The sequence below is a fragment of the Halichoerus grypus genome, chromosome 10 (assembly GCF_964656455.1).
Source record: "Halichoerus grypus chromosome 10, mHalGry1.hap1.1, whole genome shotgun sequence".
In the NCBI taxonomy this organism is placed as follows: Eukaryota; Metazoa; Chordata; class Mammalia; order Carnivora; family Phocidae; genus Halichoerus; species Halichoerus grypus.
The window spans coordinates 24,515,048-24,801,012 of record NC_135721.1 but is presented as its reverse complement, the minus strand read 5'-3'; the positions used below and the strand labels follow the sequence as shown (position 1 = coordinate 24,801,012).

Sequence of the window (285,965 nt, the reverse complement as noted above, 5' to 3'; positions counted from 1 at the left end):
CAAGTTTGGCTGCCTCTCGAATAATCTCTTTCCTTTCTGCGTGATCCAGGTCCCAGTGATTGTTTCTACTGTGTATCCGGCAGATGAACTTGGGTTCGGTTACACACCCCGTTAAGTGGTGGAGTCTGGTTCAAGCTTCCAGGTTCGTCTGACTCTCAAGGTAAGCTCTTTCTAGGACGCAAATGCCACGTTTCCAGAGCAGGCAGATCAAGGTGGAAGGCACCATGCATTGGGGAGGCCCAGACATGAGGGCCCTCCAGGTGACTGATGTTTTCATGGCTGCTGCCTCATTCCAGAAGCCTATCAGAATTATGCTTTTCAGTTAAAGAGATGTTCGGGTTTTTTTTTTGTTTTTTGTTTTTTGTTTTTTTTTTATGTTTTGAAAGGCACACACAAACCCCTCCATGGAACTGTGGGAGGACAACATGTTTCAACACAAATCCCTGCCATGTTTCCATTGAAGACTTTTGCCCACACAACTCTATAAAAGCCTGGTGTTTCCTGGATGTAGAGGAATCCCTTATTTTCAGAAAATGCAAGGTTGAGGATGGCTAGGAGACATACTTGTTAAGGTTAGGAATTCCTTCGATTGCAGAGCAGGCAGCCTGCATGCTAGAGACACCACTTTAGATGGTTCTGGAGGACAAAACTCTCAGGAATGGGAGCTGCCATATTGGCAACTCTGCGGGCATCATCACCTAACTGGGATGCTGTTGACTTCAGGATGCTCTTCCCCTCTTTTCTTGGATCTCCTGGGCATTGGGCACCTGTCTTACTCATTTCTGTACCCCTGGGATTAGTCATGGTTTATTTACCATTGGGACTTCTTTCCTAACAGAAACTTTGCCACCACCTCTTGGAAGGAAATATGGAAATTGTGCTGTTTTCCCCAGCAGTCAATTTTCCCTGTTATGATCATCATAATGGCAAACAAACTTTCTGCCAAGAAAGATAGGCTAGGTCACAAGTCAAAAGGAAAATAAACCAACCAAAACAAATATATAAGTAGAGGTAAAATTGTAAGACACTCGGGGGAAGAGGATGTCAGGAACAGAGTAAGGGTCAGAAAGAAGAATGGTTAGAAATACATTCCATAGTTGTGTATTGATTTGGACAAGTTTAATAATGCCAAGAACACAATTAAGAATAGAGGCAGAAAACAAGGTGTACACAATGAGACATTGAAAGAAAAAGTCTAGACAACATTTTTATCTGTTAGGGAACCAGACTAAGAGCAAAAAAAGAAATGAAAACAAATCATGCTGTAGACCTTTTTAAATTTCTGTCTTGGGGGTGCATGGATGGCTCAGTCAGTTAAGCGTCTGCCTTCAGCTCAGGTCATGATCTCAGGGTCCTGGAATCAAGCGCTGCATCGGGCTCCCTGCTCAGCGGGGAGTCTGCTTCTCCCTCTCCCTCTGCATGCCTCTCCCCCTGCTTGTGCTCTCTCTCTCTCTCTCTGTGTCAAATAAATAAATAAATAAATAAAATTTTCTGTCTTTGGATAGTCTTTCTTTGAAGGAATAGTTAATAGTTTCATAATTGTGTGATTTCTGGGTATGCTAGGAAGGCCCATCATGAGAAAAGGATCCCTCCCAATGGCTTATTGTTCATAGATGAAGGTCTATGCTTCAAGGTCTATATTTTGTGTTTATTTTTATTTATTTGTTTATTTATTTTAAAGATTTTATTTATTTATTTGACAGAGAGAGGTACAGTGAGAGAGGGAACACAAGCAGGGGGAGTGGGAGAAGGAGAAGCAGGCTTCCCGCTCAGCAGGGAACCTGATGAGGGGCTTCATCCCAGGACCCTGGGATCATGACCTGAGCTGAAGGCAGAGGCTTAACGACTGAGCCACCCAGGCCCTCTTGTGTTTATTTTTTAAAAATTTATTTATTTATTTGAGAGAGAGCATGCGAGCATTGGAGGGGGAGGGGAAGAGGAACAGGGAGAGAAAAAGTCTTAAGCCGACTCTGCTCTGAGTGCAGAGCCCAAACACAGGGCTCGATCTCGCCACCCTGAGATTACCTCCTGAGCCGAAACCAAGAGTCAGATGCTTAACCGACTGCGCCACCCAGGCGCCCCAATCAAGGTCTATATTTTATAACTGAAACATTGGCACTTGACAATTCAACTACTATGAGCCATGAGCATCTTTTCATGAATTAGGTTATCAGATTCTTTCCAATGGTCGTGGGAGAAAACATGTTTAAAAAAAAAAAAGGAAAAAAAGAAAAAAGAAAGAGGCAGGAGTGCTGGATGAATGGATGTTTCACGAATTTGCGACAGAAATGCCAACATGTACTACCCACCTGAGTGAAAAGTTAGGTCATATATGGGTCCCAAGTATTGCCCCAGTATGACTTCAAGTGCTATACAAACCTGCTCCCCTGGACCCATGCTAAATTAGAGAAGGGGGGTAGAGAAGACATGACCAGAATGGAGGCTGATGGAGGAGGGCTCTTGCTTCTGCTTCCAGTTAGCTGCTTTCCACCCAAGATTTACTGACCAATTCTGCCCCAAGACTGGGGAAATAACTAGGTCCCAACTCAGATTTTGTGGGGTCTTGAAGTCAACAATGTCACTTGTTTGCCTTTCTAGGATCAAGCAATTTCCTTGCATCCTAATACCACGAAGGTGCTTGCTGCCCAGGACCTGCTTTCCAATTAGACAGATATCAGACGTGTTTCTGCCCCCCTTTCTAGGAATCCAGTTGTGCTCTGTGGCCAGGTCACCATTGCTGTTTTGGACCATCTCTGATGCTGCCTGCCTGCCTGGTGTGTAACCTAGTGTATTTCTACATTTCTTCACCCTCTCCAATCCCAGACCATCATGCCCTGCTTCCCTGATCTGCATGGCTCCCAGTGCACCCCCAAGCCCTTCCCAGGTACAGCAAATCTTGTCAATTCAAGTTCGCTTGGGTTATGAGTTAGAAATAAGTGTCCTTGAAATTCTGGTGAGCTCTCTGATAATTTAGGAAAACACTCTCTTATTGAAAACAAACAAACTTGTTTGTTTTTATTTCCAAACTTTGTAGTGAATTTCTTAAAAGATATTTTCCTATGACATTCTGAAAATATTTTGAGGATAAAGAAATTAATAATTTAGGTCTTAGAATTTACGCTGGAATCTTGGGATGAGTTAGCCCACAAGGTCTCTTTTTATAATCTTGGTTTTTGGATAAATTTCTAATGCTTAAAAGTTATATATGGAATCACCAATTTTTCCTTTCATTCTTCTGAACTTGATGTGGTCCTTTCTCCCACTCACAAATCAAATCCCTTCTCTTTACCTTATTTGATCCTAATTTTGAAAACCTGTAACCAACTGAAAAAAATCAAGCAAGAAAAACATCAGAGAATAGTACAACCTGTCAATTGATTTCATGAAGCTTTGGTGCGGGGCCATAACTACCAAGACCTTGAATTCTTATCTAGAGGGCTGCCAGTAGTAACCTTGGCCAGAGCCCATGACCAGGCAGCAGGTTTCTGATTGCACTGGGACTAGAGCCTGTCCATTTGCTTAAAGAATCAGATGCCTCATGATTTTCTTGTTTTACTCTTGTATCTGCACAGAGGGAATCAATGCAAGAAATAGTTAGAGCTTGTCCGTAAGTATTTTAGTAGTTTTCCCCATTTATAGTTGTGTTGGACACATTATAGTTTTAACTTGTTTTAACTTGTTTTTTAGTGTGAGTTGAATTAAGCAACAGAAGTGACCCATGTGAGCATGCATGAACACTTGTGAGCAGTTATATTTACTGTACTTAGTGCCTTAACTTCATCCTCAACCAGACTTCTGCACGTATTATATAACTACCTGAAATTCCAGCAATCAGGAATTTGTCTGGATAAGGAACTCCCTATTTTTTTAAAAAATGCAAATCCTTATAGCAAGGTTAAGGGGATATGAGCTCTTCACACATTTATGAGGACTAGTTCCATCAGATTGTTTTCTGGTGCCCTGAAGGAACGAGAATTTTGCTTGGAGGAAAAGGAAGGAACCACTTTGGAGAGAGCACTTAGTTAGGTTTGTGTAGGGCACTTGGAAAGTCTGTGGAGTGGGGTAAGAGGATGCCAGAGACAAACTTGTTTTCCTTTGAATGTTTGCTCAAGGCAGGTCCCAAGCAGAGTCATAGAATGTTATAACAAAAAGCTGAGAGATGATGGAGTACCACTTCCTCGTTTTATGTAACTTAAGTCCCAGAGAGAGGAGGTGACCTGCCCAGCTTCACAGAGTCAGTGGTAGAACTTGGACCTGAATCCACTCTCATGTCAGTGCTCCTTCTCTAATATTCTGCCACCTAGCACAGGTAAGGAGGCATTCCTTTCCCCCTTGGATTTTCTGCTAGGACCGAGAACTTGGCAAGCACTCATGTCCTGCTGCTCCGGAGCTTACGGAGGCCACCAGAGCCCTTACCACTCCTCAAGCCTTGTTTCTACTGGAAAATGAACTCCTGGTCATAAATCACAAATTTGCTAACCTGCTTTTGGTCCACAGCCCACTCCTGGGTCAAGGAGAGCCCAGGCCGTGCAAAGATAGGACTCATCCCCAGATGAGGAGGGGACATCTGACTTCTGAATAACTGTAAGTCACAGGGCTCATGTGAGAGGCCAATGAGCCTCCTTGGACTTGTTTCCTTTACCCCAAACAATAATTCACAGGAGGATCAAAGGAGGAAATGGCCACTGGGCCTTGCCCTCTTCCACACAGTTTATGACAAGCCCAATGACGACCTGACAAAAACAGCTCTGACATAGAGTGAGTCCCAGCCCTGCTCTAGGTGTGGAGCGGGGATCTAGGGTTGAGAAGCAGCCCCAGCCAGAAGTTCCTGAAACAATGGCCAATATGAGAGGGAAGATCAGTGCCAGGGTGAGGGGATAAAAATGAAAAAGTTCTGTCTGAGACACAACTTGGAGATCAGTTGTAACAGCAGTCCTCTCTATACGCATAGATCCCTGTGGTGTTTAGAAAACATTTTCACATTTGTGACTTGATGTATTATTAATAGAGATGAATTATGCTGATTTCTCAGAAGAGAATATTGAAGTTTTCTTAACCAAACAGGATCTTCTCCCCTGTCTTTTGATTCCTAAATCCGCTACTCCTGCTATCCACCCAACACCCTCAGACCAAATAGGGTAAGGAGGGCTGGCCGTTTAAACACGAGGTGGGGCAAGGATTCAAAGAGCTTTGAACTCAGGAGGAAAGCTTTGGATTTGACTTACTGGTGACAGAAAGACATGGTTTCTTGATTGATATGATGAAAAGCTAGTGGAATATGATGCATCTGGGACTGAGTTCCATCTCTGCTGCTTACTAGCTGTGGGTACTTTGGTGGGGTTACTGCTCTGGGCCTCAGCTTCATTTTTGTGAAATGCGGATAATAGTACCACCTCACTGAGTTGCGAAGAGTCAGTGAGATTCTGCATGCAGAGTACTGAGCGTTGTACCTGGCTTGTCACAAGGGCCCAATAAATGTTGGAATGTTGGCTGTTGTCTTAGTCTGCTCAGAATGCCTTAAGAAAGGCATTCAGTTCATCACAGCTATTACTACCGGTATTATTTTCCTTATCAGTGCTAATAAAATGAGTGAGGTGATAGATAGTTGCACAAAAAGATCAAGATGTGAGAGGTCAGAGTCAGAGCAAAGGCCACTGCAGAGAAGCCCGTAGGAAGGAAGAGGAGGATGAAGTTCTAGAAGTACGGGACTCGTTCATTCCACTGACGGTATTAGGCAATTAAGGCATTGCTCCATGTCCTGGGGACCCAAGGATTGCAAGCATGGAGTCAGGCAAGTGAGGGCTGACTTAGTCGCTGTGCTGAGCTCTGCACAAGCCGTACCGGGAGCCTAGCACAAAGGTCCTGGGAGAGCCAAGAACACCTACCAAAGAGCCACCATGTGAGTGCCAGGAAAGGCTTTAGGGGAAGAAGAGCCAGTGTGGAATGCAAGGAAACAATCAATAGAGGTCGTTTCTAGCCCTGAGTGGCCAAAGACAAGAAGACAAATGAACCAAAATGGGGGATTTCAGGAAGTAGGGTTGGGAAAGAAAAGGGAGATCTCTCAACGGCACAGGGGAATCGCTGGGTTCCTTCTCAGCAGAGAACATCCCTGAGGGCTTCATCAAACTCCAGAGACCACAAAAGAACATAAACATTGCATTAGTTCCTGTAATGAAATAATGTTCTAAGTCATATCTCCAAATACCTTCCCTTATCTGGAAGTAAGAAGATGACTAACTCTTGTCAAGGCATTACTGAAACAAATTCTGTCTGCCTGGTTTTCTAAGAAAATAATTGTATTTGTGCAATACCATCACAAAGCCCTGGGTGCTCCCCTCCCTTCCAGAGAACATACAGTGGGGAGGAGCCAAGGCTCTGGGAGCCAGGAACCCAGACTCCCAGCCAAGCACATGTGCTGAGAAAGGCTCATATATAAGGTTGGTCTCAGGCAGCAGGTTTCTGATTGCACTGGGACTAGAGCCTGTCCATTTGCTTAAAGAAACAAGATCTTCAGTGCAGGTAAATTTCTTTAGCTCCAAGGGTGGGATCAGTTTAGCCCAGAGCCCCCAGGGGCCTCTGGGGTGTCTGGGTTCAGACGATGAGAAAGAGGTAGTTGCTTCTCCTGGTTTGAACTTTGCAGGTCAGAGTGTATATGGGAAAGAGCCCTGGAGTCTGGAGACCTGAATTTTGTTCTCAACTTTGTTGTCCCTAATCTGCGTGACCTTAAAGAACAGACTTCAGCCCTTTGGCCTCAGTTTCATCATTAAAATCAAGGGTCTTTGGGCGCAGGGGATCTCTGAGCTTCCTCCAGCTTTGACTGTTATCAGTGGTTATTTTGTGGAGTAACTGATGTCGCTAGGTGCTGTCATTTCCCAGGGCTCAGACCATTCCAGCGGTTTTCTGAGCCTCCTTGATTTTGGAAGGGGTCTGGAGGTTGCTGGTTCTTGTCTGGAGCCTTTTGTGGGGTCCTGATGTTCTGGGAGGCAGGCTGTTCTCTGGGCGCTGATAGACAGTGAGGCTGGTTTGACTTCTGTGAAATCAGATGTGAAGAAGACGCCAGTGATGATGCTCACATTCTGTAAGAGGGAAATAGTTCCTGAAGAAAACCAAAATATGCCTCTTTGATATAAAAATAATTTTGAACTGAAGGCACTTGAGAAGTGGTAAACACAGAAAAAAGTTCCCTCTTTTCTGCCTAAAGGCAGGAAATAAATTCTCCTTTTATTGGAGACATACTCTTAATAGGCTCAGAGAAGGCATAGAGGAATCTGCAAACAAACCTAGTAAAAATAACCCTTATCTTCCTTGTTCTTGTCCTAGTTAAGGAAATTCTTTTCTTAGTTAAGGAAGATAAAGACTGCTTAGTTCTAGTTGGGCCTAGCCCAAATTCCTTTGTCATGTCAATTATTCACAGATTTATTATTTCTTTGTCTAAAAGGTATGAGAGCATCCTGCTCTGGCCACTTTGGGTCTTCATCCTCTTATAAAGGCTCCCGTGTTTATGTAAAAATTCAGTAAAATTTGTGTGCTTTTCTCTTGTTAATCTGTCTTGGTCAGTTTAATTTTCTGACCCAGCCAGGACCCTAAAAGGATTGAGGAGAAATTTTCCTCCCCTCCATCTCTCATATAGTAGTTATCAGTATGACACTAGGGCTCATTTAGACTAGAAATCTGGAAATCACCATGGTTGGAGCTATTTGCTGGCCTCTGGACATGAGAAGTCACTAACTGGGGCTCTGGATGATTCTGGAAGAAGGCAGGCAGCTCTCAGCTCAGCTCATAATCCTTTTTGTGATTTGGGTGGGAGGTAGCCTGGATATGGGTTAAACATTGTTGTTCCAGAAATGCCAGGTATCGTCTACAGGAGCTCAGGGCTGGAATAGTGATCCTAACCTTGAACTGGTGAAGTAGACCTAGGTTTTTAGATCTGGGGACTCTCCCTGACCAGACAGGGCAAAAAGGTGTCTTTGACTTTTAGAATGAGGATTCTTAGACTGGTGGGTGCCGACCATTACACGGAGTGAGCACCTTGCAGCGAAGAGAAGAAGGCCCTCTCTAGAGTGGGAGCCTGGCCACTGGTCCGTGATTTCCTTGTGGGCAGAAACTAATTCATCCTGTACTCCTATCATCAAGGGTGATGCCTGGCCCATGGGGAGGCACTCAATAAAGCCTTGTTTATGTAGTTGAATCTACCACTTTCCAAACTCCCTATAAATCTCTCTCCTGACCATCAAAACAATCAATAGAAAGGAGTAGAATAGACTCATATATTAGTGGTTTAATTGGCTTTGTGATAAATGTGTCCACTCCAAGGGTAACCAATAAACCGATTTCTAACACATAGATTGGTTTTGCCTTTTTTTTTGAAAGTTACATATGTTGTCAGAGGGTCTCTGTGCCTGGATATTTTTCACTCAGTACTGGTGTTTGTGAATTCCATCCGTATTGTAGCAAGTAGTTCTTGTTTGTTCAGTCTCAGTGCTGTGTAGTATTCTGTTGTGTGAATATAGTCCAATACTATTTATCCATGTTCATGGGCATGTGGGTCGTTCTCAGTCCAGGCCTAGTTTGAATAACGCTGTTATGAATACTGTTGTATATGTCTTTTGGAGCATAAATTTAAGCATTTTTGTTGAGTAATGCCCAGGGATTGTTGTATCGTAGGATGTATATATGTTTAGCTTTAGTATTCACGGCCAAGTCGTTTTCCTAAAAGATGTTTTTGATTAAGTTACTTTCCCCAAAGTTTTGCCTTAATTTCTAACTGCACAGCTTGGCATTCTAGAGTAGTGTAAATCATAACCTAAGATACAAAGCCAACATTCCTCAAGTCCAGGACTGAGCCTTGCGGCGGGCAGGGGATGCTCTTACCCAGCAACCTCCTACCCAGTGTGCACGCTTGAACAATGGGCAAGCAAGCACTAAGTCGTAACAGATTCAGGGTTGTTCTTTCTGGGCAGCTCCTATTACAGTGGTCTCTGCCTGTCACACAAGATCAGAGACCCTTAGAATACCTTTTCTAAGGTGAAAACATCAGTACATCAGTGAGGCGACTCAGCTGTGAGGAGAAGATCAGATGTGCTGGGGTGCAGAGAGGACTCTGGGGAGGAAGGGAAATCTGAGCTGAACTTTGAAGGATGGATGCATTTGAAACAAAGAGAGCAAGAAACACCTTTTAGTTGTGTGCCCATAAAAAGAAAAGTTGGATAGAGAAGAGGAGTGTGCTGTAGGTTATTTACACAGAAAGGGGCCAAAACACCAAGAGCCTGACTATTTGGTTTGAGGCCGTGGGCTGTGTGGATCCGAGGGGAGTGGTGTGAAATGGCCGCTCCGAAGATAAATGCAGGGTCAGTCGGAAGAAAACGTAGGCAATGTAGCACTAAGTCTGTGACTCTTTAAGATGCAAATACTCCTAAAAAAAAAATAAGAGTAACTAACTTAAATCTGTTTTAAAACTCATTCCTATTCAAATGTGTTTTTGAAATGTTCAGAAGAGAGAAAAATTGAAAGGATTTGTCCATTAAAAGTGTGGAAGGTGGTGGAGAAATAAGAGCAGGGACTGACCTGAGGCTAGTGGATGAGAGCTATAAGACCAGACGCGGGCTTGAGGGAACAGAATGACCCCAGTGGGATTCTGGATGAGGGGCTCAGCCCCACGAGGTTGAGCAGGCTGAGAGCCCATTGGACCTCCTCAGAAGTCTCACCTGCACACAGGGGTGCTGAATGGGGTGACCACCAAATTCCTTCTAGCCTGATACTTGGTTCATATATAGTGAGTGACATCTTCCACACAGGCTAAGTGAATATTCCTAAGCCCAAGGAAAGTTATCTCTATGGGGGTGTCTGCACTTCTACAAAGCCACAGATTCGTGGCTGTTCAGTGTCCCATGGAGTCAGATGAAAGATGGGGCAGTTGCGAGTGGGTAGAGAGTGCCACAAAATTTTAACATCTCCAAATAAACATACAGTGAGCCCATAGGAACCCCTAGCATCACCAGCTAAGGCAGGGCGCTTCCTGCCCCTCCTCTCCCCAATCTACTCCCAAGGTATATGTTCCCTTTGGAGACTCTTTCCTCCTTGAAGGTTGACCTTGATTTTACTTTGTTGCCCAGGGTGCTTTGCCCTGGAAACTGCATAATTCCCCAGGAAGTAACCCCAAAGACAGCAAGGATTGGAACGGAAGGCTGTTAATGAGGCTCCTGAAAGCAAACCTCAACTCAAAACAGTGCTCAGGGATGTGAACAGAAAAACAGAAGAGCAGCCGAATGATTGACAGCTCACAAAAATATTTCATATCCTGTATCTCATTTCAGCTTCATATCAGGAGGGGTGGAGAGGGCAGGCTTTATCATTCTTTACATTTTGCAGATGAAGAACCATCTATTTGTTCATTTAGTCAGCCTGTCAGCAAGCATTTATTAAGCATCTGTTTATTCATGATGTATTGCCTGGCTCTGTGAATCCAGAAAAAAATATATGCCATTCTTATCTTCTATAGCTTATGGCTGGGCCGCATTCTTCATTGTCTCCTCCAAGACAAATGTCTGCCCTAATAAATAAAGGAGTGCTTGGGGTCTTCTGTTACAAACTATATCTAAATTAGACAAACCTAAATAGTAAAAACTTTCATGATCCTTTCAAACCATTAATTTTGTTGTCGGGAAGAAAAATTTCACTTTACCCTTCCAGCTTCTTTTGGCTGGTCTAAGAATTAAATTGACATGAAGCAGATTAACGGGGGAAAATCAAATTTAATTATGTAAGCAAGAGAGCTCCATAAGAAAATGAGGCCCACAGGCAGTCGGGCAGGCAATTGAGGCCTATATGCCGTCCAGAACTAATGAAAAGGATGCAGGGGTCCAGGTCTTGAAAGGAAAGGAAAACAATCCACCCGAAGATGAAAAAGAGTAAGAGTAAACAAATGTTTGCTGGGTCCATAGCAACAATGGGAGATAGAGAGGAATTTTAACCAACAGACTTTTCTAGGTCCCACCCTGTCTATCACACCTAGTTCATATTGTACTGTAGTTATCTATGGTAATAGTTCCTTTTCTGAAATAAGTCCTCTATCTAAACTTTCTTAGGTAGTTAGGAGGGAGGCAAAAAAGAAAAACTTCTTGAGTCTTCTGTTTCTTAAAAATAAACAGCCTAAAATAATCCACGTGCCAAAGAGACACACTTTGGGGTGGCAAATTTTGCTCCCCTACATTGCAAAATAACTTCCTCTTTTACAAACAGGTCATGATCTATACATAGAGATGTGGCTTTTCCTATTCATAATCAGTAACCACAGAACCACCTGAAAACTTCTCAGGAATGTCTGATGTCATCACATGTAAAAAATGAATTAGAGACAAGACTTTAGCAGAGAGAAATGGCAGGCCACATCTTCAAGTCTTTTTGAGACAGAAATGTAACTGTAAATGTTGAGTCTATAAAAAATTAATGAATCAATTAGAGATAAAATTCTGTCGCATTAACATAAATTCTTAATGATGGACCCAGTTAATCACATCTTATTCTCTGAATTCCTGTTTGGGGCCCCCCACTGTGTCTAGCATTGTGCCATAACACGTTATGTCAGTTAGACCGTGGTTTAAGCCAGTTTGTCTGTAAAGGGCCAGCCAATAAATATTTCCGGCTTGTTGGCCATATGATGTCTGTTGCCACAACCCGACTCTGCTGTTGTAACGTATGTTGTAGATACAGCCATAGACAATACATAAGCAGGTAGTGTAGCTGGGTTTCAGTGAACTCTATTTACAAAAACCAGCAATGGGCCACATTTGGCCCATGGGCCATGGTTTGCTAACTCCTGATTTAGACTCAAGTTTTTTCAAACTCCTTTATATCATTAGCTCTTTTGAGGCCTGAGAGTGTATACAATATGTGTCATCTCCATTTTACAGGTAAGGAAACCAGCTCAGAGAGGGTAAGGGATCTGCCCATGGTCACACAGTAGGAGGGGACAAACCCAGCCACCTCCTGGGCTTTCTAATTCCAAATCGAGTGCTCCACGACCACTGCACACCATCTACGACACCAAAGAAGTACTGTCCCTGCCCAAGATAAATCAGGCAGGGCCGACAGTTAGTCTTGTTCTTTTGTTCCAGCTGTCGAGAGCCTGGAATTGATCATGTTTCCAATCCAATGCTCTTTATCATGCAGACAGACCATTGTGCAAGAAGCCTAGTTTTGTCTTCTAATTTTACCTGTGACAGCTTGGTGGGTTATGGCAGGATGCCAGAGTTCTCTGGAAATCAATCATTCCCTAGGAGGATTCTACAGGTCCGTAGCACCTGTGGATGAGAATGTGGTTCTTATTTCTTTTGTTTCCTTTCTGGAGCCCGAGCTCTACCCTTATGTGTGTATGTTTAGCATGGGTACAGTGTCTGGCGCATAGTAGGTGCTCAGGACACATGTGAATTAGCCGAATATCAGGGCAGGGACTCCAGGCATGGAACACTCAGGTGTCCCACCTGGTAATGTCCCTCAGTGTTCACCAGCCAGTTAGCACCAAAAGGCTTCATGTGGCTTCGGAGCACCAGGGACACCCCTCACCATCCTAGAGCTCCACCTTGCACCTAACGTCTATAGAGAAGGCGAGTAGAGCCAAGTAGAAAAGTGAAATGGAGGCTCTGACTACTTATTTGCTGAGGACAAATGAATCCTGACATGAAGAACGTGACAGAGGAGTCTAACAACCTCTGGGGAGCCAAGGAAAGGACGCTCAGGCAGAGGCAGTGTGCCTTTAGGTTGCATACTCGAATATCATGTGCCTCAGTCAGCTTTTCCCTATTCATTTGCATAGTCTTATGTTATGGGCCTGCTCCGACACTGTTTACTTACAATAGTTAATAGGAGTTTCCAAATACAGCCAAGATACACCTGGCCCTTTGCAGAGCGCTGTGGCAATCTGAGAAAGAGTCAATTTCAGCCACAGGTTATAACATACAGAAGACATGTAAGACCTGCGAACTGCCCACATCTGGGTCTAGACTCTCCTTAAGGTGCCTTAGGAGTACTTATTTAAAGACAAGATATTTATGCGTTTGGCCTCATTCTGAAATTTGGAGGGTGAAAGCATCTTGTGATGGGCATTTTGTCCTCTGAGCCCAACAAGGCACCAAGACTTGTCATGAGATGCAATGTTTTGAGGCACGGAGAGGAATCTGAATGGCCTTGTGTTTGTTTACAGATGTAAATGTGGTTGGAAGAAGGAGTCAGGGTGGAGGAAGCTTTGCCTGATAGACCGTATCAGGAAGAAACTCAGGGGAAAACACAAGGCCCCAATAATAGCGTTTGGATCCCTGTAACCCAGGTTAGGAGTCGTCCCCCAGGAAGTATGAATGCACTTGTGACAAATGAGAACAGCCGGGAATCAGATTGTCCTCACCTCAGAGAGAGGTTAAGAGTGTGAGACAAACAGCATTCCATCGGTGTTAATCCTGTGGGGGGAAAAACCGGTATTAGGCAGAGGAGGTTTCCGTGTGTGTGAATCACTCCGAGCAGAGCCCACAATGGGATCCAAGAACAAGATCATTTCATGAACTGATCACTAGCGGTGCATGATAGGCTGAACTAAAGGTAAGTGTTTAGAAACTTATTTTATAGTAATTGATCAAATAATTTTACTTATGTTGAATCTGAAAAAAATTTTTTAAAGGAGGGCTTGTATTTTCTATATCTTTTTTAAATTTCATTTTTCTATTAATTTATTTTCATTAATTTCTGTGACAAGCTGAAAATAAAAAAATACAGCTGCTTCACTGGTGATAATTTGAGAAGCACCAGTTAGAAGGTGGTAGGGTGTCCTAGGTGGTAGACAGTGGGTCAGTAGACCTTCAGAATGAGGGGAACTCAGGGAAGACCAGACACACAAGGAAGGTTTCCTGGTGGAGAGGATAAAGTTGGACTTTGGAGGATAGGCAGGATCTTGACGAATGAAGAGGCCCCTCAGATCGCTCCTACAGCTGGGAGGGAGTACTCATGCTTGGCATAGGCTTGTTTGCAGGCTGCTCCAGTGCATATACATTCTGTCCCAAGCACTGTACTGGCACAAATGGGAGCTGTTGCCATGGAGGGCTGAGCATGGTTATGGGAGTCAGGGCCCTGGGTTCTGGATAGGGCTCTGATGAATTTTCCCTGGGTAGCCCTGGGAAGATCACTTGACCCCTACTAGGCTGGAAAAGCCATGAGGGCAGGGACTATCTCTGATGAATGGTGCTTAGCTCAAGCCTGGCAGATAAAAATTCCCAATAAAATTTTTGGTGAGCCAATGGATGAATGGGTTTCAGTTTTAACACTTGAAAAATGAGAGGGGCTAAGGTAGGATTGGTGGTTTTCTTTTCTTTTCTTTTTTTTTTTTTTTAAAGATTTTATTTATTTATTTATTTGAGAGAGAATGAGAGACAGCACGAGAGGGCAAAGGGTCAGAGGGAGAAGCAGACCCCCCAGCTGAGCAGGGAGCCCGATGCGGGACTCGATCCCGGGACTCCAGGATCATGACCTGAGCCGAAGGCAGTTGCTTAATCAACTGAGCCACCCAGGCGCCCTTTTCTTTTTTTTTTTTAAGATTTTATTTATTTATTTGACAGAGAGAGAGTTAGCGAGAGCAGGAACACAAGCAGGGGGAGTGGGAGAGGGAGAAGCAGGCTTCCCGCCGAACAGGGAGCCCAATGTGGGGCTCGATCCCAGGACCCTGGGATCATGACCTGAGCCAAAGGCAGATGCTTAATGACTGAGCCACCCAGGCGCCCCAAGATTGGTGGTTTTCAAACCATAGAATGAGAAAGCTTACAAAGCTGCACTGTGGTCCAACCTGTAAAATCAAGCCTCTACCCTTGAGTTTCTATAGGATTTCATCTGAAGAAGGAACTCCACTGCTAAAATAATTTTGGGGAAAAACTGGATTTGATGATTTCTAAGGCATATGCTAGCTCTGACATTTTCAGATTCTAAGTAGATAGGAATGCAAATCATAGAGGCCATAAAATCATTGACTTAATGAATCACTACTGTGCAAAAATAGACATAGGAGATATAAGGATGTGCTAGAATATTGGGGTTGGTGGGGTCCAATTGGCTGGCAGAGCTCTTAATGTGAAGCTTGTTGACAAGCTTCAGAAGAAGGATCCATTTATATCCCAAAAGAGTATGTAAAATTTTCCATGCCATTGAGTATCACTTGCGAGTGCTATGGTTGCATGTAACAGAGACACATAACACTGGCTAACACAGAGAACACTGCTGAGTCTGGCCACTACCATGGCTTAAGTAAGCAAATGGTTTGTCCTTCCCATGTAATAAGTCTAGAGGCAAGCCACCGAGGCTGGACCATTTGTTCAAGGAAGTCATCAAGATCCAGACTCCTTCTAGCATGTGGCTTTTTTCTAGTGGTCCCTCTCTAGGTGTGACATCTACTTTCCAGGAATGGGAAGTGGGGAAGTCAAAAGTAGTGCCAACTGGGAAAATTGGGAAAGTCGCAGCTTTTCCGAAAGCCCCACCTTGTAGACTGCCACCTTCATCTCATTGGCCAAACTGTCCTGCAAGAAGCTCTGGGAAATCAAGTTTTATCGAGTGATCAAAGCTGGGATCCTATTAATAAGGTGAAGGAGGGAATGGGTAGATACAGACAACTGTCAGTATTTACCATAATATGTATGTGATTTTTTTTTTTTTTACATTGCCCAAAATGTCTTTAAGGAAGGAGTTAATTTGAAGAATATGTAGAAGGAGGAAAGTGAGAGACACGGTTTTGTAGGGAAGATGGAGAAGGACATTAGAGCAGGCAGGAGGACGTGAATGAGCTTGGGGGTGACAGCCCTGCGAGGGAGGACAGAAGGGGCATCCACTGCTCCTTCCTTGTCTGGCACAGGGACCCTCAATCCCCATGAACTGAACTTTAGCTTCCTGCTGCTCTCCTCCCCCCCGCCCCTGCCGCCCAAACAGAAGTGTCCCTGTGACATGGTCAGGGGCCCAGGACCCAGCCCTGAGGCTGGAGAGAGCCCTCCTTTCCTTCAGGCCTTGGCTGCAGGAGCCCAGAACCGCAACACATGCTCAAGGAACCCCACTCTCTAGGATGAGAATCGGACCAGGTGCTGCCGCCCGTCTCACCTCTTCGTCCTCCTCCTCCTCCTGGGGGGATGGCAGAGTGTCAACCGGCAGTGAGTAACCTGAACATGGGCTCTCCATTCCAGGAGCAACAGAGACTATCCGGGAAGACCCACTTGGCCATGTCTCTGAGGCTACCTTTCCGAGGCAGATGGAAGCTGGGGCGGAAGAACTCCCTGGGGGGTTCCTCGCAGCTCCCCAAGCAGGACTATGAGGCCCTGAGGGAAAGGTGCCTGATGGAAGGCCGCCTCTTTGAAGATGACAGCTTCCCAGCCAGCCTGAGCTCCGTGGGCAGCGGGCCCCTGCTGCGGAAGCTGCCGCCTGGCCTGCAGTGGAGGAGGCCTCCGGTAAGCGAGGAGGGTGCTTCCCCACAACACACACACACACACACACACACACACACACACAGGTCAACCCAGACCTTCCTTCGGGGTGTTCCAGATGCCAGGTCTTACTCACTGCCATTGATCCCCATGTGAGGGGAATGTGTGAGTGCCCACATTCCTATTCTCCAGATGGAGAAAACCAGTGGTGGCTCTGAGAGGTGGTCTCCCTCAGCCCCTACCCAGAAATATGCTGGGCAGCCACAGCCAAAGTCCTGTTGGGCCTCATCCAAGATGGCAGGGCATCCTGAGCCGCCGCCAGTGCCATCGGCCAGGGAGACACATTCTCACATACCTTCACTCCCAACCCCCAAATCAGGCCCACAAAACACATAAATTAAGAAGCTATTAATTACTTTATAACAATGTTCTTCACTTTCTAAAGTGCTTTGACAATTCCTTTAAAAGGCAACTTAATGTTTTCAAAGGCAATCCAGCCCCCGCCAAACTTGATTTACACAATAGATTTCCCAAACACGGCTGGTGAACAAAGTAGAGTCAGCCTGTGCTATAGATTCTCTGCCCTTCTGGGCCCTGTTCAGCCTGCCCATCAAAGCGTATGGCCCCAGACTAAGTCCCTTCTGTGTGCAAAATTCCCAAGAGGGCCTCCCAAACTAGATAGCAGTCAAGATTCTACTTTTCCCAGAAAATTCGGGAACTGCTGACATAGAGTCCGTCGCACACCTGACCTTGGGTGAGCTGTGCTAGTGCAGAACGTGAGGGCTTTAGTGCTCACCACGGAGCAGAGACCACCTGCCCCACCTCCCACTGCCGCCCCACCCGCATCTCAGTGTGGAAGGGCAAAGAGGCCATTATGTTGGGGGACGGGGTGGGAAGGAGCAGTAGGAGGAGAATAAGGACAATGGGAAGATCTCTAGGAAAAATATGAACACCCTCTAAAAGACATACTTCCATTTTAACAGAAACTCCAAGCAAAGGCATTTTGGTACAAGTGCTATTTCTCAGTATCCACACAGAGTTCTCCCGGACTCTGGCTTACATGGGCTGCAAGAAGAAATGAGAAAGGCGACAGGCTGAATCCATATGCCAGCTTGTCTGGGACAGCCCTGATTTCACATATATTCTATAACTATGTCCCCGTAAGTCCAGTCTTGGGGTATGGGAAACTACGGTCACTGTAGCTCAAGGAGCTTCTTCTTGGTCAAAAGGGCAATTCTGTCTGTCCCCCACAGGAGCTACACAGCAATCCCCAGTTCTATTCTGCCAATGCCAAAAGACTGGACCTGTGCCAGGGAGTGGTAGGTAAGTCTGTTCAGCCCCTGGACACACAGGCCTGGCAGCTGCTAAGGCTGAGCGGGGTGGGGAAGAGGGGAACTGAGAGATTCCCAATGGGGGAAATGGCCACCCTGAACTCCACCTTGTAGTCCGTGTCCTTTGCCAGGAAAATGGTAACAACTGGTCCTCTGAGGATGTATGGGAATGCCAAAACTTGCCCAAGGATAATCCTCATTACCAGTTTACAGGTCTAAGTTTTGTCTTGGGAGAATGTGCTCACTGTGCTCTAGTCCCCATAATGAGTCCTTTTTGGCACACCAGTCACTAGATGCCCCAGCTAGAGTCCAAGCAAGCCTATCCTCATCCCGACTTTCTTTTTAGGGGAATAGAAAAAACCCTTGGCCACAAAGGGAAGACACAAATGTAGTGACACCTGTTTTACAGACAGGGATAATGGAGCCCAGAAGCGTTGAGGCTTTCCCAGAAGAGCATAAATCAGTTACAGAGGCAGGACTTTAAGAAAAGTTTGGTTGTGTTTGGGTCCAAGTTCCTGAGGATGTGGCATTCAGGAAGCTAAAAGCTGGTCCAGGAATATGGCTCAATTCTTGGTGTCAAGTTGAGATTCCAGCCAATGCTCCTCCCCTCCTTCTGCTCACTCACTGTCTTCCTCCTCAGTTTTTCTTTCCCTTCTGCTAAACTGGGCTACAAGCCCAGAGAGGAAAGCAGTTGGGACTAGGCATTTCTTGCATGTAATCTCTTCAATAGATTCATACAGACACTTGCAGAACGTAGGAAGTACACCCATGCAGACGCTATACGCTCTCTGGCTTAGGTGATTGCTGGTTCTTGGCTGCTTTGCAAGCCCTGACTTTGCACCAGGACATCCTGAGCCGTGTCGTTCCCCTGAATCAGAATTTCACTGAGAAGTATGCCGGCATTTTCCAGTTCTGGGTGAGTAACCTCCTGGTGCCCCAGCCTGGAGGAAGCCATAGGAAAGAGGGTTCTTGGAAGAGTCATATCTTTGCCTCCTGGGCTGACCATCTTCCATGGCAATCTTCTCTCACCGGTGGGCACTTTCTCCTTCCAGTTCTGGCACTTTGGGAAGTGGGTGCCTGTGGTGATAGATGACCGACTCCCTGTGAATGCAGCTGGCCAGCTGGTGTTTGTCTCTTCTACCTACAAACACTTGTTCTGGGGAGCTCTTCTGGAAAAGGCCTATGCTAAGTAAGACAATCACCAGAAATATTTTCCCTTCCCTCCCCTCCCCTCCCCTTCCCTTCCCTCCCCTTCCTTTCCCTTCCCCTCCCTTCCCTCCCCTTTCCCTTCCCTTTTCCTTCCCCTTTCCCTTCCCCTTCCCTTCCCCACCCTTCCCTCCCCTTTCCCTTCCCTTCCCCTTCCCCTTTCCCTTCCCTTCCCTTTCCTTCCCATCCCCTTCCTTTCCCTTCCCCTTCCCTTCCCTTCCTTTCCCTTCCCCTTCCCTTCCCTTCCTTTCCCTTCCCCTTCCCTTTCTCTCCCTTCCCCTTCCCTTCCCCTTCCCCTCCCTTCCCCTTCCCTTTCCCTCCCTTCCCCTTCCCTTCCCTCCCCTTTCCCTTCTCTTCCCCTTTCCCTTCCCCTTCCCTTCCCTTCCCTTCCCTCCCCTCCCCTCCCCTCCCCTGTCTCTGTCTTTCTGTCTCACTCCCATCAATGCTGGGAGAGCACAAGAGGAGGCAGGTAAATTTTATGAAGTGAGACGCTGAGGCATGGCTCAGTGAATATAGAAGTGATGTATTCAGAGACTCTTATGTAGAGTTTACCCCATCTGAACAAGCATTTGGGAATTTTGCCTTTCCCTAATGGATGGAGTTGTTTAACAAGGATAGGAACTCAGAGTATACGCTTTCTCCTTTGCCCCTGGGATGGAAGGAAGGAGTAGCGGGCACGTGCCCAGGGAAGAACCAAGCAGGGGGTTCACTAGACTCATTTGGACCATCCCAGGCTCCAGGATAAATGGCCCTTCCCTTCTACTCCCATGCGTACTCCTTCCCTGGGCAGGCTCTCTGGCTCCTACGAAGACTTGCAGCATGGACAGGTGTCTGAAGCACTCGTGGACTTCACTGGAGGGGTGACGATGACCATCAAACCGGCAGAAGCCCCTGGCAACCTCTGGGACATCCTAACCCGAGCCACCTACAGCAGAACCCTCATTGGCTGCCAGACCCACTCAGGGGTGCGACTGGGCTGTGTACCAGCAGCGTGTCCTCCCTGCTCCCGTCCCCTTCATCCACCAGCTTCTGCTCTCACCTCGGGGTGGGCCCCAAGACCCCCCTCTAGATCTTGCTCCTAGAGTCCTGATGCTCAAACCGGAGCAGCCAAGCTGAGCCCTGGGGGCCGGCGACGCCACAGTCGAATGCAGATGGTGTGCAGACAAGCGAGCTAACAGTGACTAAGTGTCAACCAGGTGCAAGGTGCTTTACTAGCACAACTTGTCTTTACTGCCTAATTTAGTAACAACCAAGAACGTGGGACTAGAGTAGGGAGCCTTGGGTTCAGCCCTGCCTCTGTGAGCGACCACCACGTCACCCCACGTGATGGTTTAGCAGCTCCGAATCTGAGTTTGTCCTCTGTCCAATGGGACGGGAATCCCTGCAGAATGGCATCCTGACTTAGAGGCTCCAATGAGACTGTGGATGCTGAAGAGCTTTGACAACTGTGAGGGCATAGCTGGGTCTCTCCCAGCCCTCCTCATAAGCCCTTGCTCTAGCCACACAGGTCCCCATGCCCCCCCCACCCCAATAAGCTGTATACAGCAGCGGGCTGAGAGGAGCTCTCTTGTCTCCACAGAAGGAAAGGGTGCTGGAGAATGGGCTGGTGGGCGGCCATGCCTATACCCTCACAGGAATCAGGAAGGTGGGTGGAACCAGCCCCTCTGTTTCCCTTTGGGCTCCTCCTTCTCTCTCAGGGCTTCTCACCAAGGCTTGGGTGAGCATTACTAGCTGTGCCCAGTCTAGGGGGCAAATTCTTTGCCGGGTTTTATAGGTCCTGCCAAAGCAGGTGGTGGGTTCCTGCACCAGTGCACCTGTGTTCTGGAGTGATGTGGTGGGTCCAGCCTGGGCCACCTGCAGGGCACCATCCCAGCCCCTCCTGCCCTGGGGCAGCCCTGCCAATCAGCCATCCAGCCTGCTGGGCCTCACCGCCCTTCCTCGAGGCCCCCTTTGCTCGGGGCTGCCACTGCCCATGACCTTCACATCTGGGGCTTCTTGCCCAAATTCCCACTTCTTTCTCACACACTCCTTTTTATCAGCCTCCCGGGTTCTTTCCATGGCTATTCATCTTTTGAGCTGTGCTAAGCATTGAGGGAAAGACGAATCAGACAGGGACCCTGCCTACACAGAGCTCACAGTCAGGGATGGAGAACCATAGGTAAGAATGGTAAGGAAGCAAAGTAGAAAGTGGAGAGAAGAAAAAATAGATGAAAGGCTTTAGGGGCTCAGAGGTAGGAGAGAACACATTTGCCTGATTGGGTTGGGGAAAGTCAGGAAAGGCTTCGTAGAGGAGGTGGCATTGAGCTGGCCCTGGAAATGTCAGTAGATTTGTCTGAGGGAAAGGGGCACTCCTGGTGGACGGGGCTGCACGGAGAAGCATGGTTCCATCTTACAGAGCCTCCGATGTCCTCTAGACAGCCTGATGTGCCCAAGTCCTCCAATTCCCTTTTACTCTTTCAGATTTCTTGACCTCAGCTCCCACCTGACTTCCTCCTCCTCCTCCCAGATCTACATCAGTCATGTTTGTGTGTGTGTCAAGAGCTTTTCATGAATTCTCATATTTCTTTAACAAAACTTAGATTTTATTAATAGAGTTACATGTTTATGTCCATATTTGTTGTATATTTATTTAACATAATTAGCAAAATTTAGCACTTACTGTGTGCTAAGTCTTGTTCCAACTTCTTCACAAATGTTAACTCAATCCTCAACACACCCCTGTGAGGGGGTGTATTAGCGTCCTAGGGCTGTCGTAACAAATTACCACAAACTGAAGGGCTTCAGACAACGGAAATTTATTCTTTCACAGTTCCAGAGGCCAGAAATCTGAAATCAAGCTGTCATGATGGTCTCTGCAGGTTCTGGGGGGGATCCTTCACTGCCTCTTCCAGCTTATGGCGGCTCCCAGCATTCCTTAGCTAGGGATGGAGAGCTCCAATCTCTTCCTCCATCTCCGCATGGCCTTCCCCCTCCCTTCCTTTCCCTTCTCTTATCGCTGGGTTTAGGACCCACCCTAATCCAGGGTGATTTCTTTTCTTTTTAAGATTTTATTTATTTATTTGAGAGAGAGGAGAGAGTGAGCCAGAGAGCACAAGCAGCGGGGTCAGGGTGGGGGTGGGGGGTTGCGGCAGAGGGAGAGTGAGAAGCAGGCTCCCTGCTGAGCAGGGAGCTTGACCACGGGGCTCGATCCCAGGACCTGAGCCAAAGGCAGACGCTGAACCAACTGAACCACCCAGGCACCCCTTCAGGGTGATTTCATCTCAAGTTCCTTAATTTTATTATATCTGCAAAGACCCTTTTAATAAATCGGATCACACTGGGGCGCCTGGGTGGCACAGTTGGTTAAACATCCGACTCTTGGTTTCAGCTCAGGTCGTGATCTCAGGGTCATGGGATCGAGCCCCGTGTCGGGCTCTGTACTCAGCTGGGAGTCTGCTTGGGTCTCTCTCTCCCTCTCCCTCTGCCCCTCCCCGCTGTGCTCTCTTTCTCTCTCTCTCTCTGTCTCTCACTGAAATAAATAAATCAATCTTTAAAAATAAATAAATAAATAGAATCACATTGACAGATTTTGGGTAGATCTATCTTTGGGGGGCCACCCTTCAACCTGTTACAGCAGATGTAGCTATTAACTTTACTTTCCAGATGAGGAAACAGACCCAGAGAAGGTAAGTAAGTTGTGCTAGGTCTCAGCAGCTCTAAGAGGCAGAACCACTTTCTCTTCTCCCCACGCTCAGGGCCTTTGGTCTTCCACTTCAAGGTCTCATCTCGCAGGCACGGATCTCACCCAGATAGCTGCAACATTTGCATTTGGCACTCAGCCCAGCCACCTAAATTGCTTCTCGTTTTGCGCAGGTGACCTGCAAACATGGACCAGAATATCTAGTCAAGCTGCGGAACCCCTGGGGCAAAGTGGAATGGAAAGGAGACTGGAGTGACAGGTGAATGCCCGGAATGGGCTGGCAGGGGTGAGGACGGGGCAGGGCAAGCCTGTGAAGGAGGCTGCCGTCTGCACACAAATTCAAAAGTGTTCTTTGGTCTCCAGCTGGATCGGGAGAGTGTTCTGGTTGTGAAGGTCAATTGCTCACATTTATGTGATGCTTAATGACATATAGACGGTTTTCTCATTCATTATAATAATTGAGCTAATGTTTATTGAGAGCTTGCCAGCACTGTGCTAAGCATTTTGAATTTATTTTTCCTGCCCTTATTTATTTAAAAGTAAAAATTACCTTGACTTCGAATGTGCAGAGACCTTCCTTAGGTGCAGTCTGGCATATTTCCTTCAAGCACTTCGAATATTTATTATCTCTAATCCTCTGAACAGTGCTCTTACTAGGTAGGGAGTTTTATCTCCATTTTACTGATGAAGAAACTGATGCTTAGTAAGCAAATTACTTAAAGGTCTTTGGAGTCGAATCCAGTGTTCTTTCCCGGGCACGGTTCAGTGTGCTCTTGGGCCCGTTGAGTCAGAGGTAGACAGATCCAGATTGGCCCCGACCTTCTGGTTCCATGTCGTGACCTCCGGGAACTCTGATGAGATCAGAATGCGATTCCCTGGGTCACCTTCCAGGGATTTAGTTTCGGGCAGGAGTCTGGGCCACGTGAGGGCTCACCTCATTTGCTCCTCCCAAAGGCCCCCGGGTCATAACCCTGAGCTGCCTGCTGTCTAGCATCTGAAAACAATTGTTTTTTATATTTTTAGTTGTTTATGGTGGGGAAGTAATGCAGGAAAGCCTTACTCCCTCGTGGTCCGACACAGAAGTTCAAAATGACAGGCTTGAAAATACATAGTACCAACGTAGGTTCAGATGCGCTCGGACATTTCATAACTTTGTGACTTCAGGAAAGTGACTTAGTCTCTTTTAACCTCTGTTTCCCAATCTCTAAAATGGCAACAAAAATCTCTGCCTTGCAAAATTGTTGTTAGCCTTAGGTGAGATCAAGTATGTGAGGGGCCTGGCCCAGAGCTTGGCGCCCAGTGAGGGATGAGTTACTGTTACATGTTGTTTTTAGAAGATGATGTGAGATTTAGTTGTTTGCAAAGCGGCATGAAGAGGAGAGAAATAATGACACTCTCGAGCATTTACCCCATGTCCTCCACAATCCTTCATTCCCCACGGAAACACCCCCTTTTCTGTTTTCAGCTCAAGTATGTGGGAGCTACTGAGCCCCAAGGAGAAGATTCTACTGCTGAGAAAAAGTGATGATGGAGAATTCTGGTATCTGACCTGGGGACTCGGGAAAAATGCCCTGGCTTACATTTGGACAACCAGCCTGCAAATATTTACTGGGAGCAACACGTGTGCCAGGCACCTCGTGTGCAGAGATCGTGAAACCCTGATAGGGGCCCACAGCCCCTGCAAACGGTCATGGTCCCTATGATGAGTGCGGTGACTGCTGACATGGCGCTCGGGGGACACTGGGTGCAGAGCGTGGGGGTGGCCGCCTCCTTCTCCCTGACTTCCGCCCGGTCTCTTGTATCACTCAAAACACTCAAACCCAAGGTTTTGTCTTTCCTGGCCTGAAAGGGAGATGAGGAAAGAAGCCATAACTATAAACTATAAGCTACCTCAGAGCAACATGGCATGACTCCCACCCACCCCAAAGCCACACACCCCTTTTATGAAAAGCCACCAAGACGCCTTGAGCTGATGCTGTTTCTGGGTGTCTGAGGCGAGCCCCATCTGCTCCCCTTTCCCTTCGCTTTTGGTCCTTACTATTAACTTCCACCCTTGTTCCCATGGGCCACTCTCCCCCCATTCTGTACTCTTTCTAGACTGCACCCCTCTCTCTTTGGAAGTGGGGTCCAGCACTGAACTCAACAGCCTGAAACTACTATTAATTTCCACTTTACAGATAAGTAAACTGAGCATCAGCCAGTGCAGATAGCATGCCTTGGGTCGCAAAGTGAGTAGGGGCTAAGACTTTTATCAATGAATAGTTGAGAACCGACTTGTGCAATTATTCTTGAACATTTATATCTCAATTGGCTAGCTAGGAATGCCTCAATTCAGCTTTATCATCGCAATCAGCAAAGCAAGAACATTTCCCCAGGCACACTTTGCAGGAAGCTGCTTCCAGTGACGGGCTGGGGGTGGGGGTGGGGTTTCTCGATGGCCCACCTCCCCTGATGCCTCCTCACACTCATCTAGCCAGCGCCGCTCTCCCGTGTCCCAGCGGGACAGAAGGGCGAGGTCATGGGGCTGGGGCTGGTGGGGCTGGTGGGGCTGCTTGATTCCAGCCCCCACTTTAGTCCTGATGAGTAGACATTGTGCTGTGCCCCCTTCCTCTCCACAGGATGACACTGAGGGACTTTAAAGCACATTTCATGCTTCTGGTCATTTGTAAACTGATCCCAGGCCTGCTGAGTCAGGAGGTGGGCCGGAGGTGGGCATGCACCATGCAAGAGGGGAAGTGGGAGAAGGGGAGCACGGCTGGTGGCCGGATGAAGTCGCCCCGAGGTAAGCACGTGCACAGGAACTGGGGCTCTTGGGGCTAGAGTAGCAGCTTTGCCAGCAAGGGTGGGGATGCAGGCACCCTATGGGTGGTGGTGGGGCCTGCGCCCTGCACGGGGCATCTGGCTGAGTGTGAGGCATTTTGCTGGTTGAGCCGTGTGCTCTGGCCCTGGCCGTGTCCTCGTCAGCCCCAAGAGGCCACAGGCACACATGCATGGTAGAAGTGGGGGTTCAGTCTTTGGTTTTAGGACAAGGCCATTTCTATGCTGAAATAACCACCCCTTAAAGGCAGGCTTGAAATAGTAATTTTATCCTATGTATCAGGCCCTCCTTGCCTGGAGGTCGGTGGTGAAACAAAATCAAGGATTCTCAGCTCACCACTTACAGGAGACAAATGTGTCTGAATTCTCAAAGTGGAGAGATTTGGTCACTGTGTCCCTTTCTCCGCAATGGAGTTGCTGAGCCATCTCTTTGGAAGGAAAGACCTGTAGGATATGGTCTCAGTGGGCCAGGTGCCCTTGGCTCTGGCTTCCCCCTCTCACCACAGAGGTTCCCCCAGAGGCTGAAGCTTGGTCCCTGTTAAAATGCAAACCTCCCTGGGATCAAGGACCTGTTCTCCTCGGTTAGTTAATACAGTTCCTTACTCAGGCAGTCAGTGCTTTTGGGGCACAAAGTCTGTGCCAGGAACCATGCTGCACAAAGGGGCTACAGTGATGAGAAGAGCTCTCGGTCTATGTATCTGTAGGACACGGGGTGGAAGGGGTGGGGTTGGAGGGGGGAGAGAGGGGAGGCTGAGAACCCCACTCTGTCCAGATGGACCTTAGGGTGGGAATCTCAGGGCAGGTGCCCTGGGTCTGTGGGAGTGTGAAGCTGAGGGAGCTGGGGGCCTGGCTCACCTCACTTCGCTCTGCTCCAGACACATTCTGGAAGAACCCACAGTTTCTGCTGTGCGTCTGGAGCCCTCAGGAGGGCAGGAGTTTCCCGATGCCCTGCAGCGTGCTGGTGTCCCTGCTCCAGAAGCCCAGACACAGGCACCGCAACCGGAAGCCTCACCTCGCCATCGGCTTCTACCTCTTTAGGGTGAGTGGGCCTCCAGGGCCCGCGGCCTCATGGGGCATCTCCCACCACTGGGCATCCTTCCTCCCTGTTTCCAGTCCTCTTCACCATCTGTCTCTGTCTACACGCAGACTTGGGTGCAGACCTTGGCTCTGTCCCTTGGGAATATGTGATCTAGAACACATCACCTGCTGGCCCTTGAGCATCAGCTTCCTCATCTGTAGAGTGGGGACATTGATATTTACACAAAGGGTAGACCAGAAGGACACCACATGCCAGTGCTCCTCGAGGGGCCCGGCACACAGTTCATACAATCAAGACCGCTGTTCTTTTCCTCTCCCAAAAAGTCAAGGTTGCCTTCCATCAATCACCCTTTTCCAGAATTCCTGATGATGAATTAAAATGTCACTGACTAGAACAGCAAGTCTTATGGGAGAGACGGGGGCCCTTGGGGGGGAGCCTTCTTATATATCAGCCTCCGTTCGTTTGTGCTTGTGGAAGAGTTGCATTCCCTGCCTAATGAGGCCTCTCTTTTTTCTGCTTTTCAGTTGAGCAAGGTGAGTGCCACACTTGACCAGCTGGCCCTGGTTTGGAGTGATGTCACGTGTGAGGTTCAGCTTGACTGTAGCAGCCTTACGTGAGGAGTCGTGAGCACGTCCGGCAACAGTGCCGAAGGGATGGGCGCTTGCCGCTCTTTTTACCCAAGGACCCTGAGAAATCCTTCTGCCTCTTTGGGGGGGGTCTCTGAGCCTGGTGTAGAACCAATACATGTTAGAGTTTATTAAATCCCTGCGTGAAAACCTAGCACTGATATTGAGGACCATCCTGGCGTCCAAAGAACGGCAAATCAGTCTTAGAGCCTGAGTTATGAAGCCCATAGTAAAACAGATCTGTAACATATGGGACATCAGGAGACCATGCAGCCCCCCTCCTTAGGGACAAGGGACAAAGGCTTGGGAAAATGGGACAGAAACACAGGCAGGGGACAGGAGCAAGTGTGGCTCTCATGTGCAGTGGGAGCCTAGAAGAGCAGCTGAGAAGGTTGGAGGGACCCCAACCTCTGCGAGCGTGGAGGCTATTATTTTGTTTCCCAAAGTAAACAGAAGTGGAAAACTGCATTTTCTCAAATTAGACTGAATCGAGTAAAAGGGTTTTTGTAAAAGAAACTATTTCTGTATTAGGTGTCTTGGGTCAGTTTTGGATTTTTTTCCTCCTGTAGGAACACTGAAGGCTCTCAAAGTTTACCATAATTTTTTTTAAGTTATTTATATCATGCATATTTCTAAATAGAATTTGGGTCAGCCTACAATAAAACTGTAAACAGAACAAAACTATAAGCCAGTTAAAAATTTAAAGGGCAAGAAAAAAGTCATATATGGATAAGGTAAGCAGTTGAGTCTACAGGGAACGCTAAACCTAGGACAGCTAATATGGCTGATTATAAAATTTAGTTCTGAGATTCCCAGTAGCCAAGGCAAAAATGGCAATAGGATGAGTCTCTAGTTCTTATTGTCTGATAAAAGAAAGCATGCATCATCAGGAGATACATTTTATTTCCTTAGCCTTGAGTGGAACCTGTGAAATGTTTTTATGTAAATGGGTAATGTCTTTGTTATCTATCTATAAACTGGAGTGAAGAACCAGCATATGGTCCTCTTCTCCCTCTACAACCCTTGAGTGAGAGCAAAGGGGAAAGGCAGCAAGAGAGAAAGATAGGGAAAGATAGGGAAATAAAGGAGGGAGAAAGGAGAGAGAGAAAGAGAGAAAATAAGAGAGGGGGAGAGAGAGAGAGAGAGAATATGAGATAAAACAAAGACACATGCCCAGGCAATGTGAGAGGCAGAGCCTGATTCAGGTCTTCTGAACTTTTGTCCGGTTCTCTTTCCCCTTCACTGAGATGATGTAGAATGTCCAGTTTATCTGTACGTAGCTGTTTTACTGTAGGTGGGGAGAGGTTTGGTGGTCCACCAGTATCTGTGACCATAGTCATGTCATAATCAACCTTGAAATTGCATCACGTACATGGAGGCAGCATCAGGGAGTGTAAAAGACATGGACTTTGGAGCTCAGCTGCCCTGCATTCCAACGCTGGCTGGGACTCTTACCAGCTAGGTGACCTTGGGCACATGACCTAACTTGTCTGAGCCTCAGACCCTTAACCGTAAAATGGAAAGTGCAGACACAGTGACATTTCTCACGTCGTTTGTATACAACATTGTTTTTAGTGTAAAGTTAAATGGATTGACATGTGGTTCATCAGCCCCACATAGGATTCCAGCAGTGGTGCTCATTCCTGACGTGTTGTGTTTTATCCTCTCCACTCCTCACCCTTTATCCCTCCACTGGAGCAGGTTGGGTTTGGCTAATCAGAGACCACCTTCATCCTGTCTCCTGGCCAAGGACCCCAGGGCTGGCTACAAGCCCTGGGTATCATCTTAACTGGGGCTCTTCCATCCTCCACCCACAGTACTATGGTGACCAGAGGAGACTGCCTCCTGAGTTCTTCTGGAAAAATGCTCCCCTAAGTTGGCCCGAAGCATTTCTCACAGAGAAAGAAGTGAGTCGGGAGCTGCAGCTGGAGCCAGGGACATACCTCATCGTGCCCTGCACCTCTGAGGCTGGCCGGGAGTCAGAGTTTCTCCTGAGGGTCTTCTCTAGGAAGCACATCTTTCAGTAAGGACACAGGACTCCCCTGGAGGTTGGGGCCCCCTCGGGCCAGGGGAGGTATGGAGGAGGAGGTGGAAATGGCAGAGGACGGGGTCTGTGTGGCCAACACAGGAGAGGGGTAGGGAGAGCAGGGAGCTCCCTGCATGGAGAGCACCCTTCCTTTCTTCCTCCCCACTCTCCTAAGAAATGAACAGTCTGCTAGACATTCAAGAGAAAAAACTAGCCTAGGCCTGGCCCCTGCCCTCCAGAAGCTCAAGGCCTGGAAAGGACAGGGACGTATGAGCAGTGATTTATGCTATGTCCGGTGCAAGCATTTATCTACACAGGGTGTTAGCAGAACATCAAGGAGGAGCATCTGAGCCAACCTCCCATGGTCCTGGGGGAAGCAGGGGTGGCTTTGGGGAGGTGTTAATTTCTAGGAGCTGCATGGGGATTGTGCACATGAGGGGAGGCTCTCATCAATGAGCAGGCTCAGATCCATAAGTGTGTGCAAGTGAATCAATAGACATACATCCCAGCCCAACTTCTTCTGCTGCTTATGATTGTTTTGACACGACAGCCCTTCAGTGCTTAGAACCCAGTTCTCTTTCTTTTTTATTTCATGGTTTGGCCCTATGTAGTCTGACTTGGCCTCGAGCCTCACTGCCTGTCCGTGCTGATAGTATATATGAGTAGGAGTCGTTTGGTGTAGGTGGGGACAGTGAAAGGCATGCCGGGCGTGGAGATGAGCAACAGCCCGGGGGCATGTGGGGAGCAGGGTGTGGGGCCACGTGGCTGGACTGTCCACTCCAAGGAGAAGTGGGGGGAAAGGCGTGAGAGCGGGGCGAGCCCACATGGCAAATCAGCTAAAGGACTTGGAAGATGTGTTCCCAGGAGAGGGGGAATATTGGCCAAAATGCTCTCAGGAAGTAATTCTGCCTTTTGTTTTCCCTCAGTGAAATCGGCTGCAGCGTCAGTGCTGTCTTCTCTAAGGTGCGTAGGCCGGTGGCATTCCACACGCTGGGACCCGTCCAAAGGACGGTGGGCTTCTCCCCTCACGTTCATGTGTTGGGGGAAGAAGTCTGCAGATCCTGAGGACCCTACTCTATGGCACCCATACTGTGTTTTCTTTTGTGCCCTAAGAGTCCCTAGTTCTGCTGTTTTTACACCAGGAGAACTGCCTTTCTGGTCAGGTCCTTGTCATGGAGGGCCCAGAGTGCCCGGCACATGAGTTATACATCGACTTGCTTCTGCTTCTTTCTACCTGGTGTTTCTTTTACCCATTTCACTGTTTGCTACTTCTCCAAAGCCAGTGAGAATTGGAGAAACAAAAGATGTGTGAATGCTGTCGTAGAAAACTTAAGATGGTGCTCAAGGTGCAACTTATAGATTTCTGGGGCTTGGGAGTCAGGAGACATTAGTGTGTGCCTGAGCATCCATTCATCCAGATGAATGATGAGGTCTTTCCATGTGTCTGTTCCTCTAGGAAATAGTGGACCAAAATGAAGGGCAGGATGAATTCTTCACTAAACTCTTTGAGAAGGTAAGTTGGCCAGGGGTGGTGGCGAGCAGAGGGCAAAGCGGGGGACAAAGTGGAGCATAGAATTCCATGGAGGATGTGTTTGCAGCTGCCTGACCCTGGTACAAAGTGTGATGTAAGGCTCCTGTTCCCCAAACTGCCACTTTATATTCAAGTCCTCAGGTTTTTAGACAAGTAAGTGGAAGTGGATTGTCTCCAGAAGGCTCCTGTAAAATGCATATCTGTTCTTGGAAGTGACTTTGATTAGTTGTAGGAGAAACAGCTTTAATCTTTGATCCCTGAGAAAATGGAATATAGAGTTTAGAGTGTTGGCAGTGGGTGCAGAGCATGGTAATGACAAGCCCCAGGGGCCTGGGGGAGCCCAAGGAGGAGGACCGCTTGGGTGGTCACCTAGAGAAGGGATAGGGCTGGGAAGAGGGCATTAGGGAAGAGGAGGGCCTGGGGCTGCATACCTGGTCCCCTTGTGGCCTTTCCTTAAGCTGACCCAGATCAGGAGGCCAGTGGTGTGAGGTAGGGCTCTGGAGGCCACTCTGTCCCTAAGCTGCAGGACACTAGATCTGTTGAGGAATAAGACACAAATACACTAGAAATCTGGCATCTAACAGCTTAGTGATGTCATTAAAACTACAAGGGATGAGCTCCTTGTGTTGGCAACTCTCTGGATTTAATTCACAATGTGCCTGCCCCCCAAGTCTTCTCTCATATTCACCCCTGCCATTTTGCCTAATGTAGCCAGAGAGGATAGTCAGAATCTTACCTGTGTTGTTCATAAATGTTTTCCTCCATACCAGGGGTTTCCAAACAGTTTCTGTTGCAGTCCTTTTATCAAATGGAATCTCACTGAGAACCCCAATATATATAAAACAGATAAAAATGATATATTATGAATATGTATCTGTTTTATAAGCTCACATTGATGATACTTACATTTCATTTATATTTTTTAAGGTTAAATTTTTTTTTAAAAGATTTTATTTATTTGAGAGAGAGTAAGCACAAGCAGGGGGAGCAGCAGAGGGAGAGGGAGAAGCCGGCTCCCTGCTGAGCAGGGAGCCTGATACGGGGCTCAATCCCAGGACCCCAGGATCACGACCTGAGCCGAAGGCAGGCGCTTAACCAACTGAGCCCCCCAGGCGCCCCTTTAAAGTTAAATGTTAATGTAAAGGGTTGCTTCTGATAAACTCTAAAATTAAAACTTGGAGCCTTGGCTGAAGATCGCTTATTAAGAATAAAATTCAAACCAAATTGTTTGCTGAACTCCTGAAGCATCTTGATGAAACTCAGTTTGACAAACACCATTATTAGACTGATTCTTATGAGTCCTGTCCTGCTGGGGTTCCCTGGACTTGACACCCGGGCTCACTTACTCTGCCCAGAAGTGGCGTATGTTCCGTGCTGAGCAGGTGTGGGGGTGATTTCCCAGCTCTCTTCTCCCGCAGCCCCTCTGCATCTAATGAACCTTTGGTAATGATAATTTTCTCCTGCTACTCTGCTCCCACTTCAGTATCCAGAAATAAATGCAGTGCAGCTGCAGAAGATCCTGAACCACATGACCTGGTCAAGTGAGTGTTTCAGAGTCATCCTGTAGGACTCAAGGGGCACGGCTCTTCTAAACTCTGGGTCTACTCTCTTTCCCCTGTGGGACACATGAATTCCTGCACAAGGGTCCCCTAAGCAGCGGTGTCTTACACCAGGGTGGGTCATATAGTAGTAAAGAAATTTATACAGCTTGGAAAATAGATTTTTTGTTTTTTGTTTTTGGGGTTTTTGTTTGTTTTGTTTTGTTTTTGCTTTGCTTTGCTTTGCTTAGTTTGGGTGTGTAGAGATACATGGCTGTGAAAATAAAGATTTCTGATGTTTTGCTAGTTTGGGAAGAATATCTGAGTATTTCTTTCTTGGCATATAAATTCCATGTGGAAGAACTGTACCCAGCCTGGCATATAAATATTGTATTTATATATAATGTAAGTGTTGACTAGCCCTCCCAGGGAGCTTTCTAATGAACTCGTATTTAAGTTGACCAACCTTCAAAAATTTGAAGGAGGGGAGCACATCCCCTCAGAGGGCTGCAAATGGCCAGTGTGGATGCCCTCATATGAAGCTTGAGATAAATTATTACGAAAGTTTAAAGTCCATGGAAAATTTTTTATATGTATATTTCAAGTGGAAGGAACATGATTTCTCCAGGGAGGAGAATGAATTTCAAAACAAAGAAAGTAAACCAAACAATTAACAGGTATTTGCCACCTAACATATGTGATTGATTCTCCTTTATATGAAGCCAAGACTTCAAACCCAAACAAATTATAGTCTAGGGTGTTGTATAACTCAGGGCTTGAAATAATTTCCAGATGGTTCCTCAAAGCCAAATTCAGGTATTATAAAAGAGCCAGAAGGAGAGATTCTAGAAATTATAGAATATAAGAATCCCCCCCACCGACACACACACCCTGGAAAATAAATTCTAGGGAAATTATCTAGAAGAGAAAGTTCGAGCACATTTATAATTTTTTAAATGTTTTGATCACAAGTATGCAAAGTGGTTTTCCAAAGAATGTGTGGACAAATTGCTTTCATTTAGTCCTATGAGAGAATTTTTGGATTGACAGATCAGAGAACTACTGTGGTTTTGGGCAAAATACTTGGTAAAGTATCTGATGGTAAATGATGACATGTGGGTTGGGAAGTAGCAATATGAGATGTATTCACAAGTCTGATTACCATTCCCAAGAGTTATATAAATGTGAAACCAGAGGGATAAATCTATGTCATAGATGAGAGTCTGTAAGTATAGATGAGAGTCCCTGGTTTCTACCCTTGGTCCCCTTCACTTCCTCAGGTTTTATCAATGACTCAGAAGAGGACATGGGAGGTGGGCTTATCAGATTTGCAGATGGCACAAAGCTGGAAGGAACCATTAATATAATAGATAGCCGAATTGAAATTCACAATGCTCCTAACAAGCTTTACCCAAACCAAAAAATGAAACAGAGTCAGGATGATAATTAAAAACTGTCACTTCATTATTTTTTAAAAATTGATTGCCTAAGTTCCTGGCAGACAAGATCTCAGTTTTGTGGCAGTTTATGTGAAAGATATCTGGTTAATATAGTTGACCTGGAGCTTAACACGGGCTCACAGTTTCAAGTTGCTGCTAAATAAGCTAATCTAAATTCAGGCTATATTTAATGAAAATGTTTAGATTTGTATTTTTGAAACTGCATTCCAAGGAGTATTAGATGCTATGAAGTTTTAGGAAATGTTCCATGAAATAAAAGGGATTAGACTCTGTGGTCAATTGTGCTCAGGGAATTCTGCATTAAACAAAAACAAAATTTCGATGCTGGCTTCTCAGTACCATTATATGCTAAGATGCATGGTGAATGGATAAAAGGGTCTATAAATACAAAATATTTCAAATATAGTTGAACTCAAAACCCTTTCTCTGCAGAACATCATCACTGGAACATAATTCGGGAAATACAGCTTGAAAATTTGGGAAGTCATAGTCCCCTTGTACTCTGCTTCATTAAACTGCAGCTCAAGGAGTGCATTCCGGTCTTGGTACCACATTTAGAGAGAAGATGGCAAAGCATAGGGTCTAGAAGAAGGCAGAGAGAGTTTAGAAGCCACGTTTAGTATGGAGAGGAGACGTTGAAGAGCAGACATATGCCTGTCTATGCCTTTCTGGAGGCAGAACTTGGACCAGGGATTGAATTTTGCAGGAGGTTCCTTTGGAAGTAACATAAATTTCTCCTGACTGGAGCTATGCATCCATGTGAAAAAGCAAACACCCATAACCGAGAGACCATCCACTGAACATCTGAGGAAAGGATCCCCCAGTTTAGGTAGAACTCGGACAGATTGATCTCTCAGCTCTCTTTCGGATTTGGGAGTCCGTGACTCGGTGCCTATGTCCTAGGTACCTGGGGCTACGTTCACCTGCCTATGGTGGAAGCAAAGCCAGGCTGTAACCGGCTCGTCTCCGCAGGGCTTTATGGTGCTCTTTGGGTGTAGGAACCACCACTGAGCCTTCTCTCTGTCTGCTGCCCTCTTGTCCTTACTCCCCGCTACCCCCCATAAATGATGGTCATTGAAACCTACAGGTGGCCTAGACAGCTCAGCCTCTTCCCATTCAGAAAAGGGCTGTGCCGTCCTAGGGCCACCCCCATGCACACTCTTTCTGTCCCTCTGCAGGTCTGGGGAGCACCCAGCCTCTCTTCAGCCTGGACGCCTGTCAGGGGATCCTGGCCCTGCTGGACGTATCTTTCCAGGTTTGCAGCAGGACGCATGCTGCTGCTGGGGGAGAGCCTTGCGCTGGGCCATGCTGCCTGGGTCTGAATCCCAACCCAAGCGCTTCGTAGTCGTGTGATCTCAGACAAGTCACGTAGCCTCCTTGTGCCTTCAGGCCCTCGTGTGCAGCATGGAGATGCTATTAAAAGCTACTCTGTCGTATCAGTGGGAGAATGCACAGAGCGGTGACTATTAGCTATGAATAATAAGACTCTTATTTGCCGACAGTGAGGATGAGGCGGCTGCAGGGGGTGGTGGTTAGGAGCAATCCTCCGGGTAACAAGAAGCTGTTCCAGGAGCCTCAGGCTCCCGACTTTTGCAATTGGTGACCAGGCAGTGGCTGCTCCCATTTACAGAGCAGGAGATCAGAGGTCGGTAAGCTCAGTGGCATGCCACAGACTCTGCTTTCCTGGCTCTCAGCCCTGTGATGTTTCTAGCAAACCCTCTGCCTTTCTAAGTGGACAACTTAATCACAGTTTAATTATCCACAGTACAGAGGGGCACGTAGAATGGAGAGTGTGGGGTGGGGGTTGCAAATATAAAAGCTGTCTTTGGAGAAACGTTGCAGAAGACAGTGTGCGGCGGTGGGCAGGTGTGCTGGCATCGGAGGAGGTCCCAACCTTACCACCGGCTGCATGAACTTCAGCAGGAGCATCCTCTCTGAGCCCCCATTTTATCATCCATTACAGGGGGAGAGTGAATACCTACCTCACCTAGGAGGTGAAAATGAAGTGATGTAGGACAAGCGTATAACTCGGGCTCAAAGAGAGGTGTGTGTGGTGGTATGTTGACCTCGTCTCCCTGATACAGAGGTGTTTGGACATGATACGATCTACGAGGCCAGTCATTAAGCTTTTAACTTTTTATAAAATGACTAAATATAAGAGCCACCCTGTGACAGACTCCTTCCAGAAGTTGGTTTTAACAATAATGGGGAGAAAAAGTTACTGTTTTTTATTTAAATCACATCAAATTGGCTGTGTCAAAATACCCTTTCTCACTGAATGTTAGCTGTTGTCATCACCAACATCCCCTCCATCATCAATCTTCTCCCAGTGCGGCTGTGTTTCTGGCTCCTTCTGTCCCTTCCTAGCAAGGGCGAGGGAGCCCTGGGCTGGACTGACCAGCCAGCAGAGGCCAAGCAGGGCTATCAGACAGGGAGCAGGGCTGTCCACAAATTACAGCCTGTTGTGCGGAGGGCCAGTTGCTGCTCCCAGAGGTGTGAATGCAACTCCCCTAGAGGCTTTGACCTTAACCCTCTATCAGCTTAATGCATCCGGTACCGTGAGCATCCAGGAGTTCAGAGACCTGTGGAAGCAGCTGACGCTCTATCAGGTAAGAACAAGTCTTAACCACACCTCCTTGCAGGGGTGGGGGGCAGAGATGGCAGTTCTGCGAAACTGTGTAAGGCACCATGCCTCTTTCAGCCCCGTGTTCCCCACTGTTCACCCAGCTGCTCTACCCTCCCTTCAGTGCGCCCGCCTTCCCTCTCTCCCAAACCCAGCCTGTTGCAACGGTCTCCTGGATTTTTAAAGTGCATGTCTGATGATGTCGCTTCTTACTGAAAGCTTTTAAAGACTCCCCATGGTCGTCAGATAAGATCTGAACTCTTTAGCGTGGCAATTAAAGTCCTGCATCAGTTGGCTTCTTTCTATTTTTCCAGTTCTTACTCACCACTATCCCCCTTGTCTCCTGAGTCCAAAAGCTGGCAGCCCTTCAAGGTTTGGAGAATGTGCCTAAGTCAAGTACCTTTGGCTATACCCAGGCTGTCTATCCACATGACAAAAAACCACTCCATATCTCAGAAGCCCGGAGCCTCTGCCTGTTCTTGTCCTGGCAGCAGGCCCTGCTGGCGGGGTCTCACGCTGGCGAGGGTCCACTGCTCATGGACGCTGGGGCACGGAGGGGCTCTCAGGCAGTGCTTGGACATGCCGGGTTCCTGAGCCTTTGGTGTGGGTTCTTCACAGGAGGTTTTCCACAAGCACGACAGTAACCAGTCGGGATACCTGAACAGGACTCAGCTGCGGGCCGCCATGAGGGACGCAGGTAGGCACGGGCTAGACAGGGGCTGCTGGCCACACCCTCGCCAGGCTGGGAGGCCAGGGGGTGCGTCACTTCTGAAGTAATTCTAATGTGCGGAGCTGCTCCCAGAGGCCCGAAGATGTGGATCTGCAAATCACGGAAACATTTATTATCACTCTCACTGTGGTCACAGCCGACATTATTGAGGGCTGGGGCATCCATGCTCTCGTTTAATCACCCACGCCGAGTGATAATCCCCACTTTACAGAGAAGTTACAGCTCAGAGAAGTTAGGTAACTTGTCTGGAGCCTGAATCCAGGGCTACCAGGCCCCAAAGTGGATGTTCTTGACCACTCTTGGGCAGACTGCCTCCTGCCTTGAAGGCCAGGATCCCAGTCGATAAAAAGATCCTCATGCTGGTGGCCTAAGGGGCAAGAATGGGGAGTCGAGTTGGAGATAAAGTTAATGGACTAAATAATTAAACAACTCATACTGAACCCCATAAAAGAAGACCCCGTGTTATCAGGATTCAGGTCCTGCAAGGGGAGGGAGCTGAAGGGGCCTCAGGTGGCGGGGAGGGGGCATGAGGTCCCCAGCACCCACGGCCGGAGTCTGTTCCATGCAGGAATCGTGCTCAGTGATGATGTCTGCCTGCTGATGCTTATCCGGTACGGCGGCCCCAACCTCCAGATAGACTTCGTCAGCTTCGTCCACTTGATGCTGCGTGCGGAGAATATGGAGGGTGAGCTGGTGGGAAGGAGGCAGGGCCAGAGTTCCCTCCGCACTCCTTGTGGATTGCCCACCTGTCCCCAGTTCAAGCAGGCGGGAGGACAGCAGCCGGCCAGGAGCTATGGGGCACGCTGGCAATGTGCCCGAGAAACCTGGCTGCATCGCTCCAAGCTCATGTACACCCCGCCTGTCCCAGGGGCAAAGGCCTGAGGCAGCTTGCTTACCCTTGTAAAGTGTGGCCACCTGGGGCTGAAACCAGGTTGCCAGGCGCGGGGACGGAGGGGAGGAACCGGTCGTAATGTTTCCAGCACACGTTAGCTGTGTTCCTTTCTGCTGCATTTTTACAGATGCCTTCCAGAACTTAACCCAAGATGGCAAAGGGATATACCTCCAGAAGCCAGAGGTAAGCCTTTGTCCATGGGGTGGACTCATATCATCTTAGGCAGAGGGGGCCATGGCAGGTCCAGGCTCTTGTGAAGGAGCAGGGTTCTGGGGCCTTCGTTCTACTGAGTTGGGGATGTAGCCCTGCATTCACTGCACTCATCCGTTCATTCGTCCACTCTTTACTGAGCACTCAGTCTGTGCTGGGTGCAGAGGCAGGGACCTAGACCCTGAATCAGTGGACCCAATGACGGTGACCACAATAATGCCATGGAACAAATCCACCCAACTTCAGCTGTGACAACAATACTCACTGAGTTCCCCAGTTACATGTTTGGGAGTGAGTGTGTCTCTGCTGGCTGGCTTGTGATTGGTGGGTGAACTGGGAGCTTTGCTGGGGTACCTTCATTGAGGAAGCTCTGGCTAGGCTGGTCTCATTGTCTCCGGACAATGGCAGAAGTACAGGGGAGCGAGCTTACACATGCAGGGCCTCCCAGATCAGGCACTTTGTGCTCTGCCACTCATTCTGTTGTCTGAAGCAAGTCGCATGGCCAAGCCCACTTCCAACACTTGGGGAAATAGGCACCTCGAAGTCACTTGCAGAGGGCATGGACACAGATTGGGTGAAGACCCAGGCCAGCAATGAACTCCAGCACAGACAGTAATAGGGGACCTGGTCTGAATAGGGCGTTTCACAGAGGCATTTCTGGAGGAGGTGACATCAAAGTTGAAACCTTGATGATCAGAAGGAGCCAAGGAGGCAGAGTGGAGAGTAGGAAAGGCTCAGGCTAGAGGGAACAGTGTGTGCGGTCCTGGCTAGAGTAGAGAGAATGACAAAACTGGCTCAAGGTGAGTCTGAAAAGATCAGGGTCAGATCTTTCTCAGGAGCTGGCCTAGCCTTTCCCCTATGGCCTGGGATTCTGAGCTTGTGTGGGTAGCCTCTTCTTGAACCTCATATAGTGGTTTACACGTAATAGGAGCTTGACAAATGTTTGTTGAGTGAATGAGATGATATGCTGATAAGACAAATCTGTGCCTGACACTGATGGTCTTTCCCGATGATTCAGACCCCGTGGATTTACTGAGCACCTACTATATGTCAGATGTGGCACTAGGTAGGGTTTGCTGCAAAGACATTGGAGTCTGGAATTAAATTATCTGTTCTTTCTTTGTAAAAATACATCCTCTGTTTGGGCTGCTTAAAAAGGGTCTAGTAAAAGCTGAGGTTTCTTCATTGACCTCAAATGTCCATTTTATGTAATATCTTTCCAAGATATTGGGATCCTCAGTATGTGTCTTGCCTCAATCACAGTCATATTTGAATGTGAAGACAGGATTCACCTGGAGGGAAAAAGGTTAGAATCTTCTGAGCCCATTTCCATCTCAAATCCCCAAGCTCACGTGCTGATCCCAAGCAGTCCCTCCATAGTGCAGTCTCAGAGCTGGGAGAGCAGGACAACATGAACGTGCAGTTGAAACAGGGCAGCCCACAGCCCGAGCAGGCTGCAGCACTGCAGTGTGCCATCATGGGACGAGAACTGGACTGAGACCCGAGTTGAACCCGCAGCACTGCTTGTAACTAGCTGTGGGACCCTAGGCGACTCAACTTCAGTATATCTGGGCCTCAGCTTCCCCACATGTGAAATGAGTGAGCTGGTGTCTCTAAGACCCTCTTCAGCTCTGACCATCTCTGGCTCCATGAGAAGGAGATCCTCAGGGCCATCCAAGGAAGTCTATAGGGAGCAGCAGCCAACTTGTTGGAATTTCGCGCTGGTTTTCTCTGATGCCATTGGTTTAACTCCATCATTGTCATCTTCATCACCAACATCAGCAGCAGCAACATTCTGATGTAATTGGCCTGAGGAGTGGTTTCTCCAGAGGTCCCCTCTATTCGAGTCAGAGGGTCTGTTCATCACACCCACATAAAGCTGTCAGACAAATGGGCCCATAAATGTAAACACGTAGAATATGCTCTAATGGATTTCTGCTACCCAGTTGGTCCACACACCTGCACACTGATGTCATGAGAATGCCAAATTGAATTCATGGCAGAAAATTGCATTGATTGTTGAATACAGAATCAGCCAGTATCTTGGGTGTCATCATTCACTGGCACCATGAGAAGTCAAGGTTGATTATATTTCAGGTTGATTTATACTTACTACCAGATGGTGTGGTCCCTCTGGCTAAACCATCCATTACTGTCCTGTCTCCATGGCTTCCCAGGAACGAGGGGGAGAAGGTCCCAAGTCCTGTGTCAGGCTCCAGGGTCTAGTGACCGAAAAATGAATCACCCCTTAGCTGAATGTCAGAGGTCTGCCTGAACTGACCGTAATTTGCTTCCCCATTATGTCCAGTGGCTGATGATGACTCTGTACTCCTGAGAAGGCTGGGGCCCTGTCTGCCTTCACCGAGGATGCTGCATATGGCTCAAAGGTAGTCTTCAGCTGAGACCAATCCACACTCAACTCATTTACCGTTCTGCAGGACCATGTCTCCAGTCATCATCTTCTCAGCTGGGAAGTTTTCTTCTCTGCAGATCTCCCCTTCAGATAGGCAGTGTGCAAAAAGGGAAAGGAATTAGCAGAGACTGCCTTGGACTTGTAAAGACCAACTGTCATTCTCAGGGCACAACCTTTTCACAAGCAGAGATGTTACCTGATGTGACCTAAGCAATCTGACTCCAGAATTGGTGTCTCAACCTTTAACAATACTGCCTCCATGGCTGTCCAACTTAAATGACCTTAGTCGAATGTTATCCCATTCGGGGTAAGAGTCTAGGTTTTAAGATCTGAAGAGGGACTAGTATGTCCTTAAACAACTGCATCAGCTTCTAGAAATTGGTGGATTCAGGCTAAATTTCAACTGTGTGGAGGTGGGGTGGGGCTATATTGAGCTTTCAAGAACACAGAAAATGAGAGGATTGGCAGAGTCCAGGTGGGTTGGGCTGGCTCTGGCATTTGAGGTCACTGGATGGTCTTCTGCTACAGTATCTCCAGATGGTTGAATTTGGGGCCGGAACCAGTGGATTTAAAACACCTGAATTCTCCAAGAGCTTCCTGCATATAATAGGTGCCAATCTGTTTACTTGACCTATGGACTATCAGATCCATTTCAAATCAGTCCCCAAAGCCTCTGTGTGCCAACTTTAAAGAAGAACAACCAATCCATGCTATATCATAGAGGTAAGCAGTAGATGATTGGTATCTCTGATTTTTTGAACTACCATGCTGCCTCAGTTTCACAGCATCCCTCTCAACCCAGAACCTGGAGGAAAACCAGGAGAAAGACCATCTCCCAAAGTCCATACATTTTATTCACAGGTTAGCAACTCAGAGCCATTTGTTAAAATTCTATTTATTTTTGATTTCCAAACTGTTCTAATAGACATGACTGTCTGGTTTCCAAACCCATAAAAGACTAAAGGAGGAAGCTGAATGATGGGATAAAAGGGTGTCCATTGGCAGAACAAAAGGAAACTTGACAGTCCGATAAATGGGCACTGAAGAAGGAGCGAACATTTTCTAAGCATGGCTTAAGGAAGTAGAAAAGTATTTTACTTAGAAAAAACTTTATTGATTCCAAATGATGAAATGTAAAATGGTTTTCCATAAAGTTCCAGGCACATAAGGTATTACTGTTTTTATAAATGATGATTATGTGTTATAGGCAAGATTTTTATGTCTATTTATTTGTCAGTATCTCTGTCTTTAGATTCTGCCATTGTAAATATTTGTTTTAATTAAACAGCTATTGCTTTGGTCCCACGAAGGCAATTTGGAAGATTTTTGGGGGTGGGAAGGTAATACCATCATCCGGTTCATGACCCTTGGACTACAGTGTAATAGTTTTGGTTGGTGCCGATGACATTTATATCGAAGTTAATTAAGTCTGATAGAACCTCCCTTCTAGCTTCTCAATGGTCTGAACTGCCCTCCTATGTCACTCATGTGTTACCCTCACTCGCCTGAGTCTATCACTGTGGTAACTCAGATGCCCCACGCCATGCTGACCTCCTCCTCCATTCCTTCCAATGCCCCCCAAAGCTGAGTCCTGGAGACCAGAGGCAGAGCTGTTTTCCCACCCAAATATCCCTTCCCCATCCTCCGTCACTCCAGGGAATGTGAGGCAAGTAAAGATCTGGGACAGGATGGACCGCACAAGGGTCAGAGTGAGGTCAGGCTGAAGGTCTGAGAGGTGGACATCTGCATTTCCTGGAAGTTAAAAGCCAAAAGTTGGATCCTGACCAAGACAAGCAGGAAGTGTGCAAACCCAGTGAAGGATTAGCAAGGAATCGGTCCTCAGGTGCCAAAATAGGTGAGGTCAGGGAGTCCGGGAGGTTGGGTTGTCCACCCATCCAGCGTAAGCACGCTGAGCATGCCAGGCTGAGCACACCAGGCTGAACACTGGCGCAGGCTTTTAAAATCTCAGGAAAAAAAGAAAAAAGACCCTAACTGGTGAAAAGAAAAGGACGGTTGCAAGAGAGGACTAAAATACCTGCCCTTTCTTTACCCCTCTTTTTTCTCTTTTCCTTCTCTCATGTTTTGTACAAAAACTCAGCCACCAAAGAGAACCTTCTAGATTCCAGTTGGAGCCTGGGGCAGGGCGGTCAGCAGCTGACTGTAAATAGCACTTCTTCCCTGCCACCGTCCCGCTGGGTTAGAGAAATGATTTTAGCCTCTGGGATTCTCAATCTGATGTTTCCCCAATGAAATATCTGCATTTATATTTATAACGGGAAAAAAGGAGGAGATGAGTTTCCTGGGTCCTGGGTAGGTCAAAGTGGGCCAGCTGTGCTGGGCTTAGTTGTGGAGCAGGCTGTGTGCCCGGTTCTCAGGGAGCTTTGGAAAGATGGCCATCTGGGGTCGCTGGCCCCAGGTCCTGAGTCCCATCTCTTTTCCAGTGCCCTGAGGACCCAGGGGTACAAAATCCAACAGCAACGAAAGTGAGGAGACGCTGGGAAGGAACATTCTAGCTGGATGACATTGGGCCTCAGTTTACTCACTTGTAAAATGGAGCCCAAAACGTCTACATCACTGGGTCATTATGACAATAAATAATGCCAGCATACTGTAGGCACTCGATAAATAAAGCATGTCCTTTTTCCCTTAGGCAGTGAAAGTATTTTTGACAACCATCACAATTTATTTTCATTTTTGTTTCTAAGAACATCGTCCCTCATAGTGACGGCTCTTTGTAAGTACCCAGGATTTCATGGTCCATTTCTACTTTCCTCTTCCTCCACGTCCCCTCTCTGAACACTTCACACCATGTCTTTGAGGTGTGGCCCCAGGAGGACTGCCCCAGTCTCCGGTGTCAGGGACTCAGCTCCGGGGACCTCTGAGAAAGTGGCCGTCTGGCTATGAAAGGTCCTCTTCTGTCAGGCAGACAGCGGCTCTGCACTCTGCTCACCCGGGGCCTCGGGAGCAGAGGGGGTTCGCGCATCAGAGTCCAGGTTGCTAGCTGGCGGTTTCCTGGACCACCGACCGGGCGACTTCTGGGAGTGTCTTCTGTGAGCCTGCGGGCTGGCCGGCACTGACTCCAGAAGCTCCGCTGGGCAATTCAGTTGCGATCTAGAGCTGACCTTGCTGTGAGAAGGGGTGGCACGGCCCCTGGCTTGTGGACTTCTGTCCTCTGTCCCGATGGGCTTGCGGGCTAACCCGGCTGGTCAGCAGGTGGGGAGGCCCGCCGGGCAGTGAGCTTTCCTCTCATCCCTCTGTCCATCCAGCCACGCAGCCAAACATTCAGCGCTCTGTGGGAGGACACCTGGCCACCTTCTGCAGTGGGTCAGGCACTATGCTAGGCCCTGGGGACCAGAGTGACAGGCTTCCGGGGCGGCAGATGACTGGCAGGTGGCCTAGCACTGTGACACGGTGGGGGTGAGGTGGGGCAGGGCTTCTTGGGAGATGATGCTTAGTAAAGAGGCTAGGAACTAGAAACTAAGGGGAGAACAGCAAAGTTCCCCACGGAGGGTATTGCACGGGTGTGTGTGTGTGTGTGTGTGTGTAAAAGACCGGAGTGAGGGACGGAACAGTATGTTTGGAATGCATCCAGTGGGTCAGGGCAGCAGAGCTTAGCTCTGTTTGAGGGTGCGGCATGGACCCAGGTGGCACAGGTAGGCGGTGGCCAGGGCCCTCTGAGCTCCGGCACATCACGGCATCCGGGTCCTCTCCTGGGGGGGCCGAGGCATCCCCCAAGGACTTCAGACCTGGGCCTGAGACGTTCAGACCCTTCCTCCCCACCAGCAAAGCCAGGAAGTCAGCGGTGTGTAGACAACGACCTGGGAGTCAGACGGAAGAACCGAGTTCAAATCCCTGCCCTAGTTCACCCTTCTGAATCTCCACAGCATCGCTGATAAAATGGCGAGAACAACACTCACCTCACAAGGTGAGTCTCGTAAGATAGCATACCAGCGTTTCTGGCGTTTCTGGCTTTCGGCCTTGCCTGTGTGAGGTGTGAACTCCACCCGATTTCCCCGCTGGCGGTGGGCGCCTTTATTCCCGCATTTGTGGCATGTGCTGAGGCTATTCCAACACTAGATGGCGCTCTGTCCCCACACAAGGGCTCCCGACAACGGGCTGGCTGGGGGACAGCTTCAGCCCTTAGCCTGGGCAACTGGGTGCTTTAGTGCCCTGCCCGCCTGACTCAGCTCTAAAGGCCAGCGTCAGCCCCATGCAGGCTCGCTTTCCTTTCTTGCTTCTTTGTTTCTGCTTAGTGTTTAATGGATGCCCTGTACTTTGTTTTATAAACACTGTCCTGTAAGTAATGTATAGCTTTTTTGTTTCTGAAAAAAGCAAAACTGTGTTTTTAAGCCCTTATTGTAAATGCATCTCCTTGAGATACAACCATGCCCAGGCCACTCACCCATGAGCCCCAGGACCTAGCTTAGCGCCTAGCTTAATGCTGAGCTCATGTTTGGGGTTCACTGAATGAATGAACAATTTTTGAAGTAATTCAGGTGAATCCTGTCAGGAAAAAGTCAGTGCGTATTCGAGATGCTAACCGAAGATGTTAGCATATAAGGGTTGCTTAAAGAAACAACGATTTGCCTCTGAAAGGGTCCTTTTGATGTGGCTCAAGCTAGCTTACTCTGCTGCCCTGTGCCGTGCCCTGATCCCAGGGGCAGTTCAAACCACAGTTCAAAAGCTCATCAGACTCTCCCTGAAGACATTCTTCTTATTGTGACATTCCAGGGACTTGGACATCATTTTCTCTTATGTATTCAGAATTCATCCTCCTAGAAGCATTAACCATCTGGGTCAAGTTCCAGAGCCTTTTACTTTCCGTGGAAGCTGTGTGAGTAGTAGGAGGTAGCTGGTCCTGGGCCAGACCCAGACTGAGGTGAGGCCAGGTGGGTAAGTCTTCATCTCCATCCTCAGCTTGCTCAGCCTCTCCCGCTTGCAAAAGCCAAAGAGGCCAGAATTGGTGTAGCCCAATGCAGGCAGGGTGGGTGGTGGAAGGCTCAGGCCTCACCTTGTCAGGGAGTCTGGCTGTATTTTATTCCCCTGACCAGCTGTCCATGGGGCTGTAGATGAGTTCCCTAACTTCTCAGTTCAACTATTTTAGGAAGTTACGTATGCAGTTGGAGGAGATTGGATTGTATAACTTCTAAATCTGCCTCTGGCTGGACATAACAGATTTGCAAGGGCACAGGCTGGTCTTAAAAAAAGATGCCTACTTGAGTCCAACTCTACTATTTCCTGGCCTAAGTTACCTTCACAAGTCACCAAGTGTTCATATCTGCAGTCCAGAGGATGCCCTGTGGATTGCATGGGATCACACACTTCAGCTGCTCGGCACAGAGCCGGGCCTCCCCTGTGCCCTCTCTACTAGGGGAAAAGCCAAATGGTTTCTGAACCCGGGCAAAGCAGAGGCCGCAAGGCTCTGAAGCCTGAGACCCAAGCTTCCATTCTGCTTGGAAAACATTTCTTGGAAAGCTTTCGTACAAAAGATCCAGCTCCCAGACTCATTTTCGTTTTGGCTGAATGAGAGGATCGAAATGATGGTTGTCTTTGTTCTGACTTCCCGTTGGCCTCACGTCGAGTATCCCCCAAGAGGAAGCCTCAGCAAGCTTGACATTGCGCTCACATAGCTCTCAGACCAATTTGTTCACCAGTGGGAACAGTGGGAGGCGACCCTGCGGAGAACAGCCAGCACACAGCAGCTCAGGCCTAGCGGCCCGGCCGGGCGTGGGCCCCCAGGTTGCCCCCTCTGACCTTTCGCCCTTGGGCCCGCACACCCTAGGGGAAGTGGGCCCAGTTCAGGCCGCTCGGCAAGGCCGGCCTGTGTGCTAAGCCCCACTCCCATTGCGTGCGGTTGGGGGTTCCTTGGGTGCAGCTCAGATGATTAACTCAACCAAGAACATTCTTCTCCTGGTCTTTGGCTTTCTTGAGAAGGGAGAAGGCAGAGATTTTTGGAGTGCCCTTGGCCTGGGCTTTAATGTGGAGAGGACCGTGGTGTTCTTGGGGTGTGGACACTCCTCTCCTCAAACTGCCGCCCTCTCTGCATGAGTGGAGGAACTTCTGGAAGGAGGGGGCTGCAGGCAGTCTTCCTGTGGACTCTAGCAGCTGGGTTTGCAGGCGTCTCCTGGAAGCGGTCCTGGGAGACTGTCGGCTCAGGCCTGCTCGCGGCTCCATAGCCTTGCCCTGTGAGTGTGGGTGCGTCTGTCCCACAGCCAGGCCTGCAGGAGGTGACGGCCGCTGCAGGTCAGGTGGGGCCGGGCTGTGAGGCTTGGGAGCTGGGAGGAGAGGTCCGAATTCTGTGAGTTGTGCTGGGAAAGGTGGGCTCTCCCAGGGGGCGGAAATGATCCTGGGAGGAGGTATTGGCGAGGTCGGAAACACACTTGACCAGAAGCCAGATGGCTTGAGCGTACATCCCCCCTGCCACCAACGGGCTCTGAGATTGTGTGGCCTCAGGAACGTCGTTTAACTTTCCCGGTGTTGGTGTGCTCGCCTTCCGATTTGGTGGGAACTCCTGCCTCACAGGACGGTGGTGGCAAAGAGTAAATAAGATTCTGAGTGTGAGAGAGCTTTGCACACCATACAGTGGAGGTTACAGCTGCGGGTTAGAGCTCTAGGATCAGACCTGGCATCATGTGCATTGCCTGGATTATTTGAGAATATTTGACTCAGCTCTAGAAAATAAGAGAAACCAATGGATGAGGATAGCTCATACTAAGTGTAGAAGCAGACGGCTTGAGAGACACGTTAGAAGTAGATAAAGGTTAGATCCTAGTGCACAGAAATGAAAACTCAGCTCCTGTTCTTAAGGAGGTTGCAGTGTGGTTAGAGGAAAATGCAAGAAAGTCAGCCCAGAGCAGGTTATAAGGAACACACTGGGGAACAGACTAACCTGGGAGTGTTGGGAGCATTCCTGGAGGACATGTACTCAGTATGAATGCTCAGAGACGTACGCAGGGAGAGAAGGATGATCTAGGGAGGAGGAAGAGCATGGGACAGGACCAAGCAAGAGAAAGCAGACTCCTCAGGAGAGGGACACTGGCTGTCATGACAAGCAGCTGTAGCAGGATATAGCATGTTCTAGAGAAACTGTTCTAGTAGCTTAGCAGAGGACAAATTGGCAGAGGTAGAAATGGGAAGAAGTTCAGAGAACATAAGTGGCCTACCCAAGGCCTACAGGAAGTAGGAGGTTCTCATGACTTACCTCTTTCTGGACCCTCTCCCCTAGTTCTTAGAACCCCAAAGGTCCGGACAGGTGCCTTTCCAGTCAGGTCTGCTGCCATCCTCCACCCTCATAGCTGAGGAATGAGCCACTCTTGGGAAGGGAGGTGGGGCGAGGAGGCTGCCCCATCCCACCTCATGTCTCAGAGACCCAGACAAAGGCCAGGTTGAAAGTGTGATGGGGACAGGGCAGCTCTGGGGCAGGGTGTATAAGGGGGCCTCCCCAAGCCCTGCTGTCCTGCCCAGGCCATACTCTGTCAGGAGGGTCCTGAGGGAGGTAGGGAAGAAAGGGGAGGAAGAAGAGGCTAACACGTGACTTCACAGATGCTTCTCAGCTTTGGTTTTCCCCACTCAACCAGAAAGGTATTTCTGTCTAATCTACCTTTAAGATTTACTTATTTATTTTAGAGAGAGAGAGAGAGAAAGAGAGCATGCACATGAGTGGGGGGAAGGGCATAGGGAGAGGAGAGAGAGAGAGAATCTTAAGCAGACTCCCTGCTGAGTGTGCAGCCCGATTCGGGGCTCACTCTCACAACCTTGAGATCATGATGAGCTGAAACCAAGAGCCGGATGCTCAACTGACTGAGCCACCCAGGTGCCCCATGTTCCATCCATCCTGTGAGATGTGTAATAGACATAGCCCAAGAAGCAAACAGGGCATTCAGTGAATAAGACAAGGCATTTTCCCCCTAGACTCATACCAGTAAGACCAGGCTTTCTGGACAGGAGCTTTTAAAATCACTTTTTACTACCATGGAATCTTACTGAACACTGGCTGGCTATTGAATGCAAAACTTCCTTTCCAGGGGATGGGCTTTTGGAGGAAACCATCTTATCAAAGGAGCCATATGGGCCCAATCAGGAGACAGAAATGCACAGTATGGTAAACAGGAAAGCTTTCCTATAAAGACTTTGTAACAGGGGATTGGAGTAAGGAGAGACTGGGTGAGAAAGCATAATGAGAGTGCTAAACAGTGCAACGTCAGCAGGAGTAAAGTCACGTGCTACCCCCCTAGGGCTGGGATAGGGTGGCCAAGGGAGAGCCCCCTCCCCCTCTCAGAGCTGATGCAGACTTTGATGAAGAGGGCATATCTGTGGCTCATGAATGCTAGAGAAGTCCCTGTGGTGCCATACGGCAGAACCCATGGAAATCGGAACCCGGGGACTTCCTGGAATCTGCCCTCTAGCGTGCCAGGGAAAGCTGCTCAGGCAAGGTGTCTCACCAGGGGTACTCTGCTGCTCAGCTCCCTTTAAGTGGACTTCCCTCACACAAAATATTGAAAAGGCATGAGTTCAAGAGTTGAGACTTAATCAAATTAGTCATTTTTATTGCTTCATCAAAGACATTCTTAAATGAAATTGGCATATTTTGTCCCCTTTTTTACTGTGAGTGTGGGCTGGGGAAGAACATGATGAGAGTATGCGGTTCGGTGACAACTGGACAGATTGGCCCCAGGGCACCTGCTGTTTACCCACACCGCTTCTGCACCGCTGATGCACATGCCAACACAATGCGCAAGGGCAAGAACAGCTTAGCACTCTTGCTCAAATAGTTTGACTCCCCTGGGCCCTGGAAGGGTCCACAAACCACCCTTGGAGATCTGCGGGGTTCAACAACTTGCCCAAGTTACAACCAGGAAGTAGAGTCAGGATTCAGACATTGGGCTCCTGGCTTCAAACCCTACGCTCTTTCCACCAAAGCTGTTGAGAGCCCCCAATAAATAGCATACCTCTTCCTTGTCCAGATTCTCAATAAGTTAAGAGATAAAAAAACCCCAAGTCTAAGTGTCATTTTTATTACTGGTAGAGGCCAGGTTGGGGGACATAGCATCAGGTCTAGGAACCAGGTGGGCTTGCTAATAGCAAGTGCACTCAGCCATGCGGCATCGGCCATGTGTGCATGCAGGGTGGGGAGGGTGCGGGGAGCACTGCATCAGAGAGACGGGGCAGGACACATGGGCAGTCTGCAACTGCTCTCCCCCAGGAGGGAGAGGGCCGAGCTGAGCTGAGAGTGGTCAGTTATTCCCAAGTCTTGACTTTCCTAAGAGAGGGGAGAAACCCAGCCTTAGGACAGGATTCTCAGATACTTACAGCCTTCCCATTCCACAGCTGGGATGTCTTCCCTCCACCCCATGGCTGTGTCCTCATTCCACCTGGGTGAAGACAGTCTCCATGTAGCCAGTTGCCAGGATTTCTCGTCATTTCTTGGGTATGCCTTTCAACGTTCTACATCATACACTAAAAACAATCAGATGCTTTTTTAGACAGATACAGCATGTTGGGAGTCCCCTTAATGAGAGGCAGTGGGAGGCTGGAGAGGAGAAGTGGGCTAGTCTCTAGCTAGGTCTCCCATGGCCTGTGGGGCCTTCCCAGCTCAACGTTCAGCGGGTCGGAAACACCCAGGTCAGGGCACCCAGAAGTGACCGGTCTCTGGGAACACAGGTCCCCACCCGTCATGCTCACATACTTGTAACGTGTCCTGGGAATTCAATCTGTCCACTGTCAACAGAGGATGTTTCTTTGGAGTGACCAGGTAGGGACGCCCGCCCTTCAAGAAGGGCCACCTCTGGGCACCTGGAAAAGCAAACAAATCATGACACGGCTAAACAGTGAGACCAGCCGGGGCCGCTGCAGCAGAGGTCTTGCTAGTGATTAAATATTTGTGCTGCCAGCTGCGTACTCCCCTGTCCCCCCGGACGGCCCCCGCCCCGGTGGTGAGCTCTGCTCCCTGACTGCATGCCATCAGCTGTCACTTACTGTCATCTGTCTCCTTGCGCGTGTGCGACACCGCCGTCCTCATGTGAGGTGAGTGCACGGAGCTTCCGTGGCCATCCACGCCGTCCAACTTTCCAGGTGATTTTGTGTTGGTTTGCGTCACTGAGTGTGCAGGGTGGGCCCTCCGGCACCCGTGGGTGCCCTCCCAGGCCCTTGTAGGCAGGGCATTCCCCTCAGGAGCGTGGGTTCCCCTTAGGCCCTCAGACTCTGTGACCTGCCCTGTGAGCTGCCTTTAGGTAAAGCACCACATGGGTGGGTTTTTTTCACTAATGACTGCAGCCTTGAACATTGCTAGGAGCCCATGGGAGCTTATACAAATACCCTTTAAGCCAAAAGTAATAGAAAGTGTGCAGGGGCCTTAAGCAGAGCCAACCTTTGACTTTAAGTTTGGGATTTTGAAACTGAAAGCTATTTCTCCCTTACAAAGAATTAAAAAAAAAAAGGTAAGCAAACAGTTGTCATTAATAGGCGTTTAAAAGCTAATCTTTAGGAAAACAAGTAACTTAAACCCCAGGTCTGTATCTTTAAGTGTGAATCCCTCCTTAGAGCCCCAGATTTCTGAGGTTTCATTTGGGGATTGCCCATTTGTTCCCTGTGGCTTGGTCTCCTCGCTGGTTGTACGAGCTCTCACTATGACGGCCCCGTAAGGAAAGGGGTCTGGAAAGCAGTCCGCTTGTTTCAAAACTGAGGCTTTTTGTGGCTTCCTTGGTTTCAAACCATGAACCCCAGGGGCATGGGGGCTTTACACGATGTGGGGTGCCTGGACACCTCCCTAGCATGCCGACCGGTGGGGCCTTAAATCAGAACCCCGTGGGGAGGTTTGAAACACACCTTCCAGGGTTCTTCATTGTAGCACATGGCACTTTCTTCTCTTTTCTTTTAAGATTTTTATTTATTTATTTGTCAGAGAGAGAGAGTATGCACAAGCAGGGGGAGCAGCAGCCAAAGGGAGGAGCAGATTCTCGGCTGAGCAGGGAGCCCAATGTGGGGCTCAATCCCAGGACCCGGGATCATGACCTGAGCTGAAGCCAGATGCTTAACCGACTGAGCCCCCCAGGCGCTCCTTCACATGGCACTTTCATGGCATGTCACGTTCTTCAAGTTTACAGATGACTCTGTGTTGTTGCATCTTAGGGGGGCTGCTTCCCTGGGCATGCAGGGAGGCACCTTCATTCACCACTTATATCTGAAATTCTGGGTGAAGATGTGAAAATCCAGCTTTTTCACAAAAGCTCCATTTTCATGAAAAATCACTAAAATGGTTCTGATGTGTGCAGAGACCTGTGTTTCAGAACCTACCCACTTCTCTCTGTTAGCTTTCATGTGTTCCATCCTCTTCCAAGAGAGGCTCCGGTCAGAGGTTTCCAGGACATACCAGACCCTGCCAGATGGGCCCTGGCAACTCTTACCTCCCGGCATACTGGAAAACGCTGGTTTGTGCATTTCCTCACCAACCCCCCCTCCGCCCACTCCTGTGCCGCTCTCTCAGACCTGTGCTTGGTCCAGAGCTCCCCAATGCCAAGGACACCTGAAGACGCTGAATCTGACCCTTTGGCAACTCGTTTGCCTTATCGAGGAGAGGGTGAGGAAATGAGTGTTTGGCTTACTGGAGCTGGTATACACACATTAATTTTAGGGTCTTTATCTGCTTTGGTAGATAAATTACAAACATTTCCATGAATAACCACGTCTGTTATGCAAATTGGTTTCCATCCGCTGGTCTGTTGAGAATGATGTTCCATAATTACAACAGTTATTTACTTATGGGTAAATCGGCTTTCTTACCACCTTCTCCATTTGAGAGAAGGGTCCAACTACTCCTGGAGCCTGTGGGTCTGGCCCGGCTGACGGGCTCCGCCTTTGAGAGCCTGTGGTCCTGGGGCCAAGGAGGATCCAGATACGTTCAACCAATGAGTGGAAATGAGGCCCCCTTTTGGCTTCTCTGTGCTAATATGTCTAGGACACGGTCCTCAGGGGTTTTATAGCTAGTTGAAGAAGGAAGTCACATGGAACAAATGGAAGAGAATGAAGCCCTGAGATGTAGGATTCTACCTAGGACTGATGCAGTAAGTATCAGCAGAGAAGAGATCTTGAGCTGGCTTCCTGGAGGGGAACTCGCCCTGGGCTTTAGAAGACGGGAAGAGTTCCTGGAGGGGCCTCAGGTTGGAAGGCGTCGCAGGCCTCAAGCTGAGGCTGGAGGAAGGAGCTGATGTAACATAGGGGGGCTGTCTAGGGGGACCTTCCAGCCTGGAAGGAACAGACGTGTACTGAACGACTGTTCTCTGGCCCGAGTCTCGTCGGATTCACTTAGTTTCTAACAGTGGTGAGGCAGGGAGGGGCAGCTCCAGATAGGGATGCTGAAGCAGGGAGAGGTTAAAGCAGGTTGCCTGAGGTTACGAAGCCAGGAAAGGAGAAGGTTGGAAAAGAAGGCAGGAGCAGAGGACAGCGGAAGTTCTAGAATCCCAGGGAGAGATCCTAGAACATGACTTTCTGGGATCTTGACGTTCAGTGAAACGACAAAGAATGTTGGGAGGACAAATCAGAGTAGAGGGATGGTGGAAGAGCGGGGACAATGATCTCGCTTTCTTTTCTGGATCTCTTGACTTCCCTCCCCAAATATCTTTTTTACCTTGGTTTTGTAAATTGAACCCAAAGAATGGTACCCATATATATATATTTTTATATTCAGTATTTCACAGATAAGGAAAATGAGACCAAGAAAAAGTGCATCACTAGCCATTTGGGCTTGTTTTCCTAGTTAGCCACAGAGTGCTGACTCTTGGGATGTGATCTGTCCCCCTTAGTTATAATTAATAATGGTAGTGATGTCATAGGAAATTCATTCCATACTTTCAATACTGCCCAGAGTGTCTGGTAGAGTATAGTTCTCGTCTTCAAACAGCTTCCATTCCAACAGGGAAACATTGAGTTTCTATTGACCAGAGGCATAGAAGACTTCCAGGACCACATGCAGAAAAGCACTCTTTGTTTCCCTGGATGCCCTCTTGGTGGGAACAGATCAGAAATCTCAAAGATTCAGTGTGCTAAAGAGTGTAAGTTCTGCAAAGAGGCTGCTGACACATACAACTAAAAATCCAGCCAGATCAACCAAATACAGGATTTTCCCCTCACTATCTGGCAGGTGGAGGGCAATTAAGAAGAGAAGGGGAGGCTTGTGAGAAAATCAGATCAGCTGTGGAAAAATAAAGCAGTAACAGTTTTCTGCGCAGTAGTTACAATGTCAGTAACTGTGGCCCCCGCACAGGGAGTTTTACAGAGGAAACGATTTGTACATTACTCATTCATACCTTTATTCCATGAGTGTTTATTGAGCACCTACTCCATGTCCAGAACTGTGGGAAGAGAGATGAACAGACCCGGTCTAGTTCTCCTTGATTCACATTCTAGTTAAAGAGCCAAATACTCAGGTTTGTTAGGATCACCGTGGAGCTCTGAGGAGGGGTAAGTGCAAGGGGTTATGCAAGACAAAGGAGGGCTCATAATTCAGGATCAGGAAAGACTTCCAGGCAGAGGGGACATCTACTCACCATGCTGGAGGCACGCTGGTTTTCTTGCAGTTACAGGTTCCTCCCCACTCCAGGGCACCTTCATTTACTGTTCCCTCAGCATCACATGCTGTTCCCTCTCATTTTGACTGTCTACTCCTGTACATCTTCAATTCTTGGCACAAACACCACTGTCTCAGAGAGGCTTCCCCTGGGTAAACCTCCCAAACCTACATGATGATTCCTTTGTTGTTTTTCTTTTCTACTACTCTATTCCTTTCTCTTATAACACAAATGTATTTGTGTCTATGTAAATCTTTATTTTTTAAAAGATTTTATTTATTTATTTATTTATTTATTTATTTCTGGAGAGCATGAGCAGAGGGGAGGGTGAGAGGGAGAAGCAGGCTTCCCGCTGAGCAGGGAGCCTGATGTGGGGCTGGATCCCAGGACCCTGGGATCATGACCTGAGCTAAAGGCAGATGCTTCACCAACTGAGCCACCCGGGCGCCCTCTATGTGAATCTTTAAATAATCATCTATTTTCCCCACTAGCATGTAAGCTCCTCAAGGTAGACTTTCCTCCGCTGTGTATACAATAGTGTCTGTGACATGGAGGACTCTCAATAAATATTGGTGGGACACATGCGTGACCCTACCCAACAAAGGCAAGTCAAGTTTCTTCATCTGCAAAATGGGATTTTTGGACCTACTTTCTAGGGTTTCTACAGCGTGGTTGGCTGAGTAACATCCCCCAGAGACTTTCACATCCTCATCCCTGGAAGCTGAGAATATGTTACCCAATAAGGCAAAAGGGGCCTTGCAGATATGATCAAATTAAGGATTTTCAGATGGGGAGATTATCCTGGATTATCCAGATGGGTCTGATGTAATCGCAGGAGTGCTTGCAAGAGGCAGGCAGGAGATCAGCAGGACAGAAGGTGATGTGGTAACAGAAGCAGAGAGAGACTTGAGGGTGTTATGTGGCTGGCCCTGAAGATGGAGGAAGGGGCCGCAGGCCAAGGACTGCAAGTTAGAAAGGGCAAGAAACAGATTCTCCCCTGGAGCCTTCAGAAGGAGCTCCCACCTGCTGACACATGATTTAGCTCTGGCAGGCTCATTTTGGACTTCTGACTTCCGGAACTGTAAGAGCAAAAAAATTGTGTTATTTTAAGCCTCTCAATTTGTAGTAATTTGTTACAGCAGCAATAGGAAACTAATACACGTAGGGATCAAATAGGATAATGTGTGGGAAGACTCTTGGAAAAACCCAAAGCCAGGAATCATTATTAGTTTATGACAGCTCGCCCTTGTTTATTGCATTTCTGTGCGGTGCTTCTGTAAGTTCCAGCTACCATAATGGGGAGAGATGCTTGAATAATAGCCCTACACCCCAAGGAAGGGTATTTTTTCATAGTTTATAATTGCCATAGAGCTTGAAAATCTTCCAGGTCTTATAGTTCTTAATTATGCTCTCATGCATATGCATCAATTACCCACATGCTCCTACCTAGCTTGTTACTGCGAAGATATTTTAAAAAAAAATATTTGGAACAGTTTCCTCTGTATGCATCTCCCTCTGAAAATATCCTATGAAATATTTCACCTCCACTGCAATAATCTGCTCCAGTTGGGACATGCTTGCCAATCTTCCCTGCTCGACAGAATTAAACCTCCACCCTCATCAGCAGCCTTAGTGCCTGTTTATTCTACCTGACAATTCTCTCCTCCTAACTCCCGGTGGCTTAATTGCAGGTTTGGTCCTCTGGGTTTGTGTCTGCTTTGCTGGGTATGATCTGCAATCCAGGAGGGGCCCGGGAGTGCCTGACCCAGGTGGTTATATTTAAATGGCAGTGGAGGGGGAGGGGAGGGTGTTGATGTTTTTGCTTGCTGTTTCTCCCTGTAGAAATGGCTCTGCCGGGAGCTCCGGTGCTCCAGAGGCCATCTTATCTGCAAGCAAATGACTTTGTCAAGCGATAGCATGTGCACTCCCCAAGTGGCCGAAGTTCTGGTGATTTTCAGGCCCGCCTGACTCGGTTTACCAACGCGTGAGTCAGTTTTGTTCTTCCCTGGCCCCCTCTTTTCCTTCTGTTCCCTCTCTCCCTGACTGCTCCCCCTGTGTGAGCGATGCCCATAGGAACTCTGCCTGTTTGTTTCTGTTGGGAAGATCATAGATCTTCATGGGGCATTTTCATCAAATGGACCAATGCCATTCTGTTGCTGAGATAAAAGGTGGTGGTCTGTCTCGATTTTTGACTGTTACATTGAGCTTTAAAAAATGTTGTTTGTGAGACAAGAGATCTCACCTTTGGAAACCTCCATTTTACAACGTGAGTCGTATCATTAGGTAAATTCCTTAGCCTCTCTGCAGCTGTGTTTCCTTCTCTGGGTAATGGAGGTAACAATAATAGAAACATGGGGGAGGGTTAAATTCACAGGGAGGGTTAAATTAATTAATGTGTAAAATGCTTGTCATGCACAGAGCACAGTCGTTTGGAGAATGCTTGTTTCCTCCTCTGCCCCCTCACCCCACTTTCACACTTGAGGTGCCTACACACCCTCTGGTGAGGTGGCTTTAAAGGAAGGTTCTATGGCCTCAGACCAGAGTCAGATTTGGTTGGTCTTGGGAGAGGCCTGGGAGTCTGCACTTTGAGCAAGCTGTCCAGGTGACATGGATGCAGGTGGTCTTCAGACTGCCTCAGACACTGCGCCGTGGGCTGTGAAGATGGTGAGCTTAGGATACCATAAGCATCCTAAGGGTAGCGCCTCTGTGATGTGAGTTTGTGTATCATCACAATGCCTGTCACAGGGGAGACATCCAACACACACTGGCCAACGTTACATGAATACCTCTGTGCTCTTTCAAGATAACCTGATTGACTTTTTCAAGTTTTACTCCTCACTGGGCAATTAGAAGGCTATGTATAAAGTATACTAACTAGTACAACAACATGAACTCTGAGACATGTTCGTGGGGAACATTTGGGGTCCCCAGTCTCCCCCATTCCAGCGTGTCCATATCTAACCATTATGTTCAATAAGCCTCAGTTCCGAGCTATGTTCTTTCTCCATGATGCCTTTCCTGGTTAGAGCTAACACTACCCTCCCCTACTTCAACCAGTTTCTCTCTGTCATTTAAAATAGGTTAACTCGAAAAAATAAAAATAAACAACATAAAATAAAATAGGTTAATTCCCACAGGGTATGCATGTACATTAGCTCTCTCAGCAGATTGCACAGCTTTTGATGGTTTCCCCTTCCCTCCCCGCCCCCTCCACGAGTATCTCTCAAATCCACGCCTTTCTCCCATCTGGGCATAACTGGCCCAGTCCCAGCTCCACCGTCTTGCTCGTATTTACCACATTGCTTCTTTGATCTATCCACATCATTTTTTCCCCTTCCACATTGTTTTTCTCTTTGCAGCCAAAGGGAGTCTTGGAACACAGGAGTCTGATAATATCAGCCCTCTGCAACCCTTCCTCACCCACCTGCCACTTAAAATCTTCCCATGGCCCTTCTTCCTTGTGCTATTGGGATAAAGCCCACAGATCTGAACATGACCTCAAAAGTTCTGTGGAGTTGAGCTGCCCCTTGCCTCTCTAGTCTCATTGGGAATTATCATCCCTTCACTCCGGGTGTCTTGTGCTTCCTTAAATGTGACACGCTGCCTTTGGCTACATGGCCTTTGCACATACCAGTCCTCCTCCTCCTCCTGGAGTACTCTTCTCATTCTTGTCCCCTGGCCTAGGTAACTTTGTTTTCAGCACTGAATGCAAATCTCACATCCTCAGGAAAGCCTCCGGTTCAGCCCCCTCCCTAGTCTAGATACAATTCCTTTGTCCTATGATCTCCTCAAACTGTGTTCCTTCCCTCATTATCCTCATCTTACTTTATAATCATGTCAGTCGTATAGATACTTGATTAATGTATGTCTCCAGGAGAGCAGGGACTTGTCTGCTTTTATTCACCTGGGTCTCCTTTGCCTAGAAGGTCAAACTTAACATATACCAGATGAATAGTTGGTAAATAAAGGAAGGAGTTAATGTGCAGCTTTTACTTTGAATGGGGGCTATTGTTTTGAACTCACTCAAAAAGCACCTGGTTTTCTTAAGTTCTAGGAATCAGAATTAAGCCATTGGTCTCTAGAAAATAAGTTTGAATTTAAAAATTTGTGAAAACTGGTTTATGGCTTAACTTGGACTCAGGGACCATAGTGATTGATGTGTTATGACTACCTTCATTAAGTTTAAGTCCTCTAATTTTCAAAGGAAGTAGATTTTGCTGACTGAATGACTTATGGACTTGGGTAGACAGATGGCCATAGAGTACTGTGTCAACATGAGTTTTGGAGACAAATGTTTTCCAGTGAGCAGGAAGGAGGCTGTATGCTGAGATAAGTGGAGTATGGGCAGGTGAGCATGGAGGTGGGAGATGTGGAATGTCTGGATGGAGATCCTATACCACCATACACCGTATTGTATATGGTACCTTCCATCCAAACATGAATCTCAGACTAACATGTGAGAGTAACTGTGTTTGAGGGGCGCCTGGGTGGCTCAGTTGGTTAAGCGTCTGATTCTTAATTTCGGCTCAGGTCATGATCCCAAGGTCCTGGGATTGAGCCCTGCATTGGGCTTCCCGCTCAAAGGGGAGTCTTCTTGTCTCCCTCTCCCTCTGCTCCTCCTCCTGCTTATGCTCTCTCTCTCTCTAAAATAAATAAATAATTTTTTTCTTTAAAAGAGTAACTATAGTTGAGGGTAGGTGATGGGACCATAAAAGTCATGGTCAGAAAAAGGACCCTCAAAAGGTATAAAGAAAATGTGGAAGAACAAAAAGAAGTATTGAATGACAGGCAGCAGTGCACAGAGACTTCAGGAAATAAAAAGGTTCAGGAGATTCCTTATCCCAGAAGCTGCAGTCAACATTGCTTGGAGTTCCTGCCCCGCCAAAGCTTTCTCCTTGGCCAGTTGCTCCCAGCCCAGATTGAGGATGTTGCCCAAGGCAGTCATGACCGTAGCATGCAACTGCTCTTGCCCCTTACTCCTCATATAATTGTTTGGTCTAGAGCAGGTTCCTGAGCAGAGCTGAGCCAATAAGATCCCTCTCTCAAAATTTGGAAGTGGAATAGTGAGGGGACTAAGAGAGTTCTTTGTCATAACTTGGGCCCAACGTGTAGATAGAGATGGGGTCAGAGTCAGCTCCAATGCAGGCCAAAGCTGAAATTATGAGGGCAGAAACTGTGAGTGACAAACAGAGAGGAGAGGATAGAACAAGTTGGAGAGAGGCTGAGATGCAAGACTCTTCGTGTCAGAGAGAACAAGAGAGGGTCGCCACTTGGGCCCTGTGCCTTTCAATTACTTAGATCCTCTTTCAAAGAGGCCCAGCTGGGTCAGGTGACTGCAAGTTCTGTATCTTTTCAATAAACTCTCCTTACGTGGGCTAGCTTAAATGGGTCTCTCTATTCTTTATTTTCAAAAGAAATATGAGAAGCCATCAGTGATTGAGCACATGATGGAGTAAACAGTTTCCACTTGAATTTGAGATGTACCTGGGAGGACTCAACTTTCCTAAAGAGTAGGACCACAAACATAGCCTCAGAAGAAACAAGCTGGAAAATTCATGCTTGTAACTAAGCTGGAAGCTAGTTCTTGTGTTTATGCATACATTTGGCAGTCTCTGTTATACTTAAGTGAGGCAGATTTTCCTGCCTGGACATCTGACCTAGCATGAGTTGGGCTAAAGTGCTGCTATGGAGGAACCCCTGAGCCTGAGGTCCAAAGTGGAGAGTCTTCTCTGTTGCCTTGGGAGATGGTAGTGGGAATGACAGGCAGAAAGAATTGTTTTAGCTTTTGCCTCTTCTCCTCTAATCACCGCCTGGCCTACCAAAGTGCTTGTAGTCCCGTCCCTGCTCTTCTATATTATTTCTAAGGTCTTAGCACCGTGCTGATGCTCTTGTAAAATCACACTGGTTGCTATTCCCTTTGGATGGTGTCTCAGCCCCTAGCTCTAAATGCTTCAGATGTTCAAGGCAGCAGATTAAGCACCCTCCTCATTGGCATTGGTGTTGTCAGCTAGTCAGCAAGTGTTTACTGAGCATCCCCTGGGTGCCCATCTCTGCACCAGGTGCTCCGTGCACTTGGCTTATATGTGTGAAGAAAACAGTTAATTGACTACTGGATGTGCTATTCTGTTGGAAGGGTTCTGACGCTTTGGTGAGCATTGCCAGGGCAACCAGACCAAGAGTCTCTTAATTAATTAATATCGCAGTGATTGCACCCAACTCTAGCTAAAGAGAAGAGGAAGCTGGTTGGGATGATTTTCTTCCATGTGAGGGTGGATGAAAGAGAAACACGGAGTTTTACAGCATAGTAGGGGTTTTGTCTCATTTTAAAGCTAGCTGGGGAAAGACACTGAAAGAACTGGCATGAACGGGGGCGGGAAGGAGTTGTGGATGAAAATAGTTCAGCTCATAACCAAATGGATGACCAGCAGAAAAATAGCTGAAGGACTTCTTGGGAGAGAAGGAAACCATCATTGAAGCATCTATCAGGAGAGAAGCTCAATTGCTGAGTTGTAAAGGCTTCCACGTAAAGGCTAGCCTTCTGATCAGGGTTCCTGAGAAGATCCACTTAAAAGGGCTCTCATGGAAGAAAGACCCATATATGTGTGTTTTGTGTATTTTTGTTTCGTTTTGTTTAATATCATATGTGTGTGTGTAATAACAAAAACCAATTAGTGATTGTCCAACTTCCCCAATAGGAACACAAAATTAAATAAAACAAAGACTGTGCACATGATGGTTTTTTACTAAGGATGCAAATCTTTTCTTCCCACAGTTCTAGCTGCCTTTTTGTGCTTTGAGCTCCATTCTGCAACTAAAGGGGGGCGGGGACATAGAGTGGACTCCAAAGGAACTCATTTGTAGGATGAACTGAGCCAATCAGATTCTTTCTCTCTTCAAGGATTTCATTAAGAAACAAAATTAGTCAATAATCAGGAGCTTGAATGGGGGGCTCACGGGAGGTCACAGAGATGGGTGTTAGGCAGCCATTTTGTTCTATGAGCACCCAGAAGCAGAGAACAAGACTGGGAAGAGAAGGAGAATTCCCTCACTCACTCATTCTTTATTCATTTAAAACTATTCAATGAGCAACTTCTATGCATCATACTCTCTTTGGGGCACAGATGATGCAATATTGCCTAAACCAAAGTCCCTTTCCTCATAGAATCTACATTTTAGTGGGGCAAGGGAGAGCTATAGAATAAATAAACATAGCCTTAATGCTCAGGCCATCATAAGTGCTATGAAGGAAAAGAAAGCCCCTAAGGCCAGATTGATATTGATGGTTGTGAGGCTGCTATTTTTGACAAGGAGGAAGGAGAGGTAGAACAAGGGAAGCATCCCTGTGGCTCTCCAGGGGGATATAATGAAGCGAGCCACTGAGAGGCTTCACGGCAAGGCTTCATGTGGTCCTAGAGAAACGGAGAGAGAAATACTTTTGAGATCTGGCTGTCCTTACTGTCCTTACCGTCCTTGGGTTCTGTTAGACACTCGACTACCCATCCAAAGAATTCCCCTTCTTAAGCCAATTTGAGTGGTTTTCCTTTCTTGCAGTTAACAAATTCCAAAGTCATCTACAAATCCACAAGGTGAGTTTAAAGCAGTGATAAGCTCTCTAGAATTTCTGTTAAGGCTCCCTGGTCGGAGCACGTGGCTCTTTCTCCCTACCTGATGATAGCCCTAAAGGGCAGGGGCCTCAACAAAGGGGCAGAAACCAACCAGTCAGTGAGTAAAAGAGATGTCAGGAGGTAATAACTCTGCAACTGTTTCTTATTCCAGTTCAGCAAATCTTGAAAATACAAGAAAGCATCAATCTTGAAAATGCAAGAAAGCATCAATCTTGGAAATGCAAGAGAGCATCAATCTTGAAAGCATTAAAAGAGTATTTGTGCCAAGATCATTCCATTTCATCTGGGGGATCTGGGGAAACTTATATTAGCTGTGGGTTTTTTTTTTTTTAAATGAGGGCCACTGTTGATCCCCAACCTGGATTCATCTCATATAGATCACCATTGATGGCTCTGAGATATTTGACATATAAATGTGTACGGTTTATTTGACATATAAATGTGTACGGGGTACGGTTTATTCCTGGCCTTGTGACCTCACTCTAGCTAGAGAACCAATCAATAAGATGGGATCACTCTAGACCTGTGTGGACCCCCAAGGCACACCAATACTCCAAAGTCAAAAAAGGAACATAAGGTAACAAGGCAATGCTGTGGCTGGAGGCTGTGGCTGCCACTGGACTTAGGCTGTAGGAAAATAATATTTGTTGAGTCTTCTGATGCCAGACACTTGGCATAGATTAACTCTTTCTGTCCCTTAGGAATTAACCTCATTCTAAAGATGAGGAAACTGAGCTGCAGAGATTAAGTGCCTTGCTGGATCTGTCAAGTTTGGAAGCTACAGGAGATTACTGTGACTGATAGAGCAGAAGCAGAATATTGAGAGGAATTTAGGCGAAGCTTCCAGGGGTAAGCTGAGCATCGCACTGCAGAGCTGGTCGGCCAAGCAGGCCACCGCTACCCTTACAGAGAAGCGGATGCCAGTGTTCGCCCGGCGGCCATGTCCAGGCAGGTACATGGTGCCACTGCTCCGGCCACTGTTGCCACCACCACGCCTCTTTTGCCCCCTGAAATTCAACCTTCCTGCTCTCATGACTCCCACTGCTCTCTTGTCTTATCAGCTCCCATGTAAAACTTTGCCAAGTGGCTTCTGTTTGGGAGAGTGTAAATCTGAGCTCTCGCTGTAAGAGAGGCTAGGAAGGGAAGTGGCTGGTCTTTTCAACTCCTAAGACAGACCAGTTCAGTCCCTCATGGAGGTGGGGGAATTCGTCTAAAATTGAAAGTGGTTCAGATGTAGGCAGCCAGATACAGGTCACCACCAGAGCTGTCAATATGGCATATCCAGGGAGGGGTGGACTTGGTTCTCCATTTCCAGAACCCAGCACACTTCCATACCCTAGGGCTGTCGATGGAGTAGAAGGAGAGGCTCGCTTTAAAAACTGTATTGAACAAACGTGGTGCTGAGTATTTTCATCATGTCACTAAGTGGTGAGGGTTGCAAAGGTGCAGAAGACATGGTCCTTGCCCTCAAGGTGCCAGCCTATCTAGCCAGCATCCCATGGTCATGAGCAGCAATGATGGATGACAAACATATTGATTACCTTCTGTACCAGGTGCTTCGTATCCGCTGTCTCTAAACCCTGACAACAACCTGCCAGGAGACAGTCTTAATGCCATTTTGTTTTTCACATGGTGACACCGACGTTCAGAGAGGCTACATAACATGCCCACACCACGCAAATAAGAAGCAGCAAGTCCCAGACGAGAACCAGAGGCTCTGTCTGACCAACTCCAACCTGGGGACACGGGGGGGACAGAAGGATCAGTGGCTACAGCCGCTGGCTGAGCTGGGATTCAAGCACAGGCCTCTGACTCGAACCCCAAAAGCTAAACCAAGTGAAACTGACTCCACATGAGCCGCACTCACTGCAGTGTGTGCAGGCTGCTCTGCCCCTTGGCCTTCATTGGTCGGGATGCCTTTTATTCAGTCTTGAGGTTATAAAACTTGTCCTTTCCAGTTCCATGTCTTTAAGGGACGGTGACCACCTCAGCTGCTTCTAGGACAGGGGCGTGTCCCTAAGCCAGACCACCCAAAGACCCTCCGAAGGCAGTCTAGAAAGAATCAGGGCACTGTCCAGCTGACCTTGAAGGTCACTTCCCCGTCTGACTCTCCATGAAGAGGGCTCATTTCTGAAGTGTGTGACTCCTTTAGGACAGAAAGCTCTAGATTTTAACTCTCCTCTGCGAGACCGTGGGGCTCTCTGATCTCAGGCCAGTCACCCTGACTGCTGGCGAGTTCCTTCCCTAAAGGCTGAGGACAGGCTGCTAGTGGTGATTAAGTTCGTAATGACGGAAAAGGACCTTTGAAGAAGGAACATGCTCAGCGCCTCTGGTGGGGGTGTCGAGAGTGACATTATGAGGGCATGGCTCCCAGCTGGACAGGTCTGGCAGTGCTGAGGGTAAGAAGAGCGGATATTCTGAGAGAGGTCATGAGAGGCTGAGAGACAGAGACAGAGACACAGAGAATCAGGGGAATTGGTCCTTTATTCCATGTCTTTTCTCCCATCTTGCACTGCTGGTCTAGGGTCCACCATAGTTATCCAGCCTTACCTTTCCTGATGCTCCTCATGTGCACTAACGTGGTCTGTATGTCCGTGCTTAAGCATTTCTGTTGTCCTGTTAGCATTATTAGGCCATTTCCGTTCAGTTCCTGTAAATGGGAGCCCATACCACCTCCCCACCTCCACGTACGCACACCACAGCACACCCTCTACACACACTCCCATACCACACAGATACCACACCACATCACCCACGCCACACTGCCCTACAGCCTCCCATATACCCACGCAAACCCCACATTCCCCCCCACACTACACCCCCCACACCACACACATCATACCCCCCACACCACACACAGACCACCACACACATCACATCCCCCAGATCTCCCCACCACATGCACACACACACACCACACCACACATACCACACTCCCCCGACCACATATCACACACACACACACACACACACACACACACACACACACACACACCCCTGCTCCCCACCCCCCACCCCACCTTCTACCAGTAAAAACCTCAGGGCCATTGCTGCACCCTGGAGATTGCTTTGTCTTTGAGAGTCTGAAAAGAAAACCCATCAGCCATCAAAGCTTTTAATTATTTATTTTTAATTACACAAGCAATGCATGAATATGTTCTACTTGTAAAAAATTCACGCAATACATATAAAATTAAAGTCTCCCTCCAGTGAAGAATTTTAAATAGTTCTGGTCTTCACCTGTCAGACAGCAGGCTGCCGTGGGCCAGCTCCGGGGAACGTTGGCGAGCCCGGCGGGGGTTTAAGGAAACATGGAGCCTGTGTTATACGGGCCTGGGTGAGGACACTGGGGTCCCTTTTAAGTGAAATGGGGGGTCTCAACCTGAATGGATCCTTTCTGTTTAGAAGCTGTTGACTTTGCCAGCAATGCGTGCTCAGATTTTTGTAATTTGCTTTTAAAGGAACGAAGAAAAGGAGGCTCGGACTCCACAAAGATGTGCTCCTTTCTCTTATATCTGTGGACATAGGGCAGCCAGCACCACAAGCAAATGCCCAGCATGCTGGCCTGCTTCCTTCTGCTCCAGGGGGCTGCCTTCCCAGCCCAGGCAGAAGAAAGAGAATTTTCCCTAACGCACCCTGTCCCATCTAATTCACTGAAGGGGTTTCTCAGTATTGGCTCACACCCTCCTTAGGCTTAAGGGACCTGGCTATATTTGGCCATCACAAGTGGGAAAATTTCTGTCAAATCCATCTCTTTCTCCACAACATTCTATTAGTGGGTGTTTCCTGATGACTCAAAAAACCCTTGTATACATTTGCTGTGGATCCCAATGGAGATAAATCAAGGGTTGTGAAAGAGGACTCAGAGATGCATTGAATTGAAGAAAGATGGAAGCAGAAAGAATCTTAGAGACCGTCAGTTTAGTTCTTCAATTTACAGGTGTAGACGCCAGAGAAGTGGGGTCCGATGCCCTGAGTCCCATAGGCAGAGTGAGAACCAGGATTCCCGGTGTCAGACCCACCACTTAGTGCTCTCTCTGTCCACTACACCAGACTAGGAATCCACGCCGCCACTATGATCTACCCACAGGACCTGGCAGGTCACAGTGATTCTTGGTCCCATGTGCTTCATCACTTCTATCTACCTTAGAGTAGCCTTGCAAAGAATATCAGATGAAACAATGACTGTTCAGTGCCATACAAATCGCCAAGCAACTTCCCAGTGCAAAAAGTGAACCACAGCTCAGTGATTAGAAAGACAAGCGTTCTTAATGAGTCACCTACAACAGCGTTTCTCAGAGCATGATTGTCGCCTACCTGGATAAACATTTTCGGGAACCTGGACAGGAAACTTCGCTTTTTTGTTTTGGTTTGTCTTTTTAAGTTCCCCCAGAAACTTGGTTATGGACTGAGTGTCCAATGATCTTAGGAAATTATTTTTAATTCAGTTAGGTGTGATAATGGTGTTGTGTTTATGCCCAGGATGTCGTTAATTTTCAGAAATGTGTGCTGAAGTATTTGTGAGTTATTCAGGGTTATTGTTTTGGTGTTATGTATCATGATGTCTGTAATTTATTTTTTAAGGGTTCAGGAACTGTGGGTGCATGCGTGTGCGTGCCCACATATAAATGGCAAAACGTTAACTACTTTTGAATCTAGGTGGTGGGTATGTTATAGGTGTGGCAGTTGAGTAGATAGAGTCTTTCTGTATGTTTGAGAACTTCTATAATAAAATGACTGGTAAAACATTCTCCAGGTGGTTCTGATTCTCTGAACTGGTTCGAGAACCATTATGGAGCTGCACTTGGCAATGACAGTGTGTGTGTGAGTGGAAAAGTCTTTTTAATTTGCCTCCTTGGTGTCTCATTAGAATTGGAGCCACTTCCCCCTAGCAATGCTAGCAAGGTTCTATTTCCTTTTGCTTTGTTTTGCCTGTCTGAGTCATCTGCAGAGCCAAAATATTGATCTAATGGGCCATCTTTCTCATTTCCAGGCAGGTCTAAAAGTGTAACGAACTCAATTGGATTTTATGGACTAGACCAGTGGTTCCCAAACTTGGGTGCCTAGAAACAGCGCCCATGGAATTTCAGCAGGCTTAGGGTGAGACACAGCTATCTGATTTAACAGCGTTCAGAGGTAATTCTAATAATGTACTTCTAGGTTTGAGACCCATATTTTAGGTAATGACCACAAAGCCAAGGTCGCAGGTTTGATTTCCAACTTAAGAGCTATTGAACTTTGCATGAAGAAAAGTTCTGTTCCTTAATGACATCCTGCACACCTTACCTTGTTCTACCATTTTTAAATGAAGGTTTTGGTGGAAGAAATGAAAAAAAAATTAACCAGGATAAAGAAGATAAATGGATCAGAGCAATTTACTGTTACATATACTATTTGCCCCCTTCTTCTGAGGACCTGCTACATTCTGTTGTAGAGGCGGCTGCATTTTATTGATGGGTGAAAAGAGACCTTTATTTGTCATTCTCAGATTACCCCATGTATCAACTACTTCAGGGATTCTGGATGAAAAGGGAAAAATGTTTTGTCAGCATCAGTGAATTGTAATCAAAATGAATGAGGCTTTTAATGAAAAACACCTGATTAAAAGTTACCCAGCAAGCCTGAAAGGAGAAATTGAACCTCAGGAGACAGGAAAATTAACCACTTCCCCCCTCCCCCAATGATCTTTATGGTGAACACTTTCTGGGGCTCCTCAGGCTGCCATGAAGGAAGATGGGAGCAGCCCTTCGGTGGGGCCCTGGTTCCTTCGGCACAAAAGCAGCTTCCCGTGTTCTTATGTAAGACATCTTTGCAGCTTAAACCTTTAATTAACCAGAGATGTCATCAAGAAAAGTTTGCCAAGGAAGAGGATGCCTGGTTTAATTAAAAAGATCTTTAATAGTTATTAAGGAAATCAATTTGGAAGTTAGGCCCGAGAGCCGTGATGGGGGAAGAAATCACTGAGAGGAACTTGGCCATCCCTCCGGGTAATGGATTTTAACCCTTGGATCCGCATTGCCTCAGAATCCCCGGGGCAGTGGTGCAGGGACGGAGAGGAATGCTTATCAGCACTCATCACTTTAGAATCTACATTCCGGATCCAAGAGGCAGGTCGGCCTTATGGACGAGAAGCCTAACCTTTCTGGAATGCAGTTATCCTGGCAATTGAAGAAAATAGGAAACCTTTATAAATTGAAAATCTCCTACCTCATAAGTATAAGCTATTTTTTTTTCAAAGAGATGCATTATTTCTCCCTGAGAATTTGTGCTTGGACTGTACATCAGGCTTCTTTCCATTACCGTGCAAACCCGCCTTCTTCGGCCCAAGCTAGAAAAAGGGATTTGGCCCTTTGGAGCACAAGAGAAATATTATTTTCACTTGTCTCATGGAAATGATCACACAAAAGGTGAAATAGCCAGAGGATGGGCAAAATAAATTGTCTGTGTGGAGGAGAACTGCAAAAGGGAAGGAGTTTTTCTTTTAAAAAAATAGCATTTTGCCAACAGGGGGATGATATTAATACCATTCTCTGACACAGCCCAGTTGAGTTCAAATGCTAAAAGCACTTTTCAAATAGTCTATGTTTAATTAATATTTGTATAGCACTTAGAGAGGGAAACTGAAGACAGGTGCAGAGTACGGCTACAAAAATAATTTTCCTGTTGCAATGTAGCTATTTCTCTGGTGGGCCTAAGAGCCTGTACGTGGGATTCCTGTTATTACTCATTGGAAACTCAACAGAGAGGAGGAACCAGGTCTTTGAACACTCAAGCCTGCTCCCTAATGGCCAGCTTCCACTTTCTTGAAGAGCTGGACACAGGCCTTGTATTTGTATTCCTCACAGCAAATTGCCCAGAATCTGTGCTCATGAAGTGTTTGTTGATTGCTCTGCTGATTACCTGGAAACTTCTGGGCTTAGTAGCGCCCCCACCACCCCAAGTGCCTTAGTTCCCTGTTTCACTCGAAGGACTTCGCTTGGAGAATTGGGGGTCTGGCTAGATACATGATAACCCAAGCTTTAGTAATGAACTTATTTTCTCGCTGTAGCTAGATCATGTAGCTTCTCGGGGCTCCACTTAATTACAAAATAAGGAGCATTGAACTAGATGTTCTCGAAGATCCCTTATGACCCTAACATAGTGCCATCTATTATTTCCCCTTTGCCCGAACCAGGTATATCTGTTCTAAGTCAATGGAATGATGGTGCATGAAATATCAGCGCTTATGAAAACATTTACCGCTGAAGGATGGGTTGTAAACCGGCCAGCAGCAGGCTGGCTCCAGGCTGCACGCCTGTTTAGTTTAGCCCACCTGATTTTTTATTTTTCCCCAAGGATGGGAATCAAATTAGTTACCAATAGTTAAAATCCAGAAGATGTGACATTGTTGTCTGGACTTCTGTTTCTGTTGAGAAGTTGGAAAACTCTGGCAATGATCTCCACTGGCCATGATCAGTTAGAACTGCTTCCCTGTGGGCCTTGCACCCCCTCCCCCAACTGTGTCCTCAGAATGAAGGTTAAATGTCAGTTCCCTTGTTCCCACTGCACTTATGTTGTTGTCTTCCTGACCCTATCCTGTTGGACTCGTTCATGTTTCTTTCATGGCCTGTGTAGGTACGGGGGTGAAAGGAAGAGATGGTTGGAGGGATCATTAGGGTCTGATGTCAGGAACCCCTACCCTCTGAAGAGACATCTGTGCCAGGAACCTGGCTGCTTTGTGGGATGAGTGAGTGGCTAGGTGGGTAAAATGCTTTCAGTCAGTAAATGGGATCAGACACTGATGTGGGCAACAAAATTCTTCTCCATTTAAAGCTCGCTCAATTTGTCCACATGGCCTCATCTTTGGAGAAAAGTCTTGAATATCACTTACTCAGAAAAGTGCCCCACATGAACATTTAGATTATCCTGAGCTCAGCACACACACAAAAGAACTTTTAACAGCAAAGACCCACATGTTTAGTCACCTAAGAAAATCAATCTCGTGTTTGGCAATGTCATTGGAAGCCCTCCTGTCCATTAGAGTAGTCATCTAATGTATTGTCTAAAATAGCAATTTCTTAACAAAGGGGGCACTATCAATAATTATGCTGGGAAAATAGGAATAAACCAGAACTTTCTTACATGACCTGGACATGTGGTCACCCTGCTCAATATGCAACATCCACTGAAGACTTGATCACAGAATCTGCCATTGGCCCCTGGAAGTTGTCCTGGGAAGGACATTTGTCCCATTTCCACCCCTGGGGCATGCTTGGCTCCTCTCACTGCTGATGTTCTTGCCAGATTGCAAAGAACCCACACGGTTCTGTTCCTTCTGGGACTCCAGCTCTCCTGCTCCCTTCTACCTTTCACAGGTGCCTCTAAGCATAAGCCTCCCAAGGACCATCTTTAATAGTCAGAGATGATGCAAGTGGCTGTCAGACCTGGCCATCTGAAATTCTGGGGACCTGGGGAGTAAATGACAGCTGTCTTTGAATCCCTCCATTTCTTCTGCTTGTGTTCTCCTCTTTCAGAAACACTTCTAGGTAATTCAGGTGGAAGAATTTTCCTCTACTTTTCTTTAAGCTGATTGGGTTACCCCTTTATGCAATTAGAACTTTGCGCTTTCTGGTGGGGGGGTGGTGGTGGCTCATGGCTCAGGTCACGGCAGGACATTTCCACTGAAGACCGAATCACTTTCTACAACCAGTGAAGACATATCACTGGGGCAATAGTAAGTTTTCCACTTGGTATTTGGAGAAGGAACAAAGAAAGTTTGGGGGCATTTCAAATAATGAAAGAAGAAGCAGGCTTTTGAAATACAAAGATATAAATCCCTTTTTAGGAAGCAAATTATACCTCAGAAAAAAAGGGAGGAGGGGTAGACGGTAGTAGGATGGTGAAAGGAGTTGTTTAATGGATAGAGAAAGATCCAGAAAGGTGATCCTCAGATCTCTTACATAAAGCCACCCATCTACTCATCAAAGATGAGAGGAAAAGCCAGTTGGCTTTATTCTTCTGACAAAGATGCACCAACGTGGCAGAGGGAGGAGGTAGGCAGGTTGGTAATGGCTCATGCTCATTTCCCATGCGGCCGAAAGAGTCCTATCTCTCACTTTATCAAAAGGCCTTGCAGGAGACTTGGGGCATGTGGTTGTGACAGAATCTACAGCGGCAAGGAAAAGGGAGAGGAGCACAGAGGAAAAGGGGCTGATGTATTATTTACAGTTGGAGAACTTGAACAGAGCAGACTGCAGGGGTCGGCCCAAAGACCTGTGTCTGTACGACTGTGGAATAAAGACAAGACCTCTCTGAATTCTTGGTGTGCTCCTGCTGCTGCCAGGGCCCCCTGCCAGGGCGGGGCCCGCGTGCATCCCTGCGACCATCTGCCCGGCTACCCGTTACCTCTCCCCGTGGCCCGGAAGTGGTAAAGACCTCAACAGAACGCCGCCTGGGCCTCTGTGGGTAAAAATCTCATTAGGTTGGCACAGAGGGCATCTCGCTGGTGGTGACAGGTCTAATAAGCATGCAGATGGAAGACCCGCATGCACACACACTCTTTCATTTAAGTCACACAGTGGGCAGAGAGGAGGGATGCAGGGAATAGGATCCGAAAGGAGCAAAAGGCTGCCGGCTCTGTGGTGAGCTCAGTAAGACTGGCGGGAGGACAGCTCAAGAAAACCAGAAGGAAAGTGGGAAAGCCCAAAGCCAAAGCTGCCGGAGAGCATGTGCCTTGGATTTCCCAGCTTCCTCCGGCTTCCAGCTTACATTTGCTCCATATGCTGCTTTACACAGCTTTCCGGGGCCATAATGGGTTTTATTCCATAGTTTTTATACTAACATGAATGACTCACATCTGCTCCAATACCCAATTTCCTCTGTAATGTCTTCGGCTGTGAGGAGAGAACAGCTTACACAGAACTTGCCAACGACAGGCATAGCAGAAAAGAGTCCTGATCCAGGGATGAGGAAGGTTGGGACCCTCCGTGTGTGAGCCGGAAGGGCCTTTGAGAAGGCATGACGTTACTGGTGGGGAAACTGAGACCCAGAGGAATGAGGAACTTGCTCAGGAATATCAAGACCAGGGAGGTAGATCCATTTTAAGGCACTGGGATATTCCTAATTCCTTATTCCTAATGAGTGTACTTGTTTAATTCCTCTTATTTCCTGCCATGTTAAATCTTTTGCTAGGAGCTTTTCCTTCCCATATAAGCTGTGATGAAAAAAAAGTAACTTGGATTAATCACCAATGATAGCTAATCCCCCACTGGGATCAACTGTGCTCTGCATTACTTAAGATGGTTATTAAGGTTTTAAATATCTGCCAGAGCGTGGGGGACCCCGTGCTGGGTCCTGGGAGAGACCTACGGGGCTGGGTCCTGTGTGGGGACTCACCTGGCTTCCAGGTGTTCGAAGTCCCATCTGAAGTGGATTTCAATCCTGATCTTCTCCACTTGAGTAGAGGACGAAATAGTGATTCAAGAAGCAAGCACCTCGGAAGGCAATCCCTGCTCTCCCAGGCATTGCAGGCCCTGCGTGGAGCTGCCCCGGGAAACCCAGGGCCTCGGTTTCCCGAGATGCCCAATGGAATGAAGCCCCTCAGTCCCTGGGCAGCAGGCAGTTTGGTGCCGCACCATCTCTAAAGCTCGGCGGTTGTGTAACTGTCTGCCATCTGTTACTGAGAAGCAGCATCACAAAGCGCTGAGCAATGGACTACGCCGTGGTGACAGCATCTCAGCGGCTTGCCTGGGGGTCCCCTGCAGAACCTGCCACAGCACACTGTGCGGGCCCGAGCCTGCAGGTCCAGGATGAGGCCCCTGGAAGAGATCCAGGGAGCTCGAGATACTGCAGGGATGGGTTCTCTTTCCGCTCCCCTCACCCCTCCTATTACAGTGATCTACCTGGATTTTTGCCCAGCCAAAGTGGCAGCTGGGGAGCCTACCCCGACCTTTCAGTGTATAGAGTTCTAATAAAGGCGAGTCCTGGACCCCCCCCCCCCCAGGTTCTATGTGATGGTCTGAGAGTTCAGCTGAATCTTAAAATGGGCTGCCAAGAGTGCTCAGCATTTTCTGGGCTGTTTGATTTCCACCTCTGTTCCCAACCCGAAACTTGTTATCCACAGCCTGGCCAAGGACTCCCTGGGGCCGTGAGGCAGGACTGCCCTGTGGCTGAATGACAAGACACCAAGCACAGGGGGCTTTCGGCAGATTCCTCCCTATCTGACTCCACTTCTTGGGGGCTCCATTTTACTGGAGAATGAATTCCAGAGCCCCCCCTGCTCCACACCTGCCCCACCTCCAGACAGGGTCCGGGGCTTCCCCTCCGCGGAGCTCTGTGGGGAGAGGCAGGTGGCTGGCCGCTATTCAGTGGGAAGTACATCATCCTCATCTTCCCCAGCAACTTGATGACATAAGCACCCCTCCAGCTAGGGCTGCGGACATTAAAATGGCACAGTCTGGCAGCCACTGTCCCCCCAGGCAGGACAGTGTTTTTCATACCCCTCTTAGAGGGATCAAATGATCAGAATAACACCAGCACCTCGAATTCAACTCTCACAACTATTCACTCATTGTCAAAGGAGGTATTACCATCCCCACCATTGTACAGATGAAGAATCTAAGGCTGGAGAAAGGACTTGCCCAATATTCGCACAGGTAGTAAGTCTGACCCAGGCCAGGAACCCCTAGACCAGTGATAGCACCATGATTCCAGCCTAGCGGAGGCCTACACGGGAATCCAATCCGTAATTTGCTCTGCCTCTAGACCCAAATAGTTTGAATTTGCAAAAAGGAGGACAATGCACTTTCCAAGGGCATTTGGGAAAAGGGGCTTTCCCTGGGTCATTTTCCAAGTACCCCATGTGGTTGGCGCAACTTTGGACCCCTGCTTCCTTATGAGCACAGAGCCCTGGTGTTTACAGGGAGAGCAAACCCTTAAGGAAGATAATTGCGCCTTAATTTTTAAAAAGATTTCGACCAGCTCAGGGTTCTATTAAGCAGAAAAAGTTGCCAGGCACCTGCAGGCAGGCATAGAAACACCCTGGGGAGTTGGCTGAACTCGGCCTTGGGCCTGACCGGCCGGAGAGTGAACCACGCTTGAGGCAGCAGCCCCGCCAGCGCCCGCGGGCCGCGGTCCCAGCGCCGGCTCCCCGAAGGCGGGTGCATTGGCGGCGGGCCCCGGGAGTGAGCGCCACGTGCAGCCCCCGCGGCGAGCGGGAAAGTCCTTCCAGGCCCGGCTCGGCCGGGCGCGGGCCGGCCCCGAGGTCCCAGCGGGCAGCTGGGGTGGCGGCGCTGCGGGGGCACGGTTCCTGCCGGGTCCCGCCCCAACCCAGGCCGGCCCGGGAGCTGCGTCCAGGGCTCGGCTCCGGCGGCCCCAGAGCAGCGCGGTGCGCCTCGGTCGGCGGGCGGCGGTAGCGCCCCCTCGCAGAGCCCCGCTCGCTCCCGCCCGGGCTCCCTCGGAGTCGGTCTGTCGGGCCCACGCTCTAGCTTCGCTCCCTCCCCTCCCTCCCCCCTCGTGTTCCTCCCGGGGTGCCGGGCACAGCCTCGGATTCCTCCCTCCCCGCAGCTCGAGTCCGTTTCCCTCGCGGCAGCGGCGGCGGCGGCGGCGGGCGAGGCGGCGGCGGCGGCGGCGGCGCGGGGAGCTTCTCGGCTGCCGCTGCGCTTCTCCGGCGGGAGCGGGTGTCCAGCTTGGCTGCCCTTCGGTCCTTCCCTGCCGCCCTGCGCTCCGAGACCCCCGCCTCTGCTCGCTTCTCTCCGAAGCGGGCGGGGCGCCTAGCAGCTTCCCGCCGCCCCTGCACTCGGATCTCGGGGCCGCCGCTCTCCCGGACTCCTGCCCCTCCGACCCTGACCGCCAGGGGGTGCCCCAGGGGCGTAGCGCCGCGGAGAAGACGAGGCAAACGGGACCATGCGGCGCCTGACCCGCCGCCTGGCGCTGCCGATCTTCGGGGTGCTCTGGATCACCGTGCTGCTGTTCTTCTGGGTAACGAAGAAGAAGTTGGAGGTGCCGCCGGGACCTGAAGTGCAGACCCCCAAGGTACGGGCTTGGACGGCGTGGTGGTCGCGGGGCACTGGTTTGCAGGAGTGCGCGCAGCCCGCGCGCCGGGCTTGCGGGCTCTCGGGAAGCCGGGGCGGGGGTCTGGGTGCCGCGAGCAGGTAACGGGGCGCCGGATGCGGCCACAGGGTGATATTTCTGGATTTAGAGAAGCTCGGGGCACCTCGGGACCCGCGGAGTGTGGGAGTGGGTGTGGGTGGCGGGCGCGCGCTCGCAGAGCCGGGCGCCGAACTTGGGCAGCGCGCGGGGGTCCCGGGGCGGAGGGGGCGCTGCAGACGAGCCGCCCAGGGGTGGCGGCCCGTGGGCGCCGCGGGCGAGTCGCGGGCGGTCGGGTCGGGTGGCAGGGCCGGCGGGTGCTGGTGCCCGCGAGAAGTCTGGCCGCCGCGCTGACCTCCTTCCTTCCCGCAGCTGCCAGGCCCGACCAGGGGAGGCCGGAGGCCCGGGGTGCGCCGCGCGCGCGTGTGCATCGCGGGCGAGCGCCGTGCAGCCTCCCGCACGCCTGCTGCCGGGGCCCGCCGGCCTGTCGCCACTCTTGCTTTCTGATTGTCCCCGAGCTCTCCAGCTGCGTGGGAAGTTGAATGTGCCCTGAACGCCACTGAGGAGCCTGTAAAAGCAGACGCCTTGGTGTTGGTGGGGAGTTGGGGAAATGAGAATAATCCAAGTGGCTTTTTCAACTCCTGCCCAGTCGGTTCCTCCAAGCGCAGCCAGAAGGTTCTCCCTTCGGGCACACTCTTACCTGTCTTCAGAGCCCCCATTCCTCTGTCTCCTCTTCCACACACCTGGTCGCGGGACACAGAAGGAGGTCTCTGGGGGTTCCTGGCCAGCCAGGCACCATTTATGAACGGGGTCCAGAGCAGTCCTTCAGGGACTGGGAAAAAGCACTTGGAGGAGGTTATGGTCTGAAGCAGGAGGCTAAAAAAAAGGGGGGGAGGGGGAAAGAGGGGCGTCTCCCCAGTAAGTACAGTACAGAGGACCCACTTTGTGCCAGGTACACAGTGGGTGCTTCTTCATAAGTAATTGTATGAGCTGGTGGTGTCCTAATTTCATAGATTAAGCAGGTTCAGTCTTTGTACCTTGCCTTAGGTCACTGTGATTTGAACTCAGACCTCGGATATTCAGAATCTTTCCACTATATCAAGGTGTCTCTCAGATCCCCTTTTAGCTAAGTCTTCTGGCACTTATGTTCTGGAATGTTGCTAATGCCCAGTTGAGTTCCACAAGCGTTTATTGGTGGTGCGTCGTGTGCCAGGCCGTGTGCTAGGGACTATGGGTACGGAGGTGCAGAACTTGCTCTCTGGACATAGGGGATTTGCTCAGGAAGGGGCCAGGACCATATAGTTCGCTGAGGGCCAACAGCTCAGTGCACTGGGTGTCATGGGAGCCTGGGGACTTCCTGGAGGAGGAAGATATAACAGAACTGAGTTGAGAAGGATGAACAGTAGGTTTGCCAGGAGGTAGGGAGGGCGTTCCAGGTAGAGGTTAACTGTACCAAACAGGCTCAGAGGAATGACACAGCAGGTTGTGTGAGTTTGGCATAATTTGAGCGTAAACCATGTGGCTGATGGCACGAATGAGGCTGAGGGCAGGTGTATAAGGGTCGGATTGGGTAGGACCTTGTGGGTGCTAGGAACCCTTGGAGGGGCAGTAAGCAGAGGAGTGATGAGATCAGACTGGTGATTTCAAGCAGCCTTTGGAGCACTGGATCAATTTTCTCACCTTAGACTTGCCAGTAGATCTGGAGAGCTTTTCCTCTTTTTCCCCTGGGGTGGGTCTGCAGTTAATGATGCCTGCAGGGACATGAACTCTCTCTGTTCTGCGTTGGACCTCATTAACTTAAGCTTACATATTCTTAGTTTACACCAGGGAGCTGGGACAAGAAATCTCTATCCCTCTTTGTGCACTTTGTCTTTCATCCTTACTTGCCTCCTCTCATTCTGGTGTGCGCTGGACACACAATTACTGAAGGCAGCTCTCTGCTGGGCTCTGTGCTGGCTTTGGAGGATACCATGTCCCTGCCCCTTTGCAGGGAGGTGGGGAGGCTTTCACAAATTCCTGGTTGAGACAGAATTACAAACAAATGAGTAGTGGGTGGGGTGGGGGGAGTGGTCTAATTTTGGAATTCTGGGCATAGTGCTGTCCAGGCATAGAAGAGGGGGTCTTCTAGTTTTGACCCCTTGCTTTTTGTCGTAATAACGTATTTCCTCTTCCTCCCATTTTCTGTATTCTTTAGAAACACAAATTCTATAGACTTTAAAAATCCTGATGCCTTTTATTATTAGGCACCCTTCTTAGTATATTACTCCTTTGTGTTTTTCACCTGTTTGTATGACCTCGCGTATCCACATGTATGTGTTGTATTTGTGACTGTATTTGTGTCTGGTATTTGTATCTGAGGAAAGAGATGGAGAGACAAAGAGTCCCTAGCGCCAGAACAATTTTATTGCCGTGACTGATCTATTTAGGAAATGTGCACATCCTGTCCAGGAGGAGTGCGGTTGGTTCCCAAACCTGACTGCGTGTCAGAATCCCCCGGTGAGCTCGTTTAACATACAAGCTTTGGGGTTTATTGCAGTGATTATGATTCTGTGGGTTTGGGAGAAGGTCCTAGAATCACTGTCTTTACAAGTGTTCCATGTGAGTCGGAAGCAGCCTATTGATGGATAACATTTGGAGCTAGATGAAGAATACTAAGTGTGTTGATTTTTTTATAGTTTGGTTAGCCCCATGTAAATATGGCCGAATGATTTCATTCTTCTTGAGTTTCTCAAGGACCAAGCTTGTGTGAGCATGTGCACTCATGTAAAATAACAGTAACTAGTATTTGTGTAGTGCTTTACAAATTCACAAACTCTATTTCATGCATATTAGCTCATTTAATCTCCACAACAACCGCATGGAGCAGGTAATACTTTTATGCAGACAAGACTGGTTGATGAAGTTATATAACTGGCCCAAGATAACGAGGTTATTATTAAGTGGCAGCGTCAGGGATAAGAATGGAATGGGGATCACTTTGGGAACTGCCCACCCACAGGCTCCTTCCATGGCGCTATGCTGTGTGCACTGCCCGGGTCTACACTTGTGGGTGATGGGGGAGGTTAGGGATATTTATTGCCTGTGTTTCCCAACCTATTTTCCAGCATTTCCATGGCTCAACCCTAGGTGCTTGCCTTTGGAGAGCTCCAGGGAGGGCGGAGGGGGTTGGTGTAATTTGTGGGGGAACTACCTTGGAGGGAAATTCTGCTCTGCCCTTGGAGGAGGCCAGCTGGGGCAGAGGAGGCTCCCTTGACGGGACAGAGCGCACCCTGGTGGGGAGGGTCCCATGGGAGGTTGCATCCAATGGTCGGAGCACCACTGGTTTAGGAATCATGGCCAGGATCGAGATTGTTTCCTCAATAGTAGGGATTCAGATGGGACATTTGTCTATTGTAAGAAAAAACTCAGTTTTGAGTGAGTGTAGTACCCTAGCTTTCCCTAGGAAATGTTCATTCTTAGTCCTGGGGAGAGCTCTTGCCTTGGGCGTGTGGAAGCCTTCGGGAAGTTTTCATCCCACCTGGGCACCTTCCTGCCATGGGAGAGGGTGTCAGCTTATTTTCCAAAGCACGGGCTGTGGACTCCCTTCCCTTAAAACTATTTAGAGAAGTCAGGGGATTGGTGGAGGGACTGGAGACTGTGGCCGGGCCTTCTGGGCTGGGGACCCCTCTGTGTAGATTCCATGTAGCAAGTTGCCTTTCCTGGGGTCTGGGATGAGCTCTAGTTCCCAGGCCCTTCCTTGCCTCCCCTCCCAGAGTTGGGAAGCATCCTCATTCACCTAGTAATGGGATCTCCAAAGTGGGCCTGATAATAAAATAAAACCTATGCCTTGTCACAATCCAACTGATGTAGAGAAGGCATGCCGCACTCCTAGTTTAAGGAAATTAATTAGATTTCTTTCTTTCTTCCTTTCTTTCTTTCTTCCTTTCTTTCTTTCTTCCTTTCTTCCTTCCTTCCTTTCTTTCTTTCTTTCTTTCTTTCTTTCTTTCTTTCTTTCTTTCTTTCTTTTTTTAGTTCCAAGAAGGGCTGGTTCTATTAATAGCTCAAGTAAAGATTTCTTTAAGTTTGACTTTTTAATGTTTATTTGATTCTTTTGCCGGGTCCCCCACCCCCAAATTCTGCAGAGCTCTAATTCCTAATTGAAAATCATATAACAAGTTGGATGTCTTAATTCAAACTGTATTTCAGTGATAAATACTGTACCACTAAAAATACCTGAAAAAATGTTTTTATTTCTTCTCTCCCCTATCATTTGTTTGCCATTTGGAGAATTATACAATAACTGACAGAATTAAAAGAAAAAAAACCCAGCAAATTTGTCTCTGACTTCCAAGAAACTAAATTTAGTCCAGGGGCTTAGGGCTTAGTAAAGCAAAAGAATTTGAGGCCTGAGGGTACTTTTTGAGGAAGGTATTGGAAATGTAAAGTCTTTGAATAAAGTGCCTCGGGCCCATGTAGATATATTTGTGCTCTACTAGAAATATAGCAAACACTATTAGAAGAGAGCTTGTCTTTCTGTAATATTTGCATACCACAAATGCCTTGAGTATATGACACTGCTATTTTATTCCCCATTTAGTAGATCATTTCTCCCATTAAAAAAAGATTACGAATTTTAGAGAGAGAGACCCTGTTAATCTGCTGATGCTCAGTGCGTGCGTATTGGACTCTGTCCAGGGAATTTTGACTGTGGCATGAGCAGAAGTGGCCCCTGTCAGATGAATGCTCATCCTTCCATTCACTCCTGTGTGCTAGTGCTTGTGCCCTGTGCTGGGCTGTTTGCCCCTCTGCGGAGGTTCCTAGAGCAGATGGAGGGCAGTGTTGCCTCGTGGTCCAGCAGGGGTTGCTATAAGAGGATAGGAAATATGAAAAGTAGCAGGTTGGAATGTCAGGTGTCCAAGAAATGGCATATCTTTGCTTTGTAGATATCAATAAGCTGCTTTAAAAACAAAACAAAACAAAACAAAACAAAACAAAAAAAACCCTGAGCTCTCCCCCAGCCCCCAAATTCCAGGCCATTAGGCTGGTGGGAATCTCTCCACCCTGGGTTATTTTCGGCCTGCCCTGGGTTGTACCCACGTCCCAGCTTGCTTTCCCAGTGAGCCCTCCCCTCCAGGGCCCTGCGGGAGGCCCTGTCCTAGGGACCGCTGGATCTGTTTTAGGGACTCTCTTTGAATCAGTCTGGGGAGCTCTCTATTTCCCTAAACCTTGTTCCCCTGAGTGGCCTCGTGCTTTTGGAAACAAAGACCAGGAATCCCTGTCTCAAATGTTCCTGGAGGCGTAGAATGATGCCTGCTCAAATCAGAGAAGACAATGGGGCAAAACCAAGAAGGAAAGGGAAATTAATGTCCCTGTCACAAGCCTCCCCAGCCTGTCTAGAGACTACTCTTTTTCCAGGTTGCTTTTGTGTGTTTGTATCATTTAAAAGTGTTAATTTCCACCCATCAGAGGTCATCTGTAAACCAAACAGGGACAGAATGAGGCTGCTGATGCTGACTCCTGAGGCCCAGGGTTTCCACACGGCCTGGTTCACAGCCATCTCGTCTACCTCCTTTGCCTGCATCCTCTCCCACGGCTTTCCATCCCAAATTTCCAAAACAGTCTTAGCCATTACCAGGCACATTTGAAGAAATGTGTTGCCATGCCCTTGTTTAGGGTCTAACGTGTACAGTTTTGTCACTCTTCCAGAGCATGTCAAAGTCCCCGTTGCATTTCTGGAAAAGCATCTGAATTAGAGAGCAGGGCCCCATCCTCCCCGCTCCTCTCTTCGGGGCAGTCTGTAAACCCTGCTATGGCTTTTGCACATTCCACCCCAGAGACCAACATTCTAGACCCACCATCTGCTGGGGAAGTGAGCGTGGCTGAGCCCGCTGCCCGCGCCGGCTAGCTGCTGACCCTTCCCACTGGTTGCAGCGCCCCGAGCGGGTGGTCGGCCCCCCCTGCTCCCCAGCAGCCTCAGAGCCTCGCACGCCCTGCTTGGTGGAGTCAGGAGACAGAGCCCCCACCCTCTCTTGGGAGCTCCTGTCCTGTAATCACATGCCGTTTCACCTTCTGGCTTTTCTTGTACGTGTGGCAGCCCGTTGGCAGGTGCCAGGGGTAACTCGGGTCCTTTCTCCCGGGCACAGTCTCCCCAGCTGTGAAATGGGGGCGGTGTGCTGTGGCCCGGGGCCCGTCTCCCACTTGCTCCACCAGCAGTCTCCGTGGATCCGGGTGACTTGCAAATAACTCCGAAGTGAGACCTCATGGCTATAAATAATTATGCCACAGATACTCCGTGTCTATTACTTATCTTTTAATTATTTTACCAGAAACGCTAGATTAACCAAAAAAATAAATCAGTCTCTGAGTCCTCTGATGTTGAGCTGATTAAGAAAGAACCCCTTTGGGATATGCAAGAACACACACGCGTACTCGGGTGCCCTGGGGAATTCTGCAGAAGCTCCAGAAATCTGCTGGCTCTGGTATTTTGGTATTTGAGAATAAATGGCCTGATGTGACCTTCTAGGGCAGCAACCTTTGCATTTGGCAGCAGCTGCTGCCATCAGGGGACCTAATGAACGTGAGGAAGCGGAGAGGCGGGGGGGGGGGCGAGGGGAAGAGGTCTCTGTGGTGTGAGCCAGGGGTTGGCAGTCCTCCTGCTTCTCTTCCCTCCACCATGTTCTCCCTCTTCTTATTTGCATCTCCTGGAGAGCTGGTGGGGTCCAGAGCACAGAGCCCCGGGGCACTCGGCCGGGAGCCCCAGGAACAAGTCCGGAAGGACGGGAGCCCGGGACGTCTCTTGCAGGCTCCAGCCAAGGTCAGGAGCAGCCTGCATCCCTGCTGTTCTGGATGTTCATGAAGGAGGGGAGTGGCTGCTCTTGCCCTGGGCCGCCCTGGACCATTCTGCTCGGATGCCCTGCGCCCTTCCTGCAGGAACCGAGGAGCCGGCCGACCCACTGCCTCTTGGACGCTGTGGCTTCCAAGTATCACGTCTCTTCTGCATACCATTCCCAGAGACAAGATTAGGCACTTAAAAAAATAATTAAATTCTCCTCATGTCACTTGTCTTCTTAACTGTAAGCACTACAGCGATCTTTCAAGGAAATGCAGGGGAGAGCGGCACACTCACATGTTCCTGCCATTGGATTTGAATTCCCAGATGAAGAGAACAGCCACCCAGCTGCCTCCTTCCTAATGATCCCGGCTGTTTAAACCTAATTTGCATCTCATTCCAGGCCAGGAGAGAGAGGGAAGCATCTACCGAACGGGTATGACCACCCCATCTTGACAAGCTCTCTCCAAAAGAGGCTTGCTGTCTCTTTTCCGTGTCTCACTGAGGTTTAGAAATTAGGGTTTTCTTCCCTGTGGTCGGGACTGGAGATTTATGTAGCTTCTCTTGTTCCTAGGAGAACACTGTAGTCATTCATTACTTCCCTAACCTCCCCCCCAGCCCCAAGCCACAGAGAGACTGGTCTAATCAATATTTATGGGCCCATCCCTCCCAGCTGCCACACACAGGCACCATGCACACCAAATTCCTTGGTGGCCATCGAAAAATTAGCTGGCGCCTATGTATCAGGCTCATTGTTTTCTAGGATCTCGGCGAGATCAGAGCACGTGGTGCACAGATTAATTAAGCTGCCCAGATAATTGGCTGTTAATAGATGGCCAATTGATGGCTGCCAGCTGGGTGCTGAAAAGACTGACATCCTTACTGGGTGGGCCTGGGGTCTTCATGGGCAGAGGAACTGGCTCAAAGACTTGCTTAATTAACGGTGAATCAGGAACAGGACGTTAAGTGGTAGCTCCTTTCCTCCACCACGTCCTGTGATGTTTTATGGTTTACACGGCGTTTGTATTCCCAGATGCCTCATTTGATCTTTCCTGCCCCCACATGAAGTAGACGTTATTATTACTCTCACTTTCTGAAGTGTGATGAAGCCGAGGTTGTAAGGGGGAGGAGATTCTGGCAAGCACCCCCAACCAGTAAGTGGCCTTGAACTCACTCTTTTGACTCTAAAGCTCGCGCTCTTTCCTTCGTGGTCATGCTCAGCTTCTGGTTAGCTTCCTTTTCCAGGGGGAAATGATCTCTATTTTATGTATGTGTCTATTGTATGTATGTTTTCTTATGGACAAAAGATTAATGCTCGTGCTGGGAAACGACTCTCGACCTCTAAAACACCAGCATTGCTTTTCTGCATGCAGAAGGGAACTGAGAAGTGGATTTTAGGGTCACCAGAGAGCCCATCTCAGGAGGGCCACTGGAGGGCCAAGAGAACTTTGGGTTTTCTTCCAGGATGGGCCAAGTGTTACTTGCCCACGGGCCCTACAGGACCGTTCCACGGTCCTTCTGCTGTGGGAAGATGCTGGACCAGGGTGGCTCTGTCCTGGTGCGGGTCAGCCCACGCTCACCAGCCAGGTCCCTTCTGGGTTGGCGGGGGGCTGACAGCAGGAAATGAGGCTCTGCTGTCATTCACGAGGCTGCTCCTCTGACAAGTCAACAGGATTGTGCAATTAAGATAGACACCCGTTGATTTGAATCCCTTTCATGATGAATGTGGTCCTTAAACAATCAGAAGCAATTCCCCTCTAAGAGGAAAAATGTCATTTGAAAGAACCTAATAGGTCCTGTTTGAAATGCATGGCAGATGTGTGGGGGATGACTCCAGGGAAGTGCCTTTAGGAGATAGGACACATCACCTGAGCCAGACAGAGGGCATTCTGCCTGTGTGGTGCTGTTTAGCCTTGAGAACCGTTGATGACTGCGGCTCACTTCTGCCCTGGAGTTGGGCCGCTGGCTGGACCCAGCACAGGGCTCAGCTGCCTTGTGGCTGCTTGGGAGGATGGGCGTGAGTTATACTTGCTGCCCCGTGTGCACGGTTCAGTATGAAAGCATAAAATCAGGAGCTGCTAATGTCTTCCTGGATATTTTGTCTGCACTTCCGATGACCTACCGGAGGGCTCCTGGTGGTGCTTTTCTTATGTTGGCCTGAATGACAAAGTGAGTGTCTACTCCAAGATCCCAAGCAGAAACATGACTTTTTCTCTCCTGTCAATTTCCACTGAGCATGGCAACGTTAAAGGGAACTGTATTTTTAAAGCCGGTGCAAGGAGTAGGAACAAAAAAAGTGTAAACCTAGTAACTGGTATTTTCCCTCTCCACTCGGAGGCCCTCATGATTTTCTAATCATATTTGCTCAATTCTGGATGAGATAACTCCCTGTAATTAAATTCTCCCTGCCTCTCTTAAAACTGACGTTATGGTTTCTGCTCCAGGTTTTAGCTTTTCCCTTAGAACTGAGGGTATATTTTTGGAAAGCTTCTTGGTAGCGTCTATGAAAGCTGAGCATACCTCTGCCCGTGCAGTTTCACTCCTAGCTGTAAGCCCAAGAAAAGTGAGTTTGTATTTGAGTGAACGTCATGTACCTGAATAGGAGTCGGCAAACTTTTTCTGGAAAGAGCCAGATAGTAAGTATTTTTGGTTTTTTAGGTTAGACAGTTTCTGCCGTATCTACTCAACAGTGCTATTGCAGAGTGACAGACGGTATGTAAACAAATGAGTGTGGCTGTGTCCCAATAAAACTTTATTTATGGACACTGAAACTTGAATTCCAAAGATCTTTCACATCTCATGAAGTATTCTCCTTTCAGGATTACGTATTTTCAAATATTTATACATGTGAACTGCTTTCTTAGTTTGCAGGATATGCTAAAACAGGTGGCGGGCCGGCCAGATTTGACAATGGGATTCTATTTATATTCAGTATGGAAACCTGCAAAACTTATCTGTGGTGTTAGAAGTCAGTTTCATGGGGACCCTTGGTTGGAGTCCGTGACAAGAAGGAGGCCGAGGAGGCGTGCCCAGGTGGCTCAGTCTGTTAAGCGTCTGCCTTCAGCTCAGATCATGATCTCAGGGTCCTGGGATCAAGCCCCGGGTCAGGCTCCCTGCTCAGTGGAGAGTCTGCTTCTCCTTCTGCCACTCCCCCTGCTCACGCGCTCTCTCTCTCTCAAATAAATAAATAAGTAAAATCTTTAAAAAAATAAGAAGGCAGGAGATAATTGGGGAGAACTGGTTCTGTTTAGTTTCTTGATCTGGGTGCTGGTTACTCAGGTGTGTTTACTTTGTGAAAATTCATCGAATGCACGCTCTTTTCTGTGTGTGTATTTCACTTCAATAAAAAGTTAAAAAAAATCTGAACTGCATGTGTGGCTTCTGACTCAGATTTTAGCACCTCATTTGGGGTCAGAGCATAGTCATTTTTGTTCTTTTGATAGCTATTGGTTCCTGTTTCCTGGATAAGACCGTCTCTGGAGAAAGGTCTTGATATGTCTTTCCAGTTTCCCAAATCTTATTCCCCTTTATAATCAGGGAGACGGTTTTTTTTGTTGTCTTTTGTTTTAATTTTTTTATTGTTATGTTAATCCCCATACATTACATCATTAGTTTTAGATATAGTGTTCCATGATTCATTGTTTGTGCCTAACACCCAGTGCTCCATGCAGAACGTGCCCTCCTCAATACCCATCACCAGGCTAACCCGTCCTCCCACCCCCCTCCCCTCTAGAACCCTCAGTTTGTTTTTCAGAGTCCATCGTCTCTCATGGTTCTTCTCCCCCTCCGATTTCCCCCCCTTCATTCTTCCCCTCCTGCTACATTCTTCTTCTTCTTTTTTTCTTTCTTAACATATATTGCATTATTTGTTTCAGAGGTACAGATCTGAGATTCAACAGTCTTGCACAATTCACAGCGCTTACCAGAACACATACCCTCCCCAGTGTCCATCACCCAGTCACCCCATCCCTCCCACCCCCCACCACTCCAGCAACCCTCAGTTTGTTTCCTGAGATTAAGAATTCCTCATATCAGTGAGGTCATATGATACATGTCTTTCTCTGTTTGACTTATTTCGCTCAGCATAATACCCTCCAGTTCCATCCATGTCATTGCAAATGGCAAGATCTCATTCCTTTTGATGGCTGCATAATATTCCATTGTATATATATATCACATCTTCTTTATCCATTCATCTGTTGATGGACATCTTGGCTCTTTCCACAGTTTGGCTATTGTGGACATTGCTGCTATAAACATCGGGGTGCACGTACCCTTTCGGGTCCCTACTTTCATATCTTTGGGGTAAATACTCAGGGAGATGTTTAACAACGGGTGTGGTGGGGGCTCCAGCCAACCACAGTATTTCTTTACCCCAACTCATTCCTGACATGTAGGCTCAATCTTCTCAGTATTTGAGTTACTGGTTCAGCAGGAACCAGGAGAAACAATAACTTTGTAGTCCGAATGTTATCCAGCTGTATGTTGTGTACTTTCTTATAAATACTGGTAAACAGTGGTCAATAAATAGTTTTAGATTCCTTTTTAAAAAAAGCAAAGTAACCCCGATGTTTATAGCAGCAATGTCCACAATAGCCAAACTGTGGAAAGAGCCAAGATGTCCATCAACAGATGAATGGATAAAGAAGATGTGGTATATATATACAATGGAATATTATGCAGCCATCAAAAGGAATGAGATCTTGCCATTTGCAACGACGTGGATGGAACTGGAGGGTATTATGCTGAGCGAAATAAGTCAAACAGAGAAAGACATGTATCATATGACCTCACTGATATGAGGAATTCTTAATCTCAGGAAACAAACTGAGGGTTGCTGGAGTAGAGGGGGGTGGGGTGGGAGGGATGGGGTGACTGGGTGATGGACACTGGGGAGGGTATGTGTTCTGGTAAGTGCTGTGAATTGTGCAAGACTGTTGAATCTCAGATCTGTACCTCTGAAACAAATAATGCAATATGTGTTAAGAAAGAAAAAAAGAAGAAGAAGAATGTAGCAGGAGGAGAAGAATGAAGGGGGGGAAATCGGAGGGGGAGAAGAACCATGAGAGACGATGGACTCTGAAAAACAAACTGAGGGTTCTAGAGGGGAGGGGAGTGGGAGGATGGGTTAGCCTGGTGATGGGTATTGAGGAGGGCACGTTCTGCATGGAGCACTGGGTGTTATGCACAAACAATGAATCATGGAACACTATATCTAAAACTAATGATGTAATGTATGGGGATTAACATAACAATAAAAAATTAAAAAAAAAAAGCAAAGTATGTGCTGAGTGTTAACCCCTTCATCACTGGATCATAGGGAGATGGGGAGGATTCTAGGAGAAGGGGTGCAGGCGGAAGGCCTTCAGGATGGTGGGAACCGTGAGTAGGGTGTTGGCTGGTGTTGCTGTCCCAAAGTGAATCCCATAATGCTTCCGGGAATTAGACACATCTTGTTTGGACCAGAAGCTATTGGATGCAGTAGTTTTATGTCAGAAGCTAGCTCTTCCAGGACAAGTCATTTTATAACAGTATTCAAGGAGAAAACTTTACATTTTCAAAGAGAAATATATTGTGCTTTCGGCACCATTTGACATCCTTATGAACACTTCGCTCCTGCGGATGACTGGGAATGTTTCTGGTCCCAGGGATGAAGTTGAAAAAAGGAAGTCTGCAAGGTATCTCTTTCTTGCGAGCATTAAGGCGTATTTCAGGACTGATCGGAGGGGGGACAGTGAGAATCAATCAACAGATGGGAAAATGGAGAGGCCGTAGTGGATGGCTGACCACTCCCAACATCGTTCCTCGGAGAGGAGGAGTCCCTTATCCAGCATAATAGCACTAATTATTTGGTTGTTTGTACTGAGGAGTTGAAAGCTATCATGTGCCAGGAAAATACTCAGCATGGAGCAGTAATTACGGATCAGCTGATGATAAAGGATGCATTGGATTGACTGCTAATTAGATTATTAGCACCAAAAACAAATACCTGCTATTAATACCATAAATGAGCCACATTTATGATATTTTCTACTGTAAGTGCATATTCCTTTTTATAATGTGCAATTTCCTTTCTTCTCTTTTGGGGCCAAGACTTTCAATTTTCCCCAGTCATACTAAGCGTATTTGTTTATTGTTTATCTGGTCATCTTCTTGTTTTCTTCCAGTCTCAAAGGGGGGGTCGTGAGAGTTGGTATGTATTGAGTGCCACACATCAGGCCCTGAAGTGTGTTAGATTCTTTCAGGGAAAAAGTGGGGCAACTCCAGAGCAGCATCCAGATCTTTCCCATGGGCACAGCATCATTGTGAGGGGTAAGGGATCGTAGGGTTTTCCCTGTGACATCAGTGCTGGAGTTAATTGCCAAATAAATGACCCGGTTGCTTTTTTTTGTGGCATTTTAAGATTTGGTCCTTGTTATCCTGGGTTCACGGAGGATGGGATGGACATTTGGGTGTTTCAGGCAGCAGCACCCCCCTCCCCTCCCCACCAAGTCGGCCATCTTTCTACAGGTAGGTTGACGGTGTGTGCCCAGCAGTGTGAGATTCCGGCTGTCTTCCCACCCAGGGTGGCTATGAGTTCCATGGGTAGGACCATCTGAAAGAGCCCTTGGGAGCTTCCTGGGTTGCTGGAGAGAGATGCCCACTGCGGCAAGAGCCAAGGGACAGCTCTGGCCATGACTTGGGTAAATGGTTCAAGTGACTGTCAGGTGTCCTACATGAAATGCTAGAGATGGAACTGGTTTGTGACCACTGTTAATATGCCAGGAGTCTTTGCAGAAAGGAGAGTTTTCTGAGGGGAAAGGGGTGTGTGACTGCCTGTTGGGAGAAATGCTAGGTGCTTTATCTGAGTTAAGTCACTCATTCTTTATAAGCACCCTATGAGGTCAGCAGGCTGAGATTTAGCTGGTGCTCGTCAGCACAGTCATGCTGTTGCCCTTCTGATTCCACGGTGCCTGAACTGTATGGGTTGTTCACGTGTTCTCTTATAAATAGTATCTCTGGATGAAATTGATTAGCCTTATTTTACTGATGAAGAACTTGAGGTTCAAGTTCCAATAACTTGCCCAAATCAGTAGAGCTAGTAAGTGGCAGAGGAAAGACAGGTCTGGGTGATTCTGGAGCCCATGCTGGGGCGCCATCAGGATGGTTCACAAGGGGGCAGTGAGCTCCTTGAAGGAGTTTCTCCTTTTGAGTGCCTTGCCAGTGTGGAGGGACAGAGTGGGCAAATTACCCTGCCCCTGGGTCACACGCATCCGTTCATCCTGCAAGCCGCTGTGGGGCTGGCTGTGAAGTCCGGTGCAGGAGACGTCCCAGCCAGGTTCTGCCCTCCTTGCCCAGGGCAGATTTGGGGCAGTAGTGGAGTATGGAGCTGTGGCTGTCTGCTTGGCCCTGGCCACTCTTCTAGAACTGTCTCCCTCCTGGATTTTACATTGTGTTGTGTATTACTGGAAGCTACAACTGTGTCTCTAGGATGGCTTTTTCACACTGAAAGGGACCGCAAAATGAACAGGAATCTTTTCGCTCTTTTGAGTCAAAGTGGAACGTGAGGCCAAGGGGAGAGAGAGAATCTTTATTCAGTTCATGGGATAAAGGTTTGAGAAGATTGCTTTTGAATTTACTAGTTGTTTTTGCAAGGTTGACTTTCTTCCCCTGATCATGTCACTCTTCTGTTAGCTCAGAAAACTCTAGTTGAAGGTCAGTCTCATCCTGAAAAGCTGTTTCACTAAAACAGGAGCCTGTTATTCTGCAAGGCCTCTTATTAGAAGAAGAAGCATTTAGGGGGCAGTCTTTTAAAGTCCTTTTGGTGATTTTTGAAGAAGTACATTTGCTTGGATCTACTTATCCCCAAAGTGTTTGCTGTTTGAAAAGCATAGCACTAATGTCAGGCGGACAGGAAAGGAACACCAACTTCAGGATAGAAAATGGGGTGACTGAGCAACCCGCTTTGATTGAATTTGTCAGGGATGCCTGTTGGGGTTCTGTACTTTTTGGGGCACCCAAGACTGGGGTCTGCCCACAGGCCACATCCAGTTCCTTCTTCCTGCTGTTTATGTATGGCTTAGGAACTGAGAATGGCTTTTTTTTTAAAAAATATTTTTTAATGGTTGGAAAAAAAACTCAGAAGAAAAATAATATTTTGTGACACATGAAAACGATATGAGATTCAAATTTCAGTGTCCATAAATAAAGTTTTATGGGAACAGTCACACTGGTTCCTTTATGTATTCTTTGTGGCAGCCTTCAACAGGAGTGGGTGGAGCTGAATGGTGAGGGAGACGGGGTGGGTTACAAAGCCAACATTTTACGGGGCACTTGAGAGAAAAATTCGCTAATGCCTGCCCCAGACCTTTGCTTCTCACAATATGATTTCTGGGCAGGGATGTCGGTTCACCTGGAAGTTAGTTAGAAGTGCCAAATCTCAGGCCACCTGTACTGATTTTATATCTACATCTGCAGAACCCCTACGTGGTGTCTGTGCAATTCAAGTTTGCGGAATGCTGGGTTAGATGTCAGCTGACTCTTCCAAAAAGCTTGTGCGGGACAAAATGAGGTCTTGAGTCGGTGCCATTATTTTCCTATTTATTGTGAATTCCATTGGATTGGATTATTCAAGACTAAACTCCCATCCCCCTGGTTGGACTGGGGATTCTTCTACTTCTAGCTACACAAAGATGCAGGAGGCTTCCTCCCTGCCCTGGAACAGGAGAGGAGCCTTGAATCTTCCAGCGTTGTGGTCACGGCAGGAACATCATTGACCAAGCCCTCATCATTGTGCTGCTGCCGGGCTGGTGGGTTCCTTGTGATGCCAGGGGCCCCCACACTCAGGGTCTTGCCTCCCTAGGGGCAGCAACAAGCCATTTCTTTTGGATCCTGCTACCCTCTGGGCAGCGCCCCTCCCCGCTTAGGACTGGCTGCCTCCATTGTCTTTCCAAGTTGGAGGAATTCCCTTTTTCCATTACCCTCTGGGCTACTTCTTCTTTCAAGGACACTGGCTTTTGCATACCACCTCCCCAGAAGCAAGGGAGCATCAAGTCCTGGTTATGTGCTGAAATGAGGGTTTAGGTTAGGGCTGGGGTAGGAGTGAGTGGGTAGAATGCAGTGGAGAAGAAATATAACGACTGTCTAAGTACAATCCTACCTGCAGTATATTAGGATGCAGTTGATGGGACAACCCATGTATCTAGGGCAGTAGCAAATGTAGACTGTCCTCCTGTAGAAAAAGAGGCAACTCCGGCAGGAATTTAGAGGGAGACTGTGTGGCTGGCAGGGGCAAGGGAGGTCTTCTGAGGTGCTAGGACTCCAATAAGAGTGACCAGAGGTCCGTGGAAACCAGGAGCGGGCCAGGTGTGGAAGAGTTTGAAAATAAAGTCATTTGCTTATTTTTGTTCTAAGATGCACGTATGTCTGAAAGTAAACAGATATCCCCAGTTGGGAATATTATACCCTACTCACTGGGGACTCGGTTCAGTAAATGTTTTGGGTTTAAGTGTTTTAGCTGCTCAGAGTGTGCTCATTGCTCTAAAAGTAGCAATTCTGTGAAATTTGAACTTGACGTTCCCTTTCTTTTACCCTTTTGGCCTAAATGAGAGTCACTGTGTATGTTCTGCTTTTCTCACCAGGGTTGATTCTGGTTTTTCCTGACCAGCTGTTTTCATCTTTAATTCATGTGGCTGCTCTTAAAGAAATGCTCCCTGGAAAATCCATCTCACCTGTCTACATTCCCTTGAATGAGGCCTTGGCAGGGCTGTGGCCAAAAGTCACCTAGAACAGTCATGTCCTCTGCAGGCTGTGCTTGGGGTCCTGAGTCCTGAAGACCTGAGTCCATGCACATTAGTTGGAGGAATGGAGAAGTGTCTACATCCTGGCTGGTGTTACTGGGAGGATGGATCACAATCAGGTTCTAGAAGCTTCCCTGCTTATATATACCAGGTAGCCCAAGACTGATGGCCTTTTTGCATTAATTGTGATATGTGGCCAATCCACTGTGCTTCTCTCCATATTACCTTCTTGGGAAGCTAGATTAGGAAAGGACCTAATGCAGTGGACGTGGAAATAGGCTCATGATGTACCAAGTTAAAAAAGAAAAAAGTAGGATTCAAAATTGTGTCCCTAGTAGGACCTTATTTTAACACAAGATGTATATTGAAAAAAAAAACTTAGAACGTCAAAATGGGTGATTTACCTAAATGGGATATTGTCTAGGCTGTATTTCTTATTGCTGCTTATTCATTAATTATTTGATTGATTGATTTCGGCTTATCTGCTCCCTATCTCCCTCCACTCCTTCCTCCCCCCTTTTACAGAAGCAATGTAGCAACCTGGATATGTAAACTTCAGTATCTTTCTCTGTGCCCCTGTCATTAGTACAGAAATGTAGATAAGCATTTACAGATCTGTTACGGTCATTATTACAAAGGAGAGGCGAAATTGAATGTGTTGTATATATGTCTTTGCATTTTACTCATCATTTAATCACGTAGCCTAGAAATCCTCAAGTCAGCCAGCTTGTTTTTAATGACTGCCTAATATTCTGTGGTATGGATGTGCTTTATTTCATTCCCTTGTTTCTATTTGGTGGGTATCCACTTTGTCTCTTTCCTTTGTCACCAAACACAGTGTTGCAGTAAATATCTATGCACACATATTCTCACATGTTGGGGCTTTTGCTTCTATGCGATGGATTTTGAGGAATGGGAATTCTGAATCAAAGGGAGTCTGATTTTTATGTTAATGGGTATATTAAGATTGCTTTTAGAAACAGTGTACTCATCCACATTTCCACCAGCAAAGTGTGAGTACTCTTTTCCCAGCATCCCCTTTAGCATAAATGTTGTTCTTTTCCTTTTGAAAGGTTGGGAAACAGGATCCTGTTTTAATGTTACATTCCTCTGACCACCAGAGAAGTTGGATATGTTCTTGTATGTTCATTGCCCTTAAGGATCTGCTCTTCTGTGATGTATCCTTTCATATCCTCCGCCCATTTTCCAGTGGGCTGTTTATCTTTTCCTTGTCAGTTATAAGAGCTCTTTGTATGTTGTAAACAACTTTTTATTGGTCATATGTATTACAGATTTTTTTTTCTGATCAATTGTTATACTGTTGATTTTGTTTATGGTATATATTGCCATGTAATTTTTTTTGCTTGTTTTCATATAGTTAAATATGCTTTTTTAATAATAGCTAATGAGCATTCTCTTATTAAAAAGATCTTCGTGATGCCTTGGTTGAACATCCTAAATTTCCTCTTCTACATGACTTAAAACATTTTTAGATCTTAAGCCCATCTGGAATTAATTTTTATTTCTAGTTTGAGGTAGGGATTCAACTCTGTTTTCTTCTAAAAGGGTAGTCATTTGTGTCAATATCACTAATTAAAGAAAACATCATTTCCTCCAGTGACTGACATACTACTTTTGTCATATATTTGTTTCCCATAAATACTGAGTTTTAGTTCTGGTAAACCCATTCTGTTCTGTTGACCTGTATGTCTCTTACTATGCCAATATCCTACTTTTACTGGAATTTTAAAAATAAATCCAGTGGTTACTTGAATAATCCATTGGGTTTCCTAGGTATAAAATCGTATCATTATCAAAATGAATTAAATTTCTCTCTTCTTTTTGAATATTTCTTGATTATTTCTTTATCTTGTTTTGCATTCATGAGAACATTCAAAATGCCACACCATACTAATACGGGACTTTTTCTTGATTTTGATGCAAATGGCTGTAGTGTTTCATTATTTACTGTTATGAAATACTCTTTATTGTATTTTAGTCATTTCCTTTTCCTATTTTACCTCAAGTTTTTTTTAATTAGAAATGTTTTTTTAAATTTTTCATATTTTGATTGAATTATGTAATTTTTCTTTTTTGATGCAGTGAATTATTTTGATTTCCTTATTTAAACCATCCTTGAATTCCTGGAATAAACTCTATATAGTAATGGTTTATTTTTATTTATGCTGCTGGATTTTATTTGTTGGTGTTTATTTGGAATTTTAACATTTGTATTCATGAATTAGATTGATTTGTGGTTTTTTGGTACTCTGTCAGAGTCTATATTTAAGACTATACTGCTTCCCTAAAATGAATTAGGAAGATTTTTTTTTCAAGATTTTATTTATTTATTTGACAGAGAGAGAGAATGAGAGCAGGAACACAAGCAGGGGGAGTGGGAGAGGGAGAAGCAGGCTTCCCGCTGAGCAGGGAGCCCAATGCGGGGCTGGATCCCAGGACCCTGACATCACGACCTGAGCTGAAGGCAGACGCTTAATGACTGAGCCACCCAGGCGCCCAGAAGATTTTTTTTTAATGTGGGGATAGTTAAATAATTTGGATGTATCTGTTCTTTAATGGCCACATGAAACTCAGCTCTGAAGTGATCTGGTCCTGTTGACTTCTCCAGTGGTATCCCTTGACTACCTTACGTACCTATTTTTTTTAAGATTTTATTTATTTATTTGAGAGCAAGCGAGTGAAAGAGAGAGAGCACGCACAAGTGGCGGGGGGAAGGGCAGAGGGAGAAGCAGACTCCCCACTGAGCAGGGAGCCCACAACGAAGGGCTCGATCCCAGGACCCTGAGATCATGATCTGAGCTGAAGGCAGATGCTTAACCAACTGAGCCACCCAGGCGCCCCCCCCCCACCCCCCGCCCTGCACACCTATTTTTATTTTTCAATCCAGTCTGGTAATGTTTGTATTTTAATAGGAATATTCAGCATATCATAATTCATGGAATAATTGATGTATTGAATATTTACTATTTAGTTTATTTTTATCTTTCTCCTTTATATTATTTTCACTAGTTTGGCCAGTGACCATTTCAACTCCTCTGTCCTTTTTCCATTTGGACATCTGACTGTGCCTTCAACACCTACTGTTACCTTCCTTTTCAGGGCATTCAAATACCTATTTCTATGAAAACAAGATATCAGCGAATTTTCCCTGCCAACATGTTTTCCTCACCCATTCATTATCAACCTGATGAGTTGAGCCTTTTAGGACAATTTTTACTTCCTTACGCTTGCTTCCACTGAAAGCAGGTGGAACTTCGGAAGGTTTTTACTCTCTTCATCTTCTACCACCCTAATTTCCAGGTTTTGCTGAGATAATTTAACATTTCTAGAACTAAATGTCAGGTTTTCTTTGCAGAATGCCTCTTTTTCAAGTACTCTTATTTGTGACTTACATTACATGTTCCAAGCACTTTATTACTATTTAGATGTAACAACTCACGAGGTTCACCACTGTGTTCTCTTGATCTCACCTACCTTGAGATTTCTGTTTGAATTCATTCATTTTTTGACCTGAGCATTTTCCTCAGATGGGGTGTGTGGCTTATCTTCTCTGTGATCCCTGGCATACCCACGAATATTCTGCAGATTGGACAGGTGGGTGACATCTGGCTTGGCTACCTGCCAGTCTGTGGATGGCTTCTGTCTTCCTGATTCTGGTTTTGCAAATGACAGCTTTACTTGAAGTCTGATTACTTTTCCTTTGTAAGTTACCTTTCTTTCTGACTGGGGCCTGGGGAGATTTTCTCCTTTTCCTTGGAACTTAGGAACACACCTCGGGATATGTTCTTATCCATGACTCCTATGAGCTCAGTACCATTTGTAGACTTGGGTCTTTCTTCAAGGGAAATTCTCTGCTTTTATTAATTTAATTCTGGTCTATTCTTTATGTGTTCCTTTTTCTCTTTCTGGGATTACTGTTATCCACAAATTAGGTCTTTGGGATGGATCTGTTCTAAAATCTTTTTGCCCCTGATTTTTAGGTCTTTGTGTTTTTGCTCTTGTTGTGATATTTTTTTCCATTTGGTCTTCCAGGCCACTAATTCAGGTCTCTACAGCAATGATCCCTTTTGTCAACTCATCTGATGAGCTTTTTAATATGGAAATCATAATTTTTGTGCCAGAGAGTCTTTTCGTATGTGTGCGTTGTGATTGAGTATCAGTAAGTGCTGTGATTATTTTTGTTTGTGGTGTGCTTTGGCTCCCCCAGCAGCTCTGTTTCATCAGCAGCCTCCCCTTCTAAGTGTTCTGTTCCTTCTTCCCTCTGGCTTCTGGTCCCCTCTGTGGGTGGCTCATTCCCTTTGTCTACTGGATGAGGCTTAGGACTAGCTGTTCAGCTGTCTTCAGGTAAGAGAAGCAGAGAGTGGTGATGGTGTTGTCGTCTTGACTTCTGTACTTTGGGGTGGTTCCACTTGGTTGGTGTCAGTTCCCTGAGACAACAGAAGGAACCTGAATCGCTCTCGCTCCAGGCTAGGGAGGACTTGGCGGACTGTTCAGCTTCCAGCCCCTCCTCTGGGCCAGGGAGATGGAAGGTCCTCTCAAAGTGCTCATGCCAGGGAGAGCTGCCTTCCTCCCTGGGCTCCATCTCACTCTTGGCTGAGCTGTCCATGGGATTTGGGAGCTCTGCTCTTGCTCTGTGCTCTTGTTCTCTATGCTGTCTTTCAGTCCTGCCTCAGCTTTCTCCATCCAGCTCTGCAGGACCTTCGGTCCCTCTCACAGACTCCCCACCCTACCTGCGTACTGGCCTCAGGGCCTGCCAGGTTCATGAGAGCTCCCTGAAGTTGGATTGGAGTTGAGAGAGACAACTCCAGATGTCAGAGAGCACACAATCAAGACAGCACTGAACTGCTTCATCAGTTTCTGAATTTTCAATAGTGAATTTTCAGAAATTTCCAAGCAAATTCTGTTCTAAGATTTAGGTTTCTTTGAATGTAATTAAGTTCTGGTAGGAAAGTGAGGAGGTGGAGTCTTTGCATTAACTTTCATATTCCACCACATTCTGGGAAGGGGGTTTTGCTTTAGTTTTCATTGGGAAATGTTACTGTGATTTTGTAGCAGCTGCATATAAGAACACGCTGGATAGGCCTAACTCATCTTGACTGAAATGGCTTCCTTATGGGGCCATTTGGGAACTATTAGGCTTAATCCATCACAAAGTAAGAGTTCCAGAAGGATATGGTGATGAGATTCTATAACCAGAGAAAGGAGGATTTGGTGTAGCATCGGCATCAAAGTGAAGAATCTGGGGATGGCAAGAATGAGAAGATTTGGAGTAAAATCAGGGACAAACTCCATGGTGTTGTGGGCTGATGAGCATGATATCAGATCCATAGAATGGACAGAGTGCCACGTGGACCCTGCATTGCTGGGAAATCAGTTGGCCAAGATGTTATCAGATGCCCTTTCAGGTGAGGAGGACTGGAATGAATGGTCATGAATAGGTCATGAATGTTTGCCATTTTTCTTTGAAGACTGGAGTATTACAAAGATTAGCTCATGAAGAATTCAAGAGATCCTCACCCTTTTAAAAATGTATTAAACACCTCTTACATACAAAATAGTGTGCCTAGTACTGCCCCATACATCTCACTTGATCTCTACCCAATCCTCTATGTGAGGCAGCGTTTTCCCAGTTTACGTGAAGAATGAGACTGAGAAGTAAGTGACTTATTCAAGGTCATGTGTAAATAGATGCCTGTGGCATGGCTTTGTGAGTGATCAGGGGGCCTGACTCAGATGGGACAGTGTTGTTGAAAAGCATAGGTTTTGGGGGCGCTTGGGTGGCTCAGTCGGTTGGGCATCTGCCTTCGGCTCAGGTCATGATTTCAGGGTCCTAGGATCGAGCCCCGCATCGGGCGTCCTGCTCAGCGGGGAGCCTGTTTCTCTCTCTCCCTCGGCACCTCCCCCGGCTTGTGCTAGTTCTCACTCTCAAATAAATAAATAAATAAAATCTTTAAAAGAAAAAAAAAGAAAAGCATAGGTTTTGGTCCAGGATTTGTTCAAACAGTGCTCAGAGTAAGAAAGCAAGGGCGGTGTGTTTGTGCTCTTGCTCACTGCTCTCGGGAGGAGCATTTCGGGGAACACTTCTGCTGAGTGGGCAGGAGTGAGACTGTTGGCCTTCTCGAAAGGGCAGTCTCTTAGGGAATTTGAGACCAGAATGGGAGCTCAGGTCCCCTGTGGAACGGGGAGGGATACAAAGAAGGAAAAGAAGCAAATACGCAGAGCTCTAGGGTGAGGAGGCACCCAGCCCTGTGGTTGGAGGAGTTACCTTCTGTGGGATTGTCCTCTTGCTCATGGTGCTTCTGGTGGCCCTTTTGACCCAATGAAAGATAAAGAAGCTAGGAGGAAGAAGCAAAATAGATGGGGGGGGGGGAGGAGGAAAGGATCAAATGGAAACTCATCTTGCCTAGAAAATGTGACCAAAACCAGGTGGGAACCTCCATTTGGAGCAAGGTTGTAAACAGGTCCCTGTTGACCTGTATCCTCTTGCTTCATGTGAGAAGGTGAAGGGCGCTCGTGGTGTCCTCATACTCACCATGACGCAGCCAGGATTCTCCGGAGGGCTGGGCCCAGGGGTGAGCTTTGTGCAGCCTGTGGTATTTCGTTACGGTTTACTTGCTGTTTGATGGGTTGGAGTTTGAAGTCCTGGATAAAAGCCACACATGGGGCTCACACGAAAGATGTCCCAGACACATCAGTCTGGGGAACAAGCAGACAGTCCTCCTGGCCCCCCCCCCCCCCGCCTTTGGCTTTCCTGCTGTGGATTCAGTGAACAAATTGAATTCTGCACATGATTAGTGAATCTCTATGGTGTGACCAGTGCTGAACTGGGAATAAAAGTGGGAATAAAAGTATAAGCAGGCCGTTTGCCCTGGAGTCTTGTGGCGTCTTACAGGGTAGCCACCCTGGGAGGCCTTGTCCTGGTGTCCTTGGAACTTGCTAATGTGGAATCCCTGGGTCTGCATGCTGGGCGGCTCAGCCGTGGCATTTCCCCAGCCACAATCCAGAAGGTTCCCTGGGGCTTCAGAGCTGAAGTGAGAGGCAGTGTTGTGTTCTCTGCCTCACTCTGGTTTGCCGTCTTTGAGGCTCTGGCATGGCTGTTGTTTAAAATTCTCTGGCTCCGCTGGAAGACTACAGGGGTGAGGGGTAGTTTGGCTAACTCTGTCTTACACATGGGGTACACCCCTCTCAGTCGGTCAGGGATGTGGCGTTCTGGTCCAGGCTCCCACCTTTTCCCTTAATCTGCCTGACTCAAGTTGAGTCCTATCTTTGAAAATCTGACTAAGAATGTTTTTCTGCGTGAATCTAGTGCCTGTGTAAGTTGCTATAAGTCTCGCCAATTCAGTTTTTCCCACTCAGAGAAAAAGACCAATCAGCTTGACATTAATTCCCCTGAATTTGAGAACAGATGGTTTTCTGAGCACTTAGGAAAAAATGGAGTGATTGCCAGGGCTCGCCTGGCTCCCCCAAGAACATAGCATGCTTTCTTCCTTGTGGGGGTTCCCCGGGAGGTCAGGGGAAGGACAGAGCAAGAGATGACCAACACCTAGCCCAGGGGCTGTCGCGCCCTCCCCTGGCCGTCCGAGGAGACCACTCCAGACTGTCCCGTGCCAGCATATGTCCACAGTTTTCATGGAAGCCAGCACATGCCTGGCATCTCCTGTTATGCTGTGATTTTGCTTGTGAAAGATTGCCTTCTGGGTAAGAAACAGGGTTCCTTTTGTGACTTTTAAAATCCCTGGTCTGTTCCATCTCCAAGATGCCTAGTGTTTGAGAGGTCCCCTGGAATCACTACGAGTAGGACAACCTTTGACTTGACGAGCCAGGGAGTGGAGTGCCTAGAAATGGAACCAGGAGGATTCTGTGTGCTTCTTGCATTTATAGGGAACACAAGCATTTAGGAGGTAAGAAGGGGAGAAAGAAGGGTCTCGTCTGGCTATTCAGAGACCTGGAATATTGTTTCAAAGAAAGACAATACAGAAATTAAACCTTTTTTTTTTTTTTTTTTGAAAGATGAGACTCAAAGACAAGGAAAGAATGGACTTGTTTTTAACGATTTCAAGTCGAAATGAGGCTGTTCCTGCAATTGTTGGAAATAAAATTGGTTAGAAAATGATGTCAGCAGAGAGTGGGGACTGTGAACCAGGAAAATAAATGAGCTCTGAAATCACCTTCTATTTTATAAATATTGTTTCTGGAGCTGAGAAAATTGAGACAGATTATTCCTTTTTCTCTCTCCCAAGCTATGGGTGGAAGAAGCCCTGAGTATCCCATTTGGACCTTGCAAGGAGCATCTCATCTTGTCCTGGCACGCTAAGTAGCTTTGTCTGCATTTAGACACACTCCATTTCCCCTTCAAGGACCACTATCAGCAGTAGCCAATTACAAACACACCTCATAACACATTATTGAGACACACTGCACGCAAATAAGCTGGAGAGATGTTTAATGATTGTACTGCATCGCGTCCATGACAATCTGTCCGCACTGCCGTAGGACAGAGGGGCCGGGTCCTGCGTGTGCGCATCTCTGTGTATGTGTGCTTATGAGCATTGCATTTTCAGTGCGTCCTAATTAGACATAATTCGAGCCAAACTGGTTTACACTTTCAAGGAAGGAGAAAGGGCATCATTTCACATTCTGACAGGCTCCCTTTGAAGCCTCAGATTCCTTGTCTTTGGTTTTCTAAAGCTATCAGTGCTATTAGCAGCCTGAATTCATCTCAGAACGAGGAGTAATGCATTTTCAGACTCAATGGGTGGCTTCTTTCTGTTATCTGTTTCTCGTGGAGAGGCAAAAGGTGGGCAATTTCGAGAAATGTTACTTAGGCAGTCACTTCTTCCCCTCTTTCCTCTGCTGGCTTGGTTGTGCCGGGTGAGTTTGCTGGGTTTTATTTTCTCTGCCATTGACCATTGCTGTTGGTCTTGGAGTAATGACGGTGTTTTGCCCCAGTGATAGCGGCATTCCAGGCCTGGGTGGGGTGGCAGCTGGTTCACAAAAGCACAGGGCCTTCCCTTATGGTGTGAAGGTCTGGGTTCTGGGAATGAGATCACAGTCAGGCTCAGGGCACAGACCAGAGTCTTCATTTGTTGAGGCAGGGAGCCCTTGAGTGTATCAGACCTGCATGCTCCCTCGGTCTGAGGATGCGGACCCTGGGGAAAGGAAGTGACTTTCTCAGGAGTACCCAGCTGGTTCGTGTCAGAACTCACCTGGCACCTGGCCTCTGGGCCCCTACTCCAAATTCTTTGCATTCTGTCTGTTCCAAGCTGTCTGCTTTTGTGTCATAAAATGCAAAGCTCGGTAGGGAGCTGGGAGCTGTGGACAGGGATGCTGGGTGCCTGCTGGACCCTCCAGCTGTGAAAACCATCACAGAGCATGCCAGTGATTAACACTTGTCTGGTGCTTATTCCCTCGGGAAACCCTTTCCCTTCCAAAGAGCCTTCTGAAGGAGGACATGTGATTTCAAAGGATTATTTTATCAAACGATTGTTCTTATTCTCACTCTTTTGGAAAAACTGAATGCCCAATGTTCCTACCAGTGTTGCCTTTCTTGAGTTTTGCTCTTGTAGTTCTGGGCCTTCTTTGAGGAGGTAGCAGAGGGAAAAGAGAGCTAGCCTTTGTGTTTGCCTTTAAGTCAGACTGAAATGTTTTCCGCCAGATGGAAAACTAGGTTGGGTCTTCCAGAGCCTGTTTGTATAGTTAAGGGGGTGACGTGTCCAGCCTCCAAAACTTGGAAAAATTTACCGTTCACACTTCATTCATATGTTCCTTAGTCTTTGGCAAGTGAACTGCTTTTGAAGAATTTATGTTCCCATCTGCCACTTCTATTAGTAAGGGTGATATTTGTGTGACTGATGTGGTGATGGTGGAGTCCCGAGGCCCCAGTGATTGAATGTTGCCCATCCGCAGCCTGAAACTTTGGGGTTCATGTGGGGTCAGAGGCAGGAGTCTAGGTTTGGTATTTCCTGAAACACTGCCTGGCTGAGAGAGTCTGTGTTTGCTCACAGCCAGGCGAACGGTGCCAAGTAGTGGCACATTCCTACTGTTACTTTTGCAGCCAGCAAGAGAAATGAGACAGGGCAGCCAGCAAATTGGTATTTTGAAGAATCCGCTGTGTCTTTGGGTGTGAGTGGGGGTGTTGGTGGGGAGGCGGTGAGAGTCTGAGGCGTGGGGTACGAGTCTAGTCCTAAAGGACCAGCTGTTTTCCTGGCTAATGGTTAAGGAAGAACAGATGCTAAAGGAGAAATAGGATGAGAGGTAAAATGATCAGCACCATGGAAAGCGCCGTGCTTCTCGCCTTCCGAGGTCAGCAGGGAGACTTGCTGTCTGTTTGCACCTTCCATACGCTGTGTTGATCATCTTCGGGGGGGGGGGGGGGGCGGACAGCTGTTTCTTCTGTCAGTTCTGCTAATGGGAGATTGAGGCTTAAGGGACGACTGGTTTGAGATGTGGTGAGCCGGTAGAACGGCAAACAGGACTTACAGCATGATACGGTTTGTGCAGGACAGCCTCTTTTGCTTTCGGCTCTTGGATATCATACAAGAAGAACAATTAAAAAAAAAAAAACCCAAATGTCATTTTCAGTGGAATTAGAGAATAGAAAAAATCTATGGAATCTGAAGTAGATATGAGGGCTGTTTGGGAGGGACCACGGGGCAGGGGGGTGATATGTGGGTGTGAAGAGGAGAATAGTGGCAGGAGGGCCTCTGGGCAGCAGATGGCCGAGTGCTAGTGGAGTGTGTGACCTGGAGGTGCAAGGGCATCCTGATGAACCCCAGCCGTATCCCTTATTTGCAAACACTGGGCAGGGATTGGCATGAGCACAATTGAAGAAAGGTACCTCCCCTCTTTTACTTCAGAGAAGCGGAGGAGGTAGGTTAATACAAAGAACCCTCCAGAGAGGCCTATTTGCAGGAAGTAATGTCTGTGGCAGTAGAAAAAAAGTTATCTCTCCCTCCCTCCCTCCCTCCCTTCTTTCCTTCTTCCTTAATATTTTTCTTGAGGTATAACATATATACATAAAGTATACAAATATTGTTTAGCTTGCCAGAATTTACACATGTGTGTTCTTGTGTAACTACCATCCAGGTCAAGATCTAGAGCCTTTATGGCACCCCAGAAGTCTCCCTGGGCTTCCTCCCAGTCATTACCCCTCCCACAAAGAGAATTTTCTTTTAATAATGAAAGGCTGCCGTGGTCCTTCCTCTTATCCCACAGGAACCTCCTGCAAAAAACTGGCCCAACAAAGTCCACCTTGCAAAGTAAGAAAAGAGAAATTGAGAGCACTGGTAAAATAGAAGCAAAGATATTATAGTGAAAATGTCAACAGTAGCCACAAAAATTAAGGAACTCACAAATAAGGAACATTCCCAGGAAAATGTTCTTAGGGAGCAGATGAAAATTGCAGTCAAGGATTTCACAATGAATTTAAAGACCTCAATGAAGCAATCATTTCTATGAAGAAAAACTACAAAGCAGAAACAAGAATTCTGGGAGAGATGACAGGATGGCAAGAGGTAGGGGAACTGTCAGTACTCGAGGAGGAAAGAGAAAGAAAAAGGCAAATCTATCTCAGAAATGAAGATCAAATCTGAAGGGTCTCAAGGGAAAATAGACTGGAAAATACAGTGTGGAACATAGACAATAGAAATGAGAAAGGTGAATAAATGGAATTGAAATAAGGAAAGCATTCATGAAGATTAGAAAAAAAGTGATAGATATAGAAGACAAGCAATGGAAATTCAGCATACGTGTAATTTTAGTCCCTGAAGGAAAACACAAAATAATTGAATAGAACAAATATTTAAAATATAAATTGGGAAAGCTTTCAGGATGTAAAAGAAGACTTAAATCTAAATGTTAAAGAACACAAATTTGGGTGTTGGGGAAAATTACCCAGAACAGTTAACACCAGGATATAGCCTTGCAAAGTTTGACATTAAAGATAGGGAATAATTCTCTCCCTCCCCTCTGACCCCTCCCTTCCTCCCTTCCTCCCTTCCTCACTCTCATCTTCCTTCCTTTCCCTCCCCCCTTCCTTTCCCAGCAGGGTAGAGGGTGAGTGTGGAGGTGGCATGCATAGAAAGTGGCCAGAATGACTGGAAGATTAGTTATGGGAGCAAATAGATTAATTTATTGAGCAAGTAGATAAATACAGAGAGGATAGTAGGACCCATGTTTTTCACTGTTTGAGAAGAGAGTTATAAACATGTGAAGAAAGAAGGCTGGCAAGAACCTGGGGTGCCGGACTAGAATTAGAAGCATCGGTGTGTGTGAATATACATACATACATTTCCTAACTCATTGCATTGAAATGGTCTAGGAGCAGTGGAACTGCAGTAACCCTGAGTGCACACTGAGTACTCACATCTTAGTTTCTAAAGAATATCCTCCACTAAAACTTACTGGGGCTCCTCAGAGAGGTGGCCGACTTATGGGGTGGGGCAGAGAAAGTGTGAAATGAACCTGCAATGTTCTGTTTTGCTGAAAGTCAGGAAAAGATTAGAACATATCAAAAGGACACAGACGCCAGTTTGGAGTTTCCATAGGCCAAATTGAGGAATAAGAGCATGAGTGTCAGATTACAACCTACTGACTAAAATAGGAATCCATGAGTTCATACTGTTAAAAATGAATGAGTGAATGAATGAATGACTATATAGATAAATAGATAAGTTAATAAACAAATAAGTAGGGGAGAAGAGAAAACTCTTCCTTAAGAGTAGAGTGGGAATACATTCTGATAAATGTAGAAGGAACAGTGGAAATATCTTGGCAACTATCATAATGGTAGTTGAAACAGACAGGAGTTGTCAATGGATGCTAAGTCATGTGGGTGGAGGTGTCTTAGAAGGATCAGTCTATTGGTGCAATATTGGAATAGCCTCGCACAAGATTGTAATCAAACACAATGGAAAGATGGTGAATTGTTGGTGGTGAAACCTGGCAGACACCACTGGTCCAAATTAACATCACTGGTGGTAGGATGGTTTGACCTGGGGTGCCCTGGATGGGATACACTAACACAGCATCATTTCTGTTGTATTTCTACCAAGAATGCATGGCTTCTGTCTGGTCATGAAGAAATGTAAGATGGGCCCAGACCCTACAGAATGAAACATCTGTAACTTGTTTGAGACCTTTAAGGGCTTGAGTAGCAGAGAAGGACTGAGGAAGTGTTCCAGACTGGAGCACACTGATGAAACATGGCAGCTAACTGGAATGTGTGTTGGTGGATAGGATCCTGGACCAGGAAGGGAAAAGAGATTGTTCAAGCTGTTGGAGAAATATGAATGGGTCTGTGGATGGGGCTGTACTGGACTAGTGTTGGTATTTTGACTCAGAGGGCTGTGTGGCGGTCATATGGGAGAAGGGTTCCTGTCTTTGGGAGGCATATACTGGAGTATTTAGAGATAATAGACATTCTGCCAAAAGGAAAATCACTCTCTCTCCAAAAATGGGGAAAACAGACGTAAATGTCATCATCCTAGAGATGGCGTGGAGGGAGTATAAGCATTTGTATTGTTCTTGCAAAAAAATTTTTTTTATGTTTGGAATTACTTCGAATTTAACAAAAAGACAGTGAAAAAGAACAGTAAATAAAAAGAAGGAATTCATTGGGAATTTGGGCAAAGAAATCAAGTTACTTGTGGGGAGAAAAATATCAGGTTGGTCCCAGTTTCCTTAGCAGCAACATCCAATGCCCCCAAAGACAGTGAAACATCTGAAAGATAAGCAAAGAAAGAAAGTGTGAGCCAAAATTTATATCCATCCTAGCTGTCTTTTAAGTATAAAGAGTTTTGAGCCTGTGATAACTCAGGGAATATTGTTCCCATGAGCCCTCCCTGAGCAAACTAGTAGAGGATGAACTTCAGCCAGCAAAGAGAAGACTGAGGGTGAATGCTGAGTATTTCCAACTGTCAGTCTACACTAAAACTAAGATGAAAACAAATATAAGCGTTAGAGCAACAGAGGAGAATGTTCTATGCCCTGATGATGACACAGAAATGACACAACCAACACATTTGGGAAGGCTGGGGGGAGGGGGAGTAAATTCTCTGAATGCCAGGGACTCAAAGGATATAATTTAGAGCTGACAAAAGAAGTAACATAAGCATAATTATTTTTAACAATAAATGGCAAACATTAAGAAAGATAATATTATTGCCTAAAATCAGGTGGTGGAAGAGACGGGCAGCATAGCCAGAGTCAGTGGTACCCAGGGGCTCCGTCGTGTGTTTATTGTCTCCCTCCCCACGTGCAGCTGCCCCTGTGTTAACCTCTCCGTGCTCTTTCCTAACTGCCATCCAGGGGTGTGTGTGTCTCTCTGTCCCCACTCCAGCGATGCCTTTGCTTTGCCTCTGCAGAAAGAAGTGAGGGGGAAGCAGAGAAAATAGACCAATTTTATCTTTGCTTGTAGTATAGGATTAATCAATCACGTCTAAAGACATAGGTTAAGATGGTTATGTAACGTTGCAGTTATGAATGCAACCACTAGAATAAAACCATGAACTCTCCCAGAAGAACCACACAGGGGGAAACAATCATAGAAAGACTAAAAATAATGCCAAGAAACCAGAAAAGATGGTATAAAATCAGAGCCAGGAACAAACCTATTTGTCGTGTTGCTAAATATAAATGAGTTTAACTTACCTTTTAAAAAGATTTTCAGATTGGATCACAAATCACAACCTAATTGTACGTTATCTGTAGAGATGCCCCAAAAGTAAAGTGATGCAGGAACGTTGGAAATACAGGAAGGATAAGTAAAGGAATGTGAGAGAAATACAGAAATAAAGAGTAGTAATGATGAGCCTGCATCACATGAAGTAGAATTCAGGTAAAATGCATTTAATGAAATAAAGGAGCTTTATAATGCAAAGTGTACATTTCACAAGGGAAAAAAAAGCATAGCAGTATTGAAAGGAGGAATTTCAGGAGATGCCTGGAGCAATAGACGAAAGCACACTAGTAACAGATGACTTTAATTCACATGTTTCAATCTCCAGATAACTAGACAAAGAATAAAAATCAATACTGAAGACCTAATTAACGTAATAAAGAAGACCCCATGGATAAATAGCAAGCCCTGTAGACTAAATGAAGAGAATACATCTTTCAGGGGCCCATGACACATTCACAAATATTAACCATCTATTAGGGGACAAAGATAACTTCAGAAAATCCCAAAAGGTGGGGAAAAAGTAGAAGCAGTATTCTCTGATACAATTAAGCTAGAAATTAATACTAAATCAGAAAAGCAAAAGACCATTACACTGAATGTAAAATCAAATCAAATCAAATCAAATCAAATCAAAACAAAACACTTAATGCATGGCTTAAAGAGGAAAATAAAAACTAAAGTTGCAGATTTTCTGGAAAACAATGTTTAATGAAAGCACTATCAGAACAGATGTGCTATAGCTAAAGCAGTACTCAGAGGAAAAATGATGGTCTTAAATATTTACACAAAAGAATGAAAACATATAAATAAATCATCTGAGTCAAGGAATTACAACAGAATAAAACAGATTATGGCAGAGGGAAAGCAGAAGGAAGACATAGATAAAAGTAAAATTAACGAGTTAGAAAAGAAAGCAGTTGAAATAAATTTCAAAGCTGGTTTTGGGGGAAAGCAACATAAACTACTAGTTAATTTAATCAAGAGAATGTGGGAGCAAGTACACATACATAAAATAAGAAATGATATGTGGGAAATAATAACGTCAATAGGAAATTAAAGGAGTCACAAGAGACTGCTTGACTCAGCTCTATGCAAATACATTTTTTAAAAGATTTTATTTATTTATTTGACAGAGAGAGAGCCAGAGAGTACAAGCAGGGAGAGTGGCAGGCAGAGGGAGAAGGAGGAGCAGGCTCCCATCTGAGCAGGGAGCCTGATGTGGGGCTGATCCCAGGGTCATGACCTGAGCCAAAGGTAGTAGTTTAACCACCTGAGCCACCCAGGCGCCATATGCAAATACATTTGAAAGCCTAAGTGAACTAGATTTTCTTCCAAGAAAATAAAATTTACTTAACTGACCCCAGAAAGGAATCCAAAGTATCCAAAGTGGAAATTAAAAAACAAAAAAACCCCCAAACTTTCAAACAACGTATACCCTACCCCACAGAAGAAATCACCAGTCCAAAAGGTTTTACAGGGAAAATTCTATCAAGGAACAGACAATTCCAGTATGTTCCAGAGCATAGACAAAGAAAGAGAAACAGTTACAAGTCTGACAAAGAAGGCACAAAGAGAAAACCAAAGACTAACCCCATTATGAATATCAATTCAGAATGCTAAAAAAAAATTTCAGCAAGACAACTTCAGCAATACGTTTGAATACATATGTCACAATCAAGAGGGTTTTATTCCTAGAATGCAGATACAGTTCTACACTAGTGAACATTAGCAGAAAAAATATTCATGGTTATCTTCATAGATTCTGAAAAGGGCTTTGAGAAAGTTCAATGATCATGTTTTAATAAAAAATACACCCAAGACAACAGGACAGCTGGATACTTTCTTACCGTGCTAAAAATACATCTACCTCAGACAAAAAGCCAGCATCAGGCTTCATGGGGAAGCAACAAAGGAATTCTCACTAAAGTAAAGAACAGGGATCTACACTGTTAGTACGATGATTCCTTTTGCATTGGTGATGCTTGCCAATGCACTAGACAAGAGAAATCGATTCGAAGAGAGAAGTGCAGAGGAGGTGAGGGTCACTCTATGTAGAGGTATTGTGGTTGTATGGTTGGAGAACATAAGAGAAATCACTGGAAAACTATTCCAGACAATGAAAGAATCCCATAAAGTAACAATGTGCAAAAATCAGTAAACAAATTAATACCTTTCATATATACAGACATCAGACAGAATACACATAGGAGGAAAAGCTCTCAGTTACAATAACATCAAAAAACATAAAACGATGATGAGCTTGGCAGATGTCGGACATATAAGAGTATTTATTTATTTATTTATTTATTTATTTAAAGATTTTATTTATTTATTTGACAGAGAGAGACACAGCGAGAGAGGGAACACAAGCAGGGGGAGTGGGAGAGGGAGAAGCAGGCTTCCCACTGAGCAGGGAGCCCGACGCGGGGCTCGATCTAAGGACCCTGGGATCATGACCCGACTGAAGGCAGATGCCTAACGACTGAGCCACCCAGGTGCCCCCATGTAAGAGTATTTAAAAGCAGCACTGAAAGATACAAAAGGAGCCTTGAGCAAATGGAGCAATGTATCATGTTCATGGACAGAAAAACAATAGATGTCATTCTCTTTAATTGGTAAATATAATGCAGTCTAAATAAAAGTACCAGATGTCCCTTTTTTCTTTAATCAGGTAAGTTTTAAAATTCACACACATACACACAAATAAGAATACTCAAAAAAATTCTGAAAAAGAGAAACAATGTGGGAGGACTGACCCTACTGGGTACTATAACTTATTTTTTAAATACACATTTCTTTTTTTTTTTAAGATCTATTTATTATTTTAGAGAGAGAGAGAGTACACACGTAGGGGGAAGAGTAGAGGGAGAGAGAGAGAATCTCAAACAGACTCCCTGCTGAGTGTGGAGCCCAATGCAGGGCTCATTCTCACAACGCTGAGATCATGACCTGAGATGAAATCAAGAGGTGGACACTTAACCGACTGAGCCACCCAGGCACCTGGATACTAGAACTTATTATAGTGCCTTATTTATTGAAACAGAATGTTATAGGCACATACACAAATAGTTAAAAAGGAACAGACTGAATAATCTATAAATAGATCCAATTGCATATGATCATTTAGTGTTTGGTAAAGGTGGCATCTCAAATCACTGGGGGAAAAGTTTAAATGTGCCTTTAGGATAACTGGTTGTCCTATGGGGGAGAAACAAAATTGGATCCATACCTCACACCTTATTACACACCAGGATAAAATTCAAAACAAAACTAAGATCTAAATGTTAAAACTATAAAAGTACCAGAAGATAGCACAGAGGAGGCCTTTCTAACAAAGATTTAAATCCAGAATCCATAAAAGAAAAATCTGATATATATATGTGACTAGATAAAAATGGAAAGAAAGAAACCCCAACAAAATCATCTGACTGGCGAAAATAATCTACATAAAGTAAACTGACAAAGGACTGATCATCTTAATAAATAAAGAGCTCCAAAGAGTCAATAAAATAAAGCATTTCAATCTAGTAGAAAAAAATAGGCAAAGTATATAACCAGATAATTCATGGAAAAAGAAATATAAAGTGTCCTAAATCTGTTAAGAGAGATGCTCAACCTTACCTCATAAAAAAATCTAATTAAATCTGTATCTAAATACCATACTTCACCTTTCGGATTGCCAGATGAAAAATAAGATGTAGAACAATGTGTATACAATACTAATTTCGTATGAAAGGTGGTGGAGTGGGAATGGGGCAGAATTAGAATGTATTTATATTTGCATCTGTATGCATAAGAAATTCAGGAGGCATATACAACAAACTAACAGTGGTTTTGATGTGAACTAGGGATGGACCAGGGTAGAAGGGAAACTTTTCATTGTATGCCTCTTTTTTTTAAAACCATGTAAATGCATTTTTTAAAAAGAGGATTATTACACTAACAGGATTTGGACATATTCACTGATATATTTGTCACAAGATATGCATGCCCCCTTGTCTGCACGTACAGAAAAGGGTACGAATGCTTCGACCTCAACCAAATATAATTTGCTTGAATCCTTTCCCCTCCCTAGTAAGCCGTGAAGGATAGAGGCAGAGCTGCTTGGAGTCCACCCTGAGTTTTTCAGGTAAAATCAGTACCATCTCGAATCACTAACTTTTATTAGGCCCTAGAGTGTTTGTTTGTAGAATGCAGTGCGTTTGCTGAGTGTGCAGTTTGCATCTCCCTTGACGATTTGGTATGGATCTGGATCGAGTGTGAGATGCTTGTTTTGCAGCTTTTTAATAGAAATGTAGGACGGTGATTGATGCCGGCTTGAGATTACTCAGCTCCCTATTATGATGTGTGTCTGAGCAGCTCCTACAAATGGGAGCATAGGACATAACATGATGGAGTGAATGGATCATAGAGATTGACTCATGAAACTCCCCCGGTTCACTGGTGAGAAACACTCCAGCCCAGGTAGAAGGTACTCAGCTAGTCAGTGGTGAGCCAGAGCTAGAACCTGCGGTTCTGAGCTGGAACATGCCAGTTCTGGGTTCTTTCCCATCTGCCCATTTCTCTGGGTTCTTTCCCATCTGCCCATTTCCCGTGATCGAAGAGGTGTTGGTTGGTCAGTGCAGTGTTGCCGCGTGGACAGCGCAGTATTGGAAGGGCTCATGGGGTGGGGGGTGAGCACCACTTGTGTTAGGATGCTTGGCTGTGACCAACAGGAAACCTGACCCAAATGGGCTTACATGGAGGACGAATTAGCCAGCAAAGCGGAAAAGTCCAGTTAGCAGCACCCTTGGTGTCTCTCTGTAACAAAAACCCTATTTTATTTTCTCATAGACTGTAACACTCTTGAAAAGTGTCTTCTTAGATCTGTTTGTTTGGTAATGATCTTGTTTTATCCCCCCGAAGTAATAGATCTTAAAGATCTTCTTAGACTAAAGCCCTCGGTTTTAGAAGAAGGAACCAAAATGACAGGCGGTTTAGCCAGGGTCCCGTGCTTAGCTAGTACAGGAAACCATTTCTCAGCCTGAGGTAGTACTGTGGTAGGTAAAATAATGCCCTCTCTCCCCCACGCTCTCACCCTTAAAGGATGTCCTCTCCTAATTCCCAGAAATTGTACATGTCCGTTACATGACAAAGGGGAGTTGAGTTGCTAATCAGTTGGCCTTAAAATAAGGAGAGGATCCTGGATTACCCAGGTGAGTCCGGTGTAATCACAAGAGTCTTTAAAGTGGAAGAAGGATGGGGCCCTTGGCTGGCTCAGTCGGTAGAGCAGGCGACTCTTGATCTCAGGGTTGTAAGTTTGAGCCCCATATTGGCTGTAGAGATTACTCAAAAAATAAAATCTTAAAAAAAAGTGGAAGAAGGAGGCAGAAGAGGGGGTCAGAGTGATTCAGTGTGAGGACTCCACCCTCTGTTGCTGGCTTTGAAGGTGGAGAGGAAGGAAAGAGGCCAAGGAATACAAGCAGCTTCTAGAGGCTGGATGGGGGAAGGAAACCAGTTCTCCCGTAGAGTCTCCGGAAGGAACACACCCTTGCTGACACCTTGATTTCAGCTTCACTGAGACTCATGAGACTTCTAACCTACGGAACTGTAGGTACATACGTTGGCATTGTTTTATGCTACTAAGCTTGTGGTAATTTGTTATAGCAGCCCTAGGAAATGAATACAGGTACCATTTCTCCTATTTTACAAATGAGAAAACTTAGGCAGAGAAAGGTAGAGACTTCTCCTAAGTCATAAATCTCAGCTGCTTTGGGAAATTTTTCTAGAGAAAGGAGTTGATGTGTTGAGTATATTTATATTTAATAATGGCTCTGAGAGATAGCCTGGAAGAGATTAGGATATTAAATAGATGGTCTTGGAAAGAAATCTTCTTCTCTTTCTAGCCAGCCGGCATTCTACCCATGGAGGGTCAAGAGTTTTAAAATCTATTATTTTTCGGTGACCTGGTGTAATCATTACTTGTCCTCATGAGTAGGAAGGTTGACTTTCTTTTTTTTTTTTCAGGACCAGAGAACATTTTAGTGGGAGGGTATAGAGTAGGAAGTTGGAGCAGAAACCATTTTTTGTATGATTGGAAATGGAGACTTTGGTGTACATCCTTTTTAAGGATGATTTCCCCTGTACCAGTTAGCACTAGGTAGGAAGGAATGGCTTAATGCAGAGCCCATGCTTGGCTTGCTGTTGTTCTGTTGTTGGGGCTGATGCATATTTGTGAGCACATCTGGAGCAAGGTTGCAATTCATAGACACTGAATGCTGGGTGGGATCCTGGTGGTCACTCTACCTAGTGGTATTTGTGTTGGTGGCATTAAGTTATTAAGGTGCCACATCTCTACCAAAATTTTTTTTTAAAGATTTTACTTATTTATCTCACAGAGAGAGACACAGCGAGAGGGGGAGTGGGAGAGGGAGAAGCAGGCCTCCCGCTGACCAGGGACCCCAATGTGGGGCTCAATCCCAGGACCCTGGGATCGTGACCCGAGCCGAAGGCAGATGCTTAACGACTGAGCCACCCAGGCGCCCCCACATCTCTACCAAAATTAAGTCACCTCTGTGTTGTCTCGACTCTTCTATTTATACCTCTTTAACTCAGCACATTATTTGTACCCTTAGTGACTCAGCTAGAATATGCTCATTGATCCCACTCCAGACTTGACATTTGCCTGGTGGTTCTTTTGTATCAGCTCTTGGCCTCTTCCTCATTTTGATCTTGATAGTCCTACCCCGTGGCTCTAACCTTGCTCCCAGTCCAGTCTGCTCACTGAAAGACAAACCACTAAGGGCAGAAAGGAGAAACGGCCTGCATGGGGCCCAGTATCTCCAGGGCAGCAATGGGACCAGAGCCCAGTTTCTCCAACTCCCTTCTTTGCCCCCACCCAGCATATGCCCTACAGCCAGTCTGTGTAGGAACATCATTGCTGGACCGGACATGGCCTGTGCCTTCCAGTCTTCAAGCCAGCCTCATGTCCTTTGGGGAAACTAATCATGAATTTATGTTCTCTCTATGCTAAATGCTGAGAGCAGAGAAGAAGCCGAGACACCTGGGAGATGGTGAAGTCTGGCATGTGGAATAAAATGGATCAAGGGAGACCCCCAAGGCCAGAGAGTGACTGAGGGCACCTGGCCACAGAGTGCCAAATGTCCAGTTTCTATGGCTTTCTGATCACACAAATAGCTTTGGCCTACAAATGGAGCCAGGTCAAAGCCCTCAGCTGAGTGGATCTTACTGTACCAAAACAAATGTGAATTACCTACGTTCTGTGGGCTTCTAGTCAATCAACGTGCTTGAAAGGGGTTTCTCAAGTCCTGCTCAGGGTAGTTGAGCCTGGGCCATGGACTAACCTGGCAGCTTTACTGTTCTGTGCTCACGGATGTTTTTCTTTCTGAGAGGCTGCAAGCTTGCAGAAGTTTCTCGAGCCATTTGCATTCAACACCTGCTGGATGTTACGGAAATAAAATGATGTATACATGATAGATAATAATAAGAGATGTACCACTTGTCATTTATTAACAGTGCTATTCATTATTCTTTGCAGCAGCGGGGTGTGATAGACTCATGTTATCCTCTTCTTGAAGAGGAGAGACACAAGCACGGTGTGTGGGAATCACATATCATGTCTTTGCTCCCTGTGTGGGATGTGCGGTTCCAGACCGCCTCACACACTGCCTAGAGAGGTGGCATTGGCCGCTCCTCTAGCTTGGCTAATAGGATCTGAAGTCCCCAGTCCTAGCAGAGCCTGGCCGGGCCCTCCCTGAGTTCCCCCTTACGGTTGTTCAAGCTGTAAGTCAGAGAATCCACCCCAAGCTAGCTCCTGCAAAATGAGACTCTGAACCCGGGCCTCCTGAAGAGTTGGGAGCCCAGGACCTAAAGTCTTTGAGGAGCCCCCGAAATAGTTCTTCCTCTGTCTCCTCTTTGTCCTCTCTGTATATCTACTGTATTCCTCTTTCCTGGCAGACCAACCTTGTCTTCTCCTCAGCTCACATGGTGGGCAGAAGCGTTACCCTGCAGTCACACACAGCCCCCTTGTCCTCTCCTCCTCCCTGAGCTGCTCTCAATTCTAAGGTAAGAGACCTCAGTGGGCCCAGCCCCAGACAGGAGTCATTCCTAGTCCCCTAAGCCCTGGCCGAGGCATATTGCACAAACACGGCATCCCAGGACATCCTGCCCTGTGGATGCTCACGGGGTAGTTAAGGAGGTCTTGGCGAGATGAGTAATGTCCTAAAAGATGACCAGATACTGGTCACCAATCACTACATTTCATTCTTTTGACATTGTACATTCAGTACCTCGAATATATGTAGTGATAGGGAACTCATGGCTTAAGACAGCTCAGACAGCCCGGATACTTCTTTGTACGGGGCTGAAATGGGTCTCTGACCCTGTGTTTACTCCTTGCAGCCAGAGCAGGATCCTTATCTTCTTTCCTCGTGACAGGTCTTGGACAGTTGAAGGCACCCCCTTAATTAACTCTCTAACTGTTCTTCCTCTGATACATATGTGTCCGAACCCCAGCATATTCCTGTTTGCCTTCCTGAATACGATCCATTTTGTCTGTAATCTCTCTTAAAGTGGAATTCCCAGCCCAGCATCAAATCCCAGCTCATTCTAGATCTTTTTCTAGGAGTAGCCTTGGGGCAGGTAGAGAGATGGTCTATATCAGGAGTTGGCGGACTTTTTAACTAAAGGGCCCGTTAGTAAAGACTTTGGCTTTACAGGCAATATGGTCTTTGTTGCAGCTACTCTCCGATAGCTTTCTGGTGTAGCATGAAAGCAGCCATAGACAGTATGTAAACAAGTGAGTGTGGCTGTGTTTCAGTCTTTATTTATGGATGTCTAATTTGAATTTCATGTAACTTCATGTGTCATGAAATACTCTTCTTTTGCCTTTTTTTTTCCCATCCACTTAAAAATGTAAAAATTGCTCTTAGCTCATCTGTCATACAAAAACAGGTGGTAGGTTAGATCTGGGTGGTGGGCCACATTTTGCTGACCTCTAGTTTGTGTTCTGTCCGTAAGGTCCCTCAATCAAAGCAAAGACAGTTGCTTTCACCCAAGCCTAAAATATCACCACTGCTCAAGGAGGAAAACATTGCCCTCTGTGGAAAAGGAGAAGGGAAGTCAGAGGGACAGGTAATATAGTCTTTACAACTTTAGTATGAATTAGCCCTAATGACTTCCCTTTGTAAAAACACTTGCCAGTTTCTAAAACATGCATTATTTGATTCTGTCCTCACAGCACCTGTGAAGTAGATACTTTCATATCTACCTTCACAGATGAGGAGAAAGTCCCTTAAAGATTAAGTGACTATCTTGGGCTCCACAGTTCAGGCAGAGCTGAGGCTTGGGTCACGTTCTCTTCCTACCTGTGTTAGTGTATAACAAACCATTTCTTGGGCACCCACTTGTGCCTGGCACACTGCTAGAGAAGGAAATACAGATGGGTAAGATACAACCCCACACCCAGAGAGATCAGAGCCTTGTGGGGGAAATACCTGATGACAGTTCAGCCCTTGGTTAGAAGCTAAGAGTTGGGTGCTCCTGGAAGCTCAGAAAAGGGGACCCTCCCCTAGCCCAGCTGTGGACTGGAGCACTTCTTGAGGGACACTTTGCTCCAACAGAGGAGGAGGGGTGGGCAGGCTTGCGATTCTGGAAATGCTGGAAACTTGGGAGGCTAAGTTAGAGGTCTTGAGAGGGCAGAAGGTGAGCACCCTTACGTGCCTCACAAGTTTGCCTGTGGTGGCCCTGTTGCCAAGCAGGTGTTCTCTGGACCAAACCTGTGTTCTCCACATATAACTGGTGGGTGTTAAAGATGGCAGTGCGGGACCTTCTGAAACTGACAGGTTCCTTGAACCAGGGCTTCAAGGTTCACTCAGTCACCAGGCTCAGCCTGGGAAGGCCCTTGAGGGTGAGCTCCCTCTGTTCCCCTTCAGAGAGAAATAAGATCCACATAGCTGGGATGGAGGGAGCATGCGGCTGCTTGTTATTTCTGGGACCCCTTGCATGAAATACAGACTCCCTAGCATCACCTGTCAGATCTGGCAGATTTTGTTTCATTAAAAATAAAACAGAAAGCCCTCTAAGCAATGGCATTAAAGAACATCTGGAAAATAACCCTCTGCTTTCCCAGGGAAGATGTCAGTACATCCAAGGCAGGACTGATGAAAGAATTTTTGAAGCAGTCAAGAAAAGAAAATGGATCAGGCTTCAGGGAAGTTGGCATAAGAAGTGAGGGGAGGAAAAAAAAAAAACCGAACCAGAAAACATGTTTGTCTTCAAAAACAATAGTTCTGGAGCTGACTCTTACCAGCTGATCTTGCTTGATTTGTTTTGGTCCAAGCGGGCTGTCCTAGCAGACAGTAACAAATACTTTTTCTTCTTGAGCCAGTTAACAAGTAATTAAGCCTCCTTGGCATGAACATCAGTGTGCCATTGGTATTGTGGGGGGTTCAGAAGAAGCAGACGGCATGACCCCCATGGCTCATCAAGCTCACATCCAGCAGAGGGACGGGGTGAATAAGTCCTGCATCAGACAATGAGAAGGCTAATCAAGTGTTGGGCCGGGGTGGAGATTACAGATGCAGTAGGAAAAGGGAAGGGCTGCGGTAGGCTAGAGTCGTTAGCAGACACTTTCAAAGAGAAAGTGGGACTTCATAGAATTTACATCACTGCAGAAAATTAAAAGGACATTTAAGGAAGAGCAAACGGGACGACAAGGTGCCCCCTTCACCCCTCCCACCCACACTCCCCACACTTGACCTTGCCTCATCATTCCTTGAGAAGATTGAGTCCATTCAGTCTGAGTTCATCTTTCCCCTCCCAGGCTTTCAAACCTTCTGGCATCTGCATCTACCTTTCCCCCTCTTATACCAATGGAGGATACACTCCCCTGCTGATCTAAGGCCGGCTCCTCCACTTGTCCTGGGGATCTCATCCCCTCCTGCTCTTCTCATCGATGTTGCCCTTCAAAGCTAGCTTACCTCTCCCAGGCACCCAAATCCTCTTTCATTTCAATAGATCATTTTCCCATTGGTATATAAATATATCTGGCAACACATATTTTAAAAATAACCCTATCTAAGTACACATTTCCCCCTTGTGTCAGTCAGCTCTATCCTCCATAGTGCTGCGTAATAAATAACCATGGCGTCGCAGGCGTACAAGAAGTATTTGTGTTTTTGCTTCTAGGCTTGCGGGCTGGCTAGGGCTCCGCAGATCTAGGCTGGGCTCCCGAGTTGTGGGTTGCATTCTAGTCTGTGCCACATGTCATTCATCCTCCATCATCCAGAGGCTCCCCAAAGTATGTTCTTCTCGTGGAGGAAGACAGGAGCCAAAAAGAACAGGCCCAATCAGGCAAGCACATCTCAAGCCCTTGTTGAGGGCATATCTGCACGTCTTGTTGGCCAAGTCACATCAGATGTCCATGCCCAACATCAGTGGGCTGGGGAACACCCTCCTCTCATGGAGACTGAGAAGGGGAGCGAGTACTTGCTGAACAATAATAGACCATGTTCTTTCCTCTTCAGTGCCTTTGTTCTGGCTCTCTGGATAGCCAAACATTTAAAAGGGGTTGCTCACGCACGATGCCCCAATTCCTCCCGTCCCTTTTTCTCTTCATCTCACTCCAGTGGCTCTGCCACAACCACCTCATCTGGGCCCATCTTGTCAAGATCAGCAACATCGTCCATACTGAAAAAGCCAATGGATGTGGTTCCATCCTTGTCTTACTTCCTCCACCTAGTGGGTCACTCCCTCTTCCTTTCTTTTTTGGGTTTCATGACTGGAGCAGCTCCTGGTTTTCCTCCTCCCTCCCTGACTCCTTGTCTGCCCCCAGCTCCGTGGTGGCATTTCTAATAACTTGGTCCAAAGCTCCTCTTCTCTTCTCTGTTTTCTCTAAACCCCATCGCTGTTCACTGAGTTTGAATACCTTCTCTCTGTCGGTGACTCCTGAATGTATGTTTGTAACACAGGGATCTGATTTTTAGCCTCCTTTCCTATTCAGCCATCTTGACATTGACATTTGGATGTCATGGTCACCCCCCAAACTTAACACCTCCACATGGAATTGTTTTCCCCTCTATAATTTGCCCCTCAATGTCCTCACCCTCAGCTAAACAGACCACGTTGGCACCTGCCTCAGAGCCTTTATGAAGGCTATTTCTTGTGCCTGCAATGCCTTTTGCTCTTCTCCCGATCCTTGCTCCCCCGCCCGTGACTGGTGTCTGGTCACCGTCCAGGTCCTGAAGACACATGTCACTACCCTGGAGAAGCCCTCCTTCCCCATTCAGTCCCCCACATGCTGCCTCATTTTTGTATGTGTCCTACCAGTTAGCATCATTGGTCATTCTTTTACTTGTTCCCTTGGATGTTTTCTGTCTCCCTAAGTAGGACGTACACTTCTAACTTAGCAGGCACTCAGTAAATATTTGTTGAATTAATGAATTCGAAAGGCCCTTGGAGACTGTCGGGTTTATTGTTTGCCAGCCTGCAGGCTGTGGACCCCCAGAGGGCTGTGGAAATATGACCCTGGGTCTGAGGATCCATAGTACACCAGTCACTCCTTTGCTGTTGGATAACTAAGTAATAAATCTCACTCACAGGTGGATTACTCTTTCTCAAATGATGGCATTATAATGAATAGAGTACAAATTTGTTTGAAGGTATTCCTAAATTCATAGGGCTATTTTTTATCTCACCTGCGAACATAACTTGTATAACTCCTATCTTTATAGCTGTAACCACAGCTGCAGAAGGATGAAGGTACTTGCTCAAGGTCACATTCTTCCATAGTAGAAAGGCCTGGAGGGGGTTGGAAAGGAAAGGTCAAGGGATTGGGGAGCTGTAAAGCCTGGTGATTAAGAGCACGGCTGTGAGGCAGATACTCTGAAGGAACCTGCTTCGGCAGGGCGGTCCCATGCCCAGGGGCCTGAGCTGGTCTGTGTGGTTGAAAGGATGCGCCTGGGAGGGTAGTAGCAGGTGTCAGGGGCGAAGAGCTAGCGACTCTGTGTGCCTGAAAACCAAGGGCTAGCCTGGAATAGAGTGTGGTCCCAGTGCAGTGAAGGCAGGATGGCCAGGGTCGGCTGTGGTGGTGGCAGAGCTGGTGTCACATGTGGGCCAGAACTGAGCGCTTCAATTAGAGGAGCATCAGAAAGGAGGAGAGAGCTGGAGGCTCATGGTAATGCACGGAGAGGAAAGGGAGTGGCTGCTAGCGAGCACAGGGAAAGGCGAGGGGCGATGATGGCGTGGCCAAGGGGGAGGGTCGGGCAGAGGTGGCAGGGTCTCGTGTGGGACTTGGGGTCCCGTGGTGAGCCCATGGGTGCCCGGGCCGGGGTGCGGCGGGGACCGACTTCCCCGCCTCGCCTGCTGTACTTCTTGCTCCATCCGTGTTGCTGTCCGGGGATAAGCCTCCCTCGTTGTCTTTTGGCTCGGATTTGAACTCATCTGTAGCTGTTCTCGGGAGCATCTTTTCGAAGCTCTGAAGGTCATGCTTGAGCACTGGCTCCGTCCTTTCTCTAGAAGTCTTTGTCTTGATCCTGGACCGCCTTTCTGGGTGCCCGGAAGATGAGGCGCAAGGATTGGAGACTCCTAGTCCAGGAGGAGACTCCTAGTCAGGCTCCTAGTCTGGCAAGTCAGTCTGGTCAAATGCCATCAGTGGGGGAGTGGGCTCTCTTCTGTTTGTCTGGTGGGCCTGGCACCCTGGCGGGTCAGCAGATGTCTGCTTGAAGTGACGGTCCCCACGTGTGGAGGGCCGCGCTGCACCCCATGCAGTGCTAAGCATGACACACACACTGTCTTGAATGCTCACACCAGCAGTGGCCGAGCCAGCTTGTAGACGAGGAGGTGGAGGTTCGGCGGGGTTAAGTGACTTGCTTCAGGCACTAAGTTGTCAAGGAGCAGAGCCGTTATTCCAGTCCTGATGGGTAGGGCGTCCACACCCATGCTGCTCTTTCCCCAGTCCGCCTGAGCAGTGTTCCCAAGGAGGTCACCAGCCCCACCTCTGTGACCCAGGCAAGCTGAGCTTCGGGTCAGAACATCAAAGCCCTTAATAAATGTGGAGGAGCTGTACATACCTCCTGAGGGGCTTCAAATGCCACACTGGATGGCTGGCCCAAAGGGGACGCTCCTTCTGGCCCTGAAGTTTCTGCTTTCTCGCATCACCCATCATTAGTTTGGTGCATGTTCCTGGTCCCCGTCCAGAGCCACACCTTCAGGGTTCCAGAATCAACTGTTTGAGCTTCAGCCAACACACCAAACCACCTAACAGCTTCCTTGTCTTGAACAACTCTTCTCTTAGCCTCATCTTCCACTTCTCTGAGACTCTCTCACCAAGAAAAGGAGGGAGTATAGTAATGCTTATTTTGGAGTTTTGTGTTGAGAGTAGAGGATGGAGGGTTTGCTGAGGCTGAATTGGAGGTTTGGACAGCGAGCCCAGTGCACTTCCCTTCTGCTGTGCAGCGTGCTGGCAGCCTGCAGAAACGGTGTGCCTCAGTCCTTCCCCAAGCCCCTCGGGGAGCTAAGGTGGTCCCTGGCCACTTCCCCGGCAGCAGCCTGTCCCCAGGATTTTCCAGGCCTTCCATGTTCCCCCGTCTGAAGATTCACCAGCAACAAGAGAGGAAGTAGGGACCCACACTGGGTGACTGCCCTTCCCTCGGGTCACACAGGGGGCTCGGTGACAGGGTTGTGGGGAGGGCCTTGGCTCATGGCTGCCTGACACGGGGGCATGGGGCTGCCCACAGAACCACGGCATCCTGAGCTTGTTCGCAGCCAAGTGCCCAGGTCTTTCCCTAGATGCGCGTCCAAGGAGGCAGCAGGTGGGCGTCCCGGCCCCAGCACTGGGCTTGCTTATGCGGCGGGTGTGGGCAGGGGGCCGGTCACCTGCCAGCCCCCGTGGTGAGGCACGGGGCAGAGGTGAACACTCGGGGAAGGGTAGGGAGACCAGCTGAAAGTCCGTGACCCCAGGCACAGCCAGACCCCACGTCCTCACCATCCCCTCCTGCCTCCTGTTCTGTTCTCTTTAACTGGAACCGTCAGGAGGAAATGATTAGACTGGGCAGCTCGTTAACAGTTATCGATTCAGTACGTTCCCTTCACCAGGTGCCGTGAAGGGATAAGCTAGATGTGGTCCTCAAACAAGAAAATCCTGCTTTGCCCTTGAGAAGATGTGTGTACCTGGCTCCCTGACTCAACTGGCCTTTGATCCCCAAGCTAAAGGCTCTTGGGACCACCTGCAGCTTCTGGCCCACCCCTGGGCTCTGTGATCAGTCTCAGGGAGAGAAGGACCCACCATCCCAGTTTGTCTGGCTCTTTCTGGCTTTGGCACTGGATGCCCTGCATCTTAGGAAACCCGTCAGTCCTGGGCAAGCTGGACAGTTGGTTACACTAGCAGGGAGTCCTTCACCACCATCAGCAGCAGCAGTAATTAATACCAAGCACTTCCCATGTACCCAGCTGACCTGTGCCACACGTTCTAAATCTTAGGGAGGCCGATCGATACTCCCTTTTAGGAAGCTGAGACAGAAGTTGCAGCTAATTTATCTGACTAACTGTACCATTTCGCTGAACCCCTACCTCATGTGTTGAGCATCTGGTCAACTTCTTGTGGGGCCCCTCTAATCCTTTTGTTCTAATAACTGGTTTCCTCCTAGCTTCTGCCTTGTCCTGGTCTGTGGCTGTCAGCCTCTCCTATGGCTGAGGTCCAGTGACTACTACAGTCCCCTGTGACCGCGGTCAGCCTTGTTCCTGACTTCCATCCCAGAATTCTACAAGAGCCTTGAGTGTGACACATGAACTTCAGTCCCCAGGCTTGGCCTTGACACCTGCACTCTGGATCCCGCGTGGCTGTCTTCACCTGTGCATGCTTATTGACATCTCATGTAATTTATGGAATATTGACCTGAAAGTGAAAAACAGAATGGTTGTCTGGGGGCGGGGCGGGGGTTGTAAGTCTATAGGTGGTTCACCCTCGTGGTCACGAGGCTGACTGGGAGCTGTGCTCGCTGCCACTGCCCAGCATCACGAGAGTATCGTACTGCATATTACTAGCCTGAGAAAAGATCAAAGTTCAAAACGTAAAGTATGTTTTCTGCTGAATGCATATTGCTTTGCACCATGGCAAAGTCAAAGAGGTGCAAGTTAAACCATTGTAAATCAGGGACAGTCTGTAGTTGGTGCTTGGTTGGCCTTCCCAGGATTATCTGCTCCTTGTCCTGTTTGCATGGCACGGGGAACACGTCCTTTTCATATCAGTGTCAGCATCATGTAACTAGGCCAGTAGACCACTGAAAATAACATCATGCACTCCGGAGGCATGTATAAATGACTTTTGGGTAGGGTGGGCTCGATTAAAATCGAATTGATTCAAATCATGATTTGAATCACTAGTCAGGAAGAGTCAATTAAATCAATATTTTCCCTTCAAAAATGCATTCGCTTTTGATATAATTTTAATGCACAGTCTTCACAACTCTGACAGAGATAGATGTGGTTTTCATTTTTAGAAGTTACATACCATGCATTTTTAAGCTGTGATTTATTTTGACATTTCTTTGAATCAGTTTTGCAGCCACTTCTGAGTCTTGAGTGATGACTTGGTTATTTTATTTACCAAAGCTAATCAAACAAATGTGTATAATTTTCCCAACAAAATAAGCATGTGCACTTTTGAATGTTTTAACTGTTTTTTGCTGTAAACGTAAAAATGTGTCTTTGCTGAGATAAATTAGACGTTTTGGGGCAGATCCAACCCAAAATACTTATCTATTTTGGAATTAACTTAGTCTTTACCTTTCCTTTTTGCTTATTTATATATTAGAAGAGAAAGGTGAGCTTCCGTAGTTCCCAGATTATTTTTATTTTTATTTATTTATTTTTTAAAAGATTTCATTTACTTATTTGAGAGAGAGAGAGTGCACACGAGCGGGAGGAAGGGGCAGAGGGAGAGGGAGAAGCAGACTCCCCACTGAGCAGGAAGCCTGACATGGGGCTCAATCCCAGGACTCTGAGATCATGACCTGAGCCGAAGGCAGATGCTTAACCGACTAAGCCACCCAGGAGCCCCCAAATGATTTTTAAATTTAGAATGAATTCATCTTCTTTGGAAGACATTCTTGGATGTGTAGAGAAGAGATAGTTGTGATCATACGAACTTGATTGATATTCCTCTTCATCATTGCTGAGAATCCATGTGCTTGACTTCTGCCAGCCATTGGCATGGCCTTCCGGAAGCCTGACCAGATCTTTTGTGATTAATTGAGCTTTACCCTATCTGAAACAAATTCTCTTTACGGGGATCCGTGGATTTTATTTTAAGAAAGTATTTTCACAGTAACAAATCATTGTTAAGGTACACATTTGGAGTCAGACGCAGTCTTAGAGAGAGCTGTCTTATGGAAGGGCTATTTCTCTTCTATCAGAATCAGAATGTTTGGGATGCATACAGCTTTAGAGGCCGAGATAATATACTTGGGTTTATGAGTTTACCTCTGTCTTTTCTCATCCTGTTTCTGGCATTATCTCTTAGAACTCGGCTATATGTATTCTCTGCCTGCTGGAAAGTCAAGTGTTTGTTGTTACATGAATGGGTAAAGAAAATGTGGTATAAATATACGGTGGAACATTATTTGGCCATAAAAAAGGAAATCCTGTCATTTGTGATAGTATGAATGAACCTTGAGGATGTTACACTCAGTGAAATAAGCCAGACACAGGAAGAGAAATCTACGTGGTCTTGCTTATATTTGGAATCTAAAATAGTCAAACTCACAGAAGGAGAGAGTAGAATTGGCTGCCAGGGGCCGGGAAAAGGGAAATGGGGACATGCTAGCCAAAGGATATAAAGTTCCAGATATGAAGGGTGGATGAATTCTGGGCACCTAATGTACGGCATGATGATTGTACTTAATAATGCTTTATTATATGCTTGGAATTTGTTGAGAGTAGATTTTAATTGTTCTCACCAGAAAAAACAAACAAACAAACAAACAAAGGTAACTATGTGGCCGTGATGGTATATTATGTTAAAAAAAGAAAAAAAGGACCTGTATTTTCCAAGCTCTCTAGTTTTTTTTTTGTTTGTATGTTTGTTTTTTTTTTTAGGACTTGGAATATAAATGCATTGTGTTTATCCTTTTCATATAGTCCTAATTGAATAGAATCATAATATTTTAGAGTTGGAAAGAATGCAGTGATTTCCTAGTCCCATCTTCAAACTAACCCTTTAATGTAAAAATTCAGTGACTTACACAGGTGACAGGCCTGGGATGGAAAACCGTGTCCTCTGAGTCTCCCAGGAGAGGGTGTTTCCTGTAACAAATCATGCCTGGACTTGGGTAATTTCTCCTCATAGTCTTCCTCTTCTGGAAAGAAATGTTTTTTTTTTTTTTATTTTTTTTTTTATTTTTTTATTTTTTTTAAAGATTTTTATTTATTCATTTGCGAGAGAGACGGAGAGAGAACAAGCAGAGGGAGAGGCAGAGGGAGAGGGAGAAGCAGACTCCCTGCTGAGCAAGGAGCCCGATGCGGGACTCGATCCCAGGACCCTGGGATCATGACCTGAGCCGAAGGCAGACGCTTAACCATCTGAGCCACCCAGGCGCCCGAAAGAAATGTTTTTTTAAAACTATTCTCCATAGACCAACATTTAACTTTTATTCCTTTACAGCTGTCCTTCGCTGGACTTTGATAGAGCTGCGCGCCGAGGCTAAGTGTGGAATGGTTTCTTAGTAGGGACGCCAGATTTAGCAAATAGGAATAGAGGACACCAGTTATATTTGAATTTCAGCTAAACAATGAGTACTTTTTTAGCATAAGAATGTCCCAAATATCACATGGGACATACTTAACACTAAAAACTGAACTGGGCATCCTGTATTTTATCTTGTGATCCTATTCTCCCTGTTATTTAGGGCAATGGGTTTTGTTTGGTTTCCTGTGATGTGTGTAAGGTGTCAGGTAATATACATAATCCACCTCACAGGTGGCTAGACATGCTTGAGTTATATTTTCACCATATACTCTACTCTTCTGTGTTGTTCCATTAAAAACAAAAACAAAACACTTTGGTCCTCTCTGGTTTTGCCCCCGTGACATTTTCATGAACGTGCGCCCCTGCATCCCTTTGAGAAGGGATCCTGATGCCTGCAGAGCGCATCTCCTGCCTACAGCAGCCTGAGTGGCCCCAGGTGGGAGGGGACTGGTGGATGCGGGACTGCCGGGGGCTGGAGTGGTAGGTACCCTGAGCACATGGCCTGGTCTTCCCTGGGTGCGGCAGGAGGTGCTTCAGGGTGACCACCGGAGGAGGTGAGATGGGGGCTGAGTCACCTGAACCTCACTGTGCCCACAATGGGAGATCGAGACCCCCGTGACTCAGGAAGCCTGTGCAAAGCTCATGGTGACACACTCCCTTGGCCGATGGATGGGAACCTCACCAGGAAGCTGATTATCGTGAGATACGTAGCTTTCTTATTGGAGGAGCACCTCTTGTCCGTCTGTCTTCCCTCCTGAAGTGGGGGCCTGGGCTGGGGCTCCGGGTTCAGAGAAGCTGTTTTCCCAAAGGTGTGGTCACCTCGGCCATAGATCCTGGTATGCATTTCCATTTCTTCTCTGTTTCCTCGAATTGAAAATGCTCTGCACCTGAGAGCTGGGCCCGACCATCTCACTCGGAAGTCACCCCAGGCCCCTGGTGTAGCTCCCCTCCTCTCCCTCCAAGGCCCCGAGATGGGCTGGTGCAGCAGGGCACCCAAGGGGGCCTGAGTTTGCAGCCCTGTCCTCCTCTGGTCTGCGAGCGCCCTGTTCTCTCTCCACGGCCCAGTTCTCGCAGGCCTGAATCTGGTCCCTGGTCTTGATTTTATGTGCCAGTGTCACTCCCTGCTGCTTATCTTGGTGGTCTCACTGTGCTGTCCAGCTTCTGGACCTTTGCCATGCGTGGAAAGCCTGCCCTGAGTGGGCAGTGTAGCCCCCAGGAGCCGGAGACTGCGACCTCCCTGGTTGGGGCACGCTGCAGGGCTGGGCTCAGGGAAGCTCACGGCAACCGGGGCGGTGCTGGGACTGATCTCATGGGGGCCCAGGGAGGTCAGATCCTTCCAGATGGCTTTGATGAGAACTTCAGGCGTAGGCTTTTAATTCTAAAGTCATCGAGTTGGCTTTGATTCTGGACACAATTTTGGGGGAACCTTTAAAATGATAGGTTTTTGTTTTGTTTTGTTTTGTTTTACCAATCCGCGTTCCTTTAATGAGAGAAGGGCTGATTGAGACTGGAGTTAGGGGGCAGACCCAGTGAGCTTCTGACTGACTAATGTTATCAAACCTAATTACTATTTTCAAAGCCTTGCTGAACCTCGGAACGTCGTCGAGTAGGATCATTACTGTGCGAGTTTTCTCCGCCCGAGCCTGCGCTTCCCTGCCAGAGCCCGCGCCTGGCGCCTTCCGCCTGTTGCCCCTGTTGACTGCAGCACGTAATTGGTCCTGGCCTTTGTCCAGCCTCTGCATCCCCGACCCAGCCCGGTCTTCCCTGGAGCCAGGCTCCTCCACATTACCCCTGGCCCTTCCCGTTTCCCTTCTTGTCACTTTGGCTGGGACGGAGCAACATCCCTAGCATCTTGCGGGCTGCCCCAGCCTCTGGGTGTATGCTGGTCTGTCCCGGACCCGGGGCCCCCACGGGCCCATTGTGATCACTCCTAGTCGGGTTCCTCGGCCAGGGCACTGCAGCCTCTGCCCCCGGGCTGTCCCTGGACCATGTGTGCAGTGGACGGGAGGCCGTGGTGCGGCGGCCCTCCCAGTTACGGGCGGAAACCCAGAGGTGAGGAAATGCAGTGAGACGTGTGTGTGGGTTTTGCCGGTACTTAGGGAAAAGCCGGTTTAATTAAAGGCAGATCAGGAGGTAAATAAGGATTTCTGGGGATCGTGGACGGGGACTTCTGGGCACTTCTGATTTCATTATTGGATGACAGAACTTTATTATTTTAAAGTTTATTTTACAACTTAGGCTTTCATTTGCCTTCATAGAGGAACTCTAGACAGCAAACAAGATTGGCTGGTGTCTTTGGAGGTTTGTAACAGGAATGGAAATGGGGAAAAATATTTAGAGAGAAGGGAAAAGTCTATCCTGAGATAACTGAGGGGAGAAGAGAGACAGATGTTGCGGAGGGAAGCAGATGTTAAAATGGAGAGAAGGAAGCCACTCGAGACAGCAGGAGCTGAGCTATGGATGGTAAGAGGTGGGCGTGGATTTTGGATTTCAGAGCCTCCTTGAGGAATACGGGAGTAACTTGTATCAGCTTGCGATTAAGATGAGGCCCTTTAAATGCAGGCAGTTCTTGAGGACTCACGTTTGTGGCCGTTGGCATGTCACGTAACCTAAACTCTGCACCTTCTTTTACAGTCTGTAAAATGGGTCTCATAATGCCCACCCCCCATCATTGTAAGAATCAAATGAGCTGATGTTTGTAATGGCTCAGCACAGTATCTGGTATATCTAAGCAATCGAAGCTGCAGTTATTATAAGGGCCGTTGCTATAATAATACAAATAATTAATCATTAGTGCTTTTGTCATAAGGGATAGGGTGTCATTGTGCAGAATTCACTTTTGCATAGGACCCTTGAAAGCTGGGTCTTTGTAAGTTTGCTGGGCCTCGCAACCATCTAGCTACCCTAGGTGACCTTGTGTCCTGGCTCACTTGGCCAGTCCCATTGATATGTATTGTTCCAGCGTACTTGTTAGCAATGCCTCCTTTCATTCTTTTTTTTTCAAGGTTTTATTTATTTTTATTTTTTTATTTTTTTAAAGATTTTATTTATTTATTTGACAGAGAGAGACACAGCGAGAGAGGGAACACAAGCAGGGGGAGTGGGAGAGGGAGAAGCAGGCTTCCTGCCGAGCAGGGAGCCCGACGCGGGACTCGATCCCGGACCCTGGGATCATGACCTGAGCCGAAGGCAGACGCCTAACGACTGAGCCACCCAGGTGCCCCATTTTTTTAAGGTTTTATTTATTTGAGAGAGAGAGAGAGAGCGCAAGCAAGAGAGCATGCAGCAGCATGAGCATGGGCGAGGGCCAGAGGGAGAGGGAGAAGCAGACTCCTCGCTGAGCTGGGAGCCCAAAGCAGGGCTCAATCCCAGGACCCTGAGATCATGACCTGAGCCGAAGGTAGATGCTGAACGGACTGAGCCACCCAGGTGCCACCCCCCACTTTCATTCTTAAGTGTTCCAGTTGGATGACAAGTCATATAGTTACTCTACGTATGGCTCTTACTGTCTAAATTGGTAAGACAGTATTGCATTATTCATTGTTTCCTATTTTCTCAAAGAGATTTTGAGTTTCTTGAGGCCACTATATACGTGTGTGTGTATGTATACGTACATATATGAATCTGTGACTATGTGCGCGCGCGCACACACACACACACACACACACACACCCCTAGTACTTCTTTTGCATCTGCATTGGTGCTTCTGTACTGCGTATGCCATGGCGATGTTGGTGACCTCATCCTTCAGAGGTCATCTCTGCAGGACCCCTTTTCACTGCTCCATGGGCCTCTCACAGAAAGGGGTCATCAGAGGATGGTGGGCTGAGAGAAGAGGTGGAGAGAGGGTGTTCATAGGCACAGAGTTGGATCTAAAGTGTGGAGCCATGGGCAGACCACGGTTTGCTTCCTTCCCTACCACCTCAGAGCACAGGCTCCTGGGCAGTCAGTGAACTTCTCGGAGGCTCTGTTTATTCATAAAGAAAATGAGGGGCACAAATGAGACCTTGCAGGCTTGTTAGAAAGTCAACATTGCATGACACCCGACTGGGTGCCCCACAGATGGGAACCTTGAGCAGGACAGCCCTCTGAGTGTATATGGGCAGCCTCGCATCCCTGCCTGCTCCCGTTCAGCTCCTTTCTCCTGTTCTTCCAGCTGATCGTTACACACCACAGTTTCCAGGTCTGTGGGTGACCTGAGTATGCTCGAGTTCGGGCAGCTTCTGACCAGGTAGATGGATGGGTCAATTCATTCATGCAGTAAGTGTTTATGGAAGGTGCATGTGGGCGTCGGCCTGGGCATAGGGAATTCTCCGGTGAACTGCCAGATGCAGTCTTTGGTCTTACAGAGCTCATGACTGTCGGAGTTCTTTGTAGGGTGCTTCAGAAAGGTTGCTTTCCCTAACTCGTGAATATGTAGAACTTTCCAGAGTCACAGAGCCCAGCCCTCTGGGAGGAGTTTTCCTACCATAGGCTTTGAACTTCTTGCCTGCCTCGAAGTTAAATCATGTTATTCAAATGGGATATTTGTGATTCAATAATCAATTCAACAGTGAAAGGGAAAGGAGCAGCTTGCCAGTCCTGGCAGAATAAATCATCCCGTAAGCATATGAGGAGCAGCAACCCTAATAGCCCTTGTAAACACGCTGTCACTCTCGGGGTTGGGCCCGGTCCAGCTGAACCTCTCCCTGCCGTGCATCTCTGATTCTCAGGAGCGCTGTGAGAGCCCATGGTGACAGATATTCTGCATCCGTCAAGAAGCACTTTCCAGACCTATGTATCCAGGCCCCAGAGATTGTATCTGATTTTTCCACATCAGTCAACAAGCCTTTTTGGATGGCATAGCTTCTGGGCAGGTGGAAAGTAGAGGCTCAAAGATGCGTGAGACACATTTGCATGTGACAGATGTGTGGGGATGGTGGAACCCCTATTATGCGCCAGGCCCCCGTTATACTGTCCCTAGTGCTCACAGCAGCTGTCCCTTGTTAGCTTCATTTCTCAGGTGAGGAAGCGAAGGCTTGGGAGGTCAGGTGACTTTTCCAAGGTCACAGAGCTGAGATTTGGATCCAGATCTGGCTCTGCTGCATTCTCTGCTCAGCATACTGTGAACTGAACATCTCCATTAGACCTGTCTCCATTAGCTCTGTTTGCAGTGTAAACCCCAACTGATTATTATTATGTGCAGAGAACGCAGGGCTCATATGATACGCAGGAAGACAGGTAGTCTGGGGTAAGGCAGAGGGCCCCATGTGGCAATAGAGAGGGTTCCACCCCAGATGTTGCTCTTCTGGAACTTCCTTTTGAGTCTCCGAATTTGCTTTATTTTTTTCATAGCAAAGACAATTTATCGATTTGTCAGTCTCCTGGCTAGAACGCAGGCTCCAAGAGGGCAAAGTCTTTGCCGGTCTTCTTGACCACTGTGTCCCCTGTGCCTAAACCAACGCCTGCACACAGCCAGTGTGCAACAAATATATGTGTTTAAAGATTAATTTATTTATTTTAGAGAGAGACAGAGAGCATGTGCACAGGAAGGAGGGGCAGAGGGAGAGGGAGAGAGAGACTCTCTAGCAGACTCCCCACTGAGTGCAGAGCTCGATGCAGAGCTCCATCTCATGACCCTGAGATCATGACCTGAGCCGAAATCAAGAGTCAGATGCTTAACTGACTGAGCCACCCAGGTGCCCCACAAATAAGGAAGGGGCAGGAGATGTGTATTTGCCGCATGTGCGTGTGCGTGCATGTGCGTGTGAGTATGTGTGAGAGACAGACAGAGACACGGTGGAGGAAGGAGCCTGGGAAGATGCAGGGGAGTAAGCTCCTTCTAGCCTGAGCCCACCACCCGCCTCTCCTCCCGGCATGCCCATGCTCTCTGCTCAGCACAGGTTCAAGACCAGGCCTCAGTCCTTCCATCCCAAAATGCTCTGTCTGCCCGGCTTCACCTGTTCTTCCATGTGTCTCTCTCCTACCTCCCTTTCCGGCCCCTCCCGATTCCCTCTCCTTTCTCCCACACGAGGGTGGTGCCCCCCCTGCAGCCCTTGCTGTCCCCCGGTGATCTCTCTGCTGGGGTTGCTGGTCGGCCCCTCCAGGCTGGACCCCCGTGTTGGGGCAGCCCCCAGAACACAGCTGGCCTCCTGGGGCGTGACAGGAGGGTGCACAGGGTGCCGTGCTTGCTTTCATGCTCTGCTATTGCCATCTCGACATTCGTCGTGAGATTCGAACCAGGAGCTCACATTTTCATTTTGCAGTAGGCCCTACCAGTTTTGTAGCCAGCCCTGTGTCAGAGCCCAGAAACCCCCTGTGGGGCCTGAAGGGACAGAGAAGTACCCAGAATCCAGAGGTAAGAGGAAGGGAGGCCCGGACATACCTGGTCAAGTGAGGAGAAAGCAGCCAGGGAGCCGCTGGGAAGCTGGGGGCAGATTCCTGGGCCCTGGGGAGCCAGGAAGTCCTGTAAGGCCGGAGAGGCCAGCTAGGGGCCCCGGAGTCAGAGCCTACAGGGCCTCGACCCCTGAGGCAGCAGCGCCACTTTGGGTTTGGCTGGGTGGGCAAGGAAGGGAGCCGGAAAGGCCATGAGGAGGGAAGCGATGTCACTTGACACCAGTTTCTGAACCAAGCTGCTCTGTCCACCCTTGGTGTCACCTCCGAGGTGGCTGCCCTCAGAGCTGTGGGTTCTCCACTGGGCTCTGCTGTCCTCTGGACTTTGTTCAAGAAATAGCTGCAGAAGGTCAAGTGCAGGGAGAACTCAGACTCAGGATGGTCATCCTTGGTTGAGTCTGCGTCTGCTTTTTTCCAAGTCCAAGGAGACCATGAGATCTTTTTGCCAATAAAGACAGCCGTCACTGATCCTGCAAGCCCAGGGTCCAGCCCCGAGGAGGACCTGCTTTTTCTCCATCCCTCGAACAGCAAATTACCCCAATTTGCAAATCTGCATTTTTGCAATTGGACGGAGGATTTTGGATTGCCCGATCAACTCGGTGCTTTGGGCATTTGCCTCCACGCTGGAATTTGGATGCACCTGAGAAAAAACATTCAGAATTCAGGATGTAGGATTTCAAATTAAAATTAGAAGCGTGGTTCACAGCACTGCTGTTTTGGTGTGCTGGCTCATGGCCGTCAGCCATCTCCCCTAGAGCACACTTGATAAATCGCTGCTGAGCGTTTCCTCGGGTTGGTAGAAAATGGATGAATCACAGGGCTTTGGGAGCCTAACTGCAAGCTTGTTTAAGGTCATTGTAAAATGGGTAGGTGGAAGGAGATGACCTTTGAATAGGGGCCTCCCGGGGGAGGGGGGAGGGCTATAAGCATCTCTGTTCCTGAAGACAGGATAGCCTGGGCAAGGCCAGCAGGGTGTTGCTGTTTCTACGTTCCTTCTGTCATCAGAGGAACATGGGACCTAACACCCAAACTGACCTCCTAGGTTTGTTTATGAGCTCCTTTCAAGACCAGGGACAAGTGCTGGGCCCATACTGGATTTGTGACAGGTGCTTGGTGAAGGAGCGCGTGTGCGGAGCAGTCCCCGGTTGACCTGGGGAAGAAGGCCTTGAACGTGGGTCAGAGTGTGTGTCCTGCCGGATGGGGGCAGGGCCTGCCTGGACCTCACTCAGGTTGTGGCTTATGGTTTGTGTCTTTCCTCCCAGAGGTTCTTGGAGGATGCTTTGCGGAACTTGGAGGGGGAGGTATGGGTGGATGGAGGGAAGATTGTGGCTTTGCTGTTGATTGACTGATTAAGCCAGCTCCTTTTCTTCACCCGGGTTTGGGCCAGCATTGATGGATTTCTCTCCTCCCTGTCACAGCGCATGCTTCTCACTGAGCAAGGCAGTTCATCACCCCATTGGGATGGGGGAGACAAATGACAGCAGTGATATGAACTGGGGAGGATTAGATAAAACCAAAGAGCTATCACACACAACGGTGGACAGTCATTTAAAAGGAAATCCATCTCGATGTTGCCGGAGGCCTCTTGGGAAGAAAAAGACATCTTCCTGCTGCGAGTTCAGTTTTTACAGCTGGGCGTCAGCCTCCAGGGAGCCCAGGCCCTGCTCCTGCGGGTGGGCACGACCCTGGACGGCTTCCAGTGTGTTCTCCCCGGGGTCAGAGGGAAGAGGGAAGGCTCTGGATGCTGCCTGGGTTCAGAATCTAGGAGCAGCGCTCCGGAGCCACCTGTCCTTGGGTGAGGCGTTACATTTAATTGCTCGGAGCGTCCGTCTCCTCATTTGTAAGTGGGGATAGTAGAAGCACTTATGTCCTAGGACTACGTGAGGAATTAGTGAGAGACTGCCAGCAAAGTGCTCGGGACACAGCTCGGGAGCAGCAGGTGAGACCTGTGGTGTGGATAGGGCCGATTTGGGCTGGCCGGCCTGTCCGCACACAGACACACCCTAAGAAACACTGACCTCCTCGCCTTCCCTGTGTGGCCTTGGGCTAGGTGAATAACAAGGAGAAGGCTTAACGCTCTTTCTGAGATACTGACCTTCCTGCTGCCCCTTACCAAAAGGGAAGATTCAGTGGGCAGTCATTCTAGCATCTTATTATTTTTTTTAAAAAGAGCTCTATTGAGATGTAATTTACATACCATAAGATGCACCCCTATAATGTGTATAGCTCAGTGGTTTTAGTGTATTCACAGGGTTGTACGACCATCACTGTAATATAATTTTAGTGCCTCTTCCTCCCCAGAGAGGAAGCCCTGTACCCATTAGCATTCACTCCCCATGCCCCGCTCCCAGCCCCCGGCGACCACTAGTCTACTTTCTGTCTCTATGGATTTGCCTCTTTTGGACAGTTCGTATAAATGGAATCCAACAATATGTGGCCTTTTGTGACAGACTTCTTTCACTGAGCATCATGTCTTCAGGGTCCATCCATGTTGTAGCATGATTCGGTACTTCATTCTTTCTAGTTGGCAAATAGTATTTCCTTGTATGGATGTACATTTTGTTTACCCATTCATTAGCTGGTGGACGTTTGGGTTGTTTCCACTTCATTATGAATAACCCAGCCTCAGCTTCAACGCCCCAGGGCCCCGTTGCTGTCCTGGGCTGCCAGGGGCTGTGGCCTTGCTTCTGGTTTGGATCCTTGGGGGTTGGGAGGGGAACAGGGGTAACTCTGCACTTCTTGTTACTATTTAAAGCAAGTTTGCCATCAGTCACGGACCTTTCTTGGGCTGCAGCCCTTTCTCTTCCTTCAGAAGCAACCAAAATGTAGGTGCCTGCAGGGCTGGGCCCCTGGTAATGACCAGAGGTTCCGGTTTGGCGAATGACTTGGAGTCTTTGTCTGGGCAGGGAGGGGGCAGGATGGGAAGTAGAGGCTCCTGAGCTTTGTTGCTGGTGCAGATGGGGAGAATCCACACCCACAGAAAGGAAGAGCAGACTTGGGGGGGGCGTCCCCAGCCTTTCTGCCTGCACCTCCCCCCGATGGTGGCTCATGCAAATAGTAATACTGTACACTCCGGACTGCTGGATTTGGCTCAGCCACAGGGTGACATTGAGCAGGTCACTGAGCACATCTGAGCCTCAGTCCTTGTCTGAAAAATGGGGTGAGGCATGCCAACTTCATAAAATGTTAATGAAAATTAAGGGAGCTGGTGGTACTGGAAGCAAAGCGTGGCGTCAACATGAAAGGTCATTTTTATTGCACAAGTAGGCGTGGACTCCTAAGCCCTCCCTTTGCAATAGGGATAGGCTCCTCTGTCTTTAAAGCTGGTAAACTGAGGCTTGGAAAGCAACCTCAGTCTCAGAGCCACTGGGGACAAGCTGGAGACAATGCCTGGTTTCACAGCTGATCCGGTGACCTGTGGAGACGCTGCCTTCCTGAGCGACTGTGGTGTCTGTCCTTCACAAAAGCCCCTGGAAGGAGGGCTCTGGAGAAGCCCCACTGTTTGTGCTTAGGATGTGCTGCAGGAAGCCTAGGCCTTCCTGGATCTGCACGGTCCCACTGCATCACTGCTGTTGCTGGGGTGGGTGTCCCTGCCCCGAGTGGGTTCGGGCTGGTGTCCCAGCACCTCAGCGGGGCCATGGGCAAGGTGAGGGGCGGCCAGTGCCCCTCCCAGCCTACCCCCTTCTCAGCCTGACTGGACCTGGGAGTTGGATTTCCACAGCCCCGCGGCTTGCCGCCCTGACTTGGTTTCTCTCTTCTGTTTCTGGAGAGTGGCCCAGCCTGGGGGGGCCGGCGTGGTGCGGCGCGGGGGGGTGGGCTGGCCTTTGGAGGGCCAGGCAGCTGGCGCAGGGTGTCGGGCAGCGGCGGGGACCCCAGCTGCAGCCCAGCCTGCCGGCCGCTCTGTGCTCCAGGTCTGCGCAGAGACCCCTATTTGCAGCCGATTTAATCTTTCCGGCAGGGTGGTTGGGACGATGACGTTTTGGCCAAGATGTAGCTGCTGTCCAACCTGTGTCAGCATTTCTGAGGTGAAGAGCTCTAATTAAAGGCTTCCCCGCACAGCCCCCTCCCTGCGCGCTCAGCTGGAGCGACATAAATAAGCCCCTTGTTTCTCTTTCACAAGCAAACCGAGACCCTTAAAGGAGGCTGGCCGCCCCCCCCCCCCAACCCAAGCCGGTCCCCTGGCAGCCAGCCGGAGTCCTCGGGCAGCGCAGGTGAGTAATGGCCACTGTCCAAGCCACAGCCTCGCTCCTCTGGCTTCTGACAGGCTCCCGGGTTCTTTACAGCGGGGGCGGGTGCTGTGCTGTGAATTCTTCCTCCGTCTCCCCCTGCTGGTGCTGCTCTGGCCCCTGGGGGGGGCCTAAAAACAGCTCAGCTGAGGAGCGGGTGGAAAGCAGCTAACAGTGGGCACACACAGAATGGAACCTCCACAGACTGATGGAAAGGGGAAACAGGGTCATGGGGAGGGGGCACCTGCTGTGTGGTATCTGACTCTGGGCTAGGCAGCTGACAGCTATTAGCTCATCTCTCCTGCATATCCACCGTGTGAGCAACGTAAGGTAAGGAAGGCCCAGAGAGGTTGAGCCACTTGCCCTAGGTCACACAGCTAGGGAGATGCTGGCGCAGGGGTTCGAATCTTGAGTTAAAAGCCTCTGGTCATTGTGCTCTGCTCCCTTCCCATAGGTTGCGTTTTCAGCAGTTTGCGGGGATATTTAGGTAAGTGATAAAGCACACATGTGTCAAAGCTGGAACTCAAACCCAGCTCAGCCTCTGGCCTTTGGCCCTGCTCTTCTGCTTTTCCTGGGCCCCCAGAAAAGGTTTGATGGACTCCCAGGATTTATTGGGCACCTAGGGCGGATATGTGGGAGGTTTGTTGTAGTCATTCTGAAATGGAGCAGGAAGCTCCCCAGTTCACTGGGAAGGGTGATTCATTTCTTGAGGCTTCAATTCACATAATTCTTTAAATCCGATATGGTGAGCAGGATCTGTAAACCTGAGACCCGGGAGGGGCCATTACTAAGTTGGCGGGACTGGCACGGTGCAGCAACATTCGCTCCTCCAGGGCCTTCCACCTGGCCCCCGACTGGTTCTGGCTCACTCCACCCGGCACTCTGCCGATGGCGCCCACGTCTTGCTCCTTGGGGTTTGCCAGGCACTGAGCTGAGTGTTTTACCTACGGTATCAGCTTTGCCTAAATTCTTACCACTCTGCTGCAAAGTATTCTCCCTATTTCTCCGATGCAGGAAATGGAGCTCAGAGAGAGTCAAAGACTCGTCTAAGTTCACACAGCTGTTAAATAGAAGGAAGGGATCTGGACTGATTCACAGCGGTCCTTTTCCCGTGATCATCTTAGCCTCTCGTGGAGGGAGGAGAGAGGACGGGGGAGGCTTGAAGACAGGCTAGAACATCAGACATCCTCTCTGCCCTTAAGGCCCTGGGGACTTAGAGCATCCACGTAATAAGAGTTAAAATAATAAAACAAAAGAGAGGATGATAAAGGACCAGGAGGGACGCACAGACTGCAAATTTTGTGGGAGTCCAGAGTGGGGCGGTCTTCAGGGCTGATCTGGAAGGAAGAGGTCGGTGTGGGGCTTGCTTCCAGCCTCCTTCCTCGCCCCCACTTTTCATCCCTCGAGTTGAAGCATAGCCAGCCTGGAAGTGTGAGCGCTTAATCTGCCGGCAATGAAGGAGGAGATGAATCTCTTTAACCGTGCTAACAATTTTTCATGACTTTCTCTCTCCTCGTCCCTGTTTATTCTGGAGATTGATACAGACAAAGGGAAGTTGTTCCCTGGGAGGGCCTGGCTGCGTGGTTTTAAAAAAGTATCCTTAGTCCTTCTTACCCAGGCTCCTTGCCTTTCCCCCATTGCATTTATTTAGAGCAGAGCCGTTTCTTAAAAGTGATACCAAGTAGTAACGTTGAACTGGAAGCTGTCATTGCTGCAGCCTGGTCCGTGGCTGGGCTAGTGGGGGACCCAGATGCCCAGATGGTATGGATATCTGACACAAGGCGCTCCTCTCTTTCCTTTAGACAGGGGTGTTTGCTTTCTGAGCCAGAAGCTGGAGAGGGCTGCTTTCTGAGAGGCAGAAGACCCCCTGGTGGGTAAGGAAGGAGACCCCTGGTGGGTAGGGCAGAGGACCGCCTGGTGGGTAGGGAAGGAGACCCCCTGGTGGGTGGGGCAGAAGACCCCCTGGTGGGTAGGGAAGGAGAGCCCCTGGTGGGTGAGGCAGAAGACCCCCTGTTGGGTAGGTGTTCTTCTGGCTTCAGATCTCAAGGTGTGGGGGTGTCTGGCGAGATCCAAAGGACAATCTAAAGTGTACCAATCCAACAGGAATTAGTATCCTCTGTATCATATATTTTGATGTGTAAACATAGTCTCGGCTGTTCTATAAGCTGGTTGAATGATCTGGAGAATTAGAATAGACATTAACTTGGAACTGTTTTCCCTGGTGGAATCCTTTTAGTTTGACGGAAGTCTGTGCCAGGCTACAAATGTGAACTGGATATAGGGGGGCTCTGGTTTTGGGGAACCAGGGTTTGGGTAGATGCTACTGCCCCCGTCTGTCTCCTCTCTGTGCCACCATAGGACCTGGGGCTCTGAGGGAGGTCAGGGAGGCATTGGAGGAGTTGGCTCTGGAGGTTTTTTTCCTAGCTCTGATGTTCTAGAAATTGACGATCTCATGTTATTCTCCTCTCGGATTTGTGCCTGTGTCTAGACTCTACAGGGAGCCCAGGGAAGCTGCCGTGGCAGAGACTCTGTCTTGCATTTGTTGTGTGTCCTCACACACAGTAGGAACGTAAAAGCAGATTTGTGCCCATCTGAGTTTCAGTCTCCATTCTCCCTCGCATCACGTGTTTGCAGCAGGGCTTCTGGGGGAAAGAGCTGCTCCCCCCACCCCAGTGTGGATGCGACATTGTTCTGAGTTTAGAGGAGCTGGTCTGAGCCTTACCATTCCTCCCGCTGCAAGAGAGGACTCTCGGCCCGATGGGGAGAAAATGAGAATAAAACCCTCATCCTGGATGCTTCCTCCTGTAGAATTGTCTTTTCAAATCTTTTCCATCCAGGCAAAATTACTCTTAAGTACTACCAGGCAGTGATTGAGTTCATTCTCAAGATTTTATTGAAACCATTTGGTTCAGGCACTGCATTAAATGTTGGGGGTATGAATAAACTTCAGCTATGATCCTGTTCTCAGGACTGTTCAGTGTGGGTGGTGATAGGAGGCACCTTGGGGCAGATGGCAGGGTTAGAGATGTAGTGATCAGTGCTCAGAAAGGAGGCAGGTATAGAGTAAGTTGCAAGGTTTTACTCTGAACAGCCTGGGAACCAGGCTCAAAATATAAGGGGTAAGGGAAAGAACATTCTAGGCAGGGGGAATAGCATGAGCAATCCCTCCACGCCTGTTCTCTTAGGGTAGCGTGGTGCTCTGGGGTCGATGGAACATCAAGTCTGCTAGAGGTGAGTTCCTGGAGGTGAGCCTGGCCAGAGGGTTTGGGTCCCAAGTGGAAAAAGGCCATATGTGTTACAGGATGAAGAGCTTGTTTCCAGGAGGAGGAATTTATGGACATCACTGTTTTAGGAAGATTGCTCTGGTATTTTAGAGGAGGCATATTGGAGTGGGGAGAAAGGGGGACTCCTTTGTCCTTGGGGGTGTCGATGGGAGCCCAGACTAACACGGGATGCTTTCCTCTCAAATGAGAGAGAGGAAAGGGATGGATGCCGGAGATATCTGGGAGTGGAATTAATACACCCATCAATGGACGTGAGGGTGGAGAAGACAAATTAAGAAAGAGGCCAAATGTTTGGCTTGAGAAACTGGGTGGAGGAAGGAACTTGGTGTTGACTGGAGTCGGGTGCAGAGAGTGCTGTGGGAGTGGGAGATGACCGTGAGGAAGCCAGAGTTTGTGGGGTATGGGGGACATCCCCGTGGGGTGCCCTGGAGGGGGTCTGGTGGGCTCTGGGACCCTTGGCATAGGGGTGAAGGCTGACTGGGTGCGGATGAGCCATCAGGGAGCACTTGAAGGATGGGAAGAGAAACACCAACACCTAAAACGGAAAGGGAGACGAGGCTGAGAAGAAATGCAGAAGGAAGAGCCAGAGTAGGGGCCTCCTGTGTTTCTCAGAGACCCGCCCTGGGAGCAGCCCATCACCCCCGGGGTAGACTGGGGCTTCCGTGGAAACGTCCTGACTGGGGGCCATCGAGTCAGGACCCCGGCCAGAGCAGAGCCAGGATTGGCTATCTTCCGGGCCACACTGGCTTCCCTTGAAGAGAGGCGACCCGCTGGGCCCAGAGCACTGAAACTAATGGAGAGAGCTGTTTAACTTAAACACGTCACCCCCACTGTGCCGTGGCTGGGCCCTGGGTGGCACGCTGACAGCCACTGGCCCATTAAAGGTGCAGTTCCACGGGTGAGGCAGTTGCGAGGAGCTGCTATTAGCCGCATTTAATAGCAGGACTGTAGTTAATGGTTAGCAAATGTTTTATGAACAGGTTCCTCGTGCTCTGTGAAGGCGGATTCAATTTATTCGGAATGGATTTGCTTTCGCCTATTAAAGATCAAGAGTGTATAATCAGCTTCTTCCCTCCACTGAAGGGCTTTCTCTCTGGCAGGAGTGGGACCTGTTTAAGTTAAATAGGGAGCCCTGGGGGGTAGGCATGTGCGTCTGGGGGTCTCGTGTGCTTTGCTGGCAAAGTGGGGCCCCGTGTGACTGGTGTACACTCTGTGGTCATAATAGATTCTTCCCAGCCCCAGTAGAGAAGATCATGACCTCCTTGGTTCCGGTACTGGCTGGAATACTGCTTCCCTGTCAGTTGTGGGCAAGCCATTTAACCTTTCTGCCTCCGGTCTCTTCATCTGTGAAGTGCAGCTAATAACACCTCTCTTCCTCTCAAGTGTATTGTAGGAATTAATGGCCATGAAGCATTTCAAGGGTTGGGGAGAGGAAAGGCTCCTGATGGTGTCCATACTAAGCATTCAAGGAGAGTCAGGAATTCCTGCTGACAGGGGGGTGGGGTGGGGTGGGGTGGGGGGGGGAGTATAATTTGATGTTCCCAAGAAATCAGACATTAAATTGAATTTCTGAGGGTATTTATTCAGAACAAGTAACATTCTAGGGTAAGTACGTAAAGCGTTGAGCTGTTTCTGTTCAGGCTAGAAGCGGGTTGTGGTTTCTGTTTTTAATTTGAAGGAAAGGAACACTTTTCTCATAGATGCTGGACCACCAGGCTGGTTCACCTCCCCCTTAAAACAAAGGTTTTAAAAAAGTGGTATCTTTTGAGAGAGAGAGAGGTTACGCTTTTCAGCCCTTCAACTTTTACATCAACGTAAGATGTTTCTTTGATCTTTCTGTTGTTCCTGGAATTATTTTCTCTAAATTACACAATTAAACCAGAAATGCTCAATGACCAGTAGATGGATGACTTCCGTGCCATTTCTGTTCTTCCGTGAAGGGCCTGTCTTTCCAGAGGATTGCAGGGCGGCGGTGGGTGGGGGCAGTTGTTGAGTCATTTACATCTGCTGTCTTAGGTCTTTCTGTTGGGAAAGAAATTGAGATGTTAAAAAATGTGAGAACTAGGTCTGGCTCTGGCGCTTAGTGAATGTATGACTTTGGACAGGTCTCTTAATATCTCTGAAATCGGTCTCATCCAAAAAATAAGTCCTGTCGGAAGGCCCACGTCATGATGGACAGATCAAATGGGGCATCCTCTGTGAAAGCTGTGTGTGTGCTCTCAGCTGTGGGGATTTCTTACCGAGGGGAAAGATGAGGGAAATGAAGAGGACATCTGGAGGGGGTCATGCCCCAACCCGGTGACTCCTCTGGGGTCAGCCCGAGCTCCTTCTTCGTCCCTCGAGGAGTGGCCCTCTGGCTGTTGATGCTTGGCCTCTGAGCCCTCTGTGCCACAAACCGCCCCCTTTCCCGCCCAGAGCGGTTCTGCCATCCTGGACGAGGGATATTCTTGATCTGTTCACCAAGAACAAGCTGCAAGTAACATGTCCTTGGAGTTCGTTGCTAGTTCTAAAATGGAAGATGACTCCCCTGGCTTCCCCCGGCTGGGCATCCTGCTATGTCCGTTATACACACTGTCCCACTGAACCCTCACGGCCCCCTGTGATGAGGCAGGTGTTTTGGGACCAGTAGGCTCAGATTGGCGGGGCATCTTGCTCAAGGTCACGTAGCTAGGAGGGGTTTTAGCAGTGAGGCTCTGGCAAGCCAGGGCCGGCACACACGGACTACGGCTGAGGGGACCGTAATGAAGGGGCTTCTTAAAGATCTGTGGGCGGGGCAAAGGGAGCCAGCAGAGCACAGAGCAGCCCTCAGGGACCAGGAACAGCCGGGAGCAGTTACCCCTAGGGCTGGAGCAGCAGGGGAGGGGTGGTGTTCCTGGAGACGGCAGAGGTCAGCAGCTGGGTGGGGCACAGAGCGGGATGGAAAGAGTCAGAGACAATATATCTGGGGGCACAAATGGAGAATAGCCAGGAAGCAAACCCCAGACTCTGACGTCAAAATCAGGGCCCATTCCATTTCACTAAGCTGACCAGTATTTCCCACTCCCAGGTGGGGGTGCAGTTGTCATGTGATGTCCTAAGGCTCCATGACAAAAAAGGGAAGCCCCTGGTGATCTTGCTGGCATTACAAAGAGGGCTGGCTCTTGAGTTCGAGCCCCACACTGAGGGTAGAGTTTACTTAAAAAAATGAATAAAATTGAAAAGTTTAAAAAAAAAAGAGAGGGGAGCAGCTGGGTGGCTCAGTTGGTGAAGCGTCTGCCTTTGGCTCAGGTCATGATCTCAGGGTCCTGAGATCGAGCCCCGCATCAGGCTCCCTGCTCAGCATGGAGTCTGCTTCTCCCTCTCCCTCTGCCCTTTCCCCCCCGCTCATGCTCTCTCTCTCTCAAATAAATAAATAAAATCTTAAAAAAAAAAAAGAGGGCTTTTGCTTCTCCTGTGGTTCCCGAGCCAGGCCCGGTGCCCCTTTGGCTGAGTTGGCCCTCCTAGCTGGCCCCAACTTTACACGTACACAGTACAGCTGCTACAGTGTTTCGAAATGTTTTTTTCTATCTTTGTTATTACCTTGAAATCACAGCAGTGATTAGGCTACTGTAGGATCTTGTTGCTGAAAGCATTAATAAAGAAATACAAGTATTACTATATTAACTTTTAAAAAACATTTTGGAAAACCACATTTGAATATGATTTATTTCCTTTGTACCGCTCTGCCCTTTATTTTGTGCATTTATAAGCATTATTTTGAGAGGGGCTTCCCATGGCACGCGGACACATAAAAAGTTCCAAAGGTCCCGGGCTGATGGTCATGACCCTACTTTGGAGGTACCGGATTGTGGTCAGTGATACCTTGAAGGTCTCAGTCATAGGACCTGACCAGTGACTCCCCAAGACCCAAGGTCGAGACCCCTGGACAAGCTTTGGGGTCGTTCTGGTGCTTTCTGTCTCTGGATTCATTGACCTCAACACTGATCCTTTCTGAGAATCATACTTCTGAGACAAGTGCTTCCTCAGAGTGTGATCTGTTCATCCCCTGCCCACCTCAGAACTACTGGCGGAGCTTATTAAAATATAAACTTCCAAGACCCCATCTCAGCCTTATGGATTCAGAATTGGGGGGAGCAGGGCCTAGCAATCTGCATTTGATGTGTTTCTTAGGTGACTTGGGGGCGCACTGCTGTTTGAGACCCAGAACCACTGCTCTGGATGGCTTGTGCCCTGGGGCTTTTACTTTGACCCGAAGTTCAGAATTGTAAATTGAATTTTCAAGAACACAGCTAACTTTTAGACCAAGCTACACTCTGGATAAAAGCACGCAAGGGAGGAGAATCATGGCTTTTCGCACCGTACGTACATGTCTCTCCTGGGTCCCGTCCAGCATTGTTAGAGGTCTTCTGGTCAGGCCAGGCTGGAAGGTAGGAGAAGTCACAGATCCACTGTCCAGTCCTTCAGGTGGCCAGTGGTGACCAGGGGCTGGCCAGTGGGGAGCCTCTCCCTTGGCAGTGAGCCTGCTCAAAGTCCTCCTGTGACACGGGGAGCCTCCCCCACCCCATGGCCCAGTGCTCTGCATACGGGTGGCACAAACACTTGAGTGGCAGGACACGCGCCAGGGCTCCGAGAGCAGATAATGGCATAATGGCCCCTTTGGCCTCCAGCAGCTGGAGTATCAGCCGACCTGGGCTCCTCTGTTTCGACCCCGAAGTTTTCCTTTGCAAAGGCCAGTCTGTTGATCAAGGGAAATGACAAGGCTGTGGCTTATCCAGCACCTTTAGTCCTGGTGATTCAAGTGCTGCCCAAAGGTCAGCTTTCAAGGGATAACTGCCTGTGTCATTTACGCTTTTTGAAATACTAGAATAAGTGAAAAGCAGTATGCAGGCACCTTGCTAATGGGTGTATGCTTTCCAGATTTTCATTAGCCCTTCTGAAGATTGCCAGTGTTACATGGATGATCCATTTGATAGCAGTGAGGCTGAAGATACATCACGTCTGTGCTGTGAATAATAATTTAAGCTTTCATTTACTCCTTTTCCAGAGCATGATTTCTTTTATGAGCAGTGTCTTCATGGTTGAATCCTCCCTTTGCTCAGATAGTTTGGTGGACAGAACTCTGGCTTGAAGTTTCCTGCTTGTGGTTCTGTAGGGGCTTGAGCCTCAGACTTGCCACCCAGAAAATAGGTGGATATTCCCTGTCTCTCCACCCCGAGGACCCATTAGTACTTTTCATTTTGCTCTATGATTTCCTGTCTTGAAGGATGTTATCCACTAAATAAGCGGCTCTGATGTTACGATGCTTTTGTTTTCCCACTTTCAGGAACCAAAATATATTTACTAATTAGAGTTTCTGATTGGCATGGGAGCCAGTAATACTAACTGCATCAATATCATTCCAGTCAAAGGCAAAGAAGTGTGACATCTTATTTCTCCTGTGGGGCTTTATCAAGCAGATGAAATCTGCCAGGCTTTGGAATATATGCAGACAGCTCGCAGTGCCCTGTTATTACATTCAAGGGCCCCTGGAGGTTGGGAACCCCTGGGTGGTGGTTCTCTCTGTTCATTCATTCGTTTACTCATTGACGCAGTACACTTCCATGGCACGGGCAAGGCGCTGCGTGCTGAGGATGTAGCATCGAGTGAGCCAGACAGAGAACAAGGACGGAGAGGCCAGGCAGTGATAAATGCCCTAATAACAATAAAATGGGGTGATGGGATGCAGAGTGGTGGGGATTGCTTCAGATCAGGCAGATGGGAGAGCCTCTCGGAGAAGGGGACCTCTGAGACAGGAATGACAAGGAGTCAGCCACGCCAAGGTTGTCTTTGGTCACGTAGACAGAGTGGCCAGAGTAAGTCCATACATATGTAAATGGGACTTCCGTCTTATCACAAACCACTAAAAAAAAATCAGAGGAGCCATTAAGTAGACAGCTCACCCCAGGGAATTCAAGCATTTGTCACACTTCCTTGAAGTGGCCAGTTTACTTGTCTCTCTCCCTAAATCAGGAAGGACACTGACTAGCTCTCCTCATATGCACAGAGCCTAATGCAGTGCCTGGCTCAGAGGGGGCCTGCACTAAATTCGGCAGGTGGATGAAGGATGGAGGAATGAATGGTGTTGATTTGCACTCCCCTCGGACTTTGCATAAAGACTCTGTGGTGGGCTTCTTACTCAGCAGTGACAGGTGCTCAAAGATGGGCAGGAACTAGTAAGAGAGGTCTTCCTGGCCTTGATTGGATTTGCTAGGAACTAGGAAGAGAGGTCTTCCTAGCCTTGATTGGATTTGCTAGTCACTCGAACACTATGGTCTGAAGGCCAGCATGAGAAGAAAAAGATTAGTCCTTCGTAAAATAGGAACGCCCTGCCATGTCTCTTGTTCCGGAAGTTAAGAAGCTCATGTAATCCGAAGCATTATTGTGTTTGGATTCAGGCCACAGATGGAACAGGTGCCTCGGGGGAAGTGATGAACTATCCCAGGTAGGATGGTCCCTCGATGCATTTTTGTGGGTCTTTTTTGAAGGGTGGTCCTGCTCAGAAACCACACCTGGCCAAGATCTGACCTGTGGCTATTGGAGGGGAGCAGACAGGAGGGCCTGACAAGGCTGGTGGGGAAAGATGGGCTGAGAAGAGTCCCACTCACCTAGTGGAGAGCTTACCGAGCTGTAGGTGCTGGTGGGTGAGTTTACACCTGCAGCCAGCACAGGGTTCGGGGGCTGGAGGTGTCTTCGGTCACACATCCACCGGGAAGGATGTGGTACCCAAGGTCAAGTGGCTGATTGTGCCGGCAGTCAGGGCCCTCCACCCATTATGCTGGGGTTTAGGCACTGGACCTGAGGATGGGCAAAGGGTCCCAGAAAGGTCCTGGGCAGAACACTAGCACAGACCTGCAGGTACAAGAAGTGGAATGCAAGACTAGAGCCTAGAGCCCAGGGAGGGCTGGACGGGACTTCTGAGGCCCTGCTTTGGTGTGTGTATCAGACTCAGTCCCTCAGCCCCGGGTTGGGCCCCGCAGCTGTGAGGAACAGGAAGGCGAGGCCCAGAAGCTGGTGACCACATAGGGCCTGATGCTGTAGTTCTCAGGGCTCTCTTCTGTTGGAAGTAGGGAGGCCAGGTAAGATAGAGAATTCCCAGTTAGATGCTCTGAATTTCAGAGAAACGACCATTTTTTAAAATTATAAGTGTGTCCCCAATACTGCATGAGATGCATTTGTAGTTGATCTGAAATTAAAATTTAATTGGGCATCCCCAATTTTTATTTGGTAAATGTGGCAATCCTGATGTGAAGGCAAAAGGCAGAAGCCCCAGAGAGGACCACATTTCTCAAGTGTCTGCGGCTCGGCCGTCCACCGCAGGCAAGGTGCTTGGAGTTGGAGTGTCTCCTCTACCTCCTGAGCACACGTTCCTCTGACTCAGCAGTTGAGCTGGGGGAAGGGGCCCGAGCGGCTTGCGCTGATGCACAGGGAAGGGGTGCCTTGGCCCAAGTGGAGGAAGGGTGTCCTGGTGTCTCCCAGGGGACCAGGCTTCTGCAGGGAGCAGGCAGCCGCGCTTTGCTGCCCATCCTTGAACAAGTGAGTGAAGTGAAAATGCTCAGCTTTCCGCCCTGTTGTTTGACCTTGAGTGTGTCCTCTGGCAGCACGTCGGATGTGACCTCGAGGATGTCATGCACCCAGCGGTACGGGTCAGCGTTTCTGTCAGGTGAAGGTTCTCTGATTCACAGAGCGGGGCGGGGTGGGGGGTGGGGCCCATGGCTCGCAGGAGCACAGGAAGATGAGAGGCTTGGGGTTGTGTGGGGGTCAGCTTAGCGCCCACAGGCCCTGGGCCCCGAACAGATGCTACTCCTTTCCTCAAGCCTGCGAGAACTGGGGGCGGGACAACTTAGAAGGACCCGTGGCCTGTCCCCCGGGAGGTGGATCTCCGGCGTGCTGTTGGCTAAGTCAGCACCTCAATGAGTGCTTGTCCTTGGGCAGGGGGCACATTTGTTCTCCTCACTGAGGAAATTCCGTCAGCCCCAGGGCACACGTGAGTGGGGGGGGCGTAGGACGTTGAGTGATGTGTTGTTATTTTTGAGTCGAAAATGAAAGGCGGGGGGAGGGGAATGTCCACTGAGCTATTTTCTGAAATGTTTGTCATTTACTGTCACTTTTGAGTTGAGGGAAAGACATCCTCTTAAGACAATCAATAGGAACTCTTTATTTCAGTGACCGAGCAGTGCGGCGTGGAAGCACCCGTGATGGGATGTCACCGTCTGTAAACCCACAGAGGGACGTCAGCAGGCGAGTGAAGGCAGCAGGGGCCTCTGACCCTGCCTGTGATGCTCTGGACTCTCTGCTTCCCTTGTGTTAGTCGGGGCTTTCCAGAGAAGCTGAGCTGCGTCTGTGGGTGTCTGTAGATCCACATCTACATCTGTCTGTCTCTCTGAGAGACATTAATTTTAAGGCCTTGGCTCACATGATTGTGGGTTTGGCGAGGCTGAAACCTACAGGGCTGAAATGCAGGGAGAGCTGACGTGCAGTCTAGGGTTTGAAATTCATAGGGCAGGCCAGGCAGGGTGGAAATTTAGGGAGGGTTTGTGGGTGGCCGTCTTAAGGAGAATTCCTTCGTCTTTGGGAAACCTCAAAACCTTGGTCTTTGTTCTTTAATTCATTGGGTGAGGCCCACCCATGTTAGCGAGGGCAATCTGCTAGACTCAAAGTCTGTTGAGTTAACTGTTAATCTTCACTCAAAGCCTACTAATTTAAATGTTAATCACATGTTTAAGATACCTTCTCAGCAACATTTAGACTCTTGGTGTTGACCCGAAGACTGGGCCCCGTAGCCTCGCCCAACTGACACAGAGCAGATACATCACAGTGAGCTTGTCCAGATGTGCCGAGTGTGCAGAGCCAGCCAGAGACGCAGGGGGAATGTCAGCCACTTTCAGGCGAACATTTCTCTCCAGTAAGGGGCTGGGCCACTGGCTTGTCTACAGGAAGTTTGCAAAGGTCAGAGTGTCCATCTTGATTTCCCCTTCTCTTCTTATTACTATGTCACTGTTTTTTTTTTTTTTTTTTTTGGCTTGGGAGCGATTTCTCTTTGTTCTCCTAAGGCCTTCAACTGATTGGACAAGGCCCACCCACATGACAGAGGGTCATCTGCTTGACACAGCGTCTACTGATTGTAAATGTGAATCACATCTAAAATGTACTTTCACAGCAACATCTAGGCTGGTGTTTGACCACCTGGGCACTGTAGCCTAGCCCAGTTTAAACACAAAATTAACTGTATACCTTCATCCTGACAATTGAGAAACTCTGCTGTTGCCTTGGATGAGAAGGGTATGACCACCTGTATTCAGAGCAGAGATTTGGCATGGTGGGAGCAGACCAGGAGCTCGAGAGATGGGGAGGGTACATACTTCAGTGGTCATATTCACCTGATCCACTGCCCCTGCCCAGTAGAAGTTGGCACAAGGTAGGAGAGATTGGAAAAGCCCAAAGCCGCTTTCAGCAGTGGGGGTGGTGGGGCGTGGGGGGTTGGGAATCACTTGGCCGGCCTTCCTCTCCCTGGTCAGGGATGTTACTGTTCCTTCATGGGCCGGTGATGAGAATTCCAAACACACCCAGCTGGGTGGAGGGTTTCTGTGAAACCCCTGGAGGCAGGGTCAAAAGGCTTCCATCGATGGGCTGCCTGATGGGAGCCCAGAGTATTCCATGTGACTCAAGGCTTTCTACCCAGTTCATTTTAGCCTCCATCCAGGGGCCTTTCCTTAGGATGAAGATGGTTTCTCTATACATCTTCCTGCCTGGTTCCTTGGGCTGCCCCCAGAACCTCCCCCACCCCGCCCATGATATGGAAACCCCTTTACCTCTAGAAGGGCTGCACATTCACTTTGTAAAAAATTAAACGTTTTAGTTTAGAATCCTCTTAGACACACAGAAAAGTTGCAAAGCTAGTACAGAGAGTCCCTGCACACCCCTCACCTAGTCCCCTCTAATGTGATCATCTCACACCCCGTGGAACATTTGCCACAGTTCGGAAACCAACACGGGTGCATGACTGTTCACTCCAGACCTGATTTGGCTTTCACTTGTTTTTTGGTTCCAGGCTCCGGGGCAGGATACCACATTGCCTTTAGTGCTCGGGCAGGCGTGGTCTGCGTGCCACTCGCTCTTTCCCATCACACCCGGCCCCACTCTCCCCTCCTCTGCTCCCTAGCCCGCATGTCCCTGGTTGAGCAGTCACTGACCGGAAGCTCGTGGTGCTGCCTATGGATCTCCGTTCAGAGGCCTGACCGGAGCTTTCTTCCCTCTGGCACGCTGGGAAGCCATCCTGGCCACCTGGTAAATATTTTACAATGTCTAATGGAATCGAGTTGTTTGCTCTGCAGGAAATAGAAACGCGTTAAGTTAAAGAAAGTAACAAGCTGGCCGGTCGCTGAGTCTTCAGGTTTCGAGAGAGGCCCGGGAGCCTGAATGAAGATTTCCACTTAAGGGGTTTTAGTGTTGGCCTGCAGCTAGAACATCCCAGAAGTGATTGGTTTCTGCTGCTTCTCGGGTGATGCCCTGGCTGCCAGAGCCCCAGGGGCCAGGACTGGGAGCCAGGCTCCTGCAACCTTGAACTCACCGGAGACCTTGCTGAGCTCTGGCTCGGCTCTGTCCCCAGAATGTCCCCCCGCAAACCTCATTCCCAGGTAGTTCTCCCCTCGGCTTCTTCCTCCTCAGCTTGACTTCGGTCCGTGCCCCTTGGAGGTGTCTTGTGGGGCTGTGGACCCCATCCTGAGCCTGTCATGTCTGTGCCCTCCTGGAACCCTGGTGAGCTGGGCCCATCCACCCAACCCCTCACCCACAGGACCTGGCCTCCTCATCTGGAAGGAGGAGCGTGGCACTCAGTACTTGGCCCAGAGACAGAGTGAAACAGGGCCCCTGGTGGTGGCTAGACAGTGGGAAGGTGGCTAGACGCATCCCCACAGGGCCGCATGTGGCCTTCATTTCCTATTCCTTGGAGACCCTCCCCACCTCCCAGTCCTGCTTCTACTTTTTCATACTTTGCCCCCCAAGAGTTTCATTTCACAGAAGAGTGAGATAAAAATGTTTATTATTTAAACCAAGGCATATAAAGGCTGTAGTAAATTGTTTTGATGCCATTTACAAGCTGTGCATTGTAGTAAAGTTTAATGTGAAGTCAGAAGGGAATCAGTGAAGGAGGTCTGAGCAGAATCTCGAATGAGGGGAAATGGATTTTACAGACCCACAGGTCTGCAGTTTGCTCTCCTCCTGGTTCCCCATTCTGAGAGGAGCACCATTTGCTTCGGTCCTCCCTGCTTTGCCCTGTGGCTTCCTCTGCCCCCCTCAGCCTGCAGACTTCCTCTGCCTTGTACCCCCTCATGCCCTCAATGCCCCCTGCTCACCCCCTGAACCCCTGCCACATACACACCACAGTTCAGGGGTTCTTCATGACCAGGGGCCAGAGACTGAGCTGCCAGCATGGTTCCAGGCCTCTACTCAGCGCCATGCTGGCCCCACGGGCCCCTGGTCACCTGGGAGTCAGGGCCGGGAGCCAGGGCCGGGAGCCAGCTCAGCCCTGGCCTGGAGCATTAAGGAGCATTTGACTGGACTTCGGAGATCTCTGAGGAACCTTGGGTCATCTTTCTTGGTTTGATAATCATTCCCACTTTGAGCATTTCATAAGTTTTGTGTGTGATACCTGGATGAGCTGAAGACACAGACCCTAACCTGAGATGGCAGGATCTGAGGCAGATGACACCTAAGTGGACAGTCAGATGCCCGGAGTAGGGCAGACAGGGACTGTCAAGGAAGCAAGGAAGTGGGTATGTGCTTTCCACTGCAGAGAGCTAGCTGGGTAAAATGCACTTTATGAGAAAACGCAGGTTTGCAAGGATAGCCCAGGATATTTGTAATGGCTGTGCTCCACCCTTGTCATTTGTGAGGGAGGGCTGGCTGGGCAGGGGAAGGGGAGGGGAGGGAAAGGAGGAAGGGGGGACCTGTGGGCTGGAGGGAGCATTTGTCCAGTGAAGGGGTCCTGGCGGGAATGAGCAGGTCAGGGGAAGGGCTTTGACTTCTGATGAGTAGTAGGTGTCGAGTTCAGTCCTGATCACAAGGGCAGGAGGGGCTTCTCTGGGGTCTGGGGCAGGGCATTGACTTGGCCCAAGACCGAGAGAGGAATAGCAACAGCATAGAGTGAAGGAGTCAGCTCAGAGCTCTTGCACCTCGAGTAAGAAGAGGATGAGACCGTGGTTCCTAGTGGGCATTTCCGCCTGGGGGAGCAAGGGCAGAGCTCCACAGGAGGATGCAGATAGATGTTGGTGCGGGAAGACAAATGAGGCAGGAGCTGGTCTGGGAGGCTTTTCCAGGGCCTGGTCATCTCTGGCACTCCAACTCTCTCTTTTATTTCTGCTCCTGAGGATCTGGCCACTCACTGCTTTCGTTTCCAGAAGGCAGGTGAGTAGTCAGTGTTGGAATTGGATGGGGGCGGGGAGAGGTCCTCCCTCAGCCTTGGGCTTCTAGAGCAGGTTTTGCCATCTAGCTCCCATTAGGGGTTATCAGCCAACAGAGAGGTAGAGCCCTGTCTTCCTTTGTCAGGGTGCTCATAGGGGAGAAGTGGCTGGTTTGAGGCACATTGGGGCATTCCTATGTCCCCTAGCCAAAAGCCACAGACAGAGCCAGCAGGGCCTGTGGTTCCTAATAGAAAGCAGGAAAAGCAGAGCATCATGGGTCTCCTGATCCCCACCCTCCCACCTGGTGTGGGCAGTACCTACGCCCAGAAGTCCTCCTTGGGTGGTGATGAGGTTACTCCTGACCCTGAGCATGCCCCTCTGGACCCTGGCCAGGTGGTTTCAGGGCCCTCAGGGCTGGGTGGTTTCTCGCAGAGGGCCAGGAGCTGGTTCTCGGATGTTTGGAGGCATTCTACATGCTCAGCAGCTTTGGATTAAAATGTTCTAAATCTACCTATTATAGACCCCAAGCTGGAGCCCCGAGGGACTGGTGCTTGGCTGTCAGCCTGCGCTCCCAGAATAGGTCAGGTACTGGAACTGGAAACGAGCCTGGAGATGAGGTGGGTTGGCAAAGCTCTGGCTCCCTCAGCTCGTCTCTGGCTGGATGTGCCCTCTTTCCAGTCGCGGCATAAGAAGTTTCTGGCACAACTTTGTCCCCTTACGGTGTGAGCTTCATCTGTGGAGATGGTCAACATGGGGATTCCAGGGCCCGCTTGCCGAGTTTATGATTTGTTGGGGTCCTGGAATCTGCATTCTGGAAAAGCTCTCCAGGGTGGTCCTGTCCTGCAGCCAGATTTGGGACCCCTGGCTCGGGTGCCCCCTCTGCTTGAGAAGGGAACCCTTCAAGGTCACTAGACCAGGCTCTCAAGAATTTGGATATGGAAGGGAGACTGGGGAATACATTGGGCTCCTGGTCCTTGTTTTGAGTTATGCCGAGGTAAGACCTGTTATCTGTAGTGCCCATCAGATCTCAGAGTAAGGGGCCTCAGGAAGAGCCAATTCCAAAGCTACTGGAGCCCAGTGAGGGGCTACAAATGGGAGTCCAGCCACTGGGACTCACTGTCGTAAAGTGGTAAGGTCAGGAGAAGCATAAGGAAGATAAGGGGCTCTAGGGTTGCAATGACATACGATTACCACAGCAGGTTCACCTCCTTCCCCAGGGAATGATGCCATGCTGCAGAAAAGCCTGTAACAGCCCACATGCTGACTTCATGTCAGATGTTTGCCTCGTGCCTTCCCTCCTTGCCTCACCGGGTGTGACTGGGGGTGTGTGGGAGGTGGGGCAGCAAGGCGGGCCTCCTCCACACTCCTCTCAGTAGCCTGAGGTCTGCAGCTCAGCCTCCTGCCGGGCAGGCCCTGCCCTGTTCTGGAAGAGTGCTCATTCCCCCAGCTGATGGCTGGCACTGTGCACCCTGTGTTCTTGAGAGTTCTCCTGGGAGGGTGATCTGCCCTGTGAGATTAGCCCTGCACAAGGGGGAAGACGCAGATGGAGTCTGTTTCCCACCGCCGCCTCCTCGCATCTGAGCCCGGGTGAGGTGAGCTTGAGTTTCTCCTTTTGCAAAAGAGGATTTTGATGTTTGTCCTGCCTTCCTTCTAGAAACATTTAAAAATGAGCTGAGACACTACTTCAGAAACTAATGATATACTGTATGGTGGCTAACATAACACAATAAAAAAATAAACTGAGCTGAGAAATGGGAAAGATCTTGAAAATTCTAAAGCTAGACCTGTGAACTTGAAATGCGGGACATCCATGAGTGGGCTGAGCAGTGAAGAATGGTGGGAGCACCAAACTGGAGAGCAAAATTAGATTCAATTAGAAAAAATAGGTACCGTAGCCTCCAAATAATGCAAGTTTAAGGGCCAAAATTGGCTTGTAGGCCAACAACGAACTCCTACTGTAAAGCATCATTCAAAAGCCAGGTAGCCATCATGAATTTCCATACCGCACTTATGACCTTTTCCAAACAATGCCCTATAAAGTAGTTTATGCCTGGATGTCCATGTATGTAGGGGCTGTGAGAGTCTGGGCTCCTGGGTCAGCCTGCTGAGATTCAAACCTCTCTCTGGTGCTTGGGCACATTATTTCAACTTCCTCTGCTTTCTTTCTCTCTCCATGTAAAATGTAGATGATAATAGCACCTATTATCAGTAAGGATTAAATGAGATACTCCATGAAAAGCTTAACCCTCATAATGACTGCTTGTAACTTAACCTGCCCAATAAAAGTATATTATTATTATTTTATTATTATTATTATTGCTCCTGTATTGTAATATTATTCTCTGCTTTGTTGCACAAAGGATTGGAGGGCCGTATGCAGTAAGAGCAGCACGATGATAATACAGAATAAGAGATGGAGGTGGAGAGTAGGAAGTTAAGAGCAGACAGAGGTCACCATGGAGGTCTTTAGGGGTTCCTGTTGCAAAGTGTGACCTTTTACTTTCAGTTTCCAGATAACCACAGAGAACAGGGAGCAATAGCCAATTATAAGCTTCTTATCAAAATGGGGGAGGGATCACGAAAGTTCTTTCTGGATCTGGGCTTGTATTTTGTTCAAGAAGTAGAAGAGACTTTCATCCTTGATTCACGGGCTGTGCACGTACCGGGGAAACTCAGGGACATGAGGTTTTGTTAACTGGCGTTTCCTCATTGGTGTACCTGAGCCCCGCTCAGCAGCTCGAGTGTTGTTGAACCTCAGTTGGACCGGCTGGCGATCCAGGCCAGAGATGATGGTGGTGCCCATGTTCCTGGATGCTGGGACATAGAAACGGCCCCCTGTGGCTATAGCTTCAGAGTTCAAAGTTTGGGCCAGTTTTCTCCTCCACCCACATGCCCTAGATCATGGGTGATATTCATAGAGTCATAGATTTCCCATCCTTACTTGTACCTGTACCTAAACCTCTCCCTGCACAACCTGGTTATTCTTCTCATCCCAACATGCAAATAGCTCCTGACGTCTGCCTCCTCACCTCCCTTCTTGAAGCCCTTTCTGAAGGTTTTCTAGATGGTGATTTTCTGTGACCATATTGGTTTGAATTTCCAGTGCCTTTGATGGATCAGACACCCTATACTTCTAACTACTCAAATGCACTTGAGATAGAGTGTAGCCAGGATGTCATTTCTAGAAGACTCATTTCTGGTTTGTGCACTGTAATATAGAGTATTGAAGTAAAAGCTTTTAAAATACAGAGACCATGCCTCTGTTTATCTTGCTCTGAATTATATCCTAGGCACAGAAGGACACTTAATAAATCAATGTCTTGATGAAAATGGTGGTGGTGTCAGTAAATGATAATAATCGGGAATATGAAAGAGAAAATGTTACTTGATTTGAATGTGAACCTTGGGTTTTCAGGGGAAAGCAAGCTCTATGCAAGTTTCAAGGGGTGCATATTTTAAGGGGGCGGTGTATTGAGTTTGCAAGCACAATGCCGTTGCTGGATGAAATGAGCCCTGTGCTATTTATCGCTGAGTCCTTGCAAGTGTTTCTGCAAACTCCGATGTGTCAGGACAAAAGGCCTGTCTTTTCACAACACTGTGTGGCTTTCAAGGGTTTATGAATGGGAACACGAAGAAACAATTCCATGAAAAACTGGTCTTTGAATGATTAAATGGTCTTATAATAAGTTGCTAGTCCTTGGCTCTGTTGTAATAGAGGATAGTATATGGAGTCGGCAGTCAGGAAACTTGACAGAGGGCGGGTGCTCCTGGTACTGCTCTCCAGGATGCTCTCCAGCCTGACAGGCCCATTCCTGGTCATCCTTTACCTTTGCCCCCCCCCCCCCCCCACTGATTTCATCCCTGTTGTGTCTGTGATTCCATGGCACCTTGTAGAGACATGTGATACTGTATTGTGTTACCATTCTTTGTCTGCAGGTTGGTCTCTCTGGACTGTGGGAAGGGACTGGTGTGGTGTGATGTCTTATTAATCTTTATATGCAAATGGGAGGTCCTCAATGTATCTGTGGAATGAATGAAATAACTTGGGGAAAATATTAATAAAATCACATGGTCCCTCCTTTCCTGGTAAGGTGGAGGACCCCAGCAAGTTTGAAGCCCTTGTCTGGACCCCATGGGCAGACGTGGCTCTGCGAGCATTGGGTCCTTTGCCTTCCATCTCCAAGGGCAGCGATTTGGGCTGAAGTTATTGAGCTGTGGTTTTTCTCCTCTTGTTTGTCTACATGTTTTTTTTTTTCTTCTTCATTCATCCATTCATTGACTCATTCGTACGCTTATATCTTGAACAGCTTACATTGAGCTAGGTACAAAGCAACACAGATAAAGAACGCTAACAGAGCTTTTATTTTAGCAAGGGAAGATAACCAGTAAATAATAAGCATGTTCAAGAAGGAAAGTATACGGTATGTCAGAAGGAATCAGAAGGAAGGAAGTGCTGTGTAAAAAAGAGACAAGAGAGCAAAGTGGGGGGTTGGAAATACTGAGGAGGGGCAGGTGGTAGGCTGCAGCACTTCATGGGGTGAGAGTGACAAAGGTTTGGGGTTTGAACAAAGACTTGAAGGAGGTTAGGGATTCAGTCTTGCCAATACCTGGGGGAGTGTGTTCCAGGCAGAGGAAAGAACCAAAGCAAAGAGTGTGCAGGAGGGCTTGAAGAACAGCAAGGGGCTGGCGTCACTGCAGTAGGTGGGCCAGGTGAGTAGGAGCACGGGCAGGGGTGACGTGAGACAGGTCACCAGAACCATGTCAAGTAGGGCCTTGTAAGCCAGAAAAAGGACTTTGGCTTAGATCCAGAGGAAATGAGGAGCCACTGGTGGTTTGGAAAAAAGGAATGAGATGACCTGACTTGTATTGGAAAAGGACCATCCTGGCTTTTGCACTAAAATAGGCTTTAGGAGGGGAAGGTAGAGGCAGTGAGACCTATTAGGAGGCTGTTAAAATAATCCAGGCCAAAATGAGACCTAAAATAATCCAGGCCAAAATCCAGGCTGTTAAAATAATCCAGGCCAAATGACAGTGAGACCTATTAGGAGGCTGTTAAAATAATCCAGCTTGGCTCAAGATGGCGGCAGCAGTGGAAGTGGAGAGAAGGACAGATGCTTGATATGCTTGTCAAGGAGAGCCAGCAGGGTTTCCTGATGGGTTGGATACAGGGTGCAAGAAAGAGGAAGGGAGTGAAGGAGACTTTGAGGTTTTCACCTCAATGGGTGGATGGATGGAGTTGCACACCTCCCAGCCCCTCCACCCACTGGTTCCATGTCTGGGGTGGAAGAGGATCGAGGGGAGTATGGGAGGCTATCCATCCCAGTGAGACTATGGTTCACCCCTGTTTTTTGAGCCCTCAATCTTTCTTCCTCACCAATTCAAACACCACCCTTTTAGTAATCCCTTTAAGATCAATCACCTCCTTCACGATATCTACCTGGATTAATTTTACCTGGCTGAAGTCTCCCAGTTCATTTCATATTCATACATAGATATGCTTTACTTAACACAGTAGATGAGTTTTTGAAAAGAGAGGTGTAAGTCACCTTTCCAAAAAAATATTAAAGCCTATTTTGTATTCGCCAGGGGAGCTAACTATTTAAAGTACCCTATTATTAATGCTTTTGTAAGGTGAAGAATCCTTTTGTTATATGACTGTGGGTCTCCACTAATTTATCAGTTATGAAAGATCAGGGTATAAATGTATAAAACTGAGCACACACTGGTATAATATGTCTCTATACATGAGGTACCTGCTCAGCATCTCATCCGAGGGCCTCTTGGGACCTCAGGCTCAGTGTACTCTTACCTGAGCTCATCATTTTCCTCCTAAATCATATGCCTTTGTACTCCCTGTTTCATGCAGACCTGAAGGCCCAGAGTCATCTCTTGACATCTGCTCTCCTCATTCTCCCCCTGCCTCCAGCTCACCTTCTCCACATTTGCGAACTCTCTTGCATCTCCTGCATTCTCTCCAGGACCCTCTGCCTCTGTCACAGTTCAAGTGCCCAAGACATTTTCATGGACTTCTTAACATTTTGCCCTGTCACTGCTTCATCCGTGTTCTCTAAGGAGGCATCATCCCACACTCAGCTATTCAAGTCAGCTGCCCAAAGCATCCTTCTTACCACGACCCTTCTCTGTTCAAACATCTGTAACCTCCCCATCACCTTGCCTGGAGCTTACAGTCTAAACCCCTGAGCATGGCCTCCAAAACCCTGTCTGTGACCAACCTGCATGCACCTTTCTGGTCTTCTCACCACCACTTATCCCATTCATCCTCACGTACCATGAGGGGCATCCATGAAGAAGCATTTCACACACGCCTACAGCCCTGAGCATGAGCAGGTGGGGGCCCGCACCTTCACCACCCCTGGCCTGCAGTGCCCCCCTCCGGCCATCTTATTCTTCTCAGATCCTTTCCATTTTCAAAGACCAGCCTGAACACCTCTTCCTCTTTGATGTCTTCTCACTCTTCAGACAGAAACAGCCCCTCCTTTCATATCACTTTATGCAAGTCACTTTTATAACACGTATCCCTCTTCTAGCATCCTTCCTGCCCGCTGGGTGCTGTCTTAATCCTCACCTTTCTCTTTCATGCCTTATGTGTAGTGAGCACATAATAAAAATATGTAGCATGACATTATGGCTGTCCTTGTTCTTACTGTGTTTTATGGTTGACATTGGAGGCCCACATTCAATTGTAAGTCTTGTGAAGTCTGGAACTGTCTTTGGCTTTTTTTTTTACCCCCAGCCCTTACCATACAGTCCCCACAAATGGCATTTATTGTGCTAAGTGCCAAATTCTCCACTAGCCCTTGTGTTTCAAGGTTGCATGATCCTAATGGTGGAAACACAGCAAATTGGGAATTCATCCCAGGTACTCTGGCCTCTGGTTTGTTTATTTATTCGTTCATTTATTTATATCTCACGTAGCAGGTATAAATTTTAGACCACAACAGTAGGGTACAAGAAATGTCATATTTCTTTATTTCTCTAAATCAAATTTAATCGGTGCCAAGCTTTCACCTGCTGAGCTGGCAGGAAATTTAATCTGTCTTTTGAGAGACCCCTGCTCCCGAACACTCCCTGAGGACTGTACAAAAGCCTTAGGGTTCTCACTAGTTCTGAAGAGCTGCGGGAAGGACCCTTTTGTTTGGGATCCATACTGGTCATATCCTACCCCATGTGGTCTGCAGGTCAGTGAGAGCTTAAGGGCCCAGGCTGGAAGCATCAGTTTTTTTCTGAGATCCACTCCCATAGTCCCAGGGCACTGCAGGGAGAAAAGCCCCAATGTCCACCACTCATTGTACCTTCACAAACCAGACCCATCTCAGTTTCAGAGGACATTCTCAACTTCCTCCAGATGAGAGAGGGAAAATATCTCCCATTCCTTTTAGCCTCTTTCAGTATGGTCAAAAATTTAATTACAGAGTGATATTTCTATCTTAATAGAATGATTTAGGCTCGGTACACATCATAAATCCGTGACAGTAGAGAAAAGAAAGAATTTGGATCAGGGAAAGAATTCAAAGTTTCAAATAAAAAAGTTCATATGAACTATAATTGCTATAGTTAAGCTTCACGTTTGACTCTAAGCTTGCTGGTTACCAAAATGAAAAGGGAGATGTGGTCTTATAACTGTTATCAGAAAGGGAAAAACAATTAGTTTCTTAAGAGAAGCAAAGCTTTTTATATTACTTGGTTCTAAAATAAATTTCTCATGTGAAGCTTTTATAAAGGGAATATCATCAATCAGAGGTATTGCATGCAGGCCTCTGTCTCTTGTAGCCTGTAGCTCTCAATAACCACTCGCAAGGATAAGTATGTCTGTGGGCCTGCACATAGGAGCATTGACCACACACATTGATCGGTACTTTTGCTACCTTTATGTGCTGTTCAGACTTTTAAATATGACCAGATTTTACTGACATCACCCGTGCACCATAGCCTAAGCAGAACAAAGATTGAAATAAACATCTACTAAAGATCATAACCTAAGTGACAGAGAAGTATGATTGGTGTGATCAAGTAGGTTTTGCTCCTGATATTTCCTTGGTTTGTTGATGGTTTTGGTCATTTCTTTCTCCTGCTGAAATCTCTTTGAGCAAAGGGGCTAAGACTTTATATTCATCACTGAATTGCCAATGCCAAGCATGGTGCCTGATTTTCACAGATGTTAAATAAATCATTGTTGAATTAATATGCTTGTTTATTGCCTCTATTTAATATCTGTAACATGATATTTTAAGTTACTCTCCTATATTTCAAGAATAATATGGAGCTAAATGAGAAAAGAGTTCTTCCAAGGTGGACCCTTCCCCACCTCATACATGACAGAACTAAAGAAATAGGCTTAATGATCCATCAGTGACTTAGGGGACATGGGAGGAAGAGCATATTATTACTATCAGGGAGGACAGTGAAAACTGGTGGGCTGCTGGGTAGAAAACATGAAGTTGTGGTATATAAAGGAATAATTATGATATTAGAAAACATGAAACTGGAGTCAAATCTTAGAATATATCTTTACTTGCTGTGAGACCTTGGTCAGATCATTTCATTTTCTCATCTGTAAAATGAGGAGAGCAGCATCTATTTCAGTGGTTCTTTTCTGCAATAAAAAGTATCCTTATGAACTGAGAATTACTAAGGGGATGTTGCTAATTATCCTTGTTGTTACCAGTTGTAAGTGAGGGGTAGGCATCTCAGGCAGAGAAATTGTATGAGAGGAATCTCACTGGCCAGAATGAACATGATACATTCAAAAGTCAGTGATTCAGTTAGAATAATGAATCCAGCAAAGTTGCAGGATACAAAAGCAACACACAGAAATGAGTTGTGTTTCTATACATTAACAATAAACACTTTGAAGAGGAAATTAAGAAGACAACTTTATTTATAATAGCAACAAAAAGAATAAAAAACTTAGGATTAAACCTAACTGGGGTGAAAGACTTGTACACTGAGAACTACAAAACGTTGCTGCAAGAAATTAAAGAAGGCACAAGTAAATGGAAAGACATCCCATGTTCATGGACTGGAAGACTTAATATTGTTAAGATGCCAGTACTACCCAAAGTGGTCTATGAATCTGTTGGGTCAGATCCTACACAATTCCCATCAAAATCTCCATGACATTGTTTGCAGAAACAGAAAAACCCATCCTAAAATTCATATGTAATGTCAAGGGACCCTGAATCGCCAAAACAATTTTTTCAAATCTTTCAGGGAGAACAGAATTGGATGACTCATGGTTCTTGAGTTCAAAACATATTACAAATTACAGTAATCAAAACTGTGTGATACTGGCATAAAAGACATATATAAGCCAACAGAATAGAATAGTGGGTTCAGAAATAAACCCCTCTGTATTGGTCATATGATCTTCAGCAGTAGTGCCAAGACCTCTCAACAAAGAAAGGACAATCTCTTCAACAAATGGTACTGGGAAAACTGTACACCTGCCCACAAAAGAATTCATTTGGACTCTTACCTTACATCATAGATAAAATTTAACTTAAAATGGGTTAAAGACGTAAACATAACATCCTAACTATAAAACTCCTAGAATAAAACAGGGGAATCTTCATGACATTGGACTTGGCAGTGAGTTCTTGGATAGGAATGAAAAAAACAGGCAACAAAAACAAAAATAGATGAATAAGACTACATCAGCCTTAAAAACTTGTGCATCAAAGGGCACAACAGAATGAAAAGAAAATCTACAGAATGGGAGAAAATATTTGCACATCTTTTATCTCATAAAGATTTAATACCCAGCATATACAAAGAACTCTTAGAGCTTAACAACAAAAAGATCAAATAACCTGATTTAAAAATAGGCAAAAGACTTGGATAGACACTGCTTCCAAAATGATATGCAAATGGCCAACAAGCATATGAAAAGATACTCAAAATCACTAATCATCAAAGAAATTAAAATAAAAACCACAGTGAGACATCATCTCACACCTAGTGGGATGCCTACCATTAAAAAAAAAAAAAAAAACTCTTACAAAACCAGAAACTAACAAATATGGTTGAGGAAGAAGAAGTTGCACTGTTGGTGGAATTGTAAAATGGTGCAGTCACTATGGAAAACAGTATGGTAGTTCCTAAAAAATTAAAACTAGATCATGTGGTAATATGATCCAGCAGTTCCTCTTCTGGATACATATCCAAAAGAATTGAAAGCAGGGTCTTGAAGAGATACTTGTGCACCGTGTTCATGGCAGGCACTATTCACAATAGCCAAGAGGTGGAAGCAGTCCAGATGTCCATCAACAGATGAATAGAAAAGCAAAATGTATACAGTGGAATATATAATTGGAGTACTGTGCAGCCTTAAAAAGGAAAGAAATCCTGACACATGGTACCATATGGCTGAACCTTGAGGACATTATGCTAAGGGAAATAAGCCATCATGAAAAGGACAAATAACTTATGATTCCACTTATGTGAGGTATTTAGTCAAACTCCTAGAAACAGAAAGTAGAGGGGAGGGGAGAGTTGTTTAATGAGTATATGATAGAGTTTCAGTTCTGTGAGGTGAAAAATTTTGAGCTCTGTTTCACAACAGGGTAAAAATTCTTAACACTATTGAACTGGGCACTTAAAATAGTTAAGATAATAAATTGTATATACTCTTTATCATGATTAAAATAGCAATTAAAAAAAAAGCCAGCCATTGAAGCACTTCCAAAATGGCAGAGTAGTTATCTCCAAAAAACTGCTCTGCCATAAAAACAATGAGAATGCTGGCAAAAATTGTCAAGACCAACTTTTCCAGAATTCTGGAAATTAACTGAAGTCTTACAACAATTTCAGGAACATTTTTTCAAGAAAAATGGCTGAATCTTAGTAAGAACAATGAATTTTGTGACATTTTAACTTGCCCTGTTCCCATTTACTTTAGCTCTGCAATATTCTTAAAAAACAACAGCCTATAAACTACAGTAGCTATGAAAACCAGCAGACTAGCAGCTCTGGAGAGGGCAGAATGGAATTGGAGCTCCCCCCCACCAACCCCACCCCACTGTGGCCGCATCTCCTGAGAGTTATCACTGTGTGACCTGTCTGGCAGCTCCCTGGAAATGCCCCATTCTTGGGGCTTGTCTTTATTTGACCTGACTCAGGGAGCACTCCATGCAAACATCCTTATCACCGGAGCATTTGTCAAAAAAACAATTAGTGGCAATTGTTTAGCATCACTGTGGCATGAAACAGTGATACCAGTTGGGGAAAATACTTAAAAGAAAAATCTGGGGAGTGAGATGTCAATAGGGGGCTGACATATTCTTGCTAACCCATAAAGCCACACACATATGCAGAGCTGTGTGCATGGCCAGGAAATACCTGAGGAGGCCTTAATTTCTCACCCTTGGCTAATTTTGAGGCTTTATGAAGGCAGGAAGTGAAGGATGAAGCAGAGTTGTAATGTCGAAGGCATGCCCCAACACACACACACACACACACACACACACACACACACAGTCTCTCAGGAAAGGCTGGGACTTCAGTAGCTGCACTGATAAAAATACAGATTTTATAGAATTAGTCCAAGAAAGTCACTAAACACACAAACAGCCACAACAGCAAACCCTGAGGAGGGGAAGTTATCTGATTTCCAGGGTTGCTACATTGTGTTATTTAAATATCCAATTTTCACTAACACCAAAAATTGTAAGAAGTGCATAGGAAAACATGGCTCACACACAGAGGCACAGAAGGAATCAATAGAGACTGCTTGTGAGGGACCACAGACTTTGGACTTACCAGACAAAGACTTTAAATCAGCAGTTATAAATATGTTTAAAGAACTAAAGGAAACTGTGTCTAAAAAAATTAAAGGAAAGTATGCAAACATTGATTCATTAAATAGAGAATATCATAAAAAGGTAGAAATTATCTAAGAACTGAATAGACATTCTGGAGTTGGAAAATGTAATAACGGAAAAATAAAATTCACTAGAGAAGGTCAACAGTAGGTTTGAGTGGGCAGAAGAAAGAATCAGCAAACTTAAAATAAAATAAATAAAACTTAAAAATAAGCCAATCAAGACTGTCCTGGAAATGCCCCATTCTTGGGGCTTGTCTTTATTTGACCTGACTCAGGGAGCACTCCATGCAAACATCCCTATGTTTGAGGAACAGGGTAGAAAAAGAATTAAGAAGAATTGACAAAGTATCAGAGACCTGTGGGACACTATAAAGAATACCAATATACGGATTATAGGACTCCCAGAAGAAGAGAAAAGAATGTGGCAGAAAGAATATTTCAAGAAGTGATGTCCAAAAATTCCAAATTTATGAAAAACATTAATCTGCACATCCAAGAAGCTCAACAAATTCAAGTAGAATAAACTTAAAGAAATCCACACCTAGACACATCATAATCACACTGTCAAAAGACAAAGACAAAGCAAGCATCTTGAAGGCAGCAAGAGAGAAGAGACTTGTCACATGGAAGAGATCCTAGTAAGATTAACAGCTGACTTCTCATAAGAAATCTTGGAGGTTAGAAATCCGTGGTATGAAATATTCAAAATGCTGAAAGAGAAAGACTGTCACCCAAGCATTTTACATCCAGTAAAAACTATCATTCAAAAGTAAAGGAGAAATTAGGATATTCTCAGATAGACAAAAACTGAGGGAGTTGGTTATTAGAAGACCTGCCCTATGAGAAGTATTAAAGAGAGTCTTTCAGGCTGAAATGAAAGCACACCTGATGTAATTCAAATCCACATGAAAAAATAAAGAGTAGTAGTAAAAGCTACTACAGTATAAATGTATTTTTATGTTACCCTTTTATTCTCCTATTTCCTTCAAAAGATAACTGTACAAAGCAATAATTATAAAACCATGTTGATAGGTTTATAATGCATTAAGTTGTAAATTGTACTGCAAAACTAGCAGCAAGTAGTGGGGGAGGATGGAGCTATATTGGAGCAAAGATTTTCTATACTATTGAAAATAAGTTAGTATTAATCTGAATGAGGTTGTTATAAATTAAGATGTTAATTGTAATCTATAGGGAACCCACTAAGAAAATAACTAAAAAAAAAAAAAAAAAACCAAAAATGAAAGAAAGAAGCAGAGAATAAAAATGGTGCACTAGAAAACATCCATTTAACATAAAAGAAGGCAGAATTGCAAAAATAGAGGAATAAAGACATAAGACATATAGAAAACAAATAGCAAAATAGCCGTCATAAATCCTACCTTGTCATTAATTACATTAAATTTAAATGGACTACACACTCCAATAAAATGGCAAGATGGATTTTTAAAAAATTATCCAACTATATGCTATGTACAGGAAGACACATTTTAGATTTAAAGACACAAAGAAGTTGGAAGTTAAAGGATGGTTAAAAATACAACATGCAAACAAGAACCAAAAGGAGCTATACTAATATCAGGCATATTTAAAACAGCATTTTTTAAATAGAGACCAAGAAAAACATTTTATAATGAGAAAAGCATCAATTTATCAGGAAGACATAACAGATGTAAGCATATAATCACCTAACAACAGAGCCCCCCAAATACATGAAGCAATAACTAACAGAATTAAAAGAAAAAAAGAGTTTCATGATAATAGCTGAAGAATTCACTACTCCACTTTCAATAATGGATAGAGAAAGTCAGCATATGACCAAAAAGGAGGTAGAAGGTTTGAACACTATAAGCCAGCTAGGTCTAACATATCTGTAGAATGCTTCACCCAAAAATAGCAGGATACACATTCTTCTCAAATGCACATGGGACATTCTTCGTGATAGACCAGATGTCAGGCCATGAAAGTACCTCAATGCATATAAAACTATTGAAATCGTACTAAGTAGTTGCTCCAACCACAGTGGAGTGAAATTGGAAATCAGTTACAGAAAGGAATCTGGGAAATTATACTCCTCCATAACCAATGGATTTGGGAAGAAATCCCAGGGAAGGTAGAAAATACTTTGGGAAGCATGAAAATGAAAACACAACATATCTGGTGCAGCCACTCTGGAGAACAGTATGGAGGTCCCTCAAGAAGCTAAAAATAGAGCTACCCTACAATCCAGCAATTGCACTACTAGGTATTTACCCAAAGAATACAAAAATCCGAATTCAAAGGAGTACATGCACCCCGATGTTTATAGCAGCATAATCTACAATGGCCAAATTATGGCAACAGTCCAAATGTCCATCGACAGATGAATGGATAAAGAAGAGGTGGTATATATATATATATATATATATATATATATATACACAATGGGATATTACTCAGCCATAAAAAGAATGAAATATTGCCAGTGTGCAATGACATGGATCAATCTAGAGAGTATTATGCTAAGCAAAATAAGTCAGAAAAAGACACATACCATATGATTTCACTCATATGTGGAATTTAAGAAACAAAACAGATGAGCAAAGGGAAAAAGAAAGAGAGGCAAACCAAGAAACAGACTCTTAACTATAGAGAACAAACTGATGGTTACCAGAGGGGAGGTGGCTGGGGCGATGGGTTAAACAGGTGATGGGGATGAAGGAGTGCACTTGTGAGGAGCACCAGGTGATGTATGGAAGTGTTGAATACCTACATTGTGTACCGGAAACTAATAAAACACTGTATGTTCACTAACTGGAATTTAAATAAAAACTTTAAAAAAATGTGTGAACCCACCTAAAAAAAAAAAAAAGAAAAAAAAGAAAAGAAAAAGAAAACACAACATACCAAAACTTAGGAGATGCTGCTAAAAACCATTGCTTAGAGAGAAATTTCTGGCTGTATGTGCTTATATTTAAAAAGAAGAAAGATCTCAAGTAATAACATAAGAAATTAGAAACCTTAAGAAATTAGAAAAAAAAAAAAAACAGAACAAACAGAAGGAAGGAAATTAGTAAAGATTAGAGCGGAAATTAATCACATACAGAATACAGAAACAATCACAAAGATCAAAAGTCAGTGGCTGGGAGAGCTACCGGAGCTCAGGGGAACTCCCCAGGCAGAGCTTCAAAGGACAGTGGGGCCATTTTGCAGGGCCCTGGTACTGGACTAAAGCACTGTATTTTGACATGTGGGCTGGGAAGAGTCCTTGAAACTTCCTCCTCGAAGAGTAACAACATGAAATAAGTGTTCTAAAGGATTATTTGGTGTCATTGGTCATTACTTGGAGGCAGTGTTCAGTGCATTATAAGGGCTAAGGAATGAGATGGGCAAGGTGAAGAAGCAAGCAGCCACTGGGATAATCCAGGCGGCTAGAGACAAAAGCCTAGAGTAAAGTCATCACCACAGCAGGACAGGTCCAGTATAAAAGGGTTAGGGAGGAAAGTAGACTTCATAGGATTTTCTTCTTCTTCTTCTTCTTTTTTTTTTTTTTTAAGATTTTATTTTTAATTAATCTCTACACCCAATGCAGGGCTCGAACTCACAACCCCGAGATCAAGAGTCGCATGCTCTACTGACTGAGCCAGTCAGGCGTCCTGACTTCATAGGATTTGATGGCTGTTTGGGTCTTTGACCTGAGAAATAGGAAAGGAGAAAAACTGAGTGTAGTCTTGTCTCCATAATTTACTAGCTGTTTGATCTTAGGCAGTTCTTCAGAGCCCTGGTCCCTTCATCTATGAAATAAGACTAGCAATGCCTGCCTGGCCTACATTTCAGGACTTTGTGTATGATTTAAATGGGATAATGGGTATAAAATAGGTGTAGAAGCCACTTGTGAATGCTCAAACTCTTGACAAATATGAGGGTTTTGTTTGCTATTATCATATAATGAGTTCAGGTTCTGATGTGCATTTTCAATAAATGAGAACTTCTCAGTGGAAATGTGTGGATGGTTGGAAATGTGGGAGGGCATTCTGCTGAGAAATTAGTGCCAGAACTAACATTTGGGCATCACCTGCCTATCTCAGGGAGGGGAGCGGCATGGGGGTGGCATGGGCAAACACTCAGCCAGTGGAGAAATCCAAACGGTTAGGGGCAGAGGCAGACCAGGGTGGAGCCGGGAAGAAAGTGCCGGGTTCCCCGAGTTGCAGCTTGCCATTATCCCTGAGGCATGAAAGAGAGGATAGCCGGTCTGGGATGAGCGGATGTCTGTGATCTGTACACGGGAGTTTCCTTAGAACATCAAGCAGGCAAAACAGTATTGTCAGAATTTACTAGAGAATCATGAGTAAGGAATGGTAGGCAACGGGATAGCCTGTTCATTCTAAACGATTGGCTTTGGAAGAAAGAATTGGGACAGAGTCTTGCGTTGAAATTTCATGGTTTCTTATTTTGAAATAGAAACTCTGTTGTGGTTCTGCTGTTGGAAGTGTCAGGGGAGCCCCTCTTGTCCCTGCCTCTGGTGTGTTGCATTTTGCAAGTAGGAGCCGTGCTACACATGATAGGTAGATGGGAACCCTCTCCATGAAGGCAGGAAGGAAGTGCCTGGCAAGTCAGAGAGACTCCAAAGCCTCAAGAGCTCATCCTCTTTTCCGTGACTCAGCCTGAGCACCTGCAGAAGCAGCCCACCCGAGCCAGCAGAGCTCATTTCAGAGACCTGATTCCTTCACTGCCATCTGTCCCTTTACGTGCAGCACCAGCTAGATGATGCCCAGTCTGATCCCCAACCCAAGCATGTCCACTGATCACCGTGTGGCACTAAACTTGGGGTGAGGTGTGACTCCGGGCCCCTCCCAGCTCAGGACTGCTTTGGGGGCTGACTGATCCAGGGGTCCCTTAGTGGATGGGATGCAGCCTTCTCTGGCACTCTCTCCCACAGAGCCCAGCTGTGTTTCCAGCACGAGCTAAATGCCGCTCAACGCAGGGCTTCCTGGCTCCCAGGTGTGGGACACATCTTCTGCTCTCGACAGCAGATCTGTGGGAGGCTGATATGGCCTTAATCGCTCAGCAGTGCTGCTGAGCTGTGCTGAGGAGGGGCTTCCTGGCCTGGGAAAGAGGCCACCACCTCGGGGTGGTGGCGGCAGCAGGAATATTCTCAACAGTTACCCCGGCAGGAAGATTACAGAATCAAGTCGTGCACTTGCTTGCACAGACCTCAGGCTGCTTCACTTACTTCCCAGCCCCAAGAGCTTCCTAATATGCTTGACCTCAGAAGGCACCAGAAAAGTAAAAGCAGGAAAAGGCAAGCCCAGCTACCCAGAACTGCCGACTCCATCGGTTTCTTGCAGCCTGGGATGAAAATGGCCCTGCCTTTGGTTGCTATTCAGCATATTCTGGAGCCTGGTGCTTCAGTCCTTGTGCCTGTGGTCCCTCTTGTTCTCCCTGCACCCCATCCTGACTTTCTCATCCACAGCCCTGAGCCCAGGTGAGGATGGTCCTTCTGGGATGTCAGTGACGGGGGGTATCTTGAGTAGGTGAATCCTCAACCAGCCATCCCCACCAGTTCCCTGGGGACCACCAGCACAGAAGACTTTCTGAGAAAAATCACTCTTATACAGGTGACGGCTTTGGGCCTGAGCCCCTGCTGGGTCACCCATCTTGGGGAGCTGGCCTCATCGCGATGGGCCTCAGGGACTCCTGCGTATCCATCAATCTGGCCCCTGGGTGTTCCTCCCAAAATCCCACCATGGTTTCTGCATGACCTTCCTGGGGGACAAAGATGCCTTGTTCCAAATGAAGGAAGGTCCCTGGCAGGTTAGTATGGCAGCTACAAGGACTTCCTAAAGGTACAGGAGGAGGAAGCAGGGCACAGCTCAGCGGTGTCAGAGACAGAGCCCCAAACAGGAAGACACTTACTGGAGAGAGAACTTACTGTGTGTCTGACCCATGCCCTGCTCCTCCATGAGGGTGTGGAGGGGCAGGAGAAAGCCTCCGTCCCTCCCTACAAATTGGGAGGTATAGCCAAGATCCTGCACCCAAAGCCACATTTCCTTACGGGATTCTGAGGGTGGTGGCTATTCCCAAGGCATAGGCAGGGCATTCAGAGACTTCCTTTTTCTCCATATAATGTTGTCTGGATGGAACCCGGTGTTGTGAACGTGTGCCAACAAGCTGTAACTTTTGGGGACTTTGTTTCCTTAACTTGGTGAGTTGGGTGGGGAGGAGGAAACGGGTGAGCCCGTTTGGGGGAGGTGCGGTGGCATCGGTAGATGAGCGGATAATCAAAGACTTTGCAGCGCCATATGCAAAGATAGATGGGGTCAGAGTAGTATTAATTACTTTAATGAGCCTAAAAAGAGTTTCCTCATTACCAGTTGTGATGACGGTATCATACCTAAATCTAATTGTTTGGAAATGATGCTCTGGTGACCTCAGAACCAAAGTGTGTCCAAGTCATGGGCTTTATTTTGTTATTATTTAAATATCTTTATTTGTTATTTGTATGCGCTTTCTTTTATGAGTGTTTCCAGTCAGCTGTGCGACGCAATGGTAGATAGGAAGTAATGGGACTTGCTCCCCAGCCCCGGGGCCACATGATGGGACTCCTACGACCATCCAGGCATTCACCCCCGAAGTGATTTCCAGGTGTCAGGACCGGACTTGGATGTCTGCAGTTTTGAGAAAGTGCTTGCAGTCCCTTAAAGGTTATGACCTTAAATTCCCCGAATACAGAGTGCTCTCCGTTATAGGAAACTGCATTCTTGTGTAAGCATTATACGTATAATTTGAGCTCGCTGCCTTGGGGTGTGAGGTTTTGCCAGCATTCCTGGATGTCCTCCTGTTAATGGTGACAGACGTGTCCCCCACTCTGCACCATAGGCAGTGGAGACCATCAGTGGCCGTTTCTAGAATTCCTGCATTTTCTGGTTTTCTGAGCACCAGTTATGATTTCCTTAACTTTTGCTTTCTCAGCCTTTTCAATGATTTTATAAGCTTCTAACTGGCTCTGTCTAATCCCTTTTGCTTCCAATACCTGGAGTGGTCTCTGATGCAGACCCTTGGTTTCTCTCTTCTTCTGTCCCCTCCTGGTGCCCAGCCTGCATGATTTCCAGGAGGGCAGTGGGCAGATGCTGCCATGTCAGGGAGCCTTTCCTACACGAGTCTCGTTGGCTCCATTCCTGGCACATCAGTTAGGTGCTCGGGCCCCACTGCTTCGTCCTGTGCTGTTCTGAAACCTCAGAACGGGCAGGCCCGTCCATACGCGTTGGATTTCTGATAAGCTTCTGCAGCGATGAGGACCCTTGAAGTGGTCTGATGGGGACTTTATTTATTCATTTAGCTGCTTTCTGGCTACTCGCCATCCAGAAAACACACATGTAATCATCCAGGACGTTTGTATTATCTGCTCTCACGGAGTGGTGTCCTCGAGATGATGAGCTGTGGCAGCACAGAGCAGAGAAGGACTCCATCTCCCCAGAAGGACAGTGGGAGGCGTACTGGTTAGGATATGGACTAAGCTGCGGTAACAAAGATACCAAAACTTGTAGTGGTTCCACCAAGATAGAAGCTTCTTTTCTCTCTGTACAAGCCACAGGTGGGCCAAGTTGGGGGCATTCTGCAATATGAGGTCACGTGGAGAGCCAGGCTCTGTCTTCTTGCTCCTCTGTGCCTTACATGGTCGTCCTTGTCATTACATCCATGTCCCAGTGCCGGGGTAGGGGTGGGGTGGGGGAGGAGTGAGGGATTGTCCGTATCCTTTTTGAAGGTCATGACCTGTATGTGGCCCATGTAACTTCCATTCATCTTCCATTTGTGATGTGGTTCCATCTGGCTGTGGGGCCGATGGGGGAGTATAGTCACTGGCCGAGCGGCCATGCGTCGCTGGAAGTCAGGGGGTTGTTACCAAATGGATGACGTGGGGCAAGATTCAAGGCCAGGGGGCTTCACCAGGAGGGGACACAAGACCTGCTCCTGTCTTAGGCGAGGCCGGCTCGGTGGAGGGCCCGTGGCCGGTGCTGGTGGTGGAGGCCGAGGTTGGTGGCCGAGGTGGTGCAGGGGCATCAGCCTGTGTAAGAGCCACAGAGCTTGTCTATCCCTTCCTTTTTACAAATGACAAGACAGTTCCAGAGACTTGAAGTGACTTGCCCGGGTCCCTCTGCCAGTGAGCTGCTGAAGAGAAGCTGAGATCCTGCTCTGTGCACGTCTGGACCTATGGTCTTTGCAGCATGCACCTTAGCATTTTTCTTGGGTGGGACAGTTTGAGAAGTGGGGGCTCTCCATGAGAGCTGAGGGGAGCAAGAGCACATGAGAACTGCGAACAGCCCCTCTGCCTTCGTTCTGGAAAGCAACGTTTCTGGTTTTGTTTTGTTTTTTGGTTTTTAACCTGGCCAGTCTCCCCACTGTAGGCTCCTCCCAGCCATGGCTGCTTAGCCCGCGAGCTGTCCTTCCCTCTCACCCGCCAGAGATCGCGGCAATGAAATACCACCTTGGCTGAGTTGGGGCATTTGTCATTTTTACATCTCTACGTCCTAGTGTCTTCTGCTCCCAGTGACAAATAAATCCCTGGGCTGATGGCTGGCCCCGGCCATTCATTAAGCAAATAAAGCCCCAGTGTGTGAGTCGGAGACTCATAAATAATCCCTGGTGTTTTATCCCAGTCGCCTGCTGCCTCCCCGGCTTTGCATATTTATAATACAGGAGCAGTATTTCTGACACAGACTATTATGTGTGCGAGATACTGGGGAGAAGGACAGGCAGCCGCCAGCTCTAACCTGGATGGAGCTGGCCTGTTCACAGTCTGGGTGCAAGCAGTGGCCCTGAAGCTCTGAACCTGTCGTGTTCGGCCCAGAGCTGGTCCCAGATGGACTGGGTTCCAGTCTGGCTCGGAGTCGAGGTGAGGAGCGGGGAGATCTGGGGCAGATGGCGGGTTCAGCCTGTTCTGTCGTGGGGGTAGAGGACAGTCATCTTGGAGGAGGGCAGTGGCTGTACAATGGTGGAGACCTCCCTCGGCAAGACAGGTGGTCAGGAAAGGACACTTAGGAATGTGTCCCCCTCGGAGAGGCCAGGCACCCTCACGCCTGTCTCTCTGGGCAGCCTCCTGTGTGAGGGAGTCAGGCTTCTGGCCCTGAGGAGCCAAAGGAAGATGAGGAAAATATTCACGCTAGCAACAAGGAAGATGGTGAGGATCAATAACAGGAACATTTAACATTAAAGGAGGGGTTCATATGAATTATGCACCTGACTACATATGCACATGAGTAGTGGACTCAGCAAGCCTCCCTCACCTGAGGAAGATGCCACTGACGCAGCCACCTTGCCCCCAGCACACACACACACACACACACACACACGCACGCACGCACGCACGCACGCATGCACTCGTGCGCGCTCAAACACACACCATGGCTCTCTTTAAAGCATGTCATATCCCCCAGGCAGCACTTGTTGCCTAAAGCCTTCCAGAGTTGAAGATTATTGTGTACAGAGGTGTATAGTCTCCATGGGTTCGTAATGGTGGATGTGAATTTTGTTTCGACTCCCATTTAACCATGTAGGGAGGGCGCATGAGATTGTGGTGATAAATGGAAACACACAGATAATGCACATCGAATACTATATCCCAGTCCCAAAAGGGATGCTTGGGAATACTGTTAACCCACTGGAATCCATGTACCAGCTTTCTTCCTAAATTTGCCAAGAATTGGCCAATCTCACCCATCACCCCATTTGTCTGGGATCTGTGTGTACTGTGCTAGGACCCCCAAGGTTGAAGATCCAATCTCTGACTGGGCCTCATGACTTCTCAGAGTAAAAAAATACTGAAAGCAGAGCCTGTCTTTAAGCCCCAGGGAGAGTACATGGAGGTCCGGTTTGCCATTGGGCCCAGGGGTTGTCAGGTGGATCAAGGTGCTTTTTTTAAAATATGGATTATGGCGCATCAGTGAATTGTACATTTTAAGGTGTGGGACAGAACGAGAAGGCATTACAAGCAGAAAGGGAGAGTGTCATTGGTAAAAGGTTAGTCTCTCTTGTACTCGTTGGTGTATGTGCTGTGTGGATGTCCTGGTCACGGTGAGAAATGCATTTCTCACCTTAGGTTGCACTCAAAAAAGTGGGCAGCATGGGGAAGACTGGAGAGGAAAGGGTTCTAGACTCAGAGCTGAGGGTCCTGGGTTCGATTCCTAGCTGTGGCCTTAAGTCCTTGTGCACATATTCGCAAACCCCGCCTCGGGCCCTACCCCTTTCTTTGTACATAAGCATGGCGGAAATGACCAGCCATGATGGCATGGTGGGATGCTAGAGCTGGAAGACACCTTGGAACTTAGCCAAGTCTTCGTGGGAACTCAAGGCTGGAGATCAGGAAGGACTGGTCCACAGTCACCTGGCAGGTTAGTGACAGAGGCAGGACTGGAGCCCATTGTGATTCTTGGGGCAGGCCCCCTTCTGATAAGTGATAGGCACAGAAGCCTTGGGAATCTCCTTAGAAGCAAATGTCTTCATGTGGCAGCCAAGGTTGGAGCTGGTGTCACCCCGTTCTAGGTCCCACTCATCTTTGCCAGGGCAGGATAGACCCTTTAGCCATCCCAGGCCACACTCCAGCGTCTGGGGAGGAAGACAAGATACTCTGCACCCGATTAAAAGCAACAGGAGGGTGTCAGGGAGACAGAACATAGCTCTCCGTCTTGGAAGCCAGCCAAGGCATCCTCATGCCAAGATTAAGAAGGATAATAACAACAGCCATAATAGTGGGAAGAAAAACACTTCTACAAGGCCTCAGGGACCTGGCAAAGTAATAGGAGAAGGGAAATCAAGATGGACACTCTGACCTTTGCAAACCTCCTGCAGAAAAGCCAGTGGCCCAGCCCTTTACTGGAGAGAAGTGTCCTCTTGAAAGTGCCTGATACTCCACGTGGATCTCTGGACATCTAAGGATAAGCTCACGGCAATGGTTAAATCTGTGTCCAGTTGGGGGAGGCTGTTGGCCCCAATTGTTTGTGCAACACCAGTCTAGATGTTACTATGAAGATATTTTAAACATCTGATAAACATTTAAATCAGCAGACTTTGAGTCAAACAAATTGCCCTCCATCGTGTGGTTGGGCCTCGTCCAATCAGTTGAAAGCCTTAAGCACAAAGAGTGAGGTTTAACCTCAAGATGGGAGCATAGAAACCCTGCCTGAGTTTCCAGTCTTCAGACTCAAGACGGCAGCATCAACTCTTGCTGGAGCCAATTCCTTAAAATCTCCATCTCTGTCTCCGTATTACCAAATGTTGGTGATGGGAGGGCTCCTTGCAGATCCTGATGCCAGCCCCTCTCACAGACTAGCAGAATGAGGTGGGGAGGGATGCAAGCTCTGGAATCAGACCTCCTGCAGGAGGATCTAGTCTTGTCAACTTCTTGGCATTATAAAAAATCTTTCTGCCTCAGTTTTTTCACCTCTGAAATAGGTATAATAGTGAGTTATGAGAAGGATTAAATGTATTTAACCTAAGTACTTAAATCACTGGTAGCTAGTTTCATCATCACAGAATTAAAAAAAAAAAAAAAGTTGCCCCAAATGGTTGAAGTGTGTGGTCTGCCTCATATGGAATGTCTGTGGGATAGCTGAGCCCCACGTTCTATATTTTGACTTCCCATCTAGGAACTGCTGTACTGTTCCACGAGCCTGCTGTCACTGCCGGGAAGATGGTCCCAGAGCCTGCTGTGTGGGATTACTCTCCTCAGAGGTTTTCAGTGGCTCCCCACTGCTTCTCCAAATAAAATCCATACTTTTGGGCCTAGAACTTACTCAGCAGGTGTTTATTGCATAGGATCATGTACCAGGCTCTAGGCTAGGTGCCAGGGATATCCAGTGAAGCTCCTTCCCTATGGGGCTCACATTCTAGTGAGAGAAGATAGAAAGCAAAGGGATACATAATCTATATGAACGAATATGTAGAAAAACAGAACAGAATAAGGGGAAGGGTGGTCCAGATGAGTCTTCTAAAGAGGTGAGGTAAGATCTGAGCAGAAAGGAGTGAGCTGGGCAGATACCTGAGGGAAAGGCAAGGGCAGATACCTGAGGGAAGGGCAATCCAGCTGGAAGGAACAGCAGGTGCAAAGATCCTGAGGTTCCCGGGACCTTGATGGGCCCCAGAAAGGAATAGCGAGGAGCCCAGGATGAATGACTGGAGTAGAGTGAATAAGGAGAAAGGAGAGAACATGAAGATCTTTGGACCATTGTTAGGGCTTTGTCTGTGAGTGAGATGTGCAGCCAGGAGAAAGTTTATGCAGAAGTGCAATGTAATCTGCCTTATGTGCTTAAAGGATGACTCTTGTTGGTTTCTGTGTGGAGAATAACCTCTAAGGGGAAAGGAAAGAAACAGGGAGACCAGTTAGAACTCAGGTGAGACAGGCTGGTGTGGGTACAGGGGTAGTGGTGGAGGCACTGAATCATGTGGGTTATATTGCAAGTTTGTTGACAGAAAGGATGTGAAGAGGGAGACAGGAGAATAGAGTGACCTGTACGTTGAAGGCTGGAGAAGCGGGATAAATGGATTCGCCTCTTACTGAGTGGAGAAGCCTCAGAGGAGCAGGTTTGAAGAGGAAATCAAGACCTGGGTTAGGGACTTAGGTCAGGAAATATTTTAGACCTTCCAGTGGAGGTGCTGGGTGAGTAGTTGGACATTAAGAAGTTGAGAGGTTGGAGGTAAAGATAGAGATTTAGGAATCCTCTCTATGTTGAAATCCTTGGTACCAGAGGAGATCATGAAAGGAGTGTGTGTGGATACAGAGAAGATGGCAGAGGGCTTCAGTGCTTAGCAGGGAGGAGACTGAGAAGGGGCAGCCAGAGAGGTGGGAGGGAAGCCAGGACAGAGTGGTGTCCCAGAGGCAAAGGAGGAGTGTGTCCCAGTGGAAGGGCTGGAGCTACCATGCAATGGGTCAAGAATGAGAGAATAAGAATTGTGGATTGACTTTAACCATGTGGAAGTCATGGATGACTTCCATAAGGATCATTCATAAATCATGGAGGACCTCCATAAGTATCATTCATAAATCATGGATGACCTCCATAAGGATCATTCATAAATCATGGAGGACCTCCATAAGGATCATGCATAAATCATGGATGACCTACATAAGGATCATTCATAAATCATGGATGACCTACATAAAGGCCATTTCGATGGAGGCATGGGGAGAGAGGCTGATGGGCTGGGGCTCAGCAGAGAAGAGGAAGAGACAGTGAAAGCAGGACTCTTTCTATAAAGGCAAGCCAAGAAAGGTGGTGTTTGTTGGAGAGGGATCTGGGGTCGAAGGAGGGTTTTTTAAAATAATTTTATCACTTAAGTATAGTTGACATACAACGTTATATTAATTTCAGGTGTACAACATGGCAGTTCAACAGTTCTATACATTATATAATGTTCACCATGGTAAGTGTAACTACCATCTGTCACCACCCAACATATTGTTATAGTATTGACTGTATTTCCTATGCTGTACTTTTTCATCTCTCTGTGACTTATTTTATAACTGGGAATTTGTACCTCTTAATCCCCTTCACCTATTTCGTCCATCCCCCCACCCACCTCCCCTCTGGCAACCACCAGTTTGTTCTCTGTATTTATGAGTCTATTTTTTCATTTTTGTTTTTTAGATTCCACATAGAAGTGAAATCATATGTATTTGTCTTTCTTTGTCTGACTTATTTCACTTAGCATTATACCCTCTGGGTCCCTCCATGTTGTCAGCAAGATCTCATTTTTTTTAATGGCTGAGTAATATTCCATCCCATTCCACCACATCTTCTTTATCCATTCATCTATGATGGACACTTGGGTTTCTTTGATATCTTGACTATTGTAAATATGCTGCAATAAACATGGGGGTGCATAGACCTTTTCAAATTAGTATTTTCATTTTCTTTGGGTAAATATCCAGTAGTGCAATGACTAGATCATATGGAATTTCTATTTTTAATTTTTTGAGGAACCTCCATACTGTTTTCCACAATGGTTGCACCAATTTATGTTCCCACCAACAGTGCACGAGGGTTCCCTTTACTCCGCATCCTCACCAACATATGTTATTTCTTGTCTTTTTGATACTGGTCATTCTGACAGGTGTGACGTGATATCTCCTTGTGGTTTTGATTTGCATTTCCCTGATGATGAGTGATGTTGAGCATCTTTCCATGTGTCTGTTGGCCATTGGTATGTCTTCTTTGGAAAAATGTCTATTCAGGCCCCTGCCCATTTTTCACCAGATTATTTGTTTTTTTTTGTTGTTGTTGTTTTTTTGGTGTTGATTTGTAGAAGTTCATTACATACTTTGGATATTAACCCCTTATTGGATATATCATTTGCAAATATCTTTTCCCATTCTGTAGGTTGCCTTTTGTTTTGTTGATGGCAAAGGAGGGTTTTGAAAGGTGGGAAATATTGTTCTAGGGCTGTGTGCTGATGGATGCGAATGATCCAGCAAAGAGGGGAAATGTGATGATGTAAGACAGAGAGGACAAGGAAAGAAGGAAAGAATTCCTTGAGGAGCCAAGAGGGGGAGGAGATATCTCCTAAGTAATGCAATTGGTGGTGAAGGCCTCCCATACTCTACCTCTCACTAGCATTATTTTTCAGCCACCAGAACCTTTTCCAGGCAATATTTAGAATTTTACTGTTCCTTCAAAGATGTCTTTTTTCCCCCACCATACTTTGGCCAGACCCTTAACTAGAAAACTGTCTCCCACATCTCAATCTGTTGAAATGTTCCTGTTCTTCAAGGCCTGATGCAAATGTGCCCACGCCGGAGCATCCTCAAGTCCCCTTCCAGAAGTGGTCCCTCTTGACCGTCTGCCCTTTGCTGGGGCTCTCTAGAGCACTTAGCATCAGTGTTGACTTCTCCGGTACGTGGATGGCTGAATAGCAGGGCTGCCGGTGGCTGGGGGGGGGGGGGGGGGGAGGGGGCAGTGCGAGCAGAAGAGGTCAGCTCCCATGAACTTACTTCGACATCAGAAAAGCTACAGAGAACCTCTGTCCATTTCAGTGTACTTGTAAGCCTTGGGTGTTGATGTGTCATGTTTTTATTTAGAGTTATCTATGCGGAGGAGCACCGTAATTTCTTCTCTGCTTAGATCCTAAAGATCCTTAAAGATCCTTGCTTACCTGGCCCCGCTTGTTCCCAGTCTGCCCCGAGGAGGCCAGAAGCGCCTTGAGCAGGCATTGTGTCCCACCAGTCTTGGGAACACTCAGTACTTCCTTAGTCCCTCAGGACTCATTGGCTAAGTGAAATCTTGTACAAGTGTTACATGGCAACTGAAGGCCCATGTATTCTGACTTTCAGGAAGGTGGGATGTTGCTAAAAAGTGACCTCATTTGAGAACCGGGGTTGGGGGCAGACTGCAAGCTGAGTATGTGGTCAAGATCCATAATTTTCAGCCCAAGGGGAAACTGACCCCAAGCCAGGTAGTACGACAGGGCTGGGGCCCAGCATCCCATCCCCCCACCGCTGAGGGGGCCCCTAGGGGGCTCAGTGGCCATATTTTGGGTCTGGCAGCATCCACATTAAAAAAGAAAGCAGGCTTTGATTCACCTGCTTTATCAGTATTTCTTTTGGTCAACTCAAGTCGGCGACAAAGAATGGCTTTCCCTTCATCTCTCCTTTCCTACCCTTTCTGACCCACACCTCGCATTTATACACATATTTGAAAAAACACATGCTGGGTCTCTGAAAAGTCCAGCCACGAAGAATAGGATGCAAAAGTTTATTTCAGAACCACAGAGGAAGAACACCTACTTACTTGTCCATGCACCTGCCTTTGAGGCCATCACTGGACACACAGCTTGTCCAATTTTTACTAATTATGGCAACAACCCTGTAAAGTAGATATTATAGCCCCATTTGATAGATGAGAAAATCAGCTACTGATCTGCATAGAAGTGAAGACAGCTCCCAGGTGCACACAGCAAGGGCAGGACAGAGTACATGTTTTATCTCGAGTCTTCCACTTCCAGGCTCAGGCTCCGGTGCCTTTCTGACTACCCCAGGGGTTGGCAGGCTTTTTCTCTAAAGGGCCTGATAGTAAACATTTTAGGCTTTGCAGGCCATATGGTCTCAGCTCTGCTGTTGTAGCAAGAAAGCCCTGGACAGCGTGCTAACGAGTAGATGTGGCCGTGTCTCCATAAAACTTTATTTGTCAGAGCAGGTGGCAGGCTGGATCTGGTCCACAGGTCTGAGAGGGAGGACCTCAGACCGCCTCCAAAGCTGCCCCTCACCTTGATGTCCTTTTGTGACCACCGCTTCACATGACTCCCAGAGGATCCCTCCCTTGCCTGCAAACCAGCTCATCTGTGCCATGCCCGGGTGCTTTTCCAGCTTTTGAGTGAATCTCTTTTGGCTCCGGGATGGGCATTCACGCTCCTGCCTTCCCTCCAGGCCCGTTGGCAGGTGATTAAGAGCCCAGCTATACATTTCTGACAGCAGTGGCTGGCTGGAGGGACCGTGTGGCTGAGATAAGCGAGTGTGTGCTGGGGAAGGGGATGGCCATGTGGGACGTGGGTTTCCTTCCTGGAGAGAAGTAATAAGCATGTAATTGGCTTTTCAGAAATGCTCAGGCTGCTGGAAAGCCCGTTTCTCCTGCACACTATGAGCTCCTTAGAGCCGCGGAGACTGGCTCACCCAGAGCGGGGATGAGCCAGATGAATTCTGGATCAGCAGGTGGGGTTGCCTTGTCCCAGATGATCACTATAAGTTGCATGATGTTTGGGAGCCAAGAGGCAGAGAAGGACAAGACGGAGAATGTAGGCTGATCCCGCTGGCAGCACACTTCCCCTCCCCAATGGGGGCAGAAGCGCATCTCCAGAGGGCCAGTCTCAGAGCCAGCACGACTGTTGAGGAGTAGAGAATTCAACGGGCCACTGCCTGACATCTGTAGATGAGACCGTCCTTATATGATGCCGAGGCCACCTGGAAATCCAGGCACAGGTATGAACTGTCCAACCTCCAGCTTTGTGCTCCCCAGAGGAGTGTTCGGATGGTCTCCAAGGCAGGGAGCGCAGGGGCTGCTGGATGTCCCCTGCTTCTTTCCAAACCTCTCTGTTCTCTGCAGCATTGTTGACCCACGTGGAGGTATTAACACCAGTAGCCAGGTTTTAGATAGAACAGTTACAGAAAGATCAGCTTTCACTTTCAGTTCAATCCCCTTTTAATGAACACAATTAAAATGTACAGGTCTGTAGATTGAGTCTATTTTCATGTGCCGGGAAGTGATCCCACACTGCTTTGCTGGGTTATAGTAGCAAAACACATCCCTCTGGCACGTGTGTTCCCAGATCCCTGGCCGCTTCACTCATCTGTTCTGCAGAGATGCTGTTTATCGGGGGGACTGCCCGAGCACCTCTCCCCCGCCAGCTCCAGTCTGGCTCTGTACTGAGTCTCTGGTACACGTGTGATGCTGCTAGGTTGTCGAGGCACTTTTACATGCATCCCTTTACTTCACTCCCCTGATGACTCCATGACCTAGGCGGGTCAGGTATCGCGCTTTCCGTTTTATGGAGTGGGGAATGGAGACTGCAAGCTCAGTATTTGGAGTCCCACAGGAAGCAGGTGCAGAGATGGGACTAGGACTCTAGCACTCTTGCCTCTGCCCCAAGCTGCCGTTGTCAGGACGGTCTGGGCTCCAGGCTGGGGTGCGGGCCTCTGGACAGGGAGCAATATCTACCTAACCTTGGCGAGAAACCCTGGACCTGCCCGGTTGTGACTGTCATGACGTGTTGTTGTTGAAGGCAGGCTCCCGACTCGGGACTGGGCTGTGTGGTCAGGTGGGGAACCCCGCAGCTTCCTGCCTAGCCCAGGCCCTGCAGGGTGCAGACAGAGTCCCTGTGAGTGGTCATTAAATGAGTGAATGACGAGTGACCCTGGGTCCTCGCAAATGACAACAACGTTGGGAGCTGGTGACGTGTGTTAGGTGTCAGACCCCGAGCACTGCTGGTCCTGGAGGAAGGGCAGTTTACCGATGAAAATGAAAGCAAAACCCACTCAAAATAAGCTCCGGGGCCAACATATTCTCAGCCTGAGTCCCATTCTGAATTAAGACTGTGCTGTTTTGTGTTGACCTAGAGCTTCAGCTGTAGGGAGGCATGGAAGCTTCCGCCTCTCCTCCCCTCCGTCCGTCCCCAAGGCCCTCGGTCTTGCAGATGTCGTTCATGCCAGGTCCCCAGCCCTGCGGACTCTGTAGCAAGAGTGAAGGATACGTGGCCATTATTCCTCCCGAGGTCTTCGGAGCCAGCGCTCTCTGGTGCCGGGGACAGGGGGCCCTCGTCCGGCAGAGCTGGAGCTGGAGGCCTCCCCGCCCCATCCCTGCTCCCGAGGCTGCTGCCCCCCACCCCCAGCCGGTGCGGGCCCAGAGCCATGCTGCCCCCGAGGCCCAGGGCCACCTCACCCTTGTCGCTGTAACTACGGATGCCCTTATTACTCATGCAGACAGCTCACCCTTGTTTAACAATATATTAAACCATTAGTCTCCGTGCCCGTGGGTTCAGCTAGTTCACAGTGGCAAAAGCTGATCATTAAATCCCCCTTTCCCTGCTTAATCTCTTTTAAATTGGTTGCTTTTTAATTTCATCAAGTGCCCTCTTTTTCAACCATTCCGTCACCCGCTCGGCGCAGTAGCACTGGCCTATTGCCAGGTGAGGGGGGCCGGGCCCTCTGCGTCTTCCCAAGGGGTGGGGGTCCTCCGTGACTTCAGGCCACCAGCGCAGAGCCTAAACAGGACCCTCTCCCTGCAGAATGGGCCCCCAGGCCAGGTGCCGTGAACGGGTTACCGGTCCTGCTTCCCTCTCGCTTACCTCTGGCTCGCTCCTGAGGCAGAAGATTCCAGTCTTGAAACCTTTGCTTCATCAAGAACCTGGGTCCCCTGCAGGTAGAAATAAAAATCTTGTGTTTTCTCAGCAGGAAATTCAAATACTTATAAAAACGGTTAGTGTGTTATGCGCATTACTTGCAGTGACTTCACATGTCGTTAAGGCTGTGATGGAGTCCAGAGAATTCGTATTGCTGGGCCCGTCGGAAATGCTTTTGCGGTGGGTGGGGATGGAAGGTGGGGGCTGCTGAGGGTCCACTGTGACTCTGAGCAGGCCCTGTGGGCCATGGGGGAGGAAGTTCCAGCTCTCGAGGTCCCAGGGCTCAGGGCATGGGGATGGGGGGGGCTTAGAGTCGTAGGGACTTCCTGAAAATGTGGAGGCCGAAGGGATATGTGAGACAGAAGTGCCATTAGCAGGATGACCGTGGGGCCAGAGAGACTGGGGTGCAAATGAAGAGTCTGCCGTAGTTAGCTGGGAGGCCTTTGCTCATCCGGGAAGTGGTCATGGAGTTACTCCCGTTGCAGGGCTGGTAGGAGGGGTCAGGGAATAACGAGCATAGTGCACCCAGCGCGGAGCCTGGCACCTTGTGGTGCCGATGGCTGACATCCACTGAGCAGTTCCTGCATGCCAGGCACGATTCTAAACGGCACAGGTATTACCTTGTGTCTTGGGTCAGGATCCACACTGCAGAGCCTTGTAAAAGTGATGTAACCCAGAGCTCTCCCAGGAGCACAGGCGTGAGGCAAGGTGGTAGGGCTGAGGAAGGGTAATTGCCTTTGATGTGCAAGGCTGGGGCCTTGGAGACGAGCTCGGGCCTGGTCCCATGGGGAGCCCGGAGCAAAGTCTGCTCCACCTGGGCACTCGCTTCTCCATGGAGCCGGGGATGGAAGCTCCAGGAGAGGCAGGTCCCGCTTGGTCGGGGGGCAGTTCACTGAGGGAGTCGGCAGCCAGCGCCCTCAGCCGCTGGAGGATGGGGGTACAGATACAGGGAATGGGACCTGCAAGGGGCCCCCGTGGCCCCCGCCACAGTCCACCACTCCATCCAGTACAATCCATATGCCATCCAAGCATCTCTGGGATTCAGGTTGGGTAGTTTCTAGGGAAACCTACGAGGGAGGGGCTGGACCTAATCCTCATGTCTCCCTCCCCACCAGCCATCCTGGATTCCCCCCAGTCCACCTGCCCGGAGGGCCGGGCTAGGTGGCCTGCCTGGCAAGGTGACCCAGACTCTCATCCCCGAGGCCCTGGTTACTGTGCCTCTTGTAATCGGGGCTTGCGGTACCTGCTTATTACCCATCATGGCTGAGCCAAGAGGTGCTCCAGGGAGTCACCTGAATGCCAAGCCTATGCCTCCCGCCCCCATTGCACAGTGGCCCCACCTCCTCACCTCACCCCAGTCATCCTTCTCTGGGAGCTGTCTTCTGGGCCTGCTGATCTTCTGGTAAGAAGAGTCAAAACTAAAGAGTCTAAAACTCCAGTCTAAAACTTCACCAGTGTTCCCACTAATGCGCTTTGTCTTTTCTGGGATCCGATTCCAGATCCCACGTTGCATTCAGTTGTTATGTCCCCTTAGTCTCTTTCCATGTGTGACAGTTTCTCTGTCTTTCCTTGTCTTCCTTGACCTTGATGCTTTGAAGAGTACTAGTCGGTTGTTCGGTACAATGTCTCTCAATTGGGTTTGTCTGATGTTTTCTCCTGATTAGATTGAGCTTCTGTGCTTTTGGCAAGAAGGCTATGGAGGTGATGCTGAGCCTTCCTGAGCGCATCATTTCAGGGGATATGTGATACCGGTGTCTTATTACTGTGGTGTTCACCTTGATCGCTTGGCTAAGGTGATGCCCGCCAAGTTTCTCCATTTAAAATCATCCTATGTTCCCTTTGTAGTTAATGAAAGTCTTGGAGGAATGTGCTTTGAAACTGTGCAAAAATCCTGTTTGTTCTCAAACTTTAGCCCCCCTCTTTTAAGATAGATGGATGCAGTTTTTATGGACCCTTTTCAGAAGGTGGTGTTGACTTCTTTCTGCAATGCTCCTGTTGAGAGAGGAATTTGGGGTGCCCCATGCAGGGGGAGGCAGCTACCTCTCTGCTTTCACTGGCAGGGAGTGCCCTGACACCTCTGCAGAGCCTTTGCTTCCTGAGTCCTTTTCTCACCCTCACCTGCTAATTTACGCTCAATCTCCTGTTTCCCTTGCTGGTCTCCCTCTTCCCTTCATTTGCTTTTTGAATTATTTGTGGTCCAAAGACTTCATGCTAGGGATGCAGGCAGCTCAGAAATCTGCACTCTATAGGCATGTGGTAGATCCAGAGAACGTGGGAGACCAGTGACCCCATTCCCATATTTCCCTGATGAGGAAATAGACCCCGATCCATGAAGAGGAGCAGGTGGGTCTGGAGGACCCAGTGCCACATCTAGAATTCGGCTTCCCCACCTGTGCGCACCATGTTCCCCATGGCTCTCCATTCCTCAGGACTGGTCAGATGGAGATTCCCTCTAGACCCTCAGGAGGTGGCTGCTCCCTGTCACCCAGGTCCTCGTGGGAGGTGAAGTCTTCCCATTCAGTCTTGAGCTTCTCGACCTCTGTCCTGATGAAAGGGGGCTGCTGTTGTCCTGGTTGGAAACTGGGGGCCCCACACCCCTCTGTGGGGAAGGCTTCTCCCTGCTCTGACTTGCAGCATTGGGATAGGGACCTTCGTGAGAGCATCCCCTGAGCTCTCTAGACCCAAACAGTGGGTCCTCCTCTTGCCTTTTCCTGGTGGGGGGTGTTGGGGTGCCTACTTCCATTCCAGTTTTTATCCTCATCTTTGGTTACCTTCACCTCTTAGTGAATTGTTATGTGCAAGTCACTGCTTTTCACAGACGGCGTTTTCATTTAATCCTTAAACCCTGTGAGATGGGCATGATTCTCCCGCTTTTCAGGTGAGGGAAACTGAGGCTCAAGTAGGTTAAGTAGCTTACTCCAGATCACATAAATAGTAACTTTAATAACCACTCCCAAGCAGTTTGGGTTTGTTTTCATAATTAAATAGACTGAATGTTCTACTGGTTCTTATCCTCCATTCCCTTTTCATGTTGAACCATCTCTTCATTGGCCAGAAGTTACCATCTAGCAGATTCTTCAAAATGGGCTCACGTGTGCTGTCATCCCTGAGCTCTCTGATGGCCAGAATGTCAGCCTCTTGCCTTCATACCCGAACAACACCCTACCAGGGTAAGATGCTCTCGGGTCACATGTGCAGTTAGCCTCTGTGGCATCTGTCCGGCATCTGTCCATTGTCCTCTGATGGTGAGCAAGTCTGAGGTCAGCCGGCATCCTCCCTTTTGTAGGTGACTTGTTAGGTCTGCCTGGATGCTTGCTGACTTCTGTCTTGATTTTCCGAGTTCAGTACCTAAGCTGGGACATGCCTTTGTGTCCGCTGGTCTGTATCGGTGTTTTGTGGAAACATGTGGCATGTTCTTTTCTTGTGCGTGTTCGGGCTTGATTCATTTCAGGAGTGTCGTTTAAGAAAAAGACGAGTACCTTGTGTGTGTTCCACCCGTGTCTCTGCTTCATGTTCCCCAGCTTTCTGATGTCAGCTCACCTTTGCTGTTTCTACACGGCTTTTCTCTCCCCCGGTCGCTTTAATAACGGAAGCCTTTCTCCTGTGCCATCACAGAGACTCACCCGGGGACCCAGTGCTAGCGGGTGGCAGACCAGAACTGGGACCCTTTCATCGATATAATTAATTAGATTCTCTGCTGTGTCTGCTCTGCTTCTTGGAATTTCTGCATTTATTTATTCGCTCTGAAAAAAGCGTGTTGTGGTTCTCAACTGTATAAATAATGCTTTGTGTCACTTCTTTGTTTTATCATCTAATCTTTTAGCTCTTAGTGAATTCGTGTTCTTAGGTTGTTCTAGAACATGAAGCATGTTTGGGTAATTTCTGTTCCTTAGGTCATGTTTTCTTTCACACTGGGGTTTCTGGTGTGTGTGTGTGGGGGGTTATTATTATTTTATTCATGCTATGCTCCCTTTCTTTGTTTTGTTTTCTCCTCCCCAGCAACATGACTACATCATGGCCATGCCATTGATCTTCATCTTGCTTGACCTCCTGACCCTGATTTAGGGCAGGGCATTTCTTGACCGCTTTTCTAGCATGTCCGAGCCCGTTCACTTCCCTCTGTAAGGCATAGTTTGAGGGCCGGGAGCTCTGTGTTCTACTTCCTGCAGCCTGAGTGTGTTGGCCAGGGGAGGGTGGAGTCACAGAGCTGGTCTGGGGCTGTGAGCCATCTTCATTAGGGCACCCCTCCTCTGCCAGATGCCAGAATCCACAGGGAAAACCCACGCTCATCCCTCTACAGCATGTGCAGCTTGGGGCGGGAAGACCCAGTAAGCAGGTAATTAAAGTGCCGTGACACGAGGGGGGGACATTTTTGGATTGCTGGGGTCAGGTTCTCTCAACTTCCTTCGATCACAGGTGGTGGCCGTTTAAGATTAAAATTGCCAGTAAGGATACCAGTGTATGGGGACCAGGATGGAGCCAGATGAGGCCGGAAGTCGAGCGAAGGACTTGCAGCCCATGGTGAGGGATGGGACCCAACTACTATATTTTAGAAGATTCACTCCAGCAGCACTGTGAAAAATTAAATGGCAGATCTAAAGACTTCAGTCCCCAGAGCATATCTTTTGGACAGCTCTGCAAAGATATTTTGTACTCAGAGCTGAGGCACCAAGGAGTAGAAAAGTTCCTGAAACTGGCTGCCATCCCCACCCTTCTTATCCTCGCCCCATTTCACAACCCTCAGCTTCTGGGCAACAGCTGAAAGACACCCCACTTTCTCTCCCAGGGCTGTTTCCTCGTGGACCTCTGGAGATGTTTTCTAAGGCTGCCCAGATGGCAGCCGGGGCTGGGGCTGCATATCTGGATAATGTATCTCCAAGTCATTGTCTTCTTACAGCAGAGAGCAGGGACCAATGATGGGGTCCCTCTGCACAGCATGCCTCATGACTGTGCTCAGCATGACACGGGCAGAATTTGGCAGACCCGGGGAACTGGCTTCCACCCCCTAAAGGGTAGCTGGGAAGCGGGGAAGGAGGGCATCACTGATCTCTCAGGTTTGCCCATGTGAACTCATCTTCTCAGGGAGGTACCCACTCCTCCACGCTGGACCTGACAGCCAGGTGCCTCCTGGGGCTCCGGGGTAGCACAGGATCTTGGATACTGTGAGCAGAAATTTGCACCTGTGTATACAAAGACGTTTCTCTGGGGAGAAGACCCATGGCTTCCATCACTTGGAAAAGGGGGCCGTGTCTGGTCAGAATAATTAAGAATACTTTCTCTCTCTCACCCCTGCACCTGATGGCTGGGGAACTAACCAGAGACCCAGAGAGCAGAAGTGATTTGCCCAAGGACACCAGGTGTGGTGGCAGAGAATGATATAGAAGCCAGTGTTTTCTGGCCAGCACTCACAGTGTCTTCTTCACTTTACTAACACGTAAACATGTAGTTGCTATTTATTGAATGCTTGGTGTACACACAGCACCGTGCTCAATATTTTACTTACGGAGTTCCATTCCATTCATAAACCAGCATCATGGTTTCACAGAGTAGGCCTCTGTGATGCTCTCCGTTGCCAGAGGAGGTTTAATCACTTGCCCAAGGTCACAGAGATAGAAACCGGAGGAGAGAGATGGCAAAGCCAGGCCTGTTGGGCATCTACTCTTCCCAACCCCCACTCACCCCTTCTGTATTAGACTCCTGTCAGCCTGGCCCATCCCTGCAGTCCCAAGCCAGGACTTGTGTGCTTCCCAAAACGTTCTGACAAGCCCAGCCCTTGCTGCCTTCCCTCCTCTGGACAGATGGGGCTGTGACAAGTCCTTTGTAGGCAGATGGCCCTGATTCCCCAGCCAGTCCTGCTCCCTCCTTGCTGGCTGCCCTTGGGCATATCTCCTTCTTCTCCTCTAACCTCTGCTTCTATATGACATGGGAATTGTGGTATCCAAATCCTGGGGCTCTTAATGAGATAATTCGTGTCCACAGAGTCATTTATTCAACAAATATTTGAGGATCTCCCATGTGCTGGGAACCGTGCATGATACCGGTGGTGAGTGAGAAGACACGGTTCCTGCTGTCAGGACTGCGATGGCCTGGTCAGAGGGGCAGACAGCAAAGAGATACTTAGAGTTAGCTGGTGTAGGCTGGGGCGTCCAGATGCCTTGAAGGAGAGGTACAAGGGTCTAGGAGAGTATAAGGAGAGACTGATTCAGTCTGAGGTCCAGAGAAGGCCTCTTTAAAGAGGCAGCACTTTGTTTGAGGCTGATGGATGGGTAGGAGTGGGTCCGATGAAGACTATTCCAGGCAGAGAGCCCAACAGGCATGGAGGCCTGTTTGCTAGGGCTGCTGTGGCAAAATACCACATCCTGGGGGGGTGGGGAGGGTGGGTGGGTAGGCTTAAACCACAGAAATTACTCTTCTTGAAGTTCTGGAGGCCTGGGGTCCAAGATCAAAGTGCTGGCGGTGACATTTTCCCTTGAGGCCTCCCTCCTTGGCTTGCCATCTTCCCGCTGTGTCCTCACATGGCCTTTTCTCTGTGTGAGGACTCCCCTGGTATCTCTACCTCTTTTTATAGGGACACCAATAATGGGGGATCAGGGCTCCACGCTGATGGTTATTTTAACATAATCACCTCTTTGAAGGCCCTAGCTCCAAATAGTCACATGAATTAGGGCCCCCCAGATGACCTCATTTAACCCTCGTCATGTCTTTAAAGGTGTGATCTCCAGATATGGTCACATTCTGAGGTCCTGGAGACCTCAACAGATGAATCTTTGGGGGGGAGAGACAACTCAGCCCAGAACAGATGGGAAATAGCTGGTCTTGTTTTAGAAGCTGAAGAGGCCAGTGTGGCTGGAGTAGAATAACCAAAGGGGAAGGGAGGGTGGGATGAGGCTGGAGACTTGGCAGGGCCTGGGGGGGGGGGGGGTGGGTAACGGCAGAGTGGGGACAGTACTCCGAGTGCTGAGGGAGCCACTGGAGAGGTTTGGAGCTAGCATGGGAGAGAGAGAGGATCGGGTGTGATTTTAAAAAGGTGACTCTGTAAAATGGATGGTTGGGGCCATGAGTAGAAGTGCAGAGTTGGGGCTTCTTGCAGTCAGTGGTGGTTGGGCATGGCTGTAGAGGTAGGGGAGGGCAGGGGAATGGATGGAGACCCATTTTAGGACATGGTGATGGGTTAGATACAGGGGAGGGGCAGTTCAGGTGATCAGGCTGAAGGCAAAGGTGAGAGAGAAACAAGCATCAGAAAGAAAGACTGTCAGATTCCTCTTTGAGCCCCTGCATGGATAATGGCGCCATTCCTTCCTGCAGGAAGGACAGGAGGAGGGGCCAGTTGGGACGGGAAGATGGAGCGTTCCATTTGGAACCTACTTGGGGTGAGATGCCCAAGCGGGCATGTCAGGTCGGCCTTTGTTTAGTACAGAGGCGGAGCTCAGCAAGGAGACCCTGTCACTGTGGATCTCTTTCCTTGCTGCTCTCTCCTTCTTACTGAATTTTGTCTCTTATTTCTGAATAGCTATTGGCCCTTTCCGTCAGGTGACAGAACTCAAGAAATAGTGAATGAATGAACGTGCGCATGCACAGAGCGAAGGAACAAGTGCAGCTCTTATGGGTGGGCCTCGGTGGGGGTGGGGGGGGGTGTGGAACTACCCTCCTCTCCCTCCTGCAGCCCCAGGCATTGATTCTGTCCAAGGGGCTAGGCTGGGTGCGAGTTTGCTGGAAACTCATGGCCCTGTGCAGCAGAGGGCCCTCTGGGGAGCCACATCTCATGCTTGCCAGGCGTCCTGGCCTGAGCAGGACTGAGCCAGTCCCGTGCAGGGAGCCACCTCCCCCAGCAGGTCGCCGGAGTCCCTGTCGCCTTTCCTCCCCCGAGCAGTGTCGACTGCACTGTAATCACACAATTATGATGCCATTAAAATGTCACATTTAGAGAAATCCATATAAACAAAGCATTAACAACCCCTTGAAAATTGCAGTCTTTACCACTAATGACCTACTTTCTCTACACACCACGCCCTCCTGCCACCCCCACTCGGCTGCCGCTTTGCCCAGCCTGGCTTTCGGAGGCACACCGGAAGATACGGTCTGCTGTCTTTGCTGCCTGGAAGGCCCTGATGTCTAATGTGTCGGGAGAAGCTCTGCGATGGGCCCAAAGGCAGCCAGGCCAGGGGAGCCCAGCGCTGAGCCACTCAGCGAATGAGACCAGAGGAAGCCACACCCAGGCGGAGCGAGGGTCCCGCTGGAAGGACCCTCAGAGAGATGCCGGCCCTTGGGAAGTTGAAGAGAGAAGATAGTGTTGAAAAATCTGGAAGGTGGCTTCGTGCCTTGGCTTGGACCTCCCCTCCCCTTCCCCATCTTGGGGAGCAGAGCTGGAGCCAGACAGGTGGTGGTCACACTCACAGCATAACCCAACAGAAGAGGAGTGTCTTGCTCAGGGGCTGTGGGCCTGAGGCCTCTGGATCCCTGCTGCCGTGAGTCTAGGAGGAGACGTCGGTGGGCCGGGCAGAGAGGCCCAGGCCAAGAGAGCCTTGAGGGTTTTAACTTCGTTTCCCAGAAGAGTGCTCTGGGAAATTTCAGATACTGAATTTTCTTTGTCACCAGAATCTAATTTTAATGCATGAAGAAAATGGATTACTTAGAGGAATGTTATATATGAGTGCTCTTATAAAATAAAGTGAATGAGTGCTCTTATAAAGTAAAACATAAACCAAAACAGCCCTGGCAAGTAATTAATCTCTTCCAATGTATCTGAATTGCAAATCTGGTTTCCCATAGAGTCCCGGATGTGATTAAAGCGAGAGGATGCCTAATTCTAAAAAAGCGAAGAGGAGGCCACGGTGGATTAAAAGAAGTTGAGTTAGCATGTAGGAGGGGTTTTAAATAGCACTCTGGCACTTTCCACCCCCTCACAGTTCAGGGCTCACCTGCAGAAGGGATCAGGCCCCAGGCACTCTGATGAATGGACAAGAATGGTTGGTGACAAGCATGCCATCTGGGGGAGCAATTATTGGTGCTTCCTAAGCGAGGGAAATGGGGGTCTTATTTACAAGCAAGTGCATCCTAAACCCCCTTTTTATAGTTCCTGTGACATGGCTTGGACCACGTTCCCACTGTGTCGTAAAGATGGCCAGGATTTAGGACAGGCTCGGGAGGTTCTCTGTTTTTCAGCCCATTGCAATTCTCACTTGCTGTGTTGCCTGCATCACTCAATTTGCCCTTGGCCGAGGCAGGCCTCCCACCCTCACCCAGATTCAGCAGGCAAGCTGTGTGGGTACTCTGGGTCTGCTTTTGACATAAAAAGAGCCCCTTTCATAAAAGCCAGCCAGCGGCCCCCCATGGGGTCCTGCCAGATAAAGTCATTTCAAAGTCATTCACTCCAATCCCACACCTACATATTCAGCAGCTGACCTAGTTTTGAGGGAGCTAGAGGGTATCTGGATGTCACCTTATTTACAGAGCAGATAGAAAATGCACTAAGCTCTGGGCCCTCACTGCGCACAGAATCTGGGGAGATCTAGCCTGCACATAGGAGGAATGCGAGAGAAGGGAACAAATTCTCCTTAGCCGAGAGCTTGAGGCTTCTTGCTAATGTCACCTTTGGGGAATGAATGACAGGGCTTAGGGGATACTTGAGCCTGAAACTCCTTTTCTAGCCAGAATCCAGTTTAGCGTGATTAGGAGAGGTGTTTCCAGGCTAACCTGGCAGAAAGTGTAGGACTGATAGGGTGGGATCCCTCTTCCCACCTCCCTCCTTGTCCCTCTCCAGGCAGGTGCCAGGTTAGCAGCCACTCCGCTGGTGTCCCCTGCCATCGCACGTCCCACTTAAGGACCCAACAGAGCCTGCCTGTGTGGGCTTCATCCCAGCATCTCCACTTACTTGGCCAAGTCCCTTTAGACTCTCAAACCTCAGTTTCCCCTTTAGTAACCTAGGGTTCGTAATAGCACCTGCTTCGGGTTTGTCCTGAGTGCGATGATCTTAGGACAGAGCCTGGTGCACAGTAAACATTACAGACTATTAGCTGTGGGTCTTCTGAGCTGCGTCCGGTGTGAGAATTGATCCCCTTCTCAAGTCAGCCCTTTTCCCTGGCTTCCCATAGCCATCTCCATCTTGATTTCTCCAAGGTCACCTTTGCCTGGGCAGAACCTAGAAGGAGATTTGGGGAAGCTGCAAACCTTTCTAAACACATTCCTTGGGAGTATAGCTATAGGACTGGCCATTCCAGCCCTCAGAAGCCAAGTCCCAGGAGGCCTGGAGAAGACCCTCTGGGGCTGATGTGTCCAGTGGAGGAAATGGGCCCGCAGTTGAGCAGAGAGCCCTGGTGACCAGGTTCCTTGGCCTGATGGGAGACTTGAGGTGTCAAGCAGGCTCAGGCTTCTGACCTTATGCCCGAGATTCCCCAGGTCTCTCCCCAGAATCGCCCACATTGTTCTGTGGTGGCCCCAGTTCCCACTTCCACACCTGTAAAAAGGGGGTTAACTCAGAGGTCCTGCAAAGCTCCGTTTATAACCCTTCTAAGCTAAAGGGAACCCGTAGCTATTACACTTCTTAAAATAGTTTTCTGTCTTATCATTTGCATAGCCCTGGGCTCAAACCCATGTTTGAGATGGAACTTTTGGGTAGACCCACCCTGCCGAGTCCCAGGACATATCGGCGTTGGTAATGACCGCTGCTTTCATCCCAGCGGACAGCCTGGTGATGCATACAGCCGGTCACCTGTGGATGCTGTCAGAGACCCCATTTCTGCCACAAGGAAGGATGAAGCTAAACACAAATTGGCTGACTATAAATTGCTTTTTCTTTCCATTAGCATTCAGTCCCCCAAAGAAATAATAGTAACTGGAGCAATGTTGACAATAATAATATGTTACATACGCATTATGTTTTGCCAAGCAATTTTTCAGGCCATATCTCATTTCTGAGATCTACTCTGGGCCTGTAAAGTTGTGTGGGGTAAAGATTAGTCCTACCCTCAGGATGGAGGGAGAAACTGACCACAGCAGTTGAAAGGACGTGTGGAGCAGAGCCAGGCTCCGGACCCAGCTTTTCCTGACTTGCGATCTCTTCATGACATCGAAGGGACGGCGGAGAAGGATTATAGGATCATCCCTGGTGCAGTGCTCCCCCTTCTCTGCACACCTCCACTTTCCCACACACAAACACTCTGGCGGCTGCAATTCTGTCTGGTGAAATCGGGTTGAAATATACAAGGGGCCCCTTAAAGGAGAAAAGAAATCACAGAAGCGTAACCTGTGGTGCAAGCACCGTTCCCTTCTGGTCACCCTTCCCTTCTTTATCTTTCTTTAACTTTCTCCTTTTATTCCATTACTACCCCACAATTTGGTGGCCTTCAGGCCAAATCTCACCCAAAGGGGAGATTTAAAGAGTGTTAAGTAGGTAGGTTTTGTGCGGTATGTACAAGGTATTACACTGGCATTTCTGTTCTCAGTGACCCTGAAGACTTGTTCATTTGTGACCCCTGCTTGATTACCTTGGTTCAGTAGGGCCCCTTAACAATTGCTTGGCTCCATAGGTGTTCCTTGAGGCAAAAGAGCTTTCTGAGGATGCTTGGAGATATTTCTCAGCCCTGTTAGGGCAAGGGAGGGGGAGAGGAGTCTGACTTCGGGGGAGAGATTGCTTCTGTCACTGAAAAATGCAAATCTTGTTTTTAGTGCTCTATTCTTTCTTTCTAGAACTTGCTTCCCATGGGGCGAAGCCCTGACCTTGAGGCCACGTCTCAGTCCTGTGGGAGGCCACCGTGGCCATGTTGAAAGATGGCTGAAGCGTCCCCCTTGCAGGCTCGCCCTCAGGCTGATGAGGTGACCGTGCACCCAAGATGACTTACTATCCACGCCGGAGACAGAGTGTTGCTTGTCTTGTTCTGTCCAGCTGGAGGCTTCCCTTCCCAAGCCCACTTCCGGCTCTGCTCGTCCTAAGTCCAGATTCTCTGCTCAGTCTCTCCTGGGCACGATTCCATCTCTTGGTGCATTTTCTCTTCCAGCATCAGCCTCCTGGTCGGGGACAAACCCATCTATCTGTGTCACTGTGCGGTCCACCAAATCCTCTTTCTCCTGAGCCCTGTGGGAGTACCTGTCTCCCTCCCCTCCTGATCTCTTGCTCTCTGGATTCTAGACCCAGAAGGGATGAGGCTTCTGCTCTAGTCTTTGAACACAAAGAAGAGGATGCAGAGATGAATGCTGTGGGTAGGGCCAGCTCTCACTCAGTCCTCATGCCCACCAGCAATTGGGAGGGATTCTTTAAGCAAGCTGCAAGCTATTTGAGATGCCTGTCCACATACAGGAGCTCTGGGTTTAGTCTTTCTTTGGTGGTGGAATTTATGGGACTTTGGGTAGGAAGAGAGCAGACACATCAGCATTGCTCACGCACCCTGGCACCTGTGGGGGAGCCAGACCCTCTTCCCACTCACGCAGACTTAAACTTCCTAGGTACCTCCCTCTCATGCTAATTGGTAAGCAAATTAATCTCCATAGAAGGTCCACATTGTGTGAGTTTGTTTGTTTTTTTTTTCTCTCCCAGAAACGAACCTGGGCTGCTGTCCATTCCATTAATCATATTATATTTCACAGTTGGAGTTTTTAGGCAATTATAATAATTATCAGAACTTCTCCTCTTCCAGAAAGCTTGAAGCCTCCCCCAGAGCCATATTTGCGTGTGGTGTGCAGTTGGGATGCAGGTGGGGTGTGTATGTTGGGGCAGTGGCAGGGAGGAGAGAGCTGGGCGGTGGTGGCTCTTGCTGTCAGGGCCTCAGTGACACTAACTGGAGAACCCTAGAGAGGGGTCTAGGCATGGCGTCCGGGCTGACAAAACTTCCAGGGGCACAGAGAAACCATAGCAAACAGCTCCCACCAGACCCATTTGGTAGGTGCCTGGCTTGAGGGCGGGGGCAGCAGGTGAAAGGAAAGTAGGGAAGAAATGGAAGGAGCTAGACTAGAAGAGTAAACTCATCCCTGCTGATTACATGCTACCTCATTTGGTCCGGGAAATAGCCTTTTCCCCCTCCATTATATGCCCATTCCATCCTCCAAATTCTTTAAGGAGTGACTTTGATAAAATTAATACTAACCATTAAACCCCAGCATTAAAGGAGCAATTGCCTAATTCTGAGGAAAATTTAAATTTATTACCAGCACCCGAGATAAAATGAATACTGAAGAGAAGGAGAGAAAACCCCGCAGAAGATAAATAGAAAGCCAAGTGGGATATTGACTTGATCCTTCTCCAGTGCAGGGTAATTTGGCTTCTAAAGTGAGTTAGATCATAATAAATTAAATTTAGATTTCTGCACATCAGTTAAATAACTCCCAAGACAGAATTCCAGCGAGAGGAAGAGGTGATAATACATGGTGGAAATATTAAAATGAAGATCTGATCTAATAATCCGTAATTGATGTGCTGTCCCTGGATGAGGGAAAAGGATTTTCCAGCTCTTTTCTTTGCCATGAGCCCAGGTGAGCGAGGGAAGGGCTGGCCGGCCCTTCCTTCTTTGTTGGAGTTTGTCTTACACGCCATGGGGGGGTAAGGAGTCCATTCCCAGGGTCATTCTTTTCCCAACCTGTTCACTCTGGGCAGGACTTACATAGAGATTGTCCTGTCCTCTTCACTGTCTGGACTGGCCCTTGGAAAAATAAGGCCCATCCCCAGCTGGATGGACGTTAGAATAATACTGGGGTGAACAGATACTTCTACATGTTTATGACTATCCAGCAAGGGGGTAAAAAAAAGTGGTCCTGGATGAATGAAGCTCCTGGTGATGTTGAAGCAATTCGAGCTTTGAAGCCAGAAGGCCTGGGTTAGAGTCTCAGTAGTGGACTCACTATCTCTGTGGTCTTAAGCAGGCTCCTTTGTTTCCTTGACCCTCAGTTTTCTCACCTGTGAAATGGGAACAACACAACTGGCTTGCCTACCTCACAGGGATAATACAAATGCAGCATTCTGGTGAAAAAGCTTTGTAGATAAGAGTAAACTCTTCTGTTTGGCCTGTTTGATATTGACCGTCAATCATTATTATACTTTTTCATTTCTAAAAGTGATGCTCAATTCTTTTTCAGTGAACTTTTGTTCTTTGCTAATTTTTTATTCCATATTTTAACTGTTTTATCTCCAGTTATGCTTTCTTTTGTATCTGTAATTCCTGCATCTGAAGTCTTTGGAAGATCTAAATCTGTTGTTTGTAGTTTCCACTAACTCTCACTTAGTGAGAGATTCCTTCTCTGATCGTTTTTTAAAAACGATTTATTTTTGTTTCACTTATTTTAGAGAGAGAGAGTGCAGTGGGGAGGGGCAGAGGGAGAGGGAGAGAGAAACACAAGCAGACTCGTGCTGGGTACGGAGCCCAATGTGGGGCTCAATCTCACAACCCTGAGATCAGGACCCTGAGATCAGACCTGAGCCGAAACCAAGAGTTGGACGCCCAACACACTGAGCCACCCAGGTGCCCCTGACCTTTTTTTTTTTTTATTGTGATTTCACCTTTCAGTGAGCTTTGTGGAAATCCTGAGGATCTAGATTGGAGATGCTTTTCTCCAAATAGGATTTACATTTGCTTCTGACAGGAGACAGATTCTGGTTTAATATTAGAAGGAAACTTCTAGAAGTTGCAGGCCTTTGAAGCTTGGAGTGGGCTCCTTGGGACCTCTGTGTCCCTGGCTGGACCCAGGAGGGATGTCCATTGGACACTGGAATGTTATGCTGGAGTGTCAGACATTGAATGGATAGATGAATTCTGTCATCCTTAAACAATAAGTTCTATCATTGTTTATAATTCTGACCTCCTGTGTGTTAGCCTGGCATCTTCCAACCTTCCTAAAGAAATCTGCCTGCAGAGTTGTACCCTTCCTGCCCTGGCTGGGGGGAGACTGGGTACCCAGGAAGGAGAGTGATGGACCGGTGGGGTGATGGTGAAGGGGACACAGAGATCCTCTGAGGAGGGAGATCCCTATGCAGAAAAAGAAGCTGGCTGAGAAAAATGATGGGAAACACATAGATAGTCCTTGAAGATGGCTCAAGGAAATGGCAGGGAGGCTCTGGGAAGGCAGTGTCATCTCATGGTCGGAAGCATAGGAGTGGAGCCAGGCTCCATGGGTTCAAACCCTGGCTGGAGCGCCTACTACCTGTGTGACATTGGGCAAGTCACCTGATCTCTCTCTCTACCTTGGTTTCCCCAGTTGTAAAATGGGAATGGCAAACTTGGCATCTGTGATTGTGAGGATTAGATGTAAATGTTTATGACACGTGGTAGGTACTCACAAAGTGTTGTTTTATCATAGGGTAGGTTTGAGAAGTGTTATTAAGGATCAGCACAGTTCAGGATAGGAAAGAACTTTCTTCAAGGGGTAGAGACTTTCTCATTCTCATGGGGGCGGGGGGGGGGGGAAGAAGAGACTTAGGGCAATGAGGGAACTAGTAGCTGGGGAAAGAAGAGAGGGAGACAAACACACTAAAATCATAGAGAGCCCCATAATGAGCTCTAATAGCATTAGAGCCCAATAGTCAGCGTGAAAGAGAAATGAGAGGAACAGGCCAGGGAAGATCGGAGGAAAGGGGACTCGGGGCGTCACCTGAAAGCAGGGCGGGAGGAAAGAAATGAAGCCGCTCAGATGTGCTTCCGAGCATTCGTTTTTGGTGCCCCATTATTTAAGCTGGGCTTTGGCAGATGTAATCAAATATATTCTGTCAAAAAGATTGTCTTGGTTTTCTGTGCTTGGCGTCGTGCTTACGGTTGGAAATGCACGCACTCTAGATTGAGTAAATTCTGGTCAGAGAGTCAAGTGAGACCTTGCCTGGGGGCCGTGGGTGGTGGTGGGGCCACACAGGAGGGGGCCAAGGCCTGGGGTGGGACGTTGTGTGGGTTCCTGGGTGTGTGTTCTCATTCGGGAGAGCAGTATCATCACTTCCCGGAACGGGAAAGTCTGCGAAGCTGCACATGCGTGTTCAGGCCCTGCCCCGGATGGTCACAGGAGCCAGGAAGCAAGGAATCCAAAACATGGGGACCATGTGCTGCCCTCTGGGCTCTCGGAGCCTGAATATGGGGCCTCATGAATTGAAGAGTTTGGAAGCCAACTCCAGATTAGTACTGGAAGTATCTGGGGGAGTCTGGGGCCCTTCAGAAATCCTGGGAGGGCCACAGCCACTTTAATCTGGGGACCATCAGGGAAAGAGTGGCTGGTCCTTCCCATGGGCATGGCCCCCACCTCGCTCCTCTGTCCACTCGCTCTCAGCAGAGGACATGCCCCCGATTGGTTTCCTGGTTTCCGTGGTAAGACAGAGGCGTTGGGAGGTTCCGGGAAGGATTTGCTCAGCAGCCCCTTCACTTTCTAGCCATCAAGCTTGGGCAAGCCAGCCAGCTCTCCTCTCTGCCGATTCCTCCCTGTACAGATGGGTTGTGTGTGCATTCTGTGGCAATATGTGCGAGCCGCCTTGTAAAATAGAAATTGTTATTCAGATGGTAGCATTTGTATTTTAAACACAACGTCACCATTATTTAATATATCCAGATATTGTTGTAGGAAAACCAAGCTCCTAGGACAGGGGGTTCCCCCCAGTGGATCTCAGTGCAGCAAAGTGTGAACCCGCTCTGTGCACATGACCATTGGAGGGAGCGGTCCCCTCCAAGGAGGCTTTGACTGATTGTTCAGTTTTTCTCACCAGCCAGGCTGTTACTCAGGCTCTGGGCTTTCTGGGGTTCAGAATCCCAGCTGAGTTCCCATGGCCCCGTCCCCAAAGAGGCAGATTCTGCCAGGGATGCTTTGCTGCCCGTAGGGTGGTGATTGCCAGGCCGAGCAAACAACCCAGCCTTATGCCCTCTTGGCCCTGGGCCTGGTCTGGTGTGAATAGAGAGTAAGGGATGAGGCCAAGAGGTCTTTACCTGCCCTTTCTCCAGCCTGTTGCCAGGGCCTGCCCCTCCATCTGCTTCTCCAGCTGATGCATGGAACCTTCCATCAGTGCCCCAGCACCGCCCCCATTCAGGCCTCCCTTCCCACCAGGTTCGATTCCTGAGCTCCCCTCCCACCTGGGCTCCTTGCGGCAGTCTCTTCCCTCCACTTCGTCCTGCACGTGCGGCCAGAGACCCTTCCACCTGACCTGCTTCATACAGACCCAGCTGTGTTCCAGAGTTCTCTTTCACTCACACACCCTTTGCAGCCCACACTCTGGCCGCCTCGTTTCTGAGCTAGCGGCATCCTGAACAGATTCTCCCTCCTCCAGGTCTTCCTGCCTTTTATCTGGGTTTTCACTACATATGTATTTCCCTTCCCATTTCCTCCTAAGCAAAGCAAACTCCCTGCTCATCTTTCAAGCACAAACTGACTTGACACCTCTTCCAGGCAGCCCTCCCCATTTCCCTCACTCCTCTGGTATAGGTGTTCTAGGTGTCCTCATGCATGTCTCTCTGCAACCTTGCAACCCCCTCGAGGGCTAGGACCTTCCATCTCTGCATCTCCCCTCCATAGCACAGAGCATTGTAGGAGCTCACCACTGACTGAGAGAATTGCAATGAATCTAACTGGGAACGAGCCAGTGGGAGATGGTACAAGGCCCCATGATGTCAGGGTCACCCTGTGGTGATGTTCCAAGCACGAGTGACAGCTGTCAGCCTGTGACATTGCACAGCACAGGCTGGGGGAGGGGTCTCACACCCCACCCCCTGCGTAGCAGCAGTATCCCTGGACATTCATAAAATCAATTATTGGATAAAAATCGCTGGTTTCCAAAGCTTCATTTTGTGCTATTAGCAAGAGAATGCTGTTTCAAAAGGAGATAACAGAGAGAGAGAGAGAGAGAGGCAGATCAATTACCAGATAAGATCGAGTGGTGCGTGAGATAAATGTACACACTGGCGAACCACCCCTTGGAGCCCTCTGTGGGTAGAACACCCATCCTGCCATCTGCGGGGCCTGCCCTGGGCCTTCCTGTCAGGCTCCCCACGTCCAGGAGGGTATCCTGGTCAGCAGCGGGAGGGGCGGTGTCCGGACAGCTTTTCATATTTGCACAGCGACTAGGGCTCAGTAACACATGAGTGAGCATCTCATCCTTGGGGTCGTTGCTAGCCCCAGGGCCCCGGCCCTCACATTCTAGGGCAGAGCCTAGTCAATAGGTTTTTCCCAGAGATACCGAGTTCTTTTTGCTTTGATGAGGCTGAAAGTTCATCAAAGGGGAGTGGCTCTCCCCTAGGGGTGAAAGGGCCCGCATCTGCTGGGCAGGGGCCATCGAAGGAAGCATCCAGCGTGCGGAGACTCTGAAGCCCACAGCTCCCGCCAGCTGTGCGGAGAGCCTCTGCCTGGCTGCTGAGCTGGCGTGGGCGGGGCAGAGGAGGCAGCCTGGCTCTGGGCACGAGCCATGCCCTCCCTATATAAATACCCTCGCCTTCTCTGCTGTGCGAAGGCATCGGACGGCCCGGGAGCCTGAGCTCTGCTTTGCGCTCAGCCGCTGTCCCACCTGTGCAGACAAGCCCAGAACTTGGGTGAGAGCTTGTCTTCCCAGCTCAGCTCAGAGAGTCTGGGGAGGAGGAAACAAGATCATGAATACAGAAGCTACCTTATACATTCGAAAGCACTGTCTCCACGTACGGTGAGGATAGGACTTGTTCCCGAATTGATGCTTCTTAAAAATAATCACAGATTTAGGGATGCCTGCGTGGTTCAGTCGGTTGTGTCGGACTCTTGATTTTGGCTCAGGTCATGATCTCAGGGTTGGAGCCCCGCATCGACCTCCGCACTCAGTACAGAGTCAGCTCGAGATTCTCTCTCTCTCCCTCTCCCTCTGCCCCACCCCCTCTGCATGCTCTTTCTCTCTCAAATAAATAAATAATCTGAAAAAAAAATAATCACAGATTCCTGGGTTGGAGGAAGAAGGGAACACACAGGCGTCCATCCGGTGGGGAGCACACTGTTACAGATGGATCGCCTACATCCCAGCTCTTCCTATGGCCGAGGGCGCAGTGACGGTCATACGGTCGTTCTGTCTGCTACGTTCCGGCTTCAGTGCTGGCCCTTTTCAGCCAGATGTTGTCAGAGTGCCTTGGTGAGGAGGCCTGTGGGCTCAGGATACTAGAACCCAAGTCGCAGCCCTGCCAACTTCCTAAAGGTGGGATCCTGAGCAAGGTCCTTGGCCTGTGGAGGCTGTTTTCTTGTGTTCATCCTGGGGCCATGAGCACTGCCCGCCTCCTGGGACTCCCGGGGAAGGGAGTAGAGGTTCTCACACAGCGCCTCATACATAGCGCTCCGTAAAAGGCAGCTACCCTCTTCGTGTCGTGCCGTGTGTTATTGTTGTTGCTGGTGGTTTTATTAACCTCTTCCCTCTGGCCCCATCCTTGGGCGAAACTTCGCCGGGATGAACCTGTTCTCTGCAGTTGAGCAGCGACAGACAGAGAAGGCTGGGGAGGGCTGGGAGCTGTTCTCCCTGACTTCCCATCTGTGCTCCGCAGACTTTGGATGCCGACTGGGAAGACCCGTGGGACCAGTTTGATGAGCGGCAGTATCTGAATGCCAAAAAGTGGCGCGTCGGTGACGATCCCTATAAGCTGTATGCTTTCAACCAGCGGGAGAGTGAGCGGATCTCCAGCAGCCGGGCGGTCCCCGACACCCGCCATCTGAGGTACGTGTGACCGCTCCCACTTGTCACTCTCTCCTGTTCCTTGTGGTCATGACAGAGCAAGGGCAGGCTTGATTTGGGCAGGGCCCAGGCCACGGATTGGGGCAGGCACGCACCGTCTGCTGCCGGCCGGATGGTAGCTGATGCTCTCTGCACTACCCACTGCTGTGAGCTATCCCCTGGCACCTCCAGGGAGAATGTGGGAGGCCCCTCCGCCTGCACCTGGCCCCCTCACCTGGTGGTCACCCCGAAATCATGGAGCACTAAAGACCCTATAGCCTGGACCTGGTTTCCCTGGCAGATTCCCATGGCCAGGCCTGGCGTGGCTTTCAAACGGAGGGAGGGCAGGCCGGGCAGACCCCTGGGAAGTCAGGTCGGTGGGCGGGCTCATTTCCTCGGACAGCCCAGGCACGTTGCCTCATTACCAATCCTTCCTAGATCAGAGCAGGCGTTTGCTTCTCCGTGAGGCCTGAGTAAGCAGGTCTGTCTCAACCCCAGCTCCTCCACGCTGGCCTCCCTGCCTACAACTGGGAGGCCCAGTTGCGCCAAAGGCGCACGGGAGGGGCTTGAGGCATTGTAAAATTGAGAGGGGGGCGGACTGGTGTTAGCTTCTTAGCGTTCTGTCTTTGTTTGGGTCTGTGGGTACCCGTTTGTGGACACTGGGGTTTATGAGCAGGGTGGTAAGAATTCTCGTGACTTACGACGCTGGGCAACCTGGTGGTGCTTAAGTTGTCAGTCTGTAAAGAGGGGTGGACTCAGTTTCCCCAACTAGGCTGTACGTACAAACTCAAAAACCTTGACTTACATAGCACGCATCCCATGGAAGGGCTCATGTTAATCACCATCGTTCATAAAAGGAGCCGGTTTCCCCAAAAAAGTAATGCCAGGGCCATGAGCTATAAGGCATCTGTGGTTTCAGAAGAAGTCTTCAGGGCGCCTGGGTGGCTCAGTCATTAAGCGTCTGCCTTCGGCTCAGGTCATGATCCCAGGGTCCTGGGATCGAGTCCCACATCGGGCTCCCTGTTCAGCGGGAAGCCTGCTTCTCCCTCTCCCACTCCCCCCTGCTTGTGTTCCTGCTCTCGCTATCTCTCTCTCTGTCAAATAAATAAATAAAATCTTTAAAAAAAAAAAAAAGAAGTCTTCAGAAGAAGACTCCAAGAGTCTGCCAACTGAACACTTCTAAGCAGCAGGACGTCCCCCACAGCCAGAGATCCAGGGCATGGGCTATACCTCGAACACTCTGCTGGCCTGAAAGCTTCTTCAAGTCAGAGTCTTGTAGTATTGCTATCAAAATTCCCCAGCACTTATCCTGGTTCTTGGCATCTGATAGAATTTTCATTAAAAATTAGGTAATTTGGGGGCACCTGGGTGGCTCTGTTGGTTAAGCATCTGACTTCGGCTCAGGTCATGATCTTGGGGTCCTGGGATCAAGCCCCGTGTCAGGCTCTCTGCTCAGCGGAAAATCTGCTTCTCCCTCTCCCTCTGCCCCTCTCCCCTCCCGCTCCTGCTCTTTCTCTCAAATAAATAAATAAAATCTTTAAAGAAGAATTAGGTAATTTTATTTCCCTGAGCAGAGACTACAGACAGGTAGGAGAACAGGGAAGAAGGCTGAGAAGCGCCCCCTGGTCTCAGGTGGGTGGTCCCGCCCTTGTCCTGAGTCCAGATGGTGAGACCCTCCAGAAGGACGAAGGGCCGCCTCCCGGCCAGGAAAAGAACCAGTGCATCTGGGTGTGGGTTCTGCTCCCGCCCCACAGAAGGGAGGCATGGAGTGGGGGATTCACTGAGCAGGCGGGTTCGAGGGGACACCCTGAGCAGGATGAATTTTTGCGTTCACCCTCATCTGTGATCTGAGAGGCGAAAAAAGAAAGTGGTTTACGAGGGCCGGACATATGTGCGGGTTGTGGGGGAGGAACCGAGACCGTCCCCAAGGATCCGAGTTTACCAGGTCCTGTTCGGGGCCCTCTCCGAGTGTGTTGTATCTATCAGGTAAGTGTGATCTGCTGCCAGGGAGGCAAGAGGGGCAGGGAGGATTTAGATGCAATCTAAGGCCCCCTTTGGGAAGACAAAGAGGAAAAGTCCATCAGCCATATGTCTGCCTCCGGGCACTAACCTTGCCCTGTGGGAGCTGGGATTGAGTGACTTAAGAGAATTTCAGATCTGTGGATCCTGATCCGAAAGAGCAGGAAGAGGAGAGGACAGGGGATTGGGAATGAGGGCAGGCACATGGGGCCAGGCAGGTGTGGCAGGGCTGTTGAGCGCCGACCGTGTGCAGAGCCCCAGGCTAGCGCCAGCAGAGGCTAATAATTGGATCAGCCATGTCCAGGCTGAGTGTGGTATGGGGCTGACCCTGTGCACAGACCACTCTTGCGCTAACGAGAGTTCCAGAGACTGCCAGCAAAGCCCAGTGTGCTTCCCTCCCACGGACCCCACTGGGGGTTGACCTTCTGTCCGCAGGATCTCCTCCTTCCAGCCCTTGCCTCCCAGGGAATCGGTGTCTGTGAGGTTAAAACCAACAGCTAAGTCCCTTAATCCTGTGATTCCAGCCTCCCTGTATCCTGATTTCCTCCCAGAGTAATGCCTGGGGCCAGCCAGCTTGGGCTGACGGAGCCCTGGGGCCCTTCTTGGGCCCTGCCGACCCCAGCTCCAACCAGCTGTGGCTGCTGGTGACCTATCTCCTATCGCCCAGGGATTCAATCAGTGGCTGGCATTTGGGGATCACAGTTTGCTGTGAGGGCTTTCCTGCGCATTGTAGGTTATTGGGCCACCTCTCTGGCCTCCACCCACTAAATGCTAGTAGCGCCCCCCATGTTGTGACATTGCCGATGTCTCCGGAGGGGCAAGTTGCCGTGAGAGCGAGCCCCTGCCATAGAGCCAGCCCCGCTTGTTACCTGAGATCTCAAGACTGAAACATCAAAGTGCATTATCAGCCCCAGCAACAGGACGAGGCCTTCCGCCCTCTGGGGGGCGGGTGGGGAGACATCTTTTCTGGCACCCAGTACAGCACCTGGTGTGTGATAGAATTTCAAGAAACATTTATTGAACAAAGGAGAGGGAGAGCAAATCTGCAAAGACACTTGACTACTTTCTCCCATCTGCCTTTCATACAAAGAGGGAAAGAGGACCGAGAAGCAGCCCCCTTCCTCCGCTCCCTCCATCCTAGGGGGCTTTAGATGAGGAGGCAGGAGAACAGAGTCTATGAAAGGGGTTATCGTTACTGGGAAGAGAATAGTGAAGAAACAGCATGGGGGAGTGGCCTGAGCTTATTAAATTTGCTTCCAATTTTCTTACCACCGTAATTGGATTCTGATTTATAGGACGCATGTGGACAAGCGTCTGAGACAGAACTATTAGCTGAGCATTAGAGCACGTGCTGCTGGGAGGCCGGCGTTGGGGGGCATCGCTCAGGAATCCAAAGATGCCGTGAGGCTGGAGGCAGCAGGTGGGGGGAGGGGGACAAGGCTGTGGAAGTTTTCACCCGACAGGCAGCTGGGCCAATGGAAAAGCCAAGTGCATTGGCAGTTATAGAAGCCTTCCCAAGCATGTCGTGGCCCGGCACCGAGCGAAAGCAGCCCCACAGAGGCCGGGGGCTTCATTTCCCCGTGTGGAATAGAATTGTTATCTTGGTCCTCCGTGCCAGGGAGCCCAGGGTATTTTGTAGGGGTGGCTGGTTGACCTGGAGAGTGGGATGACCAAGGCGAGGAGGCAGGCTAGGAACTCCCATTCCCAGGTTTTATGGGGGGTGGGAGTGAGTGATGTCCACACCCAGGCTAGTTTAGAAAGGGAGTACCTGTGGTTTCAAATGGATCCCCTGCACATTCACCCTTTGGGGTTGACAACAGAGACTTCCCATGCGCACCCACCCCTGACCTAACATGTGACATTTCCAGTCTTGAGATGGAAAGAATGCTGTCATCGGCCTTTCGACAAATCTTGGCCATGTCTCAGTTTCCTCATCCCTGATCCAGGGCCCATGGGAGGCGTGGGGACCAGGTGCCCAGCAGTGGCCTTCCGCATGTCCCTCTGCACGTCCTCTCTCGGCTTTGTTCTCTCATCGCTTCAGACTAGATGGCCTCGAAGCTCTATCAGTGTGGAGTCGCTATAGCCTCCACGTCTGGGCACTCTTCGTGGTCGGTCTTCCCTTCCAGATGTATCCACATCCACGCACTCGGCTCTCCCACCTGCCTCCGTGGGAATCTCATGGTTGCGCTGGCGTTGGGCCCACCTAGTGCCACGTTGTCCTCTGAGACCCACAATCCTGTTAACATAGATGAGAGCCTTAACTCCCAGGGCCCCGCCGAGGTCCGCTGGGGTGGCGAGGACGAAGACGTGGCTGTCGGTATCGGGGTAAGTGTGCCATAAATAACTATGTCAGTGTATGGAAGGGACAGCGTCTAGCTGGGGTGAGTCTGAGCAGATTTCCCAGCGGAGTTCCCCTGTTTATCAAGCACTGACTGGTCCAACAAATAGTCCTCATTTTCCGGCTGTCCCGCCCCCACCGCTGTCACCACATTTGGGTGACAGCAGCTGGGTTTGCCATCATCCGAGGAGCACAGAAAACATCTGGCAGACGAGGAGCCATTCAACAGAGGCACACTGCTGGAGAAGGGAGGGCAATATTTTGATAAAGCAAATGTCTATTTCTGCGGTTGCCTAGCAATACTTAGGAGGTGGCTTTGATCTCAGGGAAGCAGGTGTGAGGGTGGACTGCGCCCAGGAGCCGCGAGCAGGAGGGCATTGCAGCTGGGAAGCCTCATTAGGTCACCTCCTCCTGGCCGGCTGGGTCTGATTGTCCCCCTCAGCCAACTCTCCCAGCCTCTGTCCAGGGCGGTGCTAAATGGTTCCAACAGTGGGATACCCATCGCTTGCCTGGAGGGAAAATTCCACACTTCGATACGTCTCACCAGGAAGACATTTTTCCTTTGCTCCTTTTCATCCTGGGAAGTGAAGGGGCAGCGGCCCAGTCTGGGATCGCCTGTCTCCCTCCTTGTATTTACTCGGTTGGAATGGCTGCCAAAGATCATCATCATTTCTCTCCTTGTACTCGTCACTTAGCAGTAATAGGATAAAAATCTTTACGGCTGGAACGGCTAAGCATAAAAAATGTTCCCTCAGAGGCGAGGCTATTCCACTAGCTTAGCACAGAGTTGGTGATGCCACATCAAGGCGGAGGGGAGGAGAGAGGAAACCCATCACAGACACTTAGCTTTTGCAAACACGCTCTCCCCATCTGCTACGTTCTGCTCCCTCCTGTGCACCATTTTTCAATACAGGAGTTGGTGAGCCTGTTGATAGGAGCTGTTAGTGCGCTTCACTCCAGAGCATCCCGGAGTCCCAGGGAGCCTTGGAAGGGGGCAGCAGAATGAGTTTCTGCACATCCTAGAAGTGGCTCTGCGGAAGAACGGTGCCCTCTGCCCCAGGGGGCTATCTGAGTACCCAGTGCAGGGCGCAGGAGTGGGTTCTCACCTGGGGCAGGAGGGGAAGAGAAACCACAGAGACTAAGATGGAAGGTGCCTCTGGGCCAGGATTCCTTCCCCTCCTGGGCCCCTGGGTCCTTGCATGCTACCCCGTTCCCTCCACCCCTGCCAGCTCTGTGAGTTTCAGGCAGATTTCCCAAAGAGGCGGCATCTCAGCCTTTGAAAGGGGACCAGTCAAGAAAATTGCTGATGAGAATTCATCTGAACGAACCTCCTTCACTGTTTTCTCACACCTTGTTTGAGCTCATTCCGACCAGCTTTGACATTGTGCATCACATTCATTCGTTCATTTTCCTGTTCTTTCACTCACTCATCCACTCAAGATGTTTATTGAGCACTAACCACATGCCAAGCTCTATGCTAGAAATTGGTCCCCACTCCCGGGGAGCTCATGGTCCGTGGAGAAAATGCACATGGGACTGATTCTTGATGTTCAACTGTGGTTTGCTCTGAGGCCCTATTGTTGATTCTGGAGCTAATGCATGGACTTCCTGTCCTCGATTCCCAAGTACTCATCTCCCGCCCTGTCCTGGTTTTGGTGTCACTATTTCTGTCTTGTTCGTGGAGCAAACCGTACGAATTAGGAGCTTTCCTGTAAAAAATAAAAAAAGTCAAAACAGCATTAAGCTGGCCTACCCAGGAGAAGGCATTTATGCTTGGATGGGAGGCAGAGGCTTTTTGAAGGAAATGACATTTGAGCTGGAATTGGGGGCGACAGGTAGGATTTTAGCTGGTGGCAGGCATCCCAGATTGAGGGAACAGCATAAGCAAAGACAAGGAGGTGGGAGAGCCACATTGTTTTGTAAGAGTCAGTCCAATTTCCTTGGAGTGTGGGTGATGGAGGGGAGAATAATTCTGGATGGGAAACTTGGGGTCATGTTGTAGCCAAGTCTTGAATTCAGAATAAGGAGCTTAGAGTCAGGTCAGTCAACGTTGGAATGCTTGGACCTTTATCCCGTCATAGCCTCATCATCTCAGCGATCCCAGGAGATGTCCTAAGCAACGCATCCCTGGCCAGTCCTGGGTCAGCGGAGCTCCTGCCGAGGTGGGCGGGGTGGGGGGGAGTGGGGAGTACCAAGGTAGGTCCAAGCAGAACTGTGCCAGGCAGCAGTGATGCACTCCCCATCCCCAAAACCATCCCAAGGGAGTAGAGTGTGATGTGGGATCTTGGCTTTAAGGCACTGGCAGCCTCAGGGTGGGGGTGCTGGGTCTTACACTGGGGAGTTTGCTCTGGGGTGAGGTGGGAGAGATGAGAAGCAAGAACTGGTCCAGAGGGAAAAGGAGCTGGTGGGGATCAGGAAAAGGAGTCTGCCCCATCTGACTGTTGGGTTTGGGACTGAGCACCAGTACTAGCTATGAAGACTTGGGCAGAAGAGCAAGACTAGCAGATTGAGCACATGCCCAGGTAAAGAGATCCAGGCTCAGAGGGGTTAAGGGACATGTCCGAGATCACACAGCTAGTCAGTGCTTGGCCGAAACTCAAAATCAAGTTTTCAGATTCTAGGTCTATATGTATGTAAATATGTTTAGAGAGAGTCCCAAACATGAAGCCTGTATTATGTCTAAGTTCACTGAGCGTGTGTGTGTGTGTGTGTGTTTTATTGGTACTTGTAGGGCAAGGAGAAGAGATGATGCGTGAGGATTCTGTTTCCCAATTAAGACAGTTTGATACTTCTATTTGAGCTTTGCTTGGAGGCATGGATATAACATATTTCAGTTAGCTAACTGAGTCCATAGTTTCTTGTGTTCTGTCGCCAAGACCAAGAAGAACCTGTGTGCCTTTGAAAGGCACTAAATGGCTCTAGCTCTGGAGGCACATTGCCCTCCCTCCTCCCGGGTTTGCCTTCTTTGTTACACGTTGCCCAAGGAAGGAGATGATGGAAAGAAATGTGGAAAGACACAGAGAAGCGTGTTCAATGGCCAGGATTGGGAAACTGATTTGGAATTAAATATTTCCCCTGCAAAATTTATCCTGCAAATTATTGAGTCTTAGGTTATTAGGTGTTAACCTTAAAAACTGAATAATAAAGGTTGTCGACCAGCAAGTAAGCTTGTTCAGAAAGAGCAGAGAAATTGCAGTTCGGGATATACAAACTATGGGAGACCCCAAGCAAGTCTGGAGACCAAAGGGGAGAACATCCTTCTGTAGGAGAAAGGAGGAAGTTGGAGGGGTCGTTCTGAACAAACGTTCATTGGAGGAGAATGAGAGTTTGAGGTGGTGGTGGCTTCTCATTGGCTGTAGGTGAGGGCAGCTTGCTGTTGCCCAGCTGAGAGGAAATCTTCCTTCTTCCTGCCGGACTGTGTATTTTGAATGAGATTTCCTTTATTCATTTTCACTTCGGCATAGATCAGTAAACAAGCAGTCCAAACACTTGCTCTCGTGGAGCTTAGATTCCGCAAGGAGGCAAATCTGCCAGCTGGGTGACTGGGGACTCCTTACTGCCATCTTCCACAGGCCACCCGTCCCTTCTCACCAGAGGGCCACTACCCCTGGGAAGAATGTTCCCTTAGCTAGCCTTAAAAACAAGCCCTGACCCATGCGCTTGGGGCCAGTAACACTAAGGGGAAGGTGGCATCATTGCTCTCTCCTCTAAATTATCCTTTTTTTTCCCCATTGTTGTGGGGGTATACACTTTTAAGAAAGCAGAAGGCTGAAGAGGAGACCCTGGACTTGCACTCTGCATTCTGGAATGTTCTCTTTAGTGCTAGACAGCTGTTGTGCTCAGGGGAAGAGAAAGCATTGCTGAGTTTGACTGTGGCTCTCGCCTCTAGTCCTGGGCTGTATTAAATCCTTCCACTTCGGTGGCTTTTGAAATATCCCTGCAAGACCACAATATTTCTCAAGACCCAGAACGTCTCTTCATCTCAAGTAAACTTTGAATCAGAGTCCCACATACATACAGAAAGGTTGACACTTCATTCATGTACCGCTTGAAGAAATTTCCAGAGAGAACACACCCACATTCCCACATCAAGCACCTCTGTCAAGGGAAAGACGACTCTCAGTTTGCCAGAACCACCCGATGTCCCTGCCCTTACTCCCCACCATAGGTAACACTGTCCCGAATTCAAATGCCATAGACTAGCATTGCTTGTTTTTGAACTCTATATAAATGGACTTACACAGTATGTGCTCTTGTGTGTCTGGCTTCCCTCAAAATTATGTGTGTGAAATCCAGCCACGTTTTCCGAGACGTGGTGTGTTTATTCTCACTGCTGTATCGTATTCTTTCGTATGAGTCTATTGCAAGTTGTATATCTGTTCTACTGTTAATGCTCATTTGGGGTTTTTCCAGTGTGGGGCTCTTATGAACGGTGCTCCTTTGACTAATCTTGTACTTGTCTTTTGGTGAACACGCATTCCCACCGGCCGTGTATGTGTCTGAGAATAACCAGTGGCTCCACATCTTTGTGGTCAGTCTCTGGCTGTTGTCTGTTTCACCTGAGCCTTTGAGAAGCTGAGTCGTGGTATCTTCCTGTGGTTGAGGTTTGCCTTTCCCCACTGATCAGTCAGGTAGAGCACCTTTCAGGAGTTCAAGGGCCACTCCCATCCCCAATCAAGTGTTTTACACCTGCTCTCTTCACCTTTCTAGGCCCTTTGCCCAAGAACCAAGCACAACGCCTCACTCTTAGTCTGTCCTCAATAACCTGCTTCTCTTCGGAGTGTTTTTGACATTTTCCCCCACATTGTGGCGGTGCGCGGTAAAATGGGGGGAAGCTACTGGACGGAGCACGAGAAGCTGGGGGTCCTAAGATAGTGCCCCACCCTTCAGCTCTCCGGGTGTCTGCTTCCTCGCAGGTAAGAAGACAGAAGTAGCTCAGAGATGCTTATTAAGGTCACTTCCAGCCCTGTCTGCGGGTTGAAAATACTTGTGCGCGTGAGGGTGTGCAGGCATTGACTTAGGGACTGAATCTGATTGGAGGCTATTTCCAGAAGCACGACTCCCTCCAGCTCTGCTGCACCTCCCCTCCCCCATGGCCCTGGATGAATCCTTCCCCTCACACACTTCTCTTTCTAAGGAGACTCGAGGGCCTGCAGGACCTGGAGAGCTGTCCTTTACTGCCGCCTCGTCCGTTTCTTTGGGCCCTCATGCCTTCCCCTGGGTGAAGGTTACCGGACCACGCCGCCCCCCCACCCCGGCCCGGCTTCCGATGCCAACATAAGCTGCTTCCGTACCATCTGTGCACTTGAACAGCAGCGCTCTTTGCTCCTGGAGTCGGCACATCACACTGATGGCAGCTTGACTGAAAACTGGTGACCTGCCCACGGTTTTCAGCGTAGAATAAGGAGTTGGAACATGTGAACTTTTCCCCTGTATAACACAGAGCGCTGTTGTGTTGGGTTCCCGTTAACCCCGCAACGCTTCGAAGAACCATCGGCTGGTGTGACGTGCCCCTCCCCTGCGCCTCTCATGCCAGAACGAAACGGGGCTGGCAGAACGGGCCCCAGGACCTCCTGAGAGGCTTGGGCACCTGGCGCAATTCCCAAGTAAAATCCGAACCTCGGCCATGCTCAGAATAAGAGTAACCACACCTTGTAGCTCTAGGAGACTTCATGGAGCGTTCTCACATCCCCTTCTTAGCAGCACTTGGGGTGAAGGGGTCACCGCCATTCAGCTGGGGGGCAAACGGAGCCCCAGCACTGTAGATGGTTGGGTGAGTGGCAGGGCTAGGCCTCCTCACCCTGTGAGCTTGGAGATCGGGCATGTCTCTCACTTAGCACCTGCTCCTTGGGCGAGTCACTCAAACTCCGCGAGCCTCAGTGCCTCATCTTGAAATGGGAATAATAATGGTAGCCAGGGTTGCCATCAGGGGGAGGCAGGGTAATCCGTGCGGGAGGCTGAGCACAGTCTTGAGCCCCCAGTCAGCGCTGTCTGTTAGCTGTGGCGCTGGGCTGTCAGATGGGCCTGAGTCCCGGGATCACCCGGAGCACCTGGGCCCTGTGCTCTTTCCTCGGCTCCACAGCAGGTCCGGGAAGCAGGGCAGAGAGGGGGCCAGCCCTGAAGGAGCAAGGAGCTACGTGAGTGAGTTTGGAGAGGCCCTGGCTCTGCGCCCGGTCCCCCACCTCTGAGTTGGGGTGCGCTCCAAGAACAGGGTGGTGCGGGGGCCGGGAGGGTGCGGGCAGAGAAGATCTGCACGGCGCTTCCTGCCTCAGCCTTGGCTCCTGGCGCCAAAACACTTAACTTGCCTGAATGTCAAACTTAACTTTAAAAACCAGAGCGCAAAATAAGCAATGAGGCAATCGCCATGCTGCGTCTGGTGAAATGTGTACTTTTAAAATAGTGGGGACAGAAGCCAAGGCCAGCAGAGGGACTGATTTCAGAGCCGGGGGCCAGGAAGCAGAACTGCGTCTGACAGCAGATGAAAAGAGCAGAGGAGGTGACAGCTGTGGGCGGGCGGCTGTGGAAAGCCGGTGCTGGCCAGGGTGACAGACAGTGGGATGGAGTGACGCGAGCGGTGGGCCTGGGGGTGGCTGGAAAAGCAGCTGAAGAAGGCACGATGTGACAGAAGAAGGGGGCCCCGTGGAGTCACGTAGCAGCCGGGGTTCCGTCTGGGCTAGCAAGGGCAAGATTGGCTAATGCCCCTGTGGTTGTCCTTGGTGTCCCTGATGCAATAGGAGGAACCCTGATATTTGACTGAAGCTCAGGTGTCCGGATGGCTCTCACCTTCTGCCCCCACCTGACTCTCACCATGACCCTGACACCAGCCAGAGCAGGCATCGTTCCATCTGCTCTCTGGCTTCCCTGCTCTGCCACGTCTCCCCTGATTTGTCCTATGAACACATCATTTTTTTTTTTTTTAAGATTTCATTAATAGAGAGAGAGAGAGCGGGGTGGGGTGGGCAGAAGGAGAGGAGAATCTCCAGCAGATTCTGTGCTGAGCATGGAGCCCAATGCAGGGCTCCATCCCACGACCCTGAGCTCATGACCTGAGCCGAAATCAAGAGTCGGGCGTTCAACCGCCTGGGCCACCCAGACGCCCCTGGACACATCGTTTATTCCTTACCCCAGGCCTCACCGAGCCTTCCTGTTCCACCTCTCGAGACAGCAGACGCCCACTTTGCGCTCACCTGTGCCCTCTCAGGACAGGTCCCACTATTGACCTTGGACCCACGCCCAAACCTTTGGAGTCCAACTTGTCCCACCCTCATTCCATTGAGTCTGCCTCCTAGATAGCCCTTGCACCCTGGCCTCGCTTGCCATCCTCAGCGGCCGTCCCCTCTCACCGGGGTGACTATAGCAGCCCCACTGCCCTCCAGCACGGCTCTGGCCCCTTACCAGTCCATCCTCCGCTCTTCCTCCGTGGAGAGCTTTCCAAATGCAGACTTTGCTTCCCATGTAAAATCTTTCAAATGTCGTTGGCTCACTTCTTCGAGAAGGCAGGTCCACCCCAGCCTGTCGGGGCTTCAGCTGCCTGACTGTGCTCAGGGCTTCCTGCGTCTTCATCGTTGCTGCTCAGGGAACTCCTTCATCTTTCAGGAACCTAGGGCGGGGTGAGAGGCATTCTCCAGGAAGTCATCTCACCCCCTCAGGCTAAGTTCAGCGGCTCCTCCTCACTCCTGTGCTCCGTCGTCGTGAGCCCTCATTACCCGGAGGGGTACACATCCGTCTCCCCCCTGAGACCTGGAGCCACCTGGGGCACGTGTGCCAGCATCGTGTCTGATACTCAGCCTCTCACTGGTCCCCGCTGAGGGACTGTGGACCCAAAGGGCACCTCGCTGGCTTCACTGTCAAACTGTCTACTGAAAACATGAGGGTTTGGGAGTGTAGGTGTGGGAAAGAATCCTCGAAACAGAGGGAGAAAATCAGATCATGGGAAATTTAAAACCACCTTCACTCAACAAAGGATTCTCCGTGTTAGCCCGTAAATCCGGGACCATAATCAGCCAATGTTTATTGATCAAATTAGTCCCCTGACACGTGGTAGGCACCTTGTGTATGTTCTCCAAGCTCAGCCTCCCAGCAGCCTTGCTGTGATTCTGGTTTAGAGATGAGGACATGGACTCCAGTCGGTTGACTAACTTGCCCTTAAGAACATAAAGAAGTAGAAAAGTGGGCCCTGCCCACGAGAAGACAGCACAGCTTTGCAGACAGGGGATTAAGTCCCATGAGAAGCTTGGTGGCAGACGCTGATGTGGGTGTCGCAAGGGCTGTAATTTAGGCAGCCCTGGATAGGAAGATGGGGGGTGGGGGATGGGGAGGTGTGTGGAGGTCATGCCGGAGGGAAGTGAATGGACCTGGTTGGCAGGGCTAGAAGGCTCAGGCAGGGGAACTGTGGGGCAGGCCTGGGGGTTAGTGTGAGGGGGAGGCCTTGGGATGCGGTCAGGGCTTGGCTTCAAGGAACCAAGTGAGGCTAGGGAGAGTGGTGTGTGAAGCATGTGTGGAGAACAGGGAGGAAGGAGATGGAGGGGCAGCTCTGCAGGCGGGAAGAATAGTCAGGGAGCTTTGCAAGGGTGCAGACCTCACTTGGGCAGGTAGAAGTGAGAATAAAGGAGGGGTGGAGGCAGAATGTGGGGCAGGACTGACTCGGGATGGACGGATGAACTGGCTAGGAGGAGGGCACGGGAAGGTGTGAAGCCTTTGCTTTTTATCTCCCCGTCTCAGACCTTCCAGAGGGGCATGCTGTTGTGAGTCCCTGGGAGAAGAAGTGGGGGACACTTGGCCCTCAAGCACACCGTTCCTGAACTCAGTGGGCTGGGCCTGGCCGCATCCCTGGATTCACTATGGCTACAGGTCTTAGCTGCTTCAATCTGAGGATTGAAGGCAAAAGGTAAAAGGAAAGACTAACTATTCTCTGATCCTTGAGCTGGAAAGTCTGAGAAATATCAGGAAATAGCTCAGGGACCATCAAAGGGAGACACCATTCTTTAGCAGGTGAGGGCCAGCCCAGACTTGTGATTTTCCATCTTTCCAGAACCTTCCAGCATATTGCCCTTCAAGACCAAGGGCAGAGAGAAAGGCCAGTGTGAAACAAAAGCTGAGAGCCAGTGAGTTGGATGACCATCTGGGGCACCCTAGGGGAGCGTGTGAGAGCACAGAGTCGGGAGCCAGCCCATCTGGTTTTACCTCGAGGCTCTGCTGCTTCCTGACTTGCCCTCACAGTCCCCTCCACAACGAGAGGGGAGGAGTCCCAGCACCTACCTCAGAATCATTGTGCAGATCTAAAGCTCTTGGAAGAAGACCTGAGACAGAGCCAGGGGTCAGTAGGTGTTATTACTATTGTGTAATGTGATTCAGGCAGGGCTAAAATAAGACTTGAAGGAGCCCTTGTCCCAGACACTGAGGAATCTTTTTCAGAAACATTGCAAAAATAGGCCTTGGCCCACCTCCACACTTCCTGGTCCCAGCTACACTCTGCATTTGCCTTTTGAGAACATTCTCCCCTGTGTGTGTGCATGCACACATACGCACACGTACGCACATGCACACACGCCGCACATGGCTGCCATCTGGGTGGCGTTCGGTACCAGCGAACACAGATCCTGGCTGCGTCCCAAAAGAAGCCTCTTTGCTGCCTCTCGAGAGCAGTTCTCTTCCTAGAGAGAAGGTACTGCTGCCTACCTGTGGTGTCCCCCAAACTGCGGGGTCCCGCTCATTTCAAAGGAGCTAGTCCACATAACGGAGCAAAATCAGTTGTCTGGGCAAACAGGGGGGCCCTGTGCAGAGGGGAGCAGTGGCAGTTTCCAGGGGGCCTAAGCTCAGCCCGAGGTGTCTGCATTCCCCAGTCGGGTGTGCGTTCTGAGCCAGCTTGCATGGGCAGCAAAAGTGTGTGAGGAGATAAATTGGGATCAGAGATCAGAAAAACTGTCCCGATGTGTGAGGATCAGCAGCACCAACAACAGGCCTGGGGCTGCTGGTTCCGGAGCAAAGAGCGGAGATGTCCTGTCTTCCATGTTTGGTGTCCATGGCTCAGGGGGTGGTCAAACACAGGCGCATCGTAATTTAGTGGACGGAACTTTGAGCTACACTTTTATGTATGAATTAGTGCAAATCTGATCCTTGGTGTTGGGGGAAGAGGGGATACCATGAGAGAGATGTTCTTAAAGCTTAATTTTACAATTTAAAGGGGTTTTAATGGTTCTGAAATTGCAGCCTTTTTTGGGTTTAAACACCCTTTTATGAAAGGACGATATTAGATGATGAGAGTTTTAAAATGTGTTCTCTGCTGCAAAATAAAATGTTGCAAACCTAATAATGGTCTTTATAATTTTTTAAGTTTTATTTTACTCATACAAAAGAACCCAGCATCTAGAAACCATTGTCTGGCACCAATGCTGAAATTTGAAATTGGATTGTATACAAGCTAAGGTTGAGGAAAATCTAGGACAACGATGTCCAATGGAAATGGATGTAATCCATGTAGGTAACATGAAATCTTCTAGTAGTCACAATTAAAAACCAAAAGAAACAGGTGAAATTAATTTTAATAATATATTTTATTTAATTCAGTATACCTAAATATTTTGACATATGGTGAGTGTGATGAGCTATTTAACATTCTTTTTCATACAAAGTCTTTAAAATCTTGTGCATATTTTACACTCCAATGCCCAGTGACTACTGCATTGGACAGCGTTGGGTCTGGACGAAGAGGGTCCAGAGCTGTGTCTGGCAACCCCGTCCAGGTAGGATTCAATCTCTCCCCTCTCACTTGAGAGAACAAGTGTTCATCATCCTTGAACAGTGTCCGATGGACACCTCGATGAACAGTGTTTTCACCTCGATGAACAGTGTTCTCACCTCGATGAACAGTGTTCATCATCCCTGGGACTTTGGTAAACAAGGAGAACATCTCGGCCCTTTAAATACAGATGGGTATTTCCAATTCCAACATGGCAGAGCTCTCCACAGCCACCAAATGACTGTCCCGGGTGTCTCCCAGGACAGTCTTCACCCACGGCTCCCTGTTTTTGCCACTGTGGCTCCATATTCCAACTTCAGTCTTAGTGACTTGTTTGGTCTCTCTTCTCTGTATGATTGACTTTGGCACATTGCTCAGCTTATAGGTCAGCAGTTCCCTTGAGTTGGTGTCACTCATAACTTGGCAAGGGACACTGTCCCCTCTGCCTTCACCCCTGTGGGAGCTCACCTGCTTCCTCCCTCACGCATGCATCCACTCATGCTTCAGACGTGTTGTATGTCTTCTGTGCTAGGTTCTGAGGTCTCAACTACAAATGGGTCCTTGCCTTTGCTGCAGCCAGTAGTAGAGAGGACAGAAAAGTAAGTTCATAATGTTTGGTAATCGATTACAGAGATGTCCTAGGAGAGCACCTTGGAAAAGCCTGGGGAGATCAAGAAATACTTTCCAAGGAAAGTAACTTCCAAGCCAAGATTAGAAGAAGAGAAAATTGCCTGACCTTGGAAGAGAGGAGAGTGCATTTCAGACACATGGGAGGGAGGCCGTGCCTGCAGAAGTTCAGAGAGAAAAGAGTGGGTCAGGCAGAACGTGGCCAAAACTTGGAGCATGCGGGGGAGGACTCAGAAGTGGGGCTGGGTCACTAGCATAGGAAGCCGTGATTAGGGGTTTCAACTTCATTTTGTGAGCAGTTAGGCAGCGTTGAAACATGTTAAAAATTTGCAGTTTGGAAAGATCATTCTCACTGAAGTGTGCTGGGTAGATTGGAAGGGGATAAAACCAGCTTGGAAGTTGCTGCAGTAATACAGAGAAGACATGATGGGAATGTGAAGAAACAGCCAGGTCGAGAGATAAGTAAGAAGGATTGACAGGACCAGGGCTTTAATTAGGTTAGGGGGCTGGGGAGAGGCAGGATTCAAGAATATCTTTTGGGTTTGGGCACACGGTCGATGGTGAGCTGGGGGACAGAGAAGGCACAGCAGGCTTGGTCAAGGTGCTGGAGGCACGGGGTGGGTGAAGAGGTCACCTCATGGGGCCATCCAAGGGCAGGTGCTCATCAGGATTAGGGGTAGGGTTGGGGTCATTAGCAAACAGATAGGAAATTGAAGCCTTGGAAAAAAGTTGAGTAATCCAAGGAGAAGGAAGACTGAGAAGAAGATGGTTTAAGACAATTGGGGGGGGGACACTAGAATTTCAGCTGAGGGAAAGAAAAGGAAAACGCAGAAGAGACAGCCTAAAGAGAGGCTAGCCACACTAAGGTGATTTCACCAAAGCCAAGGGCAAAGAACCAAGTATTTAATGAAATATGTGACCCTCCATGTCAAGTGCTACAGAGATAACAAGTAAAATAAAGACTGAAAAGTTTGTTAGTTTAGCGACATTGAGGCGTAGCAAGGATGTTGGTGGTAGGATTTGGTGGGAAGAGGGCGTGAAAGGGCACTGGAAGGCAGAGGTGGACAGGAACGCTCTGTGGACTGGAGCTGGGGCTGCTCTGTATCATCTGACAGGGGTCCCAAGCTTGGTTCCTTGAAGGAAATGGCAAGTTCAGTGGTAAAACCCAGAAGATCCTAGCCAGACCACTAACTAGCAGGGTGGCCTTGGGCAGGTCGGTTCACTGTTCTGGGCCTCAGTTTCCTCATCAGTGAATAAAGAGAGAGTAGAAGTAACGTTTTCTAAACCTGTGTCCCACAGAATTCTCTTTGGTAAATGCCATGCTTTACTCACTATATATCTGATAAATATGTGAGTTCTCACTATGTGTAAGGGATTGTGTGCTAAGGAAAAAAGAAAAAATGCAAGGATGGGGAGGGGGCAGGTTTTGAGGTCAAAGCTGGGTAAACAATAGGCTAGCAGGTCTCAGAACCTGTAACATGTTCATGTGTACTGGTGATCACCAGAAAGGTGATCTTGTATTTTTCCAGCATTTCTCATTTGCCCAGCTGATTTGACTTGTGTCCACTGTCTTCACAGAGCATGCATAGGCTTCTCCTGGAGACACTGTCCACCAGCTGGTGGTGTAGGGGGCGCCCAGCCAGAGGCTCTCCGTGGTACTTTCTAGTATTGCAGCAGCTCAAGGGTTTGTCTGGAGTCAAAGAGAGAAGGGTTTTCCAGCTGCTGAGGGCTGTGAAATAAAAGTAGAAGCTGAGACTGAGTCTTTAGGGGAGTCCGGATATCATGGCCTCTTTTTTTTTTTTAAGATTTTATTTATTTATTTATTTGAGAGAGAGAGAATGAGTGGGAGGGAGAGGGAGAAAGAATCCGAAGCAGACTCCATGCTGAGTGTGGAGCCTGATGCAGGGCTTGATCCCACGACCACGAGATCATGACCTGAGCCCAAAACCAAGAGCCACCCAGGTGCCCCGATATCATGGCCTCTTAGATCATAGTGCCCTCTTTCCCCAGTTAGCTTCCCAGTTTGTCAGCAAAGACCCCTGTGGGGACTTCTTACATTGCCAGGAAGATGGGCTTGCAGAGCTGTTTTCTGGGAACACTATTCTGTTCTATGGGCTGCAATTAATCTGATGGCGGAAGTTCCCTCGAATGGTCAACACGTAGATTTTCTTAGAAATCTGATGCCACTGGGAGTCGGTGGCTGAGAAATCCAGGATGATACTCTGAGGAGGAAAAATGAACTGCAGGTCCTGAGCTGGACTGACAGAGTCAACCAGGAATATGGTGGTGGTTGGTGCATGGGAAGGCATTTGTTGGCCAAGTAAGGTCACCCTGAGATCAAGTCCTCTGTTAAATGGCCTTGTGTTCATGGAAGGGTGTCCATGATACCATCTAGGTCAGCCTTTCTGCAGGAGAATTAAGGCTTAAAGCTCTGGGACATCCATAGTAATGAAATGAATTAACTTCTTTACCCACGTGGAAGGGTACTACTATGTACCATCCATGGGACAAGTGAGCAGAGAGTCAGACAATTTCCTATGTATTGTATGATTCATATTAAGAACCCCTGAGGGAGTTGAATCTATAAAGATTGGGACAACCCCAAAAAGTACTACTGGAGAACTTCTCTCTATGTGTAGGGCCCCCGGGCATCCATACTTAGCACCATCTAGGGGAATGGAGGCCACCAGTAGGTCCTGTAGGGGCTCTGGGAGCACTCTGTGGGGACAGCTACCAACTGCTCAAGAGAATTTACCATCAACCCCAGGGAAGTGAGACACGTCACTGACCTTGGTTCTTCAGGTAGCTAAGGGTGCCTGTATTCATTGTCTATTGATGCATAACAAATTACCTGCAATTTAGTGGCTTAACAGGACATTTATCATCTCAGTGTCTGTGGGTCAGGCATTCGGGCATGGTTCAGGTGGGTCTCCGACTGGAGGCTCTCCCAGGCAGGAATCCAAGGGTCAATTCTCACGAGCTATTGACCCGAAGCCATGCTCACTCAGTTCCTTGCCATGGGGCTCCCCAGCATGGCAGCTTGCTTCACCAAATTGTGCAAGCCAAAAGGATGGATGTCCCAGTCTTTCCTAACCTAATCACAGAAGTGGCATCCCCGTCACTTAAGCTGTATTCTGTTCCTGAGAAGCCACGCACCTGGGTCTGCCCACACTCCAGGGGAGGGGACGACACAAGACCTTGGGGGTTGGAGGCCATCTGGTGCCCACCAGGCTTTGAGGCAGCTCACTCCCATGCCCTGGCCCACGAGTCCCTTTCCCAGCATGAAGGAATTTAATAACGCGTTCAGCAATTAGAACGTGGCAGCATAATGGAGTAGCAGATCTCCCTGTTATTCTAAGTATCTTTTATGAGATGCAGGATTTCTGTAATCCTAAATGAGGACAGCTGTTGAGGCAAGACCTAGGAGCACTATACGTTTATGTGGATGAACAAATTAATCTGCATGTGAAATCCCAGTGAAATTGACACGAAATAAAAATTTCATGCCTTACAGTGTATCCATGTTGCCCATGAAATGAGATTAAAAGGAATTTCTGATTCTACAGTTGTCATACTTTTCATACTGCTTGCATTTTTCTCTTCGAAAGACTTGAGTTTGGACCTAGAGGCCAGGCACAGGTTTGGCATTTTATACCTTTTGGCCATCTTCCTTCTCTGCTTGGCTGGGAGCAGGTGTCCTTACAGAGAACTGATCCAGGAATGCATTAGATGTTCTCAGCTCTAAATACAAAACCTGTGATTCTCAACGCTGGCGGCATGTTCACTGTCCCTGTCCCAAGGCTGCTGACATTCTGGAAAGGTCCCTGGGCCAAGAGCTTTGCCCCCCTCATCATTCCACACACACACCAGCTATGGGGTGGGCGTTGGTGTTCTTGGGGAATGAGGGGAGGAGATGCTGTTCTCCCCGAGGCCTCATCAGGGCTGGAGCCATGCTGGAGCCATGACACCGTGAGAGGAGACAAAAGTGTGAGAGGGACGGAGGATGTGCCCCCATGCCCCTGCACCTGGAAATCCACAGATTGTCGCTCCCTCGGGGACAGACAGTGTTCTCCCAGGAAACAGGTCCTACCTCCCACCCCCACTTTATGCCTGTGTTTCCCTTGGCCCTCGTGGCCACAGAGTTCAGGAAATGGAACACACAGGGAAGACAACCCATTTGCTTTCTCTGCCTGAGTCTGTGCTCTGCCACGTGTGCGGGACTGTAGGAGCCAGAGGGACAGGCATTAGCTTTCTGTTTCGGAACAGGTGTTCTCAAATTCCCCTCCCAGGGCCTCATTGAAATCACACCTCTGTTGGCTCCATCTGGGCAGGAAGTGGGAGCCCCTGTCCGGGTCCCCCAGTGGCGGCTCAGGCTGTCCCTGGCCCTCTGGGCAGGTCGCTGCAACGGCTGGGTTCCAGAGCTCAGGACAAACTGCTTCTTGGGTTGGTGACTTGAGCGGGGGCACATGGGTCCACGGTGCACAGGGCACAGACAGGGACCTCAGCAGCAGCTGGAGGCTTATGGGTAGCCTAGTGCTTGGAACAGTGCTGGCGTGGAGAGGTTGTGGCATGGTGACAAGGACGTCTGGCAGGCCTGGGTTCAAATCTCTGCACTGGCTGTGGCGAGTTACTTAACCTCCCTGTGCCTCAGTCTCCTCCTGAGTGAGTCCATCAAGCGGTGGCCCCTCATAAGGTTACGGGGAGCATTAAATATGCAAGGTGCTCCGCCCAGTGCCTGCCAGCAGGAGTCACTAAGTAGTAGGGGTTTTTTTTTTTGTTTTTGAGAGAGAGAGAGGGAGAGCGTGTGCACGCCCGGGGGGGGCGGGGCGGTCAGAGGGACAGTCAGAATCCCAAGCAGTCTCCGCGCTGATCTCCCTACCCTGAGATCATGACCTGAGTCGAAACCAAGAGTTGGATGCTTAACTGACTGAGCCACCCAGGTGCCCCTGAAGTAGTAGTTTAAAAACATTATGAGGTGGATATTTTCATCACTGTAGACCAGGAGCCGAGGCTTCGAGAAGTGAAGTCACTGCCAAGCTCCCGAGGGGTGACACACCCGGGGTGTCCCACCCCAGGCCTGCGTGATCTCCATTACATTCTGCTGCATGTTTGTGTGACCTTTCCCCTTTCTCTAACTGCCCTCGGTCTCCCCTCTGCGACGCCAGAGCCCCCCTTCAGGAGTCTGTCTTCTCACACTTGTTGCCCTTGTCAGTTGTGGGGGAGTCCAGGGGCTTTCCTTTCCATCAACGTTTTGGTGATAATAATTACGCTGTCCTCTGCCTCACGGTTCCTGGGTCTGCCTCTCCATCACTCCCTCCTGTTTTGACACTCCAGAATCAAACCCCAGATGTTTATAATTTATGACCACGTCTTTTCTTCCATAAGGCTGGCATGCTGTAGGAGGAAGACGTATATCCAGGAGTCAGAGGACCTGGGTGCCAGCCTTAGCAGGGACACTTGGGACCATGAGGAGCCTCTGTTGCCCACTGATAAAATGAGGATGATGATGCTATCATAACAGCTGCTTAGAGGCAGTTGTCTGTCTCATGAGCTCATGCAACAAAATAAAAGGCATGTGCACGGGACACCCGGGTGGCTCAGTTAAGCGTCTGCCTTCAGCTCAGGGTGTGATCCCGGGATCCTGGGATTGAGCCCCGCATTGGGCTCTGAGCTCCGCGGGCGAGTCTGCTTCTCCCTCTCCCTCTGCCCCTCCGCCCTGCCTTGTGCACTCTCTTCTCTCTCTCGCTGTCTCTCAAATAAATAAATAAAATCTTTAAAAAAGCATGTGCACATTACATTTCTGTGGGAACTGACAACGACCCTCACTTAGAATATTTCTGACACACCCGCCTTGGCACCTGTTGGGGTGCAGGGGTGGGGGGTTAGGGGAGCAGAGATTGATGATGGAGAGATAGAAAGAGACGGAAGAGGAAGAAGCTCCTGCCTGTGCCCTGGGGCTAGCATCTCAGAACCTCTGTGGAAGCATCCTTGGCCGGTAAGTGGCACTAAACGCTCAAGAAGTTGATGGTTCAGGAAGCACTTTGAGACACACCTGCACTTGGGGAAATCAAGAACCTCAGTTGAATTTTTCAGAAAGCAAAAAGAGAAGCCCAGAACAGAAAAAAGCTGCACGTGGGGAATGAGCTCAGCGGAGCATATGCTCTTCAGGAGGTGCTGGGGCGGTCAGGACAGTGGCCCCGGGGGGCAGGCTGGCGTCAGTCTCCCCACACCCACACCGTGTGGTCTGCCCGTCCTCCTGGCTCTACCCCCACCGCGATCTTTCCTGTTCACTCGCTCTTCTCGCCAGTAAAACCCCTGAATCTTTAATAAATTATAAACATGCTTTCCCGTCCGTCTGTGGGCGCCAGATCTCAGCATTGGCGGCTTTTGACATTCCCCTGGTATCCCTAATAGATCTTGCCATTTGATTAATCTTTTAGAGCCTTCTCCCAGAGAGCCCACCATCTGAGCCGACTCCTCACAGCATCCGGTTTGAAGGATTTTTCTCCGGCTCTCGGCCTGGTTGCTTCCAGTGCCACCTGCTCATCCCCAAGCAGGGCTGTTGGATGCTGGGGACAGGTGGCTGTTAGAAGTCACGGGACCTGGGTTCAGCTCACCTGAGTCACTCCGCAGGTGTGTGACCCTGAGCGAGATTCTGAGCCCCGGGTCTGCTCTTCTGGGGAATGGAGGTTCTCAGAAGCTGTTGCGAAGGGCTGATGAGACAGTGGATGCACTGTGACCAGGGGCAGAAGGAAGAATCTGTGAAGTCCCAGGAGCCAGGCTGTCCAGGCCATCAAGGGGTGAACACTGCCCTGCTGCCCGCCCTCCCTGGGCCTGTGCACACTGGAGCTCTTGGGGGATCCCTGCCCCGCCTAGAGAAGAGCCCCCTGTCCTTTAACGTGCAGGAGGGTGGAGGGGAGTGAGGTCCAAGAGCACTACCGCCTAGGCTCCCGCCAATGCCTGTCACGCCACCAAGTTCTGCCCAGTTTAGAAGGTTGACTGGGTCATCTCCAAGGCCCCTTCTTTTTCAGAATCATGAGTTCATGGTTCTAGCCCATAAGCGCGGAGCATTGCATGGAGGCTGGTTCAGCCCCTATAGCCGTGCTAATAATAATTCTAGCTACCATTTACTTGGCCGCTGTTAAACACCTGGTGCTTTGCCTGTAGTCTGTGATCTTCACAACAAGCCTGCAAGGGAGGTATCTGTCTGCATTTTATAGGTGACACATCAAGGCTCTGAGAAGGCAAATGATGTGCCCAAGGGCACACAGCACAGTTTTCGGCAGATTCAGGATTCAAACTGACATCATAGCCTGGCTTCCTTTCTCTAACACTGATGCTGGGTGCTTTGCTCTCCCCCACCCCTGGCTCTCAGGGCCTCTCAGGGCCCCTCGACCTCTGTCCAGACAGGACAGAACCACCCAATGGGAGGAGTACTCTGCACATTTGAACTTGCTGTTGAAGATAATGGTCCTGCCGGGTTTGTCAAGCAAGGACTATTACCTAACAACATAGTAATAATCTAGGGGGGAACATCTGCAAGTTAAAAATTACTGTCTGCACTTTCCAGACAGAGAAACGGAGGCTCAGAAAAGTCCATTTGATGTCCAGCCACGTAGTCGAGCCCAAGCTGCAGAACGGTCTTTGTGACGTTCTGTCAAATTAACCATTTTTATTCAGTGTCAGCTACAATCAGAGTTTCTGATGACTATGCCGTGGAACCTTAAGCAGCAGAGCCCAGCCCCTGTCCTGCCGATGAGCAGACAGCAGGCTGGAGAGGAGGTGGCTGGCCCATAGTCCCACAGCTGGTCCGTGGGGTACGACCCCCCCGGTGGATATTCTATGAACCATCTCGTGCACGGCACTCAGCCTGCGAGTCCAGAACCATGCCGGGACTGGGACGCTGTACCCCATTTCTCTCCGTCCATCCCTACCTCATCCAGCACCTCCTCGTCCGTGAAGACATCAGCAGCCCAGGTGGAGTCGTGCCTGCCTCTCTGCTCTGCGAGCCCCGTGTGTGCACGTGCTGCGGGGGCATTGTATATGCACATGCCCACCTCCCAGCTGCATGTGGCCGAGGCAGGAGAAATGGCCTCTGTCCCCAGAAGCTCTCTGAGCGGCAGCTCCCACTACCAGCCTCCCGCACCAACTTGCCCTAAAGAACTTCCATCACCAAGGCTAAGGTTTGGGGTCCCTTTGCCATCCCCAGGGCAGTGCCTAGCACCTGACCCTTGGCACAGCCCTGCCAGGCATTGTCTTGTGAGTCACTTGGATTGGTCTTTCTTTTTGTCCCCTCTCTCTGACAGAGATAAGGAGGTCCCGCTAAGCTCTCAGCTTTGTTACCTTCCTGGAAAAGACAGATGATCATCTCTCCACTCCCTGACACCCATCTCCTTCCTTTTGGTGCTCACCGTGCTCACTGCTGCCTCCCCCTCTGCCTGGGTCTCCCCAAGCCCCTCCATGCCCTCACGGACCCTGCAGCAAGGCCACTGAGGGCCTCCCCCCACCCTGCAAGTCCATCTCAACCAGCCACCCACCCTCCTACCTCATTGCTCCCAATTTGAACTCAGCTCTGTATATAAAGATAGGCAAGTTCAAGACCTCTTCTCCCTGGGGGCCAAGTCAAGGCATTTTCCTTCCTGTTTTATAATAGTTAACAAATGCATAACAATTCACTGCCAAACCTTAGTAACTTAAAACCACAGGAATCATTGCTTATCTTCATAGTCCTTGTGGGTCAGGAGCTCCGAACATCCTGGCTGGGCAGCTCCGACGTCGAGCCACGGGGGCTTCTGTCATCTGCAGGCTGGGCTGGAGCTGGGGGGCTCCCTTCTGGGGTGGCTCATTCACGTGGCTGGCAAGTTGGTGGTGGCGGGCAAGGGGCGTCAGTTCTTCCACACAAGGGCATCTCACAGCAGGGCTGCTTGAGTGTCGCTGGCTTCCCTCCAGGTGGTCAAAGCAGGGCCTGCGGTGCTTCTACGATTTAGCTTTGGAGAAGTCACCCACTGTCACTTCCATCATATTCTGCTGGTCGTGGGAGCTAGCCCTGATTCAGTGAGGGACAGAACTACACAAGGCATGAGGACCAGTAGGTGAGATTCCCTGGAAGCCTTCAGGGAGGCTGGCTGCCACACCTTTGAAAACCATCAACTCTTAAGTCATCAGTTGAGCTAAGAATGCATTTCCCAAATTGCTTTCTCCCTTTCCCCATGAACGGGCATCTAGTACACTGAACTCTTGTTCTAGGGACATGGAGATAGACAAGGGTCCTTCCCTAGAGGAACTCATAGTCAAGTGCGGGAGACAGTCCCATCTTCGAAAGTTCTAGAAGAGAGATCTGTACAGAATTACGGGAGCACAAAGGACAGGTCGTTGCATATCTGGGGGAGTACGAAACACCTTCACAGCAGGAGGGGCATTTGCTCTGGGTCTTGAAGGATGAGTAGGAGCTCATTAGGTGGAGAAAGGAGGAAGGACCATTGCTCCATGCTGAAGTCCTAGTGTGAGCAGTGGCGGAGTATTCTGGCAACATACAATGCTGCCATTGTGGGAGGTCTTGAGGGCTGTGATAGGGAGTTTGGACTTTCTGCATCAGGAGCCACTAAGGGCTTCAGGCCAGAGGAAGGCCTGGGCAGAGCTGTGTGGTGGACAGGACATGAGTGGCCGGGGCAGAGGGTGGAGGCAGGAAGACCGGTCAGGAGGCTGCCACAGGGATCCCTGAGAGGAATGAGGACTCTGGGACCCTGGCCCATGGGGACAAGAGAAGAGGAGTGGATTCTGGAGGGTTTTCTTAGTAGGTGGAGCTGACATGATGTGGTGAGGCATCATCTCTGAGGGGGGACCACGGGGAAGGCCTGAAGGTCATGACTTACCTTTCTACTGTCCCTTCACCTGGGGCCTTCCTTTCCTAATTCTTGGCTCCTGGTGGGTTGACCCAAGCTCAGCTCTGCTCAGGCCCTGAGCACAAGGGCCCCTCTTTCTCTGTGTAAATTCTCCTGTTCAGTGTTTGCTTTTGGAGGAACATGTTCAAGTCTCAGGTAGGCCAAAGGGACGTCAGGCTCGTTGGGCTAGGATTGAGATGAAGTGTTTTCCGCCACAGACTTCTTTGAGAATCTAGTGAAAACTATGAATCATCTTCCCAGAGAAAAACAAAACCAAACCACAATAACCCACACATTTGCATACACTGCTTTGCAAACAGTTTCAGTGGGCTCATGGTCCCTTGGAAGTCCATCCTTGGATCTCCGGACCCCACATGCAAAACCCCGAGCAGAGGATGAAATTGGAAAATGAAGAGAAGAAACGTTTGACTCCCCAAATGTCTGTTATTTACTTCCTTGGTTAATACCACTCCCCGTAACTGGGCAGCCCCTGAAAGACCTGGAAACAGGGGGAAGCACTTACCCGGGGATAGTCCCTGGTGGCACCAGCATCACTTGGCAGCTTTATTTTCATTATTATAGTAATTTTCGGGCTGCGGGCTACAATTTTCCCTTGCAGTGAGGTATTAAATTGAAATTACCCCAGATGTAATTGTCATACAAAATGATCCTGGACACGTGGAAATGAATGCTTTTTCAAGATGGGGTTTTATTGTCTATGCCAGGGTTTTAGGGCTCTGCCTGGTTAAACATGCCAAATTTCTGCCTGTATGGCAGGAATTCAGGGGTCAACATGGGCGGGGGGGTGGGGGCTGGAGCTGCTGGCCCAGGACATGGTGAGGCCTCTGCTGACCCAGATGGACACAGACCCAGGAGCAGAGCCCAAGACTTGAGGGTGGCTTGGTGTGGCTGCTAGGAACCTCTGTGCATTAACTCGGGCATGTGAGACAGCCCATATTTATGTTCTGTACACTAACGTGATTTGGATCCAAGCCCAGGTTCCCCTGTGGGGGTGGGAAATTTAGCTTCATTCTGAGCACTCCCTGCCCTGGGGTCTTCACCTGTGCTGTGCAGCTGGGGCGGCCCTCCGTACCAGTGACGGCCACAGTGCCCTTGGTTCCAGCTCTTTAGATCTCCTCTCCGCCCCCCACCCAAGGTCTTATGTGTCCTCCTGCCTTTCCTTCCCCAGATGCACCCTGCTGGTGTATTGCACCGACCTCCCCCCCACCAGCATCATCATCACCTTCCACAACGAGGCCCGCTCCACCCTGCTCAGAACCATCCGCAGGTAAGAAAGCCTTCCTCATGGGTCGGCCCTGCCGGGAAGAGGGGGTCTGCTGACGGAGGGGACTGGCCCTGCGGTAAAAATGTCAGGCATTTCTGAATCCATGCCCACGTTGTCTGACACGCTTCACGCATCCATTCAGTCACTCCTTGCCCTCCTGTGAGGGCAGGTCGTACCCTGTTTTATGGGGGGGAGACAGAGGCCTGAGGTGGTCAGTAGCTTGCCCGTCACCGGCAGCCACAGAGAACCTGGAGCTCTCACCCTTAACCATCGTGCTAGACCGCCTCTGGAACGAGTTCTAACTCCCACAGCTGCCAAGGTGGCTGAGGCCCCGTGAGGCTGAGTGCACACCCCACCCCAGCATCAGGCTGGGATTAGAACTTGGGTCTGCCAAGGGCTACCTCTCCCAGCACCGGCCTCTCCACAGCCTCCCACGGGGCCAGGAGCCGCAGTGCAAATCAGAGCGGCCCAAAGGCAGTGGCCGACCTTTGCTTTCCCGGCCGTCTCCCTTCTGTTCCAGCCTCGACCCCGCTCCTCCTCTCCACCCACCCTCAGCTCCGAGTCTGGGCCCCGCTCTTGCTCTAACAGGTGCATCCTTCCTTTGTCTGGCCCGTGGCCTGCGTGAGTCTGGGGCGTGCAGAAGTCCCAGCACCAGCTCCCGGCAGAACTCCGCTCAGAACACAGGCGGGGCCCTGGGGACTTGGCCCTGGTTGCTTCGGCTTCCCCTTCCCCGTGCCATGTCCTTCGGCAACTCTGGAGCCCCCACGCCCATCCTCCCCCCAACACCATCTAGCCCCCCTTCCTCTTTCGGTCTCGGTAGCATTGACTTCTCAGACGGTGGCAATGACAAGCATCAATCGTGAGGCCCCCTGGTGTGCAGACATGCCTCGGCTCATGCTCTCAGCTGGGGAGGTGGGGGGCCGCCGCTGTACCCACTCTACAGCTGAGGGAACTGAGGCTGGGAGATACTAAATCAAAGCCTCCTGTTGCTCAGCCAACGGTGGTGAAGCTGGGTTCCAACGCTTGCACTCTGACCTCGGGTCTTCTCAGCAGCCTCCATAGGCCAGGCTAGTCTCCGGGTGGTGTTCAGCAGCCCCGGTGTTGGGGCCAGCCCTGCGACAAAGTGCCTGCATACCTCCATGCCCCTAGGACACGTGGCCTGCCTGAGCCCGTCCCTGTCTGGTAGGCAGCACAGCGCATGGGCATCTGATCCCACAGAGAGGGAGGGCCTAGGAGAAGACAGCCCAGCATGGCAAAATCTCTCGTCATTTCCATCACGAAGCCACACCTTCCTGTGCCTGGCGGTGGGCAGACAGGGAAGCTCCAGGTGATGGGAGGGGGTCAGCAATAGGCTCACCCTGATGGCGGGCACCAAGTCTTGCAGGGACATCCGATGAATGTCTGCTGTGCAGGGTCCCTGCATCCCATGGAAAAGCAGGGACGGACCTGCCCAAACGTGCCTTGTTTCCGCCGTCCGCAGGGGCAGCTCTGTCTGCGGCCCAGATGTCCCTGGCAGCCGGCCGGCTTGTTCCTTCTGCCAGCTGCTTGCCCTGCCTGTCGCATTCGCCCCACAGGTCACCGCTGTCGCATTTGGTTTCCCAAAGACGCTTCAGTTCTTAACACGCAGACGTCCTGAATCAGTCAGGAGTCACTGTGAGTCTCACAGTAGACTAATACAGTCTTTCCGATTTGTAAACCCAAGCGGGTGTGTGTAGGGGCCAGGGGTACGGGGTGATCCGGTTTACCTGGGTCTTTTCTGGTGAGGGGAGAACGTTGTTCCTGCGCCGGGCAGACTGAGCAGACTCACCGTGGAGCAGAGGTGGCTACCTTGAGAATGCCAGACCACAGCCCCGCTGCCATCAGGGTCTGCTTGGGCACCAGGTAGGGTTTCTGGAACAAACTTAGGGCAGTCTCTGCCTTTCACCACTCATGGTGGCTCTTCCACAAGGTCGTGTCTGGGCATGTCTGCCAGATGTTTCCATGAGGACACTATAGGATCAGAGAGAGGCTCCTTGCCTTCCGGGCTGGCCTTTCTTTTTCCTTGTAGGAGTCCTCTGACACCATAAACCTCCACCCCCGCAACACACACACATACACACACACACACACACACACACACACACACACACACACACCATTAGGGCCTTCTTCTGGGCTCCTTACTGCACATCTCAACTCTAGCACTTAATGCATTTTTCCCAGATATCACCTTTAATGAGCTTGTTTAGGGCAAGGACTACGTCTTATTCATCTCTAAGTTCCCTGTGACTCAGTTGCCTGATCAAGGAAATGGGAATCATGACCATAGCTACCGCATGGAGTTGCTTTGGGTTCAGTCAGGTAAGGGACTGACCACTGTGGCCAGCAGGGAGTGGGTGCTTGAGCAACATTAGCTATGTCCATATCTGCACAGCGACTGAGCTCTCAAAAGAAAAGAGCTGGTGGGGTACCTGGGGTCAAGTCCTTCCCTAATCACTTCTTAGCTGTGTGAACTTGTGTAGGTCACTGACTGCATCCGTAAGGACAGGGATAAAAATATCTTTCATGTTTCCAGTGCTCCCAGTTCTATCACATTTCCCACAAGAAGACATTACCTTGGGACATTTGGGGGTGTTCTAATATCCCATGGGGCTCCCAGGCCCCCCCATATTTCCCATACAGGGTCACGTCAGCTGCCTCCTGTAGACTCATCCCTTTCAGCTCTAAGACATATTTTCCCTTCTCTTCCCGCCGCTCCTCCATCTCTTTAGAATCATAATAATGATACTTTATAATAATATTATTAATATTTTAATTGTATGCTGAGCTTTATGGTCTCTAGAACACATTACATCTCACTTCAGCCAGAGCCTGTGAAGTCAGGTACACGAGGTGAATGGAGGCCCAAGGCCACCGGGCTAGGAAGCACAGGAGCCAAGACTCAGGTTTCTGACTTCCTGGAGGGACGTGGGGGTCAGCTCCAGGTGCAGCCCCAGCACCTCTCTCCACCAGCCTGATGAGGGCTGCCCTGAGGCCCTGGTGCACTGTGCTCCGAAAGGGGGTTGAGGCCCATCAACACCATACTTTTCAGAAGGCCCCCAGAAAGGGCCAGACCATACACCAAACTGCTGGGCGCTTTGCCAGGAGAGCCCATGGACCTATTTCCTGCCTCTGAGGAACTTCTGATATAAGCCAGGCCCCCTGGCTCCGACCCAAGTGTGACACACGAAGACAGCGGAATGAGGGGAGAACTGTGTGTGAACAGACAGGCTTCTCTACCGTAAGCAGGGTGAAGGGAAATTTTAAGGGTGGAAGCAAGGAAGATTATTTCTAGTAATTCCCATGGCAGGTATAATTTGCCTTGGGATTCTTCACCTTCCTCACACTCCCTATCCCGATGCACAAATAAATCACCAGGACAAAGATGGGACTGAATAAGAAGCACTTCCTCTCTCACTCTGTCATCAATGCAAGGGTCTTCTGTAAGGTGTCTTTCATCCTTCATGTTCCAGAATTCTGATGGCTTTGCTGCCGGGCTCTCACAAAAAGATGCTCAAGGGGAGGACTGTACCCCCTCCTCCCCTCTCTTCCCCCAGCACTTGGCCGAGCCGTCACCCCTCTGCCCGTCCCTGCCCAAGCCCTCTGGGCCCCTGAGCTCCTGAGTTAGCTAGGGGGCGGGGGGCTGGAAGGGCACACATGGCGGCGCTCAGAGCCAGGCAGAGGCCTAATGGGGGTGGGTGATGGGGAGGGAAAGAGTCACAACCCAGATCAACGAGGGGACTTCTGTCACTTACGGAGAGAGAAGACAAGCCCTGAGGAATGGTTTATCTTGTCTGGTACTGCAGTGGGTCCCTGTGTATATGTGAGACTCAGGGCCAACCCCTTCATTTTGGGGCATCCTTCAACCCTCCACCTCCCATGGGGGCTCTAGAGCATGTGCAGTTGATCTCTTTATATCCTGAATCTCCTTACTGTTGCTTTTTTTGTAAAATACTGGATTTCGAGGAGTGATTTCTCAGGTTAAGGTGGATAAGAAATGGGACCCCGGGGCCAGATTTGCCTGTTCTGCTACCAACTCTATGACCCTGGACAAGCTCCTTGACCTCTCTGCCTCAGTTTCCTTTTCTGTAAAACAAGAGCTACTGATAACTACCTCACACGATTATGGGGGAGAGTGAGTTTAGGTAGGTAAAGGCCTTGATGCGTGGCACGGAGGGAACCTGTGTACGTGACAGCAGGTGTCATGATGGCTCTCCAGCCTGGGGAGGCAGCCGTGTTGTGTGGCTCTCAGACCTGAGCCCACATCAGAAGCCCTGGGAGCTTCCCATCCCCAGGTATTCTAACTCAGTAAGTCCAGAGTGGGGCCCGAGCATTTTGCCTTTCTCACGAGTCCCCGGGTGACGTAGATGCTGCTGGCCCGGGGACGACACTTTGAGAACCAGTATCATCCTTACTATCCATACCCAGATTCTGAAAGCAGCCACGGGGCCAAGCTCAGTGCTAAGCACCTTTCATGCAGCTGAGGAAGTTGGGGTGCTGCAGGTTCAATAGCTAAGTACCTAAGCACCTCAGTACTGAAGCTCTTTCAGGCCAGCGTGGATAGAGTACTTGACCCCCAAGTCAGCCTGGCTCCAGAGCGACCAAACTCAACTGTCAGCCGGCCTCAGGTCTTCATTCAGCTGGTATTTATGGAGCAGTTGATAAATTCTGCCTGCATATGGCACCGTGGAGTTCACAAAGCAATCTCAAATACATTTCCTCCTTCCGTACGCACAAAAGCCTGTGAAGTAGGTCAAGTATTAATATCGCCCGCCTTTACAAGGAAAATGTAATTACAGATGAAAACGAAGGCTGGGAGCGGCCTGGTGTCTTGCTCAGGATGGCGGAGCCGCCCGGCCTCCCACGCTGCTCACACGGCCGTGCTGGCCGCCTCCCAGGATGCTCCGTGTGTGCCCCCCGTGCGGCCCAGCAGCAGAAAAGCAGAAGGTGTGGGTAGACGCTGGCTGCACGGCTACCCTCTGGCAGAGAAGTGAGCTGTGCAGAAGGAGACTCCGTTCTAGAATACTTCCCAGGCAGAGTGGGACCCGGGTATGCCAGTGAGGTGAGCGCTCACTCCCACGCTGAGGCTGTAGGGAGAGGACATGGAACTGCCATGGGAGACAGAGGCTTATCCTAAGCTGGAGGAAAGGGAGGGTTGGCTTTGTGGCAGAGGGGCTGGTGAAGCATCCTGGTGGACAAACTGGGGACAGGAAAGTGGAGGGGGCGGAACGGAGCAACCAGGGCCGGGGTGGTGGGAGTGGCAGTGGATGTGCCGAAGGAGGGCCCTGAGGGGAACCATCTGGGGCCAGGCCAGCTCCCCTGGGCTAGACTTGACCTTTCTCCTCCGGCCACCCCAGGAGCCCAGAGCACCTGCCCCGTCGCAGGCCCTCCCAATCCGGAGCCACGTTCCTGGCACCCCCACTATCCCTCCAATTGCTCTGATTAGAGGAGCAAAAACAAGCCAGGTGTTAACCAGGAAATGGTCTAATTAGCACTTAGTGCTGACGATTTCTGGGTTTTTTTTTTTTTTTCTTTTTTAAATCCTGGACATTTTTTATTCGCTAATCATCTCTCAGTTCAACCAGCACAGAGCTGCATGCGATTTACCTTTTGATGTTCACAGACGAGAACTCTTGAATTTCAAAGAGCCGGCAGGGATTTGGGGGGAACCGCATGCAGAAGCTGCAGCCTTAATCAAACCTCATTAGAGGGTATTCTTCAAGCAGGTTTTCCCTCTCGTGCTGCCTCCCTCCCTCCTTTCCCTGTCTGATTAGAGGACTGGTTATTGGGTTGGTGTGTGTTTTCTTTGGGACTCTCAATTGATCCCATGTGGCGAGGTCTCCTCCCACCACCGCCTGCCCCTCCCTGTCCCCACCTCCCAACAGCGAGCTCAGGGCTTGGAGTCAGGGTTCCTCTCCCACCTTATACTAGTTGCCATGGTGAGAATTAAGGCTTCATAAATAAAAGTAGCTCCAGGCAAAGTTCTCCTCCTGGAGACTCTCTGCATCCTGCTTAGACAGGGCAGCTCACCAGAAGCAGGGCTCTGGCAACACAGAGAGTACTGACGGGGCCCCTGCCCCCAGGGACAGGACCGTCCAGTGGGGCCAGCAGACCAGTCCTCGGAGTCGGGCATGATGAAGGCCGTGGGAAGCAGAAACAATTAGTGCTCACGAAGGAGCGGGAAGCTTTTAGGAGGTGTGGTGAACAGGTCCTTGTGGCAGAGGAGGGGCATGTCAAGCCACGGCAGCGAGGGTGACCGGGATCTCCCTTACGAACAAGCAGGATGCCACCAGATGAGGGCCCTGGGCATGAGGAGGCTGCAAACGGGCCGTGACCAGATCGTGAAGAGCGAACGTGCTGAGGGTTTGGGGGGAGATGGTGACGAGCCACGGTGGAGGCTTTGTCCACTTATTTGTCTGCATTAGTGAGGAAAGTCACACAATGAGAGATCAGACTGAGCCTGCAGAGAGCTCACTCTGGAGGCCCTGGGAGGACGGCCGGTCAGGTCAAGGCTGCTACAAAATATCGGTTCAAAAGTTGAACCGGGACAGAGGTGTAAGAGGTGGACGTGGTTTGAGGGACCTTCTCTCGTAGAACCAGCAGGTGTTGGTCACTGATTTGGTACGGGGTTTGGGGCGGCGGCAGGGGAAGGCAGTCACTGCGGATAACCCCTGGGTTCCTGTCTCGGTGTGGAGTGCATGTGGCAGCATTCCTCAAATGCGATGGTGTCTATTTAGAGCGTGGGTTAATACATGGGTTTGCCACTAGACGTCATAATTATCTCCCCTCCTTCCACCTTGCAGCGTGTTAAACCGCACGCCAATGAATCTGATCCAGGAGATCATATTAGTGGATGACTTCAGCAATGACCGTAAGTGTCTTCACCCCCTTGCTCTGTAGGTACAAGTTTCTGTTCCCAGCCCCTGCATAACAGGCAGAGGCCAGTCCACTGGTTCTCCAGGGATGGAGAAAAGCCTGGGTTTGTGGCAGGTGTGGAAGACTTCGAGGGTCTATGAGGGGCTCAAGAGGGAGACAAACCTTACATTTTAAAAACAATGTCTTGGATTCTCTGCTGCGAGTCTTTGAGGACCTACGTAGTAAATTTAGTAGATGCTTGATTGGGTTGGTGTGTGTATGTGTATGTGTGTGCACACACGTGTGTGTCACTGCCCCCTACTTACACTGGACATGGAAACCTTTGGAGGATTGACCCTAGGACCCAGAGCAATTTATATCGCTAGAGGTTCCTGACTTATCTGTGGTCATCTGCTAGCCTGAGTGTAGGCTGAAACACCCCCTCCTTTCATTCTTGCGGGAGGGCTGGGTGGGCTCCGCGGGAGAGAGGCTCAGGTTGGTAAACCAGCGAAGCAAAACCAACATGGTGGGGTCCCAATGTGGAGCTCAGAGGATTGGTAAATCAAGCAAGTGATGGGGTAAGCAGGCAAGCCAGAGACAAGTCTGGGGTGATGGTGGAGACGGGATCTCTTCCTGCCCATTCTGGCACATTCCCCCGAATGGGGGAGAGTTCAGCCAGCTCTGTGTGATGGGATACAGTGGACAGATCACTTAACAGATATGGTCTCCAGTATCAAAAGTCTATGATCAGAAAGGAAAATCCAAAATTCATCTCATCCATTGTGGGGTCTCCCAGCAGTTTTTGCTAGACTCCACTAGAGTGAGCAAGACTCTTGTCTCATGTTTTTAATGGTCTATAGAAAAGGAGAAGAGTCTCCAGGTGACCATACCAAGAATTCCCATCTGGAAGTGCTTCCTGATAAGAACACAGGTGCTGATGTGTGACTGACCTGCTCCAAAAAGGCCCCTTTGGGCCACTTTGCATGGACTGGGCCACATTGCATATAAATAGAAGTGGTCAGTCAGCCTCATCCAAAGCCCACAATCACCCTGGAGTCGGGACAGGGCTCTGCGGTTGGGGACAGGCTGGGCTGCCTTACCTACTCTTTGGGTTCACGTCCATCCCAGGGTGCTCACACCACATAACCTTTTGTCTTCGCAGCTGAGGACTGCTTGCAGCTCATCAAGTTGCCCAAGGTGAAGTGCATACGCAATAGCGAGCGGCAAGGTAGGTCTGTGCAGCTACGCAGGACCTTGGAGCGTGAGTGTGGGGGGCTGGGGGTGTGTGTGTGTGCATCTGGCTGTGTGTTCAGTGTGCAGGGGATGTCGTGTGGCTCCTCTGTGAGCTCTCTGGAAGATGGAAGGACAGGAGCCCCCACTTGCCCATTTGTCCCTACCGCAGGTCTGGTCCGGTCCCGGATCCGGGGCGCTAATGTTGCCAAGGGCACCACTCTGACTTTCCTGGACAGTCACTGCGAGGTGAACAGGGACTGGCTCCAGCCCCTGCTGCACAGAGTCAAAGAGGTGAGTGGGGCAGACTGAGGGTCAGGGTGCTGCGTCCCCACCTTCTCTAGGCTCTCAAGCCAGTACTTCACATTTGTCCCCTGCCTGGCCCTCTGGGAGGGGGGTGGGACTGATTGCTGTCCCCATGTTATAGATGGAGACACTGAGCTAGAGCACCCTGCCCACGGTCACACAGCGGGCGGTGGTGGGGCAAAGCCGGGGACCTGGTCTTTGTATCCCACTGTCAACCCGCAGCAGACCTGTGAGTGGGGCTGCCGGCCCCCGCTGATAACGTGACGCCGGCAGCTTCCTGGGTGAGAGAACCACCCAGAACTATTTCTCCCAGACAATAGAAGGTTCCAGAAAGGGAGCCCTGTTGAGTGCCTTTTGTGACAAGGAGGCAGTGGAGTTAACTGGTCCTCGTCACCCAATTCCTGAGGCTTCTGTCTTCCCTCCACCCATGCATCACCCTTGCCCAAAGGCTGAGGCAGGTGACAGGATGCTGAGAAACCTGAGTTCCTGGCCTCCGCCTGCCCTTAAATTGCTCAGGGATTCTGTGTGCTTCCTCTCTCCATGTCTGTTAACTCCTTTTGAAAGTGAAAAAAACCTTTCCTTAATGTTCCCATTGGTATTATATATTCCACAAAGACCGTCCACCCCCGTCCTGATGTACAGAAGGCATGTATTGTCGGAGCTTAGCATTTGGGCCGTTCCTGTCCTCCCTGAGCTACTGACTCCCACAGCTGCTCCGTGAAGTACGAGGCCAGGTATTTTTCATATACCCATTTCACGGATGAGGACACGGTGTCGGGGGAGCGGCGTAACTTGGGCTGATTCTCCCTAGCTGGTACCACGCGCACCAGAGCCCCCACACCATCTCCCCTGTGCCGTGGTGATTTCCTTCTTGCTCTTTGTGGCGGCTACCTTGCTCCTCCCCGCAAAATGACAGCGTTGAGGATGAAAGAATCCGTACGTGTGAACTGCTCAGAGAAGTGGAAACCCTTCCTGACTCTGTTCGTTCTGATGAGAGCTCTCACACGTGGGCCCAGATGTGAATCCCCGTCCCATGATCGCCTTCCCTGAGATTGGGGCGGACACGGAGCACCGGTTACGAAAATCCTCTCTCCCCTCTTTCTGGCACAATCCAAGTGTAGGGGTCTGCATTGAGAAATAGTAGATTATGAACAGGCCATTTAGTTGAAGGGCTTTGCCTGGCCCTAGAGGCCCTTCCAAATCTTCCCCTCGCTGTGTCCCAGAGGGGAGGGGTGCTGGGGGTAGGGCTGAAAGTGCCAACCCTCTGTCATGTGCTTGGTCCAACCCCCCACCCCGGGAACAGTCACCTCATTAGCATAAACTCAGGTTTGGTGAGAGAGGATTGCTGTGAATCACGAAGATGCCCCTGTCAGCCCATCACTCAGGAAATCCCAAGGTGTCAGAAGCTCTTGTGCAATGAACCAGGAACAAAGACCAGGGGTAGATTTCTTCTTACATCACAACATCACAGTATATACCGCATTTTTAGTTAAGTTTTTTATTTTAATTCGAGTATAGTTAACATACAGTGTTAGTTTCAGGTGTACAGTAGAGTGATTCAGCAAGTCTATATATTGCTCAGTGTTCATCACAACAAGTGTACTCTGAATCCCCATCACCTGTTTCACCCATCCCCCCACCCACCTCCCCTCTGGTGACCATCAGTTTGTTCCCTGCAGTTAAAGGTCTGTTTCTTGGTTTCTCTCTCCTTCTCTCCTTTTATTCCCCTTTGCTCATTTGTTTTGTTTTTTAAATTCCACATGTAAGTGAAATCATATGGCATTTGTCTTTCTCTGACTGACTTATTTCACTTAGCATTATACCCTCTGGATCCATCCATGTTGTTGCAAATGGCAAGATTTCATCTTTTTATGGCTGAGTACTATTCCACTGTATATCTATACCACATCTTCTTTATCCGTTCATCAGTCGATGGACACTTGGGCAGCTTCCATAGTTTGGCTATTGTAAATAATGCTGCAATCAACATAGGGGTGCATATATCCCTTTGAATTAGTGTTTTGGTATTTTTTGGGTAAATACCTAGTAGTGCAATGACTGGATCATAGGGTAGTTCTATTTTTAACTTTTCAAGGAACCTCCATACTGTTCCCCAGAGTGGCTGCACCAGCTTGCCTTCCCACCAACAGTGCACGAGGGTTCCTATTTCTCCACATCCTTTCCAACAATTGTTGTTTCTTGTGTTGTTGATTTTAGCCATTCTCACAGCTGTGAGATTGTATCTCATTGTGGTTTTGATTTGCATTTGCCTAATGATTAGTGATGTTGAGGATCTTTTCATGTGTCTGTTGGCCATCTGTATGTCTTTTTTGGAGAAATGTGTGCTCAGGTCCTCTGCCCACTTTTTATCTTTTTTGGTGTTGAGTTTTATAAGTTCTTTACATATTTTGGAGACTAACCCTTTATCAGATAGGTCATTTGCAAATGTATTCTCTCATTCAGTAGCTTGTCTTTTAGTTCTGTTGATTGTTTCCTTCACTGTGCAGAAGCGTTTTATTTTGATGTAGTCCCAATAGTTTATTTTGGCTTTTGTTTCCCTTGCCTCAGGAGACATATTTAGAAAAAAATTGCTGTGTCTTCGTCGGAGAAATTACTGCCTGAATACTACAGTTTGTTTATCCATTCCTCTGCTAATAGACATTTTGGGTTGTTTCCACCTTTTTACTATTGTAAATAGCACTGCTGTGAACATTAGTATGTTCCAATTCTTTGGGGTCCATACCAATGAGTGGAATGGTGGGGTCACATGGCAGTTAAGCATTTGACCTATAGGACCCCACCCCAGGCTGATGTGGCCCTGCAGGAATGTTAGGGGGCCTTGCTTTCCTTAGACAGCTTTAATGAACCCTTTCCACCCCAGGGCCTCAGAGACCTTCACAGAAGCTCTCTCTGAAAAATGCTCTCATTGCTACATCCCTGGCCAGGCTCACCTACAGATCAGAGAAGCCTTCATTTCCTCCTTCCTCCTTGTGAGTGCTCCTTGCAGCCCAGGCTCCTGTGGGAGGCATTTGGCTCCACAATAGAGCTCACCCTCCCAGGCTGAGCTTCCAGTCCCCACCATTGTCTGACCTAAAGCTTTGGTAGCAGAGGACTGGTCGGACAGACCCAGGGCTGTGGTCTGACTCTGCCCCTTGCCGGGGCCACAGCAGCCTCCATGGGCTGCAGAGGTTTCTACCAGACCCTGACTCCTGTTGATGGAACATTCTCCTGAGACATCCCCTTCAGGACAGGGATGTGGGCGTGTGTCAGGCTGTGTTAACACGTGTCTTTGTGTCTTGTCTCAGAGTAAAACGTGATTTGTCTTGTGAGTAGAAGTGGAAACTTTAAGCTGTAATTGGAGTTGGGGATTTTCAAAAATAGAAAGAGATAAGAAAGAGCTGGGTTTGGGCTGTCAGAAGCCGTCCTCAGCTGGTCTCGTCCACATGGAACCCCCTCGATGTCCTGTTTCTTTCCTTCAGTTACTCAAAGATACTTGAAACAAGCACCAGGTTGGCTTTAATTTTTTTAACAGAGGCCTCTTTTTCCCCCCGCTCCTTATCTACATATTTCTTTAGTTGGAAAAAAGATTTTGAGAAATTTCAATCCCTGTAGCATTTGGTAAATTTATATAAATAATGGCTTACATATGCTTCAAAGCCTTTCACACGCCTCCCTCCCATGTTCCATCCAGAAGCCCTGTTAGGAAGGCGAGATGGTTTTGCAAATAATAATTTGTCTTCATTTTATAGATGAAGAGACAGTTCCTCAGTGTGTGCTGGTGTGTTTTAGGTGACATGTATTCTAGATGGCAGAACCAGAACAAGAACCCAGGTCTCCTGTCACCTCCTCAAGGACCGCTCCTTCTCCTGCGCCCCTATGTCCAGGCTGCCTTAGAAGCCCCATTGTAATCCTATGCCACCTGTCCTCCGCCTTCCCTAGACTGTGAGGCCTTATTCATCTTTGTACCTGCCACAACTCCTAAACTATAAGAGGCACTCCGTAAAGCTGGCTGACCAAATGAGTGAATGATCTCTCTAGGAGGTTCTTTTTTAATTATTATTTTTTTAGAGGAGTGGGCAGAGGGAGAGGGAGAGAGAGAATCTTAAGCAGGCTCCACACCCAGTGCAGAGCCCGACACGGAGCTTGATCTCACAACCCTGAGATCATGACCTGAGCCGAAATCAAGAGTTGGATGCATAACCAACTGAGACACCCAAGTGGCCATCTCTTGGAGTTTTTTGAGGACCCATTCCCAATGTGGTTTTAATTATATGAATGGGTGGAGAAAGGAGAGGTGTACTGCAAGGATTATTGATGGCCATTGGCTCATGCATTCAGCTCCTGTCATTGCTGGGCTCCTGTCCATGGGGCAGGGCCCGGGCTCAGATTCGTGTTGGGGAGTGGGGAAGAAGGGGTGCAGTCCTGGGTTGTCAGGGGTTCGTCCAGCTGTCTGATTAAGCCTACCTGTGGGCCTAGCCTTAAAGGCCATCCTCCCGGAGCACACAGCAAGGACCTGTGGTGGGTCTGGGTATCTTTATGGAGAGTCCCTCTGTCCCTGAACCTGTAGGAGGAGAGGCCATCTTTCTCAGCGGAAACTGACCCCACCTGCTTTGCTGCCGGCCATTGACATAGCGTCGTCAGAGGGGGTTAATAGCCTCTGTAGCCAACGCCAGTGGATTACCCGCTGCCCAGCAGGCTGTGGGCTGGTGCTGAGGACCACACAGGTGGAGCAGTTACTGACCCCCTAGGTCACTCAGAGACGTTTGTGTCCTGGCCTCAAGGCTCACGTATAAAGTCTCGTGTAGCTTCATTTGAAGGTCATGGCTCCACACAGCACTTATCCCCAAATGTCCCTGATCACCTATCTGTTCTCCATGACCCAAGCAGACACCACACATGAGCTTTGGCAGGAATAAGAGAAGGGCAGAAGCCCTCAGAACTTAGAGGGAGAGGTTACCAGAGCTGGTGAACCCTGGAGGCGGAGTCCCTGGGTGGCTTCTGGGGAAGGCTGTGGCCGAGGTAAGCAACCAGCATTTTATTTTGTATTTCAGTTTCCAAATATTGAGGAGAAATTAAAAAACCAGGATTGCCGTTTGGGGGGCCCCTGAGACCACCCTCAGGTTCAGTAATTCACTAGAAGGACTTGGAACTTAGCAAAGCTGTTATTTTCATCATTGCTGTTTAGTATAGCAAATGGTTACAGGTGAGACTCCGCAGTGGGAAAAGGTGCACAGAGAGAGTTGCAGACATGAGCTTCCAGTGGACTGCCCCCAGTGGGGTTGCAGAGACAGCACTTCCTTCTCCCGGCAACGATGTAGAACAGCACGTACAGAGCGTTGAGAAACAGGGAAGCCCACCCAAGCCTTGGTGTCTGGGCTTTCTGTTGGGCATCAGTCACATAGACATGGCTGACCCCCATGGTCTCCATGCCCCTCCAGAGGTCAGTTTGAGCTGGTACCACACAGCCCAAGGCCCTTAGCGTAAGTCACACTGTTAGCATAGACTATCTGGTATATTCCAAGGCTCCCAGGTAAACAGAGGCAGGACATTCTGAGGGCTTAGAAGTTACTGCCCAGAAGCCGGGCAAGGGCCAAACATATCTGTGGGCAAGATGAATCCTTGACCGCACAAGCGTCTATGTAAGGGCTTAGTGAAGCTGCAGAGACCCCAGAACTCAACCAGCAAAGGCGAAATGAGAACTTTGTCAGACTCACAGGAGAAGTTCAGTCTCTGAACTTGTGAGAACACGTCAGAATTCAAGTCACAGGAATATCTTCGGGGTTGTGTCCATGGACAGGTATTGGTGTGGGTGGCTGGGTGTGCGCATGCCGTGTGCGTGCACACACACACACACACACACACACACACAGATGCAGGATGACAGTGCCTGAGAAGAGCCTGGAGAGCGGAGGCAGCTGGGCAGGTGCCGTGTTGACTGTGGAAGAAGCATCTGTGCACGTCCCAGCGGTAGAAGCAATGCACTGAAAATGAGCATTTCTTTCCACACGGGCCACTCGGCTTCCGAGGTACCTTGTCACTGTCAGGATGAGTCACATGTGGAAGCTGAGGGCCAGATGAAGTCTGTGAACATAAAAACAGACACCCGGTGAGTCTGAGCTTAAAATAAGAAGACAGCCTCATTTGGGAGAGAGATTGAACCAGGAAATGAAATGGCTGCAAGGAGAAGCAGGGGCCCCTGCCCGTGCAGGCTGGTGGGGGAGGGGAGAGGGGGGAGGACTACGAAAGTGTCCTTGCTTGATGTGCCCGCACCTGCTGGTGCTCCCAGGCTGCCTGATTCCCACTTGGCTGTGGAGTGGCCTTCCCACTGCCCCCAGTCCCTCCTTCTGCGAGGTACAGGGTGTTCACCCAGAGCAGGGAAGGCTTTAAAAATCTACGCCATGCCTTGACAGCCCCCAAGCCCTGGTGAATATGTCTTGCATATTTTGAAGACGTTTCCTGAGAGGCTTGGATGCCTGTGGACAGTGTGGCCTGCGGGATGCAGCGAGTGAGGAAGCTGGAGAGTGAGCTACGTGCCTTTTGTGGATGGTCTTGAATGCCAAGCTAAGCGAACCTTGTCTTCCAGGCAGTTCAGGGTTTTAGCTGCTGAGCTGCAGAGTGAGATTTTCCCATCCAAATGACAGCTTCCCCGGCCACCAAAGGGAAGAGGGTGAGATAAGATCAGGAGTCTACCGTGGTATGCCAGGCGTGAGGGAAAAGGAGAGGGCATGCTCAGAAGGGCAGTTCCGGAGTTAGAATGGGCAGGACTGATCAGGGCAATGGGCAGAGGCGAAGCTTCTTTGTGCTGGGGAGGCAGAGGGCTACCCGATGGTTCTGTTAGCACAAATAGGCAAGTGAGGGAAAGGAGCACGTTTGGGGAGAAGATGATGAAGCCATCACTGAAAGCTTGTGTGAAATTCACATGGAAGGGGCCAGTGGCCTAGTGGATCCGAGGCTGGGAGCAAGGGGGTAAGTCAGGGCTGGAGGCACAGATCTGTGAGGACCACAGGTGACATCTGAAGGTAGGAGTCTCCAGAGATGCTGTTCATCAACTTGCCTAGAAACAAACGCATCGAATGAAAGTATTTGGAAATTCCAAGGTGTTCCTCCTGTGGGTGTGTGGCTTTGCTTCATGCAACTGAAGGCTGAGGTCACCTTCCCAGCTGCCTGTGGCCTCTGCCTTCTGAGAGCCCACTGGTGGTGAAGGACTTCTTCCTCCCTCCCGCTTCCTCAGCGTCCTCACTCTCCGGCCACCATGCTCTCTCCCCGCCGTGCTCAGATGGCTCTTGGGGCTGAGAATGCCCCCAGGAGTCAGAAAAAGGCTTATAGCATTTTAGGCACTGAACCTGGAGAGGCCACAGCGTCCAGTGGTCCATTTTATAGATGAGAAAATTGAGATCCAGAGCTGGAAGTGCTTGGTCAGGGCCACAAAACCAGCCTGGCATTACCAGGACGAGGCCCTCCCATGCCCGCTGATGGCCGGCCTGGCCCCTTGATGCCGCAGACTGAGCCTGGAGTCTGCTTTCTTACAGGACTACACGCGGGTGGTGTGCCCTGTGATTGACATCATCAGCTTGGACAACTTCAACTACATCGAGTCCGCCACGGAGCTCAGAGGGGGTGAGTGGGACCAACGCCTTCTCCCCAGCGAGGACTCACTGCTCCCCCCCTGGTCGGCATTTTCTAGGGGGAGAGTGGGGAGACGTCTGCTAGTGGTTTGTCTGGAGCATCCAGCCCTGTGTCCTATAATGTCAGTAGCTCCAGTGTGGCCTTACCACTGAGACTATGAATGGAATGACCAGGGGGGTGTGCAGGATGCATCCAGACCCCAGAGCTCTGGCTCCAGTGTGGGCTCGCTCTGGGAATAGGAGGGAAGCCAAGGACCTCCTGGCTAGGTGGGGCCTGTTCTGGCATCTCAGCATTGGGCACCACGTGCTCTCTGAAGCCCACCACAGTTCTGCTTAGGGCCTAGTGCTGATCCCCCAAGACTGATCTGAGGGGAATCAGCCCTATAAAAACCTGCTCACACCTTCCCAAGGCTCCTGGCCAAGGGCCACACCCATAACTGTCCATCCTGTCCCCCTTGGGCTCTGTTGAGCCTGACTCTGTCTTCTGCCTTTTATCCCCTAACCGTGCCCAGCAGGGAAGGCTCAGAGAGGCAGTAGAAAGAAACTGTGAGAGGGAAATCCGACGGCCTTCTTGCTGATCAGCTTGGGTGAGACCTGCTGTCTCTAGGCCCAGCTTCCCTGGATGTGTTCATGAGCTTCTAGAAAAGGGATGTGTCATGCAAATCAACTGAGTGGGTGCTGTGTTCTAGGGTTTGACTGGAGCCTCCACTTCCAATGGGAGCAACTCTCCCCAGAGCAGAAGGCTCGCCGTCTGGACCCTGCTGAGCCCATTAAGTAAGTCAGGGCAGGGGTGGGTAGGCAGATCCGTCACCACTGGGTCCCTCTCACTGCCACATGGTATAGGAGGCATTCCACATTAGATGCTCAAAATATTGGGCAGAGACCAAGAGAACCCTTTGCCAGGCCAGCCCCACTTTGCCCTTTAGGAGTTTCTGTCTTCAAAGAGACTTCTCCCAAGGGGACAGAGGCCTGATAAGACCTATACTGAGAAGTTGCCCAGTGTTGTCCTCCCACACATGTGCCACCGTGTAGTTACACTTCCCATTAAATGTTGGAGGGTCCCAGATGGTCCTGCTTGAGCCTCTGACAGGGGGAAAGAGGGCCCTTTCAGGCCAGAGCAGAACCACTAGGTCTTAGATGTCAGGATTCAGCCCAGGAACGTCAGGTCAGCCCTGCTGTAAGTGGAGGCTGAGCTCGAGGCCTGGCCACTGCTGCTTAGTAACAAACACGTCTGCTCCATCCTGTGTGACTACGTGATGGTCACATCAACTCTGGGCTCTTTTGCAGAGCTGCGGATGCTTTGTCCTGGTCTGCATTCTCCCTTCACGTGGGAGACTCCCAGCACGTGGTAGCAAGATGGCCGCCTGGGGTTCAGGGCTTCTCTGAGGGCTGGGGGTAGACTAGAGCATGGTGTCTGCCCAGTGGGGGAGCCTGTGTTCTCAGCTTGGAGGGCATGTGGTCTGGATGTTCCTACCTAAGACTGGCGCTCCTGTCCCAGACGTGTTGGGATCTCCACGCTGACATTGTCGGCCTCAGGTGGGGTGTCAGGAGGGTCAGAAGTGCTTGGAGAAGTACAAAAAAGGCCACTGGGGTGCAGTTTCTCTGGCCAGTGACTTAGGGATGCCCCGGATTCTTCGTGGGCATCTCTGTATCTCTGGACCTGCCATATAGTAAACGTTGGATCATTTGCACTGAATTAACTTAAGTCAGATGGAGAAGCAAGGAGCTAGGAAGAACCAAATGCTGATGCTTCCGACAGATGTGTGTGGTTAGGAGAACTCTGCCGGGGACCAATGTCTCACCCACCTGCTGGCCCCTATATCCCCTCGCCAGCCTTCATGAGCTGGAGTGGTGCCAAGAGGGAGATTGGAGCCAGACGGCATGCCGGCTAATGCCCTTTACTTCTGAACCTTCTTACCACACCGAGCGCCATGCAGCCCACAGCAGCTTCCGTTACTCCCCACGGGCGGCCCCTGATGTGGCAAGGACCAAGTCAAGGACAAGGCCGGTGGTGCTGGTGCAGCAGACTCCGGGTTTTTAGCTTCTCTGGCCCAGTGGTGGGGTTCTCAGGGCAGGTTCTGTTTTTGTGGGAATAGCCCCCTCATCAGAGAACGAGCGTTTCCCAGGATTAGGTCAGTTCTCAGGGAACTGCCTGGGGTCGTGGCCTTGGGAGACCTGGTTTCTTGACCTCCTGTCCATCAACTACGTGACACGGGAGAAAACTCTCTTTGCCCTCTGGACCTGCTGGATGAGGGGCCAGGTCCCCGCGGGCTCGCCCACCTCTCCCCGCTGTCGATCCTTCTGGATACGAGTCCCTGTGCTCACTGGATTATCTGGTTGGACTCTTCTGCGTTTGCCTGCCTTCCTCTGCAGCCCTTTGCTTTCCAAGTGGCTTCTCTGGCATCCCTCTCAGCAGTCAGAGGCGGGGGAGGTGGGGGTGGGGGCCCAAGGAAGAAGACGAAGTTGAGGGTGTGTTAGTTTGCTGGGGCTGCTGCAGCAAAGTGCCGCACACGGAGCAGCTTATTGACAGAAACGCGTGGTCTCGCAGCTCTGGAGGCTAGAAGTCCAGAATCAAGGTGTTGGCAGGGTTGTTTCCTTCTGAGGGTGCTGCTGGCCTCTCGCCTTGGCTTGCTTGCTTGCTTTTTTCTTTTTTTCTTTTTTTTAAAGAATTATTTATTTTAGAGAGCATGCAGGAGTGCGGGGGAGGGGCATAGGGCGAGAGAGAAGGGAAGCAGGTTCCCTGATGAGCGGGGAGCCTGATGCAGGACTTGATCTCAGGACCCTGAGATCATAACCTGAGCCGAAACCAAGAGTCGGATGCTTAGCCAACTGAGGTAGCCTGGTACCCCTCTCCTTTGCTTTCCGATGACCATCTTCTCTGTGTCTCTTCCCATTATGGGCTCTCTGTGCAGGTCTGTCTCTTCTGGCTCAGCGTTTCCTTTTTATAAGGACACTAATCACATGGGATTGGGGTCCATCCTAATGAGCTCATTTTAACTTGATTACCTCTCTAGAGACGCTCTCCCCAAATAAGGTCGCAATCCGAGGTACTGGGGGTTAGGACCCCAATATATTATTTTAGGAGGGGTACAGAGGGAAGTAAAGGGAGAGAGCCCAATCTCAAGAAACGGATGTACTGTTAATGGGTGCTGCTTCAGTCCTCCTTCTCTGCCTGGTCAGCGGCCCACTGCCTGGGCTCCCAACAGCGGAGCCCCAAGAGAGCCACGCTGGGCAGGGCCTGTGGGAGAGGCCAGCGGAGGATCCCCAGGCCCTCAGAACAGTGGGCTTCTGAGCGAGTCCCAGGCGCCCACAGAAGGCATGCTGACGAGTAAATTAGCCTGTCTGTGAAGTCTAGAGATTTAAAATCAAAAGGCAAAACCCTGGAGCATGTTCTTGTTTTAGGTAATGCATTGGCCCTCGTAAAGAGGAAAAACAATGGGGAGAAAAGAGCGTGGGGTTCTGCACGGCCGGGACAGATGAATGGGCCGGTGGTCACTCCTCCCTCTCCCATGACTTCCTCTTTCCCTTCCAAATGCACAGGACTCCCATCATAGCTGGGGGGCTCTTCGTGATGGACAAATCCTGGTTCGATTACTTGGGGAAGTATGATACGGACATGGACATCTGGGGTGGAGAGAATTTCGGTGAGTCACTGTCTCTGCGTCCTGGGGCCACATGCACCCGGGATGAGGGCCTGGGAAGGGGGCAGTAGGTCACTCCTTGGGGGCAAGGCCAGGTGGGGCACGAGAGGAGTAGTTGCTGGGAGGCTGGAGGTAACAGGGCATTTCTCCATGGGGAAAGCCTCCCCTAGGAAGACCATCAGGAGCGAGTTGACAGCAAAAGCCAGTAAGACTAAGGAGCCCGTGTTCTAGTCCCCACCCCACCCAGGGTCCCGCCGGCTGGGAGCTGGGAAAGGAAACGAACATGGGCTGGGCCCAGATGGGGTTTTGAGTTTGACAGACCCAGCTCCACGGATTTTCACAAAAACCCCTAGAAGCACCCCCGTGTCACACTTTCACACTCAAGGCAACTATAGGGTCGCTCAGTGTTATGAGCTCCACGGGTGGGTCCCGGACTGCTCTCTCCTAGGGCTGCAGAATGCAACTCGACGCAACTGCGGCCAGACGTGTTTGCGGTTTGGGGACCTGTGACCCCTTCCACCCTCACCCCTTTCTGTCTCACTAAAAGATAAGGGCCAGATGCTCCCAGGCTTCCGTAGCAACTACCCCCAGACCCTCGTCATTAACCTGCTGCTGAGTACTGTGTGCACAGAGCAACCAGCAGATGTTTACCAAATGTTACAGGGGTCGCTGTCAATCCTCTTCATCCCCAGCCTCCTTCTACCTCCAAATAAATCCCCAAGTTCCGTGCTCCCAGCTCAAGCCTGCCTCGGGGAGGGATTCAGCTCTCTTTTGTTCCCAGCTGTCTCTGGTGCTTCGAATAGTGCCCCCATGAAGGAGGCTTCCGTAACTACTTGTTGAATGAAGCACCGGAGAAGAGCAAGAGGCCGGCATGTCACTGGGGAGCGTTTGGCATGGGTCCCCGAGCAGTGGTGTGGCCCCGAGAATGGATGATCCGTGGGGCTTGTCCGGGCATTCAGCAGTAATTCCCTGCATTGTCCTCTGCCATTGTTTTCTCCTGTCTCTGCCTCCAGAGTGTTTTATGGCTTTCTTCCTCAGTCGCTAAGAGTTATTTTCCAGAAATTTATGGCTGCTGGCCTGACCCACAGCATCTGTTCTCCCAAAATGGGCAGTGTAGAGAAATCCATCAGATAAGTACAGCTCTTGCCATTCAGGGGCTGGATTGGAAGCTCAGCAAACAAGCAGAAAACCCCAAACCCCCAAACCAAACTGATTCTCCTTGCTGGCACCCAGTCCTGGAACGGAACGGGGAAATCTGGTACAGGTTTGAGATCAGCACTGCCTGCACGGGCCCAGGAGAACTTGGGACCAGGTAGGGCCTTGTCATTCCCCGTGGGGACGAGATCGCTCTCTTTCTGGGCAGAGCCAGCGGGACATCCTGCTGCTCACGATGCCTCTCGTGATCCGTAGTGATGTGCTCTGGCCTTTCCTCCCATCATCGAGTGAATCCTTTCTGCAGTCCTTTGGATAGACAGAAGTCATCTCGTCTCTATTCTAATGCCGTTTATGACAATTGCGTTCACTGCTTCACAGTTGGGCTCATTCTGTTGCTGCGAATTTTTGTGTTGAATTGTTAGAAATTTCTAGGTTGAAGCCCATCTCGCTCTAGCCTCTGTCTGTCGGGGCTTATGCTGCCCCCCCACCCCCTGTCACCCTTACAAAGGGAGTGTGATCCTTCCTCCGTGGGGCAGTCACGTTGGGATTCAGGCAGCACGTTATTTTTAATGATCGCACATTCTGGTCCAACCTACCAGTCCCTGCTGTTTATGGCCGTGTTGACATGCATCTGCTCCTACCAAGCGGCAGTCTCAGCTAGTTGCTACCCAGTCGTTGGACACTCACCAGTGCTGATTTGAATGGGGAAGGAGGGAGGGGCTTCTGAGGAGGTGTGGGAGAGGCATTTTACAGTCCATTGCAAAATTTTTTTTAAACCACAAAAAAGCACTGCAGACAGCTATCCCAGGAGACACTGTTTTCTCCCCTCCCGACATTCTGTTGTGTTATAGTCAGCTCCCAGCACTTTGAAAGCCGTTTCTGGATTTTTTTTTTTTAGCATTTTATATGCCAGAAGATGCAGTGCTTGTCCGATGGTACATAGATCATGTGGGGCAGTCCAGCTCTGCAGGCGAGCATAGGTAGGAACCTGAGGGCATGAAGGTGGGGATTTGGAAGAGCCCATCAGGATGAGGTGATGATCAGGGGTTTGGTGGGATTGGGGAGCACTGCTTCATTTTCAGAGGAGAGATGATACTAAGGGAAGGAATTCTTGCTCCAGGGGGTGGCAGGGGGCCCTCCCCACTGCCCAGCTCACCACGTCCTGAGAGCCACGTCCCCAGCGTTGTTCACGTTCACCCCTCTCTCCATCCCCAGGACTACTCCGCTCCCCTCAAAGCCAGCCTCCCACTGGGCCAGAGAGCACTGTCTGAAATGCAGGTTCTCTCCCACTTCCCAGACCAGGCAGACACGTGGTTGCTTCTTGTCCTATTCCATAGGGAGTATGGGAAGTTAAGAACACCAGCTTGGCATCTGCAGTTGTATGGTCCTGGCTGACCATGGTGGGCCTGTGGCTAGTCCTTGTTCAGCAGCTGGGGGGCTGGATGCAGCGTGATTGCCCCAGATGGCATGAAGTACAGTGTTGTAGACAAATAAGAGGATCTCTACTCAAGTCCATGAGTTCATGAAAAAATAAAAACAGAGCTTTCAGGCCCAGGAGGTCCTGAGAACTTAAAGATCATTAAAAGGAAGGGTCTCTGTTGGTGCATTTATATGTGTGGACTTAGGGATAACAGTAGCCACCCAAGGGCCCACTGCTGCCCACTCCACTTCCCCTGTCCTGAGTTGGTCAAAGGTACAGTGGTCCTGCTGCTGTGGGTACAATGTGTGTTGGTACACGGAACGTGTGGCTCCGCGCAAGCTAGAATCATCGCATTCCGCAGAGCCTGTGTCCCAAGCTCCCTCCACCTTTGTTCAGAAACCAGACTATACAGTGAAATTGGAACCTGGGTGGGTCTGGCTGAGCAATGGTGTATGAATAGCTGTGGTTTGGTTTCTGGGGAGAGAGCATCCCCTTTCCCTTCCAGCAGTCGTGGGCTTGGCAGGTAGACACTGGGCTGGTGGGGGGCGGGGGCGGGAGGCCCATGGGGCCCTGGTAAGACTACCAGTGGGTTGGTGAGGACACAGGAGGAAAGAAGTGAGGATGGAAGGTGGGGAGGGCAGTTTGCCCTCAAGTAGGAGTCCGACGTCTAAAGAAAATAAGATAGCGGTGCCCCCAATGAGGGTGGAATAATTACCCGTCTCCCTGCCTGGAATTCAAAGTGGATTAGGGCCTGCGTGACATTCATCCCCGGGGAGATTGTGCTGGCGCTGACTCGGCGAGAACCCCATACAGATTCCCTACATCGTCTTTTTGCTCCGTCCCCTCACTTAAGAAAGTGATGACTTGGCAGGGAGCCGCAGACGTGGAAAGCGGAGGGTCCGGGCGGTGCCTGGAAGGCCGGCTGCCCCACGCCTCCCTGCGCCGCACTTCTGATGCGTGAGCCCCCGCCGCACAGCGCCTCTGGATTACGAGACTTTCCCAGGAGTCAGCACATCCCCGCGAGGACAGTTATCCTGACGTCAGTGGTGTAGACGAGGGCAGGGCGACTCCGTGCCTGGGTGTTAAATATGCCACACGATACACCTGTGAACCATCACGCTAATCGGCACACTCCCGGCTGCACCCCCAGACCGCCCAGGTCAGGCCCGGGCCTCTGATCACCCCAGTTACAACACTCAGGACCCTGCAGCACAGAAGCTGTGACCTCATCTCGGGCTGCAGGAGCCTTGGGGAGGCATCAGCTGTACTAAATGGGTGCGAAGGCGGACGTTTGTCAGGATTGGATGGAGGTGCAGGGTGGTGGCTGGTCATAGAGGAGCCGCTCTTGTCGGCCACTGAAAGACCTGAAGTCCGTGGCTTTGCGCCCGGAGGGGCGTTGGCTGAAGGAGGCTGTTGAGTGCTGAGGGCAGGATGAGGGCGGAGTTCTGGAGTGGGGAGATGTGCATCAGCCCCCAGGCACCCGCTGGCAGGGGTCAGGTCAGAACCGCCTCTGCATCATCGAATAAGGACGTCCTCGACCATGAGCAGGGTTGTTAGGATGACTAATAAGCTACCACCTGAGCGAGGAGGACCGAACAGAGTGCAGCCCAGGGGTAGAAGAAGAGGTCATTTTCCTCCCATGGCTCATGTTTGCAGAATTGAGGTATGTGGTGGTTTTTGGCTAAAGCACCAGACGCAGGGAAATGAGGAGGAGGAGGGCTGGTTTGACAGGTGGGGGAGAGGAGGCAGGCTGCAGCGAGCTGTGGATGGGTGGCCGGGGGCAGAAGATGCACCCCCATCTGCTGGTGTCCAGCATTCCTCAGCAGAGCATCACATGGCCCCTGGAACCCGGTGCTGGAGCTGGGACAGAGCTGGGGCGGGGGGGGGGGATGAAGGGGAGTCCTCAGCATCAAGTGAACCTTGGGGTCAGCTGAAGAAACAGGGTCAGGGAGACCCTGTAAAGACAGAGCCTTGGGGTGGAAAACTGCCAGGAGACCAGAAGGAAGGTGAAGGACCATGGTCAGATGACTCCTTTCCAAGGTGGGGACCTGTGGCAGAAGGTGGGACTCGGAGATGCAGAGGGAAGCACAGAGAAAGAAACAGGTTGCTGGAGTAGGAGGGGATAGGGGAGGGAACTGGGGCATAGTTTGGAGGAATTCGCTTTGCAAATGAGGAGGGACATATGTCTTATTTGAATACATGGAAAGGAAGAGACCATAGCCAAAACGTATGCGTATTTTGGGAAGAGGGCTGGCACAAAATTTGTAGGTTATATCTAGTAAACCAGATCTCCGTCTCTAGTTTTGAAAGATGAGATGGTTTTCCTTTTTGGGAACTGGAGCAGACCGTATTTTGAGATCCTGGGGAGGAAATGATTGGAGCACAGTAGACTTTTGGAGCACACTGTTAAGGAAGAAGTCCTGAGACTAAGGTCACACATGCACTAAGAATCCCACGGGCTGACCCCTGTGGCCAGCCCCTCAGTGCACTCACTGCGAGGTGGAGCGACAGATGGTGGCAGTCAGTTGAGCTCACTCACTGCTCCGTGTCCCTCGGACACATGATCCCAACAGTGTCCCAGCCAAACGCCACACTGCTATGTATCGGGGGCTTGATAGAATGTCAAAATCTCGAATGTTAGGTCCATAAATTTCAAGTGACTTCGGTGGCCGAAGAAGGAAGCTGGAAGCGGGCACAGGAAGGCAGTGCTAATGGGGTCTGTATTCCAGAGTCTGGCTTCAGGGGTGTCTGATCATAGCTGTGGCTCATCTTTCCATCCTACTTAAGTGTTCCCCATATTCTCAGAATTCTGTTTCATTTGACGTGGACAGCAATCCTGTGGCATATAGCCTCAGTGAGGTGAAGCAAGTGTCCCCAGGGACACGGCTCGGGGGCTGTTGCAGACTCAGGGCTGCGGACCCCAAAGCCAAGCTCCTCCTTCCCTCATTCTTGCCATCATTTGGAAGCAGTCTTGAAAAGTCCTTTCTTTATCCTAGCACACACATTGTCCCCACCCTGTCCCCGAGCTTCCTGGGAATGAGCCCCTTTGGGGCAGCACATGGGCACGCAGAAGGGCAGGTGTAGAGAAGGTGGCAGCAGCGGGGTTGGTGTCCAGGGAGCCTTGCCTGCAGCTCAAGGACACGGGGCCGGAGGCAGTAGGGGATAGGGAAAGTCTGGCTGAAGACAGCTGAGTGAGAGCAGGTGAGGATCGCGATGGAGACATGGTGTCTGGGCACCTGCTTGGAGAGCTGGAAAGGAAGGAGACCGAGAGCCAGAAGTGGAGGGACAGAAAGAGGACCCAGGTGAAGGAACCCAGGGAGGTGAGGCCCGGCGTGCTGGAGGGTGCAGTGCATGTATGTGGTAGGAAGGCACCAGAATACTCACATCCTCCTCCCCTGCTCCTGGACCCCAGCCTGCTTCCACATGCCGCCCCCCCATCTCCACCAGCAGGAACAGTTACCCAGAGGCAAGGATTTCCCCTGGGCCAGCCTGCCCTCGTATTTGAGTTTGACTACAGAAGCACGAACCAGGCAGGAATTCCCAAATGGGAAGCTTGACATTTCCCACCAGGGGCATACCCAGCGGGGTGCACGGGGTGCAGTCAATAAGGAGGTGCACTGCCCGTCGAGAAGTAAAAGCCATCACAACACTGCCTAACAGTCATTCAGCAGTTCTAAACATCAGCAGTGACAAGATACTCCCCTCCACCACCTTGGTATGCCGCTGCTTCCTTCTGGGGCAGAAGCACTGCCGCAAGCCGGCTAGGACACTGCCCCAGGGGAGAGCTGCACACCCCAGCCTAATCCCGGCTGCCTCTGCAGACTGCTCCTCCTACAGCTGCAGCAGCCAACCAGGGGGGAGAAGTGGGCATGTGTGCAAAATCCCCGCCCTGGGGAGCGACCCCAGCAACAGCTTAGAGGCTTCCAGCATTTTCTGTACCTGCTCTCGGTTACTGCCCAGACGTCTCCTCCCGGGCTCCAATTCAGGCGCCCTTACAGAGTGGCAGAATCGTGGTCCGGGTGTTGGGAGGTGCTCTGCTGGACGCCTTGTCCAGGTGCTTGCTGGGAATCCTGCCCATGGGTGTTGCTACCAGTCAGGGTGTGGACCTCACCACCTCCATGACAGCCCCTTCTACCTGTGCCTGGACTTTTGGGAAATTCTTTATTCTTGAATGGAAAATCCTTTCTCCTCGGTCCTGACTCTAGCCCTCCAGGGTCATACAAGCACGTCTAATCCATCTCCCATGTGTCCGGAAGCAGCAGTCTGGGTTGCCCCAAGGCTGTAGCAGGGCCCTGCGCCAGGCTGGTCCCCAAATGTGGCCCCCATGAATGTGCTCCTCCAAGCCAGCCCCCATTTCTTTCCATATGCACTTGCATCACCCTCCCAGCTGTGAGTTATCATCAGCCCCATTTGCAGAAGGGGAAACTGAGGTTCCCCAGCCAGCAGAGCACACAGTCTGACTTCACCCCACCCCCAGCCCTGGGCTGGATGCAGCAGAAGCGGGGGGAAGGCCCTGACCACTCCCTTGGACCTGGTGCCCTGATGCTGCCATCCTGTGTCCCTGCCCCCCTCCGGAGGGCACAAGCCATGCTGAGGGGGCACGACTCTCCTGCAGAGATCTCCTTCAGAGTGTGGATGTGCGGCGGCAGCCTTGAGATCATCCCCTGCAGCCGAGTGGGCCATGTCTTCCGCAAGAAACACCCCTATGTTTTCCCAGATGGAAACGCCAACACGTATATAAAGTAAGTTCGAGTCCCAGGGGCTCTGAGGGGGCAACAGAAAGCCGAGCGCTTTCCTGGTGATGGGTTGTGGCTGTCCCTGGTTCTCTTGTAGGTTGCCTGGGTGTTCTGGGTGCTCAGGAGCCACAGTCATGCTCCCTGGGACTCTGCCTAAGCAGGGGGGGTCCGACTGGCCCACCCAGCATTAGGAGGAGGCCTGACGCTCTTCTCCACCACTGATGTCCCTGCAGCTTGACAAGGCCCACAAGACACTGGGCAGCACTGTCCTGCAGGGCTCTGGGTGTTTGGGGTGGTTTGGGATGGGGGAAGAAGATGCTGTTTTTGCCTCCGAGTTCTAGAAGATCCAGTGCTCCCACTTTCAGGCCAGGTCACCAGGGGAAAGGTCATTGGAAGGATCTGTGGATGGGGATGCACAAACGGCCACAGTTCACATGCCTGCCCCAGGCCCTGCAGGTGCATAGACAGGGTCCAGGCTAAGGCCAGCCCTGCGACCCTAGGCTCCTTCCCTAGGGTGTTTGCACCTCCTGCTGGATGAAGGATGAAGATCCCGGGGTCTGAGTGAGCTGGGAGTGCCCACTTGCTTATTCCTGCTCCGTCCCTTCATACACCTTCTCCTGTGATTTCTTCTCCTTCAGTCTTCTCTTCTGTTTTAGAAACATTTCACGTATATCCCTCTTTCCTCCAGCTTCTTCTCACCTTTTCCCTTATCACCTTGTTGCTCATCATCTGACAGCTTCACTTACCCATTTATCCTCCTTTTCCCTTTTTTCTTTTCTGTCTGGTCCATTTGGGGGGGGGGGAAAGAGGAGCTAAGCATTTCTTCATTTGGGATGTCGTTTTCCTCATCTGTGTTCTTCCGTCCTTGGTTTTCACACGTATGAGCAGGTATGGGTCACATCCTGACACGAGCGTCCCGGGGCTGGCATGACCCTGAGCAGGGGAAAAGTTAACACCTTTTGCAGAAACTGGGTGGGCAAGGCTGGTACTGTGAGAAACCCAGCGGGCACCAACGGCAGGGCTGCCTTGACCCTCAGGTTTCCAGGAGGAAAAGGTGAGCAGGGGACACCTGGTGTAGGAAAGTGATGGGGCAGCAGTCCTGGGCTCCAGAACATTCACTGTCTTTGAGTCTGGGCCTTGGCCAGTGGGTCAGTCAGTGGTTTTGAAAGGCGGCACAAGTGTCTCCTAAGCAGCGTCCAGGTTGCTGATGGTTAGGCCGGGGCAAGGAACCAGCAAGGTGCTGGTAACTGCCTTCCCCGCACCAAGAACGGGCTGCGCGTCAGGTCCACCAGCTTGGAATCCCTCTGCTTCAGACGGAACCAGAAGTCTGCAGGCGCATGCCCTGTTTAGTGAGGCCCCAAGTTCGCTGACGTGGGCCCTGGCGAGGCTTGCTCCCACACTACCCCCTGGCACCTGTTTTCTGATGACCCCTCTCCTGCCCTGGGGCACTTCCTGGTTTCGCTGCCTCCCTGCCTGCCGAATGGTGACATACGTCCTCCATGTCAGTCTCTCATTTTCTGTGACCTTTGAGGTCAGCGCCAGAGCAAACACCTGATGGGAAGAACTAGCATGCTGGCAAAATCAAGCTGACAACCGGCTTGATTGCTTGATTCTTGACACCCGCGCTATGGTCTGGGCCGCTGTGCGTGATTGGCTGTCCTGCCCAGAGCTGGGACCCCAGCACTTGCCCTGCATAAAGGGGGAGCACCTGGAGTAGGAGTTTGTGGGCAGCAGGAGAGGTGGCCACCGCAGGCCCTGCCTCTCTCCTCTTGGTCCCCACACGTGGGGATTGTGGGCTCTCCTCTCACGCCCCCCCCCCTTTTTTTGTGAGCCACGTAAGTTCCATTTCTGGCACAGTTTTTCTGGTGTGTACCTTTTGGGGAAAAGTTTGTCCTTACTACTAAAGTTCTGTGTCTTGGAGTAAAAAGGCCCTTTTGGAGATTGGGTGGGACTTGGCTGGGCTCAGCACCCATGGAAGAATGCTGTTACTGGATCGTGGGGGCCCCCAGCTGGGTAATGCTGCCTGCGTGTGCATGTTAACCGCCCTGGGACACCCCCTGTCTCCCCAGGAACACCAAGCGGACAGCTGAGGTGTGGATGGACGAATACAAGCAGTACTATTATGCCGCCCGGCCGTTTGCTCTGGAGAGGCCCTTTGGGAAGTAAGTGTCCCTTCCGCCTGCTTTGTGCAGAGGGTAAAGGGGAGCTCCAGCTCCTCACAGCCTGTCTGCTTAGCTGGTCGCTCAGGCCGTGGCCGCTGTCCTTTATATCCCTTCTTGCTCCTGCCCTGTCCTGGGTGTGTGGGGCTTTCTGCAGCTCTTGCAAAATGACAGCCTGGCAACCTGGACCACTGCCCTAGGGGGTGAGCTGTGCCTTGCACCATGGAGCAAATGTTTCTAGCTTTTTACAGAAAGGTGGGATGCGGGACACGACGGCCTTAGCACCTCCAGAGCTCCTCCTCCTAGTTCTGAGTCACCCAAGCCCAAACCACCCTCCTTCCTCGGAGGAGCAGTATCCTACAGGTGTCCCCTAGAGCCCTGCTCCAGCTTCGTCGGGGTAGACAAGGACAGGGAAGGAATTCTGTGCCAGGTGCCATAAAGGCTGTCCTGGGAGTGCTCCCCAAACTCTGAGAAATGGGCTTAATTGCCTCTATTTTACAGGACAGGAGACAGGCTTCTGCAGGTTAAGGTACTTGCCCTTATCACATCACGGTACCAGGGGCATGAGGCTCAAACCACACCTGTCTGATCCCAAAACCATATGTTGCATTCTCCAACTCAGAGCTGATAAGAGAAAAATGGACACTTCATCTGTGTTAGCATCTGATTGTTTTGAGGAGCAACCAATGGCTTTTTGTCATGCTAATGTCCCTCAGTCAAACTAAGGCTTGTGAGCAGATGGGTTTCTGCAGCCTACCCCTCATAGGTGGGGCCAGTCCCTGCTCAGGAGGATAAAATTAGACTCAGCCAAAATGGCCTGCATCTCTGAAATTATAAACCTGTGCTGTCCCCCCCAGTTCAATCACTCAGAACCTCACAAGGCTTTTGTCCTGAGTCCTCATCAAACTCCTGGCCCACTGACCATGGCCATGCACCCCTCTTTCTTCACCTCCCTCCCTCCCCAGCTTGGGTGCTGCTCTCTTGCTTAGAGAGAGAGCTTAAAAGGCCTTGTCCTCAGATCTTTCGCCCTGTTGTGCATCTGTCAGCACCTCAGGCAAAGTTTTCTCAACCCTGGATGAACGCGACTTTGTGCCTTTCCCTCCCCTGTGCACAGGCTGCTGAAGGTTCTGGTAAGCATCAGCCAGTGCTGCTAACACACCATGGCCATCAGTCTCAGGCAGGCCCTTAGTAGGCCTGTCAGTCCTACTGCCTTTCCTGGCCATCATTCTCCCCTGTCCCCATTTAAACCTCTCCTGTCTCCCTACCTCCTGAGTCCACCTGTCACTCAAGGCAGATGACACCTTCTGTTTTATAGCTGAAATAGATGCCATCGACTTCCCAAGACAAACCGACCTGGTAACTTCGCTCTCTCTGCCCCACTCTTCTTCCTCCAAAGACAGGTGTGCCCCCTGCCGTGTTAGACCAGCTCTCCACCTGTACTCGGGATCCACCTGTCATCTGCATTCATTCGTAAATCAACATTTATCGAGCTCCCTTGGCCTGGATTCATCCTCTCCTGCCTCCTGGCTCAGGGCTTTTTTTTTTATTTTTTATTTTTTAAATTTTATTTAATTTTATTATGTTATGTTAATTACCATACATTACATCATTAGTTTTTGATGTAGTGTCCATGATTCATTGTTTGCCTATAGCACCCAGTGCTCCATTCAATACGTGCCCTCTTTTTTTTTTAACATTTTCTTTTTTTTTTTTAATTTTATTATGTTATGTTAATCACCATACAATACATGGTTGGTTTTTGATGTAGTGATCCACGATCCATTGTTTTCGTATAACACCCAATGCTCCATGCAGTACGTGCCCTCCTTAATACCCATCACCGGGCTAACCAATCCCCCCTCCCCCCTCCCCTCTAAAACCCTGTTTGAGTCCATAGTCTCTGATGGTTCAGCTCTCCCTCCAATTCCCCCCCCAGTTTTCCCTTCCTTCTCCTAATGTCCTCCATGCTATTCCTTATGTTCCACAAGTAAGTGAAACCATGTGATAATTGACTTTTTCTGCTTGACTTATTTCACTTAGCATAATCTCCTCCAGTCCCATCCATGTTGATGTAAAAGTTGGGTATTCATCCTTTCTGATGGCTGAGTAATATTCCATTGTATATATGGACCACATCTTCTTTATCCATTCATCTGTTGAAGGGCATCTCGGCTCTTTCCACAGTTTGGCTATTGCGGACATTGCTGCTGTGAACATTGGGGTGCATATGGCCCTTCTTTTCACTACATCTGTGTCTTTGGGGTAAATACCCAGTAGTGCAATTGCTGGGTCATAGGGTAGCTCTATTTTTAAATTTTTGAGGAACCTCCACACTGTTTTCCAAAGTGGCTGTACCAACTTGCATTCCCACCAACAGTGTAAGAGGGTTCCCCTTTCTCCACAACCTCTCCAACATTTGTTGTTTCTTTCCCTATCCATTTTCGCCATTCTAACTGGTGTAAGGTGGTATCTCACTGTGGTTTTGATTTGGCTCAGGGCTTCTTAAACCTTAATGCACACGGATCACCTGGGGCTCTTGTTAAAATGTCATTGCTGATTCCGTAGGGTTGCATTTTCAGTAAGCTCCCAGGTGGTGCCATGCTGCGGGATGAGGGCCTGTCTGGGCAGAGCAGAGCTCCAGGGTGGTGCTTCCCAAACTAGCCTGCACATTGCCATCCCCCAGGGAGTTTCAGGAGCTAAGGATGCCACTCCCAGAGAGCTGATGGGGCCTGGGGTATGGCCTGGGCTGGAGAATTTTTGAAAGGCAGTCCCCTACCCCCACCTCCAGGATTCTAATGTGCAGCCAGTGTGGGAACCATTGTTCTAGGGGACCCTGCCCTCTGCTTCCTCATCCCTGATCTGTCTCTGCTAATGCACAGTCCCCATCAGCATTTAAACTGATTCAGGGTCTTAAAACTTAAATGATTTAAAAAGGAAGAGGAGGAAAGGAAAGAAACTCCAAAAACTTTCCTTCAATCCAGCATCGCTGGTCCCCTGCACCCCCGGCCGCTCCTTTGGGGCACAGCGTCCTAAAACCCCACCTGCATGCATTGTGGGCAGATCGTGCCTGCCTCTCCTGAGTGTGGTCACCCCCATCCCTGAGCGCCCCCTCCTGGCTCACCCTGACCCCCCCCCCCACCGGGCCCATTATCTGTCGTCCTCCCCCAGCCAGCCCGTCGGGCGCCCCTCTGACCACGGAGTCCGTGCCTGCTGTCTCCCTGTGCTGCTTCTCAGGCTCCGCCCCCCTGGCCCCATTGCTACCTCACTTTCTCTTTCCTGCCGTGTTTCTGGTCCTCCCCGAGGGTCTGTCCTCGCCTGCTCCGTACTGTGCATTCCCCCTGGCGTCAGCCACCGCTTCCGTGCCGCTGACTCTTGTGTCTCTGTCCCTGACCTGGACCTCTCGTTCTGAGCCACAGTCCCTTCCCTCCCACGACAAACTGGACATCTCCATGTGGACACCTCCCTGGCTGCTCCAACTTCAGTCCTAAAGGGAACTCAGCCACTTTGCTTCTAAATGTGCCCCCCAGCCCGTCTCCCCCATCCCCACGAACACTCTTCCTTGTGTCCTGTGGCCCAAGTCACAGGTCTGGGTGTCAGCCTTGTTCTTTCCTCCCCCCACCTTCCCAAGTCAAACAGCCCCCAAGTCCCGGTGCTGCTGCCTCCTTCGTGCACGCAGCACCCAGGTCTTTGCTGAACGCTGAACGTTCAGCTTAGAAAAAAATTGACGTCATTTCTCTGCTCACGCTGCCCCCTTCCTCTGGGGAGGAAATGTGGTTAGTGCTAACTAAGAAGTCCAGCGCGGGGTGGAAGGAGGTGAGGCTGGCCGAGCAGGGCCACCTGGGAAGGAAGGACAAGATGCAAACGGAGCTGAGGAGGGTGGTGGCGGTGGCGCTGGGGAGAAATGGAGGGACTTGGCCTGTCCCTTTTCTCCATTCCGCCCCCCACCTCCCGCCTGAGAGCACCATCAGCACCTGGCTGTCTGCAGTCCCCTCCCACTGCTCCCCGTCTCCAGCCTTGCTCTGCCAGACCCATTCGCCACCAGTGAGATGCTCTCAAAGTGCAGACGTCGCCACGTCACGCTTTGCTCAGAACGCATCCGTTGCATCCCATCACTTCAAAGTCCGACCTCCTCCACAGCGGCCCCCAAAACCCTCTGTGGTCTGTTTCTTCCTCTCTGCTCCCGCTCACTTCCCCTCTGCCATCCCCCGAGTACATTCGTTTGTGCGTGCACACGGCTCGGCCTCCCGCAGCGCCGCTCCTGGCACGGACAGTCTCCCCTCGCTCTTCCCTGGCTTGTGCCAGGGGGCCCCAACCCCACTCACTCTCTGGCTTGTCTAGATAGCCTCCACCTTTCCTTCCAGATACCAGCTTCCGTGTGACCACCTTGGGGACCGCTGACCTGACTAGCAAGGGCACACACCTCTGAGATGCTCCCGCAGCCCCCGCGTGCCCCCCCCCCACGTCCACACAGGGCTGCGATGGCTTATTTCATTACCTTCCTCTGTTGTTCAGAAGCTCACCGTCCATCATTCCCCACATTGGGCACAATGCCTGGCACAGAGTAGGTGCTCAATAAATATCTGATGAATAAAGGCGTGACCAGGCCCCAGAATCAGATGATTCTTTTGAGATTGGGGTGGTCAGGAGTGGTATTTTGACTGCAGAATCAGTCAAAGAGAGATTTGTGGGTAAGTAGACTCAGAGCCCCAGTGGTGAATTATTAGCAACACACTGTGTGTTCATGTAGCCTTGTTTTTAATGAAAAGTAAAAACACCCCCAAATTCCATTTTCAAGTGAAAACACAAATCCTCTGTGTCGTTACCACACCATTGTGAGCTATTGCTCCGTGTTTCCATAGCTCTGTCTGGAGCTCTAGAAATCTCCCATGGCTAATTTCTCCAGTGCCCTCGGGAGAGACGTGGGCACAGTGTGCGCTTTTGTCCCTCAGCCTTGTTCCTGTTTCTGACCCTCGGCTGTGCTTTTGTCTTTGTGTCTCCCCCCTGCCCCGCGTCCCCCCAGCATCGAGAGCAGACTGGACCTGAGGAAGAATTTGCAGTGCCAGAGCTTCAAGTGGTACCTGGAGAACGTCTATCCAGAGCTCAGGTACCCGCTCCACCTTCTGAGCCTCTGCTGGCTTGTCGGGAGCGGTGCGAGGGATGGCAGTTCCCGGGGAGCAGCGTAGCGCAGCTGCTAGGGCTTGAGTCCCGGGCGCGACCTGAGGTGATGCTGTCGCCGTGCCCGGCTCCATCTGCCGTTGGTGGCTCCTGGGTCTCTCCTCGCTGCCTTGTTCCTGGTTGCAGCCCCCCACCCCTGGCGGAATGCCCCTGTCATCCTCAAAACCCTGTCTCCACCTCTCCAGCGGCTGGTGTCACTCAGCCAAGGAGCAGCTGGTTCTCATCTCTCTGTGGCTTTCCTCCAGAATCCCCAGCGATTCCTCCATCCAGAAGGGCAGTATCCGACAGAGGCAGAAGTGCCTCGAGTCTCAAAGGCAGAAAAACACAGACACCTACAACCTCAGGCTAAGCCCCTGTGTCAAGAACAAAGGCGAGGACGTAAAATCCCAGGTACGTAAGCGGCTGGGGATGTGAGAACATGTAGGGGCCTCAGCCTCTGCCCCCTGCTGTTGTAGGACACCCGGTGTCCAGTTATAGCCAGAGCCCACCAACAGAGCAGGAGAAGTATGATTTCCCCTCCCTCTGAGACCGGGGTCACTCCACTGGTTTCCAAATGGGTCTGGTTTCTCTGAAAGAGGGGCAGTTTAGCAGGCGACGTCGTGCCTTTAGGAAATCGCCGTTAAATTAGCAGGATTTGATGAGTACGTCCATGGCGTCCAGCCTGCTTGCAGGAAGTGGGGGCTGGGTCAGGCAGCTCAGGTGCAGCCGCTACCTGGAAAACGTGAAGGGCAGACAGAGAAAGGCGTGCCTCTGGGTGATGCTGCTCCAGGGTGGCAAGCCTGCCCCGAGTCTCCCCGCGGCTCTAACCCGGACTTCCGGGTGGGCACATCCCATCCGGCAAAACCGTCACCATTGTCCGCCCCCGCCGCCCCCACCCCGTCCTGTCCTCAGCAGGCCTGCACTCCACCTCTGCTATCTCCTGCCTCGCCCAGGTCTGCAGGAAGCCTGGGAGTCCGTGCTCACAAAGGTTGCCTCGTGCCTCAGTCCATTCATCAACGTAGCACGCCCACGTTCTGTGGGTCTGTGTTCTTCCCTCTGAGGATGGAACTCTTTTAAAGGTCGCTGGCAAATCCGCAGCCTGTCTCTCCCTCTGTCACACTTGCGTGCTGGATACGTTACAACACATCCAGCTCGTGGCTCCCTCCTGGCTCCCTCCAAGCGCTGCCTGATCCGGATTCTCCTGCATTCCTGTTCTTTCTGTCTCTTTTCTTTGCTGGCTCCCCTGCTCCACTTTCGTGTGCTCCTGGTGAGTATTCATGAAGGTTCTTAGGTCATTGTTCTTGTCTCTGGAAATGGTGTCTTGGAGATTTTATCCAAGCTTCCAGCTTTGGCCCCATCCTCTGTTTCATTGATGCACAAATTCTAGTTTTCTTCCCTCCTGGAACTCATCCATTCACTCCATAAACATCTCTGTTCTCTGCTAACTGCGAAGACACTGAGATGAATGGCTAGGTTGCAGGTCTCCATAGTCCCTCAAGGGATCTAATGCAAGAAGAAGCAAGTAAGCAGCTGTTCTGTTATAATCTCTGTCCTGGATGGAGTTCAGTCCAGGCTGCTCTAGAAGCACCGAGGGACGGTCTGCGCCGTATGCATGATGAGAGTCAGGGACGTCTTGCCAGAGGACTCGAAAATGAGCTGCACCCTGAGAGAGGAGTAGAAATAGGCCATGTGAGGAAGGGGAGAAGGAACAGCCCAGGAAGCAGAGCACGCGGGAAGGCCTGGGCTGTGGCTGGGTGACCAGCATGAGCCCACAGCCGCCGCAGAGTCGTCTATGGTTCTAGTAGACGGAGGGCTACAAGCAGCTGCCAGGCCCACAGCCACGTCCCTGTCCCACTCCTTCTCTCCGTGTCACTGCCCTCTCCCAGGCTCCACGGCTCCAATCCCAACCGTCTGCCCTGGCTCTGCCTTCTCCTGGCCCCCATTTCTGCAAGTCCCTGTGCCTTTTCCCGTCAAATAGCTCCTCTTGGACCCTGCCTTCTCTCCTCCATGCCCGATCAGCCTTCCTCTGCTGTGGCACCGTTGATGTCTTGTGCTAGATGGTTCTCTGTGTGGGGGGCTGTCCTGTGCTCTGAGGCCTGCCCAGCAGCATCCCCGGCCTCTGCCCGCCAGGAGCACCCCACACAAGCCAGTCGTGACAATGGAGCTGTCTCCAGGCTGTCCCGAACACCCCTGGGGCATAAAACTACCCAGATTGGGAACCACTGTGTTAGGTTAGGGCCATAGCCTCCAGTCCCTGCCCCCTCGTCCCCCCGCCGACGTGTCACCATCAGACCATTGTTCTCCACCTCAATACAGCCTTCGATGCTCCCTGCTGCCTGCCGCGGAAACCCGCACCCATAGCCGGGGGTTTGAGGCATCGCAACACCGGCCTCCAACTCGCAGGGACCTTTCCCAGACCCGTCTCTCTGCTCCAGCAGGACACGGGAAGGGCTGCCTGAGTTAGACAGGAAAAGGGAAAGCAAGCAGAAGTGTCGATTTTGCTTTAGGTACAGCAGCCGGGCTGGGAATGACATAGTTTGCTCAAGCGGCATTTTGTAAAATGATGTGAATAGGTGAGGCGCATCCCTCTCTTCTGAATCTGCGTGTGGGTGCTGTTCGTAGGGGATCCCAATGGCCAGAATGTTGTCACCCCCCCTTTCCGTGGGACAGGAGCTTGCTCGATCTGTCTTCAGCGAAGCAGCGGCTTTTCTGGTACTTAATGTCTTTGGCTGCATAAGGAAGTGGGAGGAGGGGAGCCATAGGATCTCTGGGTCTTGAGGAGGGGCTCTCCAATCTCTTAAAGATTGCCAGGCCTTTATTTGACTGGAGAGTAATAGTACCTATTCCAGCTGACCTTCCAATGGCACGAGAAAGGGGTGGAAAAGCAGTCATCTGTGGGAAACTAACGGTGATCATAGTAACAGTCTTCAAGTGAGCGAAGAGTTCTTTCTAGAAGCTAGTGCCAAGCTATCACTCCTTCTCGCTTTGGAGGGAACAGTTGGTTTGTGTAGCAGCAGTGTGAACTCGGGGAAAATGGAGGAAGACTCTAAGATCGATGTTCCACCTGCTTCCACAGAGGACAGTGAGAGCCCGCAGTGCTCCCGGCCCCAGGCTGCGTGCAGGGGACAGGGCAGGGCTGGGCTGGATTAGGCTCAGCCCCCTTCTAGAGCGGTCCATGGCCAACAGCAGAAAACGTCCAAGTTTTCTGAAGGTGTAAACCCACTTTAGACAGATAGAAATCTACATAATTATTGCAGCTGGAATAATCCCCAAGTGTGCGTGCGTGTGTGTGCGTGCATGTGCGTGTGTGTGGGCCATACACCCTTGAAGGACTGACCTATGTTACCTTTCTCGTCCTTTCGGTAGCTTTCCCTCCTTCCTGCGTAAGAAAGACAGTCCTGTCCTTCTGCTCGCCAACCCTTTCTGCTAATGCGTTAGGGCATCCAGGGGTTCTCTCCTCTGACCTTGCTCTGCTCCTTTGCCTCTCCTACATTTCATTTCTCCTCTTGCGCTGCCTCTTGGCCTATCCAGACAGGGTCACGTCTGCCCCTCCCGCCCCTTCCCGTGACTCATTCCGCCCTCTCTCCAGCCACCTCCTCTTCTGCCTGGGGGAGGCCGTATCAAGGAAGGGACGCAAGAGCCCTGTTGAGGAGGTATTACTATTATCCTCATTTTACAGATGAAACCAGGGCCTGGAGAAATTATCCAAGGTCCTAGACAGTAGGCCCCTCCTTGACATGGATAGGAACTGGGGAAGAGTGTGAATGGAGGCCCACATTCTGAGCTCCACACCAGAGCCGGGGGCACACACAGCCCTGGCTTCCAGCCTGGGCCTGCTCCCCTTTACTTCCTGCCCTGGCTCTGTTTCCCGCCCCCACTCCCAGCCTGCATATCCACCTCGGTCACTACCCTCTAAACGTTCCCCTTTGGGCCCAGCTGTGTGCAGTAGGGACTCAGTATACCCTTGGGAGGACTGACCCAGGGTAAGATCTACACAGATCCTGAAATCAGGTTCAGGCCATTTGGGTGGAGGATCCCAGGGTTCCAGATATCTGGAGTAAAAGAAAACCAGCGGGTTCGAGCCAAGAGTTCAGATTTGTGCTTCCAGCTGGTCACACATTCTCCAGCAGTGTATCCCCCAGCACATGGGTGCCCTCATTGTTGAAAGGAGACAATCAGAGCATGGTTGTCCTCTGCCTTGGATGAGGGCTCACATCTCTGCCCCACCCCCGGCCCATCTATCCTTCCCCCTGCCTGCCTTCTCTTTCTTGGCCAGCTTGTCAACCTTGGGAACAAAATGTTTAATCTTGGTGTGTACTGAAGATGTCGGCAGGTTGATGCCTTGGGTGAAGGACAAGAGAAATACATCATCTGTTTGCAAACGTGCAAAGCCCAAGAAGCCTCCAGGTTAATGAGTTTCCTCTTAGCTTTATTGGATTCTCTAGAAAAATACTTGTGTGAAAGATGGAAGGAAGACAGAGGCACAAATCACACTGCTGTCCCAATTTAAAGAAAGGGAGAAAAACAGAAAAATTTTTCAGTGTGTCCATCTACCTGTGTTCCGGGCAGTTTGGGCCACTGGCTTGTGAAGGATGCATGTACACAGCTGGACGCTCAGGTGGGCGAGAGAAGGTGAGCGCTCTTCCCCACACCTGCACTGCCCTTGGCAGGTGGGCCGGGACTCCAGGGCTCGGCAGCAGGCCCCAACAACAAATGTCCTGGGAGTAGGTTTTTAATCACATGCATATGAAGTGTATCCTGACAGCTTGGGGTGAAGTGACAGGAGGGACCGGAAATAAAAGACCCCAACAGTGAGTCCAGCGAAGATCCCAGTCAAAGGCGGGGAGCGTGTCTCTGAGCCCACCAGGTCACCCTGCTGCCGCTGGTCACCAGGGAGAGGCAGAAGTCTGTGTCCGTGTGGCTGAGGGTGTCCCCAGCACAGCCAGTCGGTGCCTTTTTGTGATCCTTCGGCATCCGGGTGCACTGAGAGGCTGGCTGAACTGAAGTGTGGCTTGCGCCCACTTGTTCGTTGCAGACATTGTGTCTGAAGAGGGCTTCAGGGGTGTGTGTGGCCTTCAATGTGGCCCTAGATGCTCTCAGCTCAGATCCGGTCTCACCAAAGAGGCCCCACGTTCATAGTCAACCCTGTGGTCTGCTCCTGGCGTTGCCCAGAGTGACCCCTGATCTCTGTTCCCTTCCATAGAGTCATACCTGCCTCCAAGCATCACCTTGAGGATGAACAGACTGACTGTGAAGCCTCGAGAACCAGAGGCCCTTAGAAATGAGCTAGTTTGCCCACCTAACCACAACATAACCCGCAGCGCCGCTCGGTATTTGCAGTCTCTTCCCCATTGTGTGTAGTTCCCCACGCAGGAGAGTGCGTGGACGGGGAGCTCACCGCCATCAGTAACTGACTCGGGCTTCCGTGCTCGTGAAAACACAGCCCCTGCCTTCTCTCCAAGTGGGAGTGTTTGTCTTCTCACCCGACCATTGTTCCTCCCACGCGTCGCCAAAATACTGTCCCCGGAAACTGCGCCGGAGCCAGCCACCGGCCTGCAGGTTCCACAGGCCTCATCTGGGTTAGTCATCCCAAGGCCCCATGAGCCATGTCCTGTTATCCCCGCCATCTCACAGATGGGGTGAGCGAGGCTGAGAGAGGCCAGTGCTACCCGGGTCATACACGAGTACTGGCGGGCCGGCTGCTTCCAGGGACCAGGCCCTTCACACTAGGCGAGGGTGTCTCAACCCCAGCACTGTTGGCGTTAATACCAGATAATTCTTTGTTGGGGCACTGTCCTGTGCACTGTAGGTGCTTGCCATCATCCCTGGCCCCACCCACTGGGTACCAGTAACAACCCCCCCCCAGTCATAGTCATCAAAAAGTGCTTCCAGACACTGCTACATGGTGGGTGGGTGGGTGGGTGGATGGATGGATGAAGATAGATAGATAGATAGATAGATAGGAGCAAGATCAGCCCAGTAGAGAGCTGCTACCCCAGGCTGGTTGCTTCTTGCCTACTAGTGGTGGTCCTGGGCCATTCCTAGGTCAGCCCTGTGCCTGGGCCCTGACTCCTCTCATGCCTGCCTCTTTCAGAACTTGGATCCTTTAGACATGTCCTCTTAAGACCATCTTTCCTCTCTGCTGCTCCATCCAGTACTAGACCGTGAACCCCAGGCTGGGTGCTGCGGCCTATTTCATCCCAGGCCTCGGGGCTGCGGCCAGCTGGGCATTGCCCAGAGAGAAGTCTACTGCCCCCACCTGCCAGGCCGCTCCCTTCTCTGCACGCAGGGGCTGTCCTCCAGAGACTCCCGCTAAGCACAGAAGGTTGTGAGGCTGTCCAGCCTGGACCCCCCCCATCACCAGTTCCCCTCTTCCAGGGCAGGAGCAAAGGGGCTAGAGGGCCAGGAGTGGACCTCCTCCTCCTCGGCCCCTTACTGGTCTATCTGTGAGGGGGTGAGGCCGCCCACACCGTCTCTGGGTTACCTCCCATGGGTATGGCCATGTCTGTGTGCCCTGGGGGTGGGGGCTGCGACTTGGCCAGACACCCCCAATAGAGCTGTCAGCACACAGCCCAGCATGCACTGATCTCGGCCAGGCCAGCCTGAGCAACCCCTGCTACCTTCCCGAATCCATTTCTGACTCCGGGATTCATTTAATAAACCCATTCATCACCGGCCATTCTGGAAGCCTGACAGGCTGCAGAATGGGAATCGGAAAACCTCTCCTCGCTTCCTGCCCCACCTGCTTCTGTGTTCTGCTTCCCTCTCTCCTCTCTTGCAGATGTGGCCAGAGAGCTGTGTTCCTCTGAGAAATTGTGAGGCTGAATTATTTCAGTGCCAGTAAAGCACCAGTTAATGGAAAGTCCACTTAGTGTAAAGGCTTCGATCCCTTGTCTGTGCATGTGTGCATTCTCCCCCTGGGGATCTTAAGGTGATTTCCTCCAAGCCCAGCCCCAGCCGGGTGCCATCTGCGTTCTTTCCCAAAAGGTGTGAGTGGGTGGGACATCTCAGATGTCGAAAGAAGCACCACTCCTCTCCCACCCCCACACCACCCCCAGCACGTCCAGTTTTTAAAGCCCCTAGGATATTATAAAAGAAGCAATGCCAAAATGAGCTTTTTAGAAATTGTGGTATATCTCAAGTTTTATGTTTAATTAATTAATGCTTTTAATGTAAAAAAATACAAAGTCAGTGTATTGTAGTAATCAAAATAATTACAGGATTTATTTTTTAAATGCTAATTCACGATTCATAGCAGCTAGTGTGGGTGGGTAATGGGCCAGAGGGATGGACCTTATCTTCTTTCCACATCGCTGACCGTCTGTTTAGCCTCATTTCTCGACAATGGCAGAAATCTAAAGCTGAGGCCAGTTGTATGGCGGGCCTGGGCAGCAGTTCCCTGGCAGCCCTGCCCTTGGGCTTGGGCCTGGGCTTCAGGCCTTTCTCTCCCCTCCCCACGTGGAATTCTTTGGACACGCACCCAAGACCAGCTCCCACCTCCTAGATCACACTCCAGAGGTCCGGAGCCCCAGAACCCCCATCCAGATGGCCCTAACCTGACATCAGGACCTGCATGGATCTCCCAAGGGTAGACTGTGTCCCTAGCACACACCTAGGCCCAAGGGGGGGCCCTGTAAAGGGGAGTGACCAAGTGAGCATGGATATGCAGACAGGGGAGTGGATGATGGGGGATGGCAGAGCCAGGGTGGGAAGAAGAGGGGAGCAGGCCCAGGAAGCTAGGTCTGTGTGCCCCGCTCTGATGTGGAGTCCGTAGAATGTGGGACTCCATTCATACTCTTCTCCAGTGCCTGTCCGCATCAGGGAGGGGCCCGCTCTCTCAGCTGCCCCCTCCCTAGTCCCCTACATGGGGTGTGATCTTCGTTCCCCTTCTCATAGGGGCTGCCAGTGGGAACTGGCCAGCTCTCTGCTGTCGAAGTGGGGGTGATCCTGAGTTTTCATATTTACAACGTGGAAGAGGGATCTCAGCGACAGACATTACCTGTGATTAAACTGGGGTAGAGGGAGCCGGGACCCTGGCAGCAGCAACAACAAAGGCGCTACAGAGAGTCGGTCGGAGAGAGGTGCATGACTTCGGCGAGGCTTTCGTCATGTAGAATGGGGACAATAATAATAATAGCTATCTAGTAGGATTCTTATGAAGACTAACGTCCTCTGTGCCAAGGCCCCAGGACAGTGCCTAGCACATAGTAAGTCCTCAGGAAATATTGGCCGTCAGTAACAGGGTCGTGATTACTGCATCACCCCTGTGCATACAGACATTTTTCCCTTTCAGCTAATCCTGGAGGGAAGCAAATGGCATGCATAGTATGGTGATGTTCAAGGCCAAGGAGAACTTCTTGATACGTCCCAAGGAGTACATTTCATTACATTTAGTATTAAAAAATTTAAATATATATAGATCTAGAAATAGATGGGAGAGTATAAAGAGCCTCTGTAGCCACCCCCAGGCTTCAAGAATTCTTTTTTTTTTTTTTAAGAGTTTATTGATTTATTTGAGAGAGAAACAGCATGAGAGGGGAGAGGGTCAGAGGGAGAAGCAGGCCCCCTGCTGAGCTGGGAGCCCAATGTGGGACTCGATCCCGGGACTCCAGGATCATGACCTGAGCCAAAGGCAGTCGCTTAACTGACTGAGCCACCCAGGCGTCCTATTTTTTTTTTTTTTTTAAAGATTTTATTCCCAGGCTTCAAGAATTCTTAACGCACTGCCTGTCTTTTACCAATCTGTATTTCCATCCCCACCCCACCCCGCCCCAGGGAGTGCCTTCTGGTCTAGGTCTCCCAACACCGGCAATTTGAAAAGGGACATGAGAATCCACACGCAGGACCCTAGAGGGACAGTGGCTCCCCCTGGGCTGGTGGCCCTATCCAGGTATCAGGGACAGGGAAAGTCCCAGATCAGGAGAGGCAGGGTTCTGCATCCAGGTGACCTGGTGAGGCAGCAGAAGGACCCAAGCCTTTGGGCAAGGAGGGGAACAAGCCAGGGCATGGAAAGACACCGAAGATGTCACCAGATGGCAGAAGTCAGGAGGGGTGCCAGGGCCAGGAGGGGGCTGCCGTGAGCTAGGGAAGGTGCAGAACAAGGAGCACATGAACACCAGCTCAGCTTACGGGACACGTGGTCCTAGAGCAGGGGACCGGCCAGCTAACGGATCCTTGATTCATTCTCAGGCCAAGGAGAAGTAGTTGACGAGCAGCCCAGTCCAGAGGCTGGGGGTCAGCTGGTCAGCAGGCGTGGAGTGGCGAAGGGGTCCAGCCGTTGACAGGTCCTCTCTGCAGCTCCCCCCAGGGCATCCAATTCACCAGTCACCTTCTTTGCCCAGTGATGAGGCCCCTACTTCACAGCCTGGGAAGGACCTCTTGGAGGCTCACATTTTCGTTCCTCTGACCTAAGAACTCGAAGTGGTTTGAGCTCCTTCAGCAGCTCCTTGCTCTCTGATCTCCGGCATTTCGTGGAATAACCGAGAAACATTCCTTGTGATGACCCTCAAATGGAATGGCCCTTTCCTCTCCCCACCCTCCTTGTCTGTTCGCTTTTTCAGCGTCCCTCCCGGCAGGGGCTCTGGGGCCCAATGATCTGTTCCCCTGGAGTGCTGGAGTGCACACACCTGTGGGGACCATTTTCTGTCTCGTGACCTGCTGTCCTTCTGCTCTTCTTCCACTCCCTCCCTCGGCACACTCCCTGTTCCCTTCATCCCGCCATCTGTCCTTTTCAAAGAAGGGACATTCTAAAGACAGCTGGGGATGGCCTGGGACATTCTAAAGACAGCTGGAGATAGCTGCAGTGTCAAGTGTGGGGAATAGATACGGATCCAAACAGAGAAACTAGAGACCACATGGCTGGGCTGGGGTGTCGTTGAGGCTGCCCCACCTCAAGCCTCCCAGAGGTGGCCTGCATGCCCAGGCCAGTCCCCTTCCCAGGTGTGGAGATGGAGACTTCAGTGGGGGCAGGACCTGGGAGTCTCTGACTAGTGGGTCCCATTTTCCAAGGTGACTTTGTTGATGGTCTGTTCCTGCTCGGACCTCCAGTGCTTTTTACCAAGCTGTGCTAATTCTCACACGGTCCCAGACACGTCCCAGACCTGTCCCACCATGCTTCCAAGGATCCTGATGTGAACCTTCTGGCCTCTTCCCCTCCAGATATGGGCCTTCACATACACCCAGCAGATCCTCCAGGAGGAGCTGTGCCTGTCTGTCATCACCATGTTCCCGGGTGCCCCGGTGGTTCTCGTCCTCTGCAAGAACGGAGATGACAAACAGGTGAGTGCTCAGTGGGTGCACCGGGGCGTGTCCGCCTTCAGTGACGGGACTGCCTGTGTGGGTCCCAGTCTCATGTGCAAGACCAGGGAGAACCTCTAGAAGCGGAGGGGCTGATCAGAAAGAGGCCCTTCTGGTCAGGAGAGGAGAACAGGGGCACCAGCTGCAGCGGTCAGCTTGTCCCCGAATGTCGGCGGACCTGGCCGGGCCCCAGGGGGCACGCGCATCTTGTGCTCGCCCATCTAGCTCCGACTCCCACCTGGCATCCCAGAGCAGGAGAGCACTGGGACAAAGCCTTCAGGGCCGCAGGATGAGCAGCACTGGAATCTTGGCCTGCGGGGGGCCTTGGGCTCTGGCAGGATGTGCCCTCTGGATGCACCATGTGCCCCGTCGGGCCCACGCTGTTGACCACACGCAGTCTCCTGCCGACTGGGTGTTGGCGTTAGAGAGACGGACATCCAGATGCCCTTTGTATGGCTCACTAGCCGTGGGACCCACGGCAGCTCACTGGACTTTGGTTCCTTCCTCTCTGAAATGGAGGTGAAGATGCCCACCGCACGAGGGAGTCACGGAAGTGCGCCCTGGTGCCTGCGCCGTGGTGGTTCCCCAAAACACGTTCATTCCCCCCTTCCTTATCATGTGAGGTAAAGTCTGGGGAGCAGCGGCACGAGACCCCCTTCTCTGATTGGGCCCTTCATGCGCTGAAGGGCTTTGGAGGAGCAGAGCCTGCTGGCATCGGGTGCTGCCCAGAAGCCTCTCTGCTCCCCTGTGCCCCATCCCCCCGCTCGCTCCCACATCTTCCTGACGTGCAGACGCTGAGTGCTCGTCGTTTCTTTGGTTGCTCCCGTGACTCATGTGCTTCATGTTCTCTGGCCTAGTGCTTGGAAAGTTATTGCCTTCTAATGAGTTCTCCTAGTGAACATACTGATTTTGCTTTTACTTTTTTATCCAAAACAAAAAACAAACAAAAAACAAAACAAAAAACCAACAGTAATACCTGGCAAAGCAATTAGTTGCAGTTTTATTCCTCCGTGAGACCATGAAGTCAAGTCTCTGGGTGACCCTAGCCATGTGGTGTAAACATGTCTGATTATTCTGGAACTCCTGATATTATTGATAGAACCTGGGCCCTTAGCCAGAGAATTCCGGTTCATGCTCTCTCCTCTCCGTCTTCTCAGCAATGGACCAAGACTGGTTCCCGCATCGAGCACATAGCCTCCCACCTCTGCCTAGACACGGACATGTTTGGTGATGGCTCTGAGAATGGCAGGGAAATCGTGGTCAACCCTTGTGAGTCATCACTTATGAGCCAGCACTGGGACCTGGTGAGCTCTTGAGGACCCGAGCCAGAATCAGTGGGACTGTGGGTGACGTTTCCCCGGATGACAAGCACTGGAAATCAGGCTACGAGCAGCCCACAGCTACTGCAGATGCTCTGAACTGGGAGGTGGAGGGAGAACCCCCCCGGACAGGAGCAGATGTCTCAGGGAGGATGGGGGAAGGGATTGTAAGCCAAGTGGGGCTCGGAGACAGATCCCACGTGTTCTCCATGCTGTTCCGTTCCAGTCCTGGCCCGGTCTGCCCCTCCCTGGAATCTGGGGAGAGAGCTCTCACGGGGAGTGTTTATGTTGTTCCCTTTCTTACAGAGGAGGCCAGAGAGAAAAGCTTTTTTGTCACAAGGCTGGGACTAAATTGAGAGAGAAAGAATGGAGGTTGTTTTCAAAACAAATAAAGGAACCTTAGAAGTTTTCTCTGTGCATCTCTTTATTTGTTTCTACTGTTAGCACAAACCTGAGCTGAGTTCTCCATTCAGAGGGGACACTGGCGGCCACAACAGGCTGTGTGACCTTAAATAGACACACAACTTCTCTGGCCCTTCATCTCCCAGTACATCACGTTGGGGAGCAGGAGCAGGTCCATGGTTCTTACCCAGGATTACAGTCTCTCACCCGGAGAAATCATGTCTGCTCAGGGCTCCAGGTTCCAGCTTCAGGGGATCCCGGTGGGGCCCAGGCTCCTCAGCTGATTCTGATGCCCCTCCCTGGCTGGAACTACTGCCCTAGATGTCTGTCTGGGCCCTCGTGGCTTTATAGTCTGTGGCCACTAGCTGGGAGTTTCTTTAATAAATCCCCAGTATGCCCTGGGAATTGGGTACTGTGTTTGTCCATGCTTATTAACTAAGGTTTAAGAAAAGAACCAAGCCAGGGGCATCTAGGTGGCTCAGTCGGTTAAGCATCTGCCTTTGGCTCAGGTCATGATCCCGGGGTCCTGGGATCAAATCCCATGTCAGGCTCCCTCCTCAGTGGGGAGTCTGCTTCTCCCTCTGCCCCTCCCCCACTCGTGCTCATTTTCTCTCTCTTTCTCTTTCAAATAAATAAATAAAAATCTTAAAAAAAAAAAGAAAAGAAAAGAAAAAAGAACCAATCCATATTGTTTTAAAAATTCCCAAAATAGGCCCATACCTTCTCTGCCGAGGTACATTCTCTGCAAGCTGTTTTGTAATGGTCTTACTTATGTACTGCTGAGTGACAAATTATCCCCCAGAACTTAGCTTAAAGCAACACACATTTGTTACCAAATGGTATCTATGGGCCAAGAATCTAGGCATGGATTCGCAGGGTCCCTGGCTTCAGAAGGACTGAAAAGGCTGCAGTCAAGGTGTTGTCAGGGGCTCTAGTCATCTCAAGGTTCAACCAGGAGGATCTGTCCCAGGCTCACTCAGTGGTTGTTGGCAGGATTTGGTTCTCACGGCCTGTTGTCCAGAAGCCACCCTCAGTTCCTTGCTATATAGGCCTCTCCAACATAACAGCTCACTTGACTGGAGCAAGCAAGCCCCAGGAGACGAGGGTGCCAGCAAGATGGAAGGTATAGTCTTTTAGAATCTAATCTCACAAGTTACCATCCATCACTTTTACCACCTTCTATGTGATAGAAGCAAATCACTAGGCTCAGCCCACACTTAACGGGAGGGAATTACACAAGAAAGCTGATGCCAGGAGGTGGGATCATTGGGAGCCATTTTGGATTCTGGCTGTCGCAGTAACTATTATGCCCTAAACAGGTGTCTGTCTCCCCTTCATCCAGAAAGACTTCAGTGAAGGCCATTGGTCAAGCCCATCATTACTGAGGACCACTGCAGGGGTAGGAAGTCAAGCGCTGAGTGTGCACACCCAGAATCTTCTCTGCAGGTTGTATTTGTGTATACAGTCTTCCTATTACTTTCTTTAGTTATGATTTGGCTCTTTTGTGGGGCTATTTCATTCCCTGCTGTGAAAAGGAGAGGAGGCCATGGGATAGATAAAGATGTCTGTTGAAGAAGAGGATCTGAAGGCTCCTTGAGCTGTGTCCACAGGGTTTAAGCTGGCCTTGCAGAGAAGGAAAGACCAGATAGGTTTAGCAGCACCCTCTCTCCTGAGTCAGGGAAACAGGCACAGCACTAAGGGAACTCAAGGAGCTGATGTCCTCACCTGTTCTTGGTCTCCCTCTGTGGCCCTGCCTGTCCTTGAGCTCCCTGGGGGCAGCAAGGTCGTCTCTGCCTTATCCCCACCACTGGGCTGGGCACATCAAGCTCTCAGTGAATGTTTTCCTAAATGGATGATTGGAAAAACTATTCCTTGTCCAAGATGAAGTAACTTTACTCATATTTTACTACCCTTATAAATTCACAAGAGTGTAGGTGGCTCTTAAGTCCCTTCTTGAACACCCAAGGACGTGGGGAAGCATTGTCCCAGGAGGACATTTTTTATCTGGGCTGCTTTGATGTGGCCAAAGAGCTAGTGCTCAGCAATGCCATTGACTTCAGCAATCCTACTGACCTCCCTCTTACTAGTGAAAGGCCTTGGGATAATAAGGAAGCATGTGGACAGTAATCCTCTAATGGAGACATGGATGGTTCACATGTGAACTACAAGGCATGTGTCTTAAGGCTTCTGTAGCAGGTTGTAGGGATTATAACTCTGATGAGGCAAATGAATCATGACAACCATGTAGAATGATCCATCCTCTATTCACTAAGCTGATGGTGGTGAAGCCAAAGCAAGAGTAATTTATGATTTGAAAGCAGAAATAGCAGTATTTCCAAACCTCCCCCAGCTCAGGACAATGCTGACGATGCCCTGACGGGACAGCGACCCGTTCTGGGACACCTCGGCCTGCAATCACACAGCAGAGTGAGTGTGGCCAGGCTTTACCTGGGGGTCAGGTGTTTGGGTGGATGCTGAATCAGAGCCCTCAGTCAACTTGATCACTGAGTTTGATGCCAAATTTTAGGAACCAGGAAGAGCTCACTCAGAAGACCACCAGTAGTTGGCAAATGACATCAACCTATGAAAACAGAAGGGACCTACATTCTTCATATTCGAAGGGCTCACATAATTGAGACCCCCAAACCAAGCTTGGGGTCACTACCCTGGAGCAGTCTCACCACACTGCCAGGTGAGGAGGTGGCCAGGTGTGGCAGAAGCCCCCTCACCTGGGATCACATCTGGCTAGTGGGCTCAGATACAAACAACAAGGGCTACTAAGGGAGCGCCTGGGTGGCTCAGTTGGTTAAGTGTCTGCCTTCAGCTCAGGTCATGATCTCAAGGTTGTGGGATCAAGCCCCACATCAGGCTCCTTGCTCAGTGGGGAGCCTGCTTCTCCCTCCCTCTCTGCCTTCTGCTCCACCTGCTTGTACTCTTTCTCTCTTTGTCAAATAAATAAATGAATAAAGTCTTTTTTAAAAAAAATAAGGGTGGCTAAGTATTTAATGGTGTGGTGTGCAAATTAAGTGGGAGGGATTTTATACATATGTTTTTTATATATACTGGAAAGAAGAGAGGCAGGGGCTCTGGGCATGCTCAAGTGTCTGGATTAGAGTTGGAAGGATGATGATATCAAGTGGATGGGAAGAAATGGGAGCTTTTGGGTAATTCTAGGAGCAGCATAGGTAGCCAAGCTGGGTGCCATATCGAATCTGAGCCTCGATCTCTTGCCAGTTTGTTTCCTTATGTGCCGTGTAATTCCTTTGTGTGAGCTCATCTTCAGTAGGAATCATTTTCTCTGGGCATCCCAGGTGCCTGGGTTGTGGGGCATATCTCGGGGAAGGTTCGAGTCTGCCTCTGTTGGTTCCCATTGATTTTAAACCAGTTTATACATTGATTTCTCTGATTGTGGTTTCCACTCTGTGAAAGTGATGGGAATTTGGACCCCACATATTCACTTGGCATCAGCTTGGTTTTCGATCTTTTGCAAATTATCTTTTCTCTACCCAAATTATTGTCCTGCTGTCATTCCATCACCATTCGCCCAGCTGGTGGGTGGGGACCATTAGCCCTTTTAAGCCACCAACTGTATGTAGGGTCTTGTTTCTGGTCCCAGCCACCCAGGAGTCCATGGCCTTCACATCTTGCCTCTTCTTGGGGTTTGGGACTCCAGCCATCTGGATTCAATTCCCCTTCAGCACACACTCACCACCCTGGCTTTGAATTTGCACTCGTTTTTGAAATCTGGGCTATCCCGTTTCTTTCAAGTGCAGCTGTGATTTCAAATTGTTTTATTGTATTTTATACAATGTGTGGGTATATACATATGTGTGTGGGAGGGGGCTGCCTATATCAGCTCAGACCAAAATCCCTTAGTGTTGTAATTAGCTGTCACCACTGTCTTTCCCACTGGCTGCAGGACACCATATCTTAGTGTAGACACTCAATAAATTTCTGTGAATGAGTGAGAGAATAAGCCTGTGATTCTTTAGTACCACTTCCTAATTATCTCCTGGCTATAGCTATCAGACATTAGGGTTTTAAAAAGACAGCAAAGACAGAAATGGAGGACCAAGAAGACAAATTTATAACAATGAAATCTTGTTATAATACCCATAGATTTAGGGATCATGCATATTTTACTTCCTAATGACAGAATTTAATACTGAAAGTACTAACTGGAAAGAACTATCAGTAATGGAAATCTTTAATACTGCCGTAGAGCCCAGCAAGAGAGAATCTATTCTCATAAACTCTGGGGGATGGTGACAGAAGAGTAGACGGGCAGCGCTTGCATTTCATCTACAAGAATCCCAGGCATTTTGCTGTGTGAGTCCTGGCTGGCCTTCACGGACAGGCTCGCCTTTTACCTCTGGTCCATGTGGTTTACCGTACAGATTTAAGGCCCCTTCCTTCCCCCCCCTCCACGTGCTGAGCTGCTGCCCACCGTGCCCTCCCCCCGCCGAGAGCCAGTGCCCTAACCTGTCCGTTCCCTTAGCATGTGACCACACCTGGGCAGCATCGGGCACCCAGAGGAGACGGGGAAGGTTTAAGGGTTCCAGGAAATGTCTAGCAGCTGCGTGGACACGGAGGCCTCTGGGGCCGGGCAGGTGGTGGGCGGGAGCCTCTTCTCTCCAACACGCGGAGCCAAACCTCCCAGGCTCCCTGGTGGTGTGAGGTCTCAGGCAGCCCAACTCGGATTAGCACCATCCGAAGCTCCGAGCACTTTTCCATTTGCCATGGAGCCGACTAATTTAATGAAGCCGTCACAGCGCACACCTCAGGGCTTATTGGAAAAGGACTGGAGCACAACATTATTTCACAGCAGTAGATTGCATCATTTTCATTTCACGGCCTTCCAATGGGAAATAATAAAACAAAATTACAAACATAATGAAGAAAGAAAGGAGGGGAAAAAAAAAACCCACAACCAAAACCTTGGGTGAGAGACACATCCTCCGTGCTGCGACAGGGCTGGTTACCTTATTCATTTGCGCCAGTAAATATTATCTGGCTTCCCTTGGCAGGAAGGAGCAGCCCCGGATGCCTCCACCTGCTGCTGAAGATAACAGGCTGCAATAACTCACCGTCCAGCCAGGAGTGCTCAGCACCCCTGCAGAAGGCTCACTGCGTGGCCTTGAGAGAGGCTCCAGCTTCCGAGGGCACCTCCCGCCCTGGGCCAGCCGCGGCGCTGGGGTGAAGGGCCTTCGGTGACGGCAGGGCAGGCTGGGAGGGCAAGCTGGGGGGCTGCGGGCGTGCGCTGTGTGCCCGGTGCCTCTCCGCACCTGCTGGGAGATAGCATCCCCAGAACCGGAGGAAAGAAAAGGAGTCCCCGCCCCCATCCTTCTCCGCAGGGTGCTTCAGTGTGACAAGGTGAGCTGACAGCCAGAGGCTAAGTAGGAGAAGACGGACAGAGCAAGCTCGGTTCCAAGAGTGTTCTCATTCATCCCGGGTGGGGGTGTAAGATCAAGGGAGGCAGCCGGCTCAGCCGGGCCTTTTATTCTTTCCGGCAGGCCTGTCCTTCAACTTGAGGAGATGCCCTGGGCCTGTCCCCACATGGAGAGACCGAACCCCTTCACTCCACCCATACCCAGGTCCTCTCCTGCCCTTTACTGAAAATAACTTTTCTCCTCTGTGAATGCAGGAATTTGAGGCCATGTGGAATGAGCTGCTGCCTTCCGGCCGGTAGCCTCCTTTGAAGCCGACCCCTCACCTGTGCCTTGGGCCCCCGCCAGCCCTCTTGCTCCTTCAGGTAATGCTGCCCCTTCAGCCAACCCTTCCCCATTCACTGCACAGTACCCTAATTTCTCTTACCCTGACGTAGAGGAAAAAGCCTCCCCTTGAGCCTGATCTCCCCCTCTCCTTTGATCAACATGCTCCTCTAAAGTACCGCAGTTAGCCCCACGGACTGGGGTCAGATAAAGTAGGTTCAGATCCTGGCTCCTCCAGTTCCTGGCTGTGTGACTAGGGACAAATTACTTGACTTCTCTGAGCTCAATTTCCTCTTCTGTCAATGGGACAATAGTCCTACCTATCTCATCATTTTAGTGTGAGATTAAGTGAAATGTGGAGTTCTCAGCACAGAGCCAGGAACATAGCATATAAATGTTTGTTGTCATTATAGTTTTATTGTGAGGTTTGAACATCCACGTCCAGAGCAGAGAGCAGAGTGTTGAAGGCTGAGCTCAATCCTCAGAGGTCACGTTGAGGGTAGGCTGGACCTGAGACTTGCCTGTGTGATTGCCCAGGGTCATGGAGGACCCGACCCCCGGCAGCACGGCTCTTGGGTTTGGAATTGGTGACGAGCCCAGGAGGGGAAGGAAGCGGAGGAGAGCAGTGTGGGAAATGCGGTCCCTCTCGCCAGTCTTGGCCCTTTGCTCCCTGCAGCTCTTGATTGTTCCCCGCACCAGGTGTTTCGTCGGCTTCTGTGTTCGTTCCAGCCTGTACCCACTGCTCCGATCTGTGCCCTGTGTGCCAGCCCGTGTGTGCCACAGTCCGCGCTGAGCCCCATGGGGAAGCCGTGCCGCCAACAGTGTCCTGATTCAGGAGAACCAAAGACAAGCATGCGAATCACAGAGGCTGGCCGAGCACGTCCGGCCTGGCCCACACCCCCAGAGGCTCCCCCTTGTTCTCAGAGACGGTCACACCACACCCCAACACCCAGAAAATAGCTCAGCCCTGCTTCCTACCCTCGGCTCTCATAATGACCTGAATTCTGCCTCTCTTTGCTCACCAGCCTGGCACCTGCACGATTTTCAGTTTGGGAGGTTCCCCCTGAAGCTGTCAGAATACTGCATCCAGCACCCCATGCCCTGAGCTTCCACCTGCCTTCAGGTGGGGTCCCCTGCTCAGGGAGTGGGGACTGATCTCTCACTAACTGGGGGTGCAGGTGTTCTAGAACTACAAATGGTTTTATAGGACCCTCAGTCTTGAACAAGGAGGTGGGATGTTAAGGACCCAAAGCAGTGCAGACAGAATGTTGTGTCAGAAAAGAAGTTCAAAGAAAGAACTCAGGTTCAAAGTAAGACAAGACCCCATGTGAGATGAACTTGAAGCATAAGTGAGATTTCAAAAATGATGGAGAGGGGGATGCGTGCTCGGTGATAAAAACAGCTGAGCAAAGACACAGAGAAATAAGACAAGATGGGTCTTTTTCAGGGAGTATGGAGAAGGTCAACCAGCCCATGGTGTAGAAGACACAGAAGAGAGTGTGGGTCAGAGAGAGAGACTCAAATGCCAGGCAGAAGATTCTGAACTTGATTGGGCAGGTAGCTGTGAGCCACTGAAGGTGGTAAAGAAAGAGAGTAATATTGACTAGAGTGGAAGAGGAGGAAGATGGATTAAGTAGCAGGAAGTAAGGAGCTTTGGAGGTGAGATTCTGTGAAGAAGGGCCTATTAGAGATTCCAGAAATAGTCCGAGGGAGATTACGAGGCCTAAACCATGTCACCGACAGAGTGGAAGGTAGACCGTGATTCTGAGTGACTGTGGTGGCGGCCATGGGAGGAGAGCAGAAGGTGAGGGGAGCAAGGGGGAAGAATGGCCTCTATGCCAAGGGGATCCCGTTCTGCCTGCTGAACAAATGCCCTCAGAGTCCCATATTTAATTGTTCTATTTGAGTTTCTGATAACAAGGCTTAATTAGTTAATTATAAAAACATTTTAGACACACAAAAGAAGAACAGTAGCATAGCAAACCACTTACACAGCACTTAACTCTGGGCTCGGCATTGTTCTGAGAGCTTTAAAGATTTTAACTGAGTCAATCCTCATGAAAGTAATAGCTATGTGATAATAATACTACTATCATCTCTCTGTCTTAGGAATGAGTAACTTGGGGGCCGAGAAAGTTAAGTCATTTACCCAAAGTCATACAACTGGTAGTAGACGTGAGATTTGGGTCTAAGGAGTCCGCTCCAGAGTTCTGGGTTCCTAACAACTAGGCTCTGCTGCTCCTCCCATTCAGGATAAAATCACAAATACTTGTGTTCCTGCCAGAAAGAAAATAATGGTTGGAGCTTTAAATTAAGTAGTTCTGCACGTTGAACAACTGGTGAGCCACACTGACCTCAGATTCATTCACCCACCAACTATTTCTTAGGTAAAGAAGGGAGAAAGGAATTAGCATTTAGTGAGCTGTTATTATGGCCGACTGTATGCCTATGTGCTCTGCAGTCCCTGTTTTATTGGATGCTAACAGCAGTCTGCTGAGATAGGTATTATCCTCATGATTTCACAGATGAGGAACTTGAGTCTCAGAGAAGTTAAATAATGGGTCAAGGTTGCCCAACTTTTATAAGTGGCCATGCTGCCTTGCAAAGTACATGGCAGGTCAGCCCCCCAAATGTATATGGAGATCACCAAGCAGTAAGCATTTACTAGGCATCTGTTATATGGCCGGCACTATGTCCGGAGCTGGCCACCAGGCCTTGCCTTCGAGAACAGCAAACGGAGGAGAGAAACAGGTTTCATTTTCGGGAGAGTTGGAACAGGGGGACGATGTGCTCCCAGCTGTTGCAGAGGTCACTGGGGTGTAAGGGGCACCAAGGAGGGGATGAGAAAGCTTCGTAGGGGATGGGATGGCCAAGACGACCAGAGGAAGAGAGCGTGCAGTCCCAGCCCCAGGAACCCACTTTGGCTTCTCCACACTGTCTTTCAGTACCTGCTTCAACCTTGGCTGTAATAAAATGGGCTCATTATCGGGCGCCTGGTGGCTCCGTCGGTTAAGCGTCTGCCTTCGGCTCAGGTCATGATCCCAGGGTCCTGGGATTGAGTGCCGCATCGGGCTCCCTGCTCAGCAGGGAGTCTGCTTCTCCCTCTACCCCTCCCCTCTGCTCATGATCTCTTTCTCACATACACTCTCTCTCTCAAATAAATACAATCTTTTTAAAAAATGGGCTCATCATCTTTATGAACCTTGGACAATTTGTTTTGGGGTTGGAGAAGAATGTGGAACTAAAGGAAGACAGAGTCAGCCCCTAGGAAATCCCTTCTAGGCTCCCTAGCACGAGGGGCGTGGGGAGGCTAGCTGTCCCCTGTGTCCCCATGGTACCCTTGTGTCCTCATGGAACACCTCGGGTCCGCCTATGCTCCCGTGTTCCCACGGCGCCCTCTGCAAAGCTGATGCAGCCCTTCCTGCATGAGCTGCGCTCCCGTTGATATTTCTGCCCTCCCACTGCCATTTCTTTGTAAGACCCTTGAAGGATGGGGCCCGCACTGCATCTGGCAGGGTCTGGCTCTCAGAGTGGACTTGCTGAACCTGCTGAACCTTCTGAACCACCCTGAGTGGCCCGAACCAGATTTTCCAGATGAAGCCACTCGTTCATTTGCTCCCCCATGTCTAGTAGCCAGCCAGGATCGTATGCATCTTTCTTTCCAGAACAGGCCTTTGGCAACTTGGACAGCACAAAGAGGCCATAGTTCATTCTAACCACCAAGAATTCTTTCTGTTGGATCATGAAGCAAATTAAAAACTCTCAAATCTAGCCTCTGCTGATGGAAAATTGGCCCTTCTGTCCTGCTGCCCTGGGGAACTGATGCTACAAACTTAACAGGAATCTAGAGCATTCAGAAGCTGCCTTGAGGGAATTCCCGGCTGCCTTCGGGGTTATACGGCCCCCCTGAGCAGGACTGGCCCATCTGAGAATGGCAGGGCAGTAGGCCAAGAGTCCGGAGGGATGACCACGGACTGCCCTCCCCTGCGACAGGTGGCTTTGGGACATCCTGACCAAGTGGACTTCGGCGTAACAGCCTATCTGTGAAGTGGGGCCTCGAGAGGGGAACTTTTAAGAGGCAAGGAGGGCGCTGGCACACATTCCAACCACAAGACAGAATCCGCCCTCCAGAACCAGAAGCTCCCAAGTGGGAACACATCTTGAAGATCGGGTCCCTGCACCTGCTGGCGATCCCGTGCAGCCAGTCGGGAATTCTCTGTTATAATACAAAGTCATTCCTCGGAAAACGGGTTTGATTACCTGTGCCTCTTCTCTAGCTGTTCTTTCTCATTGCAACAGCCCAACTGCATGGCCTTCAATTCTGTTTTTCTATAGTAGAATGGAAGAAAAGTCCAGACTCCTGAGCATGAACAGAACTTGGAAAGAGGGTTTCCAGTCCAACTCCAGCTTCTTGGCAAACCTGAACCCAAATCATCACAGCCACTTCCATTTTGAAATGTCTTTAGAAATTGCGCTCAAACCAGTACTTAGCAGGTCCCTACTTCGTGCAGTTAGCCAGGTCTTCTGAGGCTGCGGTGGAATAAAATGCCCCCGCGCTGCCCGGGACGGCCCTGCAAGGAAGGTGTTGCTTTCCTTCCTCGCCTGCAGAGCAGGACTCCGTGTTTCTGAGCAGTGCTGTAGCCGGTCCGAGGACACCCAGTTAAGCGCCGATAGCGGGGCCCAGCAGGGCTGAGACCCACTTCTTTCAGCTCCAGATCCCAGGCCCCTGTGCTGGTTCCCTTTCTCCCAAGAAAGTTTACCTTTTGAAAATCTAGTCAAGAAAAACAGAACGGTGTTCTATATAGTGTAAGAAGTTCAAAATGTCACACATTGTAAAAGTTATCTTTTCTGTTCATGATGAGAAGAGCTGAGGTTTTGAACTGATAATGGCTGAGCCACTCGGATTGCAAGAGAAAAGAGAGGTCGCTCAGGGCTATACCAGCTATCTTTGTCTTGCTAAAACATTTAATTTTTTTTTACATTTAATTTTTTCTTTATCAGAGGAATACTAGTTTGAAGTAATGTTTACATACAGAGATCTCCTATCCCGCATGCACTCCCTTTCCCCAGAGGCATCCATCCTTCACACTTGTAGGGTTTTCCCCTGGCATTTACCTCTATAATTGAATATTATACAGCTGTTTCTTGAAATATCAATTGTAGACATTATCTATTGACTTTGTGCCATGGGAGATAAGGACTTCGTTTTTCCACACCACTGCTCACTTTTCTCTCCTTTTATCCCAGTGACATATTTATAAAATAAATTTTGGCAAAATCAATAATCAGCACTTACACACTGAGCCAAATGGTAAGTTACGACCAAGCTCCTTTCTTATACAATCTTTTGTTTTTCCTGGAATTAATAATTGCTTCATCTTTTTTATTTCCCTGGTTTTCTGTGAACCTCTCACACTTTTCTCCAAATCTTCCAATATAATAATACTTGCTATGATTTCAAGCAAACCCTCATTCCCTTTTATTTCCTTCTTCTTTCCTTAAGAATTTTCACTCAAGAGGCTCTCTGTTCAAGTGTCCCAATGTTTCTGGTTGCACTCTCTGCAGGTTGCATGACATCCTGAGGATTCTCTTCTCTAATCTCTAATTTTGGTT

At 49.3% G+C, this 285,965-nt stretch overlaps 2 protein-coding genes across 3 annotated transcripts; both read left to right on the top strand.

The window, feature by feature from the left end:
- The first annotated feature begins 31 nt into the window (after nt 1-31).
- Nucleotides 32-41,866, top strand: CAPN14 (calpain 14). Its single transcript, XM_078057437.1, has 22 exons — nt 32-160; nt 16,200-16,460; nt 17,690-17,759; nt 18,565-18,683; nt 18,820-18,956; nt 19,764-19,938; nt 20,556-20,618; nt 22,826-22,911; nt 24,118-24,192; nt 25,271-25,434; nt 26,345-26,508; nt 27,033-27,041; nt 28,952-29,157; nt 30,087-30,123; nt 30,617-30,673; nt 32,175-32,232; nt 34,868-34,932; nt 36,230-36,298; nt 36,931-37,009; nt 37,611-37,727; nt 38,062-38,117; nt 40,453-41,866. Exons 2-22 carry the CDS (start codon nt 16,236-16,238, stop codon nt 40,477-40,479), a joined length of 2,058 nt encoding a protein of 685 aa, XP_077913563.1. The 5' UTR covers nt 32-160; nt 16,200-16,235; the 3' UTR covers nt 40,480-41,866.
- Nucleotides 41,867-74,025: 32,159 nt separating this feature from the next.
- On the top strand, nt 74,026-274,648 carry GALNT14 (polypeptide N-acetylgalactosaminyltransferase 14). Of its 2 annotated transcripts, XM_036119136.2 has the most exons (15): nt 74,098-74,755; nt 201,271-201,440; nt 228,230-228,328; nt 235,147-235,214; nt 236,361-236,426; nt 236,601-236,722; nt 244,264-244,351; nt 245,049-245,133; nt 247,900-248,003; nt 255,191-255,317; nt 257,381-257,473; nt 262,491-262,574; nt 262,891-263,035; nt 272,783-272,902; nt 274,078-274,648. In XM_036119136.2, the coding sequence occupies exons 1-15, from the start codon at nt 74,627-74,629 to the stop codon at nt 274,234-274,236; spliced, it is 1,659 nt and encodes a 552-aa protein (XP_035975029.1). In that variant the 5' UTR covers nt 74,098-74,626; the 3' UTR covers nt 274,237-274,648. The 2 variants fall into 2 exon arrangements, with proteins under 2 accessions (XP_035975031.1, XP_035975029.1); XM_036119138.2 differs by lacking the exons at nt 262,491-262,574; nt 262,891-263,035 and having other exon boundaries at nt 74,026-74,755.
- Nucleotides 274,649-285,965: the final 11,317 nt, after the last annotated feature.

Coding starts and splice junctions, on each gene's coding strand:
- CAPN14 (XM_078057437.1), top strand. CDS start 16,236: ATGTCTCTGAGGCTACCTTTCCGAGGCAGATGGAAGCTGGGGCGGAAG. Junction 16,461..17,689: donor TGCAGTGGAGGAGGCCTCCG/GTAAGCGAGGAG, acceptor TGTCCCCCACAG/GAGCTACACAGCAATCCCCA. Junction 25,435..26,344: donor CCGGATGAAGTCGCCCCGAG/GTAAGCACGTGC, acceptor GCTCTGCTCCAG/ACACATTCTGGAAGAACCCA.
- GALNT14 (XM_036119136.2), top strand. CDS start 74,627: ATGCGGCGCCTGACCCGCCGCCTGGCGCTGCCGATCTTCGGGGTGCTC. Junction 235,215..236,360: donor GGATGACTTCAGCAATGACC/GTAAGTGTCTTC, acceptor TTGTCTTCGCAG/CTGAGGACTGCTTGCAGCTC. Junction 272,903..274,077: donor AGAACGGAGATGACAAACAG/GTGAGTGCTCAG, acceptor CCGTCTTCTCAG/CAATGGACCAAGACTGGTTC.